Source organism: Lethenteron reissneri, chromosome 36, assembly GCF_015708825.2.
Source record: "Lethenteron reissneri isolate LAM-NWPU_2019-01 chromosome 36, ASM1570882v1, whole genome shotgun sequence".
Taxonomy (NCBI): Eukaryota; Metazoa; Chordata; class Hyperoartia; order Petromyzontiformes; family Petromyzontidae; genus Lethenteron; species Lethenteron reissneri.
The window spans coordinates 11,859,795-12,143,688 of record NC_083814.1 but is presented as its reverse complement, the minus strand read 5'-3'; the positions used below and the strand labels follow the sequence as shown (position 1 = coordinate 12,143,688).

Below are 283,894 nucleotides of genomic sequence, written 5' to 3'. Positions count from 1 at the left end.
AGTGCTCTAGTTTTATTCCTACGCGTATTAAACGCTCGCTAACTCATCTGAAAGCATCTTCATGTTTCGAGGTCTGCAAAGCTTGGGCAATTGTTGATGGCTGGCTGCTGCCTTTCGGCTTGGTCTGTTGTGGTGCTCCGACGATTCATGAGATGGAATTTTTCATGAACGACGCCGACGCGATGTATTCAACTCAACATGTCTGGTTATGTATTGTTGTCGAGGAGTCTGGAGCTTCGTCTTCATCGCGTCCTCCGCACTGCGGCACACGTCACCCATGGGGCCGTCCATAAATGACGTCACGCGATTTAGGACGATTTTTGACCCCCCCCCCCTCCCTTCGTCACACGGCGTCACAAAAAGTCAGACCCTCCCCCTCAAATATGACGTCACAAAGCTCTGCCCCCCCCCCCCCCCAAAATACATGCTTTAAATCGCTTTAAACTATTATCATTGTAATGTGGCGCTGCACTCTGATATTGTCGGAGAAAACATTTATTAAAAAGTCTATTTAATTAAGTAGAACGTGTTGTCTATATTTATTTAAAGTTGCGCATTTTGATGTGACGTCACATTTCTCAAACCCCGCCACCCCTCGTCACACATCGTCACAAATGTCTGATCCCCCCCCCCCTAGGTGCGTGACGTCATTTATGGACGGCCCCCATCAGCGAATCACTCCGTTGAGGAGCCACCCCGGACCCCCTTCAACCCCTCCTTTTATTCACTTCCCCATCCTTTCCCGAACTTGCCATGACTCCCCCACCAATCCCATTAATTTGCCCGACACAAGAGTCTCTCCCAACCGACTCCTCGTGGACATTTAGCCTTCCCCTGACGACCAATCCGATTTGAATGGCTCTCCATCTTCAAATCCGATTGGGCGCCCACCTAAGTCAGCCCCTCCCCCTCTGATAGCTCCCCACCAATGAGAGGCGAGCGCGCTTATTCGAACTCACGACGAGCCAATGGAGTCGGACACGTGGTACGAGGCCTTCGCGACCAATACCATCCATAATAGAGGGGGGTTGTGTTGGGGTTAGATCGCGTAAATATGAATGTGTCGTTGAACCCGCCATCAAATCTGGCTGTCGCCTGATGAAGCTAGTTGTCATTACTGGCGAAACGTCGTACTCAGATTGTAAATGTTGTTGATTTGCTCTCCAACACACCGGTGATGCTGTACTAGTGACGAATAGGCCACGTTCTGTTTACGTGACAACCCTTACTAATTGGCTGTGTCGGGTGGTGGCGGATTTAACGACACATTTATATATTTACGTGATCTAACCCAAAAAAAACTATAGTATGGATGTTTATCATCTATCTATCGCGGCATCTCTTACATCATTGCGCATTGCTATGATGATGATGATGATGTCTGAAATGATCCACGTTTGTTTTCGATATTCGCTCGGTGTGAGTCTCCTCTCTAATCCACGCGCGTTCCCCTTCTCGTCTTTCAGTGACACTCGGAGCGTGCACCCCCACCCCTCTCCGCCATGACTACTTGGGTCACTTTTCAGTTTTTGTTCCGCTTCTTTTGTCAATGTTCCGTGTTTTTTTGTAATCTCACCCCCCCCCCCCAACTCCTCGTTCATTACGTGAGTCGTAGTGGGATTCTCCGCCCTGATTGAAAACTCTCTTGCTGAAACAAATCATTCCACTGCCTGTCGTTACGAAGTCCACTTCCCCACGAGCTCTCTCCAAACCTGCCCCTCGTTCGCCTCTTCGCGGTGTCATCCTCGTCATCATCTTGACCCAGGGTCGCCTTCGTTAACCCCCCCCCACACACACCAACCCTCTGACACGCGCTCCGTTGTGTTTCCTTGTTGTGTTCAACGCAAATGTTAAACGTGCACGGGTCAGAGAAAAAATGTATAAGACAAATAATTACGGAGATGTGTAGGATATGGGTGTAGTGCTGAAGCCACGCACAACGCACACACGTAAATATACACAACAACAGCAGCAGCAGCAGCCATTCGCCCATAGGTTGCAGTGACGTCGTCACAACGGCGTCTGTGCCATGCTCGTGAATCACCTTGGGAGCCACCCCTCGCTGCGCTTTAGCCGCCCGGCGCTCCGCTCGTTGTTGTGAGCGTCATTGCCGTACAGCAATAGACACACATACAGACACAGACAAATATCCCCCGTATAGCCTTTATATTATTTTCTACCTACGTGACTTTGCCGAAAGAACCAACGATTCCTGCAGTCACGAAAGCTTCAAATCAAGACTTTCACGGACTGTTGGGGCAATTGCTGTGAGTGAGCACCTATGAAGGTTGGCACCGCACACCAAGATGTCGGTGGCCAGCACCACGCCCGGCGGCCTTCGTATCCCGAGTGGTGACGTTTTACACGCCGCGCCAGGTGCTCGTGTGAGGTTGAGTTTAACTCGAGGAGAGCCCATGACCGGCTCAGACCCACGCCGGTTCTGCCATGCATGTTGAACTTAGTTCGCACCGTACGTGTCCAACCGTGCTAACTGGTGGGTGCTATCGCTGATGTCATCCGTGGCCGGGGATCAACTGCAGGTCATCGGGTTCGAAGCGCAGCGCCCTAATCACTGCGTCACCGCTCCCCACACTGGCACCAGCACGCACACAAACACGGGCGCACGTGCACGCGTGCGTAAACGCGATGATTGTAGGATCGCGGTAGCCCGACACCACTCCACCTCCTGTCTTCGAGTCTCCAAGTCTCCCCCTTCTCCCTTATCTCCTCGTGTATCTCCATGCCCCCTTGCTCCTCCTGCCTTCCAATCTTCCTCTGCTCATCCTGTCTCTCTGTATCCTCTGTGCCTCCTCATGCCCCACCCCCAGCCCCCCTGTGTCTCTCTCTCTGTCTCCCATCTCTCTCCACTGTGTCTCCCTCTGTCTCCCACCTCGTCTCCCCTGTGGCTCCCACTCCTCCCACCTCTCTTCCCTGTGTCTCTCCCTATCTCCCACCTCTCTCCCCTGTCTCCCACTGTCTCCCACCTCGTCTCCCCTGTGTCTCCCACTGTCTCCCACCTCTCTCCCCTGTGTCTCCCCCTGCACCCCCCTGTGTCCCCTGCGCCTCCCTGCGCCTCCCTATGCCCCCCTCGTCCCCCCTGTGTCTCTCCCTGCCCCCCGCTATCCCTCGGGGCTTCAAAGGTAGCTGTCGGACGTGTCACGTGACGGACGTGACACACGTCGAGTGCCCGATAGCAGAGCACAAAGCGCGCTCTGTGGACCCCCCCCCATCCCCCACAACCCCCGAACCCCCCCTCCGCCCTCCCTCACCCCAGAAGCCCTCCCTGTCCCTCCGGGTCCCCGGGCCCCCGGGACCACGGCTCCCGTCAGATGGATATCGCGCCTCTTCAAAGCGGCGGCCCTAACCTGCTCCAGGTCTGAGGAGGAGGAGGAGTGGGATGGAGAGGGGCGAGGGGGTGGGGGGGACACGGGGGGATCTGTGTGTCCGTGATGCGCATTAAGGCACCCGTGGAGCCATCACGGGCTGGACGGGGGGAGCATTGTCTCTGCTTGTGAGTGTGCGCGTGAGTGTGTGTGAGTGTTTGTGAGTGTTGTGAGTGTGCGTGTGTGTGCGTGTGAGTGTTTGTGAGTGTTGTGAGCGTGCGTGGGAGTATGTGTGAGTGTTTGTGAGTGTTTGTGAGCGTGCGTGTGTGAGTGTTTGTGAGTATGCGTGTGAGTGTGTGTGAGTGTTTGTGAGTGTGAGTGAGTATTTGTGAGTGTGTGTGCGTGTGAGTGCGTGTTTGTGAGTGTGCGTGTGAGTGTGTGTGAGTGTTTGTGAGTGTGTGTTTGTGAATGTGCGTGTGTTTGTGAGTGTGTGTGTGTGAGTGTGTGTGTGAGTGTTTGTGAGCGTGTGTGCGTGTAAGTGTGTGTGAGTGTTTGTGAGTGTGTGTGAGTGTGTGTGAGTGTTTGTGAGTGTGCGTGTGAGTGTGTGTGAGTGTATGTGAGTGTTTGTGAGTGTCTGTGTGTGTAAGTGTTTGTGAGTGTGTGTGAGTGTGTTTGTGAGTGTGTTTGTGAGTGTGTGTGAGTGTTTGTGAGTGTGAGTGTGCCCCAACAGTCTTGTTTAGGCTAAAAAGGGGATCGTTGTCTTTGTTCGTGTAGGTGCATGCGTGCGTACGCATGGGGACAAATACCGTATAGCCTGCAACATACTATTAGGGTAAGTGCTGTGAGCGAGCACCTATTCAGGCCGGAACGGTACACGAGGGGGTTGGTGGCCAGCACCACGCCCGACCGCCTTTGTCTCCCCAGTAGCGATGTTTACACACCGCACCAGGTACTCATTTGAGGCTGAGTCGACCTCCGGGGAGGCGCAGGTACCGGTTGAGATAATCGCCACACGGATGTTGGCCGTGAGAGGGAATCGAACTCTGGTGGGCGGGTTCGTAGCGCGAATCGCCTCTTCGTCTGCACGTGCACGGGCAGCGACAGCGTGGCGCCTGGCGAATCCCGTAACGCGAGTTCGATCCCGCCTCACGGTCCACATCGGAGACGATTCTCTGAACCGGGGTCTCCCCTAGGTCGACTCCGTCTCAAATTAGCACCTGGTGCGATGTGTATACATCGCCAATAGGAAGACAAAGGCGGTCGTGCGTGGTGCTGGCTACCCACCCCTTCATGTACCGCACCGGCCTTAATAGGTGCACGCTAAACAGCACTTGCCTACCTCAAAGTCTGCCCGGGCTATACGGGGGATCTTTGCTGAGCCCAGGGCCCAAAGACTCAAGAACCCCGAGCGGCCAGCAACACACAGCACTACTCAACGGTTAATAAACTTCTTCATTAACCAACATTTGCGAGCCAGCTGGCCAGAATTGGGCAAAGCCGAGCCAACTTTTCACCCAGGCAACTGTGAGAGCAGCACAGACCAAGCGTGACGAAACTAACATCGCAACTAACAGGAGCATGTTTAAGAATCTTGAATTCAGCGAGGTTTTCGTTGTCAGAGTTTGTGGGGAAATTTCGATTTTAAGCTTTCGTGAATGCAGGGATTCATATTCTTGGTTCTTTCGGTAAAGTCACGTAGAAGGGAAATAATAAAATAATAAAAATAAAACATTAAAATTCTCACAGATTTGTATTACGTTCTACTTTTCTTATTTTATTATCTCCCTTCTACGTGACTTTACCGAAAGAACCAAGAATAAGTTTGTGGGGAATGAGATGATGACGATGATGATGATGGGAGAGGGAATTCCGGAGTGAAACGGTGCGAGGGGAGAATCAGACAGAGGAGTGAGGTAGCATGCGGTGTGGTGAGTGGGTGGGTGGGTGAGTGAGTGGGGGGTGAGTGCGTGTGGTGAGTGGGTGGGTGGGTGAGTGGGTGGGTGAGTGAGTGGGTGAGTGGGTGGGTGAGTGGGTGTGGTGAGTGGGTGGGTGAGTGAGTGGGTGAGTGCGTGGGTGAGTTGGTGATGGTCATTGTAAAGGTGGGGATGGTGGTGTTGGGGTTGCTGTTTGCTGTGATGGTTGTGATGGTGATAGTGATGATGATGGTGATGTCTGTGATGGTGACGGTATTAGTAGTTGTGTAATGGTAGCGGTGATGGTGATGATGGTGATGTCTGTCATTGTGACGGTATTCGTAGTTGTGTAATGGTATTGGTGATGGTGATGATGTCTGTGATGGTGACGGTATTGGTAGTTGTGTACTAGTGATGATGTCTGTGATGGTGACGGTGATGATGTTGCTTGTGGTAGTTGTGACGGTCGTGATGTTGGGTAGTCGCGGTGACGTAGGTAAGTGATGCAATTGCTTCGGTGGTAGGAGAGTATTGTTATGACGATGGTGGCAGGAGGTAGTGGTGGGTGGGCGCTGGTTATGATGGTGAATGATAAGGCCCATGATGAGGTCAATGGCTTCCATAGCGTTGGGCCGCGTCTCTCACCTCCCCACGCCACAACCATCAACCCACCAGCACCGCCACCGCCACCATCACCCCCGTCGGGACAGTGATTACCGTGTTATGATGGGCACTCTGTAAACAAATGACGGAGGTGCTGCTGATGCTGATGATGACGGTGGTGGCGGCTGATGGTTTGTGGTGGTGGTAGTGGCGATGATGATGTGTTGTGTTGTTGGTGTGTGACAGAGATGGCCGCATGCGTCATCTCTTGGCGAACTCGCCTTCAAAGCAAAACACAATAACGCACCACCACCCCACCTCCCTTCACACGAAACAAAGGCAAAGATCCCCCGTGTAGCCTTTAACAGACAGGCGGGACAAGTGCTGTGGGCGAGTAGCACCTATGAAGGCCGGCACGACACACGGAGGCGGTGAGTGGGTGGGCAACACCACGCCCGGCCGCCTTTGTCTCTCCAGCGTTGATGTTTACACGCCGTGCCTGGTACTCATTTAAAGGCTGAGTCGACCTCGGTGAGGCCCAGGACCGGTTCAAATATTTACACGGTCTAATCCACACCCCACTCTCCCCCCCCCCAGAAAAACATAACCCCCCTTTATGATGAACAATAATTGGTCGCGAAAGCCTCCGAAGCGTTAATCTGATGTCGACACCGTCAATGGTCGTGAGCGCGGAAATGCGAACTCGGATCGCCGGGTTCGTAGCGCAGTGCGCTGACCGCTGCGCCACCGCTCCTCACGCGCACGCACGCACACACGCACAAACACACACACACACACACACGTACACACACACGTACACACACACGCACAAGCACATACACACACACACGTACACACACGCATAAGCACATACACACACGCGCGCGACGGCGCCATCCCTCCACCACGCCACCCGCAATCCGGCGCTGTGTGCGAGTGCGAGAGCAAGAGGGGAGCGAGACGCGGGGGAGCAGGGCGGCCGTGGGTGAGAGAGAGAGAGCAGCGAGAGAGGGACACGGGAGGGTGGGGGGGGGGTGATACTGCAGAGAATTTGAGTCACAAAACCTCGCGTCTCGCCTGAGCGAGTCGCCCGGCGTCATGCGTTAGGAATACGCGTGCAGGTGAGGGCGGACAGGTGAGCGGGGTGGGGAGGTGAGGGCGGACAGGTGAGTGCGTGGAGGCGCCGCGTCCCGTCACGCGTGCGCGCCCCCGCAGGTAAGGGATGGTGGGTGGGGTGGGGGACGGGGGAGGGGAGGGGGAGGGCCAAGTGGAGTTCCTTGAACGTGGAGCTCGGGGATTTAAGGGATGTGATCTCACATATACTCATCACACACGCATCACATCACACACATCACACACACACCGCTCGGACAGACACCCATTTACACACGACACGTGACATACACCACACACATCAAAGACACATTACGCATACCCATTACACACCAATTGTACACCTACCACACACACACATACCCATTACACACAAATTGTAGACCTACCACACACACGCACACGCATATGATATACATACACATCGCACGCAAAAGATAAAGATCCGCCGTATAGCCTTAACAGGCTGTAGGGGCAAGTGCAGTTAGCGAGTCGCACCTATGAAGGCCGGCACGGCACACGAGGGGGTGGGAGTGGCCAACACCACGCCCGGCCGCCTTTGTCTTCCCAGTGTCGATGATTATATACCGCACCAGGTCCTCATTTATGGCTGAGTCGATCTAGAAGAGGAGGCGGTTCAGATATTTGTCATCGGTGTTGACCGTGAACTCGGTTCGCCGGGTTCGTAGCGCAGCACGCTAACCACTACGCCACCTCTCCCTACTTACAATACAAAGATCCCCCGTGTAGCCTCAACAGACTTGTGGGGCAAACATTATTGGCGAGTAGCGCCTATTAAGGCCAGCATGGCACACGAGGGGGTGGGGGGCCAGCACCACTCCCGACCGCCTTTGTTTCTCTTCGTGGCGATGTTTTTTTATACACCGCACCAGGTACTAATTTGATGCTGAGTCGACTTAGGGGAGGCCCGGTACCGGTTCAAATATAATAATAAGTATAGAAACATAATGCACAGAGCCATAAATACTAACATATATATGCGCACTAATACAAAGATCCCCCTTAACAGACTGTAGGGGCAAGTGCTGTTAACGAGCACCTATGAAGGCCGGCATGGCACACGAGGGGGTGGGAGGCCAACACCACGCCCGGCCGCCTTTGTCTCCCTAGCGGCGATGTTTACACATCGCACCAGGTACTCATTTGAGGCTGAGTCGACCTAGGGGAGGCCTAGGACCGGTTCAGATAATCGTCACTGGTGTTTGCTGTGAGCGAGAATCTAACCCGGGTCGCCCGGTTCGTTGTGCAGCACGCTAACCGCTACACTACCGCTCCACATACACACAAATGTTATATACCTACCAAAGACAACGATCTCCCGTGTAGCCTATAACAGACTGTAGGGGCAAGTGCTGTTAGTGAGCATCTATGAAGGCCAGAACGACACACGAGGGGGTGGGTGGCCAGCACCCCGCCCGACCGCCTTTGTCTCTCCAGTGGCTATGTTTTTACACACCGCACCAGGTACTGATTTGAGGCTGAGTCGACCTAGGGGAGGCCCAGGACCAGTTCCGATAATCGGCACTGATGTTGGCCTTGAGCGTGAATCGAACTCGGGACTCCAGGTTCGTAGCGCAGCGCGCTAACCACCACACCACCGCTCCCCCTGTATACCTATCACACACGACAAAAATCCCCCGTATAGCCTTAACAGACTGTTGGGTCAAGTGCTGTTAGCGAGCACCTATTGAGGCCGGGACGGTACACGAGGGGGTGGGTGGCCAGCACTACGCCCGACCGCCTTTGTCTCCCTAGTCGCGATGTTTACACACCACACCAGGTACTGATTTGAGGCTGAGTCGACCTAGGAGAGGCCCATGACTGGTTCAAATATTCGTCACTGGTCTTCTTGGTTCTTTCGGTAAAGTCACGTAGAAGGGAAGTAATAAAATAATAAAAATAAAACATAATAAAACAATTGTTTTATTATGTTTTATTTTTATTATTTTATTACTTCCCTTCTACGTGACTTTACCGAAAGAACCAAGAAGATGAATCCCTGCAGTCACGAAAGCTTTAAATCGAAATTCGTCACTGGTGTTGGCCGTGAGCGGGAATTGAACTCGGGGAATCCGGGTTCACAGCGCAGCGTAGCGCTAACCGCGACACTACCGCTCCTCACACACACAGACACACCACACACACACAGTTACACATCATACACACACAGACACACCACACACACACACACAGGCACACATTATACACACACAGACACACCACACACACAGACACACCACACACACATACACACATTATACACACACAGACACACCACACACACACACAGGCACATTATACACACACAGACACACCACACACACACAGACACACATTATACACACACATACACACTACACACACACGCAGGCACACATTATACACACAGACACACCACACACACACACAGACACGCATTATACACACACCACACACACACAGGCACACCACACACACACACAGTTACACATTATACACACACAGACACACGCACACACACAGGTACACCACACACACACACATTATACACACACAGACACACCACACACAGACACACACATTATACACACACAGACATACCACACACACACACAGACACACACACACAGACACACCACACACTCACACAGCCACATATTATACACACACACATTATACACACACAGACATGCCACACATACACAGGCACACATTATACACACAGACACACACACACAAACACGCCACACACACACACACATTATACACAGACACAGACACACACAAAAACACCACACACACACAGACACACATTATACACACACAGACACACAGACACACCACACACACACAGATACACCACACACACAGACACACCACACACACACAGAGACACACATTATACACACACAGACACACAGATACACACACACACAGACACACCACACACACACAGAGACACACATTATACACACACACAGATACACCACACACACACACACATGATACACACAGACACACCACACACACAGTTACACATGATACACACACAGACACACCACACACACGCAGGCACACCACACACAAAAGAGACACCAGACACACATACACACATTATACACACACAGACACACACACCACACACACAGGCACACATTATACACACATGATACACACACACATTATACACACACACCACACACACCACACACACAGACACCCCCCCCACACACACACAGACACACCACACACAGACACACACACTCCACACACACACACACAGACACACACACCCCACACACACACACACATTATACACACACACACAGACACATTATACACACACACAGACACAGACACACACACCCCACACACACACACACCCCACACACACACACACCCCACACACACACACCCCACACACACCCCACACACACACACAGACCCCACACACACACAGACACACACACACACCCCACACACACCCCACACACACACACACCCCACACACACACAGACACACACACGCGCGCGTATCAACTCGGCGTTCTCAGTGCTCACGGTACTCGGTAGGTGCGAGTATTTTACTGAAACTGCCCCGATACGCGCTGTGAAGGGCATGAGCAGGACTGCGATGCAGCAGTGGCAGCAGTGGCAGCAGCGGCAGCAGCAGTGGCAGCAGCAGCCGCAGCGGTAGCAGCAGCCGCAGTGGCAGCAGCAGCAGCAGTGGCAGCAGCAGCAGCAGTGGCAGCAGCAGCGGCAGCAGCAGCCGCAGCGGCAGCAGCAGCGGCAGCGGCAGCGGCAGCAGCAGCGGCAGCAGCAGCCGCAGCGGCAGCGGCAGCAGCACCAGCGGCAGTGGCAGCAGCGGCAGTGGCAGCAGTGGCAGCAGCAGCAGTGGCAGCAGCAGCAGCGGCAGCAGCAGCAGCAGTGGCTCCGGCTCCTCCTGCTGCTGCTGCTGCGTCGCCCCCCCGCGTCTTCCCGGAGGGCCATAAATCAGCACGCCTCGTTACCTCTCCCCCTGCGCTGGGAGTATTGGGCATTAGTGGGGTAATGATGCATCAGCTCATCAATTTATATCGATTCTTCACATTCACGATGATACAGACGGGGGGGTTGGGAGGTGTTGGGAGGCAGGGGAGGGAACTACCAGAGTAAGGGGGGGTGCAAGGGTGGCGTTCGGTGGTGGGGGGTAGAGGGGGGTTTGGGGGGAATAAACAGGGGGGCGATTTGGGCCGGGACTCCACGAGGGGGGAGGGAGGGTGGTTTTGTCGCGGCTAATCAAAAAATGGACCCCCCCCCCCCCCCCCATGTGGTATTTTGCCCCTAGGACCTCCAGGAAACTATTACTAGTAAACTAACAAAATAAACTCTTACTTGTAAACTAATAAAATAGACTATTATTAGTAAACTAATAAAATAAACTATTATTAGTAAACTAATAAAATAAACCATTACTAGTAAACTGATAAAATAAACTATTACTAGTAAACGAATAAAATAAACTATTACCAATAAACTAATACCAGGTAAGGCCCACGAGGCTACGCAGCTGTTTGTCAGAAGCGACCTGGCCACAGGTGATAGCGCAACGACGTCGCCTGATCATCATCGCCACGTGGACATTTACAGCAGCCGAGTACTCGAGACGCGCGACGTTGATTCAAAAATTGGAACGTAAACCCCAGAGGTCCCGGAGAAGAATGCACGCTCCTCACGTGTGTGCCTTGTATGCCATGGACATCATCGGGTGTGACCCGCAGCGTCTGTATGTAGGACGGTAGGCATTGCCTCGCACCGACATCTCACACCGCCGTTGTGCAGCCTTGGATGTCTGCAGCAGTTTTGCGGTCCACCAACCCTCGCTGTCCGCCACGGTGATGAATCCGCTACGGGCGGTGGTCTGCGTCTTCGCGTTGCTGCTAATGGACCCCGTCAGTACCCTCGCCTTATCATTGCAAATACACAGGCGGTGTGATAATCATAGTCATGCTCTTTGGTTCTTTCGGTAAAGTCACGGAGGTGAAAAATATAAAATAAAATCTTTGCTGTGGTTGTCACACCTGATGATGATTGCTTGTGTTGCAATCGAAACGTCGTGCTTTATTTATATTTTTTATTTTTCACCTACGTGATTTTACCGAAATAACCAAAGAGTATGGATCATTGTAGCCACGAAAACTTCAAATCTAGAATAATAGTTAATAGTATATTAAAACAACGATGTCCGTTGCTTTGTCAATCTGATGATGAATGAAGGCCCCTCCGTGGTGCTATTAGTTTGACCATACTTCACCACCGCTGACCACAGCGGGTGAGTGAAGGTCGGTGCGGGGGGGGGGGGAGGTGCGTGGGGGATGGTGCCTTGGACGGGTTCGTTTGTACCGAGGTGTATGTTGAACTTCTTTCGCGCCGTACGTAGCCAAGCGTGATAACCGCAGCTGCGGTTGAGATATCACTCGCGACTGATGTTCGCAGTGAGCGCCGTAGATTACGATCTTCGGTGTGACGCTCAACTTCGCGCGTACGACATTCTCGCGGATTCCCCTGTCCATCTACAGATTAGGGCACTCGTCACCCTACATCTGTTTAATGTTTTCTCTAACTTAATTTTGTAATTGCGCTGTGATCTGTGGAAACGTGATCTGCCCGATGCGACGACTCACGCTGCAGGGAATGTGTTGCTGAACAATGGTTTATGTCCGTGCGATATGTTCGATTCCCCATGTAACAACGCTGTTATTGAGCTGAGTTTTCTTAGCTTCATAGCCGCACTGGACTTTATTTGTTTTGGTTTTTGTCATTTTTGTTCTCTTGTAAAATTAGACTAATTAATCCCCGGTCTCCTGAGTTCTCATCTGGAATAAATGCATAAATAAATAAATACATAAACAAATAAATACAGAAACAAATAACCGGGGCGTATTCACTCACCACCTCACTCACTCACGCGTTCAACACCAACATCAATACCCACCATTCACTACGAAGTGACGGTGACGTCGCCACGGCGCTTGTGCCAGGCTAGGTGCACTTTGAGGCCACGTGAAGTGTCGAAGGCTTGCTGCTGGAAGGTCACGGAACAGACCCAGGTGGCATGGGTTCACTGACTGAGATGGCTGGCAGATGCACCAATTGTGATCCCCACTGTGCCAACTTTCTACGTTTTATCCACCCGGCGCTCCGCACGTTGTTGTGAGCCTCGCTCCTCTTCACTCCGTTTGTTGTTGGAGGGCGACTGCCTCCAACTTTCCCGTTAGTGTCCTTCACGAGCCTCCTCCACAGAGACCAATCTCCATCACCCAGCATCTCGCTCACCCACTCACTCGCCAACTCACTCTTGCACACGAGGCTATCCTGGTCCCTAGTCAATAAGAGAAATACACGTGTCTTCTAAACTCTCCCCAAGTTTACTGCCCCGAAGAGTTCATCTGACTCCAACCTTCACCACGCGAGCGCAACAACCGGAACAATTCACGCGACATCATTTAGAATCAGAATGTTTATTTGGGCTGGTGGAGGAATCCGATGAGTTATGATGCTGTTTTTTACAGATGTCCCGGAGGTGCCACGAGGTCAACAAGTTATATATATTGAGCAAGGGTAAGCAAGCCACTAAAAATAAACAAATAACGCCAACCATATCGGTTATAATTGCATAAGTACATAAAATCATTCCGATTTTTCAACCCTAAATGCAAGCTTGGGGCAAGGCAGCAAAGCAACAACAGCAATCCCAGACCACACCGAGACAACAACGACAACAACAAGGCAGTCCCTCAATAAAAATCGATCCTGGATGATAACCAGCGACGCCCACGTCGCAGAGAATGAGAACAAAACTGTGACATGGAAATGTCGTTCCTGTTGGATCGATCACCTTAACGGGAGTGATCCCCCCCTCGCACCCCCCCGGTCACCTCCTCCTCGCGATGACCCCGCCGCCTGTCACGTGTTCACACGTCACAGGGAACACAACGAACTGCGTCATGGAGGCGAGATGGATGCGAATCCGTCGAGATGCGGATCAGTGGAGCTACGCGCCCGATTAAAAAAAAGAGGCCACTTCTAAGGGACAGAACCCGAATGGACGAGGTCTCAGAGTGGACCAACCCAAATACTGAAGGCCTGGGTGGATGGCCTTTCGTCGTGGCCAGAGGAAGACCTTCATATTGACGTCGGGCTCCTGAACCATATCGCTTCTGCTGCTGTCTGCTGCCATCACCCGCAAGGGATAGGAATGTAATCGGGAGAGCGAGTGAACTGGGGTTTGAGGTAGTGGCCATCTTCCGTTAGGATTTTGTAGCGACTTCTAAAAAGTTGAAGAGAACGTTTGTTTACGTTTGTTTAGGTTCCATTCATTCATGGTTCATTGCCAATCGCTACAACAGTCATGACACAATGCATTGGCGCCGCGGTGGAGAGATGTTAACTACCTCGCCTGGTACACAGGAGGTTGTGGGTTCGATCCCGACGCTGACGCCTGCTGCTGTATATTTGGAGTTTGCGTGTCTCTCTCCGGGTCCTCCGGTTTTTTGCTCCACATTTGGAATCAACATCACGGGTTTAGAGTTTGTGGCTGCTATAAATGTCCACATGATGACGAACCTCTTCGTTGAGCTATCATCTGTGGGCAGGTCACTTCTGAAAAGAGCTGTACAGCTCAGTGGGCGCTACCTGGTAAAATAAAATAAAAATGTTTAGTTTGTAATTTTATGTTGGTGACGCAGCCGCTGCTGATGTGTGCACAATTAACAACAACTCTACACGTTACATCAATAACGACACGGTGTGTGACCTTGGACGACGTTTCGGACAATGACCCTTCTTCATAACACATAGAGAGGCCAGCCTCCACAGTGCTGTTAGCGAGCACCTATGAAGGTCGACACGCCAAACGGGGGGTGGGGTGGTCAGTAACACGTCCGGCCGTCTTTGCCTCCCTAGTGGCGATGTTCACGCACCGCACCAGGTCCTCATTTGAGTCTGAATCGACCTAGGGGAGGCCCAAGACCGGTTCAGATCATCGTCACCGATGGTGGCCGTGAGCGGGAATCCAAGCCGAGTGACGCAGTGCGTTAACCGCTGCGCCACCGCTCCCCCCACACGCACAATCTCACGCTCACACACCTCCACACACCATCACACAATGACACACGCACACGCACACGTGCGTGCTGTAACAACCTCTCACGCCCCCACGAACATCTCACGCTCACAATCTCGCGCTCACACACCTCAACACACCATCACACAATGACACACACACACGTGCGTGCTGTAACAACCTCTCACGCCCCCACGAACATCTCACGCTCACAATCTCGCGCGACGCGCGCGCACACCGCCGCAGCCTCACGTTATAATTATTACGTCGGGGACCGGGTGACACGACACGACCATTATATGTCCCTTTGGTGCCGCGTGTTTGCGAGCTCACGTCAGGGCCGCATCACCGCGCTGTGGCCACATAGCGCGCGCTCCTTCATCACACGCGCCGCGCCAGGTGCACAGGTGTGACAGCCCCCCCCCCCCACACGTCCCCAAGACCCCCCGCGGTGAGCTCAGCGCTATTTTCAATCGGTGACGCAAGGTGCGTGCGCGGCTGCTGTTGTGTTCCTCCGCGGGACTACACGGGAATCAGGTGCGGACGCGAAGCGGTCGTTTTCGTGGGATTCTGAGGATGGCAGTCGCGCGAAGTGTATCCACGTTTGTGGACGAGGCCGCGTACGGTGAGGACGGGGAGTGGTGTTTGTGTGTACACGGAGCGGTGGCGCAGCGGTTAGCGCGTTCCGTTTCGAACCCGGCGACCCGAGTTCGATTCCCCCTTGCGGTCAACACCAGTGACGATTATCTGAACCATAACATCCTCAACATCACTGCCATCATCACCAGCATCATCACCAGCCTCACATCATCATTATCATCACAGCGGCGGGGGGAGGGGAGGGGTTTTCGTGGAGTGCCCAGCGCAGAGCCCCCCCACTCCCGCCCCCCACGAATGCTGAGATCCCTCTGGGCCAGATCTGTGCAGTGAATCGTGAGTGACACATTAAACAGCTTCCATTACACGGAGATCCTGATTCCCCGCGTCTCATAAACACCCCCCCCCCTTCACCCCCCTTCACCCCCCTCCACTCCCCTCCACCCCCGCCCCCCCACCAACATCATCCCGCTCCCATCACAATGTATCATCTCAAACTTTGAGGACCTGGGAAAAAATCAATCGTGGGTGCCCCCCCCCCCCCCCCCCGTTTCGAACGAGAGCCATAATCAACCCTCCTTGGCTGCCACTCTGTTGTTGTTCTTCATCATCACTCATTCAGCTCATCCCGTCCACCTCGCGGGCGTATCCCTGCCCAGACCCCCACAGTCAGGATGGATGATTGTCAGTCGTTGTATATTAATGGTTTTATATAGACATTTTTCTTTTTAATGAACTAGAGATGAAATCCCAAAATCTTGCGGCGAATGTTTTCTTTTTTTCGACACACTCCCAAAACCCCGACGGCTCCCCGCTCGCCTATCGCGCCAATTAGCTCGGGGCTAATTATCCCTTAATTACCTTAATCAATTAGCCAGGCGCACGCCGTGACGTCACGGCGGCTCCGTGAAGATGAATATCCCGAGTCACGTGTCACCCACCCATCATCAACCCCGAGGGATCCGCGGAGGTAGGGGGGGGGAGATAAAGCGACTCGCTAGTACCAGAGAGACGCGCCGCGCGGCGTCACGTGCTTCCCGCAGAGCTGGCCAATCAGAGCCGAGAGTCTGCGGGAAGCGCGGGGGTTGGTGGACCGCACAGGGATTTGTTTGTAAGCGCGCGGCGCCGCGCCTGGCGGTGGCAGTCGAGGGATGACCGCTGGGCGACTCCTTCTGAGTTCAGAGCCGCCGCTTAATCCCAGAATCTCGGCCCCCTTTCCAGAACCCCTTTCCACCGAGACCCCCTAACCTCAGGACACTCTTCCCCCGAGACCCCCTTCTGCTGGGATCTCCTCCCCCAAGACCCCCTTGCCGAGAGACCCCTTCGCCCGGACGCTGTTGCCACACCATCGCCTACCCCGACACCCCCTTCACCTGGAACCCCCTTCGGCCAAGACCTCCTCCACCGAGACCCTCTTCCTCGGGACCCCTTTAACTTTGGCCCCCTTTCACACGACCCCCTTCCCTCAGAAGACTCGCTGAGATCCCCTTCTCGTCTCCAGAGACCCCCTTCAATGGGTGCTCTGTCCTCTCTCTCTCTCTCCACTTGCGTAAGAGAGAAAAGGGACTCCCCCCCCCCCGCGACCTCTATCTCCTAAGAACGCAGGGAACCCCCTCGCCACCTGTGTGCGTGTGGGAAAGGGGACCCGCCCTAGGGAGCCCGGGAACACGACCCCCGTGCCTTGAGGAGCCGCTCTTGTGCAAGCAGGGTCCGGAAGGGCGGGGTCGTGAGAGGGGACCCTGGAGCGCCGCCAGTCCAGCGGGGTCCGCGAGATAACAGCGAGGGGATGGGGGGCGGGGAGAAGGGGGAAAGGGACAGGAGGGGAAAGGGGGATACGCGGTGGGAGGGGGGGGGGGTGCACGAAAACACACGCAGCGGGAGAGGGGGCAGGGAGAGAGAGGGAAGAGGGAGTCATAGGGAGCATGGGGTCATAGGGAATATGGAGATTCAGGGAATAGGGGGGCATAGGGGACAGGGAGATTGAGAGACCAGGGAACAAGGGGGTATGGGGAACAGGGTTGCATAGGGAACAGGGGGGCATAGATTTGCAGTGAGATAGAGAGAACAAGGGGGCATAGGGGATGGGGGGGGGGGATAGGGGACAGGGAGAGAGAGGGCAGAGGGGGTAATTGGGAACAGGGAGAGAGAGGGAACAGGGGGTCATAGAGAACAGGGTTGCATAGGGAACAGGGGGGTAGAGGGAACAAGGGGGCATAGGGAACAGGGGGTAGAGGGAACGGCAGAGACGAGGCCTGAGTCCCGCTGCTTGTCAGCGCGGTCCACGCGGTCCTTGCGCCCTCTGCTGGAGGAGCTGCCCGCTTTGAACCTCTCGGCAGGGCGAGTCACACGATCACGTGACATGCAAACAGCACGCTGCTGCTGCTGCTCATCGTGAGGTTGGCACTGGAGATCGAACTGTGAACTAAACTCGTTTTTTTATTCTACCAGATGAGGCCCTCTGAGCCACCGCACGCTCAACTATCCACCCGCTCCACTCACCCACCTCAACCACTCACCCACTCACTCACCCACTCACCCACTCACCTACCTGAACCACTCACCCACTCACCCACTCACCCACCTCAACCACTCACCTACCTCAACCACTCACCCACTCACCTACCTCAACCACTCATCCGCTCCACTCATCTACCTGAACCACTCACCCACTCCACTCACCACTCCCCTCACCTACCTCAACCACTCACCCATTCACCGACCTGAAACACTCACCCGCTCACCCACTCACCCGCTCCACTCACCTACTTCAACTACCTCAACCACTCACCCGCTCACCCTCTCACCCACTCATCTACCTCAACCACTCACCTACCTCACCCACCCACCCGCCAGGCCAGGTGAGCACTCGGCGCCCCCTTGTGGACGCGAGGGGTCCTCACGGGAGGGCCTTAAACACAAATGAACCACAAACAATTTTATTTTATTTTACCAGGTAAGGCCTACGAAGCTGTACAGCTCTGTTTCAGAAGCGACCTGGCCACAAATGATAGCTCAACGGAGTGGCCTTATCATCGCGTGGAAATGTATAGCAGCCGGAGAAAAATCCGGCGCAACCACGGGGAGAGAGACACCACAAACTCCAAATATACAGCAGCAGCAGCAGGCGTCAAGGGTCGGGATCGATAGTTCACATGCTGATTATGATCATGCTGATCGCCAGGATGCAGTGTACATGAGTGACGGGTGACTGAGATTAGTGCTGGATACAACCGCATTTGTAAATGTGATTTGTAACGTTGATCCTTACCACCCGTGTATCGAGAGTTCAATGTTAATGTTAAACGACTGTGTGTTGTTGTCTTGGTGTGGTCGGGGACTGTTGCTGTTGTTGTTGTTGTTTTGCTGCCAAGCCGCATGCTTGCATTGGCTGTTGACAAATCGGCAGGGATGTATGTACTCATGAAATTGTGACTTTGTACTTTATTTTTTATTCATGTTTAGTGACTTGCTCTTCTTTGCACTCCTATCGTTTAAATTTTGACTTAAAACTTTCGTGACTGTAGGAATTCATTTTCTTAGTTCTTTCGGTAAAGTCACGTAGGTAGAAAACCAAAAATAAAAATAATAAAATGAAAACTAGAAAAAAACAATAATTAATTTAAAATAATAAAAGCAAAAAAACCCACGACGTTTCGATCGCAACACAAGCGGTCTTTATCAGGCGGAGGTAGCGGTAATTTAATTATTTGTATTTTTTATTTTCTATCTCCGTGACTTAACCGAAAGAACCAAGAATATGAACTCCTATCGTTGTTTTTTCGTATCGCTTCTTGTTGTTGTAACCTGCTGGCCACTCGCTTCATAGCTCATCGGATTCCCCCTCCTGCCGTCGAAATAAAGATGTAGATTTTTTTTTAAAAATCCTGATTCTGATCTCTCGCTCATCGAGGGCGAGGGAGACCGAGAGCCGCATGTGAGACAGCGACAGAGACAGAAATAGGAGCTTGGAGGACTTGACATATTCTGCAGGATCTGGCAGAAGGAAGGAGGCGATGGCGAGGTGGGATGTACAAGTTTGCTGTCCTTCCCCCGCGCATTTCTGATGAGCACGGTTGACCACGTGCGGTGCGAAAGAAGTTTAACATACCTATAACCACTTGCTCAAACGCGCCATTATAGCAGGACCCTCCTGCACAAGAGTCTTGAGGCTCACCTGATGCTCACCAACTCACCTGATACTCACCAACTCACCTGACACTCACCACTCCCCACTCACCTGATGTTCACCAACTCACCTGACCCTCAACACTCACTAAACATTCTAGATTTGAAGCTTTCATGACTGCAAGGATTCATACTCTTCGGCTTTTTCGGTAAAGTCACGTAGGTAGAAAATAAAATAAAGGCTATACGGAGGATCGTTGTCTGTGTCTGTATGTGTGTCTATTGGTGTAAGGCAATCACGCTCACAACAACTAATACATTAAAAAAATACATACATAAAAAGTTTATATTATTATTGCTATTATTTGTATTTTTTATCACTCACTCAACACTCACCACTCGCCTGAAACGAATCACGTGACACTCACCACTCACCAGACACTCACTACTCACCACTCACGTGACACCAATCACCTGATTGACGGCTTTCGAGGGAGAGGTGGATGCGGGATAAAAAACGAAAGAGCGGCGACGTTTCGGGTAATGACCCTTATTCCGAGCACAAACACGGTCTATGGACACGAACGTTCAATGCTCAGAATCTTTATTTATCCTGGAGGAGGAATTCGATGATCTATGAAGCTTTTTTTTTTTATTACAGATGTCCAGTTAGGGGCGGATCGGAAAGTTGCAACAACAAACGATACAAACACAAGACACGAGTGCAAAGTCTCGGAAAGAAAAAATAAATCAACAAAAGAATGAATAAAATAGCTAAAGTACATCGGATCCTGCCGATGTTTCATTCGGCTGAAATCATCCGTACAGGACGCGTCACGGCCTGCAGGGCCAGCCAAGATGAAGACGCGAGCCGGTGGCTTCTCAACCTCGTCGCCCGCTCAGGAGACGGAGCGACGGAGCCGGCGCGTGGTGTTGCGGGAGGACCGTGTGCGGATCGTTTTACATCGCAGGAGAGGTGGTAGTGGTGGTGGTGGCGATGCTGCCGATTAACTCGGTCGGAGGAGGGGGTTGAACTATAAGCTTGTTTTTATTTTACTAGGCAAGGGCCCCATAGAGCTATGTGGATCTTTTTTTGCAGAAGCGCCCTGGACACAAATGATAGCGCAACGAAGCGGCTCATCGGGTGGACATTCATACCGGCAGATAAATACCCTGAACGCGTGGCGATGTTGATTCTAAATACGGAGGGAAAAACCGGAGGACCCGGAGAAAAATCCACACCATTACGGGGGAGAGAGAAAGACGCAAATTCCAAATATACAGCAGACGTCAGGGTCGAGATCGAACCCACGACCTCCTGTATACCAGGCGAGGAAGTTAACATATTCTAGCCACCGTAATGATGATCATGAGAGAGACACGCAAACTCCAAATATACAGCAGCAGGCGTCAGGGTCGAGATCGAACCCACGACCTCCTGTATACCAGGCGAGGGAGTTAACATATTCTAGCCACCGTGATGATGATCATGAGAGAGACACGCAAACTCCAAATATACAGCAGGCGTCAGGGTCGAGATCGAACCCACGACCTCCTGTACACCAGGCGAGGGAGTTCACATCTTACCAATGCGGTTAATGAATGAGGGTTTCGGGTGTCGGGTGATGAGGAGGGGGGCACCGGGGGGAGAGGAGTTGGGCTGGGAGAGCGGTTCCCATTGGAGGAAGCGGTAGGAGTCCACGTGGCGCTTCCTCTCCCCCCACTCCCCAGCCCCCACCCCCCTCCCCCAACTCCCCCCACTCCCCTCCCCCCACTGGTTCATGCTCTGCGCTACGAACTCAGTGAACCCCCCCCTCCCATCCAGTTCGATTCCCTCTCACGGCCACCAATGTCGGTGACGAATTTCTGAACAGGTCCCGGGCCTCCTCTAGGTAGATTTAGCCTTAAAATTGAGCACTCTACTTGTCCGGTAGGGGCAAATTCCTAAAAATAGCCCTGGAGAGACAAAGACGGCTGTGCGTTGTGAGCCCCCCCCCCCACTCTCCTTGTACCGCGCGCCGTGGAAAACCAGCCACGTGGAATTTGCACGAATCTCGTGACTCTGAAACATCTGGAAATGTTTTTTTTCTATCAGAGAAAGAGGGTGCGTGTTTGTGTGTGTCTGTGTGTGTGGCTGTGTGTATGTGTGTGTCTGTGTGTGTGGCTGTGCGTGTTTGTGTGTGTCTGTGTGTGTGGCTGTGCGTGTTTGTGTGTGTCTGTGTGTGTGGCTGTGTGTGTGTCTGTCTGTGTCCAACAGCAGTGACGATTATCTGAACCGGTGCTGGGCCTCCCCTAGGTCGACTCAGACTCAAATGAGTACCTGGTGCGGTGTGTAATAAACATCGCTACTAGGGAGACAAAGACGGCCAGGCGTGGTCCTGGTCACCCATCCCCTCGTGTGCTCGCTAACAGCACTTGCCCCAACAGTCTGTTAAGTTCCATGGTCGGACCTTTGTTTGGGGTGTGTGTCTGTGTGATGATTCCGTGTGAGAGCTTTGTGTGTGTGTGTAGGAGCTGTGCGAGTGTGTGTGTGCGTATGTATGAGTGAGTCTTTGCAGTCTCTGGCCGTGTGAGAGTTTACGTGTGTGTGTGTGGTGTGTGGATTTGTTGGCGTGAGTCCATACCACTGTGCCGACTTTCATACGTGCTCGTTAACGGCACTTATCCCAACAGCCTGTGTCGGCTACCCGGGGGATCTTTGCCTTGTGTGTGTGGTGGGCGTGGAGTGAGTGTTGAGTTTGGGTCTCGCTTCCCAACCCCTCGCCCCTCTGCATCACCATCGCGCAAAGGTTGGCTCCGTTAGGTCCACGTCAATAAGTGACCCAGCTCAAACAACACGCAACATCCACACCGACACTGAAGAGGGGAGGGGGGGGGGGCAGTGAAGAGGAAGGGAGGAGAGAGCAAAGAAGAGGAGGGAACGAGGAGGGAACAGCGAGGAGGAGGAGCAGCACACGGGAGCTCCTCTCTCGACCCCATGCACAGGTTCATGCTCCTCCGCTCCCTGGACGCGATGATGAAGACCCCGGGCATCGGGGGTCCTGCGACCCGCAGGGCTCTGAGCCTCCAGCCACCTCCACAGGAGCTATTGAGGCCCCTGCGGGTCCCGACGCGCCTGCTGCTGGGCCCGGGGCCCTCCAACTCGTCGGCGAGGGTCCGAGCTGCCGGCGCCCTGCCCTTGCTGGGACACCTCCACCCCGAGTTCTGCCAGGTGAGGCGGCTGCCAGGTGAGGCGGGGGAGGGGTGATGAGGGAGGGGTGATGGGGGAGGGGTGATGAGGGAGGGGTGATGAGGGTGGGGTTCTTCATTGTTTCCACGTGTTTTTGTCCCCGTGTCTCCAGAATCCTATACACCAGTGTTTCCCTGTCTCCACGCCCCGGAATTGCCCGTATCTCCCCGTGTCCTTCCGTATCTCCCCCGTGTCCTCGTGTCTCCCACGTGTCCCTCCGTATCTACCCCGTGTCCCCGTGTCTCACCGTGTCCTCCGATTAAACACGGCCACGTACGGTGCGAACGAAGTTCAACACACAGACAGACACACACACAGACAGACAGACACACGTACGGTCTCCCCACCCGTGTGCCCCCTCCCCCAGGTGATGGACGAGGTGCGCGCGGGGCTGCGCTACGCGTTCCAGACGCGCAACGCGGTCACGTTGGCCGTGAGCGGCACGGGCCACGCGGCCATGGAGGCGGCCATCGTGAACCTGGCGCAGGAGCGGGAGCGCGTGGCGGTGTGCGTCCACGGAGTGTGGGGAGAGCGCGCAGCCTCCATCGCCCGCCGCCTGCGTGAGACATCCCCCGCGGCGTCGCACATCGGCGGGCACCATCACCGGCATCATCGCTGGGCGACGAGAGTACAACCATCACCACCATCATCATCATCGCATCATTACCACCATCATCACCACCATCATCACCATCACCGGAACCACCACCACCACCAGAATCATCACCGCATCACCACCATCATCACCGCATCACCATCGGCATCATCACCACTTCACCACCATCACCACCATCATCACCACCACCATCATCACCATCATCACCGCATCACCATCAGCATTATCACCACTTCACCACCATCATCACCACACCATCGCTGTGTCACGATAATACGGCCATCACCGGCACCACCACCAGAATCATCACCGCATCACCACCATCATCACCACACCACCACAGGTAGACATAACTAATTACATTGGGCTCATAATTGATTCAAAACTTACGTTCCAGGATCATAATGATCATACTGGAAAGAAAGTTAAATTAAAAACTGGCTTTCTTAATAGGCATAACATTGTTTCCCAGTTAAACTTCGCCTTGAGTTGATAAGGGTTACTAAACTGCCTTTATTTGATAACCGTGACATTGTTTATCAGTCTGCATCAAATTAATTGCTAGATAAGCTCATCCCAATATATCATTCAGCTATAAGATTTGCTCTAGAGGCCCCTTATACAACTCATAGTTGTGATCTATATAGAGAGACTGGCCTAACATCCCTCCATGATCGCAGAATCATCACCCAGTATATTTACGGGGTCGGATCTCTTGGAATTTCTCATTTACTTGATACAGCAAGCGTGTTGTGATAATTCCACCTGAAGACGGAGGCTTGTGTTGCCTCCGAAACGTCGTGATTTTAATTTAATTTTAATTAATTTTAATTTTAAGTTTTTTTTACCTACGTGGCTTTACCGAAAAAACCAAAGAATATGAATCCTTGCAGTCACGAAAGCTTCAAATCTAGAACAGGCTTTGTTTATTAGAAATGTCCGTAGTTCCAATTCAGCAGAATATTAGTTTGATCTGTTGACACCACGGGATGCCAGAACTATCCCGAGCGAGCTCATCGTGTTTTTTGTTGAATGTTCCTAGGTACAAAACAGGTTTTGGTAAACGGGCATTCTCAGTGGCCGCCCCTAGTCTCTGGAATAATATCACCACGAAACTTGATTTACAGTCACTACCTTCACTCAATCATCTTAAATCATTTATTTCAAGTGTATTCCTGCCAGTCTGCCACTGCTGAAGCAAGTAGACGATATACAAATCGTCTTTCGTATTATTATTCTGTATATGAGTCCATGTGCTGTTGTAATGTGTGCAACGTGTTACTTCGAATTTGTTGTTTGCACAGGAAAAACTATTTCACCAAAGGCGTTTCCATTCCTCGTTATACTATTTAGCAATATGTTTCTCTAATCTTAATGTTCAGTTTAGTTAAATATTTAATTAAAAGTAAGTAAAATATTGTACATTTTTGTTTATTTGTTGACTTTTAATTGCTGTATTTATTGCATTTATAATTTGTATGCGACCTGTTGCAAGCGGTTTTCTGTTCTGTTGATGAAACCCGATTCAAGAGCGTATTAGCTCACAGGGCAATTGTAAATAAACTGTTCAAACTAACATCATCACCACACCACCATCATCACCACACCACCATCATTACCACACCACCATCATCACCACACCACCATCATCACCACACCATCGTTGTGGCACGATAGTACATCAATCACAAGCACCACCATCAGAATCATCACCGCATCACCACCATCATCACCACACCACCATCATCACCACGCCATCGTTGTGGCACGATAGTACATCAATCACAAGCACCACCATCAGAATCATCACCACATCACCACCATCATCACCACACCACCATCATAACCGCACCATCGCTGTGCCATGAGAGTAACACCGGCACCACAAGCACTACCATCACCGCGCCATCACTATAACATCACCGCTACAATTCTATTACCATCGTTAGACCATTTGCCGGAACCATCGCTGCAGTATTCCCATCCCAACACCATCACTGCCCCATCACCGCGATGACGACTTCGCTTACAATGTTGATGACCGTGATGATGATGTCGATGGTGATGATGGATGGATGACGCGTCGGGTGCTCGCAGGAGCCGATGTGCGGACGCTGGAAGGCCCCGCGGGGGAGAGATTCAGCATCGCGCAGATCGAGCAGGTGAGAGAAATTCTCACCGCGGAACTCCCCCCCCCCCCTCCTCCTCCTCCTGGAGTCCATCCTTGAGTCCCTGTGTCCTCACGCACATTCATCTCATCTCTCTCGTGTCCCGTTGTGTCCCCTAAACCCCCCCCCCCTCGGCTCCGTGTGTCCCCCATACCTCTCTATGTCCCTGTCTCACTGTATCATCTCCACGTGTCGCCGTGTCCGCGTGCGTCCCCCCGCGTCCATGTATCTCCATGCATCTCCCCGTGTGGCCCCCATGCCCCCGTACCCACTCGTGTGTCCCTATACCCCCTTGGTCCCTGTCCCCCCCCCCCCCGTGGTATCCCTGCGTGTCCCCCTGCATGTCCCCCGGCGTGTCCCCATATCCCCATTTCCCCGTGTATCCGCACGCACGTTCTTTATTCTTAATGTGTCCTCATGGGGGGGTTCCCTTTGTGTCTCCAATGCCCACGTGTCCCCCATCTCTCCCTCCTACGTATCCACACATCCCCCGGTTTCATCCGTGTCCCCCTCGTGCACCCCTCGTGTGCCGCCGTGTCCCAGTGACCCCCCAACCACGTGTCCACGTGCCCCCCCCCCCCCCCCCCCCGTCAGGCCCTACTGGAGCACCGACCTCGCCTCCTCTTCGTGACGCACGGGGAATCCTCCACAGGGGTTCTGCAGCCGCTCGAGGGGATAGGACCCCTCTGCCACAGGTGAACCCCCCCCCACCCCCAATCTCCCAAGCAAACCTCAACCCCCCAAGACCCTCAAGGTCCACGATAGACCTCCTTGGCACCCCCTTTCCTGTAGAAGCCTGTGGGCGCCGCGTGTTGAAGGTTTTGCAGCGAGAGTGAATTACCAACGTGGGTCACTCACGGACTTTACCACCGGACAGACGTTGCGGCTTAACCTCATTCTAACATTCAACGTCCATGCCGACGACGTGATTCTCTCATAGCCCCAGCGGACTCCTCCACCTAATGAGCAAATCATGTGCAGCGTCTCCTGCTTCTTCTTCATCCTCCGCTCAGTCTGTCGCGTGGGGCGAGAGCGACGCGCACAACGTAGCCGGTGCAAGGTCCGGAGTAGCCCTTGTCCCAGTCGGGAATGAGTGGTTGTTGGTAAGACACTACGGACACCACGGGGACACACGGACACCACGGACACCACGGACACACACGGACACTCTCCTCTGTGCGGGGGTTCACCTGCGCAGATCGATCTCCGGCGGTTTTGGGGTTGACATGGCCGCCAGTGGTTTGTTGCAGTGGTTCGTGGTTCCTGTGTGTGTGTGCTCTTCTTCCGCACAATCGGCGGTGCGGTTGGCGGGGTGTTGCGGGCACAATTTAATCACCTAGGTATGGCAGTGGTCTACAAATCAAGTGTTTGCCATCGCTCACGTGGTGACATTTAACTGCCTGACATAATCTATGTGCGTGCCATGGGCAGAGGATTGTGTATTGACCATGGTATGTATGTTTAAACATCACGCGTATACCGCACGCAGTTGCGTGTTGCTTCACAAGCAGTGGACGTTATCAAGAATCCCGTGGACGTCAGTCGAAGAACGGGGGGAAGCCATCGACGGCGGCAATTGGAAGATGTGAACCAGTCCCAGGGGGGCCTCCCTTAGGTCGACTCAGCCTTAAAATGAGTCGAGGAGGAGAGAAATCGACTCGAGATGCGATTGCATCGTCGCTCCTCGCCGACGATCCCCGCAGAGCCCTGCTCACCGTGGCCGCTCCATCTCCCCTTGGCAGGTCCGACTGCCTGCTCATCGTCGACTCTGTGGCGTCGCTGGGAGGGACTCCCCTGCACATGGACGAGCTGGGTGAGTGGCGGGCGGGGTCACCGCGGGGATCACCGTGGGGTCACCACCGGGGTCACCACCGGGGTCACCGCGGGGTCACTGTGGGGTCACCGCTGGGGTCACCGCGGGGTCACTGGCTGTCACGCTGTTCAGGCTAAAGGTCGGCAGCCTGATGATGTTGAGGGTTTATGGTTGGCGCCAGGGTCAGTGTAAAGCTCAAGGGTTAGGGGTCAAAGCTGGGGTCATTCGAGGTCAGGGGTGGCAGAGGTGGATCTAGAAAGTTCCTAGGGGAGGAGGAGGGGGACCCATACAAAGTCCCCTCTTCATTATGAATAATAAAAACATTCAACGTATTTTCTACGTGAATATCATTAACAGACATTTTTGGGGTCTCATGGGGGAGGGGGAGGGCCCCACTGAGGGGGTGGGGTTGACGTGGCTCAGTCGGTAGCGGGGCCGCTGTTGTGTCGCGAGTCGAATCCCGTCGGCCACCCTGGTGAATGCTGTGGTGGCACCACAAGACGCGCTGCGGGTCCGCTTCACAGCGATGGACATTCATATCGGAATCCCGTTGACGTCGTCCGAAGAGGAGTAGGCCGTGCTCGCGGCACGGGGGCCTCCTCCCCCTGGGTCAGGTGGCCATCGACGGCGAGCGGTTTGATAACCAGTCCTGTGGCTCTCCTTAAAATGAGTACACGGTGCGGCGGGAAAACTTTAATGAATGGGGAGACAAAGGCGGGCCGGGCGTCGTGCTGCCCGCACCCACTCGCCGGCCTTCGTGGGTGCTCCTCGCTAACAGCAGTCGTCCCAACAGCTGTGTTGAAGGCTCCACGGGGGGGGTGGCGGGGGGTCTTTGTGATTGTGTAGAGATCGACGTCCTCTACACCGGCTCGCAGAAGGTCCTGGGGTGTCCTCCCGGCCCCTCCCCAATCTCCTTCAGCCAGCGAGCGTGGTGAGGATACCGCACATCACCGCAACGCATACACCACACACACCGCACCACACCACACACACCGCTCTACACACCCCACCACACCACACACACCACACACACCGCTCTACATACCACACACACCGCACCACACACCGCACCACACCACACACACCGCACACCGCACCACACCACACACACTGCACACACCGCTTGAAACACCGCACCTCACACACGGCACCACATACACATTGCCACACCTCATACACCGCACCAACACCACAGCACACACCGCTCTACACACCACACCACACACACCACTCTACACACCACACACACCACACCTCACCGCACACACCGCTCTACACACCACACCACACACACGGCACCACACATGCAATGCAACGCACCACCCCACGATGGTGGTGGTTGCGGTGGTGATGACGGTGGTTGTGGTTGTCCCAGGGAGCGGTTGTTGGCACGGAAGACCGAGGTTCCCTCCTTTTACTTCGACATGAAGGGTCTGGCCAACTACTGGGGCTGTGACGAGGGCCCTCGCAGGTGACACCTCGTCAACCCCCCCCCCTCCCCTCATCAACCTCATCACCCTCATCAACTCCCCCCCCCCCTCTCAACCTCCTCAACCTCATCAACCCCCCCTCATCAACCCCCTCGTCAATCTCCTCAACAACCTCATCATCAATCTCGCACTCATCATCAGCAACCTCTTGCTCATTAAAAACCTCAGCGTCAACCTCTTCATGCTCCCCTCGTCAACCTCCCGACCTCTTCACACCTCCCCCGCTGCCCCACCTTCATTCACCCTTACCCCCCCCCCCCCCGCATTCCAGCTAAACCTGCCTGTCCCCGTGTCCCCGTGCCCCCGTGCCCCCGTGCCCCCTTGCCCCCGTGCCCCCTTGCCCCCGTGCCCCCTTGCCCCCGTGTCTCCGTGCCCCCGTGCCCCCGTGCCCCCGTGCCCCCGTGCCCCCGTGCCCCCGTGCCCCCGTGCCCCCGTGCCCCCGTGCCCCCGTGCCTCCGTGCCCCCGTGTCCCCGTGTCCCCGTGCCCCCGTGCCCCCGTGCCCCCGTGCCCCCGTGCCCCCGTGCCCCCGTGCCCCCGTGCCCCCGTGCCCCCGTGCCCTCTTGCCCCCGTGCCCCCGTGTCTCCGTGCCCCCGTGTCTCCGTGCCCGTCTGTCTCAGGTATCACCACACAGGCCCCATCTCTGCCGTGTACGCCCTGCGAGAGGGACTTGCAGAGCTGGTGGAGGAGGTAACGGAGCCCACACCTCACCACTCACCTCACCACTCACCTACCCACTCACCTACCCACTCACCTACCCACTCACCTAGCCACTCACCGAGCCACTCACCTACCCACTCATGTACCCACTCACATACCCACCCACCTCCCCACTCACCTACCCACTCACGTACCCACTCACCTACCCACTCACATACCCACTCACCTCCCCACTCACCTCCCCACTCACCTACCCACTCACCCAACCACTCACCCAACCACTCATTCAACAACTCATCTAACGGCTCAGCGATCCACTTGGCTAGCCACTCGCTGAACCACACGCCTGGACACTCACACACAATGCAATTCTTTAGGAACTGCTCGTGTTTTTGCATGACGCACAAAGGCCAAGTGATTTTTACCCCCTACCCCTCGCCCTACCGCTCACCTGTGTGCTCCCCTACCGCTCACCCTACCGCTCGCCCTACCGCTCACCCCCAGGGTCTTGAGCGGTGCTGGGAGCGGCATGGGCGGAACGCTCTGCGTCTCCACCGCGGCCTCGCGGAGCTCGGATTGCAGCTATTCGTCGGGGAGAAGGCGAGCTCACTCATCACTCGCTCACCACTCGCTCGCTCACCACTCACTCGCTCGCTCTCACCGCTCGCTCACAACTCGCTCGCTCTCACCGCTCACTCACTCGCTCGCCCTCACCGCTCGCTCACAACTCGCTCGCTCTCACCGCTGGCTCACAACTCGCTCGCTCTCACCGCTGGCTCACAACTCGCTCGCTCACCACTCGCTCGCTCTCACCGCTCGCTAGCTCTCACCACTCGCTCGCCCTGTTGACCACTCCCTCACCACGCCAATCACCGTTTGCCTCTAAACATTCACCACCCTCGCCCATCCCCACCCCCTCGCTCCTATAAAGCACGCGTGCCTCCGTCTCACCACGTGTCCCTCCGTCCGTCTCACCACGTGTCCCTCCGTCTCCCCACATGGCGGCAGGAGGCTCGTCTCCCCACCATCACCACGGTGCGGGTGCCCCCAGGCTACGCATGGAAGGAGGTGGTGGACTTCATCACGAGTCGCCACGGCATCGAGATCGCCGGGGGACTGGGACCCACGGCAGGACAGGTGAATGGGGGTCGGGACGCGTTAAGGGGGTAGGGACGTGAAGTGCGGTAAGCACGCGTTCAGGGGGTAGGCACATGCGAACGGGCCATGTTGTGGGTTTGTACATCCTGGGCGAGCGGTAGTGCAGTGGTTAGCATGCAGCGTGAGTAGCACTTGCCCCAACAATCTGTGAAGGCTAATCGGGGTGGGGAACCTTTGTCTTTGTAGGTGTGGCGTATCGGGCTCATGGGTCAAAACTCGACGGAGCAGAACGTGGACAAAGTGCTGCTGGCGCTGAGGGACGCGCTGGCAACCTGCTCTCGCTCCAAGCTGTGACTCGCCACTCACTCGCCCACAACCGACTAACCACACTCTCACTACTCACCACTGACACACACAAACGCATTTAGACACACAGACACGCGTGTGTATATATATATATATACCATCACCAAATTTATTATGTAAATTCGGACAAACTGCCACGGTGCGGTGTGGGTGGCGAAGGTGGTGTTTTGATCACGGACGCGCCTCCCCCCTCCTCCTCTTCGACGGACCGAGAGAGGACGACTCCGAACGCACGGCGGCCGTCGTTTGTTGCGGAAGCGGCAATGACAGCGTCGCGCGTGCCGCTAAACCGCTCGGCGTACTCAACGGAGGCGAATATACAAGCGAGGCGCACGGCACCGCGACGACGGACCGCGCGCAGAGACAAAGGTCTCCCAGGTAGCCCACAGACCGCTGCGGCAAGTGCCGCCCCCATGAAGGCCGGCATGGCGCACGAGCCGTGCGCTGGTGGGCCAGTGCCGCCACGCCCGGCCGCCTTTCGTCTCCCCAGTGCTGTTTACACACCGCACCGGGTGCTCAATTCATTAAGGCTGAGTCGACCTAAGGGAGGCCCAGAACCGGTTTGGATATCCATAACCGATGTTGGTGTTGTTGGGTGGTGTAGCACAGCATGCTAAGCACTGCGCCACCGCTCCCACCATACACACATGCACACACTCGCCGACGCAAGACGTAATTTTTGATTTAACACAACACAAGTCGGACATAAATTATAGAGGGACACACCGGACGGCAATCACGATGCTTCCTTAATCATTCACACATCCCCAGAACCTCCGAGCCCAAGCGTAGCAGCAGCAGATGCGCGAACAGAATAGTTAATAAATAGTTATCGTGGCTGAAGATTAAGCGGACGAAATGCGACAACAGTAGTTTAACTTTAAACGCGTAAATCTCTTTTAAAAAAGGTCAATCTCTGGACGCCACCGTCACTCGCGTGCACACGCAGCACCGAGCTCGCGGCAGGGGCAACAGCCCAGCCCGGCCCAGCCCAAGCCCAGCCACCCACACTCCCCCACAGCTCAAGGTCACAGTTCAGCCGGCAATTGCTTGCTCACTCCCATGCTGTCAGGAGGGCCTCGTCCCCCACCACTCTCCGCCCCACCAACCACCACTGGGAGCTTTAAACAGTTCCTCTAAAGCTGGACGTCTTGGGTGGGGGGACGGGTGGGGGGAGGGTGAAGATCCCCCCCCCACTTCACCACTGCATGCAGACTGTTGACCCGACTACACTGACCCCACTGACCACACTGAAACCGGCGGTGCTAACCACAACCGCGGCAAGCTCGCGATTCTCATCCCAGTTACTGGATGACACACGCAAAAAACTGAAATTAAACAAAAGGACGATATGGCAAAACACGTCCTTGTCTGGTCTGTCAACTATTGTCAAGGTCGACGTAGAGGTCGCCATCTCAGTACAGCAAGTAGGATTCATGTCTATCTGCATGGGGATTGAATGTGAGCCCCGCCCCCGGCGTGCGTGGGGACTCTGCGGACACTCCGGTTTGGTCCACGTGTAATAAACACTGGTTCATGGATTTGGCCAAACATCCCCAATATAGAACCACAGAGCTTAGGCAACTACTGGCTACAATTGTGGCCATACTCCCTCTTGTCTGTGGCTTCCCAAACCTTCGCCCTGTCCCTCCCTCCCTCTCTCAGAGGGAACGCATCACACATTCTAACATTATTGTTAGGTGAGCAGACATGACCCTCCCCCATCAGCACCCATCCCCAGCAGAGTTCTCGGTGAGTGATGCTCACAAAGACACCGAAGAGATGGGACTTGGACACCAAGTCCGTACTGCCCAACGCCACATGGGTGTGAGTGCGACGCGTGGAAGGGGCGCTCTATATCAGACAAAACGTAGAACCAAACTTGGGCCTTGTCTTCTGGGAGTTAACATTCACAGACACACACACAGAGCCCGACAAAGATGCAGTCTTGAAATAGTCTGGATAGACACACAGTGCAGATCGACAGACTGTAAAGAGTCTGGACAAGCAGTCTTGAGACACGTGCGCGCACACACACGACGTTGGGATCGCAGCGCTGAGTTATTTACAGGTGACCACGCGCCATGTGGTTAAACCGTGCAGCTAAACCACACCATAGTGGCACGGAGAAGGGATAAAAAAAAATACCACCACCACCCACTCCTCCACTCTGCATTAACACCATCACCACCAACTGCGTTAGAACCACCCCCACAGGCAAGAAGCCCCCAATGCCCTCTCTGTCCCAACCATCTTAGCTCTCATCTGTTGCTCTAGAATCTCTAGAGTACCAAGTGCGTCGAGTCCATGAGGCTTACTGCATTTATCATCCTCACCATCACCACCCATCGGTTACCATCTCTGCCACCACTGCTGGTGCCACTCCATCCCTTCTGCCCCCCCTTGCCCTCTTCCCCCCCCCCATCCCCACCCCCAATTGCATCCATCCAGCGGGCCACCACCGTGCCACCCCCCCCCCCCTCCACTGGATGCTGGCCCCCCCCCGCGGCCCTAGAATTCCTCGTGCACGTTGCGAGCGTAGTCGACGAGTTTGCTGCCCGTGAAGTACTCGCTGTAGCGCAGCACCTCGTCCAGGCTGAGCTGCGCATCCTCGTCCTCGTCCGCCACCGAGATCATCTGCTTCGCCTCGCTCAGCGCGTTGTGGCTGCTCGTAGGGTCCATGTACTCCTGCACGCGCGAGGAGAGACACGGGTGAGCAGTGGTGGCGAGGGTGAGTGGTGGCGAGGTTGAGCATTGGTGGCAAGGGTGAGTGGTGGCGAGGGTGAGCATTGGTGGCGAGGGTGAGCATTGGTGGCGAGGGTGAGTGGTGGCGAGGGTGAGTGGTGGCGAGGTTGAGCGTTGATGGCGAGGGTTAGGGCGAGTGGTGCCACGGTTGTGAGATTGTAACTACCACGCCTGGGTTCGATCCCGACCCTGCCGCCTGTTGTATATTTAGAGTTTGTGTGCCTCTCTCCCTCCGTGGTGATGTGGATTTTTCTTCTCCGGTTATAGTATTTAGCTGCTATAAATGTCCACACAATAAGCCACTTCGTTGAGCTATCATTTGTGGCCAGGTTGCTTCTGAAAAAAAGCTATAGAACTCAGTGGGCCTTGGTAAAATAAAACATATACACTGCATAACAATAAAAAAACTAAATCGAGTTTCGCCACGAAAGTGTGGTTGCTCATCGGGTCCGTGTACTCCAGCTCAGGGGAGTGGGGGGGGGAGACGGTGGTAGGGGTCAGTGTCAAAGTGAGTGTTTGAGTGTTCGGGTCAGCTCCAAGAGAGCAGCGTGATAAGGTGAGCATCGTGGTAAGTGTAGTGGCGAGCGCAGTAGTGATCATCGTGGTGGCAAGCGCTGCGGTGATCGTCATGCTGGCGAGCATTGTAGCGGTGAGCGTAGTGGCGAGCGTTGTAGCGGTGAGCGTGGTGGCAAGCGTCGTAGCGGTGAGCGTGGTGGCGAGTGTCGTAGCGGTGAGCGTGGTGGCGGGCACCTCGAGCTCGCTGCGTGTGATGAAGCCGTCCTTGTTGGAGTCGATGACTTCGATGAACTCCTTGCGCCGCTCGCGCACCCAGTCGTCGTCGATGTCTTGCTCCTTCTGGTTCTCCACCGTGCCCAGCGGTAGCGACGCAAACTCCGACAGCGACAGCCGCTGGTCCTTGTCCTGGTCTGTTGTGCGGAACATCGGGCCAACGTCGAATACGACCCACCGAGACTCGGCAAATGCGCGAGTCGCCGAGTAATCAACTCGACGGTAATGACATTTTTTGGTTTGTGATTTATATTCTTACAATTATATTCCTACAATCACCGTTTGTAAATGTGTGCGATAATAGATTGAGCCACGCTGCCGTAAGTTTTACGCAATCGCACTGCACCGCGCTGTACACAACAAATGCAGAAAACGCACTCACACTGCGGTGAGCGTGGGGTCACCGTGGTGAGTGGGGGCAGCATCTGGCCAGTGAGCGTGGGGTCACCGTGGTGAGCGTGGGGTCACCGTGGTGAGCGTGGGGTCACCGTGGTGAGCGTGGGGTCACCGTGGTGAGTGTGGGGGCAGCATCTGGGCAGTGAGCGTGGGGTCACCGTGGTGAGCGTGGGGTCACCGTGGTGAGCGTGGGGTCACCGTGGTGAGCACGGGGTCACACTGCGGCGGGTGGCTTGCTCACCCAGGTCGTGGATGATCTCCTGCACCATGTAGCTCAGCATGCTGCGGCTGTGCTCCGGGTGCTGGAACGAGAGGAACTCCTTCTCGTTCAACTTCTGGTCCTGGGGCGCGTCGTCTGCCTGGTTCCACCGCTCCTTCAGGTTGTCCATCAGCTCCTCAGCTGAGGAATGCACAATCACCCGTCCGCTTGTTCATCCACTCGTTCCCTCTTTCATACGCCCGTTTGCTCGCGTGTTCGCTCATTTATTAGTTTGCTCTTTCACTCGTTCGCCCGTTCGCTCATTTACTCATACGCTTGCTCATTCGATCGCTCGTTTGCTCATTTATTCGTTCGCTCACGAGTTCGCTCGCTCGTTTGCTCTTGGACTGTTATTTTTATCGTCAAAGCTGGGATTTAGCGGAATTGTGCAAGACTCGACTTAAGGCACGGTTTTTTGTGCAGTCACTGGTGACCGGGGCTGAGACCATTAACTCACTGCACCTGAAAAGCCGGTTTAATCATGGGTCTCTAAGTGGGTGAGACAGTTCTATACACGAGTCTATGGGTCTATATGTAGGCGCGTGTTTCTTCAAGTCTCAAGGTCTAGATTTCGGTCACTGGTCTCGAGGCTGCGACCATCGACTCGCTGGTGCACCGTAGTCGGGCGGAGGAAATCCGGATTCGAACCTCGGATCTCAGCTGGGCCAACTCAGCGCTCTGACCTCCAAGCAATATTAATTTAGTCTGCACGTTGTCAGCTGAGTGACAGTCTAGTCGATGGCAGCTTGTGGTCTCATCGCCAAGCCTTAGTCTGCGGATTTCAATTCATCTGTCAACACATTGAGCCAAACACTCTTAGTTATTTAACTAATTATTTGGTAGTGCTGCGTTGGCAGTAGTGCACAAGCACAAATAACTACACAAAATCACATTAATAAACACTATGGCCTTAAAGAGGCAGAATATTAAACAATAGGGGACATTTCGGGGCAATGGCCTGTAAAATTGGCTAGTTTTTTTTTTTACTTTATATGCCTGAAACGTCACCTACTACACTACAGCGATACCTTGACTTTAGTCCACTTGACTTTCGTCACTTGGCTCTTTCGGCCGTTTTAAATTATAACCACACTTCGAATTTCGTCCACGCGACTTTCCTCTTTCGTCCGATTTCATTCCAGACCTTCCACGAAGTCCGCGCCACACGCCGTCTTTTTCGTTTTAGTCTTTGAATAGAAGTCGTTCAGTGAGCATCTCTTATATTTGTGTTTATTCATATATTACTAATACTGTTCTTATCACCAATATATTCCTCATCCACTTACGCAAGAATACAAATATTTAAAGGTATCATTTGTTTATTTAGTTTTGATTATTTATTCTTATGTTTCTTTTTCTTTTACTTCTGTTCATTTAGGCTTCGCACGCATGTGTTATATAGTTACTGTAGTTATTTGCATGTACGTTTTTCGCCGGCCAAAATACATTTGCAAGCTAAATGAAGGCTCTGCTTTGACATGTGGCGTTTTTGACATTCGTCCATGCCCTGGTCCCTAACCAGACGAAAGTACAAGGTATTCCTGCGTATATGATTCCGTCTGGCTAAGAGCGTTTTGCACCCCACTGTGTGAAGCTTTGGTGACACCAGGGGGAGCCAGAGATCTTCCCCGAGGCACCCACACCACTCGCCCCTATCACTGGCTCACCTCGTTAACCCTGTATGTGGCGTGGGTGGGCGAGTGGGTGGTGTGAGCAGGTGGTTTAGTGGATGGGTAGGTGGGTGGGTGAGTGGATAGGGGAGTGAGTGGGAAAGCGTGCGGGTGGGTAAATAGGTGATTTGGAAGAGCGTTTGAGTGAGAGCGTGAGTGGTCAATGCCTGGCGGGTGGAGTGAGCGTGTCGGTGAGCACACAGGCGTGCGTGCGTGCGGGCGAGCGAGTGAATGGGACAGCGGGTGAGAGGGGGCGAGTGTGTATGTGGGCGAGCGGGGTAGGCAAGCGAGTCGTGAGACGTGGTGGGCGGGTGAGCGCGGAAGGGTGAGCGGAAGGGTGAGCGGGAGGGTGAGCGGGAAGGTGAGCGAGCGAGCACTCACTCTCCTCGTCGATCTTGAGCTCCTGCTTGTCGCGGATGCGCTCAGCGATGTCCTTCTCGTCGAAGCCCTTGCTGACGAGGTAGCGCAGGCGGTACTCGTCCCACGTCACCAGCCCTGGCGCGCGCACGCACAGAGCGGTTCAGACCCAACAGCCACCCCCCTGCCCCCCCCCGGTCCATAGCGTGGGTGTATGGCCGAGCGAGCGGCTCGCAATCGCAAGGCTGCGAATAAAAATCTTGGATGGGGTGGAAGGGTTTGACTCGCCCCATCATCCTCCCTGGGTTCGACAGAATTAATACCACTTCGTGGGGAGGTAATCAGTGGTTATCCTTTGGATAGACTCGCCTCCGCCATAGGAATGTGGAATTTCGAACCAACTGGCTCAGGGCCGTATTCACAGGAGTTGAGCACCGATGCCTTGCTGCTCGTCTAGAGCAGACAATCACTCGGAGGCCGAGTTCTGTACTCGCCCACGAACGCTCCACCACACCGTCGGTGCACAGCGGCTGCCGAGGCAGTGCAAGAGGAGACGGCCATTTGTAAACCGCTCGCATATAACGGACTTGGGAGAATCCACATGGGGTAACATCGCCACTTGCAACAATATAATCTGTGTACGTTCCCTGGTAAACGTCAACAAAATAACAGTTGCTTTCTGCACCATCCACGCCCCGCGTCGGGAAGCGCGGTTTTGAGCGTGCGGTGAGCGATTGGGCGAGCGGTAAGGTGAGCAGTTCGGTCCTCACCGTCCCCGTCCGGGTCGAGCGTGCGAAAGTGTGGCTTGTTCTCGTCCAGCGCCTGCTGCAGGTGCTCGCGCGTCTTCTCCACAATCCACTCCTGCAGCTCGACCGCAGAGATGCGCTTGTCCCGGTCCTTGTCCACCCTGACCAACGATGCACACAGACGCACACAGATGCATGAGTGGCGGCGACTCCGGTGGCTGCAGCGGTGATCGGCACCTACCATTAGTACGGTTAGCTACGTACGGTGCGAAAGAAGTTTAACATACAATGGCAAATCGGTACGCGATCAGTCACACACCTGCCACGGATTTCTCACCCCACTCACGGAGTCTCACACACGCGAGGCTGTTGCTGATGTACTACAACAGCTGTTATTTTTCCATTGAGGCGGTGAATGAGCAAGATGATTGCATCAGGAGTAGCGGGAGTGGTGCATCACTGGAGCAATACCTTTACTTGACATTCGTGAATCGGGCATCGAGCCGTTATATGTTCCATCGTCGTCTGTTCTGCGCTGTAACCGCAGTAGCACATTGAACTGGGGAGGGCTTTTAATTTTTCATTCGTGCATCAAGTGTCCACTTCTGACATGGTTTGTGTTTTCACACTGGTGGGGGGAGTTGTGTGCCCCCCCCTACCCCACATCAGGTGATGACCCCCACCTCCACGAGCCACAAGACCCCCCCCTATTTACCGTACCGTCGAATCAATGCTGCGGGTCCCCGCCCCTATGGGTCCCAGAAAAAAAGTATCGACGCAGCGTGACTGGCACTTGGCACTTGGGTGACGGAGGCAAATTTCAAAAGACATCTTCAAGTGCCCTCGCAATCAGTCGACGGGGGGTGGGGGGGGGGCACACGAAAACACACGCGTGGCATTTCCTGTCTCCTTCTCCCTCTCGCCTTTGATCACGTCGTCCCCCACAGCAATCAATCACGGAACAAATCACCCGCCCCCACGCAATCAGATAGAGTGGCAGCTTCGCACGACAGCCACCGCAGCAACCACAGTGGCCACCGCCACCACAGCCACCGCCCGCCGCCACCACCGCCGTCATCATCATCATCATAATCAACATCACGACGGTGCTACCCTTTGAAGGGCGCGTGTCACTCACGACACGCAATGTACCACCGCCCCGTGCGCCAGCAATTACTGTTATCTGCTCCCTCCCCCCACGGCCCCCACTCCCTCCCCCCCGCACCCCCCCCCCCCTCCGCCTTGTCTGTCTAAGTGGCTCGGATCAGCATGGCCATCCCTGCCGACTCGCACGAGCTGCGATATCGGAAACGCGAGACGGCTACATCTGAGGGCTCGGCCGGCGTGCCGTGCACCGGCGTTGGCTCTGTGTGTACCGATCGCAATCGCGGTGCCGTGTGGAGAGAGCGAGAGAGATGGGGGGAGCCCCGGGCTAAGGATTGTGTGAGCGAGCCGTCGCGTGCGTGAGTGATGCGTGTATGTCAGGAGGGGAGGGGGGGGCACGCGTGTGTCTTTGTATTCTTTTTCCCTTTGCTTGTAAGAGAGCGCTTGTGTGCGGAAACTGTGCGTGCCCTTGTTTGTGTGCCCATGTGGTGGGCAGCGGCCTACCCGGCGGACCCGAGTTCGATACCCGCTCGCAGCCAACATCGGTGACCAATGCGTGAACTGGTTCTGGGCCTCCCCTAGGTCGAGTCGGCCTTAAATGAGTACTTGGTGCGGTGTGTAAATATCAGAGCCGAGGGGACAAAGGTGGCCTGACACGATGCTGGCCACCCACCCCCTCAGGTACCCTGCCGTCCGAGCTAACAGCACAGTCTTTAAAGGCTATATGGGGGATCTCGGTCTGTTTTTGTCTTCATGAATAGCTAATTGCGTTGTGTATTTACAGACCATGGAGTAAACATGTGCATCAATCCAGCGGCGTGGCAGAGTAGCCCTAATGATGATGGAAACCGCACACAGATTCAACAGGGGTGGCCAGAGCCCCAAGCGCTCTCACATACATACATCCACGCACACAAACACGGCCTCCCACACACACACAGTCCCCCACATATACAGCCTCCCACAACATCCAGTCTCACACACACACAGAGCCTCACACAATTAAGATCCCCTGTGTAGCCTGTAACAAACTGTTAGGACGAGTGCTGTTAGCGCGCACCTATGAAGGCCGGAACGGTACACAAATGGGTAGGTGGCCAGCACTAAGCCCGACCGCTTTTGTCTCCCCAGTGGCGATGTTTACACACCACACCAGGTACTCATTTGAGGCCGAGTCGACCTAGGGGAGGCCCAGGACCGGTTCAGATATTTGTCACTGGTGTTAGCGGGAATCGAACCCGGGTTGCTGGGTTCGTAGCGCAGTGCGCTAACCACTACACTACCGCTCCCCACTACAGAGCCACACACACAATCGGAGCCTCTGCAACACACATGCACACACACAAACACGTAATGCCACATTGCGAGTTATTTTGAAAGGAAAATATGACAATCTGCAACAACAAACAGGCTCGCATCATCATCATCACCATCATCATCCACACATTCAGGGTTGCTCCCTATCAGTCAGAAACTTTAAAGAGCTCCTCGCGTGCTGCAGAATTTACCGCCCGTCCCTGCTCCCTCACCCCCCCGCCCCCCCCCCATGGAGGCATGCGGCGGTCGGTGCGTGAGTCTTTCATGTGTAATCTGGGCCGCATCAGCATAGGGCCCCACGATAATCAGATGGCGCAGTGTAACTGTGGCCAGAATTAGTGACGAATTCAGGGGCCCCAAGGGCACACGACCCATCCTCTGATGTGGCTGCCTTCTGCCCCCCAAGCCACCTCTGCCCCAAGGGCACGCGGCCCCCCCATCCGCCCAAATTGGGTCCTGCGGTAGCGTAAAGATGGATGCAAAATACTGGCATTCACCGGCAGGATCCGACTTCCCATGACCTCTCCATGGTCATCTCTCTCCCATCACCGTTTTCCAAATACCTCTCCCCCATCACATTCTCAACACCCCCCCCCACACATCACCCCTCTCCCACCACCTCTCCCAACACCGTTGTCCAAATACCTCTGCCCCATCACCTGTGCCCCATCACCTGTGTCCCATCACCTCCTCCAAACCCTCCCACCACCCCCCTCCCACCACCTCTCACCTACAACCTCTCCCACCACCACTTCTCTCCCACCACCTCTCCCACCACCTCTCCCAACACCATTCTCCAAATACCTGTGCCCCATCACCTGTCTCCCATCACCTCCTCCATACCCCCCCCCCACCATCAGTTTTCCACCATCATCCCTCCGGGGTCTATTTAAACGAGCACCACGTATCCACGAAACCAACGGCAGTTTGCCTACGGATAAACTCGCCCCCCGCCATAGGAACGTGGAATGTCCACCAATGGCGCTGCAGGGCTGTAAACGGGAGATGAGTACAAATGCCTCAATGCTACCATGGGCAGTAAATCGCTCAGACTTCGACTTTTCGCAACCCCCTCCCCACCACCACCCCAAAAAAGACTAAAAACCCTCAAGTCATCAGCGTGCTGTCGTAACCCAGAAAGGCATCCTAAACATTCGTATCAAAACAACACACGCTGACCTTAAACACGCGGGGCTTGTGGCTCGTTACATCGTGAGCCGATAAGCTTTATTTGATTGGCAAGCATTGAAACTCTAAATCAAAGGCGAGGGATGACGTTACCAGATAAAGCGGGGTCCTAGCTTCAGAACCGGTACGCGGATCACCGCAGCGGTGGCGGTGGCGCCGTGATTGTGCAGAAAGTCAACGCAAGACGCTCGGTTTCTTTTTTGTTACGCTCGGCCGACGGGGCAGGGGTGAGTGGCCTTACAACGCACCCACGCGGCCTCACCTGAGCACACAGTCCACCAGCAACACCAGCGATTATCGGTACCTCTGACGAGGGGAGTTTGTGTTTGTTATTTACACAATTGCTGAGCAACCAGAACCAACGGCCCAAAACTGTCCAACGTTGTAAAATATTCAGCGTTACCACATTTTCTTGCATTTAGCAAGGTTATTGATTCTATGAATTTGGGAAAAGAGACGACGATGATGATGGGAGGTGAATTCTATCGTCGAGCAGTGCGAGGAAAGAACAGAAGTGTAGAGACCTGCAGTGTGGCGCGTAGGTGGTTGGGTGAGTGAACGAAGGGTGAGTGAGCGAGCGGGTGAATGAGTTAGTTCGTGAGTGCGTGGGTGAGTGTGTTGTTGTGAGCTGTAGTGTTGCAGATGAACACAGTGCAGATGTAATTAAATGGACAGCATGCTAGATAACTCAATGGGTGGACAAATCGGGAACGGTAACCACGGTAGTAGCAATAGATGAGTGATAACAAGGTATGTGATTAGTGGTGAGCGAGTGACTTAAGCAGAGGGTGTGTGGTCAATAGTTGAGAATTGGGCCCAGGAATGGGATTAGACAACTTATGGCTTCACTGACCCCCGTACAGCAGTTTTACCCATAATGCAAAGTGCCAGCAATGTGTTATCATTTACCTTCTGATACAAATGAGGTTATTTACTAATACTTTTTTTATCATTGAAGGGTTTGTCTGTTACTCAATGGCCGCTATTAGGTAACAATTCACATGCCAACTTAAGACTTGTCCATCAGAAAACATGAAAAAGAATCCATCACACCCATTGTGTAAACAAGTGGAGCTGTCTCCCACTATTATCATCCACTCGGTCTCTCTACTGGCCTCTCCATGTGCTAGAAAGTGCATTGGCCAAAATGCCACCAATAATCTCCGTTTCCTTTAAAGGCCACAGTGTTATTGATGGATTTGTTGAGTTTTATGTTTTCCGAGTACACCGACTGGCTGACCTGATCATATTGGCAGGGGGGATTGTGAACCCTTCATACCAACATTGAATAACTAAGTTTTTGACTAAACGTTTGACTCCTTTTCGTAGACTAGTCTAAGAGAATAAAGCCCACACACCTCGACTTCACGACAACGCCAAAGGCTAAAACTATATCTAAATCAGCTCAAGCCTCCTGTAAATCACGTGACTTGTGTAGCCACCCCCACTCCGAATCCCTCCCCTCTCCCCACCCCCTGTGAAAACAGACACTGCTTCGTGGCAGCTTACTTGCGCTCGCTCCCTCCCTCCTTCTCTCTTCCTCTCATCCCATCCCTCTCATTCCCGACATCCAGGCCCGGTCATTCCTTCTCCCCCTCCTCTACTTCCCGGCCAGCGCCCCTTTCCTTGTTTTCCTGCTGCCCTTCCTTGAGCCGTGCCCTTGCCGTTCTGTCCCAACGCCCACCTTCCCGTGGGTGAATGGTTTTGACAACTCAAATAACAAAAAAAACATTACGCCGACTAAAAAATGCCACGCTGCTGCTGGGAGAAACTAACCCTGGCGGCTGCAGCGCCGGGCCAGATCCGTCCAAGCGAGCGTAGGTAGCGTAATCCGAGCTGCTTGCACTGCCCTTGTTGTTCTTTCCAGACGCGATCGCTCCGTCCGCCCCGTGTTTTGCTAACCCGTCCACCGCCCGTGACCGTGTTTATGTTCGCGAGAGTCATCGTGCCAGCGCCCCTTGCAGCCACGCTCCGGTGCCTTCGCGCTGCTCGGTACCAGCTCGTGTATCGCCCGCTGAGCTACTACATTGGCACCAGCAAGTAGCGGTAAGTAGTCATAGTAGCAGTAGCAGCAGCAAGTACTGTAGTAATAAGTAGCAGCAGTAGAAGCAGCAGTAGCAGTAAGTAGCAGGTGTAGCAGCAGGCATTGTAGCAGTGGTGGTCGTTGCAGTAAAAGCAGAAACAGTGGTAGCAGCAGTAGTATTTGCTCTAGTAGCAACAGTAGCAGCAGTAAATAGCAATAGTAGCAGCAGAAGTAACAGAAGCATCAGCAATAGCACAGCGAGAAGCGGTTACATTTATAATGCTTCCATAACGTAACAAATATCTCGGAGGACAGAATCACGCAGGAGGAAATGGAAGGGAATGGGAGGAACCGAGAAAAGAAGCAATGAAGAGGGTGTGACAGCACCGCATTGAGGAGGAAAGTGTTGAGGTGAGGCTTGAAACCAGCAGAGAGAGAGGACCAGGGATGAGGCCACGTTGCCTGAGGATTGAGTTCCAGAGGTTGGGGGCATTAGTGGCCAAAACAGTGGCCACCAATTGTGAAGCAGTGGACCCTGGGAGCAAGGAAGAGGCCTGGGTACGTGTAGCAAGAGAAGCAGCATCATAAATATAAACTAAACTATTGTTTATTTTACCAGGTAAGGCCTACTAGAACTACATAGCTCTTTTTCAGAAGTGACCTGGCTATCACAAATGATAGCGCAACTTAGTGGCTTATCACCACGTGGAAATTTATAGCAGCTAAAATACTTTAAACTCATGACGTGGATTCTAAATGTGGAGGCAAAAACCGGGGGACCCTCAGAAATAATGCACGCAACACGTCAGGGAGAACATGCAAACTACAAATATACAGTTTAACACGTGTAGGCTTTCGCGACCAATATTATTCATAATAAAGTTTTTGGGTTATTTATAAATGTGTCGTAACCCTCCACCACCCGACACGGCCAATCAGCAAAAAAGTGTCACGTTGACAAAAGACAAATAGTTCACTACTTTAGCCCACCAGTGTGTTGAAGAGTGAATCCACAACATTTACAATTTTTGAGTACGACGTTTCGCTGGTAATTACATCCAGCATCATCGGACAATTCTGGCGAATTTCCCGATGATGCTGGATGTAAAATATACAGGCTGTAAGGGTCAGGACCGAACTCACGACTTCCTGCAAACCAGGCGAGGTAGTTAACATCTCGCCACCGTATCAGCAGTGTCTCCCTATATCACAGGAGATCCACATAGGATGATGGTCAGCGCTGGGGAGGTGGGCGGGAAGACAGCACCAGCAGCAACATCGTTTGTGGCGTCATGTCATTGAGCTGAAACTTACTCAGGTACGGCGAGGTGGCAAGCGGATGAGTGCGGAAGTTCGCGCTAAGATGTTCGCGCTAAGATGCGTGCAGCTCAGCCTCTTACTCAAATAAGGCGCAGGTAAATGTTACCCACTTAGCGAGAGCCATCTCCACAAAGATGTGTGGGTGAGGAGAATTTACATAAGCATGAAACGATGAGTTAAACTCGACACCCAACCCTGATGGTCAGCTGAGACACACACACTCCGCACCTACACCTCACATGAACACCACGCACCTACACCTCACATGAACACCACGCACCTACACCTCACATGAACACCACGCACTTACACCTCACGTGAACACCACGCACCTACACCTCACGTGAACACCACGCACCTACACCTCACGTGAACACCACGCACCTACACCTCACGTGAACACCACGCACCTACACCTCACGTGAACACCACGCACCTACACATCACGTGAACACCACGCACCTACATCTCACGTGAACACCACGCACCTACACCTCACGTGAACACCACGCACCTACACCTCACATGAACACCACGCACCTACACCTCACATGAACACCACACACCTACAACTCACATGAACACTACGCACCTACACCTCACATGAACACCACGCACCTACACCTCACATGAACACCACAGACCTACACCTCACATGAACACCACGAACCTACACTTCACATGAACACCACAGACCTACACCTCACGTGAACACCCCGCACCTCACATGAACACCTACACCTCACGTGAACACCACACACCTACACTTCACATGAACACCACGCACATACACCTCACGTGAACACCTACACCTCACGTGAACACCCCACACCTACACCTGACACACCCCACCTCAGGATGTGACAAAGACGCCTTAAACTCACAACCCTGGTACCTAACACGCACGCTATGCATCTGTGCAGTTGGGTGACTCCCACAAAGACAAATAAACGCACAATCGTCAATAACACCGTGGCCTTAAAAGGAAAACGTAGTAGGTGATGTTTCAGGAAATAGCCCTTCAAAGCACACTGAAAGGCCAGAGAGACAAAGTAAATAATACGAGTTGAAGACTGCACTATACAACATGGTGCCCGATAAGAATTGCATTTCATAAATGTGTCCTAATGAATGTTTTAAATTAGCAAATGAAGTTACCTATTAGTAGATTGTGCGTAACAGACAAGCCCTCCAATAACCACAAATGTATTCCTAACTATTGTATTGAAAGTAAAATCGGAATATGTTTCGGACACAATGCAACGGAGTTACTCGTAAAGGCAGGCAACCCAGGGTCGAGGTAGAATTATAATTCGCCTAATCGCTGTGCTGTTAACTAGGAGGCACGGCAACCACCCATTTACTCTAACAATGGTTGGAGTCGCAGCCCTGAACCCAGACTCTAAACCCAGTTCTTGTTAGCTCAGACCCTCTTCGGGAAATGTGTCACTCTCTTCTCGGGACATTAAACACGTGTCGGGTTTTTTGTTGTTGTTATACCTCGGTGGTGGCAATCCTAGGTGTAATTGGATAGTGCGGGCAGGGGAGAGTAGAGCGGGGTTTTGGAGCGGTAGAGTGGTGCGTGGGAAAGGGAGTTGGGGAGAGTAGAGATAGTGGGGAGAGTAGAGAGAGTGTGGGGAGAGTAGAGAGAGAGAGTGGAGAGTAGAGAGAGTGTGGGGAGAGTAGAGAGAGTGGGGAGAGTAGAGAGAGTGGGGAGAGTAGAGAGAGTGTGGGGAGAGTAGAGAGAGAGTGTGGGGAGAGTAGAGAGAGAGTGGGGAGAGTAGAGAGAGAGTGTGGGGAGAGTAGAGAGAGAGTGGGGAGAGTAGAGAGAGTGTGGGGAGAGTAGAGAGAGAGTGTGGGGAGAGTAGAGAGAGTGGGGAGAGTAGAGAGTGTGGAGAGTAGAGAGAGAGGAGAGTAGAGAGAGAGTGTGGAGAGTTGAGAGAGAGTGGGGAGAGTCGACAAGTGGGGACAGTAGAGAGAGTGTGGGGGAGAGTAGAGAGAGAGTGGGGAGAGTAGAGAGAGAGTGTGGGGAGAGTAGAGAGTGTGGAGAGTAGAGAGAGAGGAGAGTAGAGAGAGAGTGGGGAGAGTAAAGAGAGTGTGGGGGAGAGTAGAGAGAGAGTGGGGAGAGTAGAGAGAGAGTGGGGAGAGTAGAGAGAGTGTGGGGGAGAGTAGAGAGAGAGTGGGGAGAGTAGACAAGTGGGGAGAGTAGAGAGAGAGTGGGAAGAGTGGAGGTGGCCAGCCTCGCTCAGGACCGCGTCCTCTTTGAATCACGACACGAATCAATGGCCGTTCATCACCCCCCTCCTCCTCCTCCCCCTCACTTGGCGAAGATTTCGATGAGTTTCTGTCGGTTCCTGCGCGGCTCCGAGTCCTCCTCGAACTCCTCCTTCTCCTTGCCCAGGAACACCTCCTGGTGGAAGTCCTTGTTGAGGTGCCCGTCGCGTTCCATCTTCACTCCGTTGAGGTGGTCCGGTGGGAGGATCTCATTCTCCTCGGCACGCCGCGAGTGGGCCTCCTCCTTCTTGGCAGGACGCGGGGCCTCTCCTCCCTTCTCCTCCTGCTGCTGATGCTGCTGCTGATGCTGCTGCTGCTGTTGTTGTTTATCCTCCTGCTGACCGTCCTGCTGCTGCTGCTGCTCTTGCTTCTGCGGGTGTCCACCCTGGTCGACGCCGCCGCCGTCGACCGGGCCCTTGTCCACCGCGGCCGCCGCGACCTCCTTGAGGTCCTCGGCCCCGTGCGTGGCCGCGCCGAGGCCCGCGGGCCGAGCCGTCACGTCCAGCCAGAGAAACGCCGCCAGTAGCAGCGCGTAGGAGAGGCCGAGGGCCGTGCACACCTTCACCTTGCGCGACACCATCGCGCCGAAGCTCCCCGAGAAAGACACAATGACAACGAGACACGAGAGATAAACGAGACCGGTCCGCCAGGCTCGGGGGCGGCCAGGTCAGCCGCCACTTCCACCGGGCGGAGGCCGCTAGGAAAGACCGCAGGCTCCGCGTCGGCGCGGGACGGAGTACTAGGCCGCACTCGGGGTTCGGAGGGAACGGGGCCTACGAGGGGGTAGACAAGGGTGCCGAGGAGATGTACGGGGGTCCGAGAAGCGCGCTGAGGGAGAGAGGGGAGAGAGGGGAGCGAGGGGAGAGAGGAGATCCACGTGGCGACGTTGGGAGCGTGCGCTACGGCGCGCTGCGTGGCGAAAGTTTTACACTGCGTGACGTCATTGTTTGCACGCGTGACGTCATTTGTGTACACGGTCGTGACGCCACCGCCTCGCTCCGCAACAATAACAGCCAGAGCGCAATGAATGGGGGCTCTCGGACAGCACTAACTCTGTGCGAATACTCTGCTGGTTCACGCTTGGAACGCCTGGTGAAAGAGCTTATTGTTGCCCCCAGCAGCTCACTGGGCCCTTCGCTGCTGAGGTTAAATAACATCTATGCCTCGATGAGTGAGAGTATTATATAGCTCAATGAATTGGATTTTTAAAAAAATGTTTTTACTGGAGGAATCCTTTGAGCCATAAAGCTCGTTTGTCACAAAAGTCTAGTATTCTTGGTTCTTTCGGTAAAGTCACGTAGAAGGGAAATAATAAAATAATAAAAATACTAATTTCCACGACGTTTCGATTGCAACACAAGCAATCATCATCACGTGTGAAAACCACAGCCAGAATTTTTTCAAAAACCACAGCAAGAATTTTTTTTTTAATTTCAGCAAGAAATTTTTCCAACATTTGTAAAAAAATTCTTGCTGTGGTTTTCACACCTGATGATGATTGCTTGTGTTGCAATCGAAACGTCGCGAAAAAAAATGTTTTATTTTTCTTATTAAGAACCAAGAATATGAATCTCTGCAGTCACGAAAGCTTTAAGAAACCGCGCTTTGTCAATCCTTTGCTTGATGACTCTCCACGCCATGTTGAGCATGGGGGTTGTTTAACCATACTTCACCACGCTGGTCAGTGCTCTATTACTGAAGGTAGGTGGTGGACAAGGACTGACAGCTTCAGATACCACTCGCCGCTGATGTTCGCCGTGGCTAAGAATTTAACTCACGTTGCAGGGGATCATAGTGCATTACGCTAACCAATGCGCCACCGCTCCACTGCCACACTAGGAATGGGTGCCCTCCTTCCATCACTGGGGTTAGTACTGGTCGGAACCTCCTGGTTACACCAGCCCACAGGGGATTATTGTGTCCGTCCGTCCATCGTGCATCCAACAATGGGAGGGATGGGGCCGGGTGGAGAGGGGTGGGGAGGGGCTGGGTGGAAAGGGGAGGGTGGGGAGAGGCTGGGTGGGGAGGGTGGGGCTGGGTGGGATGCTGGGTGGGGGGTGGGAAGGGTGGGGCTGGGTGGGGAGGGGCTGGTCACCCCGTGGTGTCCTTATAAAACTCAACGTTTAACCTACTCACGCCGGCTTGTGCCCGCCCTCACAGTCGGCCATATTTGCGGAATACACCACGCCGTCGTTGACCCTGGCCATTGACCGAGCAACCCAACGTTCCTACCAGCTCCCTCCGCAGGAATGTTTAGATGTGTCTACGCCAGCTGCGATGCCCGCTCTGTCTGCGCCACATGACTCGGGTCAATACAACCCACCGTGTCTGAACCACGTGGGGCTCAATGCTGCCAATGTTGTATCCAACAGCCTCCTTCAGAAAGGCCCACTCTCAAGTCTGTAAATGACGATAAATACCCATCACGACGGAATAATAACATCTTGGGTCAGCTGACTGCATCAGATGACTCGCTCAGTTTGTACCCAATGGTGTCTAAATCAGGCGACTGGCTGAGTGATACCTGCTGTGGCCGAACTCGCTACTGCCCGCTGCACGTCCAACACCCACGATACCTGCCGGTTCAGCACAACCTAAGTGGGTCATTGAGTGAGTGCGGGAGTGTATGTTCAAGTGAGTGCGTGAGTGAAATGGGCTTAGTAATGCCCACTGTTCGCACAACCCTCCCTGGGTCTCATCTGCTCAGCGAAGGCAGGAGACGGAGACCGTTCCATCCAGCGTTATTTTATTTTATGATAAAACGACGAGAGACACTATGTAAACCTGTCAGATCCTGACGCCGACATCTTCACACTCGTCCACGCAGCTTTACACGAGCACTGCGGAATGATTGCACATCATATGGAACAATCGGAGCGAGGAGTTTAAAACGAATCTCTCCCACGTGTCCACGGGCTGCGCCCGCGCGTTGCTCGGCGTGATGTCCGACGTTTCGCTCCCCGCACCGGGAGTTTCTTCAGGAACTTAATTCGGTTCACTTACTCGCTCGATCCCATCCATTCAACCATTCCCGCATTCAACCACTCCATCAATCCATTTATCCAGTCACTTCATCAAGCCCCCTCCTCTTTAACTCACCCAACCGCTCAATTGCTCCATCAATCCCTCACTAACGCACCTAACAAACTCAATCACGCACCCACGACGCTCTCGCACTCACTCGGCGAATTCGGCTACTGAAGAAACTCCCGGCACGTGGAGGGAGACCGTCAGACGTTGTCCGCGGGCGGAAGACACGCACGGCACAACGCGGAAGGCACACCGGAGAGCCCTGCACAGCAGCAGCACAACCGCGACGCACGCACGTGGTTACCTTGAGACACATCACGCGGAAATACTGGATGGCGTCACAAGTGGGTGGGGGTGTTGTACGTGGGGGGGTTGCCGAGTTATCAATCTTCACGAAACGATAAAAATGTTTCACGTTACAGTGACTACCGGGAAATCAGTTTCCCAAAAACGTTGCAATGAATTGTATTTAGCGTTTGTAATGTGTTTTTTTGCTTTGCTTCTAGTAAGAAGATATTTAAATTTAAATTTCTTTAAGTACAGGTCACTCAACACGTGCCCGACTTAACTCCTCTAACGACTTTACAACATCTACCCCCAGTTACAACCTCTTCACCATAATTTTACGTTTCATATGGCACTTTCAATTTCATGTTTTTATGGAGCGTTGAAATGTTCACACGTATGGCGCTTTGTAATTATCTATTAGAAGCACCGGATATGAGAACATAAATACTGTCGTTTTTATTACATCTAATGCTGATGCACAAATAATTATACAAATTACAACAATGACCAGGTCATAATGTAACCGACCCAGGCGTACAATTTCTCCAGTAAACAATTTGTCAAAGCGCCACTTTAACCGTTGATAAATATTAATTATTTAGAACTATAATAAAATGTCAGGAAATGTTAAGTATTTAACAATACAGTGAAGATAATCACTACCTCGCAATATTTTGCACGCAAAAAAACAGGCGGTACAATTATCGCGTATCTATTCTCGCAAGATGTATCGTAGTCGTGTCCGTATCGCCATAATCTAACAGCTGCAACGCTCGCCTTAAATTCTACCACTGGTAGACTGCAGTAGGGTCCTACGTGAAGAGTAGTAGCCACAGCCATAGTGAGAGGCACACTGGATGTGGTGTGCCGGGCGCAGAGGTATTTTCCAAGTCGTTGACCTAGACCAGGGGTCGGCAACCAAAATAACAAGAAGAGCCATTTCTTTCCAATTCGGTACAAAATTCAGTATTTCAAGAGCCGCAATGCATCTATACGTACATATCGTCAAGAAGCAGCCTGTAAAGAGCCGCATGCGGCTCCGGAGCCGTAGGTTACCGACCCCTGACCTAGACAGACCCATTTGAAATTAAGCTCCAGTTGAAATGTCTTTAAATTTGCCGTCAATACTGGTCACTGGTATCCATTCTGGCCTGAAAAACCCCACGACTTTAGCGTGCACACTACAAAGAGAAAGGCCCCCCTTTTGCCATACAGACTGCCGTGACAAGTGCTGTTTGTGAGCGCCTATTAAGGCATAACGAGAGGGTGGTGTGGCCAACACCATGACGCCTGTCTGTCAACCCAGTGGTGATATTTACACGATGCACCAGGTACATTTAAGGTTAAGTCGACCTAAGGGAGGCCCAGGACTGGTTCAGATATCACTCACAACTGATGTTAGCCGTGGCTGGCAATCAAACTCGGATCACCGGGTTCACAGTGCAGTGCACGAAACACTACGCCATTGCTGCCTACAACTCGTGGATACACACACACCGAATCACCTTACACAAGACAAAGCATGGGGTTTGCAGAGTACAGTACAGCACACATTACCACCTCCGATGACGAGATTCCCTGTGAGAATGTCAAGTTACAGGTTAAACGGTCACACATTGACACAAATATGCTCTTTCAATCGGCCCATCCAAGCCGATGGCCACTTAGGGGACAAGGTGGTCTCCCACCGGCTACTTACCATGCCGAGCTGGCATCAGGAGAACACATCCGGGGCCAAAGCAGGGACATGGGCGGGGCTTACAGACTCGTCCACTGCGCGTGTGATGTCGGCAGCACGGCTCGGGCATCCTCAGTGGAAAAAAAAACATCCCGGCGCCACACCGGCCTGGCTTGGCACAGCCCCAGGACGGCACGGTTATGCCAGTGCAAAAGAAGTAACAACCCTCACCTCGCATGTGGGGCATGAAGCCATCCAAGCTCTAGGGCGGTGACACAACAATAAAGCCACGCTCGTCCATGTGTGTTCTCCCACGTGTGGTCTGGAAATATGGGGGGGGGGGAGGGGGCCTGTGGGATGTGGGGGGCCCTCTGGTGATCCAGGCTAATACTGTCTAGACGAGAAGGGACTGACAATGGGCCCCGTGTTTCTCAAAGTCTCCAAGAGCAGGTAACTTGAGGCCGAGGTTCCCCAAATGCCGACGCTCTGTAAAATGGCTTTATTTATACAAAAAAAGCCTCAATAAGTGTCGAAACTTTGTCAAGGGTGTTTGACTACATCGGAATGTGTGGAAAATTTCCACATTAAATTAGGAATCCGGAGAAACCGGAAAAAAAAACCCATCGCGCATACGAGGGAATAGTAACACTTAAAGTTCTGCACAGATGGGTTCTTGAGTCCACTCGCTGCGTTACTGCCTCACGGAGACCTTTCAGGTCTTGAGGTTTTCACAAATCTGCGTGGTCAGCGCATTTAGACAGGGGCGTAAAAGCTTTCGATTCCCGCGGGCCGAATTGGACTTTCAAATACCATTAGCGGTCAACTGCACGTTAACACACGCAAGCAACCTCGGCGTTATGCACCATCACAAAAATACCGTTTGTGTCGACCGAGTATACTAGGCCCTCACAGCGACAGGAGCAAAAAACGCGGGTTGTTGTTGCCAGGACGAACATATTCCCCTCCGGCACCCGATTAGTGTGGCTAAGACTCTCGCAGTGACGGAAAACCATGAACAACTTCTCGTATTTCCGCGTTGCAGCGCGCCGTTCGGCACGACGTCCGACGTTTCGCTCCACATGCCGGCCGCTTCTCCGGGAACGGAGCTGACACCTTGCCGAACAACACGCGCCAAAAACCCCGAAACGACACCGTAGAGCTGCTCGACGGCACAACTTCTAAAAGCGACGCAGCCGTACGAAATGAAACCACGGCCCATGCGACATCGAAGTCCCGTAGTCGGGGACGAGGTTGGGGGGGGGGGTCCTCCCCCACGCCCCTCACCCCTCCCGCTAGGGTATCCCCTCTCGGCGCTGGCAGCACTGCGAGGGTGGCACGGCCCAGTCGTAGATGTAAGAGAGGCGCGTGCGGAACTCGCGCTTGCACAGGCGTCCATGCCTCCGCAGGCTCTGCTGCTTCTCCAGCATGTCCTCCGTGCTCTGCTTGTGCGTCACCAGGTACTGCTCGCTGCAGCCCCGCGAGCGGAATTCCGTGTCGAAGCGCGGGTCGTGGACCCTGCGCAGGTCCACGGGCGCCAGCCAGGCGCCCAGCGCCGCGTCCTCACTGCGGAAGAGCTTGAGCATCGGCGCGTTGTCCCGCACGTAGCGCACGAGGTCTGCCGACAGCACGTAGCCGCCGCCGAGCGCGTACGGAAGGTAGTGGTCGCACAGCACCCAGTCGCTCTCCTTCCAGCGGCCGGAGCCCTTGACGCGCGCGCGGCCGTTGAAGAAGCCCCAGTAGAGGCGGCGCGCGTCCTGGCGACGCAGCTCCGGCACGAGCGCGTCGAGGCGCACGAACGAGTCGTCGTCCACCTGGGGGAGGAGGAGGACGGGCAGACGCGGGGCGAGTGGAGGGGGGGAGACGTCCGCGTGGGTCATAAAAGCGAAGCCTGTCGACAAAAACTAAAATCTCCGCGGCAAAAGCCACCGGTCCCAACCGCATCCACGCCACACTCCGACCCTCGCTGCCCCTCACACCGAGGGAGTGACCCGATAGTGACCGCGACTCGTAAAGGGTCCAGACGTGTCCTGCATTAGTGCAGTGCGGAGTAGTGTGCTGCACCGGTGCGATGAAGAGCATTGCGAACATGTCCACCACTAGTGAAGTGTCAACAAGTCGAGCATTGCACCGGCGCGTGCAACCATGAGCGAAGTTGAGTGGGATCAGTAAGATAATTGTTTGTTTACCCTTCTATCTGGCAACAAAACTGACACCTTTTTTACAAGGAGTCATGCTTGCATAGACCACAATACCTGCAGTCATAATGCAAACAAAAAACACAACTCTGATAATGTATGCACTGTCCTTGTCCCCGTGCGCCGTTGCAGAGTTATGTTTTTTGTTTGCATTATGACTGCAGGTATTGTGGTCTATGCAAACATGACTCCTTGTCAAAAAAAAAAGTTGTCAGTTTTGTTGCCAGATAAAAGGGTAAAAAAACAATCATCATATTTTTTACTGGAAAATGAGGTTCCAATGTTGGGATCAGTAAGTCACGCACCGTGGCGTGGAGGGGGGTGGTGGTCACGGGAAGTGACCCACGGTTCACTCTCTATCTCTCACCTTGAGCACAAACTCGAAGTCGGCGTTCTGCCCCAGCCACGCCATCATGTGCAGCAGCTTCCGCGTCAGGTTCTCGTACGAGTCGCGCAGCTCGGGCAGCAGCAGCAGGTCGCCGTGTCGCTCCTGCTCCTCGGCCAGTCCGCGCGCCTCCACGGCGCTCAGGCCGTGCGTGCCCACGGCGAAGCGCGCCATCACATCGCCACCACCACCACCACCTCCTCCGTGCTCCGCCAGCCACGTGCTGCGGATAATATCGCGGCGCTCCGTGTAGCGAGGCCCCGTCATGACCAGCACGGCGAGGAAGGCCGAAACCCGCGGCTGCGACTGAGGCAGCGGCGCCTGAAGATGCGGCGCCGACTCGCCGCGGGACTTGCCGCAGCCGCCGCCGCCGTCGTCATCTCCTCCGGCCCCGGCGTGGCGAGGCTCGCGCGCCGAGGCCCCATCGTGTCCCCCCGGGGCCGGGGCGCACGGCTTCAGGTAGAAGGAGACGGCGGCGAGGGCGATGAGGCAGATGGCGCAGAGCGTGGCGCAGCGGGGTCGCGGCAGCTTCCCGCGGCGCGGCAGCAGCAGCGAGAGGGGCATGGCCCCCTCTGCCTCCCCAACACTCGTCTCACCGTGGCGGCTCCCTCGCCCGTGACCCCTTGCCTGCTGTAGCGCGGGAGGACGACCCCCAAAGGGTGACCCCCTGCACGGCACGGGAAGGGGACCACGCGTGAAGGCCCCCGGGCATCAGCGCGCCCCCCACACGGGACGAGCGCGCGGAGCCAAACTGCGCCTGGGTAGAGGCCTGGGCTTGGGTGCAGCTGCTAAGGTCACAGGTCCGAGCCTTGGGTTACGCACCCCGTGTCTGAGCCGAGGTTCCCAGAGTCCCTGCCCTGGTTACCTGGGGTCCTGGGGTCCCTGTTCTCGGGGTCTCAAGTCCCCGTCATGGAGGCCTGCGTCCGTCTCCTCGGGTCCACTTCTTCCCTGCAGTCCTGGCTCCTTTGTCTTGGGGTCCTGAGTCCCCTGGCCTGGTCCCCTCTCCCGGGGTCCCGAGTCCCGTGACCTGGTCCCCTCTCCCGGGTTCCCGGTCCCCGTGCGCCGCTGCGTGGCTCCACGCTGCCCGTACACGAATCGGGTGACGTCGGCGCTACGGGCGCCCGCGAGGCCGCGGTGAGAACCGCGATTTGTAAATCCGCTCTCGGGCAGCGGTGTGCGACTTTTGCCATCCAGAACAGGCGGTGCACCCACAGCTGTCAACCCATACAGTGAGGGAAATAAGTATAACCCGTAAAAACAAAGTTTTTCACTCTAAATCCTTTATATGCGTGGCGGCTAGAGTCCTCTCGTCCTCTGGCTTGAGATGGCTGCCACCTATGGGTCAGATGATTGTCTGCCAGCATTAAGCAATTGGTAATTAAATATTTAAATTGTTTTCCCTAAACAGTGTAAAATTTTGGAAAATTTTTTTCACAAACATTAATTGTCTCGCACAACGAGTCTGTGTGCAAAATGTCAGCTCGATTGGATCACGGGAAGTGGGTTAAAAAAACGACCGCAAGATTTGCACGGTCATAAGCAAGCACGCACGCAAGCAAGCGAACTTAATATAAAGGATTTAATAAAGGATTTAAAAAATATTTGATCCCCTGCTGATTTTGTACGTTTGACTACACTACTATACCGTACCTGTCAACCCATACTGTTTAAGCGGTATTCTTGTACAAGGAAATTGCATTTCCAGGTCCATACGACGTACAGCCGTTTCAATACGGGCAAAACATGTTTTTGTGTCTGTGTTTCTCCCTTGTGATGATGGGACTTTGTACGTTGAACTTTGAGATTCATAAAGGCACGGGGTTGACCAATACGGTCTGAATTGGTCTGTAATAAGATGGGCACTGATAAGGGCTTGACAGGCATGCGATCCACAAAGACGAAGGGGACATCGAGGCGATTACACGACTGCCCTGCTCCTAGCTCGCTTGTCTGAGCTTGACTAACCAGCAGCTGTACGAGAGAAGAAGATTGTCTCCCCTAATCCCCGGGTCCTTGAGGTCCCCCATTCGCGGCTTCTTGCCTTGGCCACCTCCACACGGCTCCTCTTCACCACACCGCGTCTCGCTACCTCTGCTCCTCCTCCTCTGGTTTGGGTGCTGATGCAGATGCAGAGCACCAAGCTACAATGTCGCATTCAGGTGGTCAAGTCAGATAAACAGTGGTGAGATGTTAACTCCCTCGCCTGGTGTACAGGAGGTTGTGGGTTCGATCCCGATCCCGACCCTAACGCCTGTTGTGTATTTGGAGCCCGCGTGTCTCTCTCCCCGTGGCTGCGTGGATTTTTCTCCGAGGCCTCCAGTTTTTCCTTCCACATTTAGAATCAATGTCACGCGTTTAGAGTATTTGGCTGCTATACATTTCCACACGATGATAAGGGGGCAGTCCATAAATGACGTCACGCGATTTTGGAGGATTTTTGACCCCCACCCCTTCGTCACACGACGTCACAAAAAGTCTGACCCCCCTCAAATATGCTGCACTCTGATGTTGTGGGAGAAAACATTTATTAAAAAGTCGAATTAATTAAGTAGAACGTGTGTTGTCTATATGTATTTATAAAGTTGCGCATTTTGATTTGACGTCAATTTCTCCAACCCCCCCCCACCCTCGTCACACATCGTCACAAATGTCTCACACCCCCCCCCCCAGGTGCGTGACGTCATTTAGGGATGGCCCCTAAGCCACTTCGTTGAGATTTAATTTGTGGGTCAGGTCGCTTCTAAAAAGAGCTGTATAGCTCAGTGGGCCTTGCCTGGTGAAATACACTTTTTTTTTGTCGTTTAACCACGTTAGGAGCAGTGGAGTGTATTGGTGATGCCTTCTTCATATTTATGGATTGGGCCTTTGCGTCGCACACTGCAGAGTTTGTAATTTTCCATTTGTGCATCAGGTATCCGCATCTACTGCCATGGTTTGTGTGGATGCGGTTTATGTTGGACCATGACCTTCATGGACGATCAAACCCAGGGATAATTCTGCGTTGGGTCTTTGACAAGGTGTTTGCGAGTTCTTTTGAACTCCATTCAGCTCTCCAAGCTTCATCTGGATTTAATTCGCATTGTTTAAGGTTAAGCACATGGGTCCAAAAGGGGCTTGGGGTGACTTCAAGCGATGACGAGGGACGTCGTTGAGGTCCTGGTGAATGGGACGGTCACTGTTTTCTGGATTCGCAGGACTTCCCGGGACGAGGTTTGTGTCAGCACGGGCGACCAGGGCGTCGGGGTCGACTTGAGGGTGCCAGTGATGCACCCGAATTGCCACGTGCAATTGGACGTCAACAAGTCGAGTGAGACTACTGTTGGGCCATGTTCGGCGAGGGTACAACACAAGCGCCACGGTCTCGCCAATGACAACAGCACGTCGCCCCACGCCTCGTGCTGTGTAACAATTGGGACGGCCTGCAACCAGGTGGTCGGTGATGGGACTTGGGAGCGGTCCTGTGGGATATCAGGTGCCCACTTTGCAACAAATTGTGGGGATCTGGCAGAAGGAAGGCGGCGATGGCGATGTGTGGCGACAGCAGCAGCTATACCCCCCCAACCCCAGCACCACGCATTGACCAATCACGCGGAAGTATAGATACCAATTTAATTAATCACGTGTAACATCCACTCGCATCATTCATCAAAGTTCACATGACCCACGCTAAGAACAGATTTACATCAAAAACACAATAGAATAGGCAGTAAGGTCATCGATATTAATTATAAACAATAATATTAACACAAATAATAACCGTCATTTAAAACAAAAGAGAGGGCAGCGGTGAGCCGGACTGTGCCGAGTACCCGCCGACCCCGAGTTCGATTCCCGGCCACGGCCAGCGTAAGCGGCGAGCGATATCGGCACCCGCGTCCGTTTCCCGTCTTCACCGACCCACGCACGTGGCCCAGCGTGGTGAAGTATGGTCGAAAGACGACACCCACACCACCATCCATTATCCCTCACGCCACGGCGGCGAGATTTGAATTACCTCGCCTGGTATACAGAAGGTCGTGGGTTCGATCTCGACCCTGACGCCTGCTGTATATTTCGAGTTGGCGTGTGTCGCTCTCTCTCTCTTTCCCGTGGTCGCGTGGATTTTCCTCCGGGTCTTCCCTTCAAATTTAAAATCAACATCACACGTTCAGAGTATTTGGCTGCTATAAGGTTCAACTTCGTTGACCTATCGTTTGTGGCGAGATCACTTCTGAAAAAGAGCTATATAGTTCATTGTGGGCCTTACCTGGTAAAATAAAAAGTTCGTTGCCCCTAGCACTAACCCTACCTCTATCCCTAACATTTCAAGTAACCCCTAGCACTAACCTTACCTAACACTTAAAGTAACCCCTAGCACCAACTCTACCTCTATCCCTAACCCAAACTATTTTCACATGCGGCTCAACTAAGGCAATCATCTCTCCAGGATCGATACAATTAGTACCACTTTGTGGGAAGTCAACAATTGCAATTATATGGCTAACTGGTCCCCGTCATGGGAATGTGGAATTTCCACCACTTGGGGTCATCAAAAATTGACGAGCACTGCTACATTGTTGGTTCTAAACAGGCAGACTGTTGATTTATCATCACGTGTAAATAACTGTGTGCGTACCTAGCATGGCACAAGCACCGTGGTGACGCCACCGTCACACAGTGCTGCGTGTGCGACCAACGGGTGGAGCGGTGGCGCAGTGGTTAGCGCACCGCACTGTGAACCCAGGGACTAGAGTTCGCCTCCCTTCTGACTAAAAATGAGGTGCAAGTGATATCATAATCAGTCCTGGGCCTAACCTAGGTCGACTCAACCTTATACGAGTAGCTGCTGCAGTGCATACAAATCAGCAAAGTGGGCCAGGCATGGTGCTGTCCACCCAGCGTGCGCCATGCCAGCCATAATAGGCACTCGCTAACAGGACGTGTGTCTCATCTCGGAGGCGAAATGTGAAATTGTTCTCTCTGTGAAATGACTGGTACCAGCGGTGTCAAGATCGGCCTCCATGGAGGAGGCTCGTGAAGGACGCTGCTGGGCAGTTGGAGGCAGTCGCCCTCCAACAGCAGCGGAGGGCAGGGGAGCGACGCTCACAACAACGAGCGGAGCGCCGGGCGGATAAAACGCGGCGAGGTGGCACAGTGGGGGGCACAGCTGGTGCATCTGCCAGTCGCTTCAGTCAGTCAACCCATGGCTCCTGTCCGGTGACCGGCTGGTAGGCCTTTGACACTTTGCGCGAGAGTCTCAAAGTGCACCTAGCCTGGCACAAACGGTGGTGACGTCACCGCCACTTAACAGCGAACGTTGGTTAGTTGTTGCTCATGTGTTTTCGCCATCGTTGCCACCCCCCTTCCGTGGTGATGGTGGTGGTGGGGGGTGAGGGCGAGGAGGTGGTGCGGAGATCGTGGTGAGCCCGACTCGTCGTCACACACCCATCAGCACGCCGCCGAAACTGGATTCGTTGCGCACAGTGATCTCGCTGCCAAAGCCGTTCTCTACCAAGACGGTCACCTGCTGCCCAGCCTGCACACACACAGACACAAAGATCCCCCGTATAGTCTCAATACACTTTTGGGGCAAGTGCTGTTATAGCATGCACTGATTGAGGTCAGAATGGTGCACGAAGGAGTGGTGGTGGTGGTGGTCAACACCACACCTGGCCGACTTTGTCTCCCCGGAGATAGAGGTTTCCACACTGTACCAGGTAGCTACTCAATTTTTGGTTGTGTCGACTTTGGGGAGGCCTTGTATCGGATCAGATATTCATCACGGATTTTAAACTACTTTTGATTTGTGCGGCAAACCAGTCACCCATCTCTTACCGTAGTTTTTCCTGCGGTTATTAGTAACGCTAAACGACTTTAACAACCCTAAAATGCACACACGGATTACAGAGCAGGGTGTGTGGATATGTGGAATGTGTCCGATTTTCAGATTAATCCACATTTATTAGAGTTTATCTGGAAATGTGACATGAGAGGAAGTGGCCACCCCCACCAAGAGTGGAGGATGGCTGATGCTGCTCCTGCCAGATGTTTGGCAAGTCCAGCAACCTGCATATCAATGGTGCTGAATGGCACGAGAGAATTTCAATGCCCTGCTGCTTTGTAGGCAAGGGACCCCCCCCCCTAGTGGCAGCTGTCTCTGTGCAGCACAAGGTAGGGGAGCCGAGCGTCTGGAGGCACCTGGAGCTGCAGGAGGCCGCTGGCGAACATGGAGAGAGCGCGACCCTCCATCCCCGCACGCCCCTCCAGGGAGCTGCAAAGACAAAGATCACCCATGTAGCCTTTAACAGACGGTTGGGGCAAGTGCCGTCAGCAAGCACCTACGAAGAGACCTGCAATATTACTCTCATCACCATCATTATTATTACTGCCACCACCACTATCACCACCACATCCATAACCACCACGTATCATCATCACCACGACCACCACCATCAAAGACAAATATCCCCCAATTAGCTTGAACAGACTGTTAGGGCAAGTGCTGTTCGTGAGCACCTATGAATATGAGCAAGGCACACGAGATGGTGGGTGAGTGGCCAACACCATGCACGGCCGCCTTGGGCTCCCCACACCGCACCAGGTACTCATTTAAGGCCGAGTCGACCTAGGGGAGGCTCAGAACCGGCACAGATATAATCGTCACTGGTGTTGGCCGTGAGCGGGAATGGAGCGCTGGTTGGCGGGTTTCGTAGCGCAGCGCACTCACCGCTACACTCCCGCCATAACCCTCACCATCAGCTCCTCACTCACCCCCCTACCCCACAAACTCACCCCCAGGATACGTTTGGGGGGGGGGGGGCGGCGTCTGTCTGAAGAGGAGGGAGGTTGGTTTGTTTTTGTTCACTTGCGGATTTGTTTATCGACTTGTTTTGTTTTGACAAAATCTCATCTTCAAAGGCTCGGAGAGGGAGGGTGGCATTTATTTATATACATGCGTGTATATAAATATGTGTACATTTATTTATTTGTTTTACCCGATTAACTCGATGTTAGAGAGAGAGAGAGCGAGCGATTTCCTGCCCAAACGGAGCATCGCGGGCTGGCGGCCGTGCCGGTGGTGCTCATCAGCTGCTTACAGCCCCCGCAGAGACGGCGGTAGGAACCCCGCATTCACAACTTCATGAATTAGCCGCGACAGGTGAAGGAGGGTGCACGACACAACAACATTTGCCTTGCACAGTGATCCGACCCAAAAAAGAAAAAAGTGAATCTTAACATTTTTAGACGAAAGCCCCACACGTTGTTCAAGCGTCGCGAAAGGAGCTACAACTCTTCGGCAAGCGGCAGGGAATGCGTTCAGTGAGGTTCTTCACAGTGACCTGGAGACCTGCGGGCCCGCGGCGGTCGTGTGCACGGGTAAATTTTTACGCGTCCGTCGGAGAAAAGCCTCCCGGACGCTGGGCCGTGAGCGACGTTTCGCTTAGCCGGACTTGGGTCAACCCACGGCATTCAGAGGGCTGTGCGGTGAAGCAGACGGCTTTCGGGACTGCGCCTCTCAGACCGTTCCAAAGCGAGTGGCGTCAATCTAAACTAAATTATTATTTTCATTTCACCAGGTAAGGCCCCACGGAGCAGTATATAGCTCTCTTTCAGAAGTGACCTGGCCACAAATGATAGCCCAATGAAACGGCTTATCATGTGGAAGTGTATAGTGGCAAAAAACTCTAAACTCGTGTTCAAACCGACGGCGTTTCCGCCCGTGGAACGTCTCCCGATCGCAAAGTGTGCTCGCCGTGGGGTGTAGGCCTCGGCAAGGTAAGGTAAAAACAACGAGCCTCCCTTGACCCTACCTTTTACCTTACCACAATACAATCACTCTACCCTACCTTTTACCCTTTAGCAAGGTTAAAGGTCAAAAGCAACGAGTCTACCTTTACCCTACCTTTTACCCTTACCCCATACAAGCTACTCGCTTACAGTGTAATTACTGGGGTACTACACATGAACAAGGTTTATAACAGGTAAATGCGAGGTAGAACGCTTTATTCATATAGAATACTCTCGATTATTCCAATTTTAAATGGAGGCCACGGACTGCGCCACGGAGCTTTTAGCGAGCGGTAAACAGGGTATTTGCCGGGTAATACTTCGCGCTACCTTGACCCTACCGGGTAACACTTCACGCTACCTTTACCCTACCCTCTACCTTACCCCTTGGCATGTCGACACCTTTACCCTTTTACCCGGTAAAAAGGGTAAATGACCTTACCTTGCCGAGGCATAAGTGGGGTGTACAAGGGCTCCTTCGTCCGATTCTGCTCTGCACTCGCGTCAATGACCTCGGGGAATACGGAGCTTCGTTTGCTCACCCATCGGGTTCTGCCACCTGCGATTGGCACGGTTGGCTACGTACGGTGCGAAAGAAGTGCAACAGCATTTTGGTTCCACGTCGTTTCAACATCTCCAGGTTGACCCCAGTGACCTCGTTAAACCCCCATTCCCCTTGCTTGGACTCCCGTGAACTTTGTGGGGTCGTGTATACAGGTCAGGGGTCATTTCCCTCACCTGTGCTGGGGGCAGAGGGCGTCAACGCAGACGAGGACACGCGCGACCTCACGACCCCGTGAACTTCGACCCTTATTCTTCCCCTCCGTCCGCTCTGTGGGGAGGGGGGAAGGGGGAGCAGGTGAGTGAGGTGGGTGAGGTATGGAGGCTCCAGGGGGGCAGGTGTGTGTATAGAGTAGGGGATGTGCTCCCGATTATTTCACCTTCATCCGTTGAAACAGAAACGTGAAAACTAGGACGAGAAGCGAAATTTCATTCGAATTAAAACAAAATAATTATAAGCGATTTGAGGCGCAAATTTGCATGAACGATGAGGCAATATAAAATAAAGAAATTAATTAGTTCTTATTGTTCAGTGATAGGGTGCGGGTCACGTGCGTATGTGACGGTTGGGGTGGGTCTGTGTGGAGGGGGTGGGGGGGCTGTGTGAAGAGGGTGGGGGGGGGGTGGAGGGGGTGGGGGGGTCTGAGTAGAGGGGGTGGGGGGGGGGGTTGTGCGGAGGGGGTGGGGGGGCTGTGTATAGGGGGTGGGGGGGCTGTGTATAGGGGGTGGGGGGGGGCTGAGTGGAGGGGGTGGGTGGGGGGGCTGAGTGTAAGGATGGTGGCTCGTTACCGAGGTGGACGTGAGCCGCTAACTGGTAGATGCCGGCGACGGGAGCCGTGAATCGTCCCCTCGTCAGATCCATGCCTGCCCCTCGCACAAACGCACCCTGACTTACTGGCTGCACGCACAGACACACAAACGACACGCGGCGGACACAGACGTGAATTAATCCTCTCCAGGACCTGTCTCGGCGCACCGAGGGTGAGAGGGTGTGTGTAGGTCACCGAGGGTGAGAGGTGTGTGTAGGTCACCGAGGGTGAGAGGGTGTGTGCAGGTCACCGAGGGTGAGAGGGTGTGTGCAGGTCACCGAGGGTGAGAGAGGTGTGTGCAGGTCACCGAGGGAGAGAGGTGTGTGTAGGTCACCGAGGGTGAGAGGGTGTGTGCAGGTCACCGAGTAGAGGGTCTGTGCAGGTCACCGAGGGTGAGAGGGTGTGTGTAGGTCACCGAGTAGAGGGTGTGTGTAGGTCACCGAGGGTGAGAGGTGTGTGTAGGTCACCGAGGGTGAGAGGGTGTGTGCAGGTCACCGAGGGTGAGAGGGTGTGTGTAGGTCACCGAAGGAGAGAGGGTGGGTGTAGGTCACCGAGGGTGAGAGGGTCAGTGTAGGTCACCGAGGGTGAGAGGGTGTGTGTAGGTCACCGAGGGTGAGAGGTGTGTGTAGGTCACCGAGGGTGAGAGGTGTGTGTAGGTCACCGAGGGTGAGAGGGTGTGTGTAGGTCACCGAAGGAGAGAGGGTGGGTGTAGGTCACCGAGGGTGAGAGGTGCCCGCCTCGATGCTCTTTGGGAGTCATTTGATCAGGGAATCTTTTCGACGTTGACCAAGTACGAGAGATATGGAGAGCGACGAGGTGAAGCGACCAGGTTGAGTAATGTGGAGGAGGGATGAGGTGGAGCGATGCGGAGGAGCGACGGGGCGGTCTCTCCCTCACCGTGTGGAACCCGTGCAGCTGCTTGGCCGACCTCTTCCTCACGCTCAGCGCCGCGCTCAGCTTGCAGTGAAACGCCTCCTGCAGCAGCAGCGGCGGGGGGGGCGACGACGGAGGGGCGCCGGGCCCCCTGGCACGTGGCAGGGGGGCCCTCGCCTCTCCGAGGAGAGGGAGGAGGTCGGGCCCCCCTCTGTGCGGGGGTCCCAGCGAGGGGAGGGGCTGGCACTCGGGGCAGCTCTCGCGGAGGAGGAGTGACGCTCGCCGTCGCGCCGCGTCTAGGGGTCACGGGGGTCGCAAAGGGGTCACGGGAGGTCAAAGGAGGGTCTAAGGGGTTTTACTGCTATAACGCTGTGGGCTCTCATGATATTGTTTTCTCCGAGACCAAAGTGCTCTGCAAGCCGTCTGGCTACCATCAAAGATTTGTTCACGAAGCCATCCAGATATATAAACATAGACATAACTTCAACCGAGAGGACGGATACAAATTGAGCAATCATTGGAAAAATGTTATTAACCAAGTAAAATTTAACAGTTCAAAGTTGTTACATCTTATTTACCGGATACTGGTCTATTTTACCGAGTTAATTACATCCTCAGCGTTCAGCAGTGTGGCTATTTTGTTGTGAGTGCCACCATCCGTTTTGGCGGCAATCGTTGAAGATGCTTGGCCCCCCCCCCCCGCGCACCTACAGCCCCGCCCACTTCCCCCCCCCCCACCCTGCCCAGTATAAACCCCTTGACTCGGGCTTCTCTCCCACTTCAGTAATATTTCTTGCTGTGGTTGTCACACCTGATGATGATTGCTTTTGTTGCAATCGAAACGTCGTGATTTAATTTATTTATTTTTACTTTTTTCTTTTCTTTTTTCTTTACCTACGTCACTTTACCAAAAGAACCAAAGAGTATGTCACAGAAAGCTCACGGAAGGGTCATACAAAGGAGATCAAGGGACACGGGCAGGGTCAAAGGTCACAGGAAGTTTGCAGAGAAGTCACGGAAAGGTCACACGGGAGGTCGCGAGTCGCGGGGAGGTTGCAGGGTCGTGCGTAGTCTGCGGTTGTCGTAGCGATTTATCGTGCGGTGCAAGAACCGCGATGATCGCAACGTCCGATTTCACGCTCGTTGCGGTAATATTTAAACTCCTGGAAAAATATTCGAGGAAATGACAAACTCATCAATAAAACGGCAATTAGCTTATCGTTTTTAATAATTTTCAGTTTGGCAATTCGTGATGGGGATGTGGAGGAGGGGTGCCGAGAGTGAGCTGGCCCAGAAGGAGACCAACGGAGACATCGCGAACGATGAAGAGCGATGAACGGAATTGATCGGAAGGAGAGAGAGCGAGGGCACAGCTGGGTTGGACGCGACCCGCGAGCGGCCGGGTTGACGATCAAGGACGCGATGGGAAAAGAACGGACGTGGTGAGGGAGAGATGGAAGCCCGAGGATTCGGTCGCTCGAGGAGCTGAAGGAAGGGTGGGCGCTGATGGAAATAAACAAAAAATATTTTAGATTTTTTACTAAACGGAACTATTCTTGTTGTATTTTACCAGGTAAGGCCCACTGAGCTATGTAGCTCTTTTTCAGAAGCAACCTGGTCACAAATGAGAGCTCAACGAAGTGGCTTATCATCACGTGGAACTTTATAGCAGCCAGTTAAAAGCGTGATGTTGATTCTAGATGTGGAGGGAAAAACCGGAGAACCTGAATAAAAATCTATGGGACCACTTGGAGAGAGACACGCAAACTCCAAATATAAAGGCATCAGGATCGGGATCGAGCCCACATCCTCCTGCACACCAGGCGAGGTAGTTAACATCTCGCCAAATGAAGAGTGGAGGCCGGAGACGAAGGCTGCCCAGGGCCTCCGCTGCCGAGAGGCCGGGCGCTGGGGAGAAGCGATTGCGTCGCGAGCAAAGACTTCGCGGAGACTTCGCGTCCACTCACCTCTGATCAGTCCACCAAACTCCTTGAGCAGAGCTTCCTGGGTGATCGAGGGCCCCGGGAGCCCAGGGGGACCCGGGGGACCAGGAGGGCCACTGGGGCCTGGGGGTCCACGGGGACCCGCCTGGAGGAAGCAGAGGGAGCAATACATAATTTTAGATCTAATCGTCTTCACCGTCACTGTCATCACCACCATCATCATCATCACTGTCATTATCAGACATCGCCATGATCATCGTCATCATCATCTATTATATTATCACTAAATAATACCGCCATCATCAAATGTGGTCATCTTCATCACAACCATCATCAGACATCACCTTCATCAGAACCATCATCATCATCGAGTACTTTTTAAAGGTCGAAGGTCAAATGTTGACCCTGCTCAAATGAACGTGAGGCTGTGCAGTTGGCAGCCCAGAACCAGTGGTGGACATTCCACATTACTATGACAGGGACCAGTCTCCTTGTAGCAACACCATTGTCACTGACATTACCACATAACAAAACTACTCCAATCCCTCCCTGGACTATCCCCTCCCATCTAACTCTACTCCCCTCCACGCACTCTCCTACCTCTCCCCTCTCATCCCACTCTACTCCCCTCCACGCACCCTTCTACCTCTCCCCTCTCATCCCACTCTACTCCCCTCCACGCACTCTTTTGCCTCTCCCCTCTCATCTCATTCTACTCCCCTCCACGCACTCTCCTGCCTCTCCCCTCTCATCCCACTCTACTCCCCTCCACGCACTCTTTTGCCTCTCCCCTCTCATCTCATTCTACTCCCCTCCACGCACTCTCCTGCCTCTCCCCTCTCATCTCACTCTACTCCCCTCCACGCACTCTCCTACCTCTCCTCACTCATCTCACTCTACCCCCCTCCACGCACTCTCCTACCTCTCCCCACTCATCTCACTCTACTCACCCTCAACGCACTCTCCTACCTCTCCCCTCTCATCTCACTCTACTCCCCTCCACGCACTCTCCGACCTCTCATCTCACTCTACTCCCCTCCACGCACTCTCCTACCTCTCCTCACTCATCTCACTCTACCCCCCTCCACGCACTCTCCTACCTCTCCCCACTCATCTCACTCTACTCACCCTCCACGCACTCTCCTGCCTCTCCCCTCTCATCTCACTCTACTCCCCTCCACACACTCTCCGACCTCTCATCTCACTATACTCCCCTCCACGCACTCTCCTACCTCTCCCCTCTCATCTCACTCTACTCCCCTCCACGCACTCTCCTACCTCTCCTCACTCATCTCACTCTACCCCCCTCCACGCACTCTCCTACCTCTCCCCACTCATCTCACTCTACTCACCCTCCACGCACTCTCCTGCCTCTCCCCTCTCATCTCACTCTACTCCCCTCCACACACTCTCCGACCTCTCATCTCACTATACTCCCCTCCACGCACTCTCCTACCTCTCCCCTCTCATCTCACTCTACTCCCCTCCACGCACTCTCCTACCTCTCCCCTCTCATCTCACTCTACTCCCCTCCACGCACTCTCCTACCTCTCCCCACTCATCTCACTCTACTCACCCTCCACGCACTCTCCTACCTCTCCCCACTCATCTCACTCTACTCCCCTCCACACACTCTCCTACCTCTCCCCACTCATCTCACTCTACTCACCCTCCACGCACTCTCCTACCTCTCCCCTCTCATCTCACTCCACATAATATCAACTGCCCAAACCAAGAGTTTCTGTCGAAGTCCCCACTCAACATTGGCCCAATGGGATGTCGCTTCTTCTCCTCTGCTGCCCCCCAGGGCCCGAAATCTCTTTCCTTCAGACACCCGTGCTGCCGGCTCCCTGCTACAATTCGAGTTCTCCCTCGAGACCTTCCTCGCCGCCTCGGCCTGGCACTTCCTGTCTAGAAAATTAACGTTTTCTGTTCATGTGCACAGCGTCTTGAGATGCCATCACATGAATTATACCATCATCACTATCATCATTATTATTATTGCCATCACCACCGCCATCATCGTTACCATCACGATCGTTATTGCCATCACCACTGCCATCAAAAACAAAGATCCCCCGACTAGCCTTGACAGACTGTTGGGGCAAGTGCTGTTAACGAGAGCCTATGAAACCTCGCCTGACCGCCTTTGTCTCCCTAGTAGCGATGTTTACACACCGCACCAGGTACTCATTTGAGGCTGAGTCGACCTAGAGGAGGCCTAGAACCCATTCAGACAATAGTCACTGGTGTAAGTGGTGTTGGCTATGAGCGGGAATTGAACTCGGCTTGCCGGATCCGTAGCGCAGCGAGGTAACCGTTGCACTAGTCCAGTATCCTTCGCTAATTTTCGGAGGGGGTGGCCACTTTCGCCGATAAGACATCATCAGGGTGGCGAGGGCCGCCGCGCCATTTGCAACCATTGGGAGTTTGTAACAGCAACACGACGATGATGGGGCCGCACTAAAGGCCACCAGGGGCCGCTAGTGGCCTGCGGGCCGTGCAACGAAGAACGCTGCAGTACACACTCCACCACCAACTACACAACCATCGCCACCACCACCACCACCAACAACCGCAATTCGCCACTAAGTGGCAGTGACATCACCACGGCGCTCGTGCCAGGCTACGTGCACGTTGAGGCCACGTGAAGTGTCGAACGCCCGCCGGCAGGAGGTCACGAGCCAGCCCTAGGTTCCACGGGTCGACTGACTGAGATGACTGAGATGACTGGCCGATGCACCACCTATGCCCCCTATTGTGTCACTACCATCTCCACCACCACCGCCACCACCATCTACAACACTACTATCGCCACCACCACCATCTCCAACATCTCCAACATCTCCACCACCATCTACACCACCACCACCATCTCCACCACCATCTCCACCACCATCTCTACACCATCTCCACTATCTTCACCACCACCAACATCTTCTTCACCACCACCACCGCCACCACCACCGCCGCCACCACCATCTCCACCGCCACCACCACCGCCTCCATCCACCGCCGCCACCATCTCCACCACCGCCGCCACCACCACCGTCGCCACCACCGCCGCCACCATCTCTTCCACCACCACCGCCGCCACCATCTCCACCACCGCCGCCACCACCACCGTCGCCACCACCGCCGCCACCATCTCTTCCACCACCACCGCCGCCACCACCACCACCACCGCCGCCACCACCACCGTCGCCACCACCACCGCCACCACCACCGCCGCCACCACCATCTCCACCACCGCCCCCACCACCATCACCTGCGTCTTGCCCCTGCGCCGCCCCACCAGCTGCTGCTGCTGCTGCTTGACATGCTGCTCCGAGTGAGCGATGAAGTTCACCCAGCTCCCTCGCGGGTCCACCTTCTACGGGCAACACGGGGGGCGAGTGTGTGCGTGTGTGTGGTGTGGGTGGGGAGTGTGTGGTGTGTGTGTGGAGAGTGTGGTGTGGGTGTGTGGCGTGTGTGTGGTGTGGGTGGGGAGTGTGTGGTGTGGGTGGGGAGTGTGTTGTGTGTGTGGTGTGGGTGGAGAGTGTGTGGTGTGGGTGTGGTGAGTGTGGTGTGGGTGGGGAGTGTGTGGTGTGGGTGGTGTGCGTGTGTGGTGTGGGTGGGGAGTGTGTGGTGTGGGTGTGGTGAGTGTGGTGTGGGTGGGGAGTGTGTGGTGTGGGTGGGGAGTGTGTTGTGTGTGTGGCGTGGGTGGGGAGTGTGGTGTGTGTGGTGTGTGCGTGTGTGTGTGGTGTGTGTGTGTGGTGTGTGGGTATGGTGTGTGGATGTGGTGTGTGTGGTGTGTGTGTGTGGTGAGTGGTTTGTGTGGTGTGTGGTGTGTGTGTACGTGTGTGTGTGTGCGCGTGTGTATGTGTGTGTGAGTGTGGAGTGTTGAGTGTGGTGTAGTGAGAGAGGGATCAGCATCGTTCATGCAGGAGATTTCTCATGAAGTCCCAGAACTTCACCTTCCCATATTGCAGCTCAATCCACTCCACACTCTCTCTCTACTCTCCCCACTCTCTCTCTACTCTCCCCACTCTCTCTTTACTCTCCCCACTCTCTCTCTCTCTCTACTCTCCCCACACTCTCACCTCGGCGCTCCCCGTGCCGTTCCCCATCTCCGTCCTCTGCTGTAACGCTGCGAGGTCGCGACTCATCGCCGCCGCCGCCGCCGCCACCGTCCTGCTTCTCGTCCTCCCCCCTCTTCCACCTCCTCCGTCTCCTCTTCCACCTCCTCCGTCGCCCCTTCCACCTCGTCCACCTCCTCCACCCGCGGCTCCATCTCCCCGCGCGGCCTCACAGACCGCTGGCCACACCAGCGTGGCCAACAGCAGCAGCAGCAGGGGACCTCCTCTTGCCATCATTGTCCACACCTCATCCAGGGCGAGGGACGACGACGACTCTGGTCCACCTCGTCAGCTTCTCGTTTCGCCTCCTACAACCTCTCGTCCACCTGCTCAGCGCGCCATTCACCTCCGTCGGGGTCCTGTTTGCCTCGGGTTCCTTGGCCGTGATAAATCCACTCCGGGTCTTCCTCCTCCGCTCTCCCCCGCGCGGTGTGGGGGAGATGGGGGTGGTGGTGTTTGACGACCGGACACCGTCCGAGTCAATTGACTCGCGCGCGAATAAATTGTTGAATTAGTTAATCAAGCACGGAGGTGTGCGCTTGTGATCTTGTAGATGTAGCCTCCAAACGCAGCAAACGTCACTGCCAACATCACCGGGCTCTGAGTTGCAGCGGACCCGCCTCCTCTTTTAAACACGCGGAGTGAGCAACCACGGGTCCGCCTCCTCCTCCTCCTCCCACCTCACCCACAGCTGTCTTCCCCATCTACCTACCCACTCACCTACCTCACTCAGCCACCCACCCACTCACCTACCTCACTCAGCCACCCACCCACACACTCACCCACCTCACTCAGCTACCCACCTACCCACTCACCTACCTCACTCAGCCACCCACTCACCTACCTCACTCAGCCACCCACCCACACACTCACCCACCTCACTCAGCTACCCACCTACCCACTCACCTACCTCGCTCAGCCACCCACTCACCTACCTCACTCAGCCACCCACCCACACACTCACCCATCTCACTCAGCCACTCACCTACCTCACTCAACTACCCACCCACCGACTCACCCACCTCACTCAGTTACCCACCGACTCACCTTACCTCACTCAGGTACCCAGCCACTCACAAACAGCAGCAGTGTGCTGCAGACTCAATCCATCATCCTCCCATCTCTATATTCAGCTCACCATCCTCACCTACCCACTCACCTACTCACCTCCTCTTCAAATCACCCACCCACCCAATAATACTCCCACCCACTCTCCATCAACCCCCCCCCCCATTTACTCACCAATCAATCCACAAACCCACTCACCCGTTAACTCACCCACGCATAAACCAATCCACTAACCCTCTCACTCTTCCACTCACCCATCCTCTCGCTCACCCACCCACTCATCATCTCACCAACCAATCCACCCACTCGCTCATTCACTGACGAACCGACCCATCTACGCACTCTCGAACTCACCCACTCACCCACTCCTCAATTCACTCAACACAAAATCCACCCACTCTTGAAACACTCACCCACTCACTGAACTACCCACCCACTCACCTCAACTCAACTTACTCACCCACTCACCCGCTCCACTCACCTAAGTGAACCACTGACCCACTCACCTACCTCACCCACTCACCTACCTCACCCACTCACCCACCCACCTACCTCACCCACCCACCCACCTCAACCACTCACCCGCTCACCCACCCATCTACCTCACCCACCCACCTACCTCACCCACTCACCCACCTCAACCACTCACCCGCTCACCCACTCACCTACCTCACCCACTCACCCACCCACCTACCTCACCCACTCACCCACCTCAACCACTCACCCGCTCACCCACCCACCTACCTCACCCACCCACCTACCTCACCCACTCACCCACCTCAACCACTCACCCGCTCACCCACTCACCTACCTCACCCACTCACCTACCTCACCCACTCACCCACCCACCTACCTCACCCACTCACCCACCTCAACCACTCACCCGCTCACCCACCCGCCTACCTCACCCACTCACCCACTCACCCACTCCCCTACTCACCCACCCGCCAGGCCAGGTGAGCACTCGGCGCCCCCTTGTGGACGCGAGGGGTCCTCACGGGAGGGCCTTAAACACAAATGAACCACAAACAATTTTGTATTTATTTTATTTTACCAGGTAAGGCCTACGAAGCTGTACAGCTCTGTTTCAGAAGCGACCTGGCCACACATGATAGCTTCAACGAGTGGCTTATCATCGCGTGGAAATTTATAGCAGCAAAAATACTCTAAATGTGGAGGGCAAAAGCGGAGGATCCGGAGAAAAAATCAACGCGACCACGAGAAGAGAGACACGCAAAGTCCAAATATACAGCAGCAGACGTCAGGGTCGAGATCGAACCCACGACCTCCTGTACACCTGGCGATGGAGTTAACGTCTCACCACCGCGTGGTCCCCACCTGGTTGGACTCCCCAAGTTAATCCTCTTAAGCTCATATTCTTGGTTCTTTCGGTGAAGTCACATAGAAGGGAAATAATAACAAAATAAAAAATAAACAATAAATGTATCACGACGTTTCGATTGCAACACAAGCAATCATCATCAGGTGTGAAAACCACAGCAAGACAATTTGAAAATTTGAAAAAGAGAATTTATTGTTTAATTTTTATGATTTTATTATTTCCCTACTACGTGACTTTACCGAAAGAACCAAGAATATGAATCCCTGCAGTCACGAAAGCTATACATTCTTAAGCTTAGTTCGTGAAAATCTTTTTACTTTTACAGATTTTTATTTGAGCGATTAAAAAGATTTAGTCACCGGAGACAAATAAAAAAAAAGTTATTATAGTGACGTCAGCGTATCGATCACTGCCATCATCGAATCTACCGTTATCAAAATTCACATCGTAAAAATCGACATCGTCACCAAAGAAAATGTCACGATTACAACGTGATTTCCTGCTCAAGAAATGAGGGTCGATACAGTAATTTACTATCCCGCGTAACAGCCCTGAGCGGCGAGCGGTGGAAATTCCTCGTTCCTATGGCGAGGGGTGATGGTCTGAGTCATCCCCCCAATGCCCAACCAGGAGTTGAACCCGCGACCTTCAGAACTTGCGACTTTGGCTCGCTCCACCGCCGAGCCAAAGTCGTCGTCATCGTCATGAAATCCACATCACGCGTGCACGGCACAAGCACACAGACACACACAAAGACAAAGATCCCCCGTATAGTCTTAACAGACTGTAGGGGCAAGTGCTGCTAGCGAGCACCTATGCAGGCCGGCACGGCACACAAAGGGGGTGGATGGCCAGCACCACGCCCGACCGCCTTTGTCTCCCCAGTGGGGATGTTTACACACCGCACCAGGTACTCACTTGAGGCTGAGTCGACATAGGGGAAGCCCAGTACCAGTTCAAAGACAAAGATCCCCCGTATAGTCTTAACAGACTGTAGGGGCAAGTGCTGCTAGCGAGCACCTATGCAGGCCGGCACGGCACACAAAGGGGGTGGATGGCCAGCACCACGCCCGACCGCCTTTGTCTCCCCAGTGGGGATGTTTACACACCGCACCAGGTACTCACTTGAGGCTGAGTCGACATAGGGGAAGCCCAGTACCAGTTCAAAGACAAAGATCCCCCGTATAGTCTTAACAGACTGTAGGGGCAAGTGCTGCTAGCGAGCACCTATGCAGGCCGGCACGGCACACAAAGGGGGTGGATGGCCATCATCACGCCCGACCGCCTTTGTCTCCCCAGTGGCGATGTTTACACATCGCACTGGGTACTCATTTGTGGCTGAGTCGACCTAGGGGAGGCCCGGGACCGGTTCAGATAATCGTCACCGGTGTTGGCCGTGAGCGGGAATCGAACCAGGTTCGTAGCTGAACGTGGCGCTAACCGCTACGCCACCGCTCCCCACAGTACCAGTCCACAAACACGCACACACAGACACAAAGATCTCCGTCATATTGCACGCAAATTGTCGTATTTGAGTAAAGCACGACGGGACGGGAGCGTGGCCCAGCACAATGCCCCAGCCACCTTTGCCTCCAGCGGTGCTGAAGTTTCACACGACGACACAAATGCACCAGGTCGTTATTTCAGGCCAAGTCGACCTCGCGGGAGGACATCGGGAGCGGGTCAGAGGTCGCTCGCCACTGACGCGAGCCGTGGCAGGAGTTAGCGGTGGTGCCAACTCCTGCGCCACCGCTCCTCACGCACGCGCGCATGCTGCCGCACGCAAGTCTCGGCGCTACTCACACCAATATTTACATTCCGTCACGATTATATTTGGCAAAAATGATGGCCTCCTTGTATAGGTGGCCGGTAAAAAAAAGATTACTATTTGTGGGGGGAGGAGGAGGAAACTGGGGGGTGGGGGGAGAGGGTGAAAGGGGGGGGGGCACGGGGGTTACCTCCGAAAGCGACAGAACAAACAAGGTCGCCACGAACAGCGCGAACTGCGGCGGACCGAGAAACCGGCACGTGCCAAGGGCACGGGTTCACCGCAGTGACGTCAGACACGGGTTGACCACAGTGACGTCAGGCACGGGTTCAACACAGTGACGTCAGGCACGGGCTCACCACAGTGACGTCAGGCACGGGCTCACCACAGTGACGTCAGACATGGGTTCACCAGTGACGTCAGGCACGGGTTGACCAGTGACGTCAGACACGGGCTCACCACAGTGACGTCAGGCACGGGTTCAACACAGTGACGTCAGGCACGGGTTGACCAGTGACGTCAGGCACGGGCTCACCACAGTGACGTCAGGCACGGGTTCAATACAGTGACGTCAGGCACGGGCTCACCACAGTGACGTCAGGCACGGGTTCACCAGTGACGTCAGGCACGGGCTCAACACAGTGACGTCAGGCACGGGTTCACCAGTGACGTCAGGCACGGGCTCAACACAGTGACGTCAGGCACGGGTTCACCAGTGACGTCAGGCACGGGCTCACCAGTGACGTCAGCCACGGCCAATCCACATGCCTCCTCCCACAAGTCACTGCCGCCACAACCGCCTCTCACCCCCCTACGATGTAAGAAATCTACCCTGGCACCCCCCCTGCACCCCCCCTGCACCTCCCTGCCCCCCCACCAGCACCCCCCTGCACCCCCCCCCCCCTGCACCCCTCCCTCCCGAGCACCCCCCCAGCACACCCCCCCTGCACCCCCCCGCACCCCCCCCTGCACCCCCCCCTCCCGAGGACCCCCCCCTGCACCCCCCCAGCACACCCCCCCCTACACCCCCCCCAGCACCCCCCCCCAGCACCCCCCCCCCTGCCCCCCCGGCCGTCAGCCGCTCTGCTCGGGCCCCGCGTGTGAGAGCACGAGGGGCCACGCGGCCACGTTGACGAAGGCGGCGCACGCGTCGTGAAAGAGCCAGGCGCGGGGCAGCGCCCCCTCGCGCCTCCACGTGGCGGCGCGGAGCCGCGCCTCGCACGACTCCATGAGCACGCGGTAGAGGCCCTCGAGGCCCTGCCAGTGGCCGCCCGTCACGTACAGGCGGCCCCCCACCACCGCCAGCCCCCCGTTCTCGTGCAGGCTGTGCTTCAGCTGCACCTACGCGTGTGTGTGCGTGCGTTTGTGTGTGTGTGTGCGCGTGTGTGTGCGTGTGTGTGCGTGCGTGTGTGTGCGTGCGTGTGTGTGTGGCCGGGGCATGGGGGGGGGGGCATAGGGAGTATAGTAGTTAGCGCGCTGCGCTACCAACCCGGCGACCCGAGTTCGATTCCCGCTCACGGCCACCAACGCCGGTGAAGATTAACTGAACCGGTACTGGGCCTCCCTTAGGTCGACTCAGCCTCAAATGAGTACGTGGTGCGATGTGTAAACGTCGTCATTAGCGAGACAAAGGCGGTCGGGCGTGGCGCTGGCCACCCACCCACCCCCTCGTGTGCCGTTCCGGCCTCCATAAGCGCTCGCTAACAGCACTTGCCCCTAACCTCTAAGAACTTGGTTCGGCAGGTCTCGTAGCGCAGGTCGCTGACTGCTGCGCCACCACTCCAAAGACAAAGATCCCCCGTATAGCCAACACTCCCCACGCCTGCAGCGTTAGCGGGCCTCACCTTGCGCCACATGTTGGCGTCGGGGTCGTACAGGTAAGTCTTCTTGGTGTTGTCGGCGAGCAGGTAGATGACGTCGTCCATTGTGACACAGCGCGGGGAGGAGAGGTACCGCGGGATGAAGGGTGACGCCACCACGCTCCAGCAGTCTAGGAGTGGGCGGGGGCGGGGGGGGGGCAAGCGGGGTTGATGCGGGAAGATGCCGGGAGATGCGGGGAAACACGGGGAGATGCGGGGAGACACGGGGAGACACGGGAAGATGCGGGGAGACACGGGGAGACACGGGGAGATGCGGGGAGACACGGGGAGACATGGGGTGTCGAGACACGGGGAGACGCGGGGAGACACGTGGAGACATGGGGTGACGAGACACGGGGAGACATGGGGTGACGAGACACGGGGAGATGCGGAGAGACACGTGGGGACATGGGGTGACGAGACACGGGGAGACATGGGGAGACGCAGGGAGACACGTGGGAACATGGGGTGAGGAGACACGGGGTGACGAGACACGGGGAGATGCGGGGAGACGCAGGGAGACACGGGAAGACGCGGGGGAGAGACGCGGAACCCCCAGCCTCAACACGAACCCCCTCCAAGTCTCTCTCACCCGTGATGGGGCTGTATCTCTGCAGGGCGAGAGCGTTGTACTTGGCGGCGCACGAGCCCACCAGGTAGAGGCGTCCCCGGCACCCGCTCGCCGTGAAGTTGCTGACGAATCGCGGCGGTGCCGGCACCGGCGACCACGCGGCGCTGTACGGCTCGTAGCGCTCCGCCTCCACCACGCCCGACGCGGTGCCTGCCCCGACACGCACGGCGGCAGAGAGAGAAGAAGAGCTGGCCACCGTGAGGAGCCGTGGAAAACCGCGCGGACTGCGGTCCCCCCCCCCCCCCCCCCCCCCCGGGGCCGGGGAATGGGTGCGAGATATTTTTTTTTTCCCCAACGCTCGAACGAGCTCGTCGAAAGCGACCGGTGCAGCCGGTGGTGGAAATGTCACGTTCGCATGGCCTGCTACGAGCCCACTGCGCGTTTTAAGTTGGACACGGCAGCCGTTGGCTTCCACCAACACAAACTTGTACTCGTTGTATCGACCCTGTGCGGATGGATGATTGGTTGAGTCAACCCGCACCCCCCCCCACCCCACCCCTCACAACCGGGAATTGAACTCGAAACGTTCCAATTGTGAGCCGCTGGCTCTGCCGCTGTAGCCGCCTGGCCTGAACAAGAGTGGTGGCCATTGTAAAGCACACCCGTGGTTGCATGACGTTTACGTGGTAATATGGGGACACAAGGTCGCACGTGGCTGTGTGTGGTTTCATGCGGTGGAACGACGGTGCCCGCGGTTGCCCTGCGGTTGCCCTGCGGTTGCCCTGTGGTTATCCCGTGGTTACCCGCGGTTACCCATGGTGTCACCGCAGTTGCCTGCAGTTGCCCGGGGTTGCCCACGGTTGCCCCGCACCTCCTATCGCGTAGAGGTCGCCGTTGAGCGCCGCGGTGCAGTGGTTCGTGCGCGGTTTGAGCATCGGGGTCGCAGGCTCCCAGATCCGCACGGATGGGTTCAGGCGCCACACGTGCGTGGTCGACCAGCTGTCCTGCATGGAGCCGCGTGACCCCCCTACACACACACCACAGCACCCCCCCGCCCCCACACAAATTCACTAAACTAAAATTGACCAGTGGTGGATATGATGATGATGATGGAGATGACATTGTCGATGTCAGTGACGATGGTGATGTTGGTGATGGTAGTGCTGCGCTACGAACCCGGCGACCCGAGTTCGATTCCCGTTCACTGCCAAAACCGGTGGCGATTATCTGAACCGGTCCTGGGCCTCCTCTAGGTCAACTCAGCCTCAAATGAGTACCTGGTGCGGTGTGTGAACATCGTCACTGGGGAGACAAAGGTGGCCCGACGTGGTGCTCTCCACCCACCCCCTCGTGTGCCGTGCCGGCCTTCATAGGTGCTCGCTAACAGCACTTGCCCCAGCAGTCGGTGAAGGCTACACGGGGGATCTTTGTCTTTGCGTGGCGGTGTGCGTGTCCCACCTGTGACGTATACGCTGTTGTTGAGGGCGCACACCGAGAACCCCCACTTGTTGTACTCGGGGAAGTCCGGCAGCAGACGCCAAGTTCCTGCGCACACCGCAGACACCACACACACACCACACGTATACACCACACACACACAACACACACACCACACACCACCACACACACCACACACACACCACACACACCACACACACACCACACACACCACACACACCACACACACACCACACACACACCACACACACCACACACACACCACCACACACACCACACACACACCACACACACCACACACACACCACACACACCACACACATACCACAAACACCACACACACACCACACACACACCACACACACCACATACACACACCACACACACCACACACACACCACACACACGACACACACACCCACACATACACCACACACACACCACACACACACCACACGTATACACCAGCGGCGTTGTTTACACATTTGAGGCTGAGTCGACCTAGGGGAGGCCCAGGACCGGTGTTAACCATGAGCAAGAATCGAACTCGTGTCTTCGGGTTCGTAGCGCAGCGTGCTAACCGCTGCACTACCCTTCCAAAAAATAAAGACAAAGACCCCCCGTATAGCCTCACCAGACCGCTGGGGCAAGTGCTGTGAGCGAGCACACACTACCGCTCCCCACGCACCGACACAAGGGCACACAGAGCGCGCTCACGCGAAGTGGGCTCGTAGAAGGCGGCGTTCCTGGATGGCGCCGCGTCCCCCCACTCCTCCTCCTCATCCTCGTCGTCCTCCTGCAGCGCTCGCCCCCCGATCACCACCAGCACCTCGCGGTCCTGGGGGGGGCAGCCCCCCTGAGGAGCCGCGTGGTGCCCCTCGCCCTGCGGCGGGAGAGAGTCACGCGGCGCGCTCCGGACGTGGCGTCGCAACTGGCCGCGTGGGTCGGGAGGTGGCGGTGACCTCACCGAATCGTTTTTAATGTTTATTGGGCTCAATAAAACATCCGTCGCAATGCTGCAAAGTTACGCCTCAACATTATTCAGTTGAATTTTGATGTAAAGCTTTCGTGACTGCAGGGATTCATATTCTTGGTTCTTTCGGTAAAGTCACGTAGAAGGGAGATAATAAAATAATAAAAATATAAAACAATTAAAATTCTCACGACGTTGCTGTCCTTGGTGCTGACGTTAGGAAAAACCGTCACTTTTTTCAAATGTTCTTGCTGTGGATTTCACACCTGATGATGATTGCTTGTGTTGCAGTCGAAACGAATTTGTATTGTTTTATATCTATATTATTTTAGTATTTCCCTTCTACGTGACTTTACCGAAAGAACCAAGAATATTGTTCAGTTGGTACCACACACGGCGGCAGCAGCAGCAAGCAGCAACAACATCGCCCCCTACTGCAAGAACTGGGCAGGGCCCTGCCGAACATTAATCCCGAGACTCGATGAAGCTTTCCTGGGTCAACAGGTGCAGGTATAATAATTAGGAGTAGATTTTTTTTTGGGTGAGACCACGTGAATGATCTGGCGAGTTTTATGTCGGAAGACCCTCCACCACCTGACCTAGCTACACAAATTACATCGTCACAGATGCCGGGTCGGTGAAATCAGCGTCTACCGTGTGGAGGAGCTGTAGCGAAGTGTGCGGGATCAACGTAGGGTCAACTAGCTCGCCTGGTCTACAGGATGTCACGGGTTCGAGTCCATCTCTGGCGCCTGCTGCTGTATATTTGGTCGCGTGGATTTTCTCCGGGTCCTCCGGTTTTGCCCTCCACATTTAGAATCAACGTCATGCGTTTAGCGTATTTGGCGGCTATAAATTTCCACGTGATGATGATGATGATAAGCCACTACGTTGAGCTACCATTTGTGGGCAGGTCGCTTCTGACAAAGAGCCATACTTCTTTACCAAGTAAGGTAAAAAAATATTTTAGTTTGTGGTTTTAAGTTGGCCACCTGGTCAGCGTCGGTGGCCTGCGTGTCGTCGAAGTCCATGGCGACGTCGGCGAGCAGCGCCCTGCAGGAGGGGTCCCCCTGCAGCAGGGGGTCCTGCAGCAGCGCCCTGCACGAGGGGCCGGCCCCCCGCTGGGCGCCGAGCCGCACGGCGCCCAGCAAGGCCCCCAGGTGGGGCGTGCGGCACGCCGGGTCCCTCCGCACCCAGCTCAGGGCGGCGCCCAGCAGCAGCGCGGGGTCCTCGCGATCCTGCGGGGAGATGGGCGGGGGAGGAAGGAAGGGATGGGCAAGGCGAGAGGAGGAGAGGGGAGGGGAGGGGAGGGGAGAAGAGAAGAGGGGAGGGAGGGAGGTGAGGGAGAGAGAGGCGAGGGGAGGAGAGGGGAGGAGAGGGGAGGGCAGGGAGGGAGAGAGGGCGAGGGGAGGAATAGGATGGGGGCGAGGGAGGGAGGCTTGTGTGTAGGGCCACTGTGATTTGTTGACACTCCTACATCCCGTAGGCTGTAACAAACAAGAAGAAGGCTGAGGGTCAGGGTAAAGGTCAGAGTTGAAGGTAGGGTTATGGTGAGCATGAGGGTAAGGGTCAGAATTAGGACGAGAGTCAAGTGGTAAGAGTAGAGTCAGGATTAAGGTCAGGTGTGAGGGATATGGTCAGGGTCACAGTGTCCACATCAGGGTTGTGGTTAATGCCAAAGTGATGGGTTTAGGCTATTGGGTTATGGCTAAGTCTGGGAGACACTGCCAAGCGGAGGGTTAAGCTCAGTGTTGTCTCAAGGGGGGGGGGGGGTACGACTTCAGGCCCGGGTGAGGGGGGCTGTAGCCGCTGCCGATTGGAGTGGAAGGTGGCAGCAGCGCTGGCACGCGGCGCCGCTCCATGACGGTGAGACACCACGACAGGTGACATCGAAACGTCGATCTCCCGGTCTCCAGAGCAACAACAAAAGCTAACGATTGGCGGGGGGGGGGGGGGGGGCCGCTCGCTACCTGCAGCCGCTGGGCCGACAGCAGCTGTAGCAGCGAGTCGCAGCTCAGATCCCCGAACTCCTCCTCGGCCACCACCGCCCCGAAGTTGTCGAGGGCGAAGGCCCCGGCCTTGGCCGCCACCTCGGGGCAGGCGTGGGCCTCGGCGAACAGGCCGATGCCCAGGCAGTTCGCGGCCGAGATCTGCTGCTGCAGGTAGCGGCTGCACACCTGCAGGGTGCCCGGCGGGGCGGTTAGAGTCCGGGATAGGGCGCGCACACGGTCTGCTAGGAGGTGTTAAGGGGCCGTCCATAAATGACGTCACGCGATTTTGGACGATTTTTGACCCCGTCCCCCCCCCCCCCCGTCGTCACACGGCGTCACAAAAAGTCAGACCACCCCTCAAAATATGACGTCACAAAGCTCTGCCCCCCCCCCAAAAAATATTTAATGTGGCGCTGCACTCTGAAGTTGCACTCTGAAGTTGTAGAAATTTTTTTTTATCTATTTAATTAATTAGAACGTGTTGTCTATATTTATTTAAAGTTGCGCATTTTGATGTGACGTCACATTTCTTAAACCCCCTCCTCGTCACACATCGTCACAAATGTCTGACCCCCCCCCCCAGGTGCGTGACGTCATTAATGGACGGCCCCTAACTACCTCGCCTGGTTTGCAGGAGGTCGTGGGTTCCATCCCGACAGTGACGCCTGCTGTATGTTTGGAGTTTGCGTGTTCTCCAGTTTTTCCCAAAGACAAAGATATATATATAGTATTTAATAGCCTGTAGGGTCGAGTGCTGTTAGCGAGCACCTATGAAGGCTGGTGCAGTACACGAGGGGGTGGGTGGCCAGCACCACGCCCGACCACCTTTGTCTTCCCATTGGCGATGTATACACATCGCACCAGATACTAAATTGAGACCGAGTCAACCTAGGCGAGGCCCATAACAATCGTCGCCGGTGTTGGCCGTGAGCGGGGGTGGCGTGGTGGGGGGGGGGTGGTGGGAGGGGGTGGTGGTGGGGTGGCGTGGTGGTGGTGGGGTGGCGTGGTGGTGGGGGGGTGGCGTGGTGGGGGGGTGGCGTGGTGGTGGGGGGGCGTGGTGGTGGGGGGGGTGGCGTGGTGGTGGGGGGGTGGCGTGGTGGGGGGGTGGCGTGGTGGTGGGGGGGCGTGGTGGTGGGGGGGTGGCGTGGTGGTGGCGTAGTTGTGGGGGGGTGGCGTGGTGGTGGTGGGGGGTGGCGTGTTGGTGGAGGGTGGTGGGGGGGGGGGCGTGGTGGGGGGGGGGGCGTGGTGGCGTGGTGGTGGTGGGGGGGTGGCGTGGTGGGGGGGTGGTGGTGGTGGTGGGTGGCACCTCTCGCACGGACGAGAACTGGAGGCGTCCCGCGAGTGCGGTCAGTGTCTCCACGTTCTCCTGGTTGATGGTCAACCTCCCCGTGTAGGCGAAGTCCACCAGCTGCTCCAGGGCGGCCGGGTCGGCCTGGGGCAGCGGCACCACCGCCGAGAAGCTCTCCCGGAACTCTCCGCAGAACATGGCCCTGCACGACACCCCATCGTCAACAACAACAACGACAACAACATCGTCAACAACAACAACGACGACGACGACGACGTCAACAACAACAACGACAACAACATCGTCAACAACAACAACGACAACAACATCGTCGACATCGTCTTCAACATCATCATGAACATTAGCAAGATGATCAAAAACATCATCAACATCATCATAAACATCATCGACATCAACATTATCAATATCATCAACACTATCGTCATTATCAACATTGTCGACATCATCTTCAACATCATCATCGACATCATAATCAACAACATCATTATCATCAACATCATCATCAACAACATCATCATCATCAATATCATCGACATCATCAACAACATTATTAACATCATCATCAACATCATCAACAACATCGACATCAACATCATCAACATCATCACCACCATCACCACCATCATCAACATCAGCATAATCAACAACATCATTATCATCATCAACATCATCATCGATATCAACAACATCATCATCAATATCGACATCAACAACATTATCAACGTCATCATTATCATCATCAACATCATCAACATTATCATCAACAACATCATCATCAACAACATCATCAGCATCAACAACAACATCATCAGTCCAGCCTTCAGCTTGTCTCTTTGCTGTTGTTGTTTACAGTTGCCGAGCACAGTTGTCCAAATGCCCACAATGTCAAGCGGCCAGCAACACACAGCACTGTTAGCGAGGTTGTGATGGAGAGTTGTGATGGAGAGTTGTGACTGACCGCCGGTGAGCGAGCGAGTGACTGGGCGAGCGAGTGACTGGGTGAGCGTGTGAGTCACTGGGCGAGCGAGCGACTGGGCGAGCGAGTGACTGGAGTGGATGTTTTTGTGCACATCCCATCAGCGACACGGCCTTCTGCGAGTGCATAATGTCGGCAGCATTGGTTCAAACGCAAAGTAGCAAAACCCTCTGGGCTCGGTTTGGACATTCGTCCGGCCAGCAGTCAGGAGCCGAGCAGGAGGAGTTGGTAAGGAGGAGGAGGAGACCCTGGACAAGGAGGAGGAAGAGGAGCCGAGCGGGAGGAGTTGGTAAGGAGGAGGAGGAGACCCTGGACAAGGAGGAGGAAGAGGAGCCGAGCGGGAGGAGTTGGTAAGGAGGAGGAGGAGACCCTGGACAAGGAGGAGGAGGAGGAGCCGAGCAGGAGGAGTTGGTAAGGAGGAGGAGGAGACCCTGGAAGGAGGAGGAGGAGCCGAGCGGGAGGAGGGAGAGCCCAGGAGGAAGAGGAACTGAGAAAGAGGAGGAGCAGGATTCCTTAACAAGGAGGACGTGGGGAGGAGACAAAGACACAGGAGGAGAAGGAGGAGCTGCGAAGGAGAGGAGGGAGTTGATATGGGGGAGGATGATAGCTCAATCAAGTGGAGGAATAGTGAACGACGAGGAGTGGATCAGATGGAGGAGGATGGGGTGTATGGGGGGTGAGGGGAGTGAAGAGGGTGAGGGGAGTGAGGAGGGTGAGGAGGGTGAGGAGGGTGAGGGGGGTGAGGGGAGTGAGGAGGGTGAGGAGGGTGAGGGGAGTGAGGGGAGTGAGGGGAGTGAGGAGGGTGAGGGGAGTGCGGGGAGTGAGGAGGGTGAGGAGGGTGAGGGGAGTGAGGGGAGTGAGGAGGGTGAGGAGGGTGAGGGGAATGAGGAGGGTGAGGAGGGTGAGGGGGGTGAGGGGGGTGAGGGGAGTGAGGAGGGAGGGTGAGGGGAGTGAGGGGAGTGAGGGGAGTGAGGGGAGTGAGGGGAGTGAGGAGGGTGAGGGGAGTGAGGAGGGTGAGGGGAGTGAAGATGGTGGTGGGAGTCAGGACGGTGAGGGGAGTGAGGGGTGTGAGGGGAGTGAGGGGGGTGAGGGGAGTGAGGGGAGTGAGGAGGGTGAGGGGGGTGAGGGGAGTGAGGGGAGTGAGGAGGGTGAGGGGAGTGAGGAGGGTGAGGGGAGTGAAGATGGTGGTGGGAGTCAGGACGGTGAGGGGAGTGAGGGGTGTGAGGGGAGTGAGGGGGGTGAGGGGAGTGAGGGGAGTGAGGGGGGTGAGGGGGGTGAGGGGAGTGAGGGGTGTGAGGGGAGTGAGGGGGGTGAGGGGAGTGAGGGGAGTGAGGAGGGTGAGGGGGGTGAGGAGGGTGAGGGGAGTGAGGGGTGTGAGGGGAGTGAGGGGGGTGAGGGGAGTGAGGGGAGTGAGGAGGGTGAGGGGAGTGAGGAGGGTGAGGAGGGTGAGGAGGGTGAGGGGTGTGAGGGGAGTGAGGAGGGTGAGGGGGAGTGAGGAGGGTGAGGAGGGTGAGGGGTGTGAGGGGGGTGAGGGGGGTGAGGAGGGTGAGGGGAGTGAGGGGGGTGAGGGGAGTGAGGGGGGTGAGGGGAGTGAGGGGGGTGAGGGGGGTGAGGAGGGTGAGGGGTGTGAGGGGGGGTGAGGGGAGTGAGGAGGGTGAGGGGAGTGAGGGGGGTGAGGAGGGTGAGGAGGGTGAGGAGGGTGAGGGGAGTGAGGGGGGTGAGGGGTGTGAGGGGGGTGAGGGGAGTGAGGAGGGTGAGGGGAGTGAGGGGGGTGAGGGGGGTGAGGAGGGTGAGGAGGGTGAGGGGAGTGAGGGGGGTGAGGGGGTGAGGGGAGTGAGGGGGGTGAGGAGGGTGAGGGGTGTGAGGGGGGTGAGGGGAGTGAGGAGGGTGAGGGGGGTGAGGGGAGTGAGGGGAGTGAGGCCGTGAGGGGGGTGAGGGGTGTGAGGGGGGTGAGGGGGGTGAGGAGGGTGAGGGGAGTGAGGAGGGTGAGGGGGGTGAGGAGGGTGAGGGGTGTGAGGGGAGTTAGGGGGGTGAGGAGGGTGAGGGGAGTGAGGGGGGTGAGGGGGGTGAGGGGAGTGAGGAGGGTGAGGGGAGTGAGGAGGGTGAGGGGAGTGAGGAGGGTGAGGGGTGTGAGGGGAGTGAGGGGGGTGAGGGGAGTGAGGAGGGTGAGGAGGGTGAGGAGGGTGAGGAGGGTGAGGGGAGTGAGGGGAGTGAGGAGGGTGAGGAGGGTGAGGAGAGTGAGGGCGGGTGAGGGGAGTGAGGGGAGTGAGGGGAGTGAGGAGGGTGAGGGGAGTGAGGGGAGTGAGGGGGGTGAGGGGGGTGAGGGGGGTGAGGGGAGTGAGGGGGGTGAGGGGGTGAGGGGGGTGAGGGGAGTGAGGGGGTGAGGAGGGTGAGGAGGGTGAGGGGAGTGAGGGGAGTGAGGAGGGTGAGGGGAGTGAGGGGGTGAGGAGGGTGAGGGGGTGAGGAGGGTGAGGGGAGTGAGGGGAGTGAGGAGGGTGAGGAGGGTGAGGGGAGTGAGGGGGTGAGGAGGGTGAGGGGAGTGAGGGGGTGAGGAGGGTGAGGGGAGTGAGGAGGGTGAGGAGGGTGAGGGGGTGAGGAGGGTGAGGGGAGTGAGGGGAGTGAGGAGGGTGAGGAGGGTGAGGGGTGTGAGGGGAGTGAGGGGAGTGAGGGGGGTGAGGGGGGTGAGGGGAGTGAGGGGAGTGAGGGGGGTGAGGGGGGTGAGGGGGGTGAGGGGGGTGAGGGGAGTGAGGGGAGTGAGGGGGGTGAGGGGAGTGAGGGGGGTGAGGGGAGTGAGGGGAGTGAGGAGGGTGAGGGGAGTGAGGGGGGTGAGGAGGGTGAGGAGGGTGAGGGGGGTGAGGAGGGTGAGGGAAGTGAGGGGAGTGAGGGGGTGAGGGGGGTGAGGAGGGTGAGGGGAGTGAGGGGGTGAGGAGGGTGAGGGGAGTGAGGGGTGTGAGGGGAGTGAGGGGAGTGAGGGGGGTGAGGAGGGTGAGGGGAGTGAGGGGAGTGAGGGGAGTGAGGAGGGTGAGGGGAGTGAGGGGGTGAGGAGGGTGAGGAGGGTGAGGGGGTGAGGAGGGTGAGGGGAGTGAGGGGGGTGAGGGGGGTGAGGGGGGTGAGGAGGGTGAGGGGGGTGAGGGGGGTGAGGAGGGTGAGGGGAGTGAGGGGAGTGAGGGGGGTGAGGAGGGTGAGGGGTGTGAGGGGTGTGAGGGGAGTGAGGGGAGTGAGGAGGGTGAGGGGGGTGAGGGGAGTGAGGGGAGTGAGGAGGGTGAGGGGGGTGAGGAGGGTGAGGGGAGTGAGGGGGTGAGGGGGGTGAGGGGGGTGAGGAGGGTGAGGAGGGTGAGGGGAGTGAGGGGGGTGAGGGGAGTGAGGGGGTGAGGGGGGTGAGGGGGGTGAGGGGAGTGAGGGGAGTGAGGGGAGTGAGGAGGGTGAGGGGGGTGAGGGGGGTGAGGGGGGTGAGGGGGGTGAGGAGGGTGAGGGGAGTGAGGGGGTGAGGAGGGTGAGGGGGGTGAGGAGGGTGAGGGGAGTGAGGAGGGTGAGGGGGGTGAGGGGGGTGAGGGGGGTGAGGGGAGTGAGGGGAGTGAGGAGGTTGAGGGGAGTGAGGGGAGTGAGGAGGGTGAGGGGGGTGAGGGGGGTGAGGGGGGTGAGGAGGTTGAGGGGAGTGAGGGGAGTGAGGGGAGTGAGGAGGTTGAGGGGAGTGAGGAGGTTGAGGGGAGTGAGGAGGTTGAGGGGAGTGAGGGGAGTGAGGGGGGTGAGGAGGGTGAGGGGGGTGAGGGGGGTGAGGGGAATGAGGGGAGTGAGGGGGTGAGGGGGGTGAGGGGGGTGAGGAGGGTGAGGGGGGTGAGGAGGGTGAGGGGAGTGAGGAGGGTGAGGAGGGTGAGGAGGGTGAGGAGGGTGAGGGGAGTGAGGAGGGTGAGGAGGGTGAGGAGGGTGAGGAGGGTGAGGAGGGTGAGGGGAGTGAGGAGGGTGAGGGGGGTGAGGGGAGTGAGGAGGGTGAGGGGAGTGAGGGGAAGTGAGGAGGATGAGGAGGGTGAGGGGGGTGAGGGGGGTGAGGGGAGTGAGGGGAGTGAGGGGAGTGAGGAGGGTGAGGGGGGTGAGGGGGGTGAGGGGGGTGAGGAGGGTGAGGGGGGTGAGGGGGTGAGGAGGGTGAGGGGGGTGAGGAGGGTGAGGGGAGTGAGGAGGGTGAGGGGGGTGAGGGGAGTGAGGAGGGTGAGGAGGGTGAGGAGGGTGAGGGGAGTGAGGAGGGTGAGGAGGGTGAGGAGGGTGAGGGGGGTGAGGGGAGTGAGGAGGGTGAGGGGGTGAGGAGGGTGAGGGGGTGAGGAGGGTGAGGAGGGTGAGGGGGGTGAGGGGAGTGAGGAGGGTGAGGGGAGTGAGGGGAAGTGAGGAGGATGAGGAGGGTGAGGGGAGTGAGGGGAAGTGAGGAGGGTGAGGGGTGTGAGGGGGGTGAGGGGAGTGAGTGTGGTGAGGAGGAGGGTGAGGAGGAGGAGGCGGCGGGCACCTGAAGAAGGGGCTGCAGAGCGCCAGCACGGCGCGGTGGCACGGGTAGCGGCGCCCGGCCGCCTCGAGGGCGACGTCGCTCAGCTTGGGGTCGAAGCGCTCGGCGCGCAGGCCCGACATGACGAGGGCGCAGTGCTGACGGCGCCTCGAACTCGAGGTCGTCCACGTCGCGCAACATCGCGGCCGCTGTGGTGGTGATGGTGGTGGCGACTGTGGTGGTGGTGATGATGGTGGTGATGCTGATGGTGATGGTGGTGGTGACAGTGGTGGTGGCGGCGGTGGTGGCGACGGTGGTGATGGTGACGGTGGTGGTGATGGTGGTGGTGGCGGTGGTGGCGGTGATGGTGGCGGTGATGGTGATGCTGATGGTGGTGGTGACAGTGGTGGTGGTAGTGGTGACGGTGATGGTGGTGGTGATGGTGGTGGTGACGGTGATGGTGGTATTGACGATGCTAGTGATGGTGGTGGTGATGGTGGTGACGGTGGTGGTAGAATTGACGGTGCTAGTGATGCTGGTGGTGGTGGTGGTGACGCTGGTATTGACGGTGGTGGTGACGGTGGTGGTGCTGGTGATGGTGGTGCTGGTGGTGGAGTCGTCTGTTCAAGGCGGTGGGCGATCTGCTTCTTTGTTGTTGCTGTGATTATAGTGGCGATGACGGTGGTTACGTGATCAGAGTGAGAATATGTATACAGGAGGAATCCGATGAGCTATAAAGATGTTTCCACAGATGTCAAGTGATGCTGACGGTGTTCCTCTTGGTGATGGTGGTGGTGGAGACGCGGTGGTGGTACTGCTGTTAATGATGTTGGTGGTGATGGTTATACTGGTGGTGGAGATGTGATGACACTGCTGGTGATGATGATGATGGTAGTTGGGATGTGATGTTGCTATCTCTGCTGATGCTGATGGTGGTGGTGGTGTGATGTAAAAACTCGTGGTGCTGATGGAGTGACGATGTGGGGTGGTGTAAGCGGTGTGATCAGGTGACACACGTGTTTGGAAGTGTTGATGGTGATGTTATGATACTGGTGGTTGATGGTGGTGGTGATAGTGCTGATGATAGTAATGGTGATGGATGTTGATGGTGGTGAGGATAATGGTGTTGTTGATGGTGATGTTTTGACACTCGATTGTGTTGGTGGTGGTGATGTTTATCGAGATGTTGATGATATTGATGGTGGTGGTGTTGATGTGTTGATGGTGATGTGTTCTCTACCGGATACAAGATTTCCAGGCTGGCAGAGGGAGGCTTGTCACGTGATGAACCGTATGGTCCCTGGAATCACCGTGATTGCAGAATCAGTCACTGTGATTGCAGAATTAGTCACTGTGATTGTAGAATCAGTCACTGTGATTGTAGAATCAATCACTGTGATTGTAGAATTAGTCACTGTGATTGTAGAATCAGTCACTGTGATTGCAGAATTCGTCACTGTGATTGCAGAATCAGTCACTGTGATTGCAGAATTAGTCACTGTGATTGTAGAATCAGTCACTGTGATTGCAGAATTAGTCACTGTGATTGCGCAGTCATCGTGCGTGCGTGGTCTGGTGGAGTTGGTGATGATGGTGGTGTTGTGATGATGTTAATAGTTTGTAATTCTGATGTGTTGGGTGATGATGATGTTGTGTTGATGACACTGGTGGTGGTGGAACATTCAATCGTGATGATGGTGGTGATGTAGTCAAGTGCTGCTGATTGCGGCGTCTGTGCTGGTTGTGGCTGTTGGCGTGATGGTGATGATGGTGATGATATCGGGGACACCGACGATGACGATGATGATGATTCTACTGATCGCAGCGATGACGTTTCTTCTGATGTCAGTAAATTCCTCTTGCTGTCGTCCCTGTTAGTGCTGCGGTGGTAAGAGCTGCAGCAGCAGCTGCTGATGCTGCTGATGATGATACTAAACAACAGTAGTCCAATAGCCGCCGCTGCTGTTGCTGTTGCTGCTGCTGATGCCGGCTCGTATCACGTGTCTGCACGACTCCGTCACATCGCGTTCCCTCGTGTGTCCACAGATCCGGCGAGACACGTGGGGTCCCGGGTCTTAATACATCGGTGGGGGGGTAGGGCCGTGGGGCCCCCTCTGTGCCGGCAGGGGTAGGGGGAGGGGTCCCCTGTGCCATGAGGGGATCGTTTCATTCCCCCTCGAGTGCCCGAGCGGACAGAGGTCAGCGGCGAGGTTCAGATAAGCGCTTGTGCCAGGCTAGGTGCACGTGAAGCGTGGGGAAGGCTCACTTGCTTGGCAAGACACGAGGCCGCGGGACAAACCCAGGTGGTATGGGTTGAATGGTGTGCCAGGCTAGGTGCAGGAGGTCACTGGGCAGACAGACAGACCCTGTCGTGACCGAGGTGACTGACATATGACATCGCCTGTGCTCTGCACTCTGCCAACTTGCTGCGTAGACACACAGAGACACGAACTGAGATTGACACACACGCAAAGACAAAGGTCCCCCTATAGCCTTTAACAGACTGCTGGGGCAAGTGCTGTTTGCGAGCGCCTGCTATGCCTGGCACGGCACCCGAGGGGGTGGGTGGCCAACAACACGCCCGGCCGCCTTTGTCTCTCCAGATGTATACATACTGCGCCGGTTACTCAGTAAAGATTCAGTCCACCTACAGAGAGACACGCAAACAGACGACGTGCGTAGACACACAGACATAAGTGGCATAGCTTCCAATGTCGGTTTATAAATAGATGCCGTAAATGTGTGTTACTCTGTGTGCGCGTGTCACTGTGTGTGCGCGTGTGCCAAGGCCATACGGGAGATCTTTGTGTGCGTGCCACTTTGCGTCCGTGTGTGACACCTTAGGGAGCGGTGGTGCAGCGGTTAGCGGGCAGCGCTAGGAACCTGAAGACCCGAGTTCGATTCCCGCTCACGGCCAACACCAGTGACGATTGTCTGAACCGGTCCTTGGGCCTCCCCTAGTACCTGGTGCGGTGTGTAAATATCTTCACTGGGGAGACAAAGGCGGTCGGGCGTGTTGATGGCCACGCACACCCTCGTGTACCTTCGTAGGTGGCCGTGAACAGAACTTGCCCCTACAGCCTGTGTTGGCTGTACGGGGGATCTTTGTATTTGCGTGTGCAAATGAATTATGTGACGCTTGTAATGTGTTTATTTTCGGTGTATGCGGTGTGCGATGTCTCAAGTGCATAATCCTATGATACAATGTGTACACATGGGTTGGCCGAGTTAACACAAACGACAACAACATTTGCCCCTGTAGCCTGTTAAAGGCTACACTGACTATCTTTGTATATGTGTGCAGTATGCTTTCTTTGTGAAAGTGTGATGTGTGGTTCATTCCTATTGTTGAATATCTGAATGGGTCCTGTGCCTCCCCAAGGTCGTGTCAACCCTAAATGAGTGCCTGGTGTGGTCTGCAAGCATCAGCACTGGGGAGACAAAGGCGGTCCGGCGTGGTGCTGGTCACCAACCACCCCATGCGTACCGTACCGGTCTTCATAGGTGCTGATGGCACTTGCTGCAAACGTCTGCTCATGATATACGGGGATCGTTGTGTATACAGAATGTGTATATCACACAAAGACTCAACACATTCGTCAATAACACGGTGACCTTAAGTAGTTAAATAATAGGCGACGTTTCGGACAAAGGCCCTTCCTCACAGTACCTAGAGAGTCTAGAGGGACAGTGGAAGCAAGTTGGGGGACGGGTCTTTTTCTGTAACCCATGGGGTGTCCGATAAGAATGAACTTACAAATATGTTTCCTGATTAAGTGTTTACATAATCCACGTATTGATGCTATGCCCGTGCTCAATGAACATGTCAATTTAAATAGATTCACATGTGCTGTGTTGTGTACATGATGTGGAGAGCGGTGGACGCAGTGGTTAGGGGCACTGCACTACGAACCCGGCGACCCGAGTTCGATTCCCTCCCACAACCAATGACAACAACGAATATTTGAACCGGCCCTGGCTTGGCCTCCCCTACATCGACTCAGCCTTAAATGAGTACCTGCTATGCTGTGTACACATCAGGACACAGCCGGGCCTGCTGTTCCCCCCCTGCCATGTGCCGTACCGGCCTTCATAGCAGCTCGCCAACAGCACTTACCCCAACTGTCTGGTGAAGGCTATATGGGGGACATTCGCCTTTGTGTGCGTGTGTGTGTGTACATACCCCTCGCGGGGTATTTTAAGATCACCGCGTGCCTCCAGTTAGCCGGCCCCCAGCTGTCCCCTGCGCGTGCTCATTCGGCCGATCCATGTTCCACTGCAGGGCCACTCCGCCCCCGGTGTTCCTTCGGTCAAGTTGGCACAGTGGTCACGGCAAATACAGATTTGCCGTCTTTGATTCCCCGACTCGGCCGCCTCTCTGTGTGTCTGTGCGGAGTTCGTACGTCGTGTCGCGGGTTGGCGCTACGAAACCGACGACCCGAGTTCGATTCCGGCCAACGGACGACACCGGTGACGATTATCTGAGCCGGTCCTGGGCCTCCCCTAGATCGACTCAGCCTCAAATGAGTACTCGGTGCCGTGTGTAAATATCGCCACTGGGGAGACAAATGCGGTGGGGCGTAGTGCTGGGCACCCATTGAGTTATGTACAGCTCTTTTTTGAGAGGCGACCTCGCCACAAATGATAGCTCAACGAAATGTCTTATCATCACGTGGAAATTTATAGCAGCCGAATAAATACTGAGCACCCACTCCCTCGTGTGCTCGCGAACAGCACTCGCCCCAACAATCTGTCAATGCGAAGCGGTGGGGGGGGTCTTTGTCTTGTATGTTCTCCCCAATGTTTTCCTCCCGGTTCTCAGATGTCCTCGCCAAAGCTACGGTGGCTAGGTGTTAACTACCTCGCCAGGTATGGGGGCCGTCCATAATTGACGTCACGCGATTTTGGACGATTTTTGACCCCCCCCCCCCCCTTCGTCACACGACGTCACACAAAGTCAGACCTCCCCTCAAATATGACGTCACAAAGCTCTGCCCCCCCCCCCCCAAATAAAACATGCTTCAAATCGCTTTAAACTATTGTCATTGTAGTGCGTATTTAATGTGGCGCTGCACTCTGATGTTGTAGGAGAAAACATTTATTAAAAAGTCTTTTTAATTCAGTAGAACGTGTTGTCTATATTTATTTAAAGTTGCGCATTTTGATGTGACGTCACATTTCTCACCCCCCCCCCCCCCGTCACACTTCGTCACAAATGTCTGACCCCCCCCCCTAGGTGCGTGACGTCATTTATAGGCGGCCCCTATACAGGAGGTCGTAGGTTCGATCCCGACTCTGACGCCTGTTGTATATTTGGTGTCTGCGTGTCTCTCTCCCCGTGGTCGCGTGGATTTTTCTCCGGGTCTTCCGTTTTTTTCCTCCACATTTAGAATCAACGTCACGTGTTTAGAGTATTTGGCTACTGCTATACATTCCCACGTGATGATGATAAGCCGCTTCGTTGAGCTGTCATTTGTGGCCTCTCTAAACAGCTATGCAGCTCAGTGAGCATTACCTAGCAAAACCATATATAGCAGTAATAAATAAATAAATAACACGCTATGTCATTGCTATTGAGCCGAAACATCCCAAAGCTGAAACATCACACTGCAAATCGCTCCATTATATAGTCTCTACGTATTACACCTAACACACACACATTCATGATAATGATGTTGGTATATTTGGTATTCTGGCTGTTGGAACGGCGCAGACGTCTGTGTTTACCAGCACGGCCGTCTGTGGTGGCTCCACAGTAAGCCGCACCTCCAACTCGCGCTGTTGGTGGCTGCGTACGGTGCGAAAGAAGTTCAACACACGGACATCGATGTATTATTATTATTCGTTTAAATGAAATACCGGTTGCGCGGTGTGGACACGGGACGATACCCCAGCCCGTCAGTGCCGGATTATCGTGGTAGCACAAGTAGCTACACATGCTCCGGGCCCCGCACTTTCAAGGGCCCCGCGCTAAACGCTTTCAAGCGATCAATTCCGGTTCAGTGAGCCTGCATTTCCTCTTTTAGTATAGTACTATACCGCCTTCAACTTTTATGAACGAATGGGTGTTGAAGGTTAGCGATTTGTCGCATTATCTGGCTGTATAAAAAATGAAAAAAATACAATTACTTTACTATGCAAGTTAAACATGTGTGTTTTAATATTTATGTTTTTTTACATTAAGGGCCCCTTTATAACATCATATGCTACAGGCCCCGCACTAGCTTCATCCGGCACTGCAGCCCGTTCCATCACTCACCCTCCCGGCCAGCCGAGAACCTCCGACTCAGAGCCTCCGTCTGCGGGGAGAGACGGCGGGGGAAGAGGAGGGGGAGGTGGGGGGGGAGACAAGGCAGCCGAGAATAGGAAATGAAACTCGCAAAGGAACACCCCCCTCCCTCCCTCCCCACAAGACCCCCCCCCCTACTTCCTCCAACCTTGGCTTCAGACGTTTCCGTCATAAACCGCAATCAGCTGAGCGACGCCGAAGTGTCGCGCAGGTGATCCAGGTGTTAAATCGCGGGTTTGACATGAGTCACAGCTGTTACAGGATTCACATATATTATAGGGGCCACAGGTGTTGTGTTGTAGGGCTCACACGTGTTATATGGGTCACAGGTGTTATATGGCTTACATGTGTTATAGGATTCACAGGTGCTATTGGAGGCACAGGTGTTGTAGGGTTCACAGATATATGGGTGATCGGTGTTTTCGGCCTCACAGCTGCTCCAGGTTGCACAGCTGTTATAGGAGTCACAGGTCACATGGAATCCACGCCGGTGTCCCGAGTGACGCGGCCGAGGCGATCCAGCAGCGCCCAAGATCCCCGCATCTGGAGACGGACGCGGAGTCTGCGCAGTGCAGGGTGAGTGCTTCGAGCCCGCGGGCGGACATCACACAGAGAGTCTGGGAGGCACACCCGGGTGTCTGACATGGGGACATGTTCATGAGAAAGAGGAGGAGATGACGACGCGGGGAGACACGTGGAGAGACACCGGGGAGACGACGAGGATGACGGGCGAGATGTCAGACGATGGGAGACGCGGGGGAGATATTCGGTAACAGGGGCCGGTGCCAGGGAGGCAAGAGACGCGGGGAGACGCGGGGAGACGAGAGGAGAGGGGCAGGTAAATGGGAGACTCAGGGAGACATCGGGAGACTCAGGGAGACACGGGTGTCAAGAGAGACGGGAGATTAGGGGATCACGATCAGGTGTCTGGAGTCGTGAGGATTGTGGAGGAGGAGACACGGTGAGGCAAGTGGGGAGACGGGTGGGGTGGGGTGGGGAGGATCGGTTTCGGGGGATCCCAGGGCACATGACCCGTTGCTCATCCCCTTTGTGACCGAGAGGGCTTCAGGAGGAAGTGGCGAGCCCCTGAGCGGGTGACAATGGACGCACCTCGCGTGCAGTGGCGCGTCAACACCACGATGGTAGAGATATCCACATACCAGAATCGGGGAGGGGGGGGGGGGGCTGGAGGGGTCTGAGCCCCCCCCTCCCCGCCACCCCCTGCTGAAGGATAAGGCCCCCTATACATTTTAACACGCAGTTTACGATTTTTCGTTCACTTTCCGGGAAAACCAGACGATCAGGAAGGCAGCCATAACCGGAGCCAATCATTATTTCCCAAGCTCTGGGGTCCTATGTTGGGAATCTTTGCCCAACTCCATGAATGGACGTGCGTTGTGTACACGTGGGAGGAAACCAGGAGCGGTCAGACACGAGAAATCGCACGCGTGCCAGGTGGTGGGGAAAACCCAATCCCTCGTGCAGATGGAAAATTCGTCCCACTTGCTGTACTGCCATCAGAACGTGGCCACAACGCAGGTGATGGCGGCCTCGGTGGACGTCGACTGGCAGGGAGGGAGTCCCACGTGTGTGTGTGTGTGATCTACCGACCCTAGCTGCCTCCACAGTACTGGGTTGGAGGCCCTGTCCGTCTGTGCCGCGGGGTCACAGTGGCGCTTCCAGAGATTATGTAGAGAGTATTTGGCTGTTATAAACTTCCACGCGATGATAAGGCCACTTCGTTGAGCTGTCATTTGTGGTCAGGTCGCTTCTGAAAATGAGCTACATAGCTCAGTGGGGCCTTACCTGGTAAGTTTAACGTCATGGGACTCTTCCTAACCATTATCAAAATATAAAAATAGGGTTTACTCTTTCTGGCAATACATGTTCCCCACAACATGCATTGTTTGCATGTTCATCACAAGAAAATGTGGTTGATGCAGACATGAGTCCTTGCAAAAGGTTTCAGTTTGATGCTTTAACATCTTAATACAACTGTTTTGTTGGCAGAAAGGGTAAAACCTATTCTTATTTATAGTTTAACGTTTTATATTAAATGTGAAGGGAATGTTTCTATAAACTATACAAACTATTTAAACTCTTTTTTTACCATCAGATCTCTGTTCGGCTTTCGCGACCAATATCATTGGGTTCGATCGCGTAAATATAAATGCGTCGTTAAACCTGCCACCACCAATTAGTAAGGGTTTTCACGTAAACAGAACATGCCAAATCGATACTAGTACAGCATACTGGTGTGTTGGAGAGCAAATCCACAACATTTACAATCTGAGTACGACATTTGGCCAGTAATTACAACCGGCATCATCAAGCACCAGGTAAAGCCCTCTGAGCTATATAGTTTTTTCAGAAGCGACCTGGCCACAAATGATAGCTCAACAAAGTGGCTTATCACGTGGAAATCTATAGCAGCCAAACACATTAAACGCGTGTTTCTGAATGTGAACATCTGGAGGACCCGGAGAAAATCCACGCGACCATGAAGAGAGACACGCAAACTCCAAATATACAGCAGGCGTCATAGTCGGGATCGAACCCACACGTTGCCTTATACCAGGCGAGGTAGGTAACATCTCGCCACCGTGGCTAATGGGGCAGTGGTTCTCAACATCTTTGGTTGGGCAGATCCACAATTGACACCACTGGTCACCCGCCATGCCCTCCACTGTCCCTACCCCACTCCTGCCCAGGCTAAGGCCACGTGACCGCTCCACTCGTCAACGTGGTGTACAGTTTCATCCAGAAGCTCCCTTGGCTTTGGCTGCACGTTAGCTGCACGTTCACCTCGTATTAAACACATCCCTGCGGAGGGAGCTGGTAGGAACGTTGGGTTGCTCGGTCAATGGCCAGGGTCAACGGCGGCGTGGTGTATTCCGCAAATATGCCCGACTGTGAGGACGGGCACAAGCCGGCGTGAGTAGGTTAAACGTTGAGTTTTATAAGGGACCACGAGGTGACCAGCCCCTCCCCACCCAGCCCCTCCCCTCCCCACCCTCCCCACCCAGCCCCTCCCCACCTTCCCCTCTCCACCCAGCCCCACCCCTCCCATTTTTGGATGCACGACGGACGGATACAATAATCCCCTGTGGGCTGGTGGAACCAGGTGGTTCCTACCAGTACCAAACCTACTTGGGTTCGATGGTATTCCTGCAGACAAAACGACGAGCCTCTACGGCGAGGTGAGAATTTCTGATTGAAGATACAAAAATGTCAGCAAATATCAATCTCTGTTCGGATCGTTGAGACTGTGTAACGTGTCACATATCCGAGCTCACAAAATGTGACATCAATCATTGCCGCCTCTAGGCGAGAATGGAGTTAAGTATGTGAGTAGGATCTGGAAGACGATTTGACGGTGCTACTTATGAGAAAAAATGCGAGCTGGCAGACCGGTTCATCAAGACAGATGGGGGGAAGAGAGAGGGGTACAAAAGATTCAACTATAAAACACAACTACGATACCTGTCACTTCCAAGTCGTGTGAATAACCAGACGCACGTCATTGACGAGAAGCACCCACAACGCGCCCGATCCAGTACAATCTTGGGAGGTTCAGCACCTTTCAGCCTGGATAACCCAGAACCCATTGCTTAACAAGCTTGGACTCTGCTAATGAGGCCCAGGTGGTCTAAACCGGTCCAGATTAGTATATTGCATGTCAACAAAATTCTGAAGTGTTGATCTTGTATGATTTAAATCATGAGACTGTGTAGATGCCTACACAATAATTGCTTTTAAACAGACGTCACTTCTCGTCTCCTCCACCATCGCCAATGGAGGTGGTGGTGGTGGGGGGGGTGAAGGGGATGAGGGGAGCTCCGAGCAACAAAGATCATTGAGATATCTCGTGCGTTTCACGGGTCGTGTTGCGTGACGACCCAGCTCCGCAGACGTTCCATCGTTTCCTCGAACATCGGAGGCGCCCACGCGTTTACAAATGACGCTTCCCGCATTGCGTACTGGTGACACGGCACCGATGGCTGTGCGCTCGGTCCCAGTGGCCACCCTGGTTAATGCTGCGGGTGGAGTCACCTTTAGGAGACGCTATGCGCCGTCCGCTAAACAATCGGGACGTTAAAGATGCCATCAGTTTATTAATAAAAACACAGGGTGGTAGGCCGTATGGAGTCTTGATGGCTTGCACACACAAGACTTTATTGGGAAGCCGCATAGCAATGTCACCCCCCCCCTCCTCCTCTTAGAAGCAGGCGCAGCTACAGCGTTGTGCAGGGCTCGCTGCCGCCGGGGGCCACCTGTCACAGCGTGATGGCGACGCCTTGCCGTGAATACAACTTTACACACTCCCGTTGCTTCTCGGTGGATTGTGTACCATGCTGAGACGCATAAGACAAGAGCGCAGCACCAGCAATCGGCCAAACAGCACTCACGCACTCACAAACGTCGTTGTAGAAATGAGTTTATTCGGTTCAACCCAGGTGGGAAATGCGCGCAGCGAGTGATCGATACCACCCCCCCCCCCTTTCTCGACGACGGGCAGGCTATGCAGTACAGCGAAACAAAAACCGCCGCGGTCTAAACAAACATCGTTTCAAGTTGCCCCACACAGACACCCAGTAGGCCGAAAATTTGGCCCGCGCGTGTCTTGTGTGCGCGCCCGTGACGGCGTATTTGATGAAACTGTAAATCGGCCAGCGTGGCTGACACGAGCGTTTCATTTGCAAATAATGCGAGACGCCTACATTTGAGTGATACAATACCGCAATGGATTATGGGAGCCCACCGGGGGGATCGAGGGGGGGGGAAGAAGGTGTGGGGGGGGGGTTCATTCTTCGTAGAAGGTCGGAATGTCCTTGCCCGTGAGGACCCTGCGCTCCACGCCACCGGCTGTGATGGCCGCCATGCGGATAACTCCACCGCTGGAGCCATCGCGGCTCATAGCGAGCGACAGCGCTGCGGGGGGTGACGAGGGGGGGGTGAGAGAAGGTGGGAGGTGAGACGAGATGGTAACAGGTAGGAGAAAGACAAAAAAAATCGTAATTGGCTAAAGTATTTTTCCAGCTACCGGGGTACTGGCATTTAACCGGTGCAGTAGATGTCGCGTAATTTATAGCTGCCGATTCTCCACGTCACGTGTAGATAGCTTCATCTCTATGTTAGGACCGCCTCCACAGACCCTGCCCCCTTTAAAGCCTCACGTGACCTCGACAGCTCCACCATTGCTCCACCCCCCCCCGTCTTCGTGGCCTCGCCTCCGTAGCGCCGTATCTCTCCATCTCTCTCACTTTGCGTATTTTGTTGTTCGCCGCTTTACTTCTCAAAAGAGCTTCAACACGGCGAGCCTGTGCAGGAAGTTGACCGTAAAAACACGAGGCCGTATCTTGTCTGTTTTTCTGACGGTTGCCGAGAGAGAACCGATGACTTGTGTTACAGGCGCCAAAAAATGGCCGCACGGAAAACAGGCCGGGGCCCTCTGCTGTGCTGGACGGTGAGGTGCGAGCGAGTGGGGTGTGGGCCGGGCGTCGCTCACCCTTGGCTGTGAACTCCATGCACTCTTCCTTGGTCATGCCGGTCTTGTAGTTGGAGTCAACAAAGCCGTAGATGTAGGTGCTGCCAGAACCGCCGACGGAGAATGGCTGGCGCACCAGCATGCCGCCCAGTGGCACTGTGTACACCTGCGGCACAGCAGTGGCAGCACCGCACTCAGTCACACGCACTGGTGTGGAGGGTGCCACACTCACACGCACTGGTGTGGAGGGTGCCACACTCACACGCACTGGTGTGGAGGGTGCCACACTCACACGCACTGGTGTGGAGGGTGCCACACTCACACGCACAGGTGAGGAGGGTGCCAGCACCGCACTCACACATACAGATAAGACAAATATCCCCTGTATAGCTTTTAAGACTGTTGGGGCAAGTGCTGTTATTGAGTACCTATGAAGGCCGGCATGACATGAGAGGCGGATGGTGCAGCTAACATTAAACCTGGCCGCCTTTGTCTCTCCAGTGCTGATGTTTTATACACACTGCACAATTAAAAACTAAAAACTTTTTTATTATATTTTTACCAGGTAAGGCTCACTGAACTATATATATTTTTTTCCAAAGCAACCTGCCTACAAATGATAGCTCAACAAAGTGGCTTATGACGTGGAAATTTATCACAGTCAAATACTTTAAGTTAACTTAGAGGTGGAACAGTGATCAGTTCAGACATTTGGTGACTGACATTGGCCGCGAGTGGGAATCGAACTCGGGTGAGGCGGGTTCGTAGCGTGGTGTGCTAACCACTAGGCAACCACTCCCCCACACAATCGCAGGTTCCTAACCCACAATGGTGGGTGCTTCTCACCTGGCCCCCCTTGCGCTTGTCCCAGCCGGCCACGATGATGCCAGCCATGAGCTCCTCACGGTACCTGTAGCAGTAGTCCTTGAAAAGGTTGGCGGCCGTATGCACCAGAGGCATCTCCTCCATCTCGATGCTAATGGGTAGTGGTGGGTTGGGGAGACAGGGCAGCGTTACCGCACCAGCCTTGCATCAATCGCCTGCCCTCCTATCTCCCTGACATTTTTATCGGCGGCAGGTAACCAACCCTCAGTTATTTGTCCTGCCATTTCACCGTGTGGTGTGCATACATCGTATCTTGTCAAAACATTAACCGTTACACTACTTACGTGTAAATTTTGATTTAAAGCTTTCATGACGGCAGGGATTCATATTCTTGGTTCTTTCGGTAAAGTCACGTAGACGGGAAATAATAAAATAATACAAATATTAAACAATAAAAATTGTCACGACGTTTCGACTGCAACACAAGCAATCATCATCAGGTGTGATGATGACACACCTGTGATGATGACACACCTGATGATGATTGCTTGTGTTGCAGTCGAAACGTCGCGAGAATTTTCTTGTTTTATATTTGTATTATTTTATTATTTCCCTTCTACGTGACTTTATCGAAAGAACTTAGAATGTGGAAATTGTTTTTTTCGCTCGACGCGTTTCTCGCTTAACGCGGAACTTTTTTTTTTAGGGACGCATCCAACCGCGTGGAACGAGCACTCGCTGTGATTATAAAACGAGGCTCATCTGAAGGAACGCGTCGCTCCGTCCGGCACATCGCGGCGGGCCGCACCTGTGGAAGCCCAGCTGGTAATTGACGACATCGGCGATGGCCTGGGTGTCGGCCGCCGATCCTGAGCGGCAGCAGAAGATGCGATCGTGCACGGGCGTCAGCTTGTCCGTCACTCGGTTGGCGACATAAGACCTGCTCGCGCGTGTAGACGGAAAGAGATTCCCCCCCCCCATAGATTGTTTTGAGGAAAAGTGCTGTGACACAAAAGAACAGGCTGCGTGCGTGCGTGCGTACAGGCAACTGTGGGGATCAGTGCCGCATTGGTTGGCACGTTGCACTATGAACCCAGCGATCCGAGTTCGATTTCTGTTCACGATCAGGAAGAGTGAATATCTGAACCATTCCTGGGCCTCCCTAGGTCGACTCAGCATTAAATAAGTACAGTAGAACCCCAGTTAACGACGGGCCTCCAGAGAGCCCAAAGTGTTCGCTTACCGACCGCTCCCCTGTTAATGACGGGATGTTGTAGGTACAGCAAATATGAATTAATGCATTGATTAACCATGTTTATTTTAATATTATGTGTTTAAAATGTTTGTATCTTCACGTATTAATATCCATTATTTAAATATTATAAAGTACGTTTTTTGGGTGAAAAAGGGTAACTTTCCATGCTGTCGGAACGAATTAGGCCTTTAATAAGTATTTCCTATACCCGCTAAGTGACCAAATCACTTCACGGCCAGTTTCGTGAAACCAATTACTGTTGTTAAGAGGGGTTTCAACTGTACCTGGAGCGATGCATAAATATCAGCACAAAGGCGGCCAGGCGTGGTGTTGGCCACCCACACTCTCGTGTGCAGTGCCAGATTGAACAGGTGCTCGCTCACAGCACTTACCCCAAAAGTCTATTGAAGGCTATGTGGGGATCTCTGTCTTTATTTGTGTACGAATGCAGTGGGCTCTCACCAACATTCATCGTCATTATCATCAGTCATGACCTATCCACCACTGGATGAAGGCCTCCTCAAGCCATGTCTGCAATAAGGGTTGCCTGAACAATACTGGACACTGGTGAGAAAAAATTGTATAGCTCATCGGATTCCTCCGGTATAAATATTATGATTCTGATTTACTTGACCGTGATGATTAGCGCAGGTTGGTGGTCAGGATCGGTTCAGTTATCACTCGCCGTGGAGAGTGATTAGTTAAGGGGCCGAGTAAAGGAGGTGCGTGGAGGGGGGTTTATGAAGAGGGTTAGTGAAGAGGGTGCGTGGATGGAGTTAGTGAAGGGGGTGTGCGTAAGGGGGTTAGTTGAGGGGGTTAGTGAAGAGGGTTAGTGAAGAGGACGCGTGGAGGGGGTTAGTGAAGGGGGTGTGCGTAAGGGGGTGAGTGGAGGGGGGTTCATGAAGAGGGTTAGTGAAGAGGGTGCGTGAAGAGGGTGCGTGGAGGGGGTTAGTGAAGGGGGTGTGCATAAGGAGGTGAGTGGAGGGGGGTTAATGAGGGTTAGTGAAGATGCGTGGAGGGGGTTAGTTAAGGGGGCTAGTGAAGGGGGCTAGTGAAGGAGGTGCGTGCAGGGGGCATACCCGCTGGTGGTGCGAGAATCCGCGCCGAACACCACGCCATCGGCAAACTCCACGGCCATGATGGTGGTCTGTGGGCGAGCGAGACGTGAAATTATTTCACAAATGATCACCATCGTTCGACGTCATCGATTCACTGCTGGATGAAGGCCTCTCCAAGGCGTCACAATCCCTCACCATCTTGCAATGCAACGACCCATCTTGCTCCTGCACATCAGCTTATCTCACTGCTCTCGCTCCGTGGTGGATGTCCTCTTGGGTGCGCTCCCTCCTTTGGCTGCCACTCATTCGCTAGTCTCTACCAACGGGTAATGTTCCTTCCAGTGATGTGTCCTGCCCAAGCCCAATCTATATTACTCTGAAGTCAATGCGATGCCTCCAAATTGAGTTTGTTTTCTGATCCATGTGTACCTCTTTATGTCTCTAAGTGAGATTCCAAGCATGCAGCTGTCAATTATTCTTTACCCACCTCTCAGCTTTGCCTTGTCATTCAAAAACTCCGCTGCGTTAACCATCAACACTTCTTCATAACAGAGGACCTTCGTCAAAGTAGAGATGAAAATATATAGCATGCTCATAAATATCATCGTGGTGATGATGGTCACTACAAAATGTAGTGTCAAGAAAATGAGGTCTTTAATTGCAGTTGGGGTCTGCCGGGGTCGGTGGCCACAAATCAATGGGCCCTTCGGGGTCCAGAGGTCTTTGAGGCCACATGGGCAAGGCCACAGGGCCTCCTCACTCTCCATCCCTCTCGGGACCAAATTTACACTACGACATGAGGCCGAGCAGAGTCAGTAAGCAACGAATTGATGAAAATTATGCTCCAAGACTAATCAACTTGCAACACAGTAACCGGGCAGTCCGTTGAAAGTAGTGGGAAAGGGTAGAAGGATAAGACGGGCAAATTGATCGAAACCAAAAGTTAACTGTAGAGTTATGGCACTGGCTGGCTGGGCTCCGTCAACCCTGCTCAGCCACACGGCTCATACAGAACGGAATTGAACCAAATATCTTGAATAAATATGAAGAACCAGACAGCTGAGATTCATAACCTGGGATCTAATGAACTAAGGATCAGGGGACCAAAGTCTAACGAGCAGTGTCTTTAAATTCATAGCTATACAACTAGGGCTACAACTGGGAATAGAGAGTAAAATAAATACGCTAGAGATGCACCCAGGAACAGAATCCTGGGACTCGGGGACCAAAGCCTGACAATTTATAACTCGCGAAATCAAGAATCAGAAGCCAAAAATGCCACAAAGACGAAAAAGAAAGGACAGCATAGAAACCAGGATCTTGGACAAAAGACTTGCAATGGACCAGAGATCCAGGACCAACATTAATGAAAAATTTACATTTCAAAAATACTAAATTATAGTAATTTGACGTACAAAATAGCACCCAATAGCTGGCCACACAATGGCCTCATTAATGATGGCCCAGGTTAAGCGGGTTAAAAAAAAACTCCACAAAATCTCCTCACACTTCAACTCTAACCAAGCGGTCCCAACCAAGTTAAAACATCTACACAGACAATGAATGACCCCGGTGGGGGGTCGAGAGTAACGCCGGAGTGGCGACCAAAGTGTGCAACCGGCCGCACGACGAGGCAACACCAGCCCGTCTTGTTGGCGCCCACAAAGGCGGCTTACGGCATCGTGGGCCCGTGAAGGCTGGCCACGGCCTAGGGAGGCCTTCACCCAGCAGTGGATAGACCACGGCTGACGGCGACGATGATGCCGATTGTCTACAGAGACCCAATGTTGCCATTCATTCCTCTGTCACAGCAGCAGCAGCAGCATAAACGGGGCCTACACGGGGCCTTCTCTCCGGGACTGCGCCCACCCGCGGCGGGCCTTGGGGTCTCTCTCCGACGGCAGGGACCCCCTCGGCGTCTCGAGAGTCGTCCGCGGGGGTTCACGGCTTACCCCTGTGAGGACCTCGGCACTCGTCCAGTCGGGCGCGGCCGAGCTGAGCGAGCCGAAGGCCGCCCGCGTCGCCCCCTGAGCGTGAGTTCGCATCGCCATCGCGCTCTCGCCGTCTCGCCCGGGGCTTGTCGGGAGTCCGCTGAAGCTGGTGACGTACTTCCGCCCTGCCCCCCCCCCCTTTCTTCTCTCCGCCCCGCCCCCCTTCTTCCGCCCCGCCTCCTTCTGACCGCCCCGCCCCCTTCCTTCCCACCACCCCGCCCCCCCTCCTTCCCACCACCCCGCCCCCCCCTCCTTCCCACCACCCCGCCCCCCCCTTCCTTACCATCGCCCCGCCCCCCCTCCTTCCCACCGCCCCAGTTGAAAGGGTAAAAACCTACTAATATATTTTGCCACTGGTAAAGGAGGTCTCATAGTGTAAATGCTTAGCCCGAGCTCTCAATATTCTGATAGTGCGCTGTTTTTGAGTTGTACGCCTTGTGGCGTCATCTGGTCCAACACCAATGGAGACTCTAAGAAAAGCTGTCTCGGGTGTGGACCAATCAACTTCAAGGACAAACATGATCCCTTGTATAAAGGTGTCAGTTTTTGTACCAGTTGAAAGGGTAAAAACCTATTACTATATTTTGCCACTGGTAAAGGAGGACTCATAGTGTAAACAGCAAAGTTACCCCTAAGCGGGTGGCTCGTAAAGGAAATAACCGTGGATACATCCATCGCACGTGTTCCCAGCGATTAAGTGCACCTTTATACGATTGTGAAATAAATTAAATCACGTGGAATGGAAGACGTGGGAGAGAGTGTGGAGTGAGATGTATCCATCCAGCAGTGGGTTGGTGAAGATGATGACATTTCAGCGTTAAACGTATTATGCCGTGCTTTAAGTCGATTAAATCGATGTGACAAGATTGAATTACGATTTAACCGGCGGCTTAATACTAACAATGGATAGTTGGTTGAAAGTGGGGGGAAAGGTTAAATATATAGGGCACACAAAAACAGACAAAAGTCTAAACCCACACAAAGTCCTGTTGAAGACGAGGGGAGAGACGAAAACAGATGCAGGAGTTGCGATATCTAAAGATTGACTAACGAGAACTATGCTTCTGTAGTGTCAGTGAGTCGAAAACGAGGGTTGTAGAGGCACCTCCTTTATTGAACACCCACGATCTCGCCTGCACACTCTGCAGTCGCTAGCCGATACACAACACGAGCCGTCTAACATCGACGGCATTGACCGAGACAGCTAACGGGCTATCTAGCAGCGCAATATCGAGTGAAGGTGGCAGCGACGATGGCGACGAGACGACAGCAAGGACGAGACGATCCAATCCCTAAACCGGCCCCCCCCAGCTCCCACTCTCGGCCCCTTTAATGCTCCCAGCGCGGCCTGGCTCCGCCCTGGCCACGCCTCCCTTCTCGAACCCACGAGCAGCTTCCAGGGGCTTCCAGATGGGGCTCTCCTTGACCCTTGTCCCAGTTCCTCCGCCCTGCCGACACACAGCCGTGTGTATATGCTCACCGGCGTGTGCACTTTGTCCACCGCAGTTGCTGCTGCTGGTCACCAGCCGGCGCTATTGCACTACACTTCTATGACCTTAAATCAACAGGGAAGTTAAACCTCTTTTAGTTGTGCGCCTATTGGCGTCATCTGGTCCAACCCATGTGAGACTAGGCTCTAAGGAAAGCTGTCTCGGGTGTGGACCAATCAACTTCAAGGACAGTGCACATTATCAGAGTTGTGTTTTTTGTTTGCATTATGACTGCAGGTATTGTGGTTTATGCAAACATGACTCCTTGTAAAAAGGTGTCAGTTTTGTTGCCAGATAGAAGGGTAAAAAAAATATTAAGTTAAACCTCTGTCGGCCTACACCCTTCCTCTTTAGGCCCCGTGCCTTCCTGATGAGGCCCCACCTCTTGCTGTTGACTCCACACCTTTGTTGTTTAGGTCCTGCCCCTTCCCCCCCTAGCCACAATGGAACTCGTCTGTAGCAGTTATTTCCTGGAGGCGATTTTGGCCACGAGCCGGCTGAAAGTCATGCAAGGTTACCATTCAAACTGGTGGCAGCTGCCAAGCACGTCAGAAAAGTCCTATGAACGACACTGGCTGCATCCAGAACTGCACATGTTGAAATGTCAATCTGATAAACGCCACGTGGCTCAACCTTGATCGTGTCGGATGAGTGCAGCAACACACCATTAGCCCAAAGGAGGCTGAAGCTCTGTGGTTCTCTACATAGTAAGATGTTATAAGGCTATTAACCAGCACGAAACTAAAAGAACACCAAATAAATATTACTCCCAAATACAACTGTAAGCAGTGGCAGAACACGCGTTCCAACAAGGACACTCAATTTATTTTGATAATGTTGAAGTTCTGTGCAAATCTATTTACTACTGGCCAAGACTAATTAGAGAATCTATAGAAATTAATAACTTAACTTGGATAGCTACTTGGAAGCGAATCGTCAAATAATACATTGTTGAAATGCATGCCTATACAGGTCACCGTACTTCAATGGGGATTACCGTTGGTACGGCTATTTCAGAACACACAATCGACAGGGAGTACAAAAACAATGGGCTTGCATAATGCGCATGCATAATGTACGTTGCTAACCATATAAATAACCCAAACGGCAATGGATATCTATAGTAATTTATATGCATTCATTAATCTAACCCCCCCCCCCCCAACTTCGCGGAAGAGCACACGAGTGATGTTATCACATCTCCCCCTCTATTGAAGGAACGAAAGAGGACTTCTCCACAAATCTGGCTGTCGCCTGGTGAAGCTGGTTGTAATTACTGGCGAAAGGTCGTACTCCGATTGTAAATGTTGTGGCTTGGCTCTCCAACACACAACGGGTTAGTGCTGTACTAGCGACGAATTGGCATGTTCTGTTTACGTGACAACCCTTAATAGTTGGCTGTGTTGGGTGGTGGCGGGTTTAACGACACATTTATATATTACACGATATAACCCAAAAAAACCTGCATTATGGATATTGGTCACGAAAGCCTAAGTGTTGAACTGGCTAACCTCTATGGGGAGGATACTTTTCTTCAAACCAGAAAATTGGAAACTCCGAATTAAGCAAATGAAGCTGTCTTCACTGGTATTCCTCAAAAGATGCATAGATTCAAAGATAATACCACACGCAGTTAAAGTAACTCATCACATTAAGTAACTTAAAGCAAATTAATTGTTGCTAAAAGAGAGAATACAGCCGGCTTTCGCCAGCTGTTGCGTCGCTGGGGAGCGCGTTCAGTGCGTGCGGGGGGCACGGGTTGGGTGGCGAGTGGGCGGTGGTTTTTGCCACCACGGGCGCCGCTAAAACGGTAATAAAGAAAATGAAACGAAATAAATAAGAACAGAGTTGAAGATGATAACGGGGGAGGGCGAATGGAGAGATGAGGAAGGGACGAGGGGTGAAATATTTTGCCGACGGTGGGAGCAAGTGGTGTCAGCAGCCAGCTGCAGCGGCGCTACCGCCATCTTGCGAGTGTTTAAGCAATTAATGAGTATGATTAACATGCGAGAGGAAACCGGAGCACCCAGATAAAACTCATGCAAGGGGGCCACTTGATCCCACACAGATGGAGCAGGTGGAGTCTGCATATGCCATACTGCCTTCCCCTGGCGAGCCAGGGTATGGCTCCTCCTCCACGTCCACAGGGATTTTCACGTGAACCACCAACCCTTGCCTCCACGTACTGGACTACGGGCCCCGTCATAGCCGCCACGTCCCAGGATATGCGCCAACGAGCCCAGCAATCAACCGAGTAGCAGATAGACATCGCACAGGGCAGGTACAACCGGCGGCGCCAACCTTTATTTTTGAGCAGAACGGACAGAACCACACGGATCACGAAAACGAAATCCTCACAACCAACTGGAGACAGAACCTCACACGACAGCTTGCAGAGGGACCTGGTAGAACGAGGCTGTGTTGTGGCCGTGTGGCGGCGAGGGAGGCTGTGTTGTGGCAGAGAGGGAGGCTGTGTTGTAGTAGCGGAGAGCTCTTAAGGACTGGAAGTGAAGGAGTCCTCTCCGGGCTGGGACGCCAGGGCGGCTCGTTCCAGTTCAACCGACTCCCCCCACGCGTCTCATGTGCTGTCCGCACACGCCTTCCGTTTATTTTTGTTTCGGTTCCTTTTCTTCTTCTTCGTCTTTCCACCTTCTGTCACACCGCTCTTCACCGAGCTCTCCATTCCACCTCCATTCGCCTCCTCTTCCTTCTCCTTCTCCTGCCCGTCGGGACAACCGAGGTCCCGACGCAACTCCAGAGAGGGGACCGCCGTATCAACATCTCCACCACCGTTGCCTCCCCTGGGGGAGAGACACACATTAGGGCACGTGTTGCGTTTCATATAAAAAATATTTCAGTTTGAGATTTTCAGATAATTTGCATGAGTAATTAATCACAATAATTATGTACATTCGGTATGTGCTCTATCACTGTTATCGCGCAAGGCTATCCTGACAAAGACGCTATTGTTAAACAGACACAGTCCGCCGTAGTTTCACAGTTGGGGGTGATGCTGTGATGTGTAATCCCAGTTCAGTAATTTTCAGTGTAATTTTAAAAAATGGAACAAATTTGGACCGTGTTGTTGGCACACAATGGCCGACTGTTCGAATGACGTCACGGGGATCTTAGACGTCCACTGCGAGTGAAGCAGACGACACAGTTAGTACAACCAGATGGACTAAGTTCGAACTACTGAGCCGCTGAAAACGACGCTCGGATCGTCGGACGTCGCAAACGCCGAAATCGCATCGGAGAGCTACGTGGCGTGGCCGCGAAAGCAAGCGTATGTTTGTGGCCTCCAGTCGTAATAACGGACGTGAGCCCAGAGCGAGGGTGCTCGCGGTGAAGGGACCGAGGAGCTCACCCTACAGGTTTGACGAGATCAACGCCACCGCCCCCCCCCACGTTTCTCTCGAACAGAGCGACGAAGAAGCCGTGCATGCGGTCTTCGTGCGGGTCAGCTCGCACGCAGCACTCCGCCCCGGGGAACACGGGCAGACCGCGGCGACGCCACTCAGGCAGGATGTGCACCAGCCTGCACGCAGCAGCATGACACACACGCGCGCACAGATACCCACGGTGTCACACACACATGCTCCGCAATCCGGCCAGGTGGCTCAGCGGTAGAGCTCGCAGCTGCGAGAGTTCAAATCCTGCTTCAGGAGTTGACTCGTCGCATCCATCCCTCCGGGTTCAATGAAGTTATCAACACCGGAATGTGTCACATGACGAGTCGTAACTGCAGCCATATTGGGAGGTATACAAGATGTGGTGTGCTGGACACATGTATTTTGTGCGGCGACACACACGCGTGGTGTGGTATCATCACAAAGACAAAAGATCCCCTGTTTAGCCTTCACACACTTTTGGAGCAAGTGCTGTTAAGCGAGCACATGTGGAAGCCGACACGGCGCACGAGTGGGTGGATAGCCAGCACAAACGCCCGACCGTCTTTGTCTCCCTTGTTTACACATCTCAGCAGGTAACTAATTTGAGGCCGAGTCGACCTAGGATAAGGCCCAGCACCGGTTCGGATAACCGTCACCGGTGTTGGTGGCCATGAGCGGGAACCGAACTCGGGTCGCCGGGTCCAGTAGTGCGGCGCGCTAACCGCTGCACCGCCGCTCCCCACCCACACAGACGTGTGTGTGCGCGCCGTGCAGCGACACGTGCCTGAAGGCCCCCGCGGAGTCTGCGAGCGCCTGCCGCACCACGTCCTCAGTTCTCCTGTTGGTGCACGGAGCACGTGGAGTAGACGACGCGCAGCGCGGCCGGGAAGCCGAGAGCGTGGCGCAGGGCTAGGGCCTGGAACACGCTCAGAGCCCGCAGGCGCTCCTGCGAGCTGGCCGTCTGAACAGCGCCGTCGACGCCGCCACCGCCGCTGTCGCCGCCCCGGTCCGCCGCTCCGCCCATCCGCCCCACCATGCCTGGTGCAACAAGAGCCGTGGGTTGCACACAGTTATTTAGTTACACTGCAGGAGGAGGAATCCGACGAGTTACAAAGCTCATTTTATTAGATGTCCAGTAGGGGCGGGTAAGAACGTTACAACAAACAGTACCAAAACACGACAGCAGTGCAAAGGATAGGAAAGGTTAACAAATCACTTAAAAATATACACGTAAAAATAAACTATTTTTTTTATCTTACCAGGTAAAGCCCACCGAGGTATTAACTTATATTTGAGAAGCTACCTGGCTATCACAAATGATAGCTCAACAAAAGTGGTGGCCGCAGTTTGCAAGCGCGACGGAGGGCGATGGCAAACCGGCCGTGGAATAATTCCTCGCCCGCCGGGGTCAACGATTTCAGGCCGGGGAAGGACGACGGGGGAGGTGGGGCGGGGGTGGTGGGTCGCGCAGACTGTGGCCTGGATACCGTTAAGGAGAAGTTTTTAATGCGGGAGGGGAAAGTCGGCAGCGCGTTGCGGTAAACGAACGCACGAGTGCCCCCGTGAACACGGCGGTTGCTGTTGACGTAGGGGATGGCGGTGCGTGTGTGGGGAACGGTGACGCAGTGGTTAGCGCACTGCTCTACGAAGCCGTCGTTCCGGGTTTGATTCCATCTATCTTTGTCTATGGGAGGGTGGGGCTCTCACCGGATCCGCTGCACGAGGGGTCCAGCAGCACGTACTGCACCCTGGCGTAGCTCGGGTCGTGTGGATCGAGAGCGAGGAAGTCGGCGCACTGCAGCCGGTGGCACGAGACGCCAGCGCGCAGGAGCTGCGTGCTCATCGTGGCGACGCGCTCAGCCGACAGATCCACCGCCAGGATCTTTCTGTGGGCAAGGCGGGTGGGCAGGCGGGCGATCGGGGCGAGCGACGCCGGGAGGGAGATGGAGGGGCAGGCGAAGGGAGAGATGGGAGAGGAGAGAGAAAAGGCGGGCACTCCAGTTTCACTCATTCATGGAGTTGGTCAAAGGTCCCAATATAAGACCACAAAGCTTGGGCGATTATTGCCGCCGGTTGCAAGTAACTCCGAATCCTCATCTTCTCGCCACTCTGAGAGGGAACAAAAACTACACGCTACCATTGTGTGCGTTTATTTATTCGACCCGCGACGGACTGCACCCACCCCTTGTTTTTCATGATGGCGGCAAGATGGCTGGTCTTGTTCCCGGGGGCGGCACAGCAGTCGAGCACCTGGGAGCCTGGGGGAGGCGCCAGCACGAACGCCGGCAGGCAGCTCGCCTGCGGCGTGGAGGGGGGGGGAGATGGGTGGGGGGCAGAGGGTCGAGGGCCATGAGCAAGGACGACATCATCGCTTCATCCGGTCCACGGCCGATGTGAGTACTCGCGGTATTAACGTTCATTACATTCGCTGTTAACATTAATTGTGCCGTTAATTTACGTTCTGCAACTATCGGTTGACGTTCTTATACTTTGAGACAATCCACGGACGAGCGAGTGGGCCCGACCACCACCAGGTTCTCTCTCTTAACTTTTCAACGCTTCAATTGTCTCCGTCATGTAATCAAGTTACGACAAGTCTTATCTTACAGGCAGACTTTCTCGAAAGCTATCAGTCGATCGGTACTGCGGCTCCAAGGTTCCATTTCGAGTTAAGAGTTCGAGCCAGAGCAAGGGCTGAACGGCCACCCAGCCTGTGCCACGAGGAACTGAGACTCAGTCACGCATCGAACACACACACACACACATGACGCACACACGACGCACACACGTGTGTGTGATGCACGGCTCGGCGAGCGCACACCTTGTCCTGCAGGATGATGTTGCCGAGTTTGTAGAGCTGGTCGTCGTGGAGGTCCGTTTTTGGAGGAAAGACGAGGACCTCCGGGACATCGATGTCTCGCGCAAACCTCTTGCCCTTGAGGTCATCAAGGGCCTGTGCACTGCGCGCACAGACAGCGAGAGACAGAGCGCGACAGAGAGTAAGAGACCAGAGCTGGGACAAATTATTTTAGCACAGCTTTTCTTTCTCTCCAAGTTTTTCGGGCAACCAGTCAATCGATGCGATTATGGAAAGCCAGTCGTGGGGGGGGGGGGGTAAGGTGGGGGGGAAGGTGGGGGGGAAGGTGGGGGGGGGGGGAAGGGGGCCAACCCAGGAGCGGTTCCGATAGAGAGCCGGCCACCGTCGTTGGGCCGTGCGCGTCGCGGCCTCACCAGTCTGCTGCGCCGATGAAGGTGAAGCCCTGCCTCTTGAAGTAGTCGACCGCGTCGTCCACCGTCGTCTTGAGCGTGTTCACCCTCGCGTACCGCGGCAGCAGAATCTCTGAACGAGAGAAAAGACAGAGATCCCCATCCACCACTGCGTAGGTTCACCAGCGCCGAATCGGCATTATCTAAATTGCGATCTCGCTGGCCCGGTGGTAGAAGCGAGAGACGCGTAATCGTTTGAAAGGTTGCGAGTTCAAAGCCTGGTTGAGGGGGAAGTTGATTCCGCACCATCATACCACTGTCTGGGGTCGATAATATGTGAGTACCGCATTGTGGAGAAGGGAATCAGGGGGTGGGGAGGCGGGCGGGCGGGGGGTGGGGGGTATGGGAGGAAGTGAGGGTAGGGGGGGCAGTAGCAGGCTGACCTTTGGTGGCGGCGCGCCCCCCCACTGCGGTGAGCAGGTCCAGGTTGGTGCTCACGCCGTGACGGACCTTCATGCGGGCGAGCGCCGAGCCCAGCTCCGCCGCGTGGCGCTTCATCATCACCTTCCACCGCCCGCCGCACTTCACCCCGTGGCCCAGCAGCAGGTCAAACACCAGCAACTGTGCCCCACCACGGCCGGAAGAGAGACGATAAGGATCAGGGCTCGTCACGCTCTCAATAGTGTTTAATGCGATGGTTTAATACGTACTGGCGTCGTTGTCGTTGATGCAAATTGCATCTCTGACAATCACCGAAGAACAACAGAGAAGCAGGAAGGCCGCAGCCGGACATTGAGCCGGCGATAGCAGTAACTGCCCAAGCTTGGCAGTGCTATATATATTAAGATGTTTCAGCCAACTGATTAATTGTTTATGGATGTGTGGAGGAAATCGGAGCACCGCAGTGTAAACCCACACGTGCGAGGGGGTAACACGCCATCCAATACAGATGGGACAGATATTATTCCGCACTTTGCTGTACCGCCTTCTCCCGGCGAGCCAGGGTAATGGGCATCCCCTCGATGCTCACGGGAAGGGAGTTTCGCAACATTTGCGCGATCCGCCAACCCTCAGCTGCCTTCAGTGCTAGATTATATTACAGGCCATGTGCGTAGCCACCACCGCCCGCCACCACCCCTTCTTAGACACAGCACACCTCGGGTCCCCCCCCGTGTCCTATGAGAGGCCCTCTGCCCCCCCCCCCCCCTGCAGAGCACTGGCGCCCACCTTGGCGAGCTGCCTGTCGAGCCGCTTCTCCGAGCGCAGCAGGCGGCTCGACTCCAGCAGCTGGTGCAGCACCGGCTCGTAGCGCAGCACGCCGCACACCAGCGCGTACAGCTGCTTCACGTTCTGTCGTAGGGGAGGGGAGCGGCGGGGGGGGGAGGAGGGTCAGGTCAAGGGGCGGCAAGGATAAACGGAGAAGTTAAATAAAACTTACTCCATATCCATCCGTACCCCTTGCAGGGTTCTGGAATGAAAAAAAAAGATTTCAAGTTCGTTTGAAAGCTCTGCTCCTTGCATTCCTTGAGAACTTCTGTAATCCTAGTGAAATGAGAATTAGGCTCAGCAATGCATCATTGAGTGGAATTAAACTGATAATCAGGAAACATTTTCATAATTTGATTCGTATCAACACCTCCCCCCACCGCCCCACCATGGATATATTGCGTGCTGTCTCCAACTCCTAACCACTCTACCGCTCTGGTCTCAATGTGGACAAATTTAACTACGAAAACTCTCCAGCGGAAGGTGTAACGACTCAATGGTCCGATTCACAAACACAGAGGAGGAGGAGGAGGCATCGTCACAGCAGCGATGATGCACCACACTCCACAACTCCAGACGCAACCATCTGGCTCATCGAGCACCTCAAAGTGAAATTATAGTTTTTGCTCAACGTCAGCCGTATTAAGAAGTTGACGATAGGGATATGAGGAAGGGCCATTGACCGAAACGTCGTCTATTTTACGCTTTTCCCTTTAGGCCCCCAGTCAGTGTGTTGACTAATGTGTTGCGTCTGTTGTTCTTCTGTCAGCCGGTTCCAATAATACTGCCATGCTCTATCCACTGCTGCACGACCCATCTTAACCGTGCAAACCACGTAGGTCAGTGTGAAGCCGACGTGAAGTCATCGAGGCATTAGTGCTTCTCTCCTGCTTACAGCCCTGAGCCAGTGGTGGAACATTCCACATTCCTATGGTGGGGGGGGGAGGGGGGTAGAGTTTATCCACAGGACACCCACTGTTGATTTCCCCCACAAAGTGGTACTAATGTTTATCGAGCCTGGAGGGGATGATGGGCTGAGTCACCTCCCCACCCCCCGACCTTCACCTTGCAATCCGATAGCTCTACCACTGGGCCACCTGAATTTTGCACGGTGTTGAAAATCTTCAGACACTCAGTGAATACTCATAATACACGTTTTTGGGTTAGATCGCATTGTTTATAAATGTTGTGGATTCACTCAACATAGTGAACTATTTGTCTTTTGTCAACGTGACACTTTTTTACCTGAATGGACCGTGTCGGGGTGGAGTGTTACGACACATTTATAAATAACGCGATCTAACCCAAAAACGTTCAATATGAGTAATTGGTCGCGAAGGCCTAGGTGTTAAACTGACTCCGTAATACAAAACAACGCTGGTGTGGAACTCATGCCGCTGGATTAACACTGGTCTGGAAAAAACCAATCGCACCATGGATAAAATAAAATAAAATTTGCGCGTTAATTCACAGAAGAAAGTGTTTTGCGTATACATTTGTATTTGTTATAAACCAGGAATGGTAAGCTATACCACTGTGTCCTCTTAACACTGCGTCCGCCATGTGCTTACAGGGATATCGGCACAAGGAGTCAACAAAGACAACACCCGCACTGCACTGCTGATGAAAGCCCGCTCTCCTCTCAGCCCAATCGCCATCTCTGCAACGATCCAGCCCGCTCCGATCTCATCGCTCCGTCTCCACGGTCGTACGGCGGAGTTGTTCGCTTCTCCACGACCACCGCCGCTCACTCCGTGGGTTAAGTCTCGACCAGGGGCCTTCCTTCCTGCCCAAAAGGTCCCAGCGTTGGCATGTTTACTGGGTTGTTGTAAGGGCGCCACGGTGGCTCTGAGATGTTAACGACCTCGCCTGGTGTACAGGAGGGACATGGGTTCGATCCCCGACCCTGGCGCCTGTTGGTTAATTGGTTCAATCTTGATTTGAAGCTTTCGTGACTGCAGGAATCCATGCTCCTTGGTTCTTTCAGCTTTCCCACCTGATGACGGACGCTTGTGTTGCGCCCGAAACGTCTTTATTATTTTATACCTACGTGACTTTACCGAAAGAACCAAAGAGTATGGAGTTTGCGGTGTCTCTTTCCAAGTGGTCGCAGTGGATTTTTCTCCGGGTCCTCCGGTTCTCTTTCCACTCCGCATTTAGAATCAACATCACACGTTTGGAGTAATGTGTCTGCTATACATTTCAACGTGTTGATGATGATGATGATACGCCGTTTTCTTGAGCTATCATTTGTGATAGCCAGTTCGCTTCTGAACAAAACGAGCATTTGTAGCTCACAGTGGGGCTTACCTGGTGAAATAAAACACAGGGCGACTCAAAAAAATGTTAACACTTTTGAGAATTTGCAGCAATACCACGAGCTATGTGCCACCGGACAATGATGGTGAACAAGTGGAGACTAGATTTGAAGCTTTCGTGACTGCAAGGATTCATACCCTTAGGTTTTTTCGGTAAAGTCACGTAGGTAAAAAAATAAAGAATACAAATAATAGAAATAATAATAGAAATAAAATAATAAAATATTTGTGATTTTTTTTATTTCTATTATTTCTCTTTGAAGTTGTTAACATTACATTTGTTATCACGTAAGGGTATATTATCCCTTTATTTTTTTCCTATTTAAAACGATAGTCCCATATAAGTGTTCGTATTTGGGCCTCTCTAACGACTCGCACAGAGATCCACGTGGAGGAGGGTGGGGGGGGTGGTTTAGGGGGTTCGTCCCGAGCCGGTGACCCAAGTTGAACCCCCTATCAATGTGATAGGCGTTCAGGTGAGAGTAGGTGAGAGGGGGGGTCGTGGTAGGGCCCCCCACTCGATCTACCTTGAAGCTGCTCCGGTAGACGAGGCTCTTGAGTGAGCCCTCCTTTTTCTCGGCTCGCTCCAACACGGACATCGCCTCCACGTACAACGCCATGGCGCGGCACGAACCACGTGGACTTGTACCCACCGTTCTCTCTTCTCCGTCTCTCTGTGTCTGTCTCTTTCTCTCTCGCTCTCTCTGGTTTTATATTTGTCAGAGAGAAACCTGCCGCTCGTTGGAGAGACGCCGCGGAGATGATTCGAGCCGAGAGGACCACCTCGACTGCGATTTCCTCCCTCTCGGGGTCGTGGAAGAGCACATGGGGAGGAGGCGGTCTCGAACCATCATTTCTTCCGGTCTCATGAACCTCCCACATCCCACCCCCCAATATTTACATAATCATCATCAATTAGTCGCGATCGATACGACAAAGCTCTAGGCCCTGGCAACGATGTTGAGGAGGGTGCAACTGTGTTGTTATCGTCTCGTGTCCAGCGATATCAAGCCCTATGTATTGATACTCTTAGTTTTTTTTTCGGTAAAGCCACGTAGGTAAAAAAAAAAGTTGGAATAAATAATAAAATAATAGAAAAATGAGATTTCTTATTTTATTTCTATTATTTCTTCTATAATTTTTATCATTTATTTCTATTATTTATTTTTTACCTACGTGACTTTACCGAAACAACCTAAGAGTATGAATCTTTGCAGTCACGAAAGCTTCAAGCCCCATGTATTTGCATGCAAATGCTGAAAATTGTCCCCACGCCAGCCACTGGAAGCCGCTACAAGCGACAACTTTTTTTTTGTACGGAGTATTTTAACATTTTTTAAAGTGCATTTGTATTGTCCGAATCCAAATCACTTTAATCAACCCAAACGCCTTTATTATGCAGATTAATGTGGCGGTGGTGGTGATGGTGCGTTGGCCCTGGTGTGCAAGCACAAACGTGGCACGACATTTGTAGGAAACCAACACAAACTAAAATAATGGAACGGCCACGTCTCATTTACGTGCCACGAAAACGGGCCATTCCCCGAAACGTCGCCTTCTCATATAAATGTGTTCTTCACATAAATACCCACGTGGGTGTTAATGCGCTGGGGGGGCCTTCTTTAACAATCTACGTCATCCGGAAGCGGGAGACGCGCAAGGAATTGTGGTTCCACGTGTCCCCCCTCCTCCTCCTGCTGCTGCTGCTCCTCGCTCCTGCTGCCCCGTGGCTGCCGCTGCTGCTGCTGCCCCCCACTGCCCCCCACTGCCCCCCACCCAACACCCCCTGTCCGACCAACATCTAAGGAGCCATGGGCAGACGTCTCGACCCCAGCAAGAGGGTCCTCAAGGGCCCCGGGAGAAAGAGCAAGAAGCAGCGCGGAGCGGAGACCGAGGTGGCTTGGGCCCTGCGCAAGGACCCGGGTGAGAAACGTCGCGGGGTGGACGCAGGCGAGGTTGGTGGCCTTAGGCCCCGCACTCTGGCGCTGGGACGGCTCTCGTACGGGACGGATAAGGCGGCCTCATTTGTAGCGGACGAGGGGAGCCGAGAGGGACCTCTCTGGCTCCGCGTGGCCACGGTGGGCCCTGGTCTCGGCCCCACGTGTTCCACGTTTCCCAGTGTCTCGTCGCGCCGTGTGACTCGTCTTTGCTGTAACAAGTGACCCCGCGTGGCCACGTCCCGTGGGAAATCGCCGATCCCGAGTCTGCGTGACCCCCCCCCCCCCCCCCACATATTTAGGTGTTCCAATATCTCCCGACTCCCATGGCCGACCGCTCGACTCCGTCCCCCCCCCCCGTTCCCGTGGTCTGGCGAGGCTTGGTTCAAATTGTAGCAGTGTGCATATAAAATGTGTAGGGCTGGGATTTACAATTTTTCTATTACGATCACTTCGATTACTCGACTAATACAAAAAAAATATTTGGGCCAAAATTTAACCTCTGCACACGTGCCGCTGGACGGGAGGTGCCGGGCAGGGCTTTTGGTCACCTGATAGCGTTATCAGCCGCGTCACGATGGGTGTGACTTGCAGAGGGTTTCCCACCTTCAGAAGGCAGGATGGGTGAGGGGGTTTCCGCTGTGTTTTTTAAGGGTCCCAATTTATTCCACCACAGACAAAGTCTGTTACAATTTCTGGACGATAGAGCCGTGCCACTGATGTTGAGGCCGCCATATGAACACCTCATTAGGGTAAGCATTGATACCTCTTTATAACCGAACCGCGTTGGGGCCGTCCCAAGTCAGTCTGATGCAGCAGCTCAGGAGGCGACAGGTTTTTTCCACTGCCAAAACAGAGCTTTGCCATATTCTTGGTTCTTTCGGTAAAGTCACGTAGAAGGGAAATAATAAAATAATAAAAATATACCATAATAAGATAAAATTCTCACGACGTTTCGGCCACAACGCAAGCAGCCGTCCTCAGGTGAAGAACAGGGCTGTCGGAAAGACAGCGTCCTAATGAACACTGCTAAGCTTGGCAGCGTATTTTTAAGCTGGGTCGGAGGAGGAGAGAGCCTTCAAAAAGAAGTTTACATATCAACAGAGGAATTTAGCATATTGATGACAAATGCAGATATGGGATTAGTCACTACTTGTGGAATGTGTAGGTGGTGAGGGGTCTCACAGTCATATTGTGCTAGTATATTATGTAGGATTAGCAGTGATAAAGGGAGGGAAATAGGATTAGCAGCAATAAAGGGAGGGAAACTTTAATAGTAAAGAGCTGCAGCAGCCAAACCACCGCGTATCAAGAGCTTTGCCACTTAGTGTCGCACACAATGAACTACACTCATTGACGCGCACGTTATATTAAGCGTACGAATAATAATAATAATGTGATCTCCAGTCCATCAGATTGAACTCAAAACGAGTGGCGCTGAATTGGAGCGGAAGCGAAAATCGGGAAGCCAGAGAGCGATGGCACAGGGTGGTAACTCGGCGGCGTGAGAAACTGGTGGATTGTGGGTAACGCTGTCCTCTGCTTGCAGGTGTGGAGGTGAAGCTCTCAAGTCACGGGCGGAAGAGGTGAGGCACGCACATCACGCGGTCGCACTTGGAAAAGTTCTGTCTGCTGCTTGATGAACTCCTCCCTCCCCATTTCGTTGCCATCTCACGGGTCCGGCGATAGCCACACAGTCCAATCGTCTTTCAGTGTTAACGTCTGGCGATTGCTGTCACAGCACATCGACATGCCACATGCACTGGACTTTATTTTTAATTGGCCCTGTCAGGTGGAAGAGGTTGTACGACACACAATGGCATTTTTATCACGCGGCGGTCTGACCCAAAACTCAATTATGAGTCCGGTTTAAACGTGTTTGCGTGTATGTGTGTGTGCGTGTTTGTGTACCTCTGAGTGTGGTTCTGACCACCCACCCTCCCGTGTACCGTGACGACCTTCATAGGTGTTCATCAACAGCATTTGGTCCTACAGTCTGTTAATGCTATACGGGGGGATCTTTTGTCTGATTCTTTTGTTTAGAGCTGCAAAGCGTTTTGCCAAGGAGGTCCAGAAGGTTGAAAACAAATCTGGATTTTCCAAACCCAAGAAGCAGCTGCTGAGTGTTGGAGGTGAGTGTGACCCCACGGGCCCCGGATCGCCACCCCGGATCTCACCGCCACGATTTTCTTGGACCTGGAGAAATCCCCCCCCCCCCCCCCCCCCCCGGCGGTGGCTTCTGCATCCATGCTCATTTGCTATGAAAAAGGGCCGCTCCTTGAGTAATCTTGTCATGGCGAGGACGCGATAACGCTCGTAACCATGATCCAACGCAACGCGCCTGACCGCACTCACGTCGTTGGGAATGACTCGGCCCCAGTTAATGGAGCCCGGCTCTCTCTCCTCTCCTTTCTCTTCTCTCTCCTCCCTTCTCTCTCCCTCTCTCTTCCTCTCTCCACCAGTGACCCAAGATGACGAGGACGACGACTCCACGGGCGATGGCGCGGCTGGCTCCGACGAGGAGTTGTCGGGGGCCGACTCGGCAGACGGTACGCACTGCGGTGAAGGTGGCGCGGGTGCCTCGGTGTGGTCGCGCGATGATGAGGGTAATGAGGTTGTGATTGGTGGGAGGGTGAGGGGGGGGGGGTGAGAAGAGGTGGCGAGCTGCACGATGGGGTGGTGGATGATAAACCGATGAGGTCCCAGTCAGAGTGGCGGGCAATGAGGTCGCAGGCCGAGTGGCGGGCAGTGTGATGAAGTCAAGGGTGACGTGGTGAGGTTACGGATGATACGATGAGGTTGTGGGTGACAGAGTAAGAAGGTGGGCGACACGACGAGGTGGTGGTGAGTGACTCGGTGAGAAGGTGGGCTACACGGCGAGGTGGTGGTGGTGAGTGACTCCGTGAGAAGACACAACGGGGTGGTGGTGGTGAGTGACTCGTTGAGATGGTGAGCGACACGGCACAACGCACGAGTGTCGCACGTTCTTCAGCGCCGCTGCCCCCCGCCCACCCCCACAGACGCCATCCTGGAGGTGAAGAGGACCAAGGTATACAGCGACGAGAACGCCGCGTGGCTCACGCCCGCCAAGCGCAAGCGGCTCGATGACGACGATGATGATGACGACGATGATGACGAGGAGGTGGGTGGGAGCTGCGCGAACCGCCTGGGCTGGCGTGGGTAAAGCGGGGCAACCGTTCCGCTGCCGCCGCTGCCACTGCTGCACTTGTGCATCACACGTCCTGTTTGTGACGGCTGTTAATATTCCATGCAAAGTTTAGAGTGTTTATGCGTTAGCTCTGTAGGTCCATCCGTCATGTGCTATAAAGCAGGCCCTTTGCTCTTTTTAAATCCTTTATATTAAGTTCACTTGCGCGCTTACGACCGTGCAAATCTTTCGGTCGTTTTTTAACCCACTTCCCGTGATCCAATCGAGCTGACATTTTGCACACAGACTCGTTGTGCGTGAGAATTTATTTTCGTGAAAAATTGTTTCCAAAATGTTCCACTTTTTAGGAAAAAAAAATTTTCACTAACACAATCATATATTTTTCCTAAACACAGAAAATTATTCAAAAAAACAACAAAATGTACAATATAAACAATCATACAAAAACTGAAAACCTTATAATCCTTATATACGACTTTCCTTATATTTAATTTAAAATACCAATGTGATAAAAATGAAACTCTTACTCAAGAAAAACAGAAATGAATAATAAAATAAAACCGATGCCACGCATATAGATTTATAGTGAAAAACTTTGTTTTTACGGGTTAATTTTTTAATAATGGAAAGCGCTTGAGAATCCATGTGTGTGCATGGTTTTTCTTCTATTTTTATTTGTTAATTTGCCGCGTGCCTCTTAAAATGTCTCCGTAGTCCGACCTGGAGAATGGGGGCGAGGGGCTGTGCGCTGATTTTGATGGCTCCGATGATGACGACGATGATGATGAAGACGATGAGGGGGAAGGTGACGAGGATGGTGATGATGAGGTTTGTATCTGCACATCTCTTGGTTCAAGGGTCGTAGTGTGGTTAGACGGATGAGTTTAGTTGGGTGGGTGAGTATAGTTGCAGTTAGAGGCCGGGTGTGAGTGTGTGATAGGGTTAGAGGTGACGTGTGGGGGAGTGTGATGGGGGTTATAGGTTGGGTGTGGGTGAGTGAGATGGGGGTTAGGGGTCAGGTTTGGATGAGTGATGGGGTTAGAGGTCAGGTGAGTGTGATGGGGTTAGAGGTCGGGTGAGTGTGATGGAGTTAGAGGTTGGGTGTGGGTGAGTGATGGGGTTAGAGGTCGGGTGTGGGTGAGTGATGGGGTTAGAGGTTGGGTGTGGGTGAGTGATGGGGTTAGAGGTGGGGTGTGGGTGAGTGATGGGGCTAGAGGTCAGGTGAGTGTGATGGGTTAGAGGTCAGGTGAGTGATGGCGTTAGAGGTCGGGTGTGGTTGAGTGATGGGGTTAGAGGTCGGATGTGGGTGAGTGTGCGGTCACATTTAGAACTCTGGAGCGGTGGTTCTGTTTTCGCTGGGGTCATGACCTCTCTCCCTGTGTCCTCAGCTCCTGCCAATCGAGAAGGCTGCGAAGAAGCAGAGAAGTCGAATGGAGAAGGCCAAGTGAGTCTGCCCCTCTTGTGACGTCACCGGGCTGATGGAGGGAGATAGGTGGCGGCACGGGGGGTGGCGAGGGCGAGACGTGGGTGGGGGGGGCTGGGCAGTTGGGCAGGGCTGACGAGAAGAGGTGGGGCGGGGTGTGTGTATGTATGTATGTGGAACTTCTTTCGGACCGTACGTAGCCAACTGTGCTAATCAGAAGTGCGGGGGAAGGGGTGGGAAAGGGGCTAAAGCTGTACCTGGGGGCCCAAGCCCGGGTGGAGGGGGGGGGAGTTCCCTTACAAGATAAAAAGCGATGTTTTTCATCTGCCCATCAGTTTGGTGGGTAAACATCGCAGCCATTCCCATGATCAGTGTTCGATGTGGGGACGATGCTCGTGGTCCGTGCCGCGTGCAGGAAGCTCCTGCAGGAGGATGAGGACGACCTGCAGACCAACATCGTGGAGAGCGAGCGCTTTGTGCTGCCCAGCGGACAGGAGATCGAGAAGGAAGATATCCTTTACGCACACGCACCCGCCACTCGCTCGAAAGCGCTTCCCCCCCCCCCCAGACATTCGTGCTGTCGGCTACGTGCCCCTTTTGAAGTCCAGGCTCAGAGCTTCGTCGATCGGATTTCATTCTCTCGCCATCTGCCATTTATTTTTCCCAGCCACCACGAGGGGCGATTGTACGCAGCGTGAAAACGCATCGGGGTGCCGTGCCCCACACGACCGAGCTAACGCACGGTTTCCGTCCATAGCTACCATCGGTGGACGAGTAGACGTCCGAACGAACCGGTGCTTGGCCACCGCGTCCCTTCACCCACCCACAGTAGTGGACCTACTAGAGGGCTGGAGTAGGTCTTCACCCAGTCAGTAGTGGACAGCCTAGAGGGCTGGAATAGGCCTTCACCCAGTAGTGGATAGACTAGAGGGCTGTTATCACGCGTGCACCACCGTCGTCGTTGGCGCGGCGGTGGGAGTTTTGCGGTTCTCTCCTTGACGCTGGCGCCGCACCCGTTCAGCCGCCCGACCTGCAGATCATCCACCAGCGGATGCAGGACAACCTGGCGGTGCTGGGAGACTTCACAAACCGGCGCGAACCGGGCAGGTGAGCCGCGCCGGCGTGTTTGGGGCGACGCTGCTCGTGCAAGCGCGTACGTTACGCGTGTGTACGCGTGTGTACGCGTGTGTATGTATACGTGTTGTTGAACTTCTTTGGTACTGCATTTAGCCTACCGTGCAAATGGGGGGTGCGGGCTCATTGTGGGGAGCGGTGGCGCGGCGGTTCGCGCTCCACTGCGACACAAACCCGGCAACCCGAGTTCCGATCCCCGCTCTCGACCAAATAACGGTGACGGCAAATATCTGAACCGGTCTTGAGCCTCCTCCCTTAGGTTGACTCGACCTTAAGTGAGTACCTGCCGTGGTGTGTAATTTACATCGGCACTGGGGGAGAAAGGTGCTCGCCAACAGCACTTGCCCATTCAGTCTGTTTAAAGGCTACATGGGTGATATGTGTCTTTGTGACGCGTGTGCGTGGCAGGACCCGGGAGGAATACCTGGAGCTCCTGAAGCGTGACCTCGCCATGTACTACAGCTACAACGACTTCCTCATGAGCCTCCTCAGCGGACTCTTCCCCCTCTCCGAGGTGTGCGACGTTGTTGATGCGACGTTGACGTCATGTTTGGGATCTACTTGTGCGATGTCGGGTGGCGGTGGTGGTGGCTGTCTGTGGTGATCGAGCGCTGTGTTGGGGTGGATTGCACCGCACACATAGATGTCTCTGTGAAACTCCATTCCCTTCGGCTTAGCCAAAGTGAGCAGAGATGCCTCGTACTTGTGTGAACAAAGCAGATAACTTCTGCTTTGTTTGTGGTGAAGTGACTTTTGTATCACAAAAGCGCAGTATAACCACTGGTTAAGGAAGCCTATCACCTTTATTTTGGCCAGAAAATTGGAGATCAGGACAAGATGTGGGCCCCACACACATGCTGCAACACTTGTGCAAAAAACATCTTCGCCAGTGGTTGAACAGGAAAATTAAATCGATGCCTTTTGCAGTGGCAATGATTTGGAGAGAGCCAACAGATCATATCAGAAATTGTTACTTCTGCATGGCGCCTCCAGTTGGGAAAAGAAAAAAAAGGGGACTGTGCATTATCCAAACATTCCATCAGCTATTATACGCCCAGTACCCCACTGAGAAGGACTCCCGTTTCCTGATGCACCAGAATCATTCTCACTTGAGTCAGACGAGGAAGAGGATGAAACTTCTGGTCCTGAACCATCAAGGTCACATGACCCAGATTTTCTCCCATCCTCCTCTGAACCACACCTCATAACAAGGTGAATTGCCCGCGTGTCTCCGTTGGCCACGGTGAGCATGGCGAGCGATTTCACCAGGACATTGCAACAATGGAGAAACGCTATCGGGGCAAATGGAGCCCATCAATGCTTGCAGACTATTGCTGGACAGTGACACGAGATGATCCATTTAATGAATACAAGAGACAAGCCAAGAATCCCCGAGTAGACACTGAATAGGGACTAAACTATGTACTTATATAGACATAATAGTTTTTTGCCTTTTGTTTCATAATACATTTTATTTATATAACCCTTTTGCTGATGTTTAAAGTGTTACATGAACAGGACAGGTGACATGTTATCATGTAAAGCAACCATAAACACACGAAAAGACCTAACCTTACAATTTATGAGTAAAACTCTACTATCTGCACAACATACATATACGTAAAATGTAAAAGCGTATATCTTGGGAACAGTAGCCAATCAGTTGTTTTAATTGTCATATTTGAATTCAGCACGTGAAATTATCAAATTATAATTCCTTACGAGGTGGACGTGAGATGTGTGCGCGCCGCTCACCTCGTCACGACTTTTTTTTGTCGTCGCCCTCAGCTCATCGAGTTCCTGGAGGCGAACGAGGTGCACCGGCCCGTGACGATCCGAACAAACACGCTGAAGACGCGGCGCAGAGAGTTGGCTCAGGTACGGACACGCAAGGAGACACGCGCGGTGTGCGCGAGCGTACGTGCGTACGTGCGTGAGCCACATCGCGTTCCCGTGGAACACAACGCGCGTGCGACGTGACACACTCCCGCGCGGCGCAATGCTCGGAATCGCGTTCACCTGCGTCACACCGTTTTTGGTGTCGCTCACTCGACCCCCCTCCCCCTTTCTCCTCCGCCAGGCTCTCATTAACCGGGGCGTGAACCTCGACCCCCTGGGAAAGTGGTCAAAGGTCGGCCTCGTCATCTTCGACTCGTCGGTGCCCGTCGGTGAGCATCGCCCCGTGGCTCTCGCAGCCCCGAGTTCAACCTGAGGGGGGGTGGGGGGAAGGCACCGTGCGTGCAACGTGGCTGTGCGCCGTTGCCCGCGCGCTGTTGCCCGCGTGCAACGTGGCTGTGCGCCGTTGCCCGCGTGTCTCCGTTGGCCACGGTCAGTGGGGGGGGGGGGGGGAAGTTGCACGCGGCTCGAGTGAAAATACAGAGCGACTTTGTTCCGACCGGAAATTTGTCGTAATCGATTCGATGCACAGTCACGAACCCACTTGCTGTCCTTCCGACTGCCGGCTACTGCACCGTGCAGGTCCAGCAGGCTTGGGGAGGTTCGATTTCACAGAAGTCCGTGCAATCCACCAACCTTTGCCGCCGAAGCGCAGGATCACAGGCGTTGCATAGCCACTACCACCACGCCCGGTGCAAGTGCCCAGTACTCGTGTGCGCGTGTCTGTGTACGTGTGTTCATGTGCACGCTTGTGGACGTGCGTGCGTTTTGATCGGCAAAACGGTGGTGCAGCGGCTAGCACGCTGCGCTACAAACGCAGCTACTCAAATTTAATTCCTGCTCATGGCCACCAACACCAGTGACGAATATCTTTACCGGTCCTGGGCCTTCCTCGAGGTCAACTCGTCCTCGAATTACTTACCTGGTTGCGACGTGTAAATATCGCCACTGGGGAGACAAAGGCGGCCCGGCGTGTTGCTGGCCACCCACCCCCCGTGAAGCGCCGTACCGGCCCGCGTAGCCGTTCACTCGCGGCACTTGTCCCGACGGCCTGCCAAGGCTATCGGGGTCACCTTTGTGTTTGATTTGCGGGCGTGCAGGCGCCACCCCGGAGTACCTCGCCGGGCACTACATGCTCCAGGGCGCCTCCAGCCTGCTGCCCGTCATGGCGCTCGCGCCGCAGGAGAACGAGAAGCTGTTGGACATGTGCGCCGCGCCCGGCGGGAAGACCTCGTACGCGGGTAGGGAGAGTGGGGGAGGGTGGGCGGTGGGGGGGTGGGGGAGGTCGTGCCGCCCAGGTCGCGCTGACCGGGGCACTCCGGTGGTCAATTCCTGTTTGTTCAATAAAACCACGAGCCCTGGCCAAGGGGGTTGTTCTAACCGCACGTCACCGGAGCTGGTCACCAGGGGCTTGCCAAGAGGACCGCGCGTTCCCTGTGCGGGCGTTTTAGACGCACCCACGAACCGTCGTGCGTGCGTCCAGTCGGGTCAGCTGACACGTGCAGCCACTAGATGGCGCGAGAGTGCCCTCGGTACAGTCCCAGAGCGTCGCGTTTGAATCCGAACTGCCTCTGGGCCCAGCCACTTTGACTGCGACTCTCGCCTAATAAGTCGCACCTCTACTCCTACCCCTGTTCACCCCACCCCCCATAGCCCAGCTGATGAGGAACACGGGGGCGATCGTGGCCAACGACGTGAACTCGGAGCGGCTCAAGAGTGTGGTGGGGAACCTGCACCGCCTCGGCGTCACCAACTCCATCGTGTGCAACTACGATGGCCGGACCCTCGCCAAGGTGGGACCTCGGGGGGGGCGGGGGGGGGGGGGGCGGCAGGGGGAGGGGCGGGGGGGGGTGCGGCAGGGGATGGGTCGGGGGGGGGATACATTTTACAGGGCGTGCCCCTCCATGCCAGCCACGTGACACCGTTGGCATAGCTGCCCCCCTCCCCTCACCTCAACTTTATTTGTACCCAGCTCTACACCCCAAACAATGCCCTAACCCCCAACCCTAACCTCATGCCATACTCTTAACTGTTCTCCAGCCCAAACCCTACCCTAACCATACCCTAACCATACCATAACCCTACCCTACTCTTTGCCTAACCCGACTCTAACCCAGCTTAACCTCAACCCCTACTCTGCCCGAACCTAACCCTACCCTAATTCCACCGATAACCCAGCCCAACTCCAAACCTATCCTCATTCCGTACCCCAACTCCACTCCAAGGCATGCCCTACCATAACCCGACCTCAATCCTACCCGCCCTTCACACACAACCCTTCCCTCACCCCAACCGCGTGCTGACCCTGCGCTCTCCGTCCCCCGCGGTGCGGTGCAGGTGATGACCGGGTTTGACCGCGTGCTGCTCGATGCTCCCTGCAGCGGCACCGGCATCATCTCCAAGGACCCATCTGTCAAGACCAGCAAGGTGCGTGCGCGTGTGCGAGCGCGTGTGTTGTGTGCGAGCGCGTGTGTTGTGTGCGAGCGCGTGTGTACGAGCATGCACGTCTGTCTTTCTATGTTTTTTGAGTGCATGTGGGCGTGGTGCTGGCCGCCCACCCCATTGTGTGCCGTGTCCAACGGTCTAAATTGCTTGTCTTCCCTGTGTGTCTCCCCACTTCTCTGTCTGTGTCTCCCCGCATCTCTGTCCGTGTCTCTCCGCGTGTCTCCCCGTGTCTCCCCGTGTCTCCCCCCCCCCCCCCCGTGTCTCCCCACGTGCCGGTCGCGCAGGATGAGAAGGACATCCTGCGCTGCGCTCACCTGCAGAAGCAGCTGCTGCTCACGGCCATCGACTGCCTGGACGCAGCATCCACCACGGGGGGGTTCCTTGTCTACTGCACCTGCTCCGTCACGGTGAGGCACAACGCTCGCACCACACTCAGCAGCAGCAGCAGGAGCAGCGCCACGCACGCAGGGCATGCCGGGCATGCCGCACCGTTGCCTCACGCTGATGGACTTGTGTGTGCAGTGGGGCGAGTGGTAGTGTCGTGGTTAACGTGCTTTGCTATGAACCCGGCAACCCGAGTTCGATTCCCGCTTATGTCCAACACCAGTAATAATTATCTGAACCGGCCCTAGGCCTCCCCGACGTCGACTCCGTTTCAAATGAGTACCTGGTGCGGTGCCTAAGTAAACATCACCACGAGGGAGACAAAGGCGGCTGGGCGTGGCGCTGGCCGCCCACCGCCTCGTGCGCCGTTCCGGCCTGCATCGGTGCTCGCGAACAGCAATTGCCTCAACAGTCTATTAAAGGCCATATGGGGGATCTTTGTCTGTGGTGGGGCGAGCAGGTGGAGGAGAACGAGTGGGTGGTGGACTACGCGCTGCGCAAGCGCAACGTGAAGCTCGTGCCCACGGGCCTCGACTTCGGCAAGGAGGGATTCACGCGGTACGTGTGGAGGGCCCCGAGCCCCCCGGCTGTTTGATCGTGCGTTTGAGCACGTGTCCGATTGCGTGATTCGTTTCTTGTCCGCTTATGCGTTTCGTCACGCGTGTCTCAATGCGTAGCTTGTGTGCTTGTGTGTGCGCTTGTGTGTGCGCTTGTGTGTGCGCTTTTGTGTGCGTGTGTGTGCGCGTGTGTGCGCGTGACTCATCACTGTGTACGTGTGTGTACGTGTGTGCGCGTGACTCATCACTGTGTACGTCTCCGCGCGCACGCAGCTTCAAGGAGCGCCGCTTCCACCCGTCGCTGAAGCTGACGCGGCGCTTCTACCCACACACGCACAACATGGACGGCTTCTTCGTGTCCAAGTTCAAGAAAATCTCCAACGACATTCCCAAATCCGCCACAGGTAGGGCCCCCTCATGGGCACTACACGGAGGGGTGGCCGCGACGCGGCGTTGACACGACTGTCATATATAATAAAAAAAAACCCGCCGACCACACGCGCACTCACTTCCACCGTCACAAAGGGCACGCGATGATAACGCTGCGCGTGGTAAACGCCAGCCACAGCCAATGTTGGCGTGTGTTTGGCACTGTTGGATCAACGTTGGCTCGACGTTCCATGTTTACTGGGCTACTGCCTATGCACTGCCCGTTCCTCCACTATCATTTCAGATGCCCGTGATGTGGAGCTCTTCATGGACGAGCAGGACGACGACGAGGTTGGCTCGGGGCCCGATTCTGCCGGGGCATCGAAGAAGGCCGCTGCCACGGCCGCTGCCGCTGCCAAAAATGGGATCCACTCGGCAAAGACGAATCACATGAACAAGAGAAGACGTCTCAACGGCGGGACGGACAACCGACCTGGCCCAAAACAAGCACCGAAACAGCAGCAGCAGTCTGGACCGGGACGGGGGCACAAAGGGCAGACTGCGAGGCAGCAGGGAGGGCAGCCGAAAGGACAGTCCGCTCAACGGCCGCCCGCCAGCAAGCTTGCAGGACACATCGGCAATGCTAATAATAAGGGGAAGGCCGTGGGGAAAACCACGTTAAAGGTTGCAGGCAGTGCCACCAGGATTCCTCAGGTAGGTAAGGCTGCGTTCAGGGTCACAGGGAAGGCGACCGGCAAGCCCGGCGGCGTTAAGGCCGGAGGTAAATTTGGTGGGAAGAAGTCGGCAACGCCGACCAGAAAAGCCGGGGCCAGTCCTGGGCCCGGCAAGTTCCCTTCTCCCAAACAATTCCGTAACAAGAAGGGCAAGCCTGCCAAGGTTTAGAGGTCGGAGGTTAAGGGGGGGCGGAGTGCGGTTGCTTACTCTTTTTCCACTGCACAACTGAGCCGTGCCGGGGCTGTACCAAACAAGTCTGGCGCGGCTCAGAAGGCGCCAGGTTTTTATTTTCAACTGCAGGAGCCGTGCCGTGCTGTGCCGCCGACGTGGCCTGCAACGAATGAGTCGAAACGCGTGTAGATGATGCGGCGACGACACGTCTTTGACGGCGTACTGATGCCGCACGCACAAACGCATTATTATGCCCGCCGCCCCTGGCCCTGCTTGGCCCGCTGAGCCAGCTTCAGTCTTGTGAGGTCGGTGTATTACGGTTTTCATTCTGGCTCTGCTCGGCAAATAGCCAGTGGACAACCACCCGTATACAGCGAGGACTTGGCGTCAGGCTCGGCTTGGATGTGCCCGTGGAGAAAGGATGCAAGTGACGATTGTGCTACGATAAATCATCGGCCGCGTCGGAAGTGTCCGCTGAAGCCGGGAGTCTCGATTGTCGTCGCCGACGCATGCCGCGCGGTGTTGATCGGTCGCTCGAAATGACATTCGGCTACGGCGCATCTTGCTCGGCTTAAACCCCGTTCGGATTAATGATATTTTGACTCCTGCTGCTGTGCATTTAACGGCGGTGAGAATAAAGACTTTTATGTAGAGAGTGGGCGTGAACCTGTTGGTGTGTGTGCGTGCGTCATGCTAAGGTGACACAGGGGAGCACAGGTGGTGCATCTATTCATCCCACCATTTCTGACCGCTCCATGTGCTGTAAAGAAGGGGAATTGCCCGAAACGTCGCCTATTATATTTTGTCCGGCGCAGCAGTTGAAGCAAACGGGTATACGCCTAAATTTCGATTTAAAGCTTTCGTGACTGCAGGGATTCATCTTCTTGGTCCTTTCGGTAAAGTCACGTAAGCAGCCATCCTCAGGTGAGGACGGCTGCTGGCGTTGTGACCGAAACGTGAGAATTATTTATTATGTTTTATTTTTATTATTTTATTTCCCTTCTACGTGACTTTACCGAAAGGACCAAGAAGAAGGGGTATACGCCTCTTAAATGTTTCTGCCTTATCCAGCAAGTTACATATCGATACACCACGGTCGAACGGCAGATAGCGTCCAATACCACATGGTGATGACCCATGTGCGCGGACGGTGACCTCCGTTAACCCCCAAGCGCACCCACGTGACCACGTCAACCTCGACTCCCATTGGCCGTTGGGCAATCGGGACACACCCACGGCGCGACCAATCGGAGCGCTTCATATGTCGGGACAGGTAATTTGAAATCGGCGGCGATGGAGTCTTAACGATTTTATTGGCGGCGTCGCATCGGCTTGAATACCCAGTCAGATGTTGACTCGCTCATGTTGTTTGTGTTAGTTGTGTCCGGTTCTGTTTTTAGCTCGTGAGGGGGCGTGGTATCACGTGACAGGCGACGTCCTCCCAATCCCATTGGTCGGTTGATTCGCGCCCCCTTGTCTGTGATTCGTCCATCGGCATGTGGGGAGGGGGGGAACCTTGGCAGCCATCTTACTCAGGGGCGGGGAGGGGGATCCTCGTGACGTCACGACACCGGTGGGTGGGGGTGGCCTTGGCAGCCATCTTACTCAGGGTCGGGGATTCTCGTGACGTCACGACACCGGTGGGTGGGGGGGGGCCTTGGCAGCCATCTTACTCAGGGGCGGGGCAAATCGAGGGATGTCGCGGTCCATCCGCTCCGTGTGAGCGGCCCTCGGGCTTCCCGCACCAAGATGGCCGCACACGTGGCGTCGTAAGCTCCACCAATCCGGCACGTGGGCGGTGGAGGGTCTGCGTATGGGACGCCACCCCTCCCCGCCTTGCAAGCCCTGGCATCGTGATCTCGTCCAGCATCAGCTGCCCTCAGCAGCAGCAGCGGCAGCAATGAACTCAATCGTCCGCCTCTGTCGCCCCACAGCCACCAGGTACGGGGCAGCGTGGGGGGCAGTTGGGGGTAGGGACCGTGCAGCGGTGGGTGGGGGGGCAGTGGATAGAGGTAATGGAGCAGTGGTGAGGTGTAGAGGGCAGGGGAGAGTGGCAAAGGACACTGGCGTGGAGCAAGGGGATTGGGGGGGGGCATTGCGGGTAAAGTATGGGGCAGTGGGGGGTAGTGGGGGGTAGGGGCAGTATGGGCAGGTGCAGGGCAGTAGCAGTGTTGTGGCCTGAAACAAAAAAACATCATAGGAGATGTTAGGGGCAGTTGGCCAATCATTACACACATACATAGCGGGGAGCTGAGATCACACTGCACCCCTGCCACTGCCAGGTTCCCTGTATGTTTAACTTCTTTCGCGCCGTACGTAGCCAACCTCGCTTCATCTCTTAGGGGGGGGGGAGCCGGACCCCCCTATGGGGACCCGAGCCCTGGGGTGTGTTTCGCAGGCAGCCGGCGGATGTAATCACCCACGTGCAGCGAAACCCTGGTTCGAACCCAGGTCACTAGAAGTGCAGGCTGAGTGTGTCTGACACGGCCATTATGAACAGCATCCTTTGCCAGCAGAGAATCACTTTGTCAGTCATCTGGGAGGCATGAAGAAGATGCTTTGCCCCGGAGCTGCTAAACAAGTTTCTGCTGGCGCGTGACAACAAGACACTGTGAATAGGGGAGTGAGGGGAGGGGAGTGGAGTGAGATGTGAGATGATAGGTAGGAGAGTGTGGAGGGGAGTAGAGTGAGATGAGAGGGGAGAGGTAGGAGAGTGCGTGGAGGGGAGTAGAGTGAGATGAGAGGGGAGAGGTAGGAGAGTGTGTGGAGGGGAGTAGAGTGAGATGAGAGGTAGGAGAGTGTGTGGAGGGGAGTAGAGTGAGATGAGAGGTAGGAGAGTGTGTGGAGGGGAGTAGAGTGAGATGAGAGGTAGGGGAGTGCGTGGAGGGGAGTAGAGTGAGATGAGAGGGGAGAGGTAGGAGAGTGTGTGGAGGGGAGTAGAGTGAGATGAGAGGGGAGAGGTAGGAGAGTGCGTGGAGGGGAGTAGAGTGAGATGAGAGGGGAGAGGTAGGAGAGTGCGTGGAGGGGAGTAGAGTGAGATGAGAGGGGAGAGGTAGGAGAGTGCGTGGAGGGGAGTAGAGTGAGATGAGAGGGGAGAGGTAGGAGAGTGCGTGGAGGGGAGTAGAGTGAGATGAGAGGGGAGAGGTAGGAGAGTGTGGAGGGGAGTAGAGTGAGATGAGAGGGGAGAGGTATGAGAGTGCGTGGAGGGGAGTAGAGTGAGATGAGAGGGGAGAGGCAGGAGAGTGCGTGGAGGGGAGTAGAGTGAGATGAGAGGGGAGAGGCAGGAGAGTGCGTGGAGGGGAGTGGAGTGAGATGAGAGGGGAGAGGCAGGAGAGTGCGTGGAGGGGAGTAGAGTGAGATGAGAGGGGAGAGGCAGGAGAGTGCGTGGAGGGGAGTAGAGTGAGATGAGAGGGGAGAGGCAGGAGAGTGCGTGGAGGGGAGTAGAGTGAGATGAGAGGGGAGAGGTAGGAGAGTGCGTGGAGGGGAGTAGAGTGAGATGAGAGGGGAGAGGCAGGAGAGTGCGTGGAGGGGAGTGGAGTGAGATGAGAGGGGAGAGGTAGGGGAGTGCGTGGAGGGGAGTAGAGTGAGATGAGAGGGGAGAGGCAGGAGAGTGCGTGGAGGGGAGTAGAGTGAGATGAGAGGGGAGAGGTAGGAGAGTGCGTGGAGGGGAGTAGAGTGAGATGAGAGGGGAGAGGCAGGAGAGTGCGTGGAGGGGAGTGGAGTGAGATGAGAGGGGAGAGGTAGGGGAGTGCGTGGAGGGGAGTAGAGTGAGATGAGAGGGGAGAGGTAGGAGAGTGCGTGGAGTAGAGTGAGATGAGAGGGGAGAGGTAGGAGAGTGTGTGGAGGGGAGTAGAGTGAGATGGGAGGTAGGAGATTGCGTGGAGGATTTCGTGTTATTTATAAATGTGTCGTAACCCTCCACCACCCGACACGGCCAATCAGTAAAAAAGTGTCACGTTGACAAAAGGCAAATATTGTGAAGACACCGGTGGGCTAAAGTAGTGAACTCTTTTGTCTTTTGTCAACGTGACACTTTTTTTACTGATTGGCCGTGTCGGGTGGTGGAGGGTTACGACACATTTATAAATAACGCGATCTCACCCAAAAACGTTTATTATGAATAATATTGGTCACGAAAGCCTACGTGTTAAAGTGTACACGTATGTTGAACTTCTTTCGCACCCCACGTAGCCAACCGTGCTGATTGGAGGTGCGATGTTTGAGACGGGCCTGTTCTGTCTTGTCGTGAAGCTGCTTATGCTGCGTTCGAGTTTGTTCTTTGTCCTGAGAATATACAAAACAACGCGACCTACGTGCACATACCTGTCAACCCCTTATCAGTGCCCTACCCTATTACGGACCGACTCAGACCTTATTGGCCACCCCGTGCCCTTCATCCTGCAAAGTCCCATCACAAGGGAGAAACACAAATAGACAAAAACACTTTTTTTCGCCCGTATTTAGACCCGCACCTGAAATCTCACTTTCCTTGTACAAGAACACGGGTAGAGCGTGTGGGTTGGCAGCTATGCGTGCAATGTTGGGGGGCCTGTGGAAGGATCTGGAATGAGTTGAAGGACCTGGGTGGGAGCCAGCATGATCGTGCGAGACCACTCCGCCCGTGGCACAGATGTCTAGTGACCTCCATTTAAATCTCTAAAACGTAATATTTTGTTATGTAAAGTTTATTTAAAACATAAATGAATATGCAAAGCAAAAAAACATGTTTGGGCTCAATTGGTAGTGGTAGCGACTGGTATGTAGGGCATCCAAGAAGTCTGTTTCTTGGAGCATCAGGACATCAGTGTTATGGGGTTTCAATGAATTAATATGGGTCAATTAATTGGGGGGGGGGGGGTCACAAGACATCTGGACCATCCTGCACTCACGTGGATGGAGTTGTGCCACCCTGGAGGCGCGCCCTCTGCTTAAAGCCCCCCCCCTCACATTCCGCACCCCACTGGAGTGTTCTCCAGATGTTGCATCACCGTCTGCGATTAACTCCGTCAATAATCTGCCTCTGGTCTGGTGTAATAGTCAACAGCGTGAGGCCTTCATAACGCTGCGCAAACTCGTAGTGCCACGGTTCCACGAATTAAGTAATCTCGTCGTGAAAATGGTGTAATCATAATTTATTAGTATTAGTCTACTACTGTGCTACTTTACCCAGAAGAGCCTCACTGAGTCTCAAGTCCCTTTTTCACGAGGGCCCTGCCAGGTTTTCACAGTAAGGGGCGATTTTGCTGTGCGTGTCATCCCAATTTTCAGTTTGGGTTTGCACAATTGGGCATGTTTTGGCCAATGCCAGTTACACTGTGTGTGTGTTTATATTTGCGTTGCATCATCCCCCGAATCACCTTCAACGGAGGAGGAGGAACAGCAAAACTGCACGAACTCTCTCCTGAAGTCCTCTCGCGGCCAGCAGACCTCCATGTTGGGATCTAGCCCCGGAACAGTGTATTGGTTTGGCCATGTTTGTTTGTTGTAGTACAGAGTTAGACTGATGGCCTTAATCTAAGTTGTCTTATGGTTGTTGTTGTTTGACTTGCATCCCACTGGGATTTTTGCACACAGCGTTGGTGTACGGTGTTTTTTTCTGCAATATTTTGCTGTCTTTTCTTGGATTTTCTGTTTGCACTTAGTCACATATTCACTTTAAGATGTTTTTTGTTCATGTTTTTTGTTTGTTGCGGTTGCACCCGATTCAAGAGCCGAATGGCTCACAGGGCTATACCTAATAATTGAACTTGAACATATTGCCATCGGATGCAATCACGAAAAATAATAATCACTTGTTTACACCCAGGCAAGTCACTCCGAGCCCGAAGACTCTTGCTTTAGGAGGTTGCTGCTGCACAGACCAGCGATTGGCCAACGCCAGTGACGGTGTTCACCACGGGCGCAAATCCGATTAACCCAGTGGAGGGGTAGTGTGGCTAGCACAATTTCCAGCCACCTTTGTGTCCCCGGCGCTGCTGTTTACACACGGCACGAGATGATACTCATTTAAAGCCGAGTCGACTCAAGGGAGGCCTAGGACCGGTTCATATGTTCGCCACTGTTGGCTGCGAGCGAAGACCAAACTTGGCCCTGCTGCGTAACCACTGCGCTACCACTCCTCGATTGTCTTTTTAGGTAACAATTATAATTTGTTTCAATGCTTGCACAACTGGTAATTTGTAACTCTCTGCTGCCGCTGTTGACGGCCGGCTGAGTTGCACTTGAGAAAAACGATCAGCGTGACCCAGTTGGCTTTACTCGGGAAATAATCATCTGATTCTGATTCTGTCCGTGCGTGCCAGATCGTGGTTGGTGCGCGGGCACCACTGTGCCGTGCCGGACGTCCAGAATGAACCCATCCTGGAGTACGCGCCGGGCAGCCCCGAGAGACAGGCCCTGCAGAAGGTGAGCGACCATCACGGCCAAGCGCCGGGCTATCTCCGATTGTCGAAGTCAGCGATTGCTCGACTGCGTTAATTAAACGAACGCCACTCTTCTGGTGAACAAATACTTTCGCCGCAGGGTATAGACGCTGTGGTACGAGACCTGGCTGTCGTCCTGCCTCTGGACCGTGTTTCTTAGAAGCTGGGCCGTAATCCGATTAATTAAGTAATCGGCTCGTCTACCCATTATCGGTTCTGTTACCCACAGTGTGTTCAGTTACCACACTGCTGGTCACAACAACTCACTCGCCACACTGCAGGTCACATCACTTCTCTTTCTGCTTCTTTCCTTGCACTGCTTCACTTGGGATTTCCCTCCTCCCATCATTATCATCATCATCGTATCCTTTGTCATTTTTTATACAATAACTTTGCTGAATTCAAGTAACGTGTTAACTCTTGGCGATTACCACTTGAACAGCGCTGACCGCAGAGAAGCCGGAGCGACACGGCTGCACTCTATGGTAGCTATCGCCAAGCTGTGCCACACGCCCTCCCGCATAGTCCTGTGGGAGCCACGGTACCTATAAAGTGACTTTATTTTAGTTGTGCTTTTGGTTTCATTTTGATGATGTACACGTACGTCATCAGAATGGGATAATAACAGTGCTGCTTGTTGCTGGCCGCTTGACTGAAAGGAAATGACGGCCGTGATCGACCCTGGTTGTGTTTCCGCTGCGTGCTGCCCCCACTAGGCCCTGGCTGCCCTCAAGGGGAAGACGGAGGAGATCCCATGCGTGGTCGGAGGGCAGCACGTGTGGACCAAGGATGTGCACCACCAGCTCAGCGTGAGGACAGTGGGGGGCCCGTGGGGGGCTGTGGGGGGTCCGTGGGGGGTCCGTGGGGGCCCCGTGGGTGGAAGCTGGGGTTGTGGGCGATCTCACTCATGCAGCCTGACGACTTCTGGCCCAGAATAGCGATGTCATTTTTGTAATAGTATCTCAGTGAAGGCGTTCCTGGATGGAGACCGAGGCAAGGGTCAAAGCGACGTCCTTGCTCAAATGAGCATTGAACATTGACGCCCTTGAGGCAGTGGTGGAAATTCCACATCACTGTGATGGGGGCGAGTTTATCCGTAGGACAACCACTGTTGACTCTCCCACAAAGTGGTACTCAATTTTGTCAACCCCAGAGGAGGAATTATTTCCCAATGAGCTGAACTCGCAACCTTTCGTTTGCGAGCCGCTCGCTGTCTTCAGCTGAGCCACGTGCCACTTGTTTTACTGATGGTCGTTGATTTGTCTAATTTGTTCCACAAATTTTTTCCCTCCGAATTATACTACAAAGCGTCGCATTCTGAAAGCGGGTAGGGTAGGAGGAGGTGGGGGAATTAAAATATGTTGGGAACCCTTGCAGCGAGCAGTTACATCACCCTGTGTCCAAGAACAGCCCCCTGAAATGTGACATCACAGATCGACACTCGGTAGGAAGGCCTTCACCCAGCTGCTGACAGAGCATGGCTCATGATCATGGTAATGAGCCACCCTGACTCGAGTTAACTTACGTCGGCCTAGGCTGCAATCCCCGTAGTAGGTGTCTCCCCCCGCCCCCTCGCTTGCCGCTAACCCCGCTTGCCCGTCTGTCGTTCCAGCCGTTCAACCACTACCACAAGGTGGCCAAGTTCTGCTACGCCGACAAGGTGAGTGCCGCGACTCCGCGGTCTTCTCGTAAAATTGTTATATCGCGGCTTCCCTAACCGTCAACCGTGTTTGACCGCTAACGTTGCGATGGAGTGTGAGGGTTCGCTGACCGCTGCCTTCCCCCGGCCCTCCCCCCCCACTACCCCCTTCCCCGTCGGCGCTGACAGGAGCTGATTGAGCGGGCGATAGAGGCGGCGATGTCGGCGCGGACCGAGTGGGAGGCGCGCCCCGTGTCGGACCGTGCCCAGGTCTTCTTCAAGGCGGCTGACCTGCTGAGCGGGCCCAAGCGCGCCGAAATCCTGGCCAAGACGATGGTGGGACAGGTAAAGCAGAAGCTCTGAACGTGGGTCCCCGAGTTCCTGGGTTGGTCCCCGAGTTCCTAGGTTGGTCCCCAATGCCCCGAGTTGGTCCCTGGGTTGGTCCCAGGGTTGGTCCCCGAGTTCCTGGGTTGGTCCCCAATGCCCCGAGTTGGTCCCCAGGCTGGGCCCTGAGTCCCTGGGTTGGTCCCGGGGTTGGTCCCCGGTTTAGTCCCCGAGTTCCTGGGTTGGTCCCCGAGTTCCTGGGTTGTCCCCAAAGCCCCGAGTCGATCCCCGGGTTGGTGCCCAGATTGGTCCCTGAGTCCCCGGGTTGTTTCCCGAGACCCCGGGTTGGTCCCCAAGTCCACGGGTTGGTCCCTGAGACCCCGGATTTCTATCCCCGAGACCCCGAGTTGGTCCCCAAGTCCCCGGGTTTGGGACCCGAGTGGGCGCCGTGCGTCTGCAGGGGAAGACGGCGATCCAGGCGGAGATCGACGCGGCAGCGGAACTCGTCGACTTCTTCCGCTTCAACGCCAAATACGCGCTGGAGCTGCAGCACCAGCAGCCTCTCAGCACCGCGGAGAGCACCAACTCGCTCAGCTACCGCGGGCTCGAGGTGACCTTCCTGCCCCCCCTGCCCCTTCCCCCCATCACTAATTTCCCAACAATTTCCCCCCCATCGCCCGACACCCCTCGACGCCACCATCTCTAACTCATTCCCCTCCTCCCGCCATCCCCCGTTCACCCCTCCACTCCACCATTCTCCAACCCCATCACTCCCCACCTCACACCTTCCCCTAACCCCCATCACTCACCCCCCACACTCCCCCACCATCCTTCACCCGCCCCCCATCACCCATTCCCATCCCCCGCCCCATAATCATGATGATGATCGTCATCATCGTCGTCGTCGTCATCATAAGTGTCCTTGTTATCATCACTTGTGTAATTGTCATGTATGTATGTTGAACTTCTTTCGCACCGTACGTCACCAACCGTGGTAATCGGAGGTGCGGCGGAAGGGTAAGAGACGTGCTTGCCGTGTGGGTTGTGCTCCAGGGGTTCGTGGCGGCCGTTTCTCCGTTCAACTTCACGGCGATCGGGGGGAACCTGGCGGGAACGCCGGCTTTGATGGTGAGACCCCCTCCTTACTCCTTGCCGAGCCCTCGGCCTGTTCCTAGCCGTGAGCCTAACCCAGCACTCAGGCTAACCTCAGCCCTAGCCCCAATCCTAACCCTAGCAATCCAATTCAAACCCCAGCACTCATGCTAAGCCTAGTTATAATGCTAACCCGAGCACTAGCTGCAAGCCTAACTCAAGCCATAATCGTAACTCACCACTAATCCTAATGCTAACCCCAGCACGAGTGCTTAACCTTAGCTGTAGCACTAAGAGTAACCCAACACGCAGTCCTTAAATAACAAACCGAGCCCTTCGTGCCGTGTCACTTGCCCGTGACCTCACATTCCGTGTCTCCCCCCTCTCCTACCCCCCTTTTCCCATCCGCCCCCCCCCCACCTGCCCCCCCTCCCCCCAGGGTAACGTGGTTTTGTGGAAACCGAGCGACACAGCGCTGAGCGCCAGTTGGGTGATCTACCGCACGCTGCTGGAGAGCGGCCTCCCGCCCAACGTCATCCAATTCGTGCCGGCCGACGGCCCCACGTTCGGGGACAGCGTCACCGCGTCGCCGCACCTCGCTGGCATCAACTTCACCGGCAGCGTGCCGTGAGTGCTTCGTGCGTGTGCGTGCGCGCGTCTTTGTGGAGAGCGGTCAGCGTGCTGCGGTTAGCGCGCTGAACTATGAATGCGGCGATCCGGGTTCGATTCCCGCTCACGATGAATAATGCTGGCGAATATCTGATTCGGTCCTGGGCCTCCCTTGGGTCGACTCAGTCTTAAATTAGTACTTAGCACTCGGGAGACAAAGGTGGCCGGGCATGGTGTGACCTCACCGCCTCCTCATGTACCGTACCTTGCAGTACAGGACTCAACTGGGACTGTCGAGCGAATGCCAATTTCCGTGTTCCCGCTCTCTCGTCCCTCTCACATGCAGCACGTTCAAGCGGCTATGGAAGCAGGTGGCCGACAACCTGGACGTCTACCGCACGTTCCCCAAGCTCGCCGGCGGTAATGGACGACGCGGCGTGGCGTCAGGTCGCGGGGCGGTGGAGCGCGTTGGGTCGCGTCGTCGCGGGGCGGTGGAGCGCGCACTTGTCAGGTCACGGTGAAGCGTTCCACGTTTGCGCCGAGCCAGGCAGCAGCTTCATCGTTTGCAGACCGCAGCGGCGTCATCCTCAGAATCGCCGCCACGCTTGGTTTGGCAGGGCACGCCCTTCGATGACGTGCGTCGTCACCGTCATCATCATCATCATCGTCGTCCATCTTGCACCACCGCAGCTATCGTTCGTGTCATAATTCAGCTCCCCGCACGCGCGATCGTAAAATCCGTCGAAGATTGTCAAAAAAGGTTTTTCCCCGCGTAAACCGGGATGCGCGCCACGTGTCTCCCCGTATGCGCGTCTCCTCGTCCCGTTTTGCAGAGTGCGGCGGCAAGAACTTCCACGTGGTTCACCCGTCGGCGGACGTGAAATCAGTGGTGGCGGGAACGTTGCGCGCCGCCTTCGAATACGGCGGGCAGAAATGCTCGGCGTGCTCACGAGCGTACATCGCCGCGTCGCTCTGGCCACAGGTGGAGGCCGGCCTCCTGGAGGCCCACAAGTGGATCAAAGTAGGCAACGTACGTACAAACCCTATAGGAGGGCGGCCAGCGCCCCGCCCCGCCCGGCCACGTTTGTTTCCCGTCAGTGGCGATGTGTTTTTTTACACGTCGTAACAGGTACTCGAGTATTTCAGTCTGAATCGACCCGAGGGAAGGCCGAGAACCGGTTCAAATCATCGTCACGTATATGCGCCACGCATACGGAGACACGTGCACCTTATGAAGTGGGGAACGTACGTGCGCAGGCAGTGTGTGTTGAGCGTTCGTGTGCGGCACGCTGGGTTGTGATGGCGTCACTCTGCCAGGTTTGTAAAATTATTATTATTTTTTATTTAACCCGGAAATTCCAGGACTTTTCAGGAGGGTCCTACCGCTACATTGGTTTTTTAAAGATGTTTTCAGCCAATGTATGAGTTGATAATTGGTTCTTTACCCTTCTATCTGGCAACTAAACTGACACCTTTTTTTTGTTTAGTTTAGTTGCCAGATAGAAGGGTAAAGAACCAATTATCATATTTTTACTGGCAAATGAGGTCCCCATAGTGTAGAATGTATGAGTTGTTTATGGACGGCAAGGAAACCAGAGCTCCCGGAGAAAATACATACATGCGAGGGGGGTAACCTTTTATCCCCGTACAAATGGAAAGAGATGGAGATTATCTTCTTGGTTCTTTCGGTAAAGTCACGTAGAAGGGAAATAATAAAATAATAAAAATAAAACATAATAAAATAATTCTCAGGACGTTTCGGCCACAACGCTGTCTCCCCGACAGACATGGTCTTCACCTGAGGACGGCTGCTTGCGTTGTGGCCGAAACGTCGTGAGAATTATTTTATTATGTTTTATTTTTATTATTTTATTATTTCCCTTCTACGTGACTTTACCGAAAGAACCAAGAAGATGAATCCCAGCAGTCACGAAAGCTTTAAATCGAGATTGAGATTAGTCCACTTGTTCCGCTTTCTCCTGGCGAGCCATGATAAAGCACATCCATCACGCCCACGGGAAGGGAGTTTCACAACAACATCAGTGTGTGCGGTGATCCACCAACCCTCGTTGCTGCCTCCACAGTGCTGGATTGCAGGCAGCCAGGTGCAGCGTCGCCACCGCCATGTGTCAACGTTCAACGTGCGTGTGTGCGTGTCTTTGTGTCTCCTGCTTCAAGCCGGTGGAGGACTTTGAGACGTTTTTCTCGGCCGTCATCGATGACAAGGTGCGTAACCGCTTAGCCTCGAGCGAAGCAGTCCACAGTGTAGCTATCGAGTGTGCAGGCGGTGCAATTGCACCAGCGCCCATCGGATGTAGGGACCCAGCTCTGGGCTCACAAGTAGGCGCGGTTCGTTCACTAGGGGGCCTTGGGGCGCCGTCCCACCAAGCAGCTGGAGATGAGAAATTATTTTTCGAGTAAAAATACTTTTCGAAAATATTTTTGTTGTGTTTTTTTATCTGATTCTTTGAACGTGAATGGCCTAATGAAGATAACATTTTAAGTTCATATTAGAAACCGCTGCAACACCACAGTCTGATTTGTGCCTCGGGGAGGTCTCGGGGCGGCTGTGAAGGAGTCCGAGCGAGAGATTTCCCTTCATTCATTGCGATTAGCGTCGCATTTTTGCCACGCCGTTTGAGACCCACTCAGGGCGGTGAAAAAAGAGCCCATGGCTGCAATTACTATGTCACAACACTAGGTTGCACTGTGAAAATATAGCAGGTCACGGCCTACACGCTCTAGGAGTAAACAAGTGATGTCACAGTTGCCACAGATAACAGTGAGACAAACAGTGACCACAAGGAAACAAGCTCTAATGAAAAGTGAAGTAAATAGTAGGGCTTTGAACATTATATTAATGTCGCCAGTGAAGACAGATCAAAGCTTTTTGTGTAGGTAGGTGTACGACGCTATGTGGCTGTTATTCTACAGTATGCGGTATCTTGGTTGCCTTGACTAATTTGTTGAGTCGTGTCAGCTGCTCTATAATTGTTCTTTCGGCTTTTGGCAGTGTCAATATTGCACTGTGTTTGAGTTGTACGCCTTCTGGTGTCATCTGGTCCAACACCAATGGGGACTAGGCTCTAAAGAAAGCCGTCTCGGGTGTGGACCAATCAACTTCAAGGACAGTGCATATCATTATCATTATCAGAGTTGCTTCTTTTTGTTTGCTTTTTTGACTACTTGTGTTGTGGTTATTGCAAACATGATGCCTTGAATAAAGGTGTCAGTTTTGTACCAGTTTAGAAGGGTAAAAACCTACTACTATATTTTGCCACTGGTAAAAGAGATCTCATAGTGTGTCAAAGGGGTTGTGTAGTGTGGACTGTTGAGGGTCATGGGGACAGCATTTGAGCTCTTTGTTGTTTTGTTTCGTATTGCTTATAAATGCCTACCGTTGGTAGATAAGACATTTATATCACTTTCACGGGAAGGCCAATCGCACGACGAGGTGTTTCTTAATTAGAACACCATATTTTCAGAGGTCACTCACAACAGCCCCACCTAGTGGACATGTCACGAGGCATCACTGCTACCAAGTGGGGGGGGGGGGGGGGGGAGTGGTGTGACTAATCGGCCAGGGGGTGGCCACCTCATTATTTCATTTGTTGAACCAGACCTCATGCCAACCACGCTATGCCACTGGGGGTGCCCACATTCGCACGTCGCTGCCCTGACACATTCTCCGTGCTGCCCCCTGACACATTCCCCGTGCCGTCCTGACACATTCCCCGTGCTGCCCTGACACAATGACCTTCCCACTGCCCTGCCCCAGGCGTTTGCACGGATCAAGCGGTACCTGGATCACGCCAAGGCCGGCGGTAGCCTGCGCGTGCTGGCCGGCGGGGGCGTCGATGACCGCGTGGGATTCTACGTGGAGCCCACCATTGTGGTGACCACCGACCCCCACGACCGCATCATGGAGGAGGTGCGGCATGGCAGGGGGGAAGAGCGGGGGGGGGTATCGCTGGTTGATCTTCGATTTCTTTGATTTGTTAACGCTTTCCAAACGAGGTGGAACATGTGAATCTCGTTACTATGTCCATTTGTCCGTCTGTCTGTGTGTCTGCCTGCAACGTGGAGTCACGATCGCCCTCGTAAAGATGATCCGATACGAATTAAAAGTTATAAAGTTGTGTTTCTATTCGGGAATTTCCCGATAGAAAACCTGCCAAATTGATCACCACTAAATCAGCTCAAGCCTCCCATAAGTCACGTGACTTCTATGTGACTACCCCCACTCCGAATCCCTCCCCTCTCCCCACCTACTGTGAAAACAGACACTGCTCTGTGCAGCTCACTTCTCAGTTTAACACGTAGGCTTTCGCGACCAATATTTTTCATAATAAACATATTTGGGTTAAAAAATAATAATTTTGTAAATGTTGTGGATTCACTATTCAACACACCGGTGGGCTAAAGTAGTGAACTATTTGTCTTTTGTCAACGTGACACTCCTTTACTGATTGGCCGTGTCGGGTGGTGGAGGGTTACGATACATTTATAAATAACGTGATCTCACCCAAAAACGTTGATTATGAACAGCTCACTTCTGCCCGCGCCTTCCTTCCCTTTCCCTCTCTGCTGTCCCCTCTCATCCACGACATCTTGACCCGGTCATTCCCACTCCTCCCCTTGCTGCTGTCTGGTGCTCCCTCTTTCTTACAGCTCCCCATCTTGAGCCATGCCCTCTTTGTTAATCCTGGGGACTTCCTTCCCAGCATCCTTTGCTTTCTATACCGCTCTTCCCTTTCCTGTTCCTTTGTCTTTTTCCATTGATTATGTCCTTGACTCTAATCCCCCTCCCTGTGATGTGCCACAGGTAATACGTTTTTGATAATATTCATGTGTGTATGTTGAGCTTGTTTCGCACTGCATGTAACCAACTAATTGGAGGTGCAGGAGAAGGACAAATTTAACACAAAAAACTGTTCTAAAGAAATTCGTTTTCAATCTACATTATTTAAGAGTGAATAGCTCAAGTGGAAGGAAGAGCGTTCGATGCCTTGAGAGGCGTTAATGACCTACCTCTGCCCCCCCCCCGCCCAGTCTCTACAAGGCGGTTGGTCTTGCGACGATCTTCGTGAGAGCCCGTATTTTACCCTGACCTTTCTCCGCGGGCTGTCTGCCTGTTGTTGCTGCCTGAGCAGGAGATCTTCGGGCCGGTGCTGACGGTGTACGTGTACCCGGATGACGAGTACAAGCAGATACTGCAGCTCGTGAACGAGACATCTCCCTACGGGCTCACGGGTGCCGTGTTCGCACAGGATGAGTAAGTGTTCTTGGTTCTTTCGGTAAAGTCACGTAGAAGGGAAATAATAAAATAATAAAAATTTTACATTATAAGATAAAATTCTCACGACGTTTCGGCCACAACGCAAGCAGCCGTCCTCAGGTGAAGAACAGAGCTGTCGGAAAGACATCATCCTAATGAACACTGCTAAGCTTGGCGGCGTATTTTTAAGCTGGGTCGGAGGAGGAGAGAGCCTTGACAAATGAGTTTACATATCAACAGAGGAATTTAGCATATTGATGACAAATGCAGATATGGAATTAGTCACTACTTGTGGAATGTGTAGGTGGTGGGGGGTCTCAAAGTCATATTATGCTAGTGTATTATGTAGGATTAGCAGTGATAAAGGGAGGGAAACAGGATTAGTTAATAAAGGGAGGGAAATTTTAATAGTAAAGTGCTGCAGCAGCCAAACCACCGTGTAGGATGAGTAAGGCTCGCAGAGGACACGCGCAGGGATAGGGAACGGTGGAGCGGTGGCGCAGTGGTAACACTCGCGACTCACGGCCAGAAGAGCCTGGGTTCGATATCCGACTCGGGCGCATTTCTCTGCGGAGTGTGTATGTTCGCCTCTTCTGCCTGGGATTTCTCCTGGTCAAGCCGGTTTCATTCCATAAAAAAAATCCTGATTGGGGGGTATACTCAGCCCATCATCTCTACGGGATCAACAAAATGGGTACCACTTTGCAAGGAAGCAAAGTTGCCTGAGAAACGTGGGAGTTATCACCACTGGCTCGAGGCGAAAAACGTGAGATGAGCAGCGTCTCTGGTCATTTGAGCAGGAAATCACTTTGCCTTAAGACAGCAAACGATCGATTATCCGGAATAATGGGTGGATGGGTAGCTCATGCAAAACAACTACGATGTACCACGCGTCAGTCCCCGTGCCCCGTCTGCTGCGTGCCATCCCCTGTGTGCCACATGCTGCGTGCCGCGTGCCAATTTGTCACGTGCTTGCCAGGGCGGCGGTGTCGGAGGCCTCGGCCATTCTCAGGAACTCGGCCGGGAATTTCTACATCAACGACAAATGCACGGGGTCGGTGGTGGCACAGCAACCCTTCGGGGGAGCCCGTTCCTCCGGTGAGCAGCAACACGTGAACGCGTGCACGGAATCTCCTATTCATTTTATATTAAATCAATTGTTTCGTTTCACCTGGTTGATGTCCACACGGCAACCAGCAGACCCGTCACAACTACACACGGCAACCGGCACCCCCCCCCGCCACAACTGCACAACTCGCCACAGGCACACATGGCAACGAGCAACAAGCAACAAGCATACACGGCAAGCAGCGTTTAATCACAGCCACGCAACTCGCCAATTGGCAGACGTGGCAACTCGCAACAGGCACACATGGCAACGAGCAACAAGCAACAAGCATACACGGCAAGCAGCGTTTAACCACAGCCACGCAACTCGCCAATTGGCAGACGTGGCAACTCGCAACAGGCACACATGGCAACGAGCAACAAGCAACAAGCATACACGGCAAGCAGCGTTTAACCACAGCCACGCTACTCGCCAATTGGCAGACGTGGCAACTCGCAACAGGCACACATGGCAACGAGCAACAAGCAACAAGCATACACGGCAAGCAGCGTTTAACCACAGCCACGCAACTCGCCAATTGGCAGACGTGGCAACTAGCAACAGGCACACATGGCAAGGAGCAACCAACCACATCGACACACATGGCAGCCATGCAACCTCACTGCGCAGCCTCACCGCGCGTTGTTCCGGCCTTCATAGGTGCTCACTAAAAGCACTTTGATCCAACTTCTTGGTTCTTTCGGTAAAGTCACATAGAAGGGTAGTAATAAAATAATAAAAATAAAACATAATAAAATAATTCTCACGACGTTTCGGCCACAACGCAAGCAGCCGGCTTACTTCCCTTCTACGTGACTTTACCGAAAGAACCAAGAAGATGAATCCCTGCAGTCACGAAAGCTTTAAATCGAAATTTCACTTTGATCCAAATTAGTCCGTGTCAGCTGCATCTTTGCCTTTTGTCCCACTGCAGGTACGAATGACAAGCCCGGGAGCCCCATGTACATCACCCGTTGGACGTCACCACAAGCCATCAAGCGAACTCACGTGCCCCTGACGCAGTGGGGCTACCCCAGCATGGCCAAGTCCTAACCCCGAACCCACAGCACGATACGTCAAACACCAACCACGTTCTTCCAGCACCTCCCTGGGAGAAACACTTGATTTTTATACTCTTTGGTTCTTTCGGTAAAGTCACGTAGGTAGTGACGTGACTTTACCGAAAGAACCAAAGAGTATGGATTCCTTGCAGTCACGAAAGCTTCAATCAAATTCATTTTTACTCTAGCCCATAAGCACACCTCCAAATCTGTAGCACCTAAACGTCTAGCCCTTAACCTCTAACCCTTTAACACCCATCCCTTAAACCTTAATCACTTGAAGCTATGGAAAACCTCAATTGCCTTTTAAACATTGGCTCTTACCCTAAACATGGCGAACCGCCTGGCACTTTTAGCTTTATCAGCGTAGTTTTAATCTCACGATTGTATCTGAGCCTTATGCACTTCCTCACGTTGGCCCGAAAAGAAAAAAAATTGGATCATGTCGTTCTTCCTAACCGTTGCCTTGCTGACTGAAAAACAGAGAGTTTTGTTTTATTAATGGAGAGAATCGAGCTTTGAGTTTGGAAAAGAATTGTTTTTAATGAATAAAAAATGGCCTCTGTGTCTGCGATGGAGGGCGGCAACGATGGAGTTTTAAGTTTTAGGAGATCTGAAACGCAACTGCAGTGCAACGCTTTAAATCCTGCCATGTTTTAATGTCCTTGTTTTTAATGTACGTCGATTTAGCAAAACAATGCAATAATGCTTTAATACTAAAGAAAAACAATACACCGATTTTGAATACACATTTGTGTGACTCGTTTCATTTTCTACGTTGGCTTTTACGACCAATGTGATTCATGGTTTATTTTGGACTAAAAGATCCCAAAATAAACTATGAATCGCATTTGTTGTGAGTAGCTCATGGAAATGTGTTCATATAAGAGGCGTAATTGCTTTACGAAGTTGTTGAGAATAGGATGGACAAGAAATATAAAGAAGCATAAGAAAATCGTGAGAAATATGTTCAACTTACCAGTGAAGCGAAACGATATTTGGCACGTTAAACGCTTGCACTCATGACAAATTGAATGTATTTGGCCATGTCAGGTGGCGGAGGGTTACATAAAACTATTTGGCTAGATCAGTACGGATACCTGTCAACCCATACGTTTTTACCCGTATTCTTGTACAGGGAAATTGAGTTTTCGGGTCCATACAGTGTACAGCTGTTTCAATATGGGCAAAAACATGTTTTGTCCATGTGTTTCTGCCTTGTGATGAGATTTTGTAGGATGAACGTTGAGATTTATAAGGGCACGGGGTGACCAATAAGGTCTGAACTGGTCTGTAATAAGGTAGGTACTGATAATGGGTTGACGGGTGCGACTGACTACGTGGTTTGTGATGAAGATGAGTTACAAATAATGATGTGCCAAAAAACAATGTGGATTTTAGTCAAAAAGATGCCATGACTGCAGACACGTGTGAAACTGGCAGGGTACCCTCAAAGTGAACATGCCAACATGCAACATACCAACGTTCCGCCAATGTTGGCGTCTTTCCCAAGCTACTACCATGCCCCCCAATTTTTTCTTAGTTACTAAATATAGTTCGTATACTACGATTCACTGTTAATATTTTATTAGATTCATATTTTTTTCATTGTTAGATATTCCTGTTATTCGGGTTTATTATTGCTGATACCTTTCATATGATTGTATTCATATTACATAATTATTCCTGATACTATTCATGTTATTATTTATGTTATTCACATACAGTACTTGGATTATTGTCTATGCCATTTACACATTTTATTATCGCCGTTATTTATATTTTGTTAGCATTACGGTTACTAATGTTTTATAATTGCCGTTGCTGATGTTAAAATTGTTAATTACTATTATTGATAATATAATTGGCATTCGAATTATCATTGGTAATATTTTGCTTATTGTTCAGATAATTTTACGACGTAGCACTATTCACGTATCGTAATTCCTCATAATTGACGTTAATGCTCTCAATAGTCGTGTTGTTACTTTAACATTTTGTATGATATCGTTCGCAAAAGCCTACGTGTTACAACTACTTTAATATTATTTATTTTTACGGGCCTCAGAGTGGAGGGGGTTCCACTGAAGGCACTAATGGCCGCCACTGCCCACAGCCATCCCAGTGACGGCCCCTCAGCCAATCAGCGCGCGTCTTCACCCACCAACAGCCAATCAGCGCGCGCCTCCTCCCCTCTCCAGCCAATGGGAGCGCGTCGCGCGGGGGCCTGTGGGAGCGGGCAGCAGTAGCCGCTCTGTCGTGGCGGCGGTGGTGGGAACTGGGTCCCCTCTCGTCTCACGCGTATTATTTATCATCTTTTGTATCCACAATCATCGTCACCTCGTCGCCATCGAGAACAATCACCACCTCGTCGAACTGTATCCTGATCAAGCTGCTGAGCGCGCGCGAACACGACCGGAAGGCCTTGTGACCAGCGTGGTGAAGTATGGTCAAAATACAAATGACGACCCCCCCCCACCCACCACCACCAACAACCACTTCAACTCGCCACATGCTGCAGGCAGGGGGAGGGAAGAAAGCATTTATTTACAGGGCAAATGTTGTGCAGTACTTGTGTATATGTACCCATTGTGCTTTCAAGCCGCAAGAGACCAGCGGGGTGAAGTATGGCTGCACAACCCTCACGGCCCTGCTGGAGGCAGTGGATTTACTAAAGCGACTAAGCAACATTGTAATGGGTACGAATGCAACGATATGAAGCTAATTGTAGTAGCGATGGCCTGCACGCTTTGGTCAATCCACTGCTGGATGAGGGCGTTGTTTGACCACTTAAATCACGTGCAGGGGGGGCCATACATTAGTACAATGGGAGCACGTGAGTACAGTACAACAATGGATTGTGTTGGGTCTCCGATAAACGTTTATTTATTTATTTTGACAATGTAAACTTTAACGTAAATGGTGATTTAAGAGCAATTGCAATGCTGTACTGTACTTAAAGTAATTTTCTGAAGGAGGGGGGACACAATCCTTTGAAGTTAAGAGTGTAACCGGGGCCACTCACCACGGCTGTGTAAACACGTTAAGTGATACAAACTGTTGACGATTTTTAAAGCGACTAAAGGCAAAAATTAACACGTGTGTGCCTATTCACTCGGCTTTAATAGGGGAACTCTGGGTGAGGAAGGGGGTTTCTATGGGATACGGCCAGGATTAAGGGGCTCCTATCTGTGCTGCATGGGGTTGTGTTGGTGGTACTCTTAGGTTTATAATAGAAATAAAATAATACATCACGACGTTTCACGTAGGTAAAAAAAATTGAAATAATAATAGAAATAAAATAATAAATCACGACGTTTCACGTAGGTAAAAAATTATAATAGAAATAAAATAATAAATCACGACGTTTCGGAGGCAATACAAGTCTCCGTCATTTTTATTTTTTACCTACGTGACTACCGCAAAAAAACCTAAGAGTATCAATCCTTGCAGTCACGAAAGCTTCAAATCTAGAAGTTGTTGGTGGTGGTGGTGGCAGTGCTCTGTGAGTTACTTCTGATGATGTGGCACTGACCGTCGCTTACCGTCCTTCACGCAGTATTTCTATATTTCCCTCTCGTTCTGCTCCCATCGCGTTTACTTACGACAATGCTGCAACCTTTGCTCAATTCCAAGAAACGCATTGTGTAATAGTCGTGTCTGTTAAAGCGGCAACGGTGCTCTTTGTTGCTGGCCGCATGGCGTTATGTACGCGAATACAGTATAGAGATTATTGACGAAAGTCGGGTGTCAGAACGCATCTGTTTCTGTTGTAATGACGAACCCAGTGTTGCTTTTTGTGTCTGCGTACTCGAATACGCTAACGTTTCGGGTAAATACCCTTATTCAGAGGGTAGGGAGGTTGACTTGGGCTAAAGACAAACATTGACGTGTTTTTTTTAACATGTTAGGTTTAAGAGAATTCCATTGAGAGACACAGAGAACCACGTGGATTAGAGACCATTTACACGGTAGGTCCTCATCCAGCGATCTATAGAACATTACCGATGATGGAAGTTTTACCACCTTGGTACCAAATTCTGCTCTTGACAACTTGGGACTTAAGCGGCGGCAATGGCACAGTGGTGAGAAACACTGCCGCTCTGCGAAATAATTCTTCAGCCATTCGTAGACTCTGCGTCCAACCCCGTCCCTATCCGCCGGTTGCATAGCTGTAGAGTGTGTAGGCGGTGCAACTGCACCGAGAACCCTCAGGCTGGAGGTTGTCCAGGTGCATGGAATGTGAAGTGAGTTGGGGGAAATTGGACAGGGAGTTAGTCTTTCATTTCATTTCTTGCACCGGGGAAACATGCCAACCACGCTATGCCACTGCTGTACATGGTAACACTGTACCCATTAACACGCCCATTACAGAGTCCCTTGGGGCAACAAAACCAATTCTTATTGGCGACCCGCAGCATTTAGCATAGCAGCGGCATTTCGCATAGGAGCAGAATTTGCCAGTGCAGCATTATTGACTGCATTGTCGTGTTCCGTCTTGTCCTTCAGCCGCTGTGAATGCCCCTTGCTTCTTTCTGGACAACGACGGTGTCGCCGCTGCTGCTGCTTCTGGGCCGGTGGGCTGTCGGCCAGGCGCGGTGCACCGCACTACCTCCTCCCCTGCCACGCACGGGCAGCCAGCGTCTGACGTGGCCCCTTAAATCCACGCGCTCCGTCTTCCTCCTTCAAAGGGGCCCCGTCTCCTTCCTCCTCCGCCGAGACCCTCCCCTCCTTGCCAGCGCCATTGCAGCCATGACGGAGCAGCGCTACTGTGTGGACTACGCCAGGCTGGGCACGGCGGGCTGCAAGAAGTGCAAGGAGAAGATCGCCAAGGGCTTGGTGCGCATCGGCAAGATCGTGGCCAATCCGTTTGGCGACGGCGGCGGCGAGATGAAGGAGTGGCACCACGTGCGCTGCATTTTCGAGAGACTGGAGCGTTCTAGGCCCTCCACCCGCCGCATCGAGGAGCTGAGCGACCTGGAAGGCTACGAGCGGCTCTTGGACCCCGAGCGGGAACTCATCAATGGCTGCATCGAAGGCAACGGCCCCCATCGCACCAACCACCGCGGGCGGCTTGAATTTTAAAAAATGTGTAACGATTTCTAACTGATGTTGAAAAATATTGCAATTGTGCACGCATTTGGTGTATGCCTTGTGTTTGTTTCTCGTCGTGTTGTTCGTCAAGTATCACGGTGGCGTTTGTGTCATGTTGTTTGTGTCGCGATAATCTTGTGCCGTGTTGTTTGTCTCGTGCAAGGTGGTTTGTCTCGTGTAGTGTCGATTGTCAAGTGTTGTGCTGCTTTGGCTTATTTAACGTTGCGCACGTTATCGTGTGGGTGAGCAGACCTCCTCATGAAGAGGGGAGCGTCACCACGTAAGCCGGCAGGCCAGACCAAGCCAGCATTGGCCTCTCCTTTTAGGATGGAGGTGTCCAGTGGGCCATCAATGACAGGCCCACGCAAGTTCTCCGGGTTCTCAGGTCAGCACAGCTTTCTACGTGTTCCTCAGGGGGCTGTAGCTTACTGGATATCTTCTGGGACTAATACCGTGTGAGATCATCTTTTGTCCCCAGAGTATTCTAACCCCGGGGTCAGAATAATTGAATAATAAGGGGTCTCAGAACGCTTGACGTGCAGTAAGCGATTCTGCACAGTGATAGCTGTACTTGTGTGGACACGAGGTGACTTTCCACCCAGCCTGCCATCGGGCATGAGCCTTCCAGGAGGGGACAACGATTGCAATATACAATCCCCAAAAGAGTAGTTTGCAGGTAAAACAATTTTATTTCGCAAATTTATTTTCAGTTCTTACGGGCTAAGGTGTACGGCCTGTTTTTGAAGTCCTGCGCCGTCTGCTTTGTGCTTCTCAACAGCCACTCCCACGACAACAATAACGGCGGCGGCGGCGGCAGCGGCGGCGCCCTCCCGGCCCAGCGGCACCGCGGCATATGACCCGAGCCACAAGGACTGCTTGTTTCGCGAATTCCGCAAGCTGTGCGCCATGATCGCCGAGCAGCCCAGCTACAACAGCAAGACGCAGATTGTCCACGACTTCCTGCGCAAGGGCACGTCCGGAGGTAGTTCCAGGGGCCAGGAAGTGGGGGGGGCTTGCATATGCTTTTGTGTTATTGTGAGGGTGTGTGTGTGTGTGTGTTCAGCGTTGGTGCAGTGGTTAGCGCACTGCGCTCCAAACCCGGTGAACCCGAGTTCGTCTCCTTCCCACGGCTGACATCAGCCTTAAGTTAGTTCGTGGAGCGGTGTGTAAACATCGCCATTGGGGAGACAAAGGTTCTGTGTTGGCTTTCATTGGTGTCCAATAACAGCACTTCACCAACCCCCACTGAACATTGTGAAGTCTGGTCAAACAAACACATGGGTCCAAAAACTGTGGGGAGGACTTCATCTAACAGTCGATTGACGATGGGTTGACAACAGTGGATTGACATTATTTTAACAGAACTTGCCCCAAAAGTCTGTAGGCTACGAGAATCAGCTGTGTAGCTGTTCGACAAGTACTGGTGCAAGGAATGAATTAGCTACCTCCTGCCCCTGCCCCCTCCCCGCCTCTAGTAGTCTGGTGCATGTGTGTGTATCTGTCTGTGTGTGCGTGTGTATCTTCAGATGGTTTCAGAGGCGACGTGTACTTGACGGTGAAGCTGCTCCTACCGGGCGTTGTCAAGTCCGTCTACAACATCAAGGACAAGCAAATTGTGAAGCTCTTCAGCAGCGTGTTCAACTGCAGCCTGGATGATATGGTGCGCGACCTGGAAAAGGTTCGTGTCGCCCTGCCACACAACATCCAGTCCTCGCTCATTGCCGGCACGGCAGGGAGGGTAGTTTCAAGTCTCCCTTAAATAATTCCCCTTAACTCACCAAATAAAAGAACTGAGTAGGAGGCACTTCTGCCGGCAGTGCCATGATGAAGCAATAGCAAGGCTGCTCCTTTAGGTCTTACATATGTTGCACGTGCATGGTGTCGCAGAGGTTGCAACCGGGTACCCGATACCCGTACCCGGCCGGGTATGGGTACGGGTAGCCGTTTGCGACCCTGGTGCGGCCGGGTACGGGTACGGGTAGACCGTGAGTCACTGGTGAGTAGCTATTTGTCACTCATTTCCCAACGTCTTGTCTCTTCTCACAATTCAAGTTCCTAGAATCAACCCACCCGCGCCTGCAGCATGGCTTCATCGCAGAGGTCGCAATCAGGTACCCAATACCCGTACCCTACCCGTACCCGGCCGGGTACGGGTACCGTTTGCGACCCTGGTGCGGCCGGGTACGGGTAAGGAATCAAAACCCGTTTGCAACCTCTGTGATGTCGTCACCGGTTTGCGCGTGCAGGGCGACGTGTCGGAGACGATCCGCGTCTTCTTCGAAGCGAGCAGCAACTTCACCCCCACCGCCAAGAGCACGCTGACCATCCAGGAGGTGGAGGGCTTCCTGGGGAGACTCGCCCTGCTCACCAAGGAGGAGGAGCAGCAGGGCGAACTGCAGGACATAGCGCGCCGGTCGGTATCCGTACGGCGCGAGGGGGCCACGCCTGCCCCGGCAGCGCGCGTTCCGCACAGACGATCAGAAACGGAACGGGGGCAGTGGGCAGATTCGGATTTGGTGAAAAGTTTGGATTTGTGAACTTAGCGCTGTGAGAGATGACATTTGATACAGTTGTACATATTCTACTTGTAATGTTTATACGACGGGAGCGGTGGCTCGGTGGTTAGCTCACTGGCACTGCCAGATGTTGTTGCAGAGACAAGTGACTGAGCACGCTAAAATTAGAAACCAAGTGTCGCCACCTTGGCAAAAATATTCCCCGCCTCCCCGATTGTTGCCGCTGAGATGATTGCAGTGATGGATAAATCTCGTTTTATGGTTGTTACAAAGTGGTTATCCATCGTAGTAATGTTCCCACACCCCGCTCTTAGATGCTTCATGCTGTAGGAGGAGTTGTGCACTTGCGTATTCGAATTGGAATCGATTACTTATTCATATTCGCCGAGACGCCAGCTCGGGACTCGACAGCGGTGCCGTCATCGTCCGAGGTTGGACGCGGCGGTCTTCGTGGACTTTGCGATTCAGAACATGCTGATGTTGTATTATTCGGCTCTCTCGTGTGGCCGCCGTGAATCTCTCCCGCTTCAGCGTTGCGCGTTCTCATTTGTTCATTGTGTTTCGCAGATGCACCTCCAATGACCTCAAGTGCATTATCCGACTCATCAAGCACGACCTCAAAATGAATGCCGGCGCAAAGCACATGTAGGTCACCAGTCGGAGTGTCTGCACTGGCGCTGGCTTTTACGTACCACACTTGCTGTTTAAGCGACGCGATCTCTCTTCAGTCATGTCATTCTGTGGTATCGTTCATAGGATTTTTGATCAAGTTGAAAACGTGTTTTAAGTTTAGATCTGGCCCTGTGGTGTGTCTCCATAATAATTATGTAAAAACACCATCTATTATTTAACTCATCTTCCATGGTAGTTTAACTCCCTGGGCAGTGCCATTTTTACTTTGTCAAAGCTGCAATTATCTTGGGAGTAATTTTTTCAGTCTTTTACCTTCTTATCAACGAAAGACAAATTGAACAAGGTTTTAAGAACTCTTAGGGCAGATGCCACTAATCCAAAGCCTAACCATAAACCGGTCATGTATTTTGACCCCGGGTTCCACATCCTATGGAGTCAAAATTACATCTCACACGAGCTCAGGGTAACATCCGTGCTAACCCTGGTGATCGTGAAATTGAATCTTGGCTCTAAATACTGGCCATTATGATAATTGGTTTTTTACCCTTTTATCTGGCAACAAAACTGACACCTTTTTTTACGAGGAGTCATGTTTGCATAGACCACAATACCTGCAGTCATAATGCAAACAAAAAACATAACTCTGATAATGTATGCACTGGCCATTATATTGCGGGAGGGATGAAATAAGATTGTGCCCGCTCATCTTCTTGGTTCTTTCGGTAAAGTCACGTAGAAGGGAAGTAATAAAATAATAAAAATAAAACATAATAAAATAATTCTCACGACGTTTCGGCCACAACGCAAGCAGCCGTCCTCAGGTGAAAACCAGGTCTGTCGAGGCGACAGGGTCTGAATGAAACAGCACACGTGCTTGGAGACTATATATAAGCTGGATTGGAAGGGGGGGAAGGGCTGTTTACCTATTGTGCTGCATCGTGGTGTGCCGCAGACTGGATGGGCTGGACCCGAACGCGTACGATGCGTTCAAGGCGTCTCGGAACCTGGAGGACGTCGTCGACCGTGTCCTGCAGAACTGGCAGGATGGGTCGCGGAAAGCACTTTCCGTCACGGCCTCCCTCATGACGCCCGTGCAGCCCATGCTGGTGCCTAACCCCCCCACCCATCTTGCTCACTTGCTCGTTTTAATCACCCACCTGACCTGCTCGCCCACCTGCCCGCTTGTTCACTCACTCATCCACCCTCCTCCCTTCTATCTCACTCGGCCACTCGATCACTCGCTCGCCCACCCTGCTCACCCGCCTGCCCGTTTGCTCACTCGCTCACCTGCTCACGCACTCGCTCAACCGCAAGCCTGCTCGTTCGCTCACTCGCTCATCTACCCACCATGCTCATCCTCCCGCTTGCTCCCCTATCCCAACCACTCACTGCCTCCCTCACTCACTCACTCGCCCACTCACCCACAAGCCTGCTCCCCTCCTCCTGGCTGGCTCGCCGCCCGTGACGTGAGGCCACTCGTCACCGTGTCACCTTGTCGTCGCATGCAGGCGGAGGCGTGCAAGTCTGTGGCGTATGCCATGAAGAAGTGTCCCAACGGCATGTACGCTGAGATCAAATACGATGGGGAGCGCGTGCAGGTGCACAAGAACGGAGACTCCTTCCAGTACTTCAGCCGCAGCCTCAAGCCCGTGCTGCCCCACAAGGTATATCGCAATTACTCAAGGTGGCAGGGTGGCGGCAGAGCAGTGACACCTGGGCCTCATAGCAAGAACGTCTTGGGTTCAATGCCTGACTCGGGTACCTTTATGCAGGAGGAGTTTTATGTTCATCTTATTCTGCTTGGCTTTCCTCTGGGTTCTATAATTTCCTCTCCTGGTTAAAAATAAAACAATAACAGTGCAACTGACACATTCGGCAGCAACATCAGCCCATTCGCTGCAAGCAGCAAATGGGCTATCACTGAGCTGCATCACCGCCCCCCGAATGGCATGATGCACCGGGCCCTCTTACTCAGCTCCTGAGCTGGCATGCTTGCGTGTGTGCGTCCGTGCAGGTGGCGCACTTCAGAGACTTTATCCCCAAGGCATTCCCGGGGGGCACCAGCATGATCCTGGATGCGGAGGTGCTGCTCATCGACACGACCACAAGCAAACCGCTGCCCTTCGGCACGCTCGGGGTGCACAAGGTGACCACATGTGGCACTGTCTGCTTGCAGTGTCTTTCTGTGTGGTTACGTCTGTCCGTGTCACAATGTGTTTTTCTGCGTGTCAATGTTTGTCTATCTGTTTGTAACGGTGTCTGTCTTCGGCATGTCGTCCTGCCTGCCTTTGTCTTATCCTCCTGTGTACCTGTCTCTCCCTCTCTGTCTCTGTCTGTCTCTCTGTGTGTCTGCCTTGCTGCGATCTTGCCTTCATTATCCACTCTTCTCCATCTGGGAAATTGAAGTGTACAGGGGAATAAACGTTAAAATGTCTGCAGTGTAAACTCACGTCGCCTTAACGTTAACAACGTTGCCGCGGTTTGTTTTGCAGAAAGCTGCATTTCAGGACGCTAACGTGTGTCTGTTTGTGTTCGACTGCATTTACTTCAACGGGGAAAGCCTCATGGACAGGTAAGACAACACCTAAATGGTTGCTGTTATGCACGTGATGGCAATGGTGAGAGTGCAGCGAGCTGGGGCTCGGTGTTGGGAACACGCTTGTTAATTTAGTTTTTTGTTAGCGTTGTCAATAGTCGTTTGCCACATGCATAGAATTATCTTAGCGAAGTTGAAGGGTCCAGCCCGATCTGTGTGTGTGTGTGTGTCCGATCGTGGTGTATAGGTTAGCACCTTGCGCTACGAACCTGGAAACCCCGATTTCGAATCTTGCTCACGGCCAACACCAGTGACTAATATCTAAACTGGTCTTGGGCCTCCCCTAGGTCGGCTCAGCCTCAATTGAGTACCTGGTGCGATGTGTAAACATCGTCAGGCGTGGTGCTGGCCACCCACCCCCTCGTGTGCCGTGCCGGCCTTCATAGGTGCTTACTTACAGCACTTGTCCCAACAGTCTCTGAAGGCTATACGGGGGATCTTTGTCTTTGTGTCCGAACATACCTGGTGGTGACTGATGACCCCTGCCACTGGTCGGCACCGTTGGCAAGGCTCATCAGTGATGTTGGTTGCCGCTGACGTATCATATTTTGGAACCGCGCCGTGTGGTCTGAACACTGCAGGCCATTCAATCGGTTCGATTGTTTATAGATCTAGATTTGATGCATCGATTCTATGACTTTTGGAATCAACAATCAATTCTTGAAACTAATAGAAAATAAATTAAAAACCATGACTGGAGCGCAGCCTTGACGTGAAAATATCAAGATTATTATAATCTTTCGATTTAAAGCTTTCGTGACTGCAGGGATTCATCTTCTTGGTTCTTTCGGTAAAGTCACGTAGAAGGGAAGTAATAAAATAATAAAAATAAAACATAATAAAATAATTCTCACGACGTTTTGGCCACAACGCAAGCAGCCGTCCTCAGGTGAAAACCAGGTCTGTCGAGGCGACAGCGTCATTCAGCGTCTCAATGACGCTGGGTGGGCAGGGGCTGGGTGGGGGCTGGGAGGGGTGGGGCTGGGTGGGGAGGGGCTGGTCACCCCGTGGTGCCCTTATAAAACTCAACGTTTAACCTACTCACGCCGGCTTGTGCCCGCCCTCACAGTCGGGCATATTTGAGGAATACACCACGCCGCCGTTGACCCTGCAGGCCATTGACCGAGCAACCCAACGTTCCTACCAGCTCCCTCCGCAGGCATGTGTTCGGCCTACACTTTGCTAGACAGCCTTCTCTATTTAGGTGATCCTGGGTATGGCCCCTTGACACCTCTGGGAAGGGAGTCTCGCAACATTTGTGCGATCCACCAATCCTCGTTGCCTCCACAGTGCTGGATACAGGCGTGCGTAACTACCACCACCACCGCCGCCAGGGTGACATTGAAGTGTTTGCATTAACAGCCCTGTCCCATGTGTCCTGTGTGTCTCAAGGAGCATCAAAGATCGGAGAAAATTCCTCCACGACAACATGATCGAAATCCCCAACCACATCTTGTTTTCGGAGATGAAGCACGTGACGGTAAATCCCATCACGGAGCTCCAGCGCACACTCGTGCCCTCCACACGAGCTGGCGCAATCACGCTGGCCATGGCCTGGGGGGGGAGTTCCTGCCTTCGGGAGGCAGGAAACCCAATTTTCCTGGAGTAGACCTGGATTTTAATTTGAGAAACATTTTCAACGAACGTTTTTGCCTCAAGCCAGTCCGGAGAGAATTCTGTCGGTGCTTGATTCATCGAACACATGATAGCAGCGGGCTTCTTGAATTAAAGTTCATCTTCAATGATTCTTGATGATGTTTCCTGGCATTCTTTTAAGAGAGACGTGGTTTGATATCGCCCTGAGAACGATTGTTCAATGGCGCTTTATACATTTTAATTATTATTATTGGAGCAATGGCCCTTTTAATGCCACATCGTTACTGACAAATATGCTGATTGTGCTTTGTGCACCACTGACAATGCAGCTTCACAGAATAATTTGTGTTCTGAAATGCTCCGTAGGTAGGATTACGTGAAACTGCTGGTTGACGTTACCACTGTAAGACGTTACTACAGATGGCTGTGCAAATGCTGTCTATGTTTATTGTATCATGCCACTGATTTACGTTAGCTTCAGCTGTTGATAGAGATGGTTTCGTGAATGCTAAGTTACACCGTTTATATACCGCTGGTGTGCATTGAATGTGTATGTATATATGTTTAACTTTTTTCTCACCGTACATAGCCAACCATGCTAATCGGATGTGCATTGTCTTGTGCTGCTGGTGGATGTTGTGCTGTTCGTGCTCGTCAAGTTATATTCTAATTTGATTTTGATTTGTAGAACTCTGAGCAGTCGATTACAGATGGTCTCGTGAATTATCACCGACCCTGCTATATTCTGATTGTTGACATTGTTTTGAGCCATTGATAAAGAGTGCGTTGAGCCGTCGACCAAGCCTTGTGCCTCGTGTTGCCATCAGAGAGCCTCGGACCTGGCTGAAATGATCTCCCGGGTCATTAAGGAGGGTCTGGAAGGGCTGGTATTGAAGGACGTCTTGGTGAGACTAAACAGCTCACCGCTCTGCCAGACACATCTTCACGTGTTACACCAGAAGCCACTCCACCCCCCTTCAATCCACTTGTGCGGCGCTTTGAGCGTTATCCCCTCGCCCCTTGCGGACGTGCTCACGACGCCTTTTTGCGCGCTCGCGTCGCAGGGAATCTACGAGCCGGGCAAGCGGCACTGGCTCAAGGTGAAGAAGGACTACCTCAACCAGGGCGCCATGGCGGACACGGCAGACCTGGCTGTGCTGGGCGCGTACTATGGCCACGGCAGTAATGGTGAGGCCTGGGAGGGAGAGGGCATCGTGGTGCGGCAGCGGTGGTGTTGGTGATGGCATTTCCGTACATTTGTTGCATTGGTACCGTGTTCTCGGGAGTTAAGATGCACCCCAAAACTTGTGCCCGTTGGCAACACACACACACACAGTTATCGGATTATAAGACGCAGCCCCAGCTTTTGGTTTCAAGTACAGGGAGAAAAAATTAACCCGTAAAAACAAAGTTTTTCACTATAAATCCTTTATATTCGTGTTCAATGGGCCACAACCCAGCCCACATTGGTCTTTGAAACGGGCGGCTAGAGTCCTCTCGTCCTCTGGCTTGAGATGGCTGCCACCTATGGGTCAGATGATTGCCTGCCACCATTAAGCAATTGGTAATTAAATATAAAAAACATTTTTCTAAAAAGTGTAAAATTTTGGAAAAACATTTTCACGAAAATACATTGTCACGCACAACGAGTCTGTGTGCAAAATGTCAGCTCGATTGTATCACGGGAAGTGGGTTAAAAAACGACCGAAAGATTTGCACGGTCGTAAGCGCGCAAGCAAGCAAGCAAGTGAACTTAATATAAAGGATTTAAAAGGAATGTCATAATCTGGAGTTTATCTACGGTACCTTTTTGCCAGTATCAAAATGATGAAATCATATGTAGAGGTTTTACCCTTGCAATAAAACAAGAGGTGTTAACATGTTCAAACAGGCAGTGTTTGTGCCTGTGCGACCGGGCAAAGCCGACGTGATCTGACGCTCGTCGCTTTCGTCACTTGCAACGTATGTCAGCTCCGGGTAACAGCCATGCCACACGACCTAACCGCCCGCCCCCCCCCACCACTAATGTTTTTGCGCCTTCCAGGTGGGATTATGTCCATTTTCCTCATGGGCTGCTACGACGAGAACTTGGGGCGCTGGTGCACAGTGACGAAGTGCTCCAGTGGGTACGATGACGCCACCCTCAATCGGCTGCAGAAGGAGCTCGAAATGGTCAAGATCAGCAAGGTCAGAGCTCACCAGTGCCCAGAATCCTCTGCATTATTTGGGGTAAAATTGACCATGATAACACAGGTTGATCCTGATTTAAAGCTTTCGTGACTGCAGGGATTCATCTTCTTGGTTCTTTCGGTAAAGTCACGTAGAAGGGAAATAATAAGTAATAAAAATAAAGCATAATAAAATAAAATTCTCACGACGTTTCGGCCACAACGCAAGTAGCCGTCCTCAGTTGAAGAACAGGGCTGTCGGAAAGACAGCGTCCGAATGACAGTGGAAAGACAGCGTCCGAATGACGCTGTCTTTCCGACAGCCCTGTTCTTCACCTGAGGACGGCTGCTTGCGTTGTGGCCGAAACGTCGCGAGAATTTTATTTTATTATGTTTAATTTATTTTATTATTTCCCTTCTACGTGACTTTACCGAAATAATCAAGAAGACAGGTTGATCCGTTTCTAAATACCACCACTTAAACAATGAAAGTGTGGCCCACGCAATTGCTTGCTCATGCCGTTAAGGGATGGAGTGAATTCCAGTGGGGAATTGGTCTACTCTTCCACGTTGACCCTGACATATGGGAAGAGGTGGGCATACCCGCACTTTACCCCACAAGCTTCTGTAAAAGTATCCACCACGCAGAACGAAACGTCGGACCTCATGCCACATAAACTTGTGTCCACAGAATTTGTATGTTCTGAATGATATTCATGTTGCGTTTGCTCTCTTATCATTGGTTTACGCTGTATGCGGTTGGTGTGTGTTTTGTCACCAACTTTCTTAGAGTGCATCAAAAATCCCCGACTGGCTGAAAATCAACAAGACATACTTCCCCGACTTCATCATCCGCGACCCAAAGGTTGGTGTCGGCATAGACGGCAGAATCTCTTGTGCGGTCGCGTCAGATTGGCGTGCAAGCACGTGCAGGAAGAGGCTGGACACGAGCACAACAATCGGAATCAAAAGTCCAGCTGTGCTTTTATATGACATGTGCTTGTATCTGAAGTTGCCCTGTACCTTTTGATTTTTGATAGAGCTGCCCTCCTTTACGTGGGAGCATTGCAATGTGCTTCACATGCAATAAGTAGCTTTTAATAATTACACCTTGTCTCAACACATTAGAAGAGGCACCCATTGCAGTGGGCAGCTTCTCTCTGTTGGCAGGGACACGGTGAATGGCCTGCGGTCGGGCTTTAATCTGTCAGCAGTGGGCAATGATCGCTCTGTGTAATCCCAATTGAGTAGTTTGCGGGTATTTTTTTGTGATTGTGTGTGCGCGTGTGTAAGATTCTAAGGGGCTGTATGCTTGTATCGGGGGGAGCAGTAATGTAGTGGTTAGTGCACGATGCTACGAACCCGGCGACCCGAGTTTGATTCCGCCTCATGGCCAACATCATGCGACGAATAACTGAAAGCGTCTTCATCCTCCCCTATGTCGACCCAGACTTGAATGAGTACCTGTTGCGGTGTGTCAGCATCACTACCGGCGAGACACTACTGTTGCTGGTCACCCCATACCCACGTGTGTCCTGCTGACCTTCATAGGTGCCCGCTAACAGTGCGTGCCCCAACTGTTTTTTTTAAGGGAATACAGGGGATCTTTGTCTCTGTGCACGTGTCAGAAAGCGCCGGTGTGGGAGATCACGGGTGCAGAGTTCTCCAAGGCCGAGGCGCACACGGCCGACGGAATCTCCATCCGCTTCCCGCGCTGCACGCGTATGAGGGACGACAAGGACTGGCGCACCGCCACGACCCTGCAGCAGCTCAAGGTGACCCCGCGAACCCCCCTCTGGCGTCGTTCCCGCTCATACCGCTCGACCCCTGACCCCGCCGTCTCAACTCCAAAACGTCCTGGGGGGCGGGAGGGGTCTGAGCACTGCCCCCCCCACCGACCCACCCCGATGCAGAGGGCTCAGCCCACCTAAATTCTCATAGAATCAAAATTTGCTGCAACTATTAAGCGCTGGGCGTTCGTCTTTCCATCAATTACAAAGGCAGATCGTATCATTACTCATCAATGTGTAGGGTTTACCACTTGTGTAAAGTTTGTTTAACATTGACTTTCTCATGCCCCCTGAGTTTTTGTTTAATGCCCCCCTCCCCCCGCCACCCCCATAAACAAGGTCATGCTTCCAAGGCTGTGCGGTCCGTGTTGCCTCCTGCCGCTAGCGCACGGTGTGGCCGCGGCGGTTCATCCTAGCGCAGGCCCCAGACTCATTGGTGGCATGGGTCTGAACTGCAGCCATTTCCCGCAGCGCAATTATCATGGTTGTGTGCTGGATATTATTGTACCGTAGCTTGGGACGAAAAGAAAGTCTGTAATTCGCCTGATCTCGTCAGATCTCAGAAGCTAAGCAAGTTTGAGAATGGATGGTGCTTGCATGAGCGACCACCGCTGGTGCATAATGCCGGTGTCAGAGGTGACTGCGCGCTTGTGCTAGACTGTGGGCAGCAAGCAGCAGTGCAGCCAAATCCGTCTTCAGCAACCCGCACTGACCAGCGCGGTGAAGTATGGTCACGTAACCCCCTTAACCCGCATGGCGTAGGGAGACCCTGACCCAGGAGTGGATTGACAGAAGGGCGGTACATCTACAAATCGGTGTAGATATTTTTCATCACTGGTTGTGTCAGCAAAGTTGATACGTGCAAGCGCCGATATGAATGTTCATAACGATGATGACACTGATATGAATGTCTAGAATGATCCGAATGATCTTGATTATGATGATGTTGATGACGTCGTCGGCATTAACGTTCAGGAGCTCTTCAAGAAGTCTAAGGAGAACTCGGACGTGATGGACTTGCTCGGATCATCCGTGAAGAATGACTCCGAGTCGGCGCCGGCCACGCCGGGGGGCAGCACCAACGGCTCGGGCTCCTCCTCTCCCAAGCAGGGCCCCTCCACCACCACCACCAGCAGCAGCAGCAGCAAGGCCAAAGCCTCGCAGAAAGCCTCACGCGGTACATGCCACCTGTACACACTCACGCGTTGTCACTCACACTCAGGCCCCCTCAACAACAACAACAATCACCATTCGCCACTAAGTGGTGATGACCTCACCACGGCGCTTGTACCAGGCGATGTGCACTTTAAGGCCACGTGAAGTGTCGAGCACCCAGTTGGCAGGAGGTCACGGTGCAGACCCAGCTGCAATGGGTTGACTGAGATGACTGGCAGATCCACCACCACTCACATAGTCACTCACACCCAGTGCCTCTCCTCACTCACAACCTAAATCACACCCAGGGCCCCTCCGTACTCACACCATCACTCGGTACATTCCCCGTCGGTTTGTGGGTTAGTCTGGCCCCCGCACGACCCTTCCGCTGGCCGCGTGTCTGGCGTAGAAGGATTATATAGGGCTGATTTGAAAGCACCTTAAAGCTCATCTCATCTCAACCAAACCAATTGCCTGCTGCAGTCTAGCCAAGGAGACCCCCCAGTAGCAGCTGTCCCTGTGAGGCACAAGGTACACACATTGCCACCCTATACATGGGCAGTAGGTGACGATATTGCGACATATTTCCCAATTAAGAAATTTTTGAGTAAAGAAATTTGGCAAATTTGCAACCATGCCAGCACACGTGGCCTACTCTCTTTGAAATAACTTTGCGAGATCATTTTCTTCCCACAGTGAAACAGAGGGCGCGTGCCATATTCACGGTTGTTGGTGTGTGGTTGTTCCCAGGTGCCTCTGCCAGCCGGAAGCCCAAGCAGCCGAGTCGTGCCGACACGAAACCGGTGTTGGCACCGGCTGTAATTCCGCCCGTGATGCCACCTGCGCCGGTGAAGAGGAAGAGGACCACCGAGGCTCAGGAAGAGGTGAGGTGTGGAGCCTGTTGCTCCAGATTGAGCGTTGAATTTTTTAGGGCCTGGGCAGTGCCCACAGCCCATTACTGTAAGGTACAACATACCTTCCTAAACAGATTGTAGGCTTGAGGTGTTGACATCCGCCAAACAAGGCAGCCTTTGGGAAGAGGATGCGTCATAGCTGGGCGGTTTGGTTCTGGGTCACAGTTTCTTTATTGATAATCAAATTCCCTGATTGATAACCGAGTTACCATTTTTTTAAACTGAGTTGTTGGTTTGTTAACCGAGTTCCTTGGTTGCTAAATTGAGGTGCTGGGGTGACAGTGGAGTTGCTCAGCTATTAACAGAGTTGGCAAGTTCATAACAGAGTTGTCCAGTTCATTGCTGCGCTGGGTCAGAGGAGTAATGACCCATGTTGTCTTGTTGATAACTTTGTTTCTGGATTAATAGCCCAGTTACCGGCTTTACGATGGAGTTCGCCTTGAGAGTAACCGAGCCTCCTTGTTAATATAGTCCAGGGGCTGGAGGAGAAATTAGTACCAACTAAGGCATGGTAAATAAAAGTGAATACTTAACCCATATCGTTTAAAATAGACATAACATAATTAATCATTATTGGCCACATACAGACATTGAAACCGGTAAAGTTGTGCCATCTCAGATGGTGCCTACAAGTGAATTATAGCCGTTGAAACGAGCCACGCTCGTAAAAATCCTCCTGTTAATTACGGACGTAGCTACAGGAACGTATCTTCTCTTGTATTGATTGATAGTGCTGTACAGCGCGTGCGACCACCCATAACGGTCGCGTGCACTGCCAAACATCAATTTATCGTTCGTGTTTTTAACATAGTGTGCTATACAGTTTGCTCATGCTGTATCGTGAATACTGTACAAGTGTATCCGGGTGATGTTTTAATTTTGCCTTTGACGAGGAGGCCTGTACAAGTGCAAAGTACTCGTACGCGGCGATGATGCGTTAATGCTCTCGTCCGTTTCTCCGAAGGCCCAGTTCACATTGCCATTAACCCTGTTGTAGCGAGCACCCCTCCTCTGATGTACCGGCAAATTTTACACCGGGGGGTCCGTGGGTGTTTCGTTAAACAACGATGTGACACTTCATCCGGTCTGGGCTCGTGGTCTAATAACGTTGCCGCCGGTGGCGTTGTGCGTCTACGCGCCGTTACGCTCAGACGCTGCTCAACATCTTCACGGGCGTGCGCCTGCACCTGCCGGCGTCCGCGGAGGGCTCCGACCGCGCGCGGCGCTACTTCTTCGCCTACGATGGCGACCTGGTGCCCGACCACGACATGGACTCGGCCACTCATGCGGTGGCGGCGGCGGCGGCGGCACCGGCGGACAGCGGGGAGCCCCCCGCGGCACTCCCGCCCAAGGCCCAGCGCGTTTCCGTCGACTGGATCTGGCAGTGCGTCAAGCGGCGGCGCCTCGTGCCGCCGTGCTGACGCGGCGGCGATAAGGTCACGGTCTCACTCGGGCGACTTTAGGGCAATCGTTGCCGGCAACCGTCACCAGCAATGCGTTCATAATTAGCATCACGAGGAGCGACCGTGGCAACTCGGCGGCAGGCGTTGCCGGTGACGATCGCTGTCGAAGATTTGCCCTCGCATTGCCCCAGTGGATCGTGGCCTTTGCCCCCTGTCGTGAGGATGGGAGGTGGGGGGAAGGAGGTTTATTTTGTTACAGAAGAGCAGAAACACGATTGTGAAAATGTTGTTCCGCGTGTGCGCGTACGTTGACTGAGGTTGGGTAAGAGCAGTGAGATCTGGGGCAAGACCTCGCGATGAAGCTAAAGCTTGGAGTGGACTTATCAGGGACCTGTGCATTTTCTCCGTGAACCCCCAATCCCCCTTCCTGAGCTAAGGCGTGCTGAAAAACAAGTGTAATTTTATACTGATTTATTACAGCAACAGTTATAACAGCCCACGGCCTATAAGCAGTGCCGCCAAAGGGCTAGCAGTAGGGTTGCCTCGTTATGTTGATCCCGCGATGTATTGCGTTAATGGTAAAAAATCTCAACACATTCGTCAATAACACTGCTACCTTATAAGGAAAAATATATAATAGGCGATATTTTTGGGCATTGGCCCTTCTTCTTGAGGGAGCTGCAGTCGAAGAACTTTTGTTTGTACTTGGAAGCACATCGAAGCACCAAAAGGATAAGATAAAATATGAAATACAATTCAAAGATAAAGGAGAAACTGATGTCGCGATAATCGTTGGGTGGCGAAATTTAAAAGGGTATCGTGAGAAATGATATCGCGGCAACCCTATTACTACATACCGCTGGCCCAGGTGCTCATGGGTAGACGTCATTTCCCCAGGTGCTTATGGGTAGACTGCTGCCCAGGTCATGGTTAAGGCTACAATTTTGGCATGGTAATTTTTGTTGGATAATTTACTGCAGGATGCAGTAAAAACTATAGGGAGGCAGCATAAGGAGGTACCGCACTTATGCCTCGTTCTCCTCCCTCCACCCCAACATTTTGCCATGGCACTGAAAACATAAATTTGTATTTTAAAATACACATTTGCGTTTGCAGCAATTGACGTACATTTTTGAAAGGAAATGACGGAAGCTCCCTTAACCCTCGTGCATTTACACAGCCGTTTCCAAAATGTCACCTTTGAGACTTGGTTCACATTCACGATTTCGGACAACACCGTGACAATCCGTGCCAAACTCGTAGCCCGTAGCCGTGGTCGTATGGTTCTTGTGCCTGGCAATGTGTCTCGTGTACGCGCGCTGCTCGTTTAATTTAAAAGGCATCCGTGTTTTGTCTTCTGTGCAGTCGGCAGAGATTGGAATTCGCGTTGCTTTGTAGCCGATGCAATATCACCACGTAGATGAGGGAGGTTTGCGGTGGGGGCCGAGTGGTTTGTGGGGGGAACCCGGTTTAAGCGTTTGAGCCAGCGAGGGGCTTTATCAGGGTGGACATCATCCAAGGGAACATTTTCAAAAAAAAAATTGTCTTTTTTTTCTTCCCCCCCCCCCCCAAAATTTTATTCTGTTTGTGCTGTCGTCTTGGTGCAATGGGACGAATAACCCGCTAGAAACTCGCAAAACGTCGCGATTTGGAGAAAGGTTCGCAGAAGAGGATGGCTAAAAAAATTATCATGAGGTCCCTTCAAGTCAACTCTTATCCACACCACGGGGGGCAGCACATTCCTTCCCGCCTGCTACGGATAATGTTTGTCGCATAACTGTCAAATCCATGTTTTAAATTCTCCAAGGAATGTAGCCAAATTAAGTGAAACCCCAAATTATTGTTGTGGGTTTTTTTGTGTACGTACAATCACTGGTGACCTGGCTGAGACCATCAACTCACTACACATGAGAACCTAGTTTTGATCACAAATCAGTCTCTACGTCAATCTTTCGTTGTCTATGCGAGTGTCTGTGGGTCAAAATTTCGATTTAAAGCTTTCATGACTGCAGGGATTCATCTTCTTGGTTCTTTCGGTAAAGTCACGTAGAAGGGAAATAATAAAAATAAAACAATAAAATAAAATTCTCACGACGTTTCGGCCACAACGCAAGCAGCCGTCCTCAGGTGAAGAACAGGTTCCCAACAGACCTGTTCTTCACCTGAGGACGGCTGCTTGCGTTGTGGCCGAAACGTCGTGAGAATTATTTAATTATGTTTTATTTTTATTATTTTATTATTTCCCTTCTACGAGACTTTACCGAAAGAACCAAGAAGATGTCTGTAGGTCTCTTTATGCGAGTCATAATGACCAGGTTGCAACCACTGACTCCAGGTGGCTACAGCCCCCACGTGGAACCCAGGGTCTCAGTGGTGCTGGCCCTGTGCTCTCTGACCTCTGAGCCACCCATCCTCCTCAGATGAAGGGGAACATGTTACACGTGTGGAGGCCAGAGTGAACTTTCTAGCCAGGAGGTCCACGTTTCTGAAAGCCCATGTGTGTTGTCGGTTATGTAGTCATTTGCCACCACCCGCTCCATCACCCCCTTGCTCTGACTTTGTGATGTCAATTAATTTTCACGATTTTATTTGAGAACCTATGCCTCTTTTTAACATTGCGTCACACCCTGTGACTCTCTATCGCGGTTGCAGGGATCGTGTGGCCTAGCCACGTACAAACATATCACGCGGTTTGAGCGGTGTGGCCACTGGTGTATCGCACGCTGCGTTATGACCCAGGGCACCTGAGTTGTATTCCCGGCCATGGTCAACATCCGTGACGAGTGATATCAGAACCAGTAGCCCTGGGCCAACTCCCTTCCCCAACCTGCACAGATAAGCGTGGGGTTAAGCATGGCCAAACAACCCCCACAATTGACAAAAATCGATTCTCGTATGCACGATTTGATTCGCGAACCGTGAGCCTAAGAATCGATTTTAAATCGGCGAATCCATTCGCCTCCCCCCCCCCCCCCAGTCCTGTGAGTCATTTCTATTGTTTTCAGGAGGCCCGGTAGCATAACTTGCCTCGATGTGATGTTAGTTTTTATCGATACTATTGCTGCAGCTCTATCGCCGACTGGAGAATATCGCATCCCAGCCTAGACATTAGCCGAATCGATCATTTTAACACGAGCGACCGTCGTTCAACGAAGGGGTCACCTATGATGTTACTTGCAAAGGGAGATGGTGGATGTCCGTGAGTTTGGTTGAATAAAGGGACATCAGTCGCTGATGTAATTGCTTCTGCTGTTAGCGGTAAGACCACGTGTGCGCGCGCATTCCCCGTGGGGAAAGTGCAAGTGCCATGGCTTCCAGCTGTAGCGTTCGCACATCAATAAAGGATGTGGATGAGCGGATGTGGGGGCGCTCCTCTTGAGGGAGGGGGGGTGAGGGGTGGTGGATACATTGGGGGGACAGGGGAGGGTGGTGGGTGGAGTGAGGGACGTGGGAGCCGCGCGTGCCATGTCCTGACAGACAAGGTCGACGATTCATGTGAATGATGGTGTTGATGATTCTTGGTTTTGTGTAACAAAAACTTTTTATTTGTCCCTGGGTATTAAGTGTCATTTTCTAATTGCTTATGCCTCAAGTACAGAGAATGGCTATTATCCTCCACAAACTTTGCTTTTGTGACCAGGACACAAAGCAAAGTTAATAATCCACTCCATTAATAACACTGTGTAACAAATTTATTTATTTTTTGTTCTTGGGTAGTAAGTGTTATTTCCTAATTGCTTATGCCTCATACAGAAAATGGATATTCCCCACAAACTTTGCTTTTGTGACCAGATCAGTGATATTTTGAAATGTACCTATTTTCAATGATAAAACGTGTGCATTTGTGTCATTCCTTCACATAAAGTCGTGGTCACAAAAGCAAAGTTTGTGGGGAATAGCCATTTTCTATACTTTTTAGGCATAACCAATTAAAAAATAACACTTACTACCCAGGGACAAAAATCGTGTCACATAGTGAATTAATTATGGTTAATTAATTATAGTGAGCAGTGTGTTTATTCGAGTGTGTTTGTGCGTGACACAGTCCCATCAGTGAGCTTCCCCGGCAAGCGAGACTGCATTAGCTGGGTCATGCAGCTCGCATGCCCAGCCACCATGCGCATGCCCAAGCAGCTTCTGTTTGGCCGGATCGAGGGGGCTAAACGGGCGCGGCACGGGCTATAGCAGAGGTGGTAGGTACAGGAGGATGTGGACCTGAGTGGACTTGCCGAAGACTGGTACCAGCAGCGTCAACGTCGGCCTCTGGAGGAGGCTCGTGCAGGACACTTCTGGGCAGTTGGAGGCGATCAAGTTAAATCCCCGCTCACGGCCACCGGCACTGAAACGGTCCTGGGTCTCCCGTAGGTAGGCTCAGCCTTAAAATGTAGTACTCTGTCGCGTAGTGTAAAGATCAGCATTGGTAGAGACAGAGGCGGTCAGCTACCCCTACGCGCGCTCTTCATAGGTTCTCGCTGATAGCAATTGCCCGAACAGTCTGTTACAGGCTGCACGGGGGATATTTGTGTACAAGTGCCGTACAGCGTGTGTGCCACTCCTGGTTAGGTGTCTGGCATTTTCGCAGCAGTAGCCCCCATGTATTATGCATGGGGCTGATGGAGACGCCCTTATCTGCTATGCCTTAAGTGCTCCCCCCCCCCCCAACTCTCTACGGGGGTGGCTCTGCGAGGTTGTGAGGTGGGGGGTTGGGGGGGCACTTGCTGGGCACGGAGAACCTGATGCTGCTGGGGCTCTGGGAAGGGCTGGTTGGAGAATCCTTCACGGCGGGAGTGGAGGGAGGAGGGGGGGGGGAGGATTTGCATTACGGGATGGAAAAAGAAAACGATTATACGCATCATACAGACATGTCCGCAGCACTAAGCGTAATGGTTTAACATTTTAACTGAGAAACGAAGGGAGCTGCCGTGCGTGGTGTAATGTGTGTAGTGGTTAGCACACTTGAATGTTCAGAGGTCGTCGGTTTAAGTAGATCTCCTGGCGCGGCAGTGAACACAATGGGGGTGCGTTTCTTAAATAGACCCCCACACCGACAATGTCCACCCAGAGTCGACGGGCAAGGTCGCGTGTGGTGGCAGTGGTGGGGCAAAGTGGTGGGGGGGGGGGGGGTAACACATCGCTTCCAACACGTGTGGCCAGCGTGGACGAGTTGGCCAAATCCCACTCGAGAGCTCCCCACTCGAGTGGGGAGAGGTCCCTTCCGTCAGCTGTGGCTGAGAGCGAGACAATGTTAGGGGGCTGCGCCTTGTAAACGGAGAAAATTAGGGCAAAGAATATAAACTACATTTTTATTTTATCAGAAGCGACCGAGCCGCAAATGATAGCTCAACGAAGTGGCTTACGTGGACATTGATAGCAGCCAAATATTCTAATCGCGTGTTTCTAAATGTGGAGGGGGGGGGGGGGGGAAACCCGGAGAAAAATCCACGCGACCACGGGGAGAGCGAGGCATGCAAAGTCCAAATATACAGCAGCAGGCGTCAGGGCCGAGATCGAACCACCCACGACCTCCTCCATACCAGGCGAGGTAGTTAACATCTCTGAGCCACCGCGGCGCCGGTGCGTTCCGCGCAATCGATGCTTTTGCTAAGATTCCACTGGAAACTATGACCGATTCCGGAACCGATAATCCTTTCTGACAATGTTCCACTAATGGAGCGCAGAGACACGGGGCAGACCCCGACGCCCAGACCATCATCGCAAACTCGCGTGAATTATTTATCGGCAACAATCTGTGTGCGAGTGAGCGAGAGAGAGTTGTGTGTATGTAGGTGCTCGCTAACAGCACTTGCCCCTACAGTCTGTTACAGGCTATACGGGGGATCTTTGTTGTGTGTGAGAGTTGAGGAGCTACGCTCACAACAACGAGTAGAACGCCCACGGGCTAAAACAACGAATTGGCACAGAGAGGCGAGCACAGGTAGTGCGTCTTCCGCCAGTCATCTGTCCGTCAAGTCAACCTATAACACCTGGGTCTGCCCGGTGGACTCCTCCCACCACTCACTCACTCAGTCTGGCACATCAGTTCACCTGTAACACCTGAGTGTCCCGTGAGCACCTTCTATTAGCGAGCCTTCCGCGCTTGATGACCGCACAGTGCACCTAGCCTGGCACAAGTACTCTGATGTCGCCACCAATCACTGCGCTGCAGGCGACCAGAGTTCGATTCCCGCTCACGGCCAACATCAGAATCTATCAATATTTGATATCTGAACCGGTACTGGGCCCTCCCCCAGGTCGACTCAGCTTTCAATGAGCAATAACATCGTGCTGCTGTGCTGATCTGCACTGGAGAGAGAGAGAGATGAGTTAAAGGCGGCTTGGGCGCGCTTTGTCACCACACCACCCCCACCCCATCGCGTTCGCTAACAGCACTTGCCCCAAACAGCCTGTGCGGGCTATACGGGGAACCTTTGCTTGCACACGCCCATTCACTCTCAACACGGCATCGGCTGCTGTTCAGTCGCCTTAATTGGTGCTCATCTCCAGGTGCCGTGCTTAATGAGCTGCGCGCACTGGGAGGAGGAAGGGGATTTGTAGGAGGGGGTGGAGTGAGAGGGGTTTGCGTGCGATCACAAAAGCGCGGGCAGCGACGGGCGGAGGAGCTTCTCGCGAGGAGGAATTCTCGCCCCTTGAAGCTTCGCTGCCAGACCCCGACAGCGGTTTTACGAAGCAGTCGTGAAGAAGGAAGAGGTGGAGGAGGAGGTTGGTGTGGTGGAGCAGGTGAGGAGGAGGAGGAGGTGAGCGCGGGTACCGAATCTGAGCGCGGCGCGTGTCGCAAAGTTGAGCGAGTGCGGCGGTAACTTCGTTAACTCTGACCTTGACACGAAGCTCGACCTTGAACTCAACCTCGATATTGACTCTTCAACAGTCACCCTGACCCTGCATACCCACCGTGACCTTCACCCCGACTGCGTGTTGTCGCACCCTCGATTATCCAGAATCCCAAACGACGAGAGACGAATCTCGAGGCGAGGTTGACCGAGATGTGTATTTTTTTGGGATGGAGCGGTGGCGCAGTGGTTGACACATTCCGCTATGAACGCATCAGCGGCGAGTCGCACCTGAACCGGTTCTGGGGCTCACACTAGGTCGGACTCGGTCTTTAACGAGTGCCTGGACCGCCCTTGCTCCCGCCACCCTCCCCGTCACCAATCCGCTCTGACCAGCGCGGTGAAGTATGGTTGAACAGCCCTCCACGATCGACGCGGGGGAGAGGGGGGGCGGAAGGCCTTCATCCAGCAGTGGATTGGCAACTTGTTCTGAATGTTAACTTTGTTACGACGAGGTTACACGGGTACACGTGCTGGCATAAAGGCCTCCATTGGAGGGGGCTCTAGAAGTGACGGTACCCACACTTCACCCACCGGACGCGACTTGCTGATCGACTTGGGACGTCTCGATTTTTCGGAATCTTTTTTCACCTTCTGAGTGGATAAAGCTGCCGGGGCGGGGTTTGTTATTAGAAACTTGCTTCGGAGTGTAAACTGCCGCTCGGGGAGATGATCTATAGCCGGAGACCTCGGGGTGCTGCTCGCCATCCACACGGCGCGCGTGGAAGCAGCCCGCTCGGGACGACCCTCGACCCCTCTCTCTCTCTCGCCAGCGGTGGCACGGTCGTGTGGGGAGCGGTGGTGCTGCGGTTAGCGCTGCGCTGCGCTTACGAACCCGAGATCGATTGCCGCTCGCGGCCAAACCGACACCAGTGTGACGATTGTCTGAACCGGTCCTGGGCTTCCCCTAGGTCGACTCGGCCTCGAATGAGTACCTGGTGCGGTGTGTAAAACATCGCCACTGGGGAGACGAAGGCGGCTGGACGTGGTGCTGGCCACCCACCCAGTCGCGTGCCGTGCCGGCCTGCATAGGTGCTCGCTAACAGCACTTGCCCCAACAGTCAGTTAAGGCTACACGGGGTGTCTTTGTTGACGAGAAGCGCTTGTTATTAGCTACTTTGCAGGAGGGTCCTGCTCCACTACCCCCCACGACCCCCTACCACTCACCCACCCCTCACCCACCCCCCACCCACCCCTCACCCACCCCCCACTACTCACCCACCCCTCACCCACGCATTCATCGAGAGGGCTGACGACGACACGCACCGATCCGCGCAGCGTCACTTCGCGAACGGACGCGAGATCCCCACGTGATTGTAACCCACCGCCTCCATCAACATCGTTTTGGGGAGTTTCGCAAATCTCCGCGCGATCCCCCCCCGCCGCCACGGCGAGACTTTAATGAGACCCCCCCTCCCATCCGCAAACGCGTTACCTAAACACGTGTTAGAGCAATTAACTAATTGCCCAATTTCGGATGGCGACCTCTGCTTCCACGTGGGCCGCCGCTGAGTGGCTCCGCCTCCATCATTAGCGCTCCGTGGGGGGGGGGGGGAGGTCTGCGTGGGGGGGCGTCTCGTTAATTAGTTTTTGGCATTGACTCAAGTAGGGGGCGGAGGTGAAGGGGACGACGATTGGTGGGGGGGGGGGTAGACCATGTGGCGCTCTGGGATGGAGGACGGAAGGGATGAGTGGGGGATGTGGGGGGGGTATCGGTGGGCGGTGCAGGATTTGCGATGAGGATGGTTAATTGAGCAAAATGTAACGTGGATTTCAACGTCGCTGATGATATACCGTGCACACGTGTGCGCGTGTGTGTCTACATGAGCATTACACACGTGGTTGGTACCTGGGTACGGGTCAGATCGGTTTGCAGAATCCTCAATCGTGGGAGGAGGAATTGGTGGATTCAGTTCACGGGAAGGGCAACCATAGTGGCGGTGGTAGTCGTAGCAGCGACAGGAGAGTGACAGGGAGGAGACCGGCTGTCGGTGAGCGACTGGCTGGAAATAATCGGTGAGTTCTGGATCATCAATCAACTCGACTGCTTTAGATTCAATTATTCCTGGTGAATGAGCGGGTGAAAGGGTGAGTGGGTGGGTTGGTGAGCGAGTGACTGGGTGAGTGAGTGGATGGGTGAGTGAGCGAGTGTCTGGGTGAGTGAGCGGGTTAGTGAGTGGGAGACTGAGAATGAGTGGATGGGTGAGTGAGCGAGTGTCTGGGTGAGTGAGTGAACAGGTGAGTGGATGGGTGGGTGAGTGAGCGGGTTAGTGAGTGGGAGACTGAGAATGAGTGGGTGGGTGAGTGAGCGAGTGTCTGGATAAGTGGTTGCGTGACTAAGCGAATGTCTGGGTGAGTGAGCAAATGTATGGGTGAGTGACTGGATGAGTGGGTGGGTGGGTTAATGAGCGAGTGTGTGGGTGAATGGTTGCGTGAGTGGGTCGGTGAGTGAGTGGTTGGGTGAGTGAGTGAGGGTGAGTGAGTGTGTGAGTGAGCGAGAGACTGGGTGAGTGAGTGGAGCGACTGGGTGAGTGAGTGTGTGGGTAAGTGAGCGAGAGACTGGGTGAGTGAGCGAGAGACTGGGTGAGTGAGTGTGTGGGCGAGTGAGCGAGAGACTGGGTGAGTGAGTGAATGTGTGGGTAAGTGCACGAGAGACTGGGTGAGTGAGTGTGTAGGTGAGTGAGCGAGCGACTGGGTGAGTGAGTGTGTGGGTGAGTGAGCGAGAGACTGGGTGAGTGAGTGTGACACTGGGTGAGTGAGCGAGACACTGGGTGAGTGAGCGAGACACTGGGTGAGTGAGTGAATGTGTGGGTAAGTGCACGAGAGACTGGGTGAGTGAGTGTGTGGGTGAGTGAGTGAGAGACTGCTTGAGTGAGTGTGTGGGTGAGTGAGCGAGAGACTGGGTGAGTGAGTGTGTGGGTGAGTGAGCGAGAGACTGGGTGAGTGAGTGTGACACTGGGTGAGTGAGTGAGAGACTGGGTGAGTGAGTGTGTGGGTGAGTGAGTGAGAGACTGCGTGAGTGAGTGTGTGGGTGAGTGAGCGAGAGACTGGGTGAGTGAGTGTGTGGGTGAGTGAGTGAGAGACTGCTTGAGTGAGTGTGTGGGTGAGTGAGCGAGAGACTGGGTGAGTGAGTGTGTGGGTGAGTGAGCGAGAGACTGGGTGAGTGAGTGTGTGGGTGAGTGAGCGAGAGACTGGGTGATTGTGTGGGTGAGTGAGTGAGCGAGAGACTGGGTGAGTGAGTGTGTGGGTGTGTGAGCGAGTGAGGGAGTGGAGCGACTTCAAGGCGGTGCCGCGTGGCGCGTCTTGGGTGCTCCATCACAGATTTCACAGCAGCAGGATTCCAACGCTGTCCGCATCCGTTCTTTATAGTTTTGTATAACAGCAGTAATAAAAACATCGTTTTGAGTTACACAAGACTTTGGCACAGAGCGGTGTGTTATTGTGAGTGTTCAGTGTTGGTGCGCGTGTGTTTTGTCGGGGTGTGTAGGGAGCGGTGGCGCAGTGGTTAGCGCACGGTGCTCCGAATCCTGCTCACGGCTAACACCAGTGACGAGTATCTGAATCGGTCCTGGGTCTGCTCCCCTAGGTCGACTCAGCCTCAAATGAGTACCGGGTGCTATGTGTAAACATCGCCAATTGGGATATAAAAGGGGTTGAGCGTAGTTACAGCTACTCCACCGATTCGTGTGGCTTGTCGGACGTTATAGCTGATCGGTGACAGCACTTGCCCCAACAGTCTGCTAAGGCTACAGCGGGCGATCTTTGTCTTTTGTTGGCTGCGTGTGTGGTTATGAGTGTTGAATGTTGGCGTGTGATTGTGAGTGGTCAATGTTGTGTGTGTGTTAAACTTCTTTCGCGCCGTACGTAGCCAACTGTGCTAATGGGAGGTGCGTTGCGGGTGACTGCTGTTGTGTTCTGGCTGATTGCGAGAGTTCATTGTTGGCGAGTGTGTTGGCTGGGTGTGAGAAGCGGTAGTGTAGTGGTTATCACGCTGCGCTACGAACCCGGCGACCCGAGTTTGATTCCCGCTCACGGCCATACCAGTGACGATTATCTGAGCCGGTCTTGGGTCTGCTCCCCTAGATCGACTCAGCCTCAAATGAGTACCTGGTGCAGTGTGTAAATATTCCCGCTAGAGAGACAAAGGCGGCCGGGCATTGTGCTGGCCACCCACCCCCTCGTGTGCCGTGCCGGCCTTGATAGATGCTCGCTAACAGCACTTGCCCCAAACGGGCTACATGGGGGATCTTTGTCTTTGTTGGGCGAGTGTGCGTGAGGAGTATTGATCGCTGTGGCTGAGAGTCGAGAATGTTAGTTGGTGGGTGTTGCATCGGTGTGGGGCGTTTGTGGGGGTGTGGGGTGGTGGGGGGGTTGGGGGGCCGGGGGTGGGGGGAGGTGTTGAGTGGGGTCACGTGGGGTCAAGGCACCCCCAACAGAGAGGAGGTCGCCGCTCAGATGAACCTGTCCCCATGTGGCTCCCATCATCATCGCCTCTACCAGCTCCACCATCATCACCATCATCACCACCACCACCTCCACCATCATCGCCTCTACCAGCTCCACCATCATCACCATCATCACCACCACCACCTCCACCATCATCGCCTCCACCACCTCCACCATCATCACAATCATCACCATCATCACCACCTCCACCATCATCGCCTCCACCACCACCACCGTCATCATCATCATCATCACCATGATCATCATCTCCATTATAACCACTGTTATCACCTCCATCATCACCATCACCACCACTATTATCACCATCATCACCACCTCCACCATCATCGCCTCCACCACCTCCACCATCATCACCTCCACCATCATCACCACCACCACCGTTATTATTATCACCACCACCATCATCACGTTGGCATGTGGCTGGGCCTTCATCCAGCAGTGGATGGAGCACGGCTCGCGATTCCGAGAGGGCGTTATCTTCCCGGTCTATTCACGTGTCGGGGAACGCGAGAACGACTAATCACGCGTTCTGAGATTAACACTTGGGGATTGACACATTGAGTGACTGACACGTTGATTGACACATTGATTGACACATTGATTGATTGCGCCCTCGGTTCCTCTAGACACACGTGACTCTACATCCTGACCGGAGAGTGGGGGGTATGGAGGTGGTGGTTGGGGGGGTGGAGGGGAAGAAGTCGGGAGGGGGAGACGAGGGGGTGGAGGGGAAGACGAGGGGGGGGGGGGAGACGAGGGGGGGGGGGTCCCACGCTGAGCCGCCAGCTTCACGCCGTGACCCCCACGCGCCGCAGCCTTTAATGAGCATCGCTGTCAATTACAGCCTCGTTGCGACACTCCCTAGGGGGGGCGGGGGGGGCGCCCCTCCACCTCCCCGGGGCCCCCCCCAAACCCCCCACTGCTCTCCCATCAATGCGACCAGTCCTGCTGTCATCACCAGCTCAATGCTGTGGTAGTATAGACGCTGTTCCTAATGTCTAGCTGTGGATGCTGACACATCACTGTTGACTTAGCTGCTGGTCGTGGCTGCTGCTGGTGTTAGTGCTGCTGCTGCTGATGTTGCCACTGCTGTTTGTGCTGTGAAGAGATGCTGTTGATGGTGCTGTGATGTTGGCGGTGATATTGCCGTTAGTAGTGCTGCTGATAGTGCTGCTTCTGTTAGTGCTGCTGTTTGCGTTATGTGTTACTGTTGGTGCTGTTGCTGCTGTTGTTGTTGTCAGGGTGACTTGCTGGCTGATGGATTTCTTATCGCATCCCCGACGGCGCCGGCTGAACATGGGGAGGACGGCGTGTGGATTGCCCTGTGTGTGTGTGAGTGTGTGAGTGGCCTGTGTGTGTGAGTGTGTGTTTGTGAGTGTGTTTGTGAGAGTGTGTGTGAGTTATAGTGTGTGAGTGAGTGTGTTTGTGAGTGTGTGTTTGTGAGTGGCCTGTGTGAGTGTGTGAGTGTGTGTTTGTGAGTGTGTGAGTGTGTGTTTGTGAGTGTGTGAGTGTGTGTTTGTGAGTGTGTGTGAGTGTGTGTTTGTGAGTGTGTGTGAGTGTGTGTTTGTGTGAGTGTGTGTTTGTGAGTGTGTGTGAGTGTGTGTTTGTGAGAGTGTGAGTGAGTGTGTGAGTGAGTGTGTGAGTGAGTGTGTTTGTGAGTGGCGTGCTTGTGTGTGTTTGTGAGTGTGTGTTTGTGAGTGTGAGTGTGTGTTTGTGAGTGTGTGTGTGAGTGTTTGTAAGTGTGTGTTTGTTGGCGCGCTGCGTTACGAACCCCGGTGAACCGAGTTCGATCCCCGCTCACGGCTAACACCGGTGACGATTATTTGAACCGGTCCTGGGCCTCCTCTAGGTCGACTCGGACTCAAATTAATACCTTTTAATACGGTGTGCAAATTTCGCCACTAGGGAGACAAAGGCGGCCGGGCGTGGTGCTGGCCACCCACCCCCTCGTGTGCCGTGTCGGCCATCATAGGTGCCACTCGCTAACAGCACTTGCCCCTACAGTCTGTTACAGCTACACGGGGGATCTTTGTGTACTTTGCGCTCAGTGCGTGCAATTCATGACAAACGATATCTGAAGCTGGCCTGGCCTTCTTCTAGCTCGACTCGGCCTTAAATTAATACCTGGCTACATCGGGTCAGCGAGTGGTGGGGCCGGGCCGTGTTAAAGGACTGAGCACAGCAGAGAACCTGGGTTCGAATCCGGGTTTCAGCGGCCCTCTATTTAAATCGGTTTCTCAAGGCTGGTGAGTTGATGGTCTCAGCCCGGTCACCACTGACTGGCGTAAAGACCCATAGACTTGCACAGAGACCCATAGACTTGCACAGAGACCCATAGACTCGCATATAGACCCATAGACTTGCACAGAGACCCATAGACTCGCACATAGACCCATAGACTTGCACAGAGACCCATAGACTTGCACAGAGAACCATAGACTTGCACAGAGACCCATAGACTTGCACAGATACCCATAGACTTGCGTATAGACCCATAGACTTGCACAGAGACCCATAGACTTGCACAGAGACCCATAGACTTGCACAGAGACCCACAGACTTGCACAGAGACACATAGACTTGCACAGAGACCCATACACTTGCGTATAGACCCATAGACTTGCACAGAGACCAATAGACCTGCACAGAGACCCATAGATTCGCACAGAGACCAATAGACTTGCACAGAGACCCACAGACTTGCACAGAGACACATAGACTTGCACAGAGACCCATACACTTGCGTATAGACCCATAGACTTGCACAGAGACCAATAGACCTGCACAGAGACCCATAGACCTGCACAGAGACCAATAGACTTGCACAGAGACACATAGACTTGCACAGAGATCCATAGACTTGCGTATAGACCCATATACCTGCACAGAGACCCATAGACTTGCACAGAGACCCATAGACTTGCACAGAGACCAATAGACTCGCATCGAGACCCATAGACCCAGGCTGGGTTCTCAAGGATACACCAATGAACACTCATCAAGTTAACTTTGCGTCTGCACTGAATCTGTCCAGATGCCTGCTCTCGGAACGGACCCACGATCGCAGGGCACGTGAGAAGTGCACCACCTTGTTGCGAGTAATATTCACAATCGAGGATTTCTCAGAAGTAGTTCTGTATTGTCGTCTTCCACAGGTCGGGCTCTCGTCGGCTTTCAGCCGAAATGAAACTTTCGTTTGGCCAGGAATAATAGGTGCTCGCAAACAACACGCCCATCGACGATCTCCATACTATCCCCCTCCCACCCCACACCACCCCTCCCCCACTGCTCATTTAATGTTCCAGGCCAATTACTAACCATTGACGTCGATGTACAATGCAATTAGCATACAATGCAATTAGAATGTAAGTGCAATTATATTACAATCGCAATACAACCATAATGTAATTACCATGGTAATGCAATTACAATGCACTTACAATTCCTATTTACAATGCAATTGCACATCAAAGTGTAATATACAATTTCCATTTACAATTACTACCACAATACAATCACAATTACATTTTCTATTACAATCGCAAGCAATTACCATACTCGGTGTGTGTGCCTATGTGCTGTCCTTTCAATCCACTGCTGGATGAGTGCCTCCCCGCACCGTAGTAAACCCACGTGGACCCAGAGAGAAAGAGATCTGTAGAGAACTCGGAGTTGTGTAGGCACGCAAAGCAACACTTTCATGACAAACCGCAGCAGTACGATTGTGGCCATGTAACCTAAACTATGGGTCTCGGAGTAAATCCAGAGACCCGCAGAGACGCACATCGAGGCTGCACAGTGACAGAGATACGTAGAGTCCCACAGAGACGCATAGAGATCCACAGGGACACGTGCTATTGTGGCCATGCAACCCAAACTCTGGGCCATCGAGTAAATCACTGTATAGGGTGGTCCAGAGGTCTTGTGACCCCCCCTCCCCATTAATTGATGCTTTAAAAAATCCTTTGCATATTTATGTCTGTTTTATTTTAATAAACTGTACTTTAAGGCATCTGGACCGCTCTGTCCACTCCCTCTCGTGCTCAGCAGCAGACCTGCACATTGGCATTGAGCGTCTGAACATTCACGGTGCTGCTGCTACTGCTGCTGTCGGGCGCAAGATCACAACAGAACCAATTTGGGTGGTGTGTGTGGTGCGAGTGCGTGGCGTGTGTGTGTGTGGTGTGCTTGATGTGCTGTGCGTGGCGTGCGTGTGTGTGCTGTGCGTGTGTGTGTGCTGCGCTTGGCGTGTGCGTGGTGTGCTGTGCGTGGTATGCGTTCGTGGTGTGTGTGTGTGCTGTGCGTGGTGTGTGCGTGTGCTGTGCGTGGTATGAGTGCGCGCGCGTGTGATGCCTGCTCCCAGTGTTTGGATGGGAGACTGCCTGGGAATGCCAGGTGTTGTATGCCTGGGATGCGAGGTGCCCGACAGACGCCAGTGCAGCAATGGATTCTTGAATCCACCTGTGCGGAGCTCTGAGTGTCTCCCCCTCGCACGCGCGGTGAGTTTTCTCCGGGATGTCTCCGCTTTCTTGCCGCGCGAAGCCAAATCGTCTCTGCCCACGGAATGCCAAGCCATGCACGCCAATCCAAAGTAGCAGCACCCTCGTGTAAATTCGTCTTGAGACTCTCCTGGGTAACATAAAACGATACTACGGTGCAGTAAAGATCAGCCGCTTCTCAAGCCACTACTGGCCGTGCCAGTCGTGGGTGGGCGGCTGACGGTGTTTGACCATACTTCACCACGCTGGTCAGTGCGGGTTGGTGAAAGATGCGGGGTAAACTAGGGGCGGGTGTAAGACCCCTTCACCGGGTACTCGTTTACGGCTAAGTCGACCTAAGGCGGGTGGGGGGGGTAATGCCCCTTTCTTCACGACTGGTTTCAGATGTCACTCGCCACTGATGTTAGCCGTGACCGTGGATTGGAACTCGGGCGGGGGGGGGGTTGTAGTGCAGGTTCTAAACCACATTCATTCATTAACCACGTGTGCCATAAAGGATCAAGGTCGCGTGATGAACGCAATCTTTGTGGGGGCGCAGTGTCATGATGGGCTTCTCTGTCGCGGGGAGCGGTGGTGCAGCGGTTAGCGCTACGCTGCTCTACGAACCCGGCTGACCCGAGTTCGATTCCCGCTCACAGCCCCCAACGACACCAGGTGGCGATTATCTAAACCGGTCCTGGCGCTCCCCTGGGTCGACTCGGCCTCAAATACTGGTGCGGTGTGCAAACATCAACGCTGGGAATACAAAGGCGACCTGGCACGGTGCTGGCCACCCGTCCCCTCGTGTGCCGTGGCGGACTTCGTAGTTGCTCGTTAGCAGCACTTGCCCCAAACGTATGTTAAGTCCCTAAGGGGGGAGGGTAGCTTTGTCTTTGTACTGCTATATATGGAGGCATCTACACCTCGTCATGCTACTGGGGCCTTAATATGAGAACACATGTATAAATGCGACATTTCTAGCAATGGCCCTTCTTGTATGTATGCTGCACCGTCGTTAGCCAGCCGTGATAATCATTGCACATCCACATAGATACATAAACACAGATATATCCACCTAGCGTGAACGTGCCATGAAGGAGGGTCATTTCCCGAATCGTCGCCTAATGTATCTCTTTGTCCTTGTAAGGCCCCGCATTATGCTATTGATGCACGTGTTGAGGTTGTTGTTTGTGTTTGTGTACCACTGCCAACGCAGCAACAGCAGGAACATCACCAAATACGATATTTGTTGTGTGTGTGTACAGTATATGTATATACTGTATGTGTATACATTAATAATGTGTCTGTATCATGTTTAGCTTGTGTGACAGAGCGTGTGCATGGATCTGTATGAGCGTGCACGTGTCATCTATGTGTGCGCGCGTGTGTGTGTGCATGTCACAGTGTATGTGAGTGCATGTGTGTGTGTGTATGTGAGTGCATGTGTGTGTGTGTGTGCATGTGAGAGTGCATGTGTGTGTGTGTGTGTGCATGTCAGAGTGCATGTGTGTGTGTGTGTGTGCATGTCAGAGTGCATGTGTGTGTGCATGTCAGAGTGCATGTGTGTGTGCATGTGAGAGTGCATGTGTGTGTGTGTGCGCATGTCAGAGTGTGTGTGTGTATGTGTGTGCATGTCAGAGTGTATGTGTGTGTGTGCATGTGAGAGTGTGTGTGTGCATGTGAGAGTGTGTGTGTGCATGTGAGAGTGTATGTGTGTGTGCATGTGAGAGTGTGTGTGTGTGTGCATGTGAGAGTATATGTGTGTGTGCATGTGAGAGTGTGTGTGTGTGTGTGCATGTGAGAGTATGTGTGTGTGTGTGCATGTGAGAGTGTGTGTTTGTGTGTGCGCATGTGAGAGTGTGTGTGTGTGCATGTGAGAGTATATGTGTGTGTACATGTGAGAGTGTTTGTGTACATCTGCGTGGGGAACCCGTGTGCTTCTGTACGGGGTGGAGCCGTGGTGCAGTGGTTAGCGCACTGCACTACGAAACCGACGACCAGAGATCGATCCCGCTCACGACCAATTTGAACCTGTGGTGGGCCTCCCCTATGTTTACTCGGCCTTGAAGATGAGTACCTGGTGCGGTGTGTAAACCTTCCCACTGTGAGACAAAGGCGGCTTGGGCTTGGTGCTAACCACAGCACCCCCTGGTGTGGCCATGTTGCCCTTCGTAGGTGCTCGCCAACAGCACTTGCCCCACTAGTTTGTGACAACTATACGGGGGAACTTTGTCTTTGTTTCCACGACCTTGCGCAGCCGTGGCAGATGACGTCTGTACTAGGTCTGGCCGCCTCACAGGTCCACTCGGCCCTAAATCAGTAACTGGGAGTGAGATGTGTGAAACATCAGTTATTGGGGAGACAAAGGCGGTTCGTTGGCCTTCGCAGGTGCTCGCTGATAGCACTTGCCCCGACAGCCCGTGCCGGCTACACGGAAGGGGGGGGGGATCTTTGTCTTTGCGTCGTGTGCATGCGAATGCAGAATGCGTCACTCCATACAAAGGTCAATCACACGGAAAAATCAAAACGCACTGGGGCTGCGTCTGGGACTGCAACGCGCTTCCAATTCTCTCCTCTCACCTTGGACCCCCCGCGAATAGAGGGCGGGGGGCAGGGCCCTGTGGGGGGAATAAGGGAAGGGGGGGGGCAATGGCAGGGCAAGGGCAGTGCCGCGTCTGTCTGATAATCATCGCACTCGTCATCGTCGGCATCACTCGCATGAACATCATTGTAACGAACGTCGCCATAAGCGCAATTAAAATAGGCCACCGTTATTAGTTTTGTTTGTTTGTTCTCAATGCAAATCGCCATCGACGTTCTTCATTGCGAGCCCCCCCCCCCCCCCCAGAGGCGTAGCTAGGGGGGGGCAGGGGGGTACATATGTCCCCGGGCGCCAAGGTAAAGGGGTGCCAAAATAAGGCTTACGACGTTACATTATAACTTATTGCGGCGGGCGCGGCAGCCTGAAACTACTGCACAAAACTACACCTCAACCTAAAAGTTTATATATCCCGCCATACACAGCCTACATGTCATGTAATTACATTTTGGTATGTGATTAAACGGAGGGGGCGCCAATTTTATAGTTCGTCCCCGGGCGCAAAATATCCTAGCTATGCCCCCCCACCCCCCGCGGGCCCCCCTGGTGGCCTCCAGTGCGGCCCCTGGCGCCCCCCCCCCCAATAATACACAAATGGTGAACACACAACCCCATCATCATCGTCGTGCTCTGTCACAAACAAAGAAACCCCGATGGTTTCAAATTATGTTGGCGGTCCTCCCACTGCTGGTGATGTTTTGTCGGTAATTAAAACGGGTTTTCAAGTAGAGTGAGGTGATGATCTCAGCTGGGTTCACCAATGATTGTACGAAAGAAATAAAAAAGAAACCCCCCATCACGCGAAATTTGATCGTGCACTTAATTTAGCCTCGCTTACAGCTTTGAGGATTTTATAAATATCGCTTTGACTGTCGCGCGGTGAAGATTTCTCCCCCTGCCGTGCGGACTCGAGGCGGCTTGAAGGGATCTCCGTAGTAGCTCTGTGACATCCACTTCCACAGACGGTTCTCCAACTAAATGAGCGGCGAACACCGCCGCCGTCCGTGCCCCAATGTCCGCCGTGAAAGGTCATCGCCTGTCGCCAAATCATCGTGGACGCGCCCGATCCGGTCACGTCCACGGAAGGCCACGGAAGGCCGAGCAAGAAAACGCAGCCCGAGTCGTTGCGAGGCGCTGCCACGGAATTGTCGCCGCATGCCCGGGGGGGGGGGGGGGGGTGCTGCCATCGGTAGCTCTGGGGGGGGCTCTCTATGCACGTGGTCATCGGTAGAGGTGGCAGGGGTGGGGGGCACTGAACATCCCTCGGTGTCGTTGTTGTGCTCGACGTCTCCTGTGCTCCTGTCCTTCCGCCAACCTCGCACTGGCCAGCGTGGTGACGCATGGTGTCAGACAGGCAACCACGACTCGGACGACGTTCAGAGGGAAGGGGTCCAGGAGGAGAAGGAGGAGGTTGAATATCGCTCGCCGCTTACGCCACCGCTGCACGCAATTGAAGGATCTCACCGACGTCCGAATGCTGTCGGGCGCATTCGGAAAATGAAACGAAACTGATTTTCCCGCTCAAACGAGCCGCGGGGAGGAATTGGTGTTAATCTCAGCCCTGGAAAGCCAGCGGTGGAAATTCCACATTCGTGTGACGGGGTCGAGTCCGCCAACAAGGACAATCACTGTTGACTTCCCCATAGAGTGGCACTAATTTTATCGACCCCGAAGGGATGATCGACAAGACCTAAAGCCAGCAGACGGTGGTGGTGGTGATAAGACTACTCGTGCTCCTCGGAGATTAGTTGTCAATTTCGCGCATAGAACTGCGTTTTTCGAGCAGAGGGAAGGAAGCGATGGCGAGTTGTGACACCCCCTCCCCCTTGACTATGTCACGTTGTTTGTTCTGCCAGACGCAGAAGGGCACCGCTCCGGTTTTCGTCGGAGCGGACCTAGACCGCACAATGGAGCCTCAATCGCCCACCACGGAAGCGGCGGGAGTCCGTGGGGGCCCCGATGACGGTGAGGGGGTCCCCTGTCTCGGGGGGGGGGGGGGGGGGGGGGGGGGGGTTAATCCTAAATAAAATTAATTTAATTAATTCGGGATCGATCCGAAAATGTGACGTCACGTGAAATAACATGACTGTGACGTCACTTTAAACGACATAAATGTGACGTCACTTGAAGTGACGTCGCTTCTGCGGCATTGCTGCCGACGAGTTTCATGACGTCACTTTGACGATCAAACATTTTTCCCAATAAATTTACTGATTTACTGATGGATCGTTAAACATTTGGATTAAATTACTGATATTTAACGTTATGGAAATGATGAGATGTTTGTGCATAGACACTGGATGATATTGAAATGTAGGTCCATTTAAATCCTAAAAATATAACAATACCAAATAAAATCCATAACCGGACCTTAAAAGTCCGAAAGTAAAAAAAAAATGATATCTGAAACGCGTCCCTACCAGGCTGAGTGGACGGACCCATGTGGAGGGAATCATCCACTATGGCCTGTACCATTATGTGAGTGAAGGGGTGACGGCCTGGGAACCCGTGTGGGACCCTCCTGTTAAGGCATAGAGGAGACAGGGGCGTGGCAACCCACTGTGGTTGCTATCAAAATTTTGGACTTTTCCATTATTCTCGAAGGGGGAGGGAAGGTGGAGAGAGGTGAATGACCTGGACCATACCAATTGAGCCGGGGATGTTCGCAGATCCCCCCACCGCGGAGAGGGAGATGGGCCAGCTCAACTGGTCCCGCGCGAGACCCTCCACGGTGCCCCCCAAGACGTGGGCTCAAGAATGGGAGAGGTGGGGGCCACCTCGTCACACGGTCCACGTCATCACACTGACTACGTCATTGTACTGTTATGATGATGACGACGATACAACTGTAAGCATATGAACATTAAGCTAATAAACATGACGAGTGGTAACCCAGGTAACGCAGGTGTGACACTGAAGATTGGTAGCCTAGGTAACACAGGTGTGACACTGTGGATTGGTAGCCTAGGTAACACAGGTGTGACACTGAAGATTGGTAACCTAGGTAACACAGGTGTGACACTGAAGATTGGTAGCCTAGGTAACACAGGTGTGACACTGAAGATTGGTAGCCTAGGTAACACAGGTGTGACACTGAGGATTGGTAGCCTAGGTAACACAGGTGTGACACTGAGGATTGGTAGCCTAGGTAACACAGGTGTGACATTGAAGATTGGTAGCCTACGTAACACAGGTGTGACACTGAAGATTGGTAGCCGAGGTAACGCAGGTGTGACACTGAAGATTGGTAACCTAGGTAACACAGGTGTGACACTGAAGATTGGTAACCTAGGTAACACAGGTGTGACACTGAAGATTGGTAACCTAGGTAACACATGTGTGACACTGAAGATTGGTAACCTAGGTAACACAGGTGTGACACTGAAGATTGGTAACCTAGGTAACACAGGTGTGACACTGAAGATTGGTAGCCTAGGTAACACAGGTGTGACACTGAAGATTGGTAGCCTAGGTAACGCAGGTGTGACACTGAAGATTGGTAACCTAGGTAACACAGGTGTGACACTGAAGATTGGTAACCTAGGTAACACAGGTGTGACACTGAAGATTGGTAACCTAGGCAACACGGGTGTGACACTGAAGATTGGTAACCTAGGTAACACAGATGTGACACTGAAGATTGGTAACCTAGGTAACACAGGTGTGACATTGAAGATTGGTAGCCTAGGTAACACAGGTGTGACACTGAAGATTGGTAACCTAGGTAACACAGGTGTGACACTGAAGATTGGTAACCTAGGTAACACAGGTGTGACATTGAATATTGGTAACCTAGGTAACACAGGTGTGACATTGAAGATTGGTAGCCTAGGTAACACAGGTGTGACACTGAAGATTGGTAGCCTAGGCAACACAGGTGTGACACTGAAGATTGGTAACCTAGGCAACACAGGTGTGACACTGAAGATTGGTAACCTAGGCAACACAGGTGTGACACTGAAGATTGGTATTCCAGGTGTCTCTGTCTCTGTCGCCCTGGTGTCACTGCAGTGAGGAGCGCTACTTGGGAGTCAAGGTGCGGAAGAAGAAGGGAGGTCGGAGGCATTACACAGACGTGAGGACACGCACTCGGACACACTCGCACCACAACGACACAGATCCCCCGTGTAACCAGGCAGACTTGTGCTAGCAAGCACCGAGGAAGGCCGACACGGAACACCAGTGGGCAGAGGTCGCAAACGGGTTTTGATTCCTTACCCGTACCCATACCCGGCCGCACCAGGGTCGCAAACGGGTACCCGTACCCGGCCGTACCCGTACCCTACCCGTACCCGGCCGGGTACGGGTAGGATACGGGTATCGGGTACCTGATTACGACCTCTGGGATGAAGCCATGTTGCAGGCGCGGGTGGGTTGATTCTAGGAACTTGAATTGTGAGAAGAGACAAGACGTTGGGAAATGAGTGACAAACAGTTACTCACCAGTGACTCACGGTCTACCCGTACCCGGCCGTACCAGGGTCGCAAACGGGTACCCGTACCCGGCCGGGTACGGGTAGCCGGGTATCGGGTACCCGGTTGCGACCTCTGCCAGTGGGTGGGTTGTGTCAAACAACCATGCTCCCTCTATCCAGCCAAACAGACACTGCTTGGTTCACGCGGTGACTGGCTGTGTGGGTTACACGATCCCTCGCCTGCCGGAGGCGCTTACTGATGTTGACGTAACTCGCTGACCCTGCCCTACTCGACATATGTGAAAAATAGATTCTTAGCTCATCGGATTCATCCACGAAAAGAAATAATCTGGTTCCGATATCCAGATCTATTAAGGATTTGTGAGCTTCTCACACATTTCAGTCGGGCTAAACCCCAGGGTGGCTCGCAGGCAGGTCAGCGCAGATGTGCCTTTTAACAGGGCCCACGTTACTTAATCACAGAGAATAAGAGAGGCATAGCTGGGGCCGAACAGACCCTGAGCTCCGTGCGGAGCGACAGGCCAGGTTGCTTCCACACAGCAGCATTACGCTGCCAAAGAAAAGATGACGACCGAAACCGGAGCTGGTCATGAACAAACTGCCCAGGTACGATAATATCTCCATGCTATCCACAATTGCCCTATTTACTCGTGGAGAATAGAGGGTGGGGGGGGGGGGGAGTGTTTGATGGCATAAAATACCCAGGCAGGTGCTTTATATTCGGGGCATGCGAGCGTGGTGATGGTACGGCCCACACCTCTTCGTCTTGTTTGTTGTTGTAATAAACTCCCACATGCAATTGCATGCGCATTTCAGGATCAGAATCTTTGTTTAGACCGAAGAAGGAATCCGATGAGCTATGAAGCTCTTCTTCACAAAATGTCCACTGCGGGGGCGGGTCAGCGAGAGACACGACTAAGAGCAACGATAGGAGTGCAAATCAGAGAGAAGGTAAGCAAGTCGCTGCAAATAAATATTACAAAGTAGATGTTAACATGAATCAAGTGTGAAGGACAAATTCCATGAGAACATACATTCCTGCCGATGTGTCGACACCCAATGCAAGCTTGGACAGGGCAGCAAACCAACAATGAAACAGCAACAAAACAGCAACAACAACAACAGTCCCAGACCACATCGAGACAACGGTACACATCAATCCCTCAATTAAATTGTACGTTAACATTGAACTATCGATCCACGTCCTGACCCATCCTCCCGTGATGTGCCGTATCCCCCCCCCCACCCCTGCCCTGTCCCAGGACCCTGGCAGGGAGTGGTTCACGCTCAAGTTCGATTTGCCCAAAGACCAGGGAACGGAAGTGGTCCCAGCTGTCAAGGAGAAGTCGCTCAGGTGAGACCTGGATTGCAGGTGGCAGCAGTGACTCCTGGCTACGTGGATGCGGTGCGAGAGGATGTGGAGCTGAGTGGACTTGCTGACGACCGGTACCAGCGGTGTCAAGATCGACCTCTGTGGAGGAGGCTCGTGAAGGACGCTACTGGGCAGTTGGAGGCAGTCGCCCTCCAGCAACAACAGAGGGCGGAGGAGCGACGCTCACAACAACGAGCGGAGCGCCACGCAGATTAAACACAGCAATTTTCCACAATAGGGGGCACAGGTGGTGCATCGGCCAGTCATCTCAGTCAACCCATGGCACCTGGGTGTGTCCTGTGACCTCGTGCCAGCAGGCGTTCGACACTTCACGTGGCCTTAAAGTGCACATAGCCTGGCACAAGCGCCGTGGTGATGTCACCGCCGCTTTGTGGTGAATGGCGGTTGTTGTTGTCCTGACTAGGCGAGGGCCACCACGTGGAGCATCTCCTGTGTGTGTCCTTGTGTCCTTGTAAGTGGAGCGGCGGTGTCGTGGTTGACGTACTTCGCACACTACTCAACGAACCCGGTGACCCGTTAACGATGGCGATTATTTTAACCAGTCCTGGGCCTGGTTAAAATGAATGCCTGGTGTGGTGTGTGTAAAACATTAGCACTGGGGAGACAAAGGCGGCCGGGTGTTATGCTGGCCACCCAACCGCCCGTGTGCCTTGCTGGCCTTGATATCGAGTGTTCTCTAACAGCACTTGCCCCAACAGCCTGTGTAGGTTCACGGGGGGGGGGGGGATCTTTGTCTTTGTGTGTCGCAGGGAGACGCTGAGTCCCATCTTCTTACGGAGGGGCCTGAGTCTGGGCCGCGTCGATGTCTTCCTGGACCACTCGAGCACGCCGCTCTGCCTCGACTTTGAGACGTTCCCTTTCGGAGGACGGCACCTCGCGGTCAAGGGTCAGTGAGAGGACCTCCTCAACAGGCTCACCTGCACCAACCATACCTCCTCACCACTGCACATTCTCACCGGCACCACCAGAGCATCTCACTCGGAATTCCTCACCATTATACACGCGGGGCGGCGGCTAGGCCACACGTGACCACGTGTCCTGCGATCCAGCGCCGTGAGTGGAGGCAGCATCGATGGGTTGTTGTGTGGATGGCCGCGCAAATGTTGTTGTGAAACTCCCTTCTTTGCCGTGGCTTGTCGAGGAGGTGCCCGTCATACCCCGGGGCACGCCAGGAGAAGGCGGTACAAGCACGTGACACGAGTCGCCATGAGTTTCCATCTGTGTGGGGGATAGAGCGTTGCCCCCTCGCGAAAGGCGTGGGGTTTCTCCAGGTGATTCGGTTTCCTACCACGTGGTATAATCAGCACAACTCGTCGTTAATTGGTTTAAAGAAAACAACGTACAATTATTGAAAAAAATGCATCAGAGACCCCCATAGACACATAGCGACGCATAGATTATAAGAGACCCACAGACTTACATAGATGCCCATATATAGACCCATGGATTCACATAGAACCGTCGACTCGCACAGAGACCCATAGACTCACACAGAGACCCATAGACTCTCACAAAAACCCATAGACTCACACAAAGACCCATAGACTCACACAGAGACCCATAAACTCTCACAAAAACCCATAGACTCACACAAAGACCCATAGACTCTCACAAAGACCCATAGACTCGCACTGAGACCCATAGACTCACACTGAGACCCATAAACTCACGCAAAGACCCATAGACTCGAACAGAGACTAATAGACACTCACACATAGACCCATAGACTCTCACAGAGACCCATAGACTCACACAGAGACCCATAGACTCACACAGAGACCCATATACTCTCACAGAGACCCATAGACTCTCACAAAGACCCATATACTCTCACAAAGACCCATAGACTCACACAGAGACCCATAGACTCTCACAAAGACCCATAGACTCACACTGAGACCCATAGACTTACACTGAGACCCATAGACTCACGCAAAAACCCATAGAGTCACACAGAGACCCATAGACTCTCACAAAAACCCATAGACTCACACAAAGACCCATAGACTCTCACAAAGACCCATAGACTCACACTGAAACCCATAGACTCACACTGAGACCCATAGACTCACGCAAAGACCCATAGACTCGAACAGAGACTAATAGACACTCACACAGAGACCCATAGACTCACACAGAGACCCATAGACTCTCACCAAGACCCAGAGACTCACACAGACCCATAGACTCTCACAAAGATTCATAGACTCACACAAAGACCCATAGACTCTCACAAAGACCCATACACTCTCACAGAGACCCATAGACTCACACAGAGACCCATATATTCTTACAAAGACCCATACACTCACACTAAGACCCATAGACTCACACAAAGACCCATAGACTCACACAAAGACCCATAGACTCTCACAGAGACCCATAGACTCACACTGAGACCCATAGACTCACACTGAGACCCATAAACTCACGCAAAGACCCATAGACTCGAAAAGAGACTAATAGACACTCACACATAGACCCATAGACTCTCACATAGACCCATAGACTCACACAGAGACCCATAGACTCACACAGAGACCCATATACTCTCACAGAGACCCATATACTCTCACAAAGACCCATAGACTCACACAGAGACCCATAGACTCTCACAAAGACCCATAGACTCACACTGAGACCCATAGACTTACACTGAGACCCATAGACTCACGCAAAAACCCATAGACTCACACAGAGACCCATAGACTCTCACAAAGACCCATACACTCTCACAGAGACCCATAGACTCACACAGAGACCCATATATTCTTACAAAGACCCATACACTCACACTAAGACCCATAGACTCACACAAAGACCCATAGACTCACACAAAGACCCATAGACTCTCACAAAGACCCATAGACTCGCACTGAGACCCATAGACTCACACTGAGACCCATAAACTCACGCAAAGACCCATAAACTCGAACAGAGACTAATAGACACTCACACATAGACCCATAGACTCTCACAGAGACCCATAGACTCACACAGAGACCCTTAGACTCACACAGAGACCCATATACTCTCACAGAGACCCATATACTCTCACAAAGACCCATAGACTCACACAGAGACCCATAGACTCTCACAAAGACCCATAGACTCACACTGAGACCCATAGACTTACACTGAGACCCATAGACTCACGCAAAAACCCATAGACTCACACAGAGACCCATAGACTCTCACAAAAACCCATAGACTCACACAAAGACCCATAGACTCTCACAAAGACCCATAGACTCACACTGAAACCCATAGACTCACACTGAGACCCATAGACTCACGCAAAGACCCATAGACTCGAACAGAGACTAATAGACACTCACACAGAGACCCATAGACTCACACAGAGACCCATAGACTCTCACCAAGACCCAGAGACTCACACAGACCCATAGACTCTCACAAAGACCCATAGACTCACACAAAGACCCATAGACTCTCACAAAGACCCATACACACTCACAGAGACCCATAGACTCACACAGAGACCCGTATATTCTTACAAAGACCCATACACTCACACTAAGACCCATAGACTCACACAAAGACCCATAGACTCACACAGAGACCCATAGACGCTCACAAAGACCCATAAAACTAACTGCCTCTTTTTAACTACTCAATAATTCGCGTCGAGCGATGCCACCTCCCATCCAGACTCCGCTAATTCCACATCGCGATGCATTGCCTGGTGGTCCCTGTAGGGGGAGCATCGCCATGTCGTGGTGAGGCTCTGCCTCAGTGGATAGAGAGAAACTGTGGGGAGCGGTGGTGCAGCGGTTAGCGCTAGGCTGTGCTCTCTCTTGTTCGTCCATCAAAGTTGATGATGACCATGGCACTTTTATCATTATGTTGGGTTTTGATGAGTGCGCAGATGGCTGAAGAGGCCAATCCGAGCCCGGGATTCCCTGTGGCACACTGGACAGGTCAGGGAGTGCTACGAACCCGGCGACCCGAGTTCGATTCCCGTCAACAAACTTGACTTGCGATCAAAGAGGTCGCCTCTGTCCACCCAGGTTGTGTGTGGTGCGGTAAAGTGTGGGTACTGCCACCTTTTTCAAAACGCCAGGCCAACGTGGAAGGGTAGTCCAAGTAATGAATAGGACGCCACGGTGGCTAGGAGATGTTAACTACCTCGCCTGGTCTACAGGAGGTCGTGGGTTCGATCCCGACCCTGACGCCTGCTGTATATTTGGAGTTTGCGTGTCTCTCTTCCCCGATGGTCGCGTGGTTTTTTATCTCCGGGTCCTCTGGGTTTTCCCTCCACAAGAACACGAGTTTAAAGTATTTGGCTGCTACTAAACATTTCCACCATCGCTGAGCTATCATTTGTGATATCCACGTCGCTTCTAAAAAAATCCATGTAGCTCAGTGGGCCTTACCTGGTAGAACAAAAAAATACCGCGTAGTCGTAGTTAGTAAATGCACGCGTAGAGGTTCTCTCTCGAGCTCCGCACTAAAGTGGAGGGACTTCCTCTGGCAGCGAGACATTGCAGGGCTGCGCCGTTTCACGGCATCCGTGTCCACGTGTTTTGGGTTGTTCCCGAGGAGCGCAGCGGCCTCAGCGAAGCGAACCGGCGAGCCGAGTTCGCCTCCTGCCCGCGGCCAATAAAGGTGGCGAGCATCTGAACCGGTCCCCTACACCTCGCCCTAGGTTGACTCGGCCTTAACACACGGGCGGAGTTTGTGATTTCTATATTTGGGTGCGGGTGGTGGGGGCAGGGGGGGGCGGTTCGTTTTCTCCCGCACATTGGAAATCGCGTGTGCGTATAAGTAATTCATATTTTAAACAAAAATCTTAATTGTAAACGGCTGAAAATAAATTGATGAAGGTGTCCCAGTTTGGGCGGGGGCGTTGCGCCCCCTACACCCCCCCCGTGCCCCCCCATCCCCCCCCCGCCCCCCAAACGCCTCCCACGCCTTAACCGAGAACCTGGTGTGGTGCTGGATGACCCTCGTAGCACAAGTAGCTACACGTGCTACGGGCCCCGCACTTTCAAGGGCCCCCGCGCTAAATGTTCTATCACTATAGTACTATACCGCCTTCAACTTTTACGAACAACTGCGTGTTTAAGGTTAGCGATTTGTCGTATTATCTGGCCGTATAGCAAATGAAAAAAAATACAATTACTTTACTATGCAAATAAAAAATGTGTGTGTGTTTTAATATTTACGTTTTTTTAATGTAGGGCCCCTTAATAACAACATATGCTACAGGCCCCGCACCAGCTTAATCCGGCACTGGCGCGGCGTGTAAAGATCAAGGACTGGGGAGACAAAGGTGTCTGGGCGTGGTGCTACCCCCCCACCTCCCCCCTGCCCCCTTCGTGCGGCGTTCCGGCCCCAATAGGTGCTCGCTAACAGCGCCAGTTGCTGCCGCTGCCTTGCAGCTCGGGGCCGTTACCTAAGCCGAGCTGGTGGGCTGCGCGCACTCCCACAGCTGCGTTTGCTTTGAGATCCTCCCCCGAGGGGGGACGCCACCACGCTCCCTGCACGTGCGTGTGTGTCGGTGTGTGTGTGTCGGTGTGGGTGGCTGTGTGGGTGTCTGTGTGTGTGTGTGCCTGTGTGTGTGTGTCGGTGTGAGTGGCTGTGTGGGTGTCTGTGTGTGTGTCTCTGGGTGGCTGTGTGGGTGTCTGTGTGTAGGTGTGTGTGGGTGGCTGTGTGGGTGGCTGTGTGGGTGTCTGTGTGTGTGTCTCTGGGTGGCTGTGTGGGTGGCTGTGTGGGTGTCTGTGTGTGGGTGTCTGTGTGTGTGTCGGTGTGGGTGGCTGTGTGGGTGTCTGTGTGTGTGTGTCTCTGGGTGGCTGTGTGGGTGTCTGTGTGTAGGTGTGTGTGGGTGTCTGTGTGTGTGTCGGTGTGGGTGGCTGTCTCTGGGTGTCTGTGTGTGTCTCTGTGTGTAGGTGTGTGTGGGTGTCTGTGTGTGTGTCTGTGTGTATAGTGGGGAGCGGTGGTGTAGCGGTTAGCGCGTTGTGCTACGAACCCGGCGACCCGGGTTCGATTCCCGCTCACGGCCAATTCCAGTGACGATTATCTGAACTGGTCCTGGGCCTCCCCTAGGTCGACTCGGCCTCAAATGAGTACCTGGTGCGATGTGTAAACATCGCCACTGGGGAGACAACCCGCACGGACCAGTGTGGTGAAGTATAGCCAAACAACCCCCAACACGACCGGCATGGTGTTGGGGAGGCCTTCATCCAGGGCCGTGCATCGTTGTTTATTTATTTTACAAATACTAGGGCCAGGCGATTCCTCTAGTGTATGTTGCATTTCTTTCGCGCCGTACGTAGCCAACCGTGTTGTTAATCGGTGGTGCGGTGGAAGGACAACAAACCGAGAGCAAATGCTGCCAAATTAATTTGAACGCATCGAATTGGAACGAGTGAAATGGCTCCGTGGGTCCGGCACAGATGGGACAGGTCAGAAGCGATGGGAGGAGATGATGGCTATTGAAGGTCTCACTGTCACCATGATGTTCTCACGGTTGTATGTCTTTGACGTTGATGCGAAATAAGTTCAACACAATACATACATACATCCTATTGTTATATCCCCATTGTTTCACCTCTATGATGATGCCAATCACAATTGTTCGTTCTTCTTGATATTGACGATTCCATTATCTTGGTTCTTTCGGTAAAGTCACGTAGAATGGAAGTAATAAAATAATAAAAATAGAACATAATAAAATAATTCTCACGACGTTTCGGCCACAACGCAAGCAGTCGTCCTCAGGTGAAGAACAGGTCTGTCGAGAAGGAAGAGTCTGAATGAATGAACGATTCCATTGTTCCATCTCGGCCACAATGCCAATCCTATTGTTCTCTCTCACTGATATTCACACTCCTATTGTTATATCTCCATGATATTGAGGATCCCATTGTTATATATCTCTCTGAGTCCAATCCCATTGTTCCATCTCTCCGATATTCACGACCCCATTGTTCTATCTCCGTGTGATGGTGACGACTGCCCCCGATGGGAGCAGCCAAGGTTCCCGAGGGCAGCAGCAGCAGCAGCAGCAAGTCCCGGCGCATGAGCGTGGCGTGTCCCTCCTTCCTGCTCAGCTCCCTGCGTCTCCGCAGTGTGAGCAGCACTGCGCTCAACGGACCCCCGCGACACCCGGGGGACCGGCCCGGATCAACGCGCTCCGGGAGGAGACCCCGCTCGGAACAGACGACCCCCGTGGCGGGGAGGAGCCCCTCGAGGGAGCCCCCCCAAGCCGGCGAGGGGGGGGTCCCAGCGGTGCCCGCGGAACCAGCGGCACCGGGACTCGAGCCGTCGGTAAGTGGTGGTAGAGAGGGGGGGTAGGTGGGTGCGGGATCCCCCCCCCCCTATTCCAAACGAGCCTCCTACTCTCTTATTAGGGGGTACGCGTGGGATGATAGCACGGGTGAGAAGCGATGGAGGTAGATTATGATGATGCAATCATCATCTTTATTTAAACACGTGGTTATTTGCAGCCAATATTATGATTCCCCATCGATTTTTCATGATGCCTGAGCCAAAGAATTAGTTGTGCAGCAGTCTGATCCGTAACGATCTTTTGCATGGATATGGCAGCTTGCGTAACAGCCTACACAGCCCAAAAGCCTGTGCATTGCATCACATCTCATCGCAAACATTAGACGGGTACCGTCTAATGTTTGGCAGCTGTCCCTGTGTAGCAGTGAGCGTTATTCTGAGTGTATGGAGTGATGATTAGCAGGTGTTGTCAACTTGAGTCATTTAAATAGCAGACATGATGAGGATGATGGTGATGATGATCGTGGTGATGATGAGATCGATGGATGGTATGTGTTTCGTGTTTTACCCTGGTCTCATGGTGATGATGGTGGTGATGATGATCGTGATGATGATGAGATCAATGGATGGTATGTGTTGCGTGTTCTACCCTGGGCTCATGGCGATGATGGTGGTGATGATGATCGTGGTGATGATGAGATCAATGGATGGTATGTGTTGCGTGTTCTACCCTGGGCTCATGGTGATGATGGTGGTGATGATGATCGGGCAAATGATTTGACGAGTGAGTGTATTTGCGAATGAATGGGTGCATCCGTTGGTGAACGACCTCGCGAGTACGTCCGCGGGTGTGTGAATGACTGGAGGAACGAGTGCACGAGAATGTGAGAGAATGAGTGTGAATAAGTGATTGAACGAATGTGTGATGGAATGAATGGCCGAACGTTTTGCATGAGATAACGAATCCGATGCGTGTGTGAACACAACCAGCGAATGGAATAAGCTGGTAAATGAGCCAACGAGCCAGCGCGCTGGTAATGTATGAACCGAGCGAATCTCGTGGTTTAACTGTACCACTACCTTGACCCCACCTTGATCCCCCACCCCCCCCCCCCCCCCCGAGGGGAGCCTGGAACCCCGAAACTCCCCGTGTCCCCCTTGCCCTTGAAGGGGTCTGCAGAGGGATGAATACGAACGTGGGGGGTGGGGGTACAGGCAGCCACAGGAGATGTGTGTGTGTGCGCGTGTTTGTTGTGTGTTTTATTCATATTGTATTTTTATTTATTTGATTTCTCTACACTGGGTGGTTGTCACTCATTTTATTGGCGGGGTCGCGGGGGGGGGGTTGGAGCTATTTTTAGACTGGAATTAGTGCGCTGGTGGGGGGGGGGGGGGCTGGGGCAGTGCGCTGGTGGGGGGTGGGGGGCACAGTGGGAGGTGATGGATGTGGAATAAACACGAAGAGGCCTGAGAGGGAGCTGATGGTGCCGCGAGAGTGCGTGTACATCAGCCTGCACTCAGCACCCTGCACTCACCACTCAGCACCCTGCACTCAGCACCCTGCACTCAGCACCCTGCACTCAGCACCCTGCACTCAGCACCCTGCACCCTGCACGCAGCACCCTGCACTCAGCACTCAGCACCCCGCACTCAGCACCCTGCACTCAGCACTCAGCACCCCGCACTCAGCACCCTGCACTCAGCACTCAGCACCCCGCACTCAGCACCCTGCACTCAGCACTCGGCACCCTGCACTCAGCACCCTGCACTCAGCACCCTGCACTCAGCACCCCGCACTCGGCACCCTGCACTCAGCACCCTGCACTCAGCACCCTGCACTCAGCACCCTGCACTCAGCACCCCGCACTCAGCACCCCGCACTCAGCAGCCTGCACTCAGCACCCCGCACTCAGCACCCCGCACTCAGCACCCTGCACTCAGCACCCCGCACTCAGCACCCGCACTCAGCACCCCGCACTCAGCAGCCTGCACTCAGCAGCCTGCACTCAGCACCCTGCACTCTGCACCCTGCCCCCTGCACCCTGCTCCCCACACCCTGCACCCACCCCCTGCACTCAGCAGCAGCAGCACTCTGCACCGCTCCCCACCGCCCTTATCCTCCACCGTCCTGGACATGACCCCGAGACACACTCGGGACCCCGTCCATATCCCGCTCCAGTCTAGGATCGGGATGAGGAGCCACGGGACGTGGGGGGAGGGGGATGGGGGAGGGGGGAGGATGGACACGAGACCCCCTCGCTGACGCGGGCGCACCAGAGGGGGGGGCCCATTTGAAGTGGGGGCTTCAGAGGCGGTGCGGGGAGGTAGTGACCTCTACCGCGGCGCTTTCATGTGCGGCCTCGCTCCCTCGCTCCTCCCCGCTCCGTCTCCCTTAGCTTCGTCCCTCGCTTCCCCTTCTCCTCTCTCCCTCCCACCCACCCATCCACCTCGCTCCCCCCCCCCCGCCGCCTCCCCCCGCCTCCCACCTCGCTGCCTCCCTGTCTCGCTCCCATCCCGGAGTCTCGCTGCTGCTGCTGCTGCATCGGCGTCGTTGTCGTCGTCAGCTCCGCTGCTCGCTCCGTCTCTCTTCGCCACGTGCCCCTCGCTCGGCAAACCACGCGCGGGGCGCTGAGCGGTAGCCACTCGGACGAGGTGGTGGTGGTGGTGGACGAGGTGGAGGGTTAGGAGGAGGAGGTGGGAGGGGAGGTGAAAGTGGGAGGCGACGGGACGCGCAGACATGGAGGGAGAAGCGGAGTTCTTCCCGGAGGTCTCAGTGAGCGACGATTTTTTTCTACCTGTGTGCGTTCTTGTCCACCTGTGTGATTGTTCACCTGTGCGATTGTCCACCTGTGTGTGTGTGATTGTCCACCTGTGTGTGTGATTGTCCCCCTGTGTGTGTGTGTGATTGTTCACCTGTGTGTCCTTGTCCACCTGTGCGATTGTCCACCTGTGTGTGTGTGATTGTCCGCTTGTGTGTGTGATTGTGTGTACCTGTGTCTGTATTATGCGTGTGTGTGTACCTGTGTGTGTGTTATGCGTGTGTGGGTGTACCTGTGTGTGTGTTATGCGTGTGTGTGTGGTTGTGTGTACCTGTGTCTGTGTTATGCGTGTGTGTGTACCTGTGTGTGAGTGTGTAACTGTCTGGGTCTGTGCGTGTGGCTTTGTGTATGTTTATTGTGCGTGTTACCTGTGTGTGTGTTCGTGATTTAATTGTATGTGTGTTGTTCGTGCGCGCGTTACGCGCGTGTCTGTATGATGTGTGTGTGTGCGCGCACGGCTATGTATAAGTGTGTCTAATGTGTCTGTGTGTGTGTCTCGGACACATACACAGTCGGTGTCTCCTTGTGTCTTAATGGCGCTCCTGTGTCTGTCTTTGTGTGTGTCTCTCTGTCTTGGTGTCCCAGTGTCACTCCTATGTCTCCGTGTGTCTGCGTCTGTGTGTGTATCCGTGCCTCTGTCTCCCTGTCTCCGCATCGCCCCCGTGTCTCGGCTCGTGTCTCGGCTCGTGTCTCTCCCCGAGGCGAGGGGACGCGATACGGGAGTCATGCAAGCCGAGTCGGGCCATCGATCGCTCAAAGATGTCACGGTCAGGGTGATGATGGGATGGCGGGTCACCGGTGATGGGATACGCGTGATCGGTAATGGGTGGCGGGTGAAGGGAGGTGAGCGATGGGTGAAGAGTGGATGGGTGGTGGATGATGAGTGATGGGAGATGGATGAAGGGTGTTGGTTGGAGAGTGGTGGGTGATGAGAGATGGGTGATAGGTGAGTAGTGGATGATTGGTGAGTAGTGGGTGATTGGTGAGTAGTGGGTGATGAGCGATTAGTGTGGGAAGATGGGTGGTGGTTGATCAGTGAGGTGCGGTGAGTAATGGGTGATGGGTGATGAGTCGTGTGGGATTAATGAATAACGGGAATATGCATAATCGGTTATAGGTAATTAATGAGTGACGAGTGGATCGTTGGTGGGTGATGGGTGGCATAATGTGGATATTTGGTGATGGGTGGTGAGTGATGGTTGAAGTTTATGGCCAAATCGACTGTGATGCCACCACCTTGCCAGATCCCGTAGCTTGCCGCGCGCAGTAGAGAAATGCCCTCTCACTCGCACCATCACACCGTCTGTCCTTTGGCCTACTCTTCCCCTCGGTCGCCCGACTCGTGGAGCTCACCAGCCCACCCTGCACACACGCACGCACACACACGTGTCCTACCCAGGGCTCCCCCCTGCGTCCGCCTGCTCGCACCTGCAACACGCGCGCCCGACGCTCTCTCACGACGTGTCGCATCGTCCGTCTCCGAGCCGAGCCAGCCGCACACCTCTGTGCGCGATGTGAATATTCGAGCCGCCGCGTAATTAAAAGGGGGGCCCAACACTCCGATGCATTTTGCATGGAGTCACAACAACGCACAGGGGGCAGTCCGTAGTAGGGGAGGGGGGGGGGCAAAGTACTACGTCTGACTCCGTTGATGTCGGAGGACGGGAGGGGGGGGGGTAGCAAAGCTTGGGGCCCAGGGCGGTCGCCCCGATTCGCTGTTACCCTAGCGACGGCTCTCAGTGTACACAGACAGCTCCCCCCCCCCCCCCCCAGTGTCAATGTCGCTTCTCTGTACACTGCAATCTCATCCAAACCGGTGTCCCTAGCCCCCCCCCCCGGCCCCATCGCTCACCTGCCCTGCTAAAGCAAGGCTCCTCCTCTTGACCTCCTTGTCACAGCCCCCCCCAACCCCCGCCACAGCTGCCTCGATCTGACAAGACGTCTTCTGCCACCTTCAACAAGAACATTGTCTTACGACTCGAGCTGTGTCAGGCTCACGAGGATGATAAAGAAGTCGCATTTCCAGTGGCAATTAGGAGAGCGTTGACGGGCGTGTTTTGTGATCTGTCATTATCTCGTGGCCGTTGTGATCGTCGGCTGTGTTCACAATTGTGTACAATGCCGAGCCCGCGCGGAATTCTCGCGGTCAGCCGTGCGTCGTGGAAGGAGGTCTCCAGGAACTACATCCGAGCCAGTAGGCACGGAACGTTGGGTCGACGTGGGGGGGGGGGGGGGGGGGTGGGACGTGAGCCCAACGTTGCATGTTTACTGAGGATTTGTTGTTGTTGTTAATCCACAAATGAGGGCACAGGAAAATTCCGCACGAGCCCGCTGCAGAGAAATGTTCATCACGTGGCAGTCAAAGCGATATTCTTTTTTATTTCTCAGAACTGGTATTTTGGTCAATTTTAAGTTAAGAACCAAATGCGTTTGTATGCTTTGTGTGGTTTTCATCATTTTTCAATTTCCTTCCGTCGCTAACTCTCCCCCCTCCCCGCAAGGAGCCAACACATGACTGTAATGTCACTCGGATTGGCCAAAGCATCCCAATGCCGCAGAAACTACCCGCAACATTTGACTCAATTGGAGCTACACACACCACTGCAGCAGCAGCAGCAGCAGCATCGCCCCCTACTGCAACAACATGACCCTCCTGACAATGAGTGTTGAGACTCGGTGTGAGGATTTCCTGGGGAAAACGAGTGTGTCCAATAAAGTTAGCACGTCCTCTGTCTGGCTTATTCTCTCTGCGCGCCATTCCAGAAACCATAAGTGGGCTGGCTCGGCACGGCACGGCTCGGCACGCTTTCCAACTCGCGTGGGAACGCAGCAGTATCAGCAGCAGTATCAGCAGCAGCAGCAGAAGCAGCAGCAGTATCCGAGCCACCCGCTTGCTGCAGCCAGTCTCTGAGTCGCGGTGCCCTTTGGCAAGGAGTTGTGACCCTGTTTGACGTTGCTTAATTTACCTGCTGAGAATTGCTGGCACCCTTTTTAATGGGGCAATTTCATTGTCATTAGTCACGAGCAAGCAGAGGCAATTACCCATCAGCGGCAATTAACCCCCCACCCACCACCGCCCAGCCCGCGAGCTGAGCTATTAGGGGGAGATAGGGACAGACGACCCCTACCCAGCACGTGGCCAACACGATGATGAGCCCCCCCCCCTCTTTAGCTGTCTCTTAGACTAATTACTCCATTCATCGACCACCCCCGTAACCCCCCACTCCAAAGATGAGAACTCGCTTGCCACCCCCCTATAATTACTCATCTCGTCCCCCTATACCCCTCCACCCCCATCCCTCGTCTCGCCCCCCTAATTACTTCCACTGATCCCCCTCCTTCTACCCCCCCCCCCCCCGCAGACCCCCTGCCGGAGGCGCAAGAACATGGCGTCGTACCTGGGGGACGTGATGGTCCCCTTGGAGAAGTGGGGGCCCCCCGAGGGGGCCGCCCCGACCCCCGCGGGGAGCCCCGTGGACGGGAGCAAGGTGCGGCAGGGGGGGGCTCGCATCGGTGGCATCTTCGGGCCCGGAGGAGCCGTGGTGAAGGTGGGCGGTGGTCTGTGTGTGTGAGTGAGTGTGAGAGTGTGTGTGTGTGTGTCAGAGAGTGTGAGGGTGTGTGTGTGAGTGAGTGTGAGAGTGTTTGTGTGTGAGTGAGTGTGAGAGTGTTTGTGTGTGAGAGAGTGAGGGTGTGAGTGTGTGTGAGTGTGTGAGTGAGTGTGAGAGTGTTTGTGTGTGTGTGAGAGAGTGTGTGGGTGTGTGTGTGAGTGAGTGTGAGAGTGTTTGTGTGTGTGAGAGTGAGTGTGTGGGTGAGTGTGAGAGTGTGTGTGAGAGTGTTTGTGTGTGTGTGAGAGAGTGTGGGGGTGAGTGTGAGAGTGTGTGAGTGTGTTTGTGTGTGTGTCAGAGAGTGTGAGTGTGAGAGTGTGTGAGTGTGAGAGTGTGTGAGTGTGTGAGTGTGAGAGTGTGTGAGTGTGTGAGTGTTGTGTGTGTGAGAGAGTGAGGGTGTGAGTGTGTGTGAGAGTGTTGTGTGTGTGTGAGAGAGTGAGGGTGTGAGTGTGTGTGTGAGTGTGTGAGTGAGTGTGAGAGTGTTTGTGTGTGTGTGAGAGAGTGTGTGGGTGAGTGTGAGAGTGTGTGAGTGTGTGTGTGAGAGTGTGTGAGTGTGTGTGTGAGAGAGTGAGGGTGTGAGTGTGTGAGTGTGTGAGAGAGTGTGAGAGTGTGTGTGTGTGAGAGAGAGTGTGTGGGTGAGTGTGAGAGTGTGTGAGTGTGTGTGTGAGAGAGTGTGAGGGTGTGTGTGTGAGAGTGTGAGTGTGTGTGTGTGAGAGTGTGTGTGTGTGTGTCAGAGAGTGTGAGGGTGTGTGTGTGAGGGTGTGTGAGTGTGTGAGTGAGTGTGAGAGTGTTTGTGTGTGTGTGAGAGAGTGTGAGGGTGAGTGTGAGAGTGTGTGAGTGTGTGTGTGTGAGAGAGTGAGGGTGTGAGTGTGTGTGTGTGAGAGAGTGAGGGTGTGAGTGTGTGTGTGTGAGAGAGTGTGAGAGTGTGTGAGAGTGTGTGTGAGAGAGTGTGAGAGTGTGTGAGTGAGTGAGTGTGTGAGTGTGTGTGAGTGGGTGTGTGTGTGAGTGTATGAGTGCGTGTGTGAGAGTGTGTGAGGGTGTGAGTGTGTGAGCTCAGTGGAAGTGTGTGTGAGGGTGTGAGTGAGTGTGTGTGAGGGTGAGTGAGTGTGAGAGTGAGTGTGTGTGCTGGCACAGTAGGTCGATTCGGCCTCAACTGTATAAATCGCCACTGGGAAGACAAAGGCGGCCGGGCGTGGTGCTGGCCACCCATCCCCTCGTGTGCCGTGCCGGCCTTCATAGGTGCTCGCTAACGGCACTTGCCCCAACAGCCCGTGTAGGCTATACGGGGGAACTGTGTATGTCTGTGAGTGTGTATGTATGTCTGTGAGTGTGTGTGTATGTGTGTGTGTCTGTCTGTGAGTGTGTGTGTATGTGTGTATGTCTGTCTGTGAGTGTGTGTGTATGTATGTGTGTATGTCTGTGAGTGTGTGTGTATGTATGTGTGTATGTCTGTGAGTGTGTGTGTATGTATGTGTGTATGTCTGTGAGTGTGTGTATGTAGAGTGTGTATGTGAGTGTGTGAGTCAGTGTGTGTGTCAGTGTGTGTGTGTGCTCTGCTGGTTATTGTGAGCGTCTCTTCTCCACCCTGGGGCGGCTAAAACACCGCAGAGATGACACCAGGTGGTTTCCAGCTCCCTCGTAACGCAGAACACCTGGGCCTGTCACGTGACCCCCTGGGCCTGTCACGTGACCCCCTGGGCCTGTCACGTGACCCCCTGGGCCTGTCCCGTGACCCCCTGGGCCAGTCCCGTGACCCCCTGGGCCAGTCCCGTGACCCCCTGGGCCTGTCCCGTGACCCCCTGGGCCTGTCACGTGACCCCCTGGGCCTGTCCCGTGACCCCCCGCCAGCGGCCGAGGCTTCCACACTTTGCGCACTTTGTGCGTGACGGCCTCGGAGTGCACCGAGCCTGGCACGCGCGCCCCACGTGGACGTCTCGGCCACGTTGGCACGCATGGCGGCTGTTTCGTGGGGGTCGCGTGTGGGTGTCTGTGCGCGAGTGTGGCCTCAAATATGGCACTTGCCCCTCAGCAGTCTGTTCAGGCTATACGGGGGATATTTGTCTTTGTGTGTGTCCATTGAAGTGTGTGCGTTCACGTGCGCGCATACGTTTGTGTTTGCTCGAGGAATTCATCTGTGCACGTGTGTGTGTGTATTTGTGTGCCCGTAAGTGTGTCTGTGTACGCGTATTGTGTTTGTTTTTGCGCATCTCCATGTGTTTATTTGTGCACGTATGTATTTGTTTGTGTTGCCGTGTGTGTCTGTGTGGGGAGCGGTGGCGCAGCGGTTAGCGCGCTGCGAACCCGGCGAAACCAAGTGACGATTACCTGAACCAGCCCTGGGCCTCCCCGACTGTAAACATCGCCACTGGGGAGACAAAGGCGGACGGGCGTGGTGCTGGCCACCCACCCCCTCGTGTGCCGTGCCGGCCTTCATAGGTGCTCGCTTAACGGCACTTGCCCCAACGGTCTGTTCAGGATACACGGGGGATCTTTATCTGTGGTTCATTGGGGAGCGGTGGCGCAGCAGTTAGCGCTACGCTGCACTACGAACCCGTCCACCCAAGTTCGATTCCTGCTCACGGCCAAAAACAGTGACGGTTATCTCAGAACCGGTTATGGGCCTCAAACGAGTACCTCTCGCTACGACGCGTACCTTGAACTTCTTTTGCACCGTACGTAGCCCACCGTGCTAATCGGAGGTGCGCGGGAAGGGCGGCGAAATTAAACGCAACGGAATGAGTTTCGGTCGAGATTTAAAAGTGCACAACTCCAGTGGCTTCCTAACATGGGAAGGACGAGCGTGTATCCGTGGTGTCTTCTGTTTGTTGATTTGTTGGCAATGCCTCACTGTAAATGTATTGCGTGGGGGGGGTGACCCTTGCGGTAAGACTTGGTGGGGAGGAACGGGGGCGGGGGGGTGAATTGAAGATTGTGATGGGAAAATGTCGGTGATGGTGGGGAGAGGCAGATGAGGAGCGAGGGTCTGTGATGTTTGGATGATTGTAGACGATTGATGCGATTGCTGTTAGGATATCATTGGGATGATAATGATTGAAGGCGATGCGATGGGAACATTGTGTGGCTGGTGACGATCTTGGTGCGATGATTATTTATTTACGATGATGTGCTCGTGACGACGAGGATACTATAACATTGAGACCTTCCGATTAATGATGATGATGTGGTGATTATGTGATTGTAATCTCATACGTTGAAACGATGATGTTGATGATGGTGGTCATGACGATAATGTTATGGAGACGCGGTGATTGTGATGTTAGGTTGATGATGATGATGATGGAGGGGTACAAGTCTCTAATGAGTCTTCATACCTCGCTCTATTCCGCGTGATCACTGTGGGGGTCTATGCCCCCCACCTCCATCCCCTCCACTCTCCCGCTCCCGGCTGAGACTGTAAGCGACTGTGACCCTGCGCTTGAGGAGGTCACAGTCACGGCTGGAAAACCCCCACAGAGTCTTGAGAAATACAATGGCAAGGCGGCAAGCCAGGCCACTAAGCGAGCCGCTATGGCAGTATTGTTCACTAATTTTCAGGAGGGGGAGTGGGGCACTTTCGCTGATAAGACATCAAGCGTGAGGGCCGCTACACATTTGAAACCATTGGGGTTTGACAGCAGCAGCATCATGATGGGGGTTGTGTTTTCACCATTTGTGTTTTGTCAGGGGCCGTCAGCAGCCTGCGGGCCTTACCAAGGCAACGGAACATTCGCTCGCACGCTCGCACACCACGCACTGTAGAGTTTGTGTGTTCTCCCCCCCGTGGTCTGCATGGATTTCCTCCGGGTTATCCGGTTTTCTCCCAAAAGCTAAACAAAAAAACATACAATATGATTCATGTTGGCCAAACATCATCTCAATATAGCAGAGACCCTCTTGCCAAAAGAGTCTTCAGGCTCGGTGTGCGCGCGCAGTGTGGCTTTCCTGAGTTAATGAGACCAATCCCGCCGCCTTGTTTCGGATGCACGAGGAAAGATCTGACCGAAATCACCCAGAATGCCGAGTCGATAAAAAGTCGACCCAGCGTCAGCCGCGCATCGGCCTGCGTTAGTAACGAATGGAGGCTACGACGTCTTCCCAGTAAACATGGAACGTGGGGCCCACGGTTCTAACCCCATGCCAACTTTGGCCCAACGTTCGCATGTTTATGTGGTTACCACACGGAGATAAATGTGGCCCACTGCCAGTGAATAACACATCGCCGGCAGGCTGTGTGCCACCGGGCTGTGTCCCACCAGGATGTGTATGTGCCGCACGAGGTATTAAATTAAGGCTGAGTCGACCTAGGGGAGGCCCGGCACTGGCTCAAATATTCGCTCATGTTGTTGGCCACGAGCGTCAATCGAACTTGGGCTACCGGGTTTGTGGCGCCACCGTGCCGAGCACTGCGCTACCGCTCCACGGCTTGTCCACCCGCTCCACCGCCCACCCGCTCCACCGCCCACCCGCTCCATCGCCCCACCGCTCCATCGCCCACCCGCTCCACCGCCCACCCGCTCCACCTCCCACCCGCTCCATCGCCCACCCGCTCCATCGCCCACCTGCTCCATCTCCCACCCGCTCCATCTCCCACCCGCTCCATCGCCCACCCGCTCCATCTCCCACCCGCTCCATCTGCCACCCGCTCCATCTCCCACCCGCTCCATCTCCCACCCGCTCCATCTCCCACCCGCTCCATCGCCCACCCGCTCCATCTCCCACCCGCTCCATATCCCACCCGCTGCATCTCCCACCCACTCCATCGCCCACCCGCTCCATCGCCCACCCACTCCATCGCCCACCCGCTCCATCGCCCACCCGCTCCACCGCCCACCCGATCCATCGCCCACCCGCTCCATCGCCCACCCGCTCCATCTCCCATCCGCTCCATCGCCCACCCGCTCCATCTCCCACCCGCTCCATCGCCCACCCGCTCCATCTCCCACTCGCTCCATCTCCCACCCGCTCCATCTCCCACCCGCTCCATCGCCCACCCTCTCCATCTCCCACCCGCTCCAACGCCCACCCGCTCCATTGCCCACCTGCTCCATCTCCCACCCGCTCCATCTCCCACCCGCTCCATCTCCCACCCGCTCCACCGCCCACTCGCTCCATCGCCCACCTGCTCCATCTCCCACCCGCTCCATCTCCCACCCGCTCCACCGCCCACCCGCTCCAACGCCCACTCGCTCCATCGCCCACCCGTTTCAACGCCCACCCGCTCCATCGCCCACCCGCTCCATCTCCCACCCGCTCCATCGCCCACCCGCTCCAAGGCCCACCCGCCGACGCACGCAGCCACCCTGGACCTCTACTGCGGCACTCATCGCCACCGAACGCTCGCCGCCGCCGGGATTTTTGAGCGACGGTCGTCGCGGTTCGAGACGCAGATCTTGAGCAACAAATGAGTACCTGGTGTGGTGCTCGCTAACAACACTTGTCCCAACAGTCTGTTAAAGCTATATGGGGGATCTTTGTCTTTGTTGATCGTATATCTGTATATCTCTGTGTACGTGTGTGTATGTATGTGTGTCAATGTGTCAATTGTGTGTATGTCTGCAGTGGTTAACACTCTGCGCTATCAACCCCGATGACCCGAGTTCGATTTCCGCTCACGGCCAACATCGTTGAAGAATATTCGAACCGGTCCTGTGCCTCCCCTAGGTCGACTCGGCCTTAATTGCGTATCGTACCTGGTGCGGTGTGCAAACATGAGCACGGGGGAGACAAAGGTGGTCGGGCGTGGTAACTGGCCACCCGCCTCCCTCCTGTGCCACGCCAGCTTCGATATGTGCTCGACAAAAGCACTTGCCCCAACAGCCTGGTGGAGGCTATAAGAGGGGAGGGGGGACCTTTGTCTTTGTGCGCAGGACTCGGACCGGCTGGAGATCCTCCGGGGCCGCCTCTCGGCCTTCGAGCTTCACGGCCTTCCCCGGCCTCGCGACGCCGCCGAGTGGAGCGAGCCGCTGCCCGACCTCGAAGCCTCGTGGACACAAATCTGCCACGACCCCAAGGTCAAGCTCACCACGGTCAGGGTCATGGTCGGGGGGCAAAGGTCGTGAGAACTAAACGAAACAATTTTTATCATTTTACCAGGTAAGGCCCACTGAGCGATGTAGTTCTTTTTTGTAGAAGCGACCTGGCTTTCACAAGTGACAGCTCAACGAAGTGGCTTATCGCCACGTGGAAATTTATAGTAGCAGCCAAATACTCTAAATGCGTGATGTTGATTCTAAACGTGGTGGGAAAGACCAGAGGACACGGAGAAAAATCCGCACGACCACGGGGAGAGAGAGAGACAAGTGCAAACTCCAAATATACGGCTGGCGTCAGGGTCAGGATCTAACCCACGACATCCTGTAAACCAGGCGAGGTAGTTAACATCTCGCAGCCACCGTGGCGCCCTGACTTTAGCCCCACCACCATCCATAACCCCTGACCATCTCCAAAACTACCACCCTCCGACCCGCGAGAGACGATGACTATCGAGACGAGGTGAGGTTGGCCTGGATATGTATTTGGGATGGAGCCGTGGCGCAGTGGTTAGCGCACTCCACAATGAACCCATCGGTGGTGAGAGATATCTGAACCGGTTCTGGGCCTCCCCTAGGTCGGCTCAGCCTTAAATGAGTGCCTGAACCGCTCTTGTTCCCCTCACCAACCCACAATGACCAGCGTGGTGAAATATGGTCACATCATCAATCCCCACAACCGACAATCTCATGGAGAGGGTCTTCGTTCAGCAGTAGTGCAATGGCCGCCGTTTATTATTGTACGCGTCTCCATCGTGTTGTGTATATGTTCACCACCGTTGTTGTCGTCGTCGTTGTTGTTGTCGTTGTTGTCCTCGTCCGCTCCCCTGAGTCGACCGGGGGGAGTGTTTGGCCCGTGCGTTTGATCCGGGGCCGAGTTTGCGCCCTCGCCGCTGGAGGCGCTGACGTCGCGAGGGGTCAAAGGTCACTGTCGAGGTTGATTTGTCCTTTCCTGCCGCTCCCCCAAGAGACCATCAACTGGCTTAGACCTCGAGTACCCCGTTTAATCACAACTCGGTCTGTGAGTGTCTATGGGTCTCTGTGTCTATGGGTCTCTATGTGAGTGTCTGGGTCTCTATGTGAGTGTCTATGGGTCTCTGTGTGAGTGTCTATAGGTCTCTGTGTGAATGTCTATGGGTCTTTGTGTGAGTGTCTATAGGTCTCTGTGTAAGTGTCTATGGGTCTCTAGGTGAGTGTCTATGGGTCTCTATGTGAGTGTCTATGGGTCTCTATGTGAGTGTCTATGGGTCTCTGTGTAAGTGTCTATGGGTCTCTATGTGAGTGTCTATGGGTCTCTATGTGAGTGTCTATGTGTCTCTATGTGAGTGTCTATGGGTCTCTATGTTAATGTCTATGGGTCTCTATGTGAGTGTCTATGGGTCTCTATGTGAGTGTCTATGGGTCTCTATCTGAGTGTCTATAGGTCTCTGTGAGTGTCTATGGGTCTCTATGTGAGTGTCTATGGGTCTCTGTGAGTGTCTATGGGTCTCTGTGAGTGTCTATGGGTCTCTATGTGAGTGTCTATGGGTCTCTATCTGAGTGTCTATGGGTCTCTGTGAGTGTCTATGGGTCTCTATCTGAGTGTCTATGGGTCTCTGTGTAAGTGTCTATGGGTCTCTGTGTGAGTGTCTATGGGTCTCTGTGTGAGTGTCTATGGGTCTCTGTGTGAGTGTCTATGGGTCTCTGTGTAAGTGTCTATGGGTCTCTGTGTAAGTGTCTATGGGTCTCTGTGTGAGTGTCTATGGGTCTCTATGTGAATGTCTATGGGTCTCTATGTCAGTGTCTATGGGTCTCTATGTGAGTGTCTATGGGTCTCTAGGTGAGTGTCTATGGGTCTCTATGTGAGTGTCTATGGGTCTCTGTGTGAGTGTCTATGGGTCTCTATGTGAGTGTCTATGGGTCTCTATGTGAGTGTCTATGGGTCTCTATGTCAGTGTCTATGGGTCTCTATGTCAGTGTCTATGGGTCTCTGTGTGAGTGTCTATGGGTCTCTATGCGAGTCACTCGCCACACCCGAGGACCCGGTGTAATCACGTGATGCTAAGACCTGGATGCGAGCCCAGGCCCTCTCCGCCGGTGCCGCGCGCCGTCGCTCTGACCCCGCGACCACCCTCGGAGCAGCGGAGCCTTTTGGCCGCTGGCTACCGAACAAAGACGGTCGGTTGCCGCGTCGCGCATTCAGATGCGCGCCGCTGCTTCTGCGGCCGTCTGGAACGCGCTCTTCCTTCCGACATTAGGAAGCCACTGGCAGACGTGCACTTTAAAATCATCATCTAGATCAGGGGTGGGGAACATTGTTTTCTGCCAAGGGCCATTTGGATATTTATAACATCATTCGCGGGCCGTACAAAAATATCAACTTAAAAATTAGTCCGTTATATTTGGTCAAAACATTTAATTAACTCGCCCCTAATGTGATGGCTGGAACGGCGAGACGTGTGATGTTAGCTGGTATTGATGATGTTGCTGCTACTCGCAACTGCTTTTCCAGGTTTGCTCCTAGATTTAAGTGAATTTCGAGTCCCACCTGCGGTTGCCTTGGCAGGGCCACACCGAAATGATTTTGCGGGCCTTATACGGCCCGCGGGCTGAACGTTCACCACCCCTGGTTTAGATGGACAAGCTCAATTCAATCTCGTCGTTGTGCTTAGTTTGTTGTCCTTTCCCCGCGCCTCCGTAGCGTTGGCTACGTGCGTAGGGTGTGAAAGAAGTTCATGGTACACGCGTACGCACGGCCGCCACCACCTCCATCCACCTCCTCCTCCTCTTTCGCCCGTTCATTGTTTTTGGCAGATCGCGCGAGTTTCCATTGTTCCAGGGAGGGCACGGCGGTGAACTCGCGATGCTCCGCCGTGTTGTTATTCGCGCCGTGTTTTTGCCGAGCGAAACTTCAAAGGCGAGAGAGGTGGGTGGGGGGGTGGAGAGACGCCTTCACAGAATTCACATCTTAGCTTCAAACTCCACTTTCATATCGCAACGTGTGGCAGCGCTCCATGAAGGTGAGGAATGATCATAGCAACGCATTTAATAATAATAATAGATTACAGCCATTTGTCAATCCACTGCTGGATGAAAACATCTCCATGCCGCGCTGGTCAGTGTGGGTTGGTGAAAAGTTGTGGGTTGGGAGCGAGGCCCAGGATTGAATCAGAATCTTGACTTACACTGGATAAATCCGAAAAGTTATGAAGCTCTTTTTACACAGATTGATTAGGGGCCGTCCATAAATGACGTCACGCACCTGGGGGGGGGGGGTCAGACATTTGTGACGATGTGTGACGAGGGGGGGGGGGTTTGATAAATGTGGTGTCACATCAAAATGTGCAACTTTAAATAAATATAGAAAACACGTTCTACTTAATTAAATGGACTTTTTAATAAATGTTTTCTCCTACAACATTAGAGTGCAGCGCCATATTAAATACGCACTACAATGACAATAGTTTAAAGCGATTTGAAGCATGTTTTAATTTTTTTTTGGGGGGGGGCAGAGCTTTGTGACGTCATTTGAGGGGGGGGGTCTGACTTTTTGTGACGTCGTGTGACGAAGGGCAGGGGGGGGGTCAAAAATCGTCCAAAATCGCGTGACGTCATTTATGGACAGCCCCTTAGCCATGGTATCACTCGCCACTGATGTTAGCTGTGGCCAAGAATCGAACTCTGCTCACCCGGGTTCGTTCGGGTCGTGTGTTAACCACTCCGCCACCAGTGTCCACTCGCACAAGACAAAGATCCCCCATATAGCCTCAACAGACTGTTGGGGCAAGTACTGTTGGTGAGTAGCACCTATGAAGGCCGGCGCTGTACACTAGGGGGGGGGGGGTGCGGGGGAGTGACCAGCACCACCACGCACTGCCGCCTTTGTCTCCCCAGTGCTGGAGTTTACACTCTGCACCGGGTGCTCATTAAAGTTGGAGTCAACCTAGGAGCGACCCAGGACAGGTTCAGGCTGTGTGAGCGGAATCGAACTTGGGTAGCCCGGGATGATAGCGCGATGGGGCTAACCACTACGCTACCGCTCCCCCTCCCCACACACGCAAAAGTCCGCCATATCAGCCATGTCCCGTACAGCGAGTTTCCGTGAGCCACAGAACCCTCGTGATAAGCGGAGCTATGATTTGTGGCCAGGTCGCTTCTGAAAGAAGAAGCTAATAGCCGAGTGGGATTTATGTGGTGAGATTAACATTTTTTTTTATTCTTGATTTAAAGCTTTCGTGACTGCAGGGATTCATATTCTTGGTTCTTTCGGTAAAGTCACGTAGAAGGGAAATAATAAAATAATATTAAATATAAAACAATAATTGTTTTATAGTTTTATATATTTTTTTTCTATTATTAATTCCCTTCTACGTGGCTTTACCGAAAGAACCAATAAACATTTTTTATTCGTTTTATTTGTATTTGTTTTTAAAGTGATTTGTTTACCTTTCCTTTGCACTCGTATCGTGTTTTTTTCCTCTTTGTTGGTGTAACGTTCTGACCCCGTGCACCTCGTGGACATCTGTGAAAAAGAGCTTAATAGCTCATCGGATTCAGCCAGTTTAGTTACGATATTCCGACTCTGGGTTGTCGGCAGAGGCTGCGATATTCAATGTACATTGAACTCGAGCTGCTTGTGAGTTTGGGTTGTCGGGCCGAGTCTCTCGGCCGGTCGCATGCCGACGGGTTTGACTCCAATGTGGTGTCGAGATGTTAACGATCTCGCCTGGTATGCAGGAGGTCGCGAGTTCGATCGCGACCCTGACGCTTGCTGCTGTATATTTGGAGTTTGCGTGTCTCTCTCTCCCCGTGGTCGCGCGGATTTTTCTCCGGGCCCTCCGGGTTTTCACTCCACATTTAGAATCAACGTCACGCGTTTTAGAGCATTTGGCTGCTATAAATGTCCACGTGATGATAAGCCGCTTCGTTGAGCTATCATTTGTGATGACCAGGTCGCTTCTGAAAAAAAGCTTTTAGCTCAGTGGACTATTACCTGGTAAAAATTACATTAAAAAAATAGTTTTTGAAGTTTCAAGTTTCATTTATTAGGTATAGCCCTGAGAGCCGTGCGGCTCTTGAGTCGGGTGCAACTGCAATAAACGAAATATGAACAGAGAACATCTTAAAGTGACGACGCGCAACAGAAACATCCTGGGATGAACCAGCAAATCTTCAAAAAAAAAATACCACTCGAGTACTTGCGGTGTGGCGCCTTAATGGCTCCCGGCCGTCTTTGTTTCCCCCGACGAAGATGTGTATTTACTCGAGGCAACATGGTGTGTTGTTGAACATGTCCACCTTACATTGTCCACCTCTTAGAGCCTGAGCCACCGGAGCTACCAGCAGCAGGAGGCCACGTGGGAGCTGTTCAGCACCGAGATGTCCTACATGCGTAGCCTGCAGCTCCTGTGCGACGTGAGTGGCCTTGGTTCCCATCGATACTTCGCCAATCATCGATCCTCACCGATCCCCACAATTCTCCACCAATCCTCGCCATTCTCCACCGATCCTTACCCATCCTCGCCCATCGTCGCCATTCTCCACCCATCCTCACCCATCCTCGCCATTCTCCACCGATTCTTACCCATCCTCACCCATCGTCGCCATTCTCCACCCATCCTCACCCATCCTCGCCATTCTCCACCGATTCTTACCCATCCTCACCCATCGTCGCCATTCTCCACCCATCCTCACCCATCCTCGCCATTCTCCACCGATCCTTACTCATCCTCACCAATCGTCGCCATTTTCCACCGATCCTCACCCATCTTCACCCATCCTCGCCATTCTCCACCGATTCTTACCCATCCTCACCAATCATCGCCATTCTCCACCGATCCTCACCCATCCTCACCAGTCCTCGCCATTTTCCACCCATCCTCACCCAGCCTCACCCATCCTCGCCATTCTCCACCGATCCTTACCCATCCTCACCCATCCTCGCCATTCTCTACCGATCCTCACCCATCTTCACCAACCCTCGCCATTCTCCACCGATCCTTACCCATCCTCACCAATCATCGCCATTCTCCACCCATCCTCACCCATCCTCGCCATTCTCTACCGATCCTCACCCATCCTCACCAACCCTCGCCATTCTCCACCGATCCTTACCCATCCTCACCAATCATCGCCATTCTCCACCCATCCTCACCCATTTTTGCCATTCTCCACCGATCCTTATCCATCCTCACCAATCATCGCCATTCTCCACCAATCCTTACTCATCACCAATCGTCGCCATTCTCCACCGATCCTCACCCATCCTCACCAATTCTCGCCATTCTCCACGGATCCCCGCCGATCCTCACCGATTCCCACTGATGGTTGAATGAGCGGATTGAGTGAATTAATCGATTCCTCAATAAATGAATGGACATGTGAATGAGTTCAGGAATGAGTGCGCGGGTGAGCAAATGAGATTAATGGGTGAGTGAACGAACGAGTGAATAAACGCGTGGGGTGATTGACCGAGCGAATTAATTGTGTCGAGTGAATTACTGTCGAGGATTTCTCGTGAGTGAGCGAGTCGAACGAATGAAATGATGAACGAGTGAGCGAGTGAATCGCGTCTCCGTTTCCGACACGTGTGTGTCTGTGCTCGTCTCTGGGTGCAGCTCTTCATCAGCTGCCTGCTCAACCTGCAGGAGACGGGGCTGCTCAGAGAGGTGAGCTCACGACGATGCCGTCCATGACGCTCGTTCGAGTCTGTACGGGTCGGCGATAGCCTATGAAGTTTGTGTGTTGAACTTCTTTCGCACCGCATGTAGCCAGCAGCGCTAATCGGAGGTGCGGGGGAAGGCCAACAAACTAAACACAAAAAGCAGTTCTCAAGAAATGAGTTTTCAATCGAGATTTAAAAGTTCACAGCCCCAGTGGCTTCCTAATATCGGAAGGAAGAGCGTTCCAGACGGCCGCAGAAGCGCACCTGAAAGCGCGCGATGACGGTGACCGCCGCCTTTGTTCGATGGCCAGCAGCCAAAATCCGCCACCGCCGCTGCTGCTGCCGCTGCTGCTGCTGCTGCTGCGAGGGTGACCAGCGGAGTTCGCGTGGTGATGGTTTATTACCACGCGCGATGTCACAGCCCGTGCCGCCCCGTCGCGATCAGTCGTCTGCTGCACTGGTCGGCGACGTTCCGTGACGGCCCGTGACGTCGCCCACAATCACCGACCCCCCCCCCCCACGTCCCTCCGGTGGTGCAGGTGCAGGTGGAGCGTGTGTTTGTGAACGTGCCACAGCTGCTGGCACTGCACAAGGGGCTGTGGCGGGAGCAGCTGGCGCCCGCGCTCCAGCGGTCGCGCTCGTTGCGCGCGCCGCTCCGCCCCGCTGACCTCCTCGGGGCTTTTACCGGGGTGAGCCCCCCCCCCCCGCCCTTGTCACACGAAGGCCCCGGGGCTCTTAACAGCCTCAAGCCAACTCCAGGCTCGAAGCCACCCACCACTCTAACCCAGCCCACCCACCCACACTCTAACCCACCCACACTCTAACCCACCCACCCACACTCTAACCCACCCACCCACACTCTAACCCACCCACCCACACTCTAACCCACCCACCCACACTCTAACCCACCCACCCACACTCTAACCCACCCACCCACACTCTAACCCACCCACCACACTCTAACCCACCCACCCACACTCTACCACCCACCACACTCTAACCCACCCACACTCTAACCCACCCACACTCTAACCCACCACACTCTAACCCACCCACACTCTAACCCACCCACCCACACTCTAACCCACCCACCCACACTCTAACCCACCCACCCACACTCTAATCCACCCACCCACACTCTAACCCACCCACACTCTAACTCACACCACACTCTAACCCATCCACACTCTAATCCACCCACCCACACTCTAACCCACCCACCCACACTCTAACCCACCCACCCACACTCTACCCCACCCACACTCTAACCCACCCACACTCTACCCCACCCACGCTCTAACCCACCCACCCACACTCTAACCCACCCACCCACACTCTAACCCACCCACCCACACTCTAACCCACCCACTCACACTACAACCCACCCACACTCTAACCCACCCACCACTCTAACCCACCCACCACTCTAACCCACCCACCACTCTAACCCACACCACCACTCTAACCCACCTACCACTCTAACCCCACCACCACTCTAACCCACCCACACTCTAACCCACCCACACTCTAACCCACCCACCCCACTCTAACCCACCCACCACTCTAACCCACCCACCACTCTAAACCCACCCACACTCTAACCCACCCACACTTTAGCCCACCCACCACTCTAGCCCACCCACACTCCAACCCACCCACACTCTAACCCACCCACACTCCAACCCACCCACACTCTAACCCACTCACACTCTAACCCACCCACACTCTAAACCCACCCACCACTCTAACCCACCCACCACTCTAACCCACCCACACTCTAACCCACCCACACTCTAACCCATCCACCACTCTAACCCACCCACACACACTCTAACCCACCCCACCCACACTCTAACCCACCCACCACTCTAACCCACCCACACTCTAACCCACCCACCCACACTCTAACCCACCCACCCACACTCTAACCCACCCACCACCTAACCCACCCACACTCTAACCCACCCACCACTCTAACCCACCCACCACCACTCTAACCCACCACCCACCACTCTAACCCACCCACCCACACTCTAACCCACCCACCCACACTCTAACCCACCCACCCACACTCTAACCCACCCACCACTCTAACCCCCCACACTCTAACCTACCCACACTCTAACCCATCCACACTCTAACCCACCCACCCACACTCTAACCCACCCACCACTCTAACCCACCCACACTCTAACCCACCCACACTCTAATCCATCCACACTCTAACCCATCCACACTCTAACCCACCCACCACTGCTAACCCACCCACCACTCTAACCCACCCACCCACACTCTAACCCACCCACCCACACTCTAACCCACCCACCACTCTAACCCACCCACACTCTAACCCACCCACACTCTAACCCACCCACTACTCTAACCCACCCACCCACACTCTAACCCATCCACACTCTAACCCATCCACACTCTAACCCACCCACCACTCTAACCCACCCACCACTCTAACCCACCCACCCACATTTTAACCCACCCACCCACACTCTAAACCCACCCACCCACACTCTAACCCACCCCCCACACTCTAACCCACCCACCACTCTAACCCACCCACACTCTAACCCACCCACACTCTAACCCATCCACACTCTAACCCACCCACACTCTAACCCATCCACACTCTAACCCACCCACACTCTAACCCACCACCCACACTCTAACCCACCCACCCACACTCTAACCCACCCACACTCTAACCCACCCACACTCTAAACCATCCACACTCTAACCCACCCACACTCTAACCCACCCACACTCTAACCCCCCCACCACTCTAACCCACCCACCACTCTAACCCATCCACACTCTAACCCACCCACACTCTAACCCATCCACACTCTAACCACCCACACTCTAACCCACCCCCACACTCTAACCACCCACACTCTAACCCACCCACACTCTAACCCACCCACACTCTAACCCACCCACACTCTAACCCACCCACACTCTAACCCACCCACCACCTCTAACCCCCACCACTCTACCCACCCACCCACACTCTAACCCACCCACACTCTAACCCACCCACACTCTAACCCACCCACCACTCTAACCCACCACCCACCCACACTCTAACCCACCCACCCACACTCTAACCCACCCACCACCTAACCCACCCACACTCTAACCCATCCACACTCTAACCCACCCACACTCTAACCCATCCACACTCTAACCCACCCACACTCTAACCCACCCACCACTCTAACCCACCCACCACTCTAACCCACCCACCACTCTAACCCACCCACCACTCTAACCCACCCACCCACACTCTAACCCACCCACACTCTAACCCACCCACACTCTAACCACCCACCACTCTAACCCACCCACCACTCTACCCACCCACCCTCTAACCCACCCACCACTCTAGCCCACCCCACTCTAACCCACCCAACCTCTAACCCACCCACCACTCTAACCCACCCACCACTCTACCCACCCACCCACACTCTAACCCACCCACACTCTAACCCACCCAACACTCTAACCCACCCACCACTCTAACCCACCCACCACTCTAACCCACCCACCACTCTAACCCACCCACCACTCTAACCCACCCACACTCTAACCCACCCACACTCTAACCCATCCACACTCTAACCATCCACACTCTAACCCACCCACACTCTAACCCACCCACCACTCTAACCCACCCACCCACACTCTAACCCACCCACACTCTAACCCACCCACCACTCTAACCCACCCACCACTCTAACCCACCCACCCACACTCTAACCCACCCACACTCTAACCCACCCACACTCTAACCCACCCACCACTCTAACCCACCCACCACTCTAACCCACCCACCACTCTAACCCACCCACCACTCTAACCCACCCACCACTCTAACCCACCCACACTCTAACCCACCCACACTCTAACCCACCCACCACTCTAACCCACCCACCACTCTAACCCATCCACACTCTAACCCACCCACACTCTACCCACCCACACTCTAACCCACCCACACTCTAACCCACCCACCACTCTAACCCACCCACCACTCTAACCCACCCACCACTCTAACCCACCCACCACTCTAGCCCACCCACACTCTAACCCACCCAACACTCTAACCCACCCACCACTCTAACCCACCCACCACTCTAACCCACCCACCCACACTCTAACCCACCCACACTCTAACCCACCCAACACTCTAACCCACCCACCACTCTAACCCACCCACCACTCTAACCCACCCACCACTCTAACCCACCCACCACTCTAACCCACCCACACTCTAACCCACCCACACTCTAACCCATCCACACTCTAACCCATCCACACTCTAACCCACCCACACTCTAACCCACCCACCACTCTAACCCACCCACCCACACTCTAACCCACCCAACACTCTAACCCACCCACCACTCTAACCCACCCACCACTCTAACCCACCCACCCACACTCTAACCCACCCACACTCTAACCCACCCAACACTCTAACCCACCCACCACTCTAACCCACCCACCACTCTACCCACCCACCACTCTAACCCACCCACCACTCTAACCCACCCACCACTCTAACCCACCCACACTCTAACCCACCCACACTCTAACCCACCCACCACTCCACCCCCCCCCCCACTCTAACCCATCCACACTCTAACCCCCCCACACTCTAACCCACCCACCACTCTAACCCACCCACACTCTAACCCACCCACACTCTAACCCACCCACACTCTAACCCACCCACCACTCTAACCCATCCACACTCTAACCCACCCACACTCTAACCCACCCAACACTCTAACCCACCCACCACTCTAGCCCTGGCCCCGACTGTGGGTAGAACCTCTCGCATGGGAGAGTTTAGAAGGCCGTTCCGTGACGACGTCTACCGTGGTATGTGCTGTATCGTGCTGTTTGCTGCGTGTGTGCCCCGTGGCATGGTGCGCCTTGTGTGGTGTGCTGTGTGTATCCCGTGGTGCGCCTTGCGTGGTGCGCTGTGCGTACCATGGCGCGCCGTGATTCGGTGTGTGCTGTGTGTGTGTCGTGGTGTGTGCCGTGTGTGTATCATGGTGTGTGCTGTGTGTACCGTTGTGTGTGTATCGTGGTATGTGCTGTATCGTGCTGTTTGCTGCGTGTGTGCCCCGTGGCATGGTGCACGTTGTGTGGTGTGCTGTGTGTATCCCGTGGTGCGCCTTGCGTGGTGCGCTGTGCGTACCATGGCGCGCCGTGATTCGGTGTGTGCTGTGTGTGTGTCGTGGTGTGTGCCGTGTGTGTATCATGGTGTGTGCTGTGTGTACCGTTGTGTGTGTATCGTGGTATGTGCTGTATCGTGCTGTTTGCTGCGTGTGTGCCCCGTGGCATGGTGCACGTTGTGTGGTGTGCTGTGTGTATCCCGTGGTGCGCCTTGCGTGGTGCGCTGTGCGTACCATGGCGCGCCGTGATTCGGTGTGTGCTGTGTGTGTGTCGTGGTGTGTGTCGTGTGTGTATCATGGTGTGTGCTGTGTGTACCGTTGTGTGTGTATCGTGGTATGTGCTGTATCGTGCTGTTTGCTGCGTGTGTGCCCCGTGGCATGGTGCACGTTGTGTGGTGTGCTGTGTGTATCCCGTGGTGCGCCTTGCGTGGTGCGCTGTGCGTACCATGGCGCGCCGTGATTCGGTGTGTGCTGTGTGTGTGTCGTGGTGTGTGCCGTGTGTGTATCATGGTGTGTGCTGTGTGTACCGTTGTGTGTGTATCGTGGTATGTGCTGTATCGTGCTGTTTGCTGCGTGTGTGCCCCGTGGCATGGTGCACGTTGTGTGGTGTGCTGTGTGTATCCCGTGGTGCGCCTTGCGTGGTGCGCTGTGCGTACCATGGCGCGCCGTGATTCGGTGTGTGCTGTGTGTGTGTCGTGGTGTGTGCCGTGTGTGTATCATGGTGTGTGCTGTGTGTACCGTTGTGTGTGTATCGTGGTATGTGCTGTATCGTGCTGTTTGCTGCGTGTGTGCCCCGTGGCATGGTGCACGTTGTGTGGTGTGCTGTGTGTATCCCGTGGTGCGCCTTGCGTGGTGCGCTGTGCGTACCATGGCGCGCCGTGAATCGGTGTGTGCTGTGTGTGTGTCGTGGTGTGTGCCGTGTGTGTATCATGGTGTGTGCTGTGTGTACCGTTGTGTGTGTATCGTGGTATGTGCTGTATCGTGGTGTTTGCTGCGTGTGTCGTGGTGCGTGTACCATGGTGTGTTTACCGTTGTGTGCTGCGTGGTGTGTGCTGTGTGCCTGTGTGTACTGTGTGTATCGTGGTGTGTGCCTGTGTGTGCTGTGTGTGCCTGTGTGTGCTGTGTGTATCGTGGTGTGTGCTGTGTTTTACCGTTGTGCGCTGCGTGGTGTGTGGGGCGGTGCCGTGGAGCATAGTTCCGTGAGCGCTTCGAGCCGTACCTGCAGTACTACCTGAGCGAGCAGCAGAGCACGGACTACACCCGCAGCCTCATCCGCGACAACGAGGTCTTCCGCATCTACCTCACGGTCAGCGACACGTCACCACGTGGCACGCCGCCACACCACGCACACCGCACCGCATCACCACGCACACCGCCACACCACACACACCACACCGCCACGCACCACGCCACCACACCATACCCACCGCCTCACCACGCACACCGCCACACCACGCACACCGCCACACCACACCCACCGTCACACCACGCACACCGCCACACCGCACCGCCACGCACCACGCCACCACACCACACCCACCGCCACACCACACCCACCGCCAGACCACGCACACCGCCACACCACACACACCACACCGCCACGCACTACAAAACCACGAACCATGTCGCCACACCACAGACCGCCACACCACGCACATGGGTGTGTATGAGTATCAGTGTGTATATGTGTGTGTATGGGTATGGGTGTGTATATGTGTGTGTATGGGTGTGTATATGTGTGTGTATGGGTGTGTATATGTGTGTGTATGGGTGTGTGTGTATATGGGTGTGTATGTGTATATGGGTGTGTATGGGTGTGTATGGGTGTGTATATGGGTGTATATGGGTGTATATGGGTGTGTGTATATGGGTGTATATGGGTGTATATGGGTGTGTGTATATGAGTGTGTATGTATATGTATATGGGTGTATATGTGTGTGGGCGCAGTGGGCCGAGTCCCAGAAGCCGTGCAGCCGGCTCAAGCTGCTGGACATGCTGGCGAGCCCTCACCAGCGCCTCACCAAGTACCCGCTGCTGCTGCGAGCCATGCTGCACAAGACCGACGCGGAGGGGGACCGCACCGCCCTGCTGGCCATGGTGAACCCTGCACCCTGCACGCTGCACCCTGTACCATGTACCCTGCACCCTGTACCCTCACCCTGCACCCTGTACCATGCACCTTTTAACCTGCACCCTGCACCCTGTACCCTCACCCTGCACCCTGCACCCTGCACCCTGTACCCTGTACCCTGCACCCTGCACCCTGCACCCTGTACCCTGCACCCTGCACCCTGCACCCTGCACCCTGCACCCTGCACCCTGCACCCTGTACCCTCACCCTGCACCCTGTACCCTCACCCTGCACCCTGCACCCTGCACCCTGCACCCTGCACCCTGTACCCTGCACCCTGTACCCTCACCCTGCACCCTGCACCTTGTAACCTGCACCCTCCACCATGTACCCTGCACCCTGTACCCTGCACCCTGCACCCTGTACCAGAGGTCGCAATCGGGTACCCGATACCCGTACCCTACCCGATGCCCGGCTACCCGTACTTGGCCGGGTACGGGTAGCCGTTTGCGACCCTGGTGCGGCCAGGTAGGGGTACGGGTAAGGAATCAAAACCCGTTTGCGACCTCTGCCCTGTACCCTGTACCCAGCACCCTGCACCCTGCATCTCACACCAGAGTGAGTGATCTGGTGAGGAGGTGAGTGATGAGGTTTGTTTGTGTAGGCGGAAAACGTGGATGTCAGCGACGAAGTGAGCCGTTTCTGTGCAGGCAGAGAGTGACGAGGTGAGCGAGGCGGTGACGAGGTGAGCGGCGTGTGTGCAGGCGGAGAGCGTGGAGGGGTTCATCGCCGAGGTGAACGCCGAGTTGAAGATGCGGCAGGAGCAGCGGCGCGTGGCGGGGGTGGCGGCGCGGATCGAGGCCTACGAGGTGGTGGAGCCTGGCTCCGAGGAGGTGGACAGGGTGAGGGGACAACCTTCTGGACCGTAACCATCATCATCATCATCACCGTCGTCATTACCATCATTACCACCATTATCATCACTGCCATCACCGTCGTCATTTTTTTCATCACCACTATAATTTTCATCATCACCACTATAATTTTCATCATCACCACTACATCCCTGTCAGCCCCTTTTCAGTGCCCTACATTATTACAGACCGATTCAGACCTTATTGGTCACCCTGTGCCCTTATAAATCTCAGCGTTCATCTTTAAAGTCCCATCACAAGGGAGAAACATTAAAAAAATTTTGTACTCAATTTACCTGGACAAGAATACGAGTAAACCGTATGGGTTGACAGGTATTCCATCATCGCTACCCCTACCACCACCACCACTACAACCACCACCACCATCATCATCTCCATTATCACGACTGCCATTATCATCAGAACCTGAAAAATCACCACCAGTAGCAGCAGCAACAACACTACAACCATCATGATTATCATCATTGTCACTATCATCACAACCACTGTCATCATTATCATGACGAGTATCATCATTACTGTCGCTCACCATTATCACGACCGAAACCGCCATCATCGCCATCATCGTCATCATCGCCACCACCATCACCGCTGCCGATACGATTCTCGTGAGCGCCATCGTGTCTCCGTGACCCCTGCAGATCCTGCTGGAGTTCAGCTGCCTGGACCTCATGGGCCCCATCCCGGGGGTGGGGCGGTCGCGGTACCGCGAGGTCGTGCTCGAGGGACCCCTCAAGATGAGGGACGGCAGGGACCGGGTACGACGCCGCACAGCGCTCGTTGTTGTTCAACCTCCTCCTCGCACAACCTCGTCCAAGCGGCGGAGCCACGGTTGCCAAAGCCCTCCGCAGCTCCCCGAGTCTCCATGCCCTGCCTCCCACGGCTTCATGACCTCGTCGCCCCCTGCAGTACCAGTGACCCCACATTCCACTTCTCCCCCCCCACCCCCAGATGTCACCGCATCTCCTTCCCACGCACCTCCCATTAGCAAGGTTGGATACGTACGGTGTGAAAGAAGTTTAACATATATACGTCTCCGTACCCCTGTATCACTTTGCCCCACCTTGTTCCCATTATGCCGTCTGCAATACCCATGTCCCCATATTTGCCACTGTGGTGAGATATTATCTGCCTCGCCTGGTACATAGAAGGCTGTGGGTTCGATCCCGACCCTGACGATGCCTGTATATTCTGAGTTTGCGTGTCTCACTCCCCGTGGTCGTATGGATATTTCCCCGGATCCTGTTTTTTTTCTCCACATATAGAATCAACACACGTTTAGAGTATGTGGATGCTATCCATTTTCCAAATGATAAGTCTCTTAATTGGCCTATCATTTGTGGCCAGGTAGCTTCTAAAAAGTAGCTCAATAGCTCAGTGGGGCCTTACCTGGTAAGATAAAAAATATTCCCGTGTCCTCCTGGACCCTTGCCTACATGCCTCCGAATTCCCCACGTCTCTATGACCCTGTGTCCCTCCACGTATTTGTGTCCTCATGTCCCGATGTCCCTGTGACCCTGTGTCACTCCACGTCTTTGTGTCCTCATGTCCCCATGTCTCTGTGACCCCACGTCCCCCTGGCCTCCTTCGTGCCACATCAACCCGTGTCTCGAATATCCCAATTTTGTTTTTATTGTTAACGGTTGTGGGTTTACTCTCTAACAACACTGGTGGTGCTGGAGTAGCAATACAATTGTCCCGTTTTGTTTCCGTGACAAACCTTAATAATTGGCTGTGTCGGGTGGTGGCGGGATTAACGACAAATTTATATTTACGCGATCTAACCCAAAAAACCCTTTATTAATATTGGTCTCGAAAGTCGACGTGTTCAATCGCCATAACCCCGCGTCCCAGGTCCGCATATCCCCGTGTTCCCATGACCCCGTGAGTTCAAACCCTCTTGACCCCCCGCCCCCCCCCCGCCCCCCAGCTGGACGTGCACTGCGTACTCTTCACGGACCTGCTGCTCGTGTCAAAGTGGACGCGGCGCGGCGAGAAGACTCGAATCATCCGGCCCCCCATGGCCGTGGACCGACTCGTGTGCAGGGAGCTCCGAGACCCGGGTTCGACCATCGTCATCACAAGCGCCAACATCATCATCACAATCGCCATCATCATCATCATCACAATTGCCATCATCATCATCATCACAATCGCCATCATCATCACAATCGCCATCATCATCATCACAATCGTCATCATCATAATCGCCATCACAATCGCCATCATCATCATCATCATCACAATCGTCATCATCATCATAATCACAATCGCCATCATCATCATCACAATCGTCATCATCATCATCACAATCTTCATCATCACAATCGCCATCATCATCATCATCACAATCGTCATCATCATCACAGTCATCATCACCATCACAATAACCATCATCACCATCACAATAACCATCATCGCCGTTGGTCGTCAATTACAGTCGACAAAACCATGATGATCGTCATCATGATAAGCATAGCCATTACTTGTCTACTTAGACCATTGTCAACATTATACCCAGTGAGCATGGAACGTTGGGACAACGGTTCGAACCACATGCCAACTTGGGTCGAATGTTGCACATTTACTGGGATTATCATTCTCAACATCACCATCATCGTCGTTTATCATCATCATCATCATCGACATCATGTGACCTAGCCCTGTGGATGACGACGACAATGTTCGTTGTTTGCGTGCAGGCTCCTTCCTGATCGTGTACCTCACCGAGTACGGGACCGTGTCGGCAGCTTTGGCTTTCCAGGCCAGCGGAGTCCCAGCTGCCCAGGAGTGGGTGGAGGCCCTCTCGGCCGCCCAGGTCCTCGCCATTCTCACCACTCAACTTCCACTCGCCATCCTCACTGAACCCAATCTCCGCTCACCTTTACGCATTTTCACCCCGCCTTCTATCACGTCCACACAGCGCCCCTCGCCTCTGTGCGAGTCTTTTGGTCTCCATGTGAGTGTAGGGGCCTCTATGCCAGTCTATGGATCTGTGTCTCTGTATGAGTTTATTGGTCTATGTGGGTCTATGGGCATCTCTGTGAATATAGGGGTCTCTACATGAGTGTCTACGTAAGACTATGGGTCAGTATGTAAATCTAGGGGGACTCTATCTGAGTACTGCATCTATGTTCATGTGAGACTATGGGTTCCTATGCCAGCCTGTGGGTCTCTACATGAGCCTGTGGGTCTCTACCCGAGTCTATCGGTTTCTACATGAGTCTGTGGGTCTCAACATGAGCCTATGGGTCTCTACGCGTGAATGTGGGTGTCTACCCGAGTTTGTGGGTCTCTACGCGTGAATGTGGGTCTCTACCCGAGTCTGTGGGTCTCTACGCGTGAATGTGGGTCTCTACCCGAGTCTGTGGGTCTCTACATGAGCCTGTGGGTCTCTACCCGAGTCTGTGGGTCTCTACCCGAGTCTGTGGGTCTCTACGCGTGAATGTGGGTCTCTACCCGAGTCTGTGGGTCTCTACGCGTGAATGTGGGTCTCTACCCGAGTCTGTGGGTCTCTACGCGTGAATGTGGGTCTCTACCCGAGTCTGTGGGTCTCTACATGAGCCTGTGGGTCTCTACCCGAGTCTGTGGGTCTCTACCCGAGTCTGTGGGTCTCTACGCGTGAATGTGGGTCTCTACCCGAGTCTGTGGGTCTCTACCCGAGTCTGTGGGTCTCTACGCGTGAATGTGGGTCTCTACGCGTGAATGTGGGTCTCTACCCGAGTCTGTGGGTCTCTACCCGAGTCTGTGGGTCTCTACGCGTGAATGTGGGTCTCTACCCGAGTCTGTGGGTCTCTACCCGAGTCTGTGGGTCTCTACGCGTGAATGTGGGTCTCTACGGGAGTCTGTGACTCTCCAGGAGCATGTTGGTTCCCACGCGAGCATATGGATCTGTACGGGAGCATGTGGGTCTCTACGTGTCCGTGCGTCTCTACGTGAGTCCGTGGATTCTCCACTGACGTCGCGCGCGGGCGCGTGTCGTGGTCGCCCCAGGTCTCCCTCGCGAGCGTGCGCGCCCAGGAGAGCGAGCGGCGCCGTCTGAGCAACGAGCCGGACCTGAGCCTCATCCCTGTGTTCAGCCTCGTGCAGGCGCACAGCACCGCCCCCCCCCACGGGACCCCCGACCGGTACGACCAGGGGGCCAGCGGTGTGTGCAGATTTCCGCGGGCAGATGTGTGTTGCGGGCGGACGTGTGCGCGTTTGCAGGTGTGCGCACGCGTACGCATGGATTGATGCGTACGCAGATGTATGCATGGGATGGGTGTGTGTTGGGGAGCCGCGGTGGTGAGATGTTAACTCCCTCGCCTGGTGTGCAGGAGGTCGTGGGTTCGATCCCGACCCTGACGATGCCTCTATTTGGAGTTGGCCTGCTATCCCCGTGGTCGTGTGTATTTTTTTCCAGGTCCTCTGGTGTTTCCCACCACAATTAAGAAACCTACGCTTAAAAGTATTTGGTTGCTATAAATTTCCACGTGATAAGCCACTTTGTTGAGATATCAATTGTGGCCCAGGTCATTTCTGAAAAAGAGCTGCATAGCTCAGTTGGCCTTACCTGGTAAAATAAAAAAAATAGTTTAGGAGTGTGTGGAGGTGAGCGGACTGCACTACCGCTCCCTATGGGGAGCGCACTGAGCTGGAAACCCAGTGGCCTGAGTTCGATTCCCGCTCACAACCAATAAACAGCAGCAAAATATTTTAACGGATCCTGGGGCTCGCCTAGATCAACTCAGCCGTAAAGAGTACTTGGCGATGTCTGTAAACATCGGCATTGGGGAGACACAGTTTGCCGGGCTTAGCGCTGGCCACCTACCCCCTTGTGCGCCGTGCCAGCCTGTAAAGGTGCTAGCTAACAGTACTTGCCCTTGCAGCATGTTAATGGCTGTATTGGGGGATCTTTGTCTTTGGAGATGTATGAGATGTATAACAGCGATCTGTGCAATCGGGGACACGATCTCGTCATGATTTTATTTGTGAGTTGGGTCCACCTCCTCACCCCCTCTCACCCCCCTCACCAGGTCCATGCCGTTCGTCGCCCCACCCCGACTCGTGCTCACCACGTCGGGCGACTCGGAGAGCGAGGAGGGGCCCTCCTCGGCGAGCCTGCCCATCGACGACTCCTATGGCGCGGGGCTCAGCTTCTCGTTCCTCCACGACCCCTCGGAGCCCTCCGGGGGGGACGGTGCGGGTGCCCCAGGAGGCGGAAGAGGAGCGGGAGGACAAGGAGGAGATGAAGCGGGTGGAGGAGACGATGGAGACGGAGGAGGAGGAGGAAGCTTGGACTCGGACCACCGCCACGCTTCCTGTCGCGCTCCATCACTGACGGACGCCGCCGACCCGTGCCGCCGCACCGTCGGCTCGCGGCCCCCGCGGCGCCGGCAGCTCCCGGCGGAGAGCACCGCCGCCTCCATCATGCGCTGGAAGTCGGAGCACAGCCTCCCGCACATGGGCGAGGACGTGATGCCGTGCAGCTCCGCCGACGACTTCGCGTCCCACGACGCGCCACCGCCGCCGCCTCGCTCGCTCCTCCGGCGGCAGCAGCAGGAGCCGCCGCCGCCGTTCTGCCGTAGCATGACCGACGTGTCCTGCGACACGGGCGGCGGACGATCGCCCGCGACCTCCGCGTCCGGACTCTCGCTCGACCCCGAGAACTCGAAGTTCAGGTCCCTGTCCGACTGCAGCCTGGTGCCGGTCGCCCTGGCGGACCCCCTGGACTGTGCGAGCAACCCAGCCGGGCACCACCACCCCCACCACCACCCCCCGCGTGGTGGTGGTGGTGGTGGAGTCCCCGGGGTGGCGGGCAGGGCGTCGGGCAGGGCGCGACCTCCGCAGGTCTTCTCGGGCAGCCCCAGCAAGGTCTGCAGGGCGGGCAGCAGCACCGAGCTGTCCGACAGCATGGAGTTCGGCCTCGAGTGAGGCGGGAACCCGACACGGACCCGGCCCGGGGGGAACGAGAAATGGGGGGACGTTGCGAGAAGTGACGGGCGTACGTCCGTACGTACGTGGGTTGGTGTGGGTCTCGGAGCGCGGGTGCGTACGCGTGTTTGCGCACTTGTATATTGGTGAGTGGTTGTGTGGTGAGTGTGTGTGGATATGGAGCGGTGGAATAGCGGTTAGCATGCTACACTACAAACCCAGCAACCCGGGTTCGATTCCCGCTCACGGTCGACACCAATAACGATTATCTGAACTGGTCCTGGGCAATTCAGCCTCAAATTAGTATTTGGTGCAGTGTGTGAACATCGCCACTGGGGAGACAAAGGTGGCTGGGCGTGGTGCTGGCCACCAACCCCCTCGTTTGCCGTACCGGCCTTCATAGATGCTCGCTAACAGCATTTGCCCCAATAGTCTGTTGAGGCTATACGGGGGGGGGGGGACCTTTGTCTTTGTCATCCCAACCAGTCAACCCATGGCACCTGGGTCTGCCCCGTGGCCGCCTCCTAGAATCGAAAACCTTCCACACTCGACGTGATAGCTTCAAAGGGCACCTACAATCTGGCTCAAGCGCCATGGTGACATAATCACCACTTCGTGGTGAATGTTGGCCGCTGTTGTTGTTGTTGTTGGATGTGCCTGTGTATGGATGTGTGTTGGTGTTCGTGCGTGCTTTTGCGCATATTACGCTGGGTAGCACAGTGCATTAATACCATTATAGTTGCATGGCTAAAAAAACGTGCACACATGGAAACCCATCCACACGGCCACTGGAGAAGATTGGCCATGCCGGAACCGGGAACGAATACAAGTGAACGGGTGAACGTGCATGTAGCCGTACAGGTACACAATGCAACCGTGCATGTATACAGATGCACGGGTATTCGGGGCTGCTGCAGAACCTGCTATAGGTTAGCTGGTGCGCATGTCGTCGGGGTTTACTGCTGCACAGGTGTGTAATTGTTTACAGGTGTACAGGTATAATGGTGTGCCGGTGTTGTGGAGGTTTACATGTGTCAAATGTGTAAAGGTGTACACGCGTAAAGAGTTGGTGTCCAAGGTGTTCGCACGCACAGGTAACGACTGGGAGTACGGGCATTCCGCTGTCCAGATGCACAGGGGCTGTGAAGGTGTTCGGGTTTGTCGTGCACAGGTGAAGGGCCCTGAAGAATTTTCGATTTAAAGCTTTCGTGACTGCAGGGATTCATATTCTTGGTTCTTTCGGTAAAGTCACGTAGAAGGGAAATAATAAAATAAGAAAAATAAAACAGTAAAATTCTCACGACGTTTCCATTGCAACACAAGCAATCATCATCAGGTGTGAAAACCACATGAAGAAAATTGTGTTTTTCACACCTGATGATGATGATTGCTTGTGTTGCAATCGAAACGTCGTGAGAATGTTATTGTTTTATTTTTATTATTATTTCCCTTCTACGTGATTTTACCGAAAGAATCAAGACATATGAGGCCTTGAAGATGTTCACGTGCATTAGGCGTGTTGCACCGGTGTCAATAAGCTGTAACCTGTATGTGTACATCGGTGTGCATGTATCGTGGGGATGGGTCGGTTCCAGCTTGGACTCGAACCCATTCTCTGAGACCAGCGCGGGTGGAAGCCCGTGAGCTGTGAGACGTCTCCGACCCAGAGGCACTGCTGCTTTTCTGCCTTCCCTGACCCTGGATGAGTGAACGAGTGGACATAGTCTCCAGATTGAACCTGGACTCGAATCCCGACCCAGCTTAATGTGAAGGTGAATGAATTAATGAATGAACGGGCCCAGTTGCCTCTGCTGGGATGGAGGGAATGAGGTATTTTGTATAAAATGTGGTGGCGACCCGGGCAGCGTGATTCAAGATGTGGCAGAGATGCGTGTGAATCGCATCGAGTGTGTGATTCTGCGTGTGATTCTGCGTGTGTGTGTGTGATTCTGTGTGTGTGTGTGATTCTGCGTGTGTGATTCTGCGTGTGTGCGTGTGTGATTCTGCGTGTGATTCTGCGTGTGATTCTGCGTGTGATTCTGTGTGATTCTGCGTGTGTGTGTGTGATTCTGCGTGTGATTCTGCATGTGTGTGTGTGATTCTGTGTGATTCTGCATGTGTATGTGTGTGAATGAGTCTTTGTTGTGCAGGTCGTCTCGACCTCAAATGAAGAACCCGGTGCGATGCGTAAACATCGCCACTGGGGAGACAAAGGCGGTCGAGCGTGGTGCTGGCAACCCCCACTCGCTCGTATTCCGTTACTGGCCTTCATAGGTGCTCGCTAACAGCACTTGCCCCAACAATCTGTTACAGGCTATACGGGGGATCTTTTTTTGTCTTCATCTCCGAGTCTGTGTGTGGGGCTGCGTGGTGTTTAAATAAAACAAATCAACTTCAATTCCCCCTTTTAGGGCACCACGAGGTGTGTGTGCGCGTGTGTTCTCGGCCGTCTCGTGTCGCCACTGTCAGTCTCCGCGTTTGACATTCAACGTCGCGCCGCCGTGATCGTTGTCGTGTTCGACGTGATCGTTGTGGAGCGCGCGTGGGAGCCGTGTCCCTACGATGCTGGGCGTGGACTGCCGATGTAAGGCGTTACTGTGTTGTAAGTGCGAGTGCGTCCGTGTGTGTGAGATCTCTGTGCGGCGGTGTGTTTTGGCCGTGGGGCCGTCTCTGCGCATGATTTGTGTAGTTTTTTGTGTCTGTGCAGGGCTGTGTCCTGTGCGCGAGTGTCTTTCATCTGATTTGGGTTTGTGTGTGGGAATGCGTGGTCTGTGTGGGTGTTTGTGTCTGATTGTGTGATATCTGTGGGTTTGTGTGTGTGGGAGTGTGTGATGTATGTGGTAGCTGTGGGTTTGTGTGTGTGTGGGAGTTGACTTGCCGATGACTGGTACCAGCGGTGTCAAGATCGGCCTCTGTGGAGGAGGCTCGTGAAGGACGCTACTGGGCAGTTGGAGGCAGTCGCCCCCAACAACAACGGAGGGCGGAGGAGCGACGCTCACAACAACGAACGGAGCGCCGGATAGCTAAAGCACAGCAAGTTGGCACAGTAGGGGGCACAGGTGGTGCATCAGCCAGTCATCTCAGTCGACCCGTGGCACCTGGGTCTGCCCCGTGACCTCCTGCCAGCGGGCGTTCGACACTTCACGTGGCCTCAAGGTGCACATAGCCTGGCACGAGCGCCGTGGTGACGTCACCCCCAATTAGTGGTGAATGGCGGTTGTTATTGTGGGAGTGTGTGATATCTGTGGGTTTGTGCGTGTTGAATTTGTGATATCTGTGGGAATTTGTGATATCTGGTGGGTTTGTGGGAGTGTGTGACCTGTGGATACGCGTCATTCCGTGGACCTGCCTGTGTGCTCGAGTGTAGGACGGTGCAGCGATGCTGTTGCACGTGTCGGTGGGCGACAAATCCCTGTTTGACAAATGTGTTGTGGGCGATGCGGCGGAGGAGGAGGAGACGTGGCGAGGCGCGGTGTTTAAGCATCCTCTCGTGGTGGAATAAAGACTCGAATTGACGCACGCGTGTTCTTAATGCTCTGTCTCCCACGCGGACTTACAGTGTGTGCAAGGTGCGATTACTCAAGAGAATGTGGTGGTGGTGGTGGAGGCGGAGGGGGTGGTGGCAATGCCGGATTATCCTAGTTGCAAAAGTATCTATAAATGTTTCGGGCTCCGCACTTTCAAGGGCCCCGCGCTAAATGCTTTCAAGCTATTAATTTCGCTCAGTGATTATGGACTTCCTCTTTTAATATAGTACTATAGTACTATATTGTCTTGGACTTTTACGAACGACCGGGTGTTTAAGGTTAGCGATTTGTCGTATTATCTGGCTGTATAGCAAATGAAAAAATACAATTACTTTACTATGCAAGTAAAAAATGTGGGTGTTTTAATATTTACTTTTAAAAAATATATATATATTATTTGGGGCCCCTTTACAACATATGCTACAGGTCCCGCACCAGCTGAATGCGGCACTGAGGTCGTGGTGTTGTTGCCCACAGTAGCGGTGGTGCAGTGGTTGACGCACAACTCTTACCAACCAGGCGAGCCCCTGCTGCTGGACCTCCCCTAGGTCGACTCGGCCTCACACGAGTCAGGCGGCGTCGGGGAGATAAAGGCGGCCACCTCAACCCCTCGTGTGCCGTGCCGATCTCGCTGGGTGCTCGCTAACAGCACTCTAGCCCCACCAGCATGTTACAGGCTACACGGGGGGGGGGGGGGGGGATCTTTTGATTTGTAACGGGAATCCCCCAAAATACACAATGAATATTGCGGTGGCATTATTATTATTATTATTTGGTGAGACTGCGTTGGCACTTGGAGACAAATAACAAGAAAAAGAACAAAGAAAACCTCAACAATTATCGTCGAATTTGTTGAGCCAGGTAAAACTTAGCCCAGCATCATTCCTATCGGGTTTCATTGTTGTATTTTTATTATTTTATTATTTCCCTTCTACGTGACTTTACCGAAAGAAACAAGAATACGAGGTAAAACAAAAACTGTAATGTAATTGCAGCAGTCATCCTTGACATGGGGCAATTGGTTGGGGCGGGAGTTTGACTTAGCCCATCATCATTCCTATCGGGTTGATAAAAAAACAATCAGTACCACTTCGTGGGGATCTCCACAGACTCGCTCCCCGTCACAGGAATGTGGAAAGTTCACCACTGGCTCTGCTGGGCTGTGGACAGGGGATGGAGCACCAATGCATCAATGTGGCTTATTTGAGTGGGATATCACTTGTCACTGATCCTTCTAATCACTCGGAGTAATTATCAAGGCGATAACAGACAGAAAGACATGCGTCTGTTTAAGGGGAGCTTCGGTGGCGAGATGTTAACTACCTCGCCTGGTATACAGGAGGTCGTGGGCTCAATCCCGACCCTGATGCCTGCTGGATATGTGAGTTTGTGTGTTTCTCTCTCTCCGTGGTGAGATGTTAACTATCTCGCCTGATATACAGGAGGTCGTGGGCTCGATCCCGACCCTGACGCCTGCTGTATATATGGAGTTTGCGTGCCTCTCTCTCCGTGGTGAGATGATAACTACCTCGCCTGGTATACAGGAGGTCGTGGGTTCGATCCCGACCCTGACGCCTGCTGTATATGTGGAGTTTGCGTGCCTCTCTCTCTCTCCCCCAGTGGTCGCGAGGAATTTTCTCCGGTCTTTCCCCCGACATTAAGAATCAACATCACGAGTTTAGAGTTTGTCTGCCATCAATGTCCACGTGATGATAGAGCCGCCACTTCGTTGAGCTGTCATTTGTATGGACAGGTCGCTTCTTTAAAAAATAACAAGTAAACCCGTAAAAACAAAGTTTTTCACTATAAATCCTTTATATGCGTGGCATCGGGGCGGCTATAGTCCTCTCGTCCTCTGGCTTGAGATGGCTGCCACCTATGGGTCAGATGATTGTCTGGCAGCATTAAACAATAGGGAATTAAATATTTATTTATTTCCCCCTAAACAGTGTAAAATTTTGGAATTTTTTTTTCACGAAAATGCATTGTCACGCACAACGAGCCTGTGTGCAAAATGTCAGCTCGATTGGATCACGGGAAGTGGGTTAAAAAACGACCGAAAGATGTGCACGGTCCTAAGCAAGCAAGCGAACGTAATATAAAGGATTTAAAAAATTAACCCGTAAAAACAAAGTTTTTCACTCTAAATCCTTTATATGCGTGGCGGCTAGAGTCCTCTCGTCCTCTGGCTTGAGATGGCTGCCACCTATGGGTCAGATGATTGTCTGGCAGCATTAAGCAATTGGTAATTACATTTTTTTCTTTCCCTAAAAAGTGTAAAATTTAGGAAAAAAAATTTCACGAAAAATAATTGTCTCGCACAACGAGTCTGTGTGCAAAATGTCAGCTCGATTGGATCACGGGAAGTGGGTTAAAAAAACGACCGAAAGATTTGCACGGTCGTAAGCGCGCAAGCAAGCAAGTGAACTTAATATAAAGGATTTAAAAAGGTCCGTGTCGCTCCAGAGGGCATTACTTGATCAAAAGAAAACAGTTTTTGTAGTTGAACTTTAATAAGGTGTACGACAGAATAATAACCTCGCGGACAAACGGCATTTGTCGTCTTAGGGGCCGTCCATAAATGACGTCACGCGATTTTGGACGATTTTTGACCCCCCCCCCCCTCATCACACGGCGTCACACAGTCAGCCCCCCCCTCAAATATGACGTCACAAAGCTCTGCCCCCCCCCCCCCCAAATAAAACATGCTTCAAATCGCTTTAAACTATTGTCATTGTAGTGCGTATTTAATGTTGCGCTGCACTCTGATGTTGTAGGAGAAAACATTTATGAAAAAGTCTATTTAATTAGGTAGAACGTGTTGTCTATATTTATTTAAAGTTGCACATTTTGATGTGACGTCACATTTCTCACCCCCCCCGTCACACATCGTCACAAATGTCTGACCCCCCCCTCACCCCCTAGGTACGTGACGTCATTTACGGACGGCCCCTTATGCAACGTTTACCAAACAACCATGTTAGGCACCGCGTCAAACAACTCGGCGTACACAAGCGACCAAAAGTTTGCCAGCAACGGCGCTTGCTGGCAAATGACCGCGGACCCTACGGCTGTGGGGGTCAAACTCGGTCGAAGGAGGGTTGCGCAATCGTCTATGGCGAGGTCGCTGCTTTCCGTGACACAGTTTGCTCGGATGTCCGACGTTTCGCGCGTTAAGCCAGCGTCGCCGTGTACAACGAGGATTTATATATACACACATTGTGGACTGTACCCCACACACATTGTGAACTGCACCAAGCACACATTGTGGACTGTACACAACACACATTGTGGACTGTACCCCACACTCATTGTAGACTGTACCCTACACACATTGTGGACTGTACTCTATACACATTGTGGACTGGACCCAACACACATTGTGGACTGTACCCTACACACATTGTAGGCTGTACCCTTCACACATTGTGGACTGTACCCCACGCACATTGTGGACTGTACCCTACACGCATTGTGGACTGTACCCTACACACATTGTGGACTGTACCCTGCACATGTTGTGGACTGCACCCTACACACATGGTGGACTGTACCCTACACACATTGTGGACTGTACCCTACACACATTGTGGACTGTACCCTACACACACTGTGGACTGTACTCTATAAACAGCACGTGGTTTAGTAAACGTGGGCAACGTTGGGCCGACGTTGACCACGTGGTTAAGACGCGCGTCGACACAAGGAACACAAAGACAAAGGTTCCCCCCGTGTAGCCTTCACAGACTGCAGGGGCAAGTGCTGTTGGCGAGTAGCACCTATGAAGGCCGGCACGGCGCAAGAGAGGGGGTGGCTGGCCAGCAAACCACGCCCGGCCGCCTTTGTCTCCCCAGTAGCGATGTTGACTGCACACCGCACCAGGGGGGCTAATTTGAGGCTGAGTCGACCTAGGGGAGGCACGCACACGCACACATTCCAACCTCGCCTGTTCAAACGAGCTCGCAGCAAATGCAGTCCGCCCACTTCCCCGTGAGGGGGGGAGGAGCGCGGGCACGAACAGGTGATGGGCCGGTGCACCTAGCCTGGCACCCGGAAGCCAGAGAGCGCTTGGGCGTCTCCCGCTCGCTCTCAACCTTCCGTTAGGGGCGACGCCTCCTCGCCCAACGCGACTCCGTCTCTCACCTGTCTCTCTATCACCTCTCTCTATCACCTGTCTCTCATCTCACCTGTGTCTCCCTCTCACTCACCTCCCTCTCTCATCTCACCTGTTTCTCACCTCGACTCCGTCGCTCACCCATCTCTCACCTGTCTCACCTCCCTCTCTCATTTTACCTGTGTCTCCCTCTCACCTGCCTCTCACCTCACCTCCCTCTCTCTCTCACCTCCCTCTCACCTCACCTGCCTCTCCCTCTCACCTGTCTCTCACCTCACCCATCTCTCCCCCTCACCTCACTCGCCTCTCCCTCTCACCTGTCTCCCCCTCGTCTCTCACCTCACCTCTCTCACACCCATCTCTCACCAGTCTCTCCCTCTCACTCACCTCCCTTTCTCTCTCCCACTCACCTGTGTCTCCCTCTCACCTGTCTCTCTCCCTCTCACTCACCTCCCTTTCTCTCTCCCTCTCACCTGTGTCTCCCTCTCACCTGTCTCTCTCCCTCTCACCTCCCTTTCTCTCTCCCTCTCACCTGTCTCTCTCACCTCACCCGTCTCCTCACCTGCAAGCCGCACCTCGTCTCGTCTAACCGCGATGGCGCGACAGTGAGTACGATCCCTGGGGTCTGTGACTCGAGTGGATCGAACACGATCAGATTTCATTAGATCGAATATGATGGGATCGGATTCTATTAAATACTGTAGTATTGTATCGGATACAATGAGATAATAATAATGTATTTATGCTGGAGGAATCTGATGAGTTTTAACTATTGTTTCACATGTCCAGATCAGTTCGGGTGGGCATTGCTGTGCCTTGTTCAGCCGCGCTGATGATTGGGAAGAAGGGATTGTTGGTTTAGCAAAGCAAGATGGAGGAGCCCGGTACCCCCTCGACAGGGGGTAAGGGATCAAGGGGACACGGTAACAGGGAGTAAGGGATAAGAAGTACAGGGGTGTGGAATGAGGGGTCCGTGTGGGTTTGAACTCCTGTGTGTGGACTGCATCGCTTGTCAGTGTCGAGTTTAGACAGTCATGGTAGACTAGTTTGAACTGTGAGTATCGACTGTGGTCTGACTAGCTTGCATTGTATAAGTGTAGACTGTCGTGTGGCCCTTGTGTACTGCAAGTGTAGCCTGTAGATTTCGATTTAAAGCTTTCGTGACTGCAGGGATTCATCTTCTTGGTTATTTCGGTAAAGTCACGTAGAATGGAAACAATAAAATAATAAAAATAAAACATAATAAAATAATTCCTGAGGACGGCTGCTTGCGTTGTGGCCGAAACGTCGTGAGAATTATTTTATTATGTTTTTTTATTTTTTATTTTATTGTTTCCATTCTACGTGACTTTACCGAAAGAACCAAGAAGATGTGGCCTGTAGCTTGGACTGTGTTGACTGTATCGCAATCATATCGTGGTAAGAAAACACGTGGAGCCACCCGCCTGGACGTGATTGATCATTATGAATCCAGCTGCCATTCCACCAAATCTCCGACTCCACCACCAGGTTTTATTCCAAGCAGGCCACAACTCCATCCAATCTAGAGCCCATTCATCTTTCCCAGGCCCCACTCTATACCAGGCCCCCAGTCCATACAATACTCTGTAACAGTGCAATGTGGACTTAAAACATTGGTGGGGCACACATCCCTGCACTTGCTCGCTCGCAGAGGGACTTGGTGTAAAATTCAAGCCGAGGTGGACCCACCGCCCTGGTGATTCATGCCCAACGTTATGGCAACGTTGGTTGGAGAACCGTTGGGGTCAACTTTGTACCAACGTCCCACGTCTAAACTGTGGGCATAACTTTGATTAAGGCGACTCGCGTTACAAAAACAACGGAAGTTGGACCATATGGCAAAGAGGGTTCACATTGGGGTGAACCTGACGATCCCTGCGCTGCGAGAAGGCCTTCTACACCCTGGTCATCTGCTCAGGATCTTGGTCATTATGTTTTGGTCGTCGGTGGGACCTGTTGGCTCCTGTTGGCTCCCCCCAGGGTGTTTCCTCTGCCGTGACGCCACGAGCCTCACAATATTTGCCTGTCGCAGACTTCCGCCACAGATTCCACCTTCCACTTGGGGTCACAAGCCATCGGCGAGTGAATGTACAATGACATATTTCTGGTTGCCGATTACAAGCCACACCCGTCAAACGAGATCTCGACAACAGCACCTCTTCGCCCGCACCACCACCACCCTCTTCTCGGATCACGCTGCTGCTGCTGCTGTCACCGTCCCACAAACTCCCCCCAAATGCGTGAGAACTATACCGCTGCTGGCGAACAAAAGTGGAAACAACGCGGACGTTTGGAATGATACAAATAACAACCTCATTTGAGAATCCAACCATCATCGTACGCCTCATTGCTTTGACAGTCCTCCTCTTCCTCGAAGACACTAAAGTCACCCATCAACCGCATCAGGACATCAACAGCAGGCCCATGCACGTGTAGTAGAGTTACCTACTCGATGTTCACAAACTGGGAGAGCAAATCGTTAACAAGGTTTTCCCGCTCAAACTAACGGTCAGGGTCTCACAAGCTGTGAGAGCTGACCGTAAACAAGGTTTTCCCGCGCGACCTTACGGTCAGGGTCAGATAGGGTGAATTGGGATCCTAAAGCAGATTGGGAACGACCAATCACAGGGTTCCACAAGGTGGCCGGGGATTGGACAACCCGGCCACGAACAAGTATAAAGCCAGAGTGCTCAGCAGTGGCGGCTGGTGATATTTATTTTTGGGGGGGCGCATTTTTTTATTTTATTGAGGGGGGCAAATAAATATAAAGCAGTACCAAAAACCATTTTGACTACTTGAATATAAATTTTGATGATCTTTATTTACATTTCAGACCAAAAGAAGTACCAAAAAGCATGTTTCCTACTTGAACATAAATGTTTCTCTTTTATATACATTTCAGACCAAAGTACCAAAAAGCATGTTTCCTACTTGAACATAAAAACGTTAGTTTCATGCTATTATCAATATGGCTGCGGCTACTTTCATGACGTTTGCATTTGTCAGAGAGATGTTTGAGGTCTCTTACCCCCGTCGTTGTCCACAAAACTTCAGTGCCGACACTTTGAAATAAAAGACAGGGAAAACAAAAAAGAGAATTGCTAACATCACATCCAGCCACCCACCTCCGTTTCTCATAACAAGCGCGGGTGAAGCTTCGTGTGTAGCTTCGTCCTCTGTCACTGGCCTGCTGCTGGATTTGTAAATCGGGTTGGTCCGGTCCGAGATCCTTTATCTTTTTTATTTCTTCCAGCGAAAGCCTTGTGAAAGGATTTTTTTGTAAATAAATTACAGAATTTGGATGAACTGCTGCCATTGTTTACACAAAAAATTTGATTAGCCTAGCAAGTGTCAAAGTGGTGTCGCCGGCGCACTCGCAGTTGTGGCCCAGAGCGTAAATTTGAATGACAGGTGACGAGAACCAATCAGATTGGATAAAATAACATGTATCCAATTCTGATTGGCCAGGGACGCAACGACTTGCGCCCCGAGGAGAATCTTCAAGAAACCAATTAGAGACCAGCTTCAGGTCACATGCTGTCCGAAAATTTTAAGTCTCACATAGACATCCATTTGTCCGGCGCCCCGCATGAAACACATTGAAAAACATAGAAAATAGTTGACCGATTAAAGCCAGTTTTTATTAAATGCTGATGCTTTTCTTACTACCAGCCGGCACATCGTATGAAAAAAATATTTTATTTATGTATTTTTATATAAATTTTGTATATCTATATTTCTTGAATATTGATGGGGGCGGCGCCCCTGCGCCCTCTATTGACGAGCCGCCACTGGTGCTCAGAGCTCTGGGAGAGTTCGGCTACACGAAGACCCAAGACGGCGGAAGAAGCCTAGGACCCTGGACCAAGCTCTCCAGCCCTTATAAGGGCTAGGGTTCAGTGTAACCAGTGGTCGGGGAGACATCCCCTAGGTCCAGTCAGAGGACACTGAAAGAGCGGGATATTAAGTAGCCTGTAGGCTGCGGAGGCTTGTATGTTCTGAGTGTAACGGGTGAGGGGACCGTATACCTCTCAGTGCATAGGGACTGTGTTCATAAGACGAATAAAAGTGTGTGCTGCAAAAGACATTGAAGAGTCCGTCTGTACTACACTACACACGCATCCATCTCCGTCTAGGATGGAACGTTAAAGGCAAGCCACGGTGTTGTGATTGCGGCCGTGCAAGCAAAACTATGGATCTCTATAGTAAACCATCTCGAGCTGCTGGGCTATTTTTCCTGAATCAGAATATTTTTTATTTATCCCGGAGGAAATACAATGAGCTATGAAGTTTTTTATTTTTTTACAAATGTCCAGGAGGGGTGGTCCAGCAAGTTACAACAACAAACAATACGACACTATAGGAGTGCAAAGCAGAGTAAGAACAGGTAAGTAAGTCACACAAAAATAAAGTATGCCAGTACAAAGATCACAAGTACATCATTTCCTGCCGACGTTACAACACCAAATGCAAACTAGGGCAATGGCAACAAAACAACACGTTTGCACGCCACACCGAAGAAAACGCGCACAAGTCCCCTCTAATAAAATAGCAACTTCAAATGTCTCGGATTGTGTTAAACAGCCACACCGCAGCTCACAACCACGTCTCTCTCCTCCTCTTCCCCCCACATCGCTCGGACTTTAGAATCACGCCTCTCTCTCTCATTGTAACGTTTCCCAAGGTCATGTAAACCTGGCTCGAATGAACACACGTGCTATCTCTTATCTTTATTACAACTTCGACGGCTGTGTTTATTCCTGGCCACTTACTTGGACTTCCTTTGTTTTGGTGGGGGTGGGTGGGGAGTGGCCTTTGGACCTGTGCTTAGCAAATGTGTAAACAGAAAGAAATGTCCACCCATCTGGCTCTCCGTGCGAGAGAAGTGTTCTCATTCTCAGCTCTCTCGCTCTGTTCGGCTGAATCACACCCGTGCCTGGTGTTACGGTCCCGCCGGACATGTCTGCACCCCTCGTCCCTTGAAAGCCACCACCTCCGTGTGATACCCAATCCCCGAGAGCCATTGACACCATCGCTGCCGGCGGGGCAATAACAAATCTGTTTGCACGAGATAATATCAATCTGTCGAGCGACGGCTGTAACCAAACAGTCAAGAAAAATAATAAAACGCAAGCTGCCAAGCCGGTTCACCAAGTGAGCGCTGCTTCATTTGTTACGTGATTCGCTTGGAAACGCGCCAACGGATATACATAGAGACTCACAGACTTATGCGGGAGCTTACAGATGTACTACACACCAACACGTCGACTCGAAACACCTAAAGAGATAGCTCGTTGCGTACGTATGTACGATGAACTTCATTCGCGCCGTACGTAGCCAACCGTGCTAATCGGAGGTGTGACACCGAGACCTGTAGACTTACATAGAGACCCACGCACGGAGTTACGTAGCCCCATAGACTTACATTGAGGTCAATGGTCTTACATAGTGAGTCATAGGCCTACACATATCCGTAGATTTTTTTGTGATTGCCCATAGACTCAATGAAATCGATATACTTGCGTAGACTTACACAGAGACCCACAGGCTTATAGGGAACTTATGCAATAAATAGTAAAAACAGTACACAATATACAGCTAGTTTCAGTTTCAATTATTAGGATTTATCCTGTGAGCCATTCGGCTCTTGATTTGGGTTCAACCGCAACAAACAATAATTGGACGAAGGCCTCCCCATGTTTGCGTTGCTCGTGGGGCTTGTTTGACGATACTTCACAATACGAGCCAGTAACTCAAGTTCGGCTCATTTGCAACAGCAGAACGCGTGCAGGTTGTTCTGAACACACATAGATTTACCAACGCAGCAGGGTGTGCTGCTCACAGACAGCAGGACGACTACATTTTCAACCCATGAGAGTTTAATGTCTGCTACTTATCTAGACTGGACTAATCCGATTAACTTATGAAGCTCTTTTTGTCCAGCAGCTGCTGGGAAGCAGTTTGCTGCTTCTGCTGCAGCAGCTACAACTGCTGCTACGGATGACGTTCCCCTACTGGTGCTTGTGTACACAGTAGTGATACTACAATCATTACATGTGTGCCGTCTGGGTCCCCTGCTGCAGGTGGTTTCACCAGGAGCTGGATGGGCCCAAGGCGGGGGAGCTCCTCATGACCTTCGGGGACGAGGGCAGCTTCTTGGTGCGACGCAGCTCCACCAATTATGATGACTACGTCCTCTGTGTCAGGTGGTTTGTGTGTGTGTGTCTTGCGTGCGTGTCCATGTGGACAGCGGTCGTGCAGCGGTTAGCGCGATGCGCTACAAACCCGGGGACCGGAGTTCTATTCCCGCTCACGGCCAACATCGGTGACGATCGTCTGAACCGGTCCTGGGCCTCCCCGAGGTCGACTCGGCCCCAAATGAGTATCTGCTGCGATGTGGAAATTTCACCACTAGGGAGACAAAGGTGGCAGGGAGTGGTGCTGGCCACCCACCCCCTCGTGTGCCGTGCCGGCCTTCATTGGTGCTCGCTCACAGCAACTTTCCGCCAAAGTCTGCGAAGGCTACATGGGGGATCTTTGTGGTTCAGTGGGGAGCGGTGGCGCAGCAGTTAGCGCTACGCTGCCCTACGAACCCGTCCACCCGAGTTCGATTCCTGCTCACGGCCAAAAACAGTGACGGTTATCTCTGAGCCAGTTATGGGCCTCGGTTGACTCGGCCTGAAATGAGTACCTCTCGCCGCCATTTGTACGTTGAACTTCTTTTGCACCGTACGCAGGCAGGGGGACCAGGTGCATCACATCAAGATCCAGCACACGGGCGACGTCTTCGACCTGTTCGGTGGCGAGAAGTTTGCGGTGCTCGACGAACTCGTGCAGTTCTACACCGAGAACCAGGGCCTCCTGGTCCTCAAGGAGGGGGGCGACCCGGTAGGCCACGGGGGAGTAACAACGTGGGCTGGGAGTATAAAGGGCCGCAGGGGCGTGGGGTGGGGAGGTGTGGGGGGCATAGGATGGGAGAGCGTGGAAGCACAGAGATGTAGGGGCATGGGGTGGGAGGGCAGGAGGGGCATGGGATGGAGGGCGGAAGAGTCACGGGCCATGGACATGAGGGCATGGGGTGGAAGAGGAAATGTGAGCATGGGACAGGGATATGGGGAACGTGACATGGGGGACGACGTCATAACTGACTTCGATCCCGACCTTGTCGTCTGTTTATTTGGAGTTTGCATGTTTCTCTACCGTGGTCGTGTGGATTTTTGTCTGGGTCCTTGGGGTTTTCCCTCCGAATCTAGAAACAATGTCACGCGTTTAGAGTATTTGGCTGCTATACATTTACACATGATGATAAGCCAATTTCGTTGAGCTATCATTTGTGGGCAGGTTGCTTCTGAAAAAGAGCTACATAGCTCAGTGGACCTTACCTGGTAATATAAAAATAGCTTTGCTGTAGATTAAAGCTTAGGGGCCGTCCATAAATGACGCCACGCACCTGGGGGGGGGGGGGGGTCAGACATTTGTGAGGTGTGACGAGGAGGGAGGGGGTTTGAGAAATGTGACGTCACATCAAAATGCGCAACTTTAAATATAGACAACACGTTCTACTTAAATAAATATACGTTTTAATAAATGTTTTCTCCTACAACATCAAAGTGCAGCGCCACATTAAATACGCACTACAAAGATAATAGTTTAAAGCGATTTGAAGCATGTTTTATCTTTTTTGGGGGGAGCAGAGCTTTGTGACGTCATATTTGAGGGGGGGGGTCTGACTTTTTGTGACGCCGTGTGACGAGGGGGGGGGGGGTAAAAAATCGTCCAAAATCGCGTGACGTCATTTATGGACGGCCCCTTATCTAACTCAAGGGATTCCTCTTCCTCCCGTTCTTTCTTCTGCGCCCCTTCCTCCACGTCGTGCACAGATTTTGCTCAATAAGCCACTGCCGTGCCGGGAGCCGACGTCCAACCGCTGGTTCCACGGCATGCTGCGCGCCACGGAGGCCGAGAAACTGCTGCTGGCGCCCCGCGTCTCCGCCGGCTCCTTCCTGGCGCGCGAGAGCATGAGCAAACCCGGGCAGCTCGCGCTCACCGTGCGATCCCAGGACGGCGTCGATGGCAAAGGAGGGCTGCCCGTGATCATCCACGTCCAAGTGCAAATAAAGGTGATTGGGGGGGGGGGGGTTGGCAGTTCGTGATGGGAAGCACACTGCCTGTGCAGCGGTAATGGCAAGGTGGTGAGCGGGGCAGCGAGTTCGGGACGTGAGAATGAATCTGAATTTCTCTCCGTTTTGCCTTTTTTACACGCTTTTTATTAACTCACTCTGTCTGTTGTCGTTGTCGTGTCCTCAAATCTTGTAACTCGATTTTAACTCACTTCCCAATGTGGTATCGACTGCAAACTTGGTATACTTATGTCATACTAATAACAATACTATATTCTATCATAAGAAAACATATTTTAAAACAATTTTTTTTATATGTTATGTTTCGGCTTGGCTATAATTGTCCACGGTAAACTGACGTTGGCTGTAAATGACCACGGTCCCTTACGTTATGTCAAGCTTCGGGGCCACTTCCTGGAGTCGTGGAGTTCTTCCATTACTAGTACGGTACATTTCATTAAAGCGTGTTTTTTTTAGTTTTTAAAAATATTACTTATAGTGGTCATTATCTCTGCAGCGGCGGACCCGTTCATAACTCGGACTGGCAATCCAGAGGTGGATAGTTCGAGAAGAGAGTTTTCAAGCTGAGTCGTGATGACGAATCGAATCAATAATAAATCATATTACGTCGTACTCAGATTGTAAATGTTGTGGCTTGGCCTTCCAACACACCGGTGTGCTGTACTAGTGACGAATTGGCACGTTCTGTTTACGTGACAACCTTTACTAGTTGGCTGTGCCGGGTGGTGGCGGGTTTTAACGACACACATTTACGCGATCTAACCAAAAAAAAAACTATTTTGGATATTACAATAAATTATTTATTTATTTATCCAGAAGATCCACATTAATGAGTCGTGGGACACTTGTTCTGCAGGGTCCTGCATTGGGTTTTTATTTTAAGATGTTTTCAGCCAATTAACGACGAGGATATATTATACGTGTGTGAGCAAAACCACGTGCAAAAGGGGGCAACACGCTATCCCCGTAGAGATGGACACAGATCGCGATTAGTCCACTTGCTGCACTGCCTTCTCCTGGCGAGCCGGGGTATGGCACCTTGGGAAGGGAGTTTCACAAAATGTGTGCGATCCACCAATCCTCGCTGCCTCTACAGTGCTGAATTACAGGTGTGACGAGGGTGATGAATCGCTGCTGTGTTGGGTCGATAGGCATGCGACGTAGCGGTGAGGAGCAGTCGCCCGTCGCACGGGAGTGGTCACATCCACACTGTGTACCTGGGTGCAGGAGGAGCGCTACAGCATCGGGGACGGAAAGGACTTCGATTCTCTTGAGCAGCTGGTGGATTTCTACCGCAGCCACCCCATCACGGCGCACACCAAAAGCCACCCCGACCATGAGTTCATCCTCAGAAAGGTCTTCTCCTGATGTCCTGCTCTCTTGACCTCATGGCCTCTTAGTTCCCTGGTCTCCCAGTCTCGCTCTCTGCCATTCTTCCCAGCTCTTGATGTCCCTGGCTCTCTCTCTGCCCCCGACTCACAAACTCCCTTCCCCCCTCCCATGCACCACAGCCGCTCTGCACATGGAGGCCAAGACGGCTTGGACCTCCTGGTGTTTCTAATCTTCTGGTCTCCCAGCATCTCGCGTCTCGCTGTCCCCCCGCCCACACCTGACAGCCCCTCTGCACGTCAAGCCTGCTGGCCGCTGAGCTCCCCGCTCGCGTGCAGGAGCTCGAGCGGAGCAGGCACGGGGGCTCGCAATATCACCGTAGGAGGCCCTATGGATCTGTGGGAAGGCGGTCGTCCTCCTACACCAACGGCTTCGGCCTGGAGTATGAGGTGAGACCCCGAGCACCGCCTTCCCAACCAACTATGGCCACAGCCATCGGTCAGATCTCATGACCTCCAAGAATGATGATGATAATGTTTATGATGATGATTATTATAGTGATCACGGCGATGATGACGTTTGTGATAGCAATAATGATGTTTGTGGTGAAAATTATGGTGTTAATGATAGCGAAAATGATGGTGATGACATCGATTGTGATGATAATGATAATATTGACTTTGGTAGTGATGATGAGTTTGATGGTAATGATAGCGATGAGGGTGATGATGCGTGTTTGTGAACAGTGCACTCACCTGAACAAACAATCATTTTGGTTCCATTCCCACTGACTACCGTGAACCCCACTGACCCTTTGATGTTCCCTTGGTGACCCTGTGACCCCTGGTGACTCCCATCAGACCTTGCAGCTCAATGAACATGTGGAGTTGACCAGAAACGCAGGGAAAGACCCATGCAACAAGGGAAAGAACCGCTTCAAGAACATCCTGCCATGTGCGTGCAACATCAATTCTAGCAACTTTGTCTACTGCAACACTGCCACTGGAAGTATCATCACTAGAGACTTTTTCACGAGCGGCATCGTTGCTCGCAAGATATACACTGACCTTTGTCAATATCACGTAATATCGCTCCTGGCAACATTGTCACGAGCAGTGTCATCACTTTTATTGTCACAAGCAACGTCATCCATCACGACGTTATCACGGGAAACATTTTCACAGGCAATTTCGCCATGAGCTATACCTATAGCAACATTGTCAGAAGCTAAATGATCAACATCAATGATCAACATCAACACCATCACTAACTACATAATCTGCAGTAATATTATGAGCAACATTATAATATCATAAATCTTGATTTAAAGCTTTCGTGACTGCAGGGATTCATATTCTTGGTTCTTTCGGTAAAGTCACATAGAAGGAAAATAATAAAAAAACATTTATATCAATATTATTTTATTATTTCCCTTCTACGTGACTTTACCGAAAGAACCAAGAATATTATAATATCATGTCTGTTTGTGTCAATTTCGGCCTAAGATGAGTACCTGGTGCGGTGTGCAAACATCGGCATCTGGAAGACAAAGGCGGCTGGGCGTTGTTCTGGCCACACCAACCCCTCGTGCGCCGTACCGGGCGCCCTCTAACAGCACTTGCCCCAACAGTCTGTTGAAGGCTATGTGGGTGATATTTGCCTTTGTGTGTGTGCATGTCGGATGCCTTTAGTCGACAATACACGCGTGGTGCTGAAAGGAGACCAAGACTACATCAACGCAAATTACATCGTGGTGAGTCAGGGAGACAGGAACAGGGGTCTGGCAGGGGTCTTCCCCCGGGATTGGGGTCAGCGATATGAACTGGGCTAGCATTAGCGATTGGGATTGGGTTGGGACTTGTGTGAGGGTTAGGGCTAGCTATAAGGATAGTCATCGGGAAAGTCATAGGGATAGGAGCTCGTGACATGCGTAGAGATATGGTTAGAGTCAGTGTTAGTGTTATTCCCAGTGTTAGTGTTATTCCCAGTGATAGGGTTGCAGTGAGTGTTAAGGCTGATGTGGTTTGTGCTAGTGATAGGGTTGCAGTTAGTGTTGGCGCTGATGGGGTTAGTGCAAGGGATCGGGCTCGCAGTATTAGTAGTAGACAGTTCTAATGCCGCAGCTGCTCGAATCTGGACTCTACGATCATCATTGTTTCATCGACGATTATCGCCTTTCGTTCCCACGCACGACCACACTGATCCGCTCCGCCGTGCGTGCAACGTCCGACATCTCATTTCACGTTTCCATTCTCATCTTCCCTTCCCTTGCCACCCTCCTCCCTGCGCCCCACTCCGCCACCCCCACCTCACTCCCCCGGGGGCGAAGGTGAAGACGGGTGACACGGTACCCCAGTGCCGTTACATCGCCACGCAGGGCTGCCTGCAGACCACCGTGGCCGACCTGTGGAGTATGGTCCTCCAGGAGCGTTCCCACATCATCGTCATGGCAACACAGGAGGTGGAGAGAGGCAAGGTGAGGTGCTGCCCCCCTCGGTCGCCACGGCAACCGGACCGGGGTTTGTTTTCCGCGCCGCTGTTCTCCTCCCACGATTTTGTCGCGCTTGCTCTATTGGCGCCGCGTCTCGAGACGAAAGGATCCATTTGGTACCACGGCAGAGCAGTGCAAGCTACCCCTGTCTTAGAGATGAGGCCCATGGAAATGGATATCACAGAGCTACCACCGAGATCACTTGTTGATGGCCGAGGTCAATTTCGTCGACTTTGCTGTGGCACGACCTTGACACTCAAACGACCCCGACCTCGGCAAATCCACCCAGCCCACCCAACCCACACAGCTGGTCATCTAGCACCGTGGAGGCAGCGAGGTTTGGTGGATCACCGCGCAAATGTTGCGAAACTCTCTTTCCGTGGACGTTAAGGAGGAGCCATCCCCTGGCTCACCAGGAGAACGCGGCACAGCAAAGTGCGAACGGAGATTGTGCCTTCTGTACGGGATAGAGTGTTACCCGCTCACATGTGTGGGTTTCTTTTCTGGGTGCTCCGGTTTCCTTCCACATGTATCAGCGACGACTCAATTGGCTGATAACACCTCAATACGTAGAGGACTGCAGAGCTTAGGGGAGGGCGGAATTTGATGCCGGCTCACCGCGTGAAAACATTTGCAGGGGGAGGAGGATGCCGTGTTTTTGGTCAGAAAGAGCCAAGGTGGACAAGGGCTCTCCTCCGCGCTCCGTGCTTCTCTCCCTTTCTCACCCTCTTCGTCCCTCTGTCGCCGTCCCCACGCCGGCCCTGTCCCGCGCAGAACAAGTGCTTCCGCTACTGGCCGGAGGTGGGCTCCCACCGCCAGTTTGGCCGCGTGATCGTGAGGTGCGACGAGGAGCGGTTGAGCAGCGACTTCACCGTGCGGGTGCTGCATGTCACCGTGGTCGGCCACGTGAGTCCACGCACGCGCGCATACCGCGGACTCGCCCCCCTCCTCCCTCTCCTCCCTCTCTCTCTCTGTCTCGCCCCCGTACGAAGACTCGGTGTGAATTCCGTTCAAGGAGCTGGCGATGGCCGAACAAATACCTCGGCGATCGGTTAAATCACGAGTCTAAATAAATATAGTACGCCGCCACCGTCGTCACATATCTGTCCCTGCAACAGTGAAAAAAATTATTTACACATTCCATCAGCCACACGCGCGGCCTTCTGGGAGTGCATGATTTCAGCGGCATTGCTTCAACACAAGCGAACTCTGGGCCGGTTTTGACATTCGGTGCCTCATCGACAGTCATGTTTTAATGAGCCAGTGCAATTTTTTTTGCCAGATGTTAGATATGGGCACTGGTTTGATGGAAAATGATGTAATACATCACTCAAAATTATAATATAATTTGCGTTGTGGAGAATGAAAGCTATCACAAGTCTACTCTCTACTGCGCTATGAAGAAGGGCCGTTGCCTAAAACGTCACCTTTTGTATTTTTTTCCCCGATAAGGATGCACACAGTTATTACTGATGAATGTGTTGAGGTTTCTGTTTGTTATTTGTGCTTATGCACCACTGCCAACGCAGCAGCAGCAGCTAGTAGCTGCACCAAATCATTTGTTTACTCTCTAGGTAATGAGATTTTGTGGGTTATAACGTTTTTCCAGGGCACCTTTGAAAATGTCAACACAAGTCGGAACATTTCAGTGTCCAATCGCGTGAATGCAGCTGATCTCAGACGCGCGATGGAGAGGGAACTTTCATTAAATCCAACAGTGGTGGCCGGTGATTAATCATGCGGCTGGGCACGGAAGCCTCTGTGGGTGGGGGGTTGGGGGGTAGGAGGTTGGAGGGGGGCTGGGGGCTGTATGCAATTTACATTCTGTTTAACGCGTCGACTTTCGCGACCAATATTATCCATAAAAATAAAGGTTTTTTTTGGGGTTAGATCACGTAAATACAAATGAATTTCGTACTTGAATTGTAAATGTTGTGGGTTTATTCTCCAACTCACCGGTGTACTGAAATCGTAACTAATTGGCACGTTTTGTTACGTGACAAACCTTACTAATTGTCTGTGTCGGGTCGTGGCGGGTTTAACGGCACATTTATATTTAGGCAATCTAACCCAAGAGAAACCTTGTTATGATTCTACATTCTGTAAGTAAGCCTGACTCTAATTAGGTCCCCATATCGTGAAGAGAGAATCCTTGCCTGTAACATTATGGCAGTTCACAAGCATTTATTCAAGTTAAAAGCCTGAACTTGCTGATGAGACACGAAATGTCTAGGCCGGTCCAGAGTTTTTATTTATACCCCCCCCCCCTCTCTCTCCCCCCTTGCCCCTCGTCTGATGATGATTGCTTGTGTTGCAATCGAAACGCCGTGATTTATTTTATTTTATACCTACGTGACTTTACCGAAAGAACCAAAGAGTATTTTTATTTGTAATAAACCAGTGCCGTTGGAAGAGAAAAACCCACTCCCAGAATGCCGTGCACCCAATGGGTTATGTAAAATATAACTTATTCTTTACGTGAAGAGACAGATGTGTCGACCGGTGCGTATTGACTTGCTTATTTATTTTATTTCGTTATTCATATTCTCCGCAATGAGACGCGTGATTGCTGCATGTTATAATGAGCCAGGCGAGTGTCGTTATGGCTTATTCACATTTGCCGGTATTGACGAGCGGGGCCCGGCCTCTGTGGCCGTGCCGATGAGGCGCCACTCAGTCGCGATGCCGAGTCGAGATTGTCACCGGCGGTGGTGCCTGTGTCCCGCCTGTGTCCCCTGTGTCCCGCCTGTGTCCACGCAGCCCGGCCAGGGCCACGAGGTTTACCAGTTCCAGTTCAAGGCCTGGCCAGATCACGGCATCCCTGAGGACCCCCGGCTGGTGCTGCGATTCCTGGACGAGGTCAACAAGGTTCAGAGTGCCGTGCCGGATTGCGGCCCCATGATCGTGCACTGCAGGTGGCTAATTGATAATGACAAAGGACAATAACATGTCGTGGCAATGGTGATGATGGTGGTGATTATTGCACTGCACCGGTGCTTGGCTCTCTGTGTGAGTCGATGTGGCTCTGTGCGAGTGTAAGGGTTTCTATGTGGGCATCTTGCGTCCCTCTGTGAGGGACTAATTGATAATTGTAATACAAAAACTACAACATGCGGTGGTGATGATGATTATGATGATTGATGATGATTATGATGATGATTATGATGATTATGATTGATAATTATGATGATTACGATGGATGATTGATGATGATTGATGATTATGATTGATGATGATGATTATTGATGATGATTGATGATAATTGATTGATGATGATTGATGATTATGATTATTGATGGATGATGATGATGATGGATTATGATTGATGATTTTGATGATGATGATGATGATGGATGATGATGATGATGATGGATGATTGATGTGATGATTACTGCACCAGTGCTGGCTCTCCACCAGACCGGTCATCCTGGGGGGAGCCGCGTGGGCTGATTGTGCCCTCATTGTGCCCTCACTGTGCCCTCACTGTGCCCTCACCGTGCCCTCACCGTGCCCTCACCGTGCCCTCATTGTGCCCTCACCGTGCCCTCACCGTGCCCTCACCGTGCCCTCACCGTGCCCTCACCGTGCCCTCACCGTGCCCTCACCGTGCCCTCACCGTGCCCTCACCGTGCCCTCACTGTGCCCGTCTGCTGGAGGAAGCAAGCGCTCGACTTGGGCAGGGGCAGTGCTCGCCCCTTCCTCTCGCCCGCTCGTTTCTGGCTGGCCGCGACCATCGAAACGTGTCTCCACCGAATTCTAACGTTAGCGGGGACGCCGTTTCTCTCCTCCCAGTGCGGGCATCGGAAGAACGGGGACCCTCATCGTCATCGACGCCCTCAAGGAGCAGATCAAGCAGCAGGGTGGGGAGGCGCAATGCCGTTTTATTATTGTTATTATTACGTTACGTATTATTACGTTACATATTCTAATTATCTGCTTAATAGAGCCATGGGCTGGTTTGTAATAGAGGCATCTCCCACTCTGTCATCTCAGTGCTCCCTTCAACAGATCCCCTTGTTCAATTGAGTCTTCATCCTATCAATTGAGGCACGATCGAATTAATTCAACCATGAGCCATGGTCATATTAAATTGATCCATGATTAATTTATTGATCAGAGATTTAGATAATCGAGCCCTGTTCCATTCAATGAACTCGTGATCCTGTTAATCAAGCCATGGTCCAATTAAATGAGCCATGATCCGTTCAATCAAGTATTAATCCTTTAAATCGACTCCGGATCAAGTTCATTGAACTGGGCCATGATCCTGATAATCCAGTCAATCGAGTCACGAGCCCTTCAAATAACGATCCTTTGTTTCGCACCATGATGCTGGAAATCACACCTTGACCAATTTAACTGGACGATAGGCCCAATATCGAGCACCCCCTAAAATGCAAGCTGTATTTCTTTGCCCTTCCTGTGCCCCCCATCCACACTCCCCCTGTACCCCCCCCCCCCCCGCTCCCACAGGGCTGGATTGTGAACTGGACATCCCTAAGACGATCCAGGACATGCGGAGTCAGAGGTCGGGGATGGTGCAGACTGAGGCGCAGTATGCGTTCGTGTACAAGTGCCTGGAGGTGTTCGTGCAGGACATGGTGGCAAGTCGCACGGCACATGGAGGCATCATGGTCACGTCTATGCGCCGCTTCTCGGTGGCAGCCCCAACAGTCTGGAGCGCTATCCCTCTGCACATTCGCAGCATCACCTCAATCGCCTCCTTCATGAGACATTTAAAAGCTCACCTCTATAACCACGTGCTTTCGAGCGACTCTGAGCTTGGCTCCGCGCCTCTGAGTTGCGGCCGTTATGTCCTGCAAATTTGCGTGCGTTATAAATTGCATTGTTATTATTATTGTATCGTCCGTTTTTAGTTTTCAGAATCATTAATAGGATGTCTCTGAATCGATTTAGATTCCAATCGATACACTCACGCGTTGTAACACGTCTTGTGACGCGCGATGATATTCGATGTAGCCACGAGCGAGGTTGCCATCTCCTGGCTTTTGGCCGGCGGACGATGGCAGTACAGCAAGTGGGACTAATTTTCATCTGTAGGGGGATTGAGTGTTATCCAACTTCGCAATGCGTGGGTTTTCTATGGGTGTATGAACACGTGAATGGAGTTGGCCAAACATCCCGTCGTAGGATCACAGAGCTTGGGCAATTGTTGGTGGCGATTCTTGCTACCTCCTTGCTTGTCTGCGGTTTCCCACGTCTCTGAATCGTGCTGTCTATTGAGACTGAACGAAACATTGTGCACATTGAAAAGTCTAACTTATTGTTATGAGCAGCAGAGGAAGAAGAGACCACCCCGTGAGTGGTGGCCGAGTGATTGCGTCGGCAGGAGACCCTATGACTGTCTCCCACTGCTGCCTTCTCCACAGAATCAGAAGCTGGAGGGAGGCGGCACTGAGCAAATGGAGGAGAAAAAGTGAGAGCCTCATTTACTCATTCATATTCTTAGGTTTTTTCGGTAAAGTCACGTAGGAAAAAAATTAAAATTAATAAAAGTAAAATAAAAATATCAGCCGCACCTAGTTTACACAACAAAGGCTAATTCCTAACAGCGTACTTCAGCTGCACCGAACCTCACAATTATAATATCCAGGGCCTACCTTGGCTCCTCCCACCCTCAACCAGTATATATACAAGGACTGTTTTCTTGGAATTTCTCTCACTTGATACAGCAATCGTGCTGTGACGGTTCCACCTGAAGACGGAAGCTTGTGTTGCCTCTGAAACGTCGTGATTTTTATTTTACTTTTATTAATTTAAATTTTTTACCTACGTGACTTTACCGAAAAAAACCTAAGAATATGAATCCTTGCAGTCACGCAAGCTTCAAATCTAGAATTACTCATTCATGCACGCTAGTAACGGTGTAATAATTCTAGGTGGATCGATTCGTGCCACTGACTCGGCACTGAGCCTGCCGCTTTGTCGCTGAGAGCGTCTGTCGGTCAGCACAATCAGAGTTGGTGCCTGCCTTGTCGATGGGGAGAGAATCCGCCGACTCGAAACTGACCGTGGATTTTTGTCCGTATCGTTATGGGTGTCTCTTAGCCACCCACAACAACACCCACCAGTGGTTGCTGCGCTCCTGCGTAAGAGGAATCAGGGGAGCAGACGGGTGCAAGAGGATCAGGGGGGAGAATGAGGGATTAGGGGATCAGAGGTAGCAGGAGGCTGGGTTGACCTTGATTCTGTGTGTGTGTGTGTATGTTTGTCTTTTGTGTGAATTCAGGCTGAAATCCATTCCCATCTATGAGAACATAAAGCCTGACAAGTTCAGCATAACCTTGTGCTGACAGGAGCACGTGATACCGGCTCACCCCTCATCGAGTGACCCCTCACCTACTGACCCCTCCGACTTATTCCTCTAACTTTTGACCCCTCACCTACTGACCCCTCCGACTTATTCCTCTAACTTTTGACCCCTCACCTACTGACCCCTCCAACTTATTTCTCTAACTTTTGACCCCTCACCTACTGAACCAGTCACCAGTTGACCCCACGGACTGACCTTTCACCCCCCCCCCCCCGACAAGACTTGTCCCATGAGTGATGACAATTTCAGTCTTGGAACATTGTGCCAAGTCTGTCGCTCGGTCTCTCGCTGTCTCACGTCGGGTTTGCCTCCGGGCGAGATGGGAAGCCGAGAGATCGCTTGAGCCGTAAGATGGGCGATTTTAATTTTTGTATATTACTTTTTTACTCTAACGCTTCCCGAATGAGGTAATCATTTGTGCGTTAGCTCTGTTTGTCCGAAATGTACGGAGCCCCACGATAACTTTCGTGAAGGAAATCAGATATGAACACAACTTTAGTGTAAGTTGTATTGTTATTAGGGACTTGCGCTGGAGAAAACCAGGTGGAATTGACCTAAGGAGTTGCCCAAAAACTTGGGATACGCAAAATGTACTGCCCAGTCAACATGTAACGTCTGGGCCAACGTTGGAATGTTTACCTGATATTTACAAACATGCAAACGCGATTGGCCCTGACAGCTACTGTTCGGCAAATCGGTGGATGTTGGTAGGATGGGGATGGGTGAAATAATGAATTGCCCCTCACGGGAATGGCCATCAAAGTGGATTTTGATTCGCAACTTCCCAGTAAAAATGTAACGTTAGGCCACTGTTGGACCCACCGTTCCAACCAAATGTCAACGTTGGCTCAACGTTGACATGCTTACTGGGTCGCTTTCCAAGGTGGGTTTCAGATCTCCTTTCAACACTGCAAAATGCCGTGTTGCAAGACTGTGATTTGATTTCAGTGTGGAATTTGACTCGAGTGTGAATTATTCATGACAAGGGTAGGGAATTTCCTCGCCATACAGCCAATGGGAAATGGAGCAGCCCCTGATTGAATTCGTTGATTACGTTAAACGTAATTCACGTGTGTTTATGAAGTGGTCACCCGGCGTGGCAGTTGATAGGATGGGGTAAGTTCATTAAATCCACCTCCCATCGCCTCAGTCCACCCAGAAGTGTGAACGGGTTCAAATGCAATCGATTGGCTGATCGCATGTAGCAGGGTAAAGCGTTGGGTGCTGCTACCTCTTTAGATACGTCTGGCCAGCGTGGAAGAGTAGGCCAAAATTCCCTCTGGAGGGGCTACCGAGAGCTTCTGCCAGCAGTGGCCTGAACGAGCAATTGCAGGGCTGCTTCTTTTCCTTTTTTTTATTTTTTTAAAGTTCACAAACAGTAAATTAACATGCACGTTAAGTGATGGTAATAATGAAATACGCTTGTGAAAGTAAAAATGTTAATATATCAGATAATCACAACATATTTCTAATAATTATTACAGTGTTAGATATTGTTAATACCATGTAATATTTTTCGTAATTTTTATAATAAAAAGTGCAATTAAATATCAAATATGTATAATGTTATAGCCAAATTCAAATAAATATATTATTGAAATAAATGCAGTATAACTGTTTTGAAACTAAAGTATAATAAACTATTTTCATCTTACCAGGTAAGGCTCACTGAGCTAGATAGCTCTCTTTCAGAAGCGACTTGGCCACAAATGAAAGCTCAACTAAGTGGCTTACCCTTTGGGAGAAGGCAGTAGAGCAAGTTGACTAATCTGCATCTGTTTCCATCTGTACAGGGATTGAGTTGCCCTCTCTTCCACGCGTGGGTTTTTTCTGGGTGCTCGAGTTTCCTTCCACGTGCATAATAAACAAAACTCACCATTAATTGGCTGAACACATCTTAAAATAAATGCCCAATGGAGCAAGACGCTCTTGAAAAAGAGTAGTTGGTAATCAGTCTGGCGTTCCTGGTTAAAATAAGTTATTTGTTTTTTATATGATTGAACGAATGCGTCGGTTTCCGTGGATGTGCTGCTGTGTTGCCGGGTTGTGCCGGGTGTGCCTTCAGCGTGACGTTCGATATTTTGCTGATTCCTGCAGAAGCAAAACGTCGGACATCGAACTGAGAAAGTTCAGTATAACCTGGAGAGCTTCGTTTAATTAGTTGCGGGCTTTATAAAAGCCAGCGTGGTCTTCATTTCAAAGGCAAAAATGTACCCAAGGTACAATTTTGTCCATGTTAACTGCCGATGTAGCTGGATTGCTAGTGTTATATGCATTTTATTCGTACAAATACAAATTGCCTACATTTTGCTTGGACCTTCAAGCGTTCCAGTTTTGCTCATAAACCAAATCAGTTGTGGCGCATTTGCCCATGTGACGTAACAATTTGATTTGAGTGGCTCTATTGATAGATGGTGGAGGGTTGTACTGTAGTTAAAAACTGACATAGCGTCACGATCGAACCCAAAAGAAACCAATTACGAATGGATTTCTCGTGCGCCCATGCAGAGCTAAACTGCTTTGTGACCTCGTGTAGCGAAACCTCACGAGACCACCACAGCTCACGTGCATTGTTTTGCGTAGCCCCCCCGAGAGACGCGCACAGAATATCTCTGATCCAGATGCGTGCCCGACATATCGAGGAGCAAGGTGCATTGTTGTACTCGACGTATACGCTCCCACGCTTCACCAACCCGCAACGTACTGGTGATGTGAAGTATGTGGTCAAATAACCACCGCGTGGCTTGTAGGGGCGACCTGAAATCTAGGTTGCAGTGAATTGACAAATGATCCTGTACAATCATGCATTTTTTTTTAAATCATGCCATAAGCACTTACATTTGAAGGGATATTAGTGAAATAATCTTATAAGAGCAAAATATGAGAAACCAACATTGTTAACGAAAGGAAAGTCTACATTAAGGCAGGAGGCAATGTATTAGACCATTTGCATAAACCCTCGTTAATTGGCTGCAAACATCGCAATGCATGCGCCGCCTCTGTGTGTCGCGGCTCGCGAAGCAGTGATACAGTCGCGTAAATGAACGCTGCTATATATAGATACAAAGGTAATCGTATTAACTCGATAATATTTTGCATTCCCGTCATTACCCAAGTGATGAATTGAGTTTCTTGCAGAAAACCTCTTGAGAGAGGGAGGAGCCAAATGTTTTGCATTGCTCCCAGCCGCGCTTGTTGTGTCTGCTGACAATGTTGTTGTTGTTGCTTGATGTTTTTGTTGATGTTCACGCTTATCGCCACTTCGTGTGAATCTTGTGGTAATGGTGTTGATTCCCCGCTAAGGTGAGTCGTGGGAAGTAGTCCTGCACTGTGTGATTTTTTTTTAAATAAAACACATGTCTGCGCGTCTCTGTCTCGTTCACTGGATTTCCATTTGGGATTTTTCTTTGCTACTGATTTTTTTGCTGTAATTAAAGGTTGGGGGGGTGGAAATGAATCTGACATTTAGACATATCAACAATTATTTGCTGATGCTGCTGTTGCGTTGGCAGTGGTAAACGACCACAACAAAACAAAGCAATTCAACACATTCGCCGTGAACTTTCAAAAAATTATAATATATTGTACGAGGCAATGTTCTGGCAATGGCTCTGCCTCACAGCACGTCAGAATCAGAATATACTGGAGGAATCCGGCGAGTTATAACGCTATTTTCACAGATGTCCAGTAACATAGCCAGAGAGGTAGAGTCAAACATATATACCTGATTAACTGGTAGGGGGTTGGAATGCTATACTTCGTGGAAAATAATATACACATTTAGTTTTTGTGGGAGGGAAACCGGAAAGCCCAGACACAATCCACGTGTTCTCGATGTGAGCCAGGTGATAACTCAAACCTCTGCCCATTTATTTATTTATTCAACAATCAATTTATGTGCTGCCATCTCTTGGCCACCAATGTAACTTGCACCCCACGCTTACGGTGGTTCAAACACGATGTCGTCTGGTCCTGACCATGCCCACTGCCGTTATCCCCACGCTCTGACCGTATCCACCATCCAACCTGCCCCGCGCCTCATGCCCCATGGTTCCGACCATTCCCCATGCCCCCACGCCACGTGTACTGACTGTGCCCCATGCATGTCCTACGCCCCCTGTCCGTGTGCTAACCACCATGCCCCGTGCCCCTTTCCTCGACCATGTCCATTCCCCATGGGCAATCCGTGCCCTGCCGATACTCCATACCCTGGCAACGGGCCATGCCCCGTGCATGCCCTGTAGCCTGTTGATGCATTGAATATACTCCGTGCCCTGCCCATGCGCCATGCCACATTCATGCCCATCAGTGACCTACCCATGCGCGCCATGCCCCGTGACCAGTAACATGCCCCATGGCCCATGCCCCTCACCAATGCCCCCCTCCCCCCACCATTATTTTGACCATGCCCCTCACCAATGCCCCCTACCCCAACCATGCCCCTCACCAATTACCTCCCATCCCTCCCATGCCCCTCACCAATGCCCCCCCACCCCTCCCATGCCCTTCACCACCCCCCCACCCCTCCCATGCCCCTCACCAATGCCCCCCTCCCCCCTCCACCACCCCTCCCATGCCCCCCACCCCTCCCACCCCCTCCCCCCCCACCCCTCCCATGCCCCTCACCAATGCCCCCCTCCCCCCTCCACCACCCCTCCCATGCCCCCCACCCCTCCCACGCCCCTCCCCGTGCCGCTAGGGGGCAGCACGGAGCCGGCTCCGCCTCCGGAAGCGCCGAGTCCCATCGCAGGCTCCGCGCCTCCCCGGGCCCCGACCCGCAGTGCCGGACCACGGGCCCCGGGCCCTGCCCCGTGGCCTCCCCTGGCCCCCTCGCCCTGTCCCCTACCCCTCCCCCCCCTCGGGGCCCCGCGGCCTCCCCTGCCCCGGGCCGCCCTCGGTCTGGGCCCTCAGCGAGTCGAGCAATGACCTCCCAAAGGTGAGCTGCAGTGGCCCGCTACGGGGCCTCCTCGTCCCGAAGCCTCCCTCCCCTCGGTCCTACAGCACGAGGGGGGCTCCTCCTCATCCCTCAAACCCCCTCAACCCTCCAACGCGGCGGGGGGGGGGGGGGGGCCTTATCTCTATCCCTCTCATCCTGGCCCCCCTCGTCTCTAATCTCCCAATCTCTCAATCCCGTACCCTCCGCCCTACTTCGTCTTCATCTCTCTCGATCGTCGCCAGGGCCTCCGATCCCTGCACCCAACGGGACCCACCACGGGGTCTCCTCTTCCCTTTCATCCCTTATCCCGATGGAGCCGACATCCCTGCGACCACCGGTCCCTTCGCTGATCTCTCACGACTCGATGGGTCCAGCGCCGAACCCCCTCGGTGATTTGAATCTTGGGCCCCCCTCTTATCCCTCCAGCTTATCCCTCTCCGTCGACCTCCTCTGCTATCCCATCTATCCCTGGGGTCCAGGTCCCCCCACTCATCCCTCTACCCATGGGCCCCCCTTAATCCCCTTTATCCCTCGGTGCCATACAAGGGGCCCAAACCCAGGGGGATTGTGCCCTCGGTAAACCCAGATCGGAATTCGCCAGATTCTGGTCCGATCTCGTCATAGGGAGCAGCTGTTTGTTGGGATGTTAGGGGGGGCTACCTGTTCAGCAGAGGGCACTGTTGGAACAGTCAATTGTTGTACTGTATGCTCCCACGTGTATGGTCCCCTTCCTCCCCATCACCTTTGTTAAACTCGCGGCTGACCGGCGTGGTGAAGTATGGTTATACCCCCCCCCCCCCACGGCGTGGGGAGGCCCTCAAGCATTGGATGAACACAAGGGATACACGTTTGTTTAACATAATTTATTACACTGTAACTAAAAAATATTTTTTTGTCCCTGTGTAGTGTTATTTCCTAATGGCTTATGCTAGAAAAGTATAGAAAATTGCTATTATTCCCCACAAACTTTGCTTTTGTGACCAGGACAGTGATATTTTGAAATGTACCTATTTTGAATGAGAAAACGTGTGCATTTGTGTCATTCCTTCACGTAAAGTCCTGGTCACAAAATAAAAGTTCGTGGGGAATAATATCCATTTTCTATACTTTTGAGGCATAAGCAATTAGAAAATAACACTTAATACCCAGGAACAAAAAAAATCGTGTTACAGTGTTATTTAATCAAGGGACCGTCACGTGAATTAGGGGTTATTTCCCTTTCAGTTGCACGGTAACGCATGCCACCGCTGGATGAAGATCGATCCCACTCCGTGTCGGTCGTGGAGATTGTTTGACCATACTTCACCACGCTGGTCAGTGCTGTTGAGTCATTTTCAGTGACAAAAGTGGAGTGCGCTTGAGGCGAAATCTTCGCAATGCACGTTGACCGCAGCTTAGAGGGTCAGCTGACCTCACCTCATCCGACATGGCCTTGAACGAACTGATCTCACATCTTTCCACTCTCACCTGATTTCACCAGATCTCGCCTCACATTCTGACCTTGACCTGATTTCAGGGCTGCGACTGGCCAATAGAGGTCACTATGATGGAGGCCGAAGTGGTGGTGGTGGTTATGGTGCTATTCTCGTAATCTATTATTTGTAACACGTGCAGTTTACGTTCAGAGAGAGAACGATCCAGGGCGCCGGAAACCACAGACGAGTGAGAAGGCCAACTCCATTAACAATTGTTTTTAAGTGTGGGAGTATGGGAGTACCCAGAGAAAAATCCACGTGTACAAAGGAGGCAACACTTAATCCCTGCACAGATGCCTCCTGCTACAATCCGCACGTTTGGCCACGAATTCCATCGGTGTCAACGAGGGGGGGGGGTGGCCGCTCATCATTCGTATCTCCTGGCCACACCTCGCAGCCCCACACCTACAACACCTGGCAAAACCCCGGTGGCCTCACATCCAGGCTCACCATGTCTGCTTAGCTGTATCCTCGCCCTTACCTTTTGATTATATAATCTCACCACTCCCTCACCCACACCTGCATCCTCACCTGCGCCACCGCCCGCCCTTACAGATGGTTCCACCCGCACATCACGGGGCTGCAGGCCGAGCAGCTGCTGATGACGCGGGGAGTGTGCGGCTCCTTCCTGGTGCGGCCCAGCTCCAGCAACCCGGGCGACTTCACCCTGTCCGTGCGGTGAGAGGCTCAACTGACCTTTGCGTCCCGTCCACCCACTGTGTGGACGTAGAGACGTGACCTCAGTTCGGGAACAGTGACACGTTCCAAGCAGGAGCACGTTTTGCCGTTCGTTGCATGAGGTTCGCGGTTCAAGTCTAGCGGCAGCCCCAGTTAATACCGTTGCTTTATTGATCAAAGGTACACATCATTTGATGTTATTCAAAGAGCAGGCCACGTATGCCGTCAATAAGGTCCGAATTTGTCAAATTTCTCTGCCTATTGGCAGACTAATGCCCACTTTTGGGCAGGTGCTGGTTTCACCTTGGGCCTCACAGCTGCCACTGGGGGGTGACCTGCTGCTAGTTGTCTCGAGATGTAATGCATGGGAGATGCAGTCTATATATGAAGTGATGATGATGATGATGAGACCAGTCTTGGATTCAAGGCCACAGGACCTACAAGTCCAAAACCCAGGTCAAGGATGAAGGCCACAAGGCCAAGGTGAGACCAAGGCCAGGAGCTGTTGAAGGCCAGCGTCAAGGCCGGATCCTCTTGGCTGGATGATTGGCTACAGTGAGCAAAGCTGTTGCTGGGTGGATTGTTGCATCATAGGCCTGTAATTCAGTGGATTGATCATGGCTGATAACACTGTGTAACAAATTTTTTTTGTTCCTGAGTAGTGTTATTTCCTAATTGCTTATGCCTCAAAAGTACAGGAAATGGCTATTATTCCCCACAAACTTTGCTTTTGTGACAAGGACAGTGATATTTAGAAATTTACCTATTTTCCAGAACATTCCAGATAGAGTCATGCAAAGTAAACTTGGAGTAACTTCTAGAACATTCGAGAACTTTCCAGTAATATAAATAGTAGAAAAATACAGGAGCCTTAAGCCCACCAGTTCAGTTTAGTTCCAGCTGCCTAAGTGGATACATATCTGCATTTTTCTGAGATGGCATCAAGAGGCTGCAAGCATCCGGCAGACGCATTTTGCTATGTCTGCGGCCAATTTATCAAGACAAGAGCGAAAAAGGACTCTGGAAGCATCTGCTAAGATGTGCGAGGCCTACAAGGCATATTTCAGCATGCCTGTCGGGGATCAAGACAAACCCTGGGCACCTCATTTCACCTGCGAGCAATGCAAACAAACTCTGGAAGGTAAGATGGACAATTGTTGCTCGGAATTTTATGTTATAAATTTTTTTTAAAAACGTGAAAATTGTAAAAGTTTATAATTAAAAAATATTTAACAATTTTCAATGTTATTGAAAAGATATATCATATATGAAAAATGTTGCGAGAATCTCTTTCACATTAGTCAAGGGTGAAGTAAATGTATTTTTGTAGGATGGTACAGAGGGGAAAAGAGAGCCATGAAGTTCTCTATCCCAAGAATTTGGTGGTAACCCACTGACCACTCGAGCAACTGCTACTTCTGCATGGTGGACCCTTCCAAACGTCGGACTGACAAGAATGCACCTGCTATCATGTATCCGGACCTTCCTTCATCCATCGCCTCGGTGCCACACTGCCATGAGCTCCCCATACCCACTCCTCTGGAGAGAGAGCAGCCATCTTTAGAAGAGAGCAGCAAGTCAGAGAGGGAGAAAGATGTTGTCGATTCAGATGACAATTTCAGAGGTGGAGCTGAGGAGAGAAACCCATACTACCCCAACCAAAAAGACCTCAACGACTTGCTCAGAGATCTTGGTCTCACCAAGTCCATTGCCGAGCTTTTGATGTCTAGGCTCAAGCAGTGGAACTTGTTGGATGAAAGTGTGCAAGTCGCAGATCAGAGGAAGCGTCACCAACCTTTTTGCAGCTTCTTCACCCGTCAAGATGGGCTCTGCTTCTGCCGCAATGTGACCAGTCGGTTCGAGGCAATCGGAATTGTCTGTAACCAGAATGAGTGGCGCCTCTTCATTGACAGCCCATCCAGGAGCCTCAAAGCCATGCTGCTCCATAATGGTAACAAGTACCCGTCTCTTCCCCTGGCTCACTCGGTGCACCTCAAAGAGGATTACAACAGCATCGAGACCTTGCTGAACGCCTTGAAAGTATGATGAGTACGGCTGGCAGGTCATCGGAAACTTAAAAATGATATTCCTGATGGGTCTCCAAGGCAGTTTTACTAAGTTTCCCTATCTTTGCCTTTGGGACAGCAGGGACACCAAGGCGCACTACCACAGGCGGGACTAGCCACAGCAGACCGAGTTCTCTGTGGGTAGTAACAACGTCAAGTAGGAGCCACTGGTGGACCTCCGGAAGGCGCTGATGCCACCACTGCACATCAAATTGGGCCTTATGAAATAATTTGTCAGAGCTGTAGATAAGGAGTCGGCAGCCTTCAAGTACCTTCAAGACTTCTTCCCTAAGCTGTCTGAGGCAAAGGTCAAAACCGGTGTCTTTGTCGGACCACAGATAAAGAAGATCCTGGAGTGCAATGAATTCCCCAAGAAGCTCACTAGTAAGGAGAAAGCAGCTTGGGACAGCTTTGTCGCAGTGGTTCGTGGCTTCCTGGGCAATCACAAGGTCGAAAACTATGTGGAGCTGGTTGAGACTGGTGAAGAACTACGAAAGAATGGTCTGTAGGATGTCCCTCAAAGTCCATATCCTTGATGCTCATATAAATAATTTCAAGAACATGGGAGCGTACTCGGAGGAGCAAGGCGAGCGCTTCCACCAGGATATAGTGGACTTTGAACGCCGCTACCAAGGACAGTATAACGAGAACATGATGGGAGACTACATTTGGGGGCTGTGTGAAAGAGATTTACAGTATAATCGTAAATCTCGAAAAACTACTCGCTTCTAAATCTTTTGTAGTCATTTTTATATGACTTTAGTATAAATACATGTTAATTTTGATTAATGTTTTTTTTTCTGACTTTATGTGAACGAAAAGACAAAAATTCGCCCGTTTTCTCATTGAAAGCAATTATGAAATAACACTTATTACCCAGGAACAAAAATTGTGTTTTATAGTATTCTTGGGTCTTACCTATCTACGTGACTTTACCGAAAGACCCAAGAATATGAATTCCTGCAGTCACGAAAGCTTTAAGTCAATGTGTTTTATAGTGTAATGATGTTAGGAGATATGGAGTGGGTTGGGGCAGTGTTGGGATGCAGGAGGGAGCCGAGGAGCGGGACACAGCGTTGCCAACTTATCGATTCTGTCACCAAGTTGGTGATTCATCCTGAGCAGCACTTCACCGGTTTTCCCCGGCGGTAAAACCGTCGGCCGCCGCCCCCACCGGCGTGGCGCTTTGACGTTCCCTGTGACCGCGTGGCGTGCGCAGGCAGAGGGACGAGGTGCGGCACATCAAGATCCAGAACACGGGCGACTACTACGACCTGTACGGGGGCGAGAAGTTCGCGACGCTCGCCGAGCTCGTGCAGTTCTACACGGAGAACCAGGGCCAGCTGCGGGAGCGCGACGGCGACGTCATCGAGCTGCGCTACCCCCTCAACTGCTCCGACCTGGCCAACGAGCGCTGCGGGGGTCACGGCGTCAAGAGGTCGGTTTATTTGGTCGTAATTTAGTGTAATTTTTAAGAAGTGTTTGCACAAAATATCGCAAATATCAATATCGCATGCCCAGCAGGGCCTAGAGATCCTTACGGTCCATCGCCAGGTCGCCTGACGCCACACGGAGTGATTTTATATAAATCCAATGATGATTATTAAGATGTCGGCACTGGGGCGTGATAAGACGTGGGTTCCCAAGTGGTGAGCCAGGATATGAAGGAATGTGGAGTGGATGTTGACATGGCCCCGGGATAGGAATGAGTGAAGGAACAAGGAAGACAGCAGACCCTACATTCGTGGGTACATTTCAGGAAGGAGCAGAAGCCAATTGCCTGGGGGGCTTCAATCAGGGCCTTTAGCCAGGTTTTTCAGATGAGTAACCTGGAAAATAATTAATGCACGCGACACACCAGTAAACCTCTCGCTTTGGCTGTGGCTACTACTATACAGTACTAATCAAGTGTCAACTAATTCCAGTCGAAACAGCGGCACGGAAATAATTAAGTGGGAAATGAATCCCCCAGCAATAGCATCTGTGCCAGCATGGTTTCTTTAATGTTGGTCAGTGTCTGTTAATTCAACTCGGCAGGTGAGATAAACGCCGCTGAGACAAACATGGCACATGGTTCGCCGTGTACCTTGCAACGGCGGCCCAAGTTATGAGCGTTCGGGTGTGTCGTGCCGCTTGTGCGTGCGTGCCGCGGTCGGCAGGTGGTTCCACGGCCACATCTCGGGCAAGGACGCTGAGCGGCTGCTCGCCGAGAAGGGCAAGGGCGGCAGCTTCCTGGTGCGCGAGAGCCAGAGCAAGCCGGGCGACTTCGTGCTGTCGGTGCGCACGGGCGAGGAGCGCGTGGAGAACAACGAGGTGAAGCCCAAGGTGACGCACATGATGATCCGCTGCCTGGTGAGTCACGAGCGTGCACGCGCACGGTCACACGCACGCAGTCACACACGCGAAACCACCAAATGTATTTGTTTTAGCAGGTAAGGCCCACTGAGCTATATAGCCTCTTTTTCAGAAGCGACCTGGCAACGAATGATAGCTCAACGAAGTGGCTTAAAGAGTCCTGAGACTCGGTGAGGTTTTCTTGGGTAAACAAGCGTAATACTGTGATCATGATAGTGAGAGACCAACTAAGACGAGTTCACTTTTTGATCGAGTTAGTTTTTAAGTCCCAAGGTGGGACGCACGTAAGAGCGAAGGCATGGTTTGAAAATGTTTCTTAAATCCAGGGAAGCCTCGCACAAATCAGCAAGCGTGATTCACCAACCCTTGCGTACGAAAGCGTTGTGTCACGGGCGTTCGCCACCACCGATGGCTCCTCCATAGGATTACTGGCTTTGGTGTCGTCTCGGCACCGTGGCCCTGTCCACATTTGTACTCCATAGATCGATCGCAATGATGGGCTGATGAACGGCTTGCAATTCCCCCCCCCCCCCTCTCTCTTTGTCTGGTCCCAATACGCATGTGTTGCACGCTACGTGGCATTTGTGCAATATCTGTTGCTCTGGTACTCGCAGACGGCAGTGAGACATCCTCCATTAAACTTTTAAGCAACGTGCCCATTGCTTAAACTGCCGTATGGGGAGGTGGAATCGGCATACTTGGGAATCCAATTGCGGCGTGCTGCCACCCGATCACACCGCGGCGCGGCAACCGCATACCCTGCGTCTTATAGCGACGCAGTGAAAATCTGTTGCGATGTAAAAACGGGAGGCATTGCCCATGGCAGGTCCCCCCATGTTACCGCTGGCAAGGCGTGCCGGCTGGGTGACAGGTGGGCGGAGGGTGAGAGCGTGCAGGGATAGGGGGAGAGCGTGCGGGGAGAGGCAACGTGGCGAGGAGAGGAAGCGGCGCAGTGTGTGGTGAGAAGGGTTATGTTGCGAGCGGTGCTGTTGGTCGAGCGGTTGACCGGAGGTGGGGGCTGCCCGTGACCCTTGTGACGTCCACCAGGAGGGAAAATACGACGTCGGGGTGGAGGAGAAGTTTGAGTCGCTCGCCGACCTCGTGGAGCACTTCCGCAAGAACCCCGTGGTGGAGACGTCTGGCACCGTCATCCACCTCAAGCAGGTCGGAAGATCGTCCACCCCGGCCGGGTGACGTGTCTCTCGCTGTCTCTCGTCGTCTCTCGCGAGCTCACATTTCAAGAATCGTGTCTACAGCTGTCACAATCTATCAAATGTGTCACTCTTCTCAACTGTAGCATCGATTGCTATGTTTGTAGTCAATTGGTCAGGTTCTAGTGAATTTGCCAATGCAGATTTTGAGCAATTTTTCTTTTCCGATGAATCGAACCTGTAATTGGTAGAGTAATGGGTTACTTACATAATTAGTTGCAATAGCTTTTGAGATTACTGGGTCACGCTTGCGATGACGGGATCGTGCGTGGGTATGTGCGTGTGCTTGGGTACGTTGTGTGCCCACGTGTGCATGTGGTGGCGCTTTCCTGCACAGCCGCTGTACGCGACACGCATCAACGCGGCCAGCATTGACCACCGCGTGCGCGAGCTCAGCAAGACGCCTGCCGACGCCGACAAGCAGAAGCAGGGCTTCTGGGAGGAGTTCGAGGTGAGTGCCGCTAGCGCCATCCTCGCGTCGACTTGCCAGCCCACAAGTGCGTACAGCTAAGGCCCTGCCTGTCACTCTACTTGCTGGATGAAGGCCTCCCCCATGCCGGATGTGGAGGAGGTTCTGTCTAGATCTGGCCGTTCCAGGTTGATCCAACAATGTCCTGGCGAAGCAGCTTGTGCGTGCGCAATGATCCCCACGCGTCACCTTAACAGACTGCTGGGGCAAGTGCTCTTATCAAGCAGTACCTGTTAAGGATGGCACGGTACACAAAGGGGTGGGTGGCCAGCACCAAGCCAGGCCACCTTTGTCTCCCAGTACCAATGTTTTACACATCCCCTAGGCTGAGTCGACCTAGGGGATATCCAGATAATCGTCACTCGTGTTGTATGTTGAACTTATTTCGCACCGTACGTCACCAACCGTGCTAATTGGAGGTGCGGGTGGCCGTGAGCGGGAATCGACCTCGGGTCGCCGGGTTCAGTAGTGCAGCGCGCTAACCGCTACACTACACACTTCTCATTATGTGCACAAGCACGCGCAATCATTTAATCTGTAAAAATATAATGAAATCGTTCGCCTTTCACCGAATCTCCAGGAGTGCACCCCAATCTTCTCACATCCCGGAAACTAAGCAGGTTTGAGCTACGCATAATAAATCGGGGGTGTTGTGGTCTGCTGCAACAGCGCAGCAATATCTGTGGTTGTACTGTATCAATGACCCCCCTTGTGATGGTGACCTCCAGACGCTGCAGCAGCAGGAGTGCAAGCTGTTGTACAGCCGCAAGGAGGGACAGCGGCCAGAGAACAAGGCCAAGAACCGCTACCGCAACATCCTGCCCTGTGAGTATACACGCGTGTGCGAGTGTATAGGGGAGCAGGAGTGTAGCAGTTAGCACACTTCGCTACGAACCTGGGAACCCGAGTTCGATTCCTGCTCACGGCCAACACCAATGATGATTATCTGAACCGTTCCTAGGATTTCCGTAGGTCGCCTCAGCCTAAAATAAGTACCTGGAGTGGGGAGACAATTGCGGCCGGGCGTGGTTCTAGCCCACAGCACTTTCGTGTGTGCCATGCTGGCCTTCATTGGTGCCCACTAACAGCACTTGCCCCAACAGTCTGTTAAGGCTATGGGAGACATTTGTCTTTGTCTTGTGTGCGTGCGTAGTTGACCACACGCGGGTGATCCTGCGAGAGGTGGACCTCTCCGTGCCGGGCTCCGACTACATCAACGCCAACTTCATTGTGGTGAGTCCCTCATGACCTCCGACCCCAATAGTGAACGCGCTGACCTGACGGGCGGTGGTCTTTACAATCAGGCGATATTCTGTTCTTGCGTATGGCAGCACTATGCTCCGGAGATTGTTGGCAAGGTCCGCTGGCCATGGCGAGAGGGGTTCAGGAGAGAATTGGCGTCGTTTTGCGATTCCTCTGTTGAAGGACTGCAGGACCAGTGGTCTTATTAAATGGGCCATAGCAAGGCCACAATCACAGTACCGTAGTACCGTGACTTGCCTTGCCTTGAATTTTACAATCATGAAGGAGCTGTGCGCATCAGCCTGTTCATGTTCTGATGCGGTTGATGGTGACACCAATATCTTTGAGGAGGAATACCAAAGCCAGGAGGAGGTGCAATGTTTGGGTCTCTAAGGAGGTGTTTATTCTGGACGATCTCTGTAATGCAGCGGGAGGCGATATTACAGTGGGAGCCTTTATTGTGACAAGACATTTTGCTTTGGAAGGCAACAACAAGAGGCGATGAAGGTGTTACCTCGTTATTAAACGACACCCTTACGGGGACCCCCGGTAGAAAGTTGGCCCATACGTCAGGGGAGGGGTGCTTGCTACAACAGGGTTAATGGCAATGTGAACCGGGCCTTCAGAGAAACGGACGAGAGCATTAACAAATCATCGCCGCGTACATTTACATTTGTGCAGGCCTCCTTAGTGAAAGGCAAAATTAAAACATCACCCAGATACACGTGTGCATAGCGCCACTGGAGCTTTGCACTTTTAAATCTAGATTGAAAACTAATTTCTTTAGCATTTTTGTTTAGTTTGTCCTTCCCCCGCACCTCCGAATAGCGTGATAGGCTAAACAAACGGTGCGAAACAAGTTCAACTATACGTACATACGGTACTTTATGCTTCGTCTTTTCTCAAAAGACGTTGGCAATCATGGCCTTCCTTCTAATTACATTTCCCACGATGTTCGCTCAAGGCGGCAATTGTTCAAATCGCTCTCTTCAGCTGCTGCCGTCTGCCCCAGGCGGACATTTCTGACGGTCGCGGGCCGAGCACCGCCCCGCGCCGTTACATCGCCACGCAGGGCTGCCTGCAGAGCACAGTGGCCGACCTGTGGAGCATGGTCCTGCAGGAGGACTCCCGCATCGTCGTCATGGTGACCAAGGAGATGGAGAGAGGCAAGGTGAGGCACCCCCCCCCCTTACCGCCGCCCACCCCCTCGTAAGTTTTCACGAGCCTTGGAGGTGGCCCGGCAGCCCAGAGTCCTGGGTTGGAATCCAGGTTTCAGAGGTTTTGTATGGGTTCTCAATCAGAACCTGCACACAAAAAGAGGATCGTGTTACATTTGGTGCTGTGCTTAACATGGCCAAATTCCAGCTCAGAGAATTTAAATATCACTTTTGACAGTCATGCAACAGATTTGGAAAGCGCTACCTCCTACAGTGTTTTGAGTAGAGGTCACTGGAAGGGATTCTCTATAAACACCGAGAATCCCGAATGGATGCTCCTGAAGTGATGCCGCAATCGCCTGCATCGACCGTTAATCCAAACCTTTGTCCCCCCCCTGCCACTGCAGAACAAGTGTGCGCACTACTGGCCAGACAAGGGCGGCGCGCAGGAGTTTGGGGGCCTGTGCGTGCGCTCTGTGGACGAGATCCAGGCCTATGACTACGTGGTGCGGGAGCTGGACCTGTATCGCGCCGACGCGGTAAGGTCTCCTGCCCGCTACGTGCAGGGCTTGTTGTTGTCACGTTCCTCCGCACATCAGCAGGCGTTCCTTTAGAGCTCGCTGTGCCATCACAGCCGAGACCTCCCGCTGTCGTGGTGTGCCCGCCAGCAGCAGCTCTGATTTAAGTGATAAGATAGACAAATTTTTTTCATTTTGGCAAACCCTGTGCAATGAATCCATCCATGGTTTCTGGGGAGGGAACATAGAAACGGTGGTGTTATTGTCAGTCTGTAACCTCTCACTGCTGGACAAAAGCTATTTTACTTGGGGGGTGGGGGGGTGTGTGTCACATGGCCCAGCCAAAGTGTTTCGCAGCTGGTTGTTTGTGTTTCAAATCCAACGTCCGCCCTGACTATTATTGTAGGTGTAATAATAGTCTACGCCGTCTGCTGCGCTCCATGATGGACGTTAAAGATCCCCTGATGTCGTTTGGCAAGAGCAGGCTGTCGAGTGTTGGCTTCGGCTTCCGAATTTGCTGAATAAGGAAATTACACTGCCAACTACTCAACTGGGATTACGCGCAAAGCAGCAAACATTACCCCCTGCCTGGGGCAGACTAATGCCCCGGGCACTCTAGCAAATGAGGCTATCCTGGTCTCTTGTGTTCTCAGCTGGTTGACCAAAATCAACTTGAAACTTGATTCTCCCCCAGTTGCTCGTGTCCAGTCCATGGCTTCCAAACTCCACTCCGGATTTAATTTCATCTCTCGTCAGCAGTTCTCGTGACGTGTCCTGCCCCCGTTTCCACTTGATTGCTTTCCTTTGACCGCTTACAGTCTTTCAAAACCGCTTAAAGAATTAATGGGTTTGCTTTGAAAGTCGGTCGGCTAATGGGACTCGACCTCTTAGGGATGATGTAACTCTAACCGTCATCCACGTGCCCGCCCCCCCCTAACGTGAATGGGCACAGCCAGAGGACGTGCGTCCGCGTGTGGCAGTACCAGTACCTGGCGTGGCCGGACCACGGCGTGCCGGGGGAGCCCGGGGGGGTGCTCGGCTTCCTCGAGGAGGTCAACAAGCGGCAGGAGGGGCTGCCCCTCGCCGGGCCCGTCGTCGTGCACTGCAGGTAGCAGCGTGGAGACGAGACGCGCAAAGGGGGAATCGCGGGGAGAACGAGTGGAGAGGCGGGGTGGGGCTGTTGCACGAAGGGTCGCCCTGCATTGCAATGGCACAGTCAGGATATTGGGGGAAAAATACTGCGCAAAAAACGTAACAATAATCGTGGGAGACGTGCCTCTGTGTCCGCGGCGGTTGAACCGCTACTGCTGGGGAGTTGATTGAGTCGATTGTGGCGATAGCAGCGTGGAGCGGGCGAGTGACGCGGGGGCTGCTGGTTCTGTCTCCCCCCCGCAGCACCGGCATTGGGCGAACAGGAACCGTCATCGTCATCGACATCCTCCTGGGCATCATCAGGCAAAAAGGTAGCATCACATGCCTTCCACGGTCATGCGGTCTGTGTGTGGGGAGCGGTAGTGTAGCAGTTAGCTCGCTGCACGGTGAACCCGGTGACCCGAGTTCGATTCCCGCTCATAACCAATATCGGTGGCGCATATCTGAACCGATCCTGGGCCCTCCCCTGGGTCAGCTCATCAAGGGGGGGGGGGGGCGTGTGTGGTATTGCCCCCCCCCCCCGCATGTACTATGCCGGCATTCGTAGGCACTACTCGCTTACAGCACTTGCTCCAACAGCCTGTTTAAGGCTACACGGGGGATCTTTGTTTTTGTGTGTGCCCTGGAGGCCTCGACTGCGAGATCGACATCCCCAAGACGATCCAGATGGTACGGAGCCAGCGCTCGGGCATGGTGCAGACGGAGGCGCAGTACAAGTTTGTGTACCGCGCCGTGCAACACTACATCGAAACGCTGCAGAAGCGCATGCTGGAGGAGCAGGTGGGGGCAGTAGCCACCAGCACCAGCTACCGTCACACCACCTGCACCTGCCTATCACCACCACACTGACCACTGTTACTGAGCATCTGGCTACGACTAACCGAAGGTTGCGAAGATTCTCCCTATCGAGCAAAGCCATGCGTTGTGGGTGGTTAAATAACGGACCGCTGACCGTGTTGTGTCTGCGTGTTTGTGTGTGCCGCTTCGCAGTGGAGTAAAATCAAGGGGCGTGAGTACACGAACATCAAGTACACGACGGCCGACCCGCTCAGCCCGCTGCCCCACACGCCCGTGCACACCTACACCGAGTGAGTGGCGGAGGCTACGGGGTAACGCATGACGCGATGCATGATGGGGAGGTGACTCGCGATGAGCTAACACAGTCGTGTATGTGCTTGCCTGTGCCTCTCCGGGTGTTGCTGCAGGTGTCAGGAAGGCTTGTTCCGAAGGCCCTCAGACTGTTGACACCACGATGGATCCCAGGGTGGAGTCTGGCCCCGACGGCCAAAAGTCGAGTCGGGACAGCGAGCTCCCACCACGTCTCGGGTAGCGGCAGACTTAGTGTTTAAAGGTCAGAGAAACATGGTCCGTTGACAATAGAATCCACGCAGAGGAGAGCGCGTGAAGTTCCCGGCGACTGGACGAGAAGATAAAGTGGTGAACCACACACACACGCACACACAAACACACCTCACCTGTACACAAACCTAGCGGTGGTGCAAATCAGCTGCAGCCACTTTCTGTTCGCTGTTGTTTGGGTTTTTGCATTTCTATGTGGGTGAGCAAGTAGGGCTGTTGGGTCAATGAACGAGTGGATAGATGGGTGACAAAATGATGTTGGGGCACAAGTGTGTAGGCGAGTAGGTAAGTGGGTGTGAGATGATGAGCGGGCGAGCGAGGAAATGCTCCCCAGGCACGTAAAATTGGCTGCAGCTCGGCACGTAACGATGCAGTGATTCGCCAATTTCAATAACATTCAACGCTCATGACACCGTAATCCAATCATGCTCCGTCGCAATCAATGATGTTCAACTCGTATATGTTGTACGTAAGCGGTTCTCGGCAGTTGAAATCGTGCCTCGTTAAAACGTGATAAGGACATCTCGCAACCACTGGGCTCTGGTGAGGGGGAGCCGCAAGTATTAGAATTCCTTCGCGGGCGTTTTAAACGGACGTTTGTGTTATTTTGTATTTTACGCTCTTTGTGTCGAGAGCCTGCGTCGTGCAGAGCCCCACATTCGCATCGTTCAAGCTGTGATGGTAGAGAGCGTGCACGCATGAGGAGGCCTTCTCGCACCCGCCACAGCAGAGAAAGCGCAGGAGCCACACACGCTTTAAAGAGAGCCAGCCATGTCCGGGCAGGAGCCATACAGTTTAAAGAGAGCCAGCCACCTCAGGATTGGTGTGACACACACACATGTACTCGCACGAATACAAAACAGCTGCCATTCGCCACTAAGTGGCGGCGACATCACCACAGCACTTGTGCCAGGCTGAGTGCACTTTGAGGTCACAAGAAGTGGAGAAGGCTCAGCTGCTGGAAGGTCTCAGGACAGACCCCAGGTGCCATGGGTTGATTGAGATGACAGATGCACCACCTGTGCGCCCCCCATAGTGCCAACTGCTACATTTTAGCAGCTCTGCTCGTTGTGAGCGTCGCTCCACTGCCTAGCTTCCCAATAGCCTTCAAAGCAGAGGCCATCTTAACACTGCTGGTGTCAGCCATTGGCAAATCCAACAAGTGCTACATCCTCCCGTACGTACCACCAGTCCACCTCGTCAAGCACGTACCATGCTCATTTACATCCGGTCCAAACAAAAGCTACTTTGGCAACGTGAAGTACATGACCCAGCCATCTACATGGTCAAAATAGATGTTAAATAGTATATGGGCCAGAGGACATTTCACACCCGAAGGTGAATAGCTTGAAAAATAGCCCAACGCCCAAGCTTATTGATAGTATCATAGGCAGCAGCACACGAGGATGTACTCGCATGATATTATATACATAAAACCGAGTTACACACACAGTACAGTACTGTCATTCACACACACACACACACAGACCCCCCCGTATAACCTTTTAACAGACTGTTGAAGCAAGCGCTGTTAGCGAACACCTATGAAGACTGGCACAGCACAAGAGGGGGTGGGTGGCCAGCATTTGATGCCGAGTCGACATAAGGGATGCCCAGAACCAGTTCAGATAATCATTACAGGTCTTGGCCATGAGTTGCAATCAAACTCGGGCCTGCCAGGTTCATACCGGAGTGCACTATCCACCGTGCCACTACTCCCCCCACACACACACACACCACACTTGCAGTCAGGGCCAATGTGTCTTAAGTTCCTTCTCCTTGCGGGCACCTCCGATTAGCACGGTTGGCTATGTACGGTGCAAAAGAACTTCAACATACATACCAACAATGTGGCTACCAACCAATCAACCAACCAACACTGACGACACATGCTTTGGGGGGGGGATGGAGTAGCCAGAGGGGAGCCGCCACGCCTGGCCAAGTCTCACCTGTGTTCTACTTGCAGCAGCCCGTGCGCCCGCCAGGTGCTCGCAACCTCCTGGCGACCTTTGGCGGCAGCGTCTCTCTCTCTCTCTCTTGCGTGAAGCTATGGTACAGAATTGTCACGCGCGCACACGACACACGAGTAACCGACGTTAGTTTTTCGAAGCGGATATTAAATTGCAAAAAATATATGAACCGCGAAGGATTTTTTTTTATCGTCGCGGTTGCGATGTGGCTCGGGTTGTTGCCGCTCGCGTCGTCGTTTCGAGAGCTCGACGTCCGACGTTTCGCAACCGCGTGCCCGGGGGGAGCTGCTTCATTCCAAGGTCCCGAAGAAGCTGCTCCTCCTCCTCTCGGTACGTGGAGCTAAACGTCGGACATCGCCGCGCCGAACGACAACGCAACCGTCAAGTTACCCGAACGCGCATTGGAAAGCTGTATTGCAAAAAAAACTAAAACGGTTTAGAAGTGCTGCCCCAAAGGCTGTGAAGTTATTTGTTGGGCATCAGTTAAGGGATTGGGTGGGGGGGGGTGGGACTGGGCAGGGGGGGGTGCGACGCGACGGGAGACGAGAAGGGGGTCTGCGCTACATCCCGTGCCTAAGCAAAGCGAAATGCAACTCCCAGACATGTATTTTATAAATTAATAAAGTTTTAAAACCGCCGCGCCGTGGCCTCGTTCGTCTCCACGAATCCCTCCGCCGACCTAGACATTGTGTTGCGTTGTTTCATTACTGTACTAATGGTTCATAATAAACTCACTCAATACCATTGAATTCTTATATCAATGCAAAAAAAATAATTGTAATGCACTGATTTGCATTAAACCACTTAACACAACGAATCATCGCATGAATGCACTTTCCCAATGCCACATTTTCACGGAAGAGTCGTATCACTAAAACAGCTCTAAATGATCATAACACGTCTATCTAATCTACATTTATTGAGCGCCTTTACTCAAGGACTGAGTGACAGCGATAGAGGGGGCTTAGGGGTCACCAAAGGGTGGGGGAGGGACGGGAGGCGTGGAGGGGCGAGGGGAGGGAATAGAATGTGCGATGAAGAAGAGGTGAGGCTTTAAGAGAGGAATGGAATGAGGTTAATTTACAGGGACAATGTTGAGTCTATGGGCAGTGCTGAGTCTATGGGCAGTGCTGAGTCTATGGGCTGTCTTGAGTCTATTGGCAGTGCTGAGTTTATGGACAGTGATGAGTCTATGGGCAGTGCTGAGTCTATCGGAAATGCTGAGTCTATGGGGAGTGTTGAGTCTATGGGCTGTCTTGAGTCTATGGGCAGTGCAGAGTCTATGAGTCTATGGTGCAGCGTTGAGTCTATTGGCAGTGTTGAGTCTATGGGCAGTGCTGAGTGTATGGGCAGTGCTGAGTGTATGGGCTGTCTTGAGTCTATTGGCAGTGCTGAGTTTATGGACAGTGATGAGTCTATGGGGCAGTGCTGAGTCTATCGGAAATGCTGAGTCTATGGGGAGTGTTGAGTCTATGGGCTGTCTTGAGTCTATGGGCAGTGTTGAGTCTATGGGCAGTCATCTTCATGGTTCTTTCGGTAAAGTCACGTAGAATGGAAATAATAAAATAATACAATTAAAACAATAAAATAATTCTCACGACGTTTCGGCCACAACGCAAGCACCTGAGGACGGCTGCTTGCATTGTGGCCGAAACGTGAGAATTATTTCTGCAGTCACGAAAGCTTGTAATCGAAATCTATGGGCAGTGTTGAGTCTATGGGCAGTGTTGAGTCTATGGGCAGTGTTGAGTCTATGGGCAGTGTTGAGTCTATGGGCAGTGTTGAGTCTATGGGCAGTGCTGAGTCTATGGGCAGTGCTGAGTCTATGGGCAGTGCTGAGTCTATGGGCAGTGCTGAGTCTATGGGCTGTCTTGAGTCTATGGGCAGTGCCGGGTCTATGGGCAATGCTGAGTCTATGGGCAGTGCTGAGTCTATGGGCAGTGCTGAGTCTATGGGCTGTCTTGAGTCTGGACAGTGCTGAGTCTATGGGCTGTCTTGAGTCTATGGGCAGTGCCGGGTCTATGGGCAATGCTGAGTCTATCGGCAATGCTGAGTCTATGGGCAGTGTTGAGTCTATGGGCAGTGTTGAGTCTATGGGCAGTGCTGAGTTTATGGACAGTGATGAGTCTATGGGCAGTGATGAGTCTATCGGCAATGCTGAGTCTATGGGCAGTGTTGAGTCTATGGGCAGTGTTGAGTCTATGGGCAGTGTTGAGTCTATGGGTCGTGTTGAGTCTATGGGTCGTGTTGAGTCTATGGGCAGTGTTGAGTCTATGGGCAGTGATGAGTCTATGGGCAGTGCTGAGTCTATGGTGCAGTGTTGAGGCTATGGTGCAGTGCTGAGTCTATGGTGCAGTGCTGAGTCTATGGTGCAGTGCTGAGTCTATGGTGCAGTGCTGAGTCTATGGGCTGCCTTGAGTATGGTGCAGTTTTGAATCTATGGTGCAGTGTTGAGTCTATGGTGCAGTGCTGAGTCTATGGTGCAGTGCTGAGTCTATGGCCTGTCTTGAGTCTATGGGCAGTGCTGAGTTTATGGACAGTGCTGAGTTTATGGGAAATGTTGCTCAATGTACGGAGGGGGGTTATTCCAGTTTAGGGGTGCAAGGAGGGCTAAGCACCGAGCACGGCATCGTGCACTGGGGATGAGGGGCAGAGTGAGAAGAGATGACTGGGAATGAAGAGGACGAGAGGAGGGGGACATGTTGTTAGGACATGAGTGGGCCACGTTAAGGTGGGGCAAGCCCACGTGTAGAGGTTTAAAGACTACTGTACAAGCGTCAGGTATATGAAAAGACAGCGGTGTCGTAAACGGGAATCGGAGGGGAGTGAGTGCATAGGCCGGGAGACCAATACGTCTTACCAGAACTACATACCTAGATAAGAAGATTAGAATTGGTTTTACCCTTTCTGGCAATACAGCGGGTGTTAAGATGTTAAAACACCAAATGGAAACCTTTTGCAAGGACTCATGTCTGCATTAACCACACGTACTTGTGGTGAACATGCAAAAAAAGCATTCTCTTTATCAAAAACGACATACCTCTCAACCCCGTATCAGTTCCCTACCTGATTACAGACCAATTCAGACCTTATTGCCCTAATAAATCTCAACGTTCATCCTACAAAGTCCCATCGCAAGGGAGAAACACAAACATATATTTTGCACGTATTGAAACGGCTGTACGGACCTGCAAACTCGAATATCCCTGTACAATAATACTGGGTAAACCGTATTGGGTTGACAGGTCTGCTCTAACCACTATAACATCACCACACACGGCTGTTGCGAATCGCCCCACATCCGAATCTCACGAACCACCAACTCAAACGTTCCACTCCGTCGATGGAAGCTTTCAAAGACGCCCATCTTCTGGACCGCGTGGCAATACGCGTCCGCTTCTTTCACACGAACGAGTCTACGACCTGGCGCTTACTTGAGCTACAAACTCAGCACCTTACTTCTCGTAGACCCTACCACCCTCCCCCCGCCTCTATTAATGTGTAACATTGTTTTAAGAGCACTCTACCCAATGTACTGTACTTTACCTTGCACGCTGCCGCCAAGCGACCAAAACTCCCGCGGCCATCTTCCGCGTCAGCCCTGGCCACGTGACGGGTCACGTGGTGGT

At 53.3% G+C, this 283,894-nt stretch overlaps 12 protein-coding genes, 1 long non-coding RNA gene and 1 pseudogene across 20 annotated transcripts; 7 read left to right on the top strand and 7 right to left on the bottom strand.

Annotated features, from left to right (window-relative positions):
- Positions 1 to 22,606: 22,606 nt before the first annotated feature.
- AGXT (alanine--glyoxylate aminotransferase) lies at positions 22,607 to 32,580 on the top strand. The gene is made up of 11 exons (XM_061566158.1): positions 22,607 to 22,989; positions 23,375 to 23,567; positions 25,721 to 25,785; positions 26,386 to 26,486; positions 27,534 to 27,604; positions 28,451 to 28,535; positions 28,980 to 29,075; positions 29,713 to 29,782; positions 30,257 to 30,352; positions 30,761 to 30,889; positions 31,097 to 32,580. The coding sequence occupies exons 1-11, from the start codon at positions 22,756 to 22,758 to the stop codon at positions 31,202 to 31,204; spliced, it is 1,248 nt and encodes a 415-aa protein (XP_061422142.1). The 5' UTR covers positions 22,607 to 22,755; the 3' UTR covers positions 31,205 to 32,580.
- A 1,147-nt stretch (positions 32,581 to 33,727) lies between these two features.
- On the bottom strand, positions 33,728 to 48,348 carry SDF4 (stromal cell derived factor 4). The gene is made up of 6 exons (XM_061566157.1): positions 47,452 to 48,348; positions 38,203 to 38,339; positions 37,457 to 37,570; positions 35,388 to 35,546; positions 34,712 to 34,887; positions 33,728 to 33,904 (listed from the first exon to the last, which is right to left on the bottom strand). Exons 1-6 carry the CDS (start codon positions 47,982 to 47,984, stop codon positions 33,728 to 33,730), a joined length of 1,296 nt encoding a protein of 431 aa, XP_061422141.1. The 5' UTR covers positions 47,985 to 48,348.
- A 1,781-nt stretch (positions 48,349 to 50,129) lies between these two features.
- On the bottom strand, positions 50,130 to 56,065 carry B3GALT6 (beta-1,3-galactosyltransferase 6). 2 transcript variants are annotated; one of them, XM_061566155.1, is made up of 3 exons: positions 55,846 to 56,065; positions 54,963 to 55,647; positions 50,130 to 54,211 (listed from the first exon to the last, which is right to left on the bottom strand). In XM_061566155.1, exons 2-3 carry the CDS (start codon positions 55,542 to 55,544, stop codon positions 53,693 to 53,695), a joined length of 1,101 nt encoding a protein of 366 aa, XP_061422139.1. In that variant the 5' UTR covers positions 55,545 to 55,647; positions 55,846 to 56,065; the 3' UTR covers positions 50,130 to 53,692. The 2 variants fall into 2 exon arrangements, with proteins under 2 accessions (XP_061422139.1, XP_061422140.1); XM_061566156.1 differs by having other exon boundaries at positions 54,963 to 55,610.
- A 2,539-nt stretch (positions 56,066 to 58,604) lies between these two features.
- LOC133351048 (adipolin-like) lies at positions 58,605 to 71,644 on the bottom strand. Of its 2 annotated transcripts, none has more exons than XM_061565934.1 (8): positions 71,016 to 71,644; positions 70,202 to 70,306; positions 66,958 to 67,078; positions 65,015 to 65,286; positions 64,098 to 64,206; positions 63,486 to 63,579; positions 61,158 to 61,230; positions 58,605 to 60,495 (listed from the first exon to the last, which is right to left on the bottom strand). In XM_061565934.1, exons 1-8 carry the CDS (start codon positions 71,286 to 71,288, stop codon positions 60,397 to 60,399), a joined length of 1,146 nt encoding a protein of 381 aa, XP_061421918.1. In that variant the 5' UTR covers positions 71,289 to 71,644; the 3' UTR covers positions 58,605 to 60,396. The 2 variants fall into 2 exon arrangements, with proteins under 2 accessions (XP_061421918.1, XP_061421919.1); XM_061565935.1 differs by having other exon boundaries at positions 70,202 to 70,303.
- Positions 71,645 to 76,294: 4,650 nt separating this feature from the next.
- On the bottom strand, positions 76,295 to 90,864 carry LOC133351214 (kelch-like protein 30). Its single transcript, XM_061566289.1, is given in 11 exon segments — positions 76,295 to 76,570; positions 77,074 to 77,219; positions 77,681 to 77,869; positions 78,531 to 78,686; positions 79,118 to 79,204; positions 79,835 to 80,000; positions 81,083 to 81,328; positions 82,061 to 82,267; positions 83,388 to 83,571; positions 88,859 to 88,992; positions 88,994 to 90,864. Coding segments are annotated over 11 exon segments (1,824 nt in total). The 5' UTR covers positions 89,036 to 90,864; the 3' UTR covers positions 76,295 to 76,303.
- An 8,681-nt stretch (positions 90,865 to 99,545) lies between these two features.
- Positions 99,546 to 105,857, bottom strand: LOC133351159 (proteasome subunit beta type-6-like). The gene is made up of 6 exons (XM_061566152.1): positions 105,702 to 105,857; positions 103,771 to 103,838; positions 102,245 to 102,376; positions 101,458 to 101,587; positions 100,633 to 100,777; positions 99,546 to 100,055 (listed from the first exon to the last, which is right to left on the bottom strand). The coding sequence occupies exons 1-6, from the start codon at positions 105,798 to 105,800 to the stop codon at positions 99,928 to 99,930; spliced, it is 702 nt and encodes a 233-aa protein (XP_061422136.1). The 5' UTR covers positions 105,801 to 105,857; the 3' UTR covers positions 99,546 to 99,927.
- Positions 105,858 to 109,514: 3,657 nt separating this feature from the next.
- LOC133351158 (uncharacterized) lies at positions 109,515 to 111,692 on the bottom strand (annotated as a pseudogene).
- On the top strand, positions 111,506 to 132,288 carry LOC133351155 (probable 28S rRNA (cytosine(4447)-C(5))-methyltransferase). Its single transcript, XM_061566150.1, has 24 exons — positions 111,506 to 111,677; positions 112,831 to 113,015; positions 114,310 to 114,435; positions 116,669 to 116,849; positions 118,137 to 118,275; positions 119,220 to 119,336; positions 120,900 to 120,936; positions 121,394 to 121,482; positions 121,813 to 121,899; positions 122,371 to 122,492; positions 123,234 to 123,347; positions 123,908 to 123,963; positions 124,358 to 124,452; positions 124,956 to 125,049; positions 125,485 to 125,590; positions 126,865 to 126,954; positions 127,157 to 127,244; positions 128,073 to 128,213; positions 128,626 to 128,765; positions 129,310 to 129,399; positions 129,702 to 129,824; positions 130,262 to 130,359; positions 130,632 to 130,762; positions 131,032 to 132,288. The coding sequence occupies exons 3-24, from the start codon at positions 114,344 to 114,346 to the stop codon at positions 131,628 to 131,630; spliced, it is 2,829 nt and encodes a 942-aa protein (XP_061422134.1). The 5' UTR covers positions 111,506 to 111,677; positions 112,831 to 113,015; positions 114,310 to 114,343; the 3' UTR covers positions 131,631 to 132,288.
- Positions 132,289 to 133,416: 1,128 nt separating this feature from the next.
- Positions 133,417 to 149,915, top strand: ALDH4A1 (aldehyde dehydrogenase 4 family member A1). The gene is made up of 15 exons (XM_061566151.1): positions 133,417 to 133,574; positions 137,936 to 138,038; positions 138,772 to 138,864; positions 139,668 to 139,715; positions 139,884 to 140,039; positions 140,479 to 140,628; positions 141,072 to 141,146; positions 141,550 to 141,737; positions 142,066 to 142,139; positions 142,553 to 142,749; positions 143,898 to 143,945; positions 145,498 to 145,650; positions 146,873 to 146,994; positions 147,977 to 148,095; positions 149,040 to 149,915. Exons 1-15 carry the CDS (start codon positions 133,447 to 133,449, stop codon positions 149,156 to 149,158), a joined length of 1,773 nt encoding a protein of 590 aa, XP_061422135.1. The 5' UTR covers positions 133,417 to 133,446; the 3' UTR covers positions 149,159 to 149,915.
- A 1,453-nt stretch (positions 149,916 to 151,368) lies between these two features.
- On the top strand, positions 151,369 to 172,261 carry LIG3 (DNA ligase 3). 2 transcript variants are annotated; one of them, XM_061566148.1, is made up of 21 exons: positions 151,369 to 151,610; positions 153,676 to 154,204; positions 154,511 to 154,645; positions 155,039 to 155,242; positions 155,787 to 155,938; positions 156,507 to 156,673; positions 157,344 to 157,421; positions 158,362 to 158,515; positions 158,918 to 159,073; positions 159,424 to 159,555; positions 159,902 to 159,981; positions 161,398 to 161,485; positions 162,429 to 162,506; positions 162,666 to 162,789; positions 163,646 to 163,788; positions 164,560 to 164,634; positions 165,398 to 165,544; positions 166,535 to 166,736; positions 167,465 to 167,598; positions 168,780 to 171,008; positions 171,319 to 172,261. In XM_061566148.1, the coding sequence occupies exons 2-20, from the start codon at positions 153,685 to 153,687 to the stop codon at positions 169,047 to 169,049; spliced, it is 3,039 nt and encodes a 1,012-aa protein (XP_061422132.1). In that variant the 5' UTR covers positions 151,369 to 151,610; positions 153,676 to 153,684; the 3' UTR covers positions 169,050 to 171,008; positions 171,319 to 172,261. The 2 variants fall into 2 exon arrangements, with proteins under 2 accessions (XP_061422132.1, XP_061422133.1); XM_061566149.1 differs by lacking the exon at positions 151,369 to 151,610 and adding an exon at positions 152,654 to 153,137.
- A 3,369-nt stretch (positions 172,262 to 175,630) lies between these two features.
- Positions 175,631 to 237,212, top strand: LOC133351152 (pleckstrin homology domain-containing family G member 5-like). Of its 2 annotated transcripts, none has more exons than XM_061566139.1 (20): positions 175,631 to 175,769; positions 189,280 to 189,388; positions 190,093 to 190,189; positions 191,435 to 191,498; positions 193,122 to 193,213; positions 194,002 to 194,138; positions 200,250 to 200,545; positions 206,688 to 206,873; positions 212,798 to 212,956; positions 218,258 to 218,353; positions 219,556 to 219,606; positions 220,142 to 220,291; positions 225,996 to 226,106; positions 226,749 to 226,898; positions 227,637 to 227,774; positions 228,449 to 228,565; positions 229,738 to 229,870; positions 230,510 to 230,625; positions 231,801 to 231,934; positions 232,823 to 237,212. In XM_061566139.1, the coding sequence occupies exons 2-20, from the start codon at positions 189,331 to 189,333 to the stop codon at positions 233,718 to 233,720; spliced, it is 3,183 nt and encodes a 1,060-aa protein (XP_061422123.1). In that variant the 5' UTR covers positions 175,631 to 175,769; positions 189,280 to 189,330; the 3' UTR covers positions 233,721 to 237,212. The 2 variants fall into 2 exon arrangements, with proteins under 2 accessions (XP_061422123.1, XP_061422122.1); XM_061566138.1 differs by lacking the exon at positions 175,631 to 175,769 and adding an exon at positions 184,704 to 184,845 and having other exon boundaries at positions 212,798 to 212,941.
- Positions 237,213 to 240,348: 3,136 nt separating this feature from the next.
- LOC133351151 (tyrosine-protein phosphatase non-receptor type 11-like) lies at positions 240,349 to 263,042 on the top strand. Of its 4 annotated transcripts, none has more exons than XM_061566137.1 (15): positions 240,349 to 240,370; positions 247,466 to 247,588; positions 248,120 to 248,270; positions 249,263 to 249,502; positions 250,751 to 250,879; positions 251,140 to 251,301; positions 251,713 to 251,806; positions 252,544 to 252,605; positions 253,182 to 253,328; positions 254,118 to 254,249; positions 256,104 to 256,258; positions 257,136 to 257,203; positions 257,817 to 257,947; positions 258,734 to 258,780; positions 259,594 to 263,042. In XM_061566137.1, exons 1-15 carry the CDS (start codon positions 240,363 to 240,365, stop codon positions 259,655 to 259,657), a joined length of 1,713 nt encoding a protein of 570 aa, XP_061422121.1. In that variant the 5' UTR covers positions 240,349 to 240,362; the 3' UTR covers positions 259,658 to 263,042. The 4 variants fall into 4 exon arrangements, with proteins under 4 accessions (XP_061422121.1, XP_061422120.1, XP_061422119.1 ...); XM_061566136.1 differs by lacking the exon at positions 240,349 to 240,370 and adding an exon at positions 240,903 to 241,966; XM_061566135.1 differs by lacking the exon at positions 240,349 to 240,370 and adding an exon at positions 241,316 to 241,966 and having other exon boundaries at positions 253,188 to 253,328.
- A 1,391-nt stretch (positions 263,043 to 264,433) lies between these two features.
- Positions 264,434 to 281,009, top strand: LOC133351149 (tyrosine-protein phosphatase non-receptor type 11-like). Its single transcript, XM_061566132.1, is given in 16 exon segments — positions 264,434 to 264,613; positions 266,644 to 266,766; positions 270,052 to 270,270; positions 270,992 to 271,184; positions 272,235 to 272,351; positions 272,736 to 272,849; positions 273,596 to 273,692; positions 274,021 to 274,100; positions 275,122 to 275,280; positions 275,674 to 275,805; positions 276,737 to 276,751; positions 276,753 to 276,892; positions 277,180 to 277,247; positions 277,565 to 277,716; positions 277,927 to 278,024; positions 278,142 to 281,009. Coding segments are annotated over 16 exon segments (1,761 nt in total). The 5' UTR covers positions 264,434 to 264,599; the 3' UTR covers positions 278,182 to 281,009.
- On the bottom strand, positions 275,274 to 276,888 carry LOC133351150 (uncharacterized). The gene is made up of 3 exons (XR_009756154.1): positions 276,774 to 276,888; positions 275,788 to 275,942; positions 275,274 to 275,413 (listed from the first exon to the last, which is right to left on the bottom strand). It is a non-coding gene; the product is annotated as an uncharacterized LOC133351150 (long non-coding RNA).
- Positions 281,010 to 283,894: the final 2,885 nt, after the last annotated feature.

Coding starts and splice junctions, on each gene's coding strand:
- AGXT (XM_061566158.1), top strand. CDS start 22,756: ATGCACAGGTTCATGCTCCTCCGCTCCCTGGACGCGATGATGAAGACC. Junction 30,353..30,760: donor AGCTATTCGTCGGGGAGAAG/GCGAGCTCACTC, acceptor ACATGGCGGCAG/GAGGCTCGTCTCCCCACCAT. Junction 30,890..31,096: donor TGGGACCCACGGCAGGACAG/GTGAATGGGGGT, acceptor TTGTCTTTGTAG/GTGTGGCGTATCGGGCTCAT.
- SDF4 (XM_061566157.1), bottom strand. CDS start 47,984: ATGGTGTCGCGCAAGGTGAAGGTGTGCACGGCCCTCGGCCTCTCCTAC. Junction 35,547..37,456: donor GCTCAAGATCGACGAGGAGA/GTGAGTGCTCGC, acceptor TGCATTCCTCAG/CTGAGGAGCTGATGGACAAC. Junction 33,905..34,711: donor TCACACGCAGCGAGCTCGAG/GTGCCCGCCACC, acceptor TCGCGCGTGCAG/GAGTACATGGACCCTACGAG.
- B3GALT6 (XM_061566155.1), bottom strand. CDS start 55,544: ATGCCCCTCTCGCTGCTGCTGCCGCGCCGCGGGAAGCTGCCGCGACCC. Junction 54,212..54,962: donor ACTTCGAGTTTGTGCTCAAG/GTGAGAGATAGA, acceptor CTCCTCCCCCAG/GTGGACGACGACTCGTTCGT.
- LOC133351048 (XM_061565934.1), bottom strand. CDS start 71,288: ATGATGGCAAGAGGAGGTCCCCTGCTGCTGCTGCTGTTGGCCACGCTG. Junction 65,287..66,957: donor GTTTGGTGGACTGATCAGAG/GTGAGTGGACGC, acceptor CGTGACCCCTAG/ACGCGGCGCGACGGCGAGCG. Junction 64,207..65,014: donor AGCTGCACGGGTTCCACACG/GTGAGGGAGAGA, acceptor CTGTGCGTGCAG/CCAGTAAGTCAGGGTGCGTT.
- LOC133351159 (XM_061566152.1), bottom strand. CDS start 105,800: ATGGCGATGCGAACTCACGCTCAGGGGGCGACGCGGGCGGCCTTCGGC. Junction 103,839..105,701: donor GTGCCGAGGTCCTCACAGGG/GTAAGCCGTGAA, acceptor GCTCGCCCACAG/ACCACCATCATGGCCGTGGA. Junction 100,056..100,632: donor CATGGAGTTCACAGCCAAGG/GTGAGCGACGCC, acceptor CACCCCCCGCAG/CGCTGTCGCTCGCTATGAGC.
- LOC133351155 (XM_061566150.1), top strand. CDS start 114,344: ATGCGGGCGAGCGCCGAGCCCAGCTCCGCCGCGTGGCGCTTCATCATC. Junction 118,276..119,219: donor TCGAACCATCATTTCTTCCG/GTCTCATGAACC, acceptor CCAACATCTAAG/GAGCCATGGGCAGACGTCTC. Junction 124,453..124,955: donor ACAGGAGATCGAGAAGGAAG/ATATCCTTTACG, acceptor CTGGCGCCGCAC/CCGTTCAGCCGCCCGACCTG.
- ALDH4A1 (XM_061566151.1), top strand. CDS start 133,447: ATGGGACGCCACCCCTCCCCGCCTTGCAAGCCCTGGCATCGTGATCTC. Junction 133,575..137,935: donor TGTCGCCCCACAGCCACCAG/GTACGGGGCAGC, acceptor CGTGCGTGCCAG/ATCGTGGTTGGTGCGCGGGC. Junction 142,750..143,897: donor AGTGGATCAAAGTAGGCAAC/GTACGTACAAAC, acceptor TCCTGCTTCAAG/CCGGTGGAGGACTTTGAGAC.
- LIG3 (XM_061566148.1), top strand. CDS start 153,685: ATGCCCCTTGCTTCTTTCTGGACAACGACGGTGTCGCCGCTGCTGCTG. Junction 155,243..155,786: donor GCGCAAGGGCACGTCCGGAG/GTAGTTCCAGGG, acceptor GTGTATCTTCAG/ATGGTTTCAGAGGCGACGTG. Junction 163,789..164,559: donor AAATGGTCAAGATCAGCAAG/GTCAGAGCTCAC, acceptor CAACTTTCTTAG/AGTGCATCAAAAATCCCCGA.
- LOC133351152 (XM_061566138.1), top strand. CDS start 184,717: ATGGGAGACTGCCTGGGAATGCCAGGTGTTGTATGCCTGGGATGCGAG. Junction 219,607..220,141: donor AGACGGGGCTGCTCAGAGAG/GTGAGCTCACGA, acceptor CCGGTGGTGCAG/GTGCAGGTGGAGCGTGTGTT. Junction 227,775..228,448: donor GCTCCGAGGAGGTGGACAGG/GTGAGGGGACAA, acceptor TGACCCCTGCAG/ATCCTGCTGGAGTTCAGCTG.
- LOC133351151 (XM_061566136.1), top strand. Junction 248,271..249,262: donor TCAAGGAGGGGGGCGACCCG/GTAGGCCACGGG, acceptor CGTCGTGCACAG/ATTTTGCTCAATAAGCCACT. Junction 250,880..251,139: donor ATGAGTTCATCCTCAGAAAG/GTCTTCTCCTGA, acceptor CACACCTGACAG/CCCCTCTGCACGTCAAGCCT.